The 288,358-nt window shown below is 38.0% G+C and overlaps 6 protein-coding genes and 1 long non-coding RNA gene across 9 annotated transcripts; 2 read left to right on the forward strand and 5 right to left on the reverse strand.

The window, feature by feature from the left end:
* Positions 1–55,121: 55,121 nt before the first annotated feature.
* On the forward strand, positions 55,122–67,293 carry brd7 (bromodomain containing 7). The gene is made up of 17 exons (XM_084404144.1): positions 55,122–55,328; positions 56,139–56,332; positions 56,420–56,543; positions 56,659–56,716; positions 57,458–57,602; positions 59,169–59,279; positions 59,543–59,727; positions 61,198–61,309; positions 61,428–61,503; positions 61,582–61,689; positions 64,308–64,449; positions 64,686–64,797; positions 64,970–65,026; positions 66,097–66,193; positions 66,494–66,637; positions 66,855–66,998; positions 67,149–67,293. Exons 1-17 carry the CDS (start codon positions 55,280–55,282, stop codon positions 67,184–67,186), a joined length of 1,896 nt encoding a protein of 631 aa, XP_084260270.1. The 5' UTR covers positions 55,122–55,279; the 3' UTR covers positions 67,187–67,293.
* A 1,863-nt stretch (positions 67,294–69,156) lies between these two features.
* On the reverse strand, positions 69,157–126,557 carry adcy7 (adenylate cyclase 7). 2 transcript variants are annotated; one of them, XM_084403991.1, is made up of 26 exons: positions 126,359–126,557; positions 96,630–97,141; positions 93,512–93,718; positions 93,176–93,340; positions 92,898–93,047; positions 89,157–89,314; positions 88,007–88,118; positions 86,569–86,696; positions 86,269–86,427; positions 86,012–86,144; positions 85,720–85,908; positions 83,932–83,972; positions 82,675–82,755; positions 82,486–82,555; positions 81,487–81,584; positions 81,262–81,346; positions 80,760–80,897; positions 80,448–80,525; positions 79,976–80,148; positions 79,543–79,645; positions 79,145–79,303; positions 77,480–77,626; positions 76,884–76,988; positions 71,898–72,012; positions 70,634–70,758; positions 69,157–70,483 (listed from the first exon to the last, which is right to left on the reverse strand). In XM_084403991.1, the coding sequence occupies exons 2-26, from the start codon at positions 96,792–96,794 to the stop codon at positions 70,337–70,339; spliced, it is 3,231 nt and encodes a 1,076-aa protein (XP_084260117.1). In that variant the 5' UTR covers positions 96,795–97,141; positions 126,359–126,557; the 3' UTR covers positions 69,157–70,336. The 2 variants fall into 2 exon arrangements, with proteins under 2 accessions (XP_084260117.1, XP_084260116.1); XM_084403990.1 differs by having other exon boundaries at positions 79,543–79,648.
* Positions 126,558–126,827: 270 nt separating this feature from the next.
* On the reverse strand, positions 126,828–158,841 carry tent4b (terminal nucleotidyltransferase 4B). Of its 2 annotated transcripts, none has more exons than XM_084404143.1 (12): positions 158,029–158,841; positions 142,233–142,356; positions 136,299–136,345; positions 135,583–135,703; positions 135,379–135,486; positions 134,043–134,171; positions 132,613–132,826; positions 132,331–132,457; positions 131,606–131,715; positions 131,330–131,463; positions 131,067–131,210; positions 126,828–130,485 (listed from the first exon to the last, which is right to left on the reverse strand). In XM_084404143.1, exons 1-12 carry the CDS (start codon positions 158,535–158,537, stop codon positions 130,357–130,359), a joined length of 1,896 nt encoding a protein of 631 aa, XP_084260269.1. In that variant the 5' UTR covers positions 158,538–158,841; the 3' UTR covers positions 126,828–130,356. The 2 variants fall into 2 exon arrangements, with proteins under 2 accessions (XP_084260269.1, XP_084260268.1); XM_084404142.1 differs by having other exon boundaries at positions 131,330–131,526.
* Positions 158,842–159,142: 301 nt separating this feature from the next.
* heatr3 (HEAT repeat containing 3) lies at positions 159,143–201,737 on the reverse strand. Its single transcript, XM_084404141.1, has 17 exons — positions 201,615–201,737; positions 200,485–200,531; positions 181,084–181,381; positions 180,552–180,724; positions 178,228–178,315; positions 177,645–177,748; positions 176,759–176,868; positions 176,331–176,471; positions 171,535–171,845; positions 170,564–170,654; positions 170,231–170,385; positions 169,065–169,147; positions 168,843–168,979; positions 163,447–163,535; positions 163,199–163,342; positions 160,455–160,631; positions 159,143–160,041 (listed from the first exon to the last, which is right to left on the reverse strand). Exons 3-17 carry the CDS (start codon positions 181,213–181,215, stop codon positions 159,928–159,930), a joined length of 2,049 nt encoding a protein of 682 aa, XP_084260267.1. The 5' UTR covers positions 181,216–181,381; positions 200,485–200,531; positions 201,615–201,737; the 3' UTR covers positions 159,143–159,927.
* A 44,692-nt stretch (positions 201,738–246,429) lies between these two features.
* Positions 246,430–253,452, reverse strand: LOC311287363. The gene is made up of 3 exons (XR_014626729.1): positions 253,304–253,452; positions 251,937–252,122; positions 246,430–248,291 (listed from the first exon to the last, which is right to left on the reverse strand). It is a non-coding gene; the product is annotated as an uncharacterized lncRNA (long non-coding RNA).
* Positions 253,453–274,622: 21,170 nt separating this feature from the next.
* cebpa (CCAAT enhancer binding protein alpha) lies at positions 274,623–276,868 on the reverse strand. The gene has a single exon (XM_084404146.1). It carries the CDS (start codon positions 276,625–276,627, stop codon positions 275,761–275,763), a length of 867 nt encoding a protein of 288 aa, XP_084260272.1. The 5' UTR covers positions 276,628–276,868; the 3' UTR covers positions 274,623–275,760.
* Positions 276,869–277,843: 975 nt separating this feature from the next.
* cebpg (CCAAT enhancer binding protein gamma) lies at positions 277,844–285,642 on the forward strand. Its single transcript, XM_084404147.1, has 3 exons — positions 277,844–278,516; positions 279,529–279,768; positions 283,611–285,642. Exons 2-3 carry the CDS (start codon positions 279,652–279,654, stop codon positions 283,986–283,988), a joined length of 495 nt encoding a protein of 164 aa, XP_084260273.1. The 5' UTR covers positions 277,844–278,516; positions 279,529–279,651; the 3' UTR covers positions 283,989–285,642.
* Positions 285,643–288,358: the final 2,716 nt, after the last annotated feature.

Consider the following 288,358-nt stretch of genomic DNA (forward strand, 5'->3'; position numbering starts at 1 on the left):
AAAAAAAAAAAAAAAAAAATCTGGAATGCTTGGGATGAATTCATGAAATGTAAAATAATGAACAAGTCTGTCCTTCTCGGTTTCACATGTAAAAGAGGAGGGGGTGAGGTCTGAGCTCTCCAGACGTGGTCGTGATGCTAACCAGCCCCGATCTACCATAAAGAGAGACTGAGTGTGTGTGTGTGTGTGTGTGTCAGGGCCTTCTCTGAAGGTTTTCTTCTCATGTCTCAGCTGCGTGGAGGAGAACATCTGGAGAACGTATGGGCCTGTTCTATTAGGCCTGATTTTCCCCCTTTACGTCCACTCTTTTTCTCTTTCCCATGATCACTCCACTTCAATCTTTCTCATACTGCAATCCTTCTCATACTGCTAGATGTTTTTCACCATCTTTTTTTATCTAATCTAATTTAAAAATACACAAGCACACACACACACATATATTCTAAGAAATGAAAAATGGCATCAAAGCCATTTAATTTTGTACTCTGCAATGAGTCAGGTTAGATAAATATTGAATTTGAGATGAAAACGATGCTAGATGACGTATCTGTACAATGGCATGCACTGTATAAAGGTCCTAGATCACATAATTTCCACAACTATCAACTTTTTTTGAAAGTGTTATGGATACTGAATGTTTTTTTTTCTTTTTTTCAGAAAGATGTTTCATCAGTTGAAAAATCAATATCTTGATAAACAACAGTACAATCCACCGAACGCACTTTATCCCTCATAGCCAAGTTTTCATTCCTGTCAAACATTAAATATGGCGCTACCCTGACTAAGGTCTGTGACAGACTTTTATATGATGATTTAAAATGTACCCGGAACATGGTCCTGGAACCTCATTTCAAACCAATTAGGTTTAGATTGGGATCGTCTTGGAGCTTAGAACATTTTTATCAACATTTTATCATCTGTTTTTAAAGGTGAAGTTAGTAATTCCTGTGTTATTAGGATCACTAAAAAAAAAATTATACACATCATCTATGACGTAACATTAATGAAAACTTGCAGGACTTGCATGCAGGATCAAAATAAAATGTGCTAAAAATAAAAAGTAATCAGTCAACAAAGAGATTTATTCCATGTATAGGCTACATCAATCTATACAGGCCTAAATTATTCAGCAATAGCGGTTATGATTAAGCCAAATTATGTGCTTCATGGTACTAAAAAAAAATTAAATAAAAAAGATAAAAATAAAAGAATCACAAAACAAAATTAAATACTTTTGTGTATGCCAAATAAACAGAAATTACAGTTATTTAAACTCCATCTCAGCCAGCCGGTTGCCTTTTTGGTCTTTCACTGAAACAGTATATAATATGAACTAATAAAAACAGTAATGACTGGCTCTGCAGTCGAAGTTGACCTTTCCAGTGTTTATAACAATCCATCAAGTTATCCGCAATGTCTTGTGTTCTCTCTTTTCAAAGGCTCCTGAACTTTGATCCTTCCCCATTAACTCTGCCATAATCCCAGATGAATATTCTAATATACCGATATGAGTTCAAACCCTCTCACTTTATGTTAAATCAGAGGAATGCTTTTCAAAACATCACTCCCTGCCAAACTGAAAATGGAAGCCAGTCAGCCATGAAAAATAAAGAATGCAGGAAAGTGAGCGAGAATGTGACCAAGAGATGCAGAATGGAAGAAAAACACAAGAAGAATTATGAAGATGGTCTTTTTTTTTTTGTCCTTTTTCTTTTTTTTACACTCAGAATTCCAAGGATCCTGCGAGTTTGATCATTACACTACTGGGAAAGAACTTACTGGCAACTAATGTAATTTATTGTATAGTTTTTACATTCTATGTCTCTTTGTCACTTTTTCTTATGTTTATTAATTTAGCAGATGCTTTTATCCAAAGAGACTTACAAATGAACAAACAGTGCAATCAATTTATCATACGACACAACAATATATGCTGCACTGAAGTTTCAAGTGTAAGTTAGAGTAGCTAGAGCAGAAGTGAAATTAAGAAATGCAAAAACGTCTTGAAAAAACGGTTTGAAAGAATGTTTGCTCTTATGCTCACCAATGCAGCATTTATTAGAACAGAAATACAATAAAATCGGTGATGTTGTGAAATATTATTACAATTTTAAATTACTGTTTTATATTTTAATATATTTTAAAGCTTAACTATTCCTGTGATTTCCTTCAGAAATAATTTAATATGATGATTTGCTGCTCAAGAAACATTTCGTTATCAATGTCAGTCGTGCTAGCATCAATGTGTAAGGTCCTTGCTTTCTCTTCCCTGATCGCACGTAGAGAAATATTATTAAAGTGGAAAGACCCCTTGCCGCCCACTCACACTCAATGGATCAAAAATATGATGTCTTGTCTCTGCCTCGAAAAAATTAGGTATTCGCTAAGAGGACCGGACTTTTTTTTTTTAAGTTGTGGCGCTCTTTTATTGAATATGTTGATAAGTCTGTTTAAATAATGCCACTACTATGGACACTTTATTAATTTATTATTATTTATTATTATTATATATATTTTCTTTTATTGTATATTTTTTTATTATTATTATTTTTTATTTTTTTTATGTATGTATGTATTTGGTTGGAGGTTAATGTTTGTTAGCATGTTTGTATGTATACTCGGTTCTTACAATTCCATTTTGATTTAATGTACAGTATGGACGCTATTCTAAGGGGTGGGGGACTGTGAATGTGATTTATATAGTTAAAAACAATAAAAACAAACTTTGAATGAAAAACAGTCATGCTGCTTAATATTTTTTTGGAAACCATGATACATTTGATTTCTGGATTCTTTGATGAATAAAAAAGTTCAAAAGAACAGCATTTATTTTAAATATAGAAATGATAAATGTCTTAAATGTCACTTTTGATCAGTTTAGTGCATCCCTGCGGAATATCACTCTCTCTCCTCTCTCCACCTATATCCGGTGTGTGGTGAGCGCACTGGCGCCGTTGTACTGTGGCTGCCGTCGCATCATCCAAGTGGATGCTGCACACTGGTGGTGGTTGAGGAGAGATCCCCTGACATGATTGTAAAGCGCTTTGGGTGTACCGTAGTACATATGAAAGCGCTATATAAATGCCCGATTCTATTCTAATAAATAATAATAATAATAATTCGTTACATTTATATAGCGCTTTTTCTGAGACCTCAAAGCGCTTTACATAGATGGGGGAATCTCCTCAACCACCACCAATGTACAGCATCCACTTGGATGATGCGACGGCAGCCATATTGCGCCAGAACGCCCACCACACACCAGCTTACTGGTGGAGAGGAGACAGTGATAAAGCCAATCAGTATATATGGGGATGATTAGGAGGCCATGATGGACAGAGGCCAAGGGGCAAATTTGGCCAGGATGCCGGGGTTACACCCCTACTCTTTTTCGAAGGACATCCTGGGATTTTTAATGACCACAGAGAGTCAGGACCATAAACATAATTTGAGGTATTTAAAATGGTAGTGTAGATACCAAACATGAATCTTGTCATAATTCTCAGTATTTGGCCACTCTGGTACATTTTAAAATATAATTTCAATAGCGCAATCCGTTCAGTATAAAAGGCTCATACTGCAATATGCAATGCCCACTCTACATACTAATTCTCACTCCACACCAAGCAATGCTCTGTTCTGCAAAGTGTGTTCAGTCTGTTTCCCGGGTTCTCCCAGTTCTCTGGCTGCTGTTGCTGCCCCACAGCAGGTTTATTTAGTGGAGGTCTTTCTAGCAGGTTTAATAACCCTCTGAAGCCCTTTCCCAACCGTGAGTGTTCTGAGGATTTTTCACTGGATGTGTGTGTGTGTGTGTAATTGAGAGCAGACGCTGAGGGGCCTGTGGCCTCTGCGTGTTTCCACAGTGATGTCAGCTCTGGCGGTCTGTGGGCGATGGGGAAATGTGCGGCAGAGCGGAATGTCTGGGAGGACGCACTCTCTCTTTCTGTATTGTTTCCTATATCTGCTATTGTCTCAGTCGAACCCATGCAACAAGTTCATCTCTGACACATTCTCTTGTTTTATCGCTACCTTACTTTTAAAAAAAAAGAGAGAAAGAAAAAGAAGAGTAGACTATTACACAACAATTGACAGTTGTTTGGAAAGAGCATCTTGTCAAATTAAGGGCAATTATGTCTGACTGCTGAGGCTGTAAATCTGCTCCTGTTAGGATATTTGTGTTCCACATACTTCACTGTAATATGAGATATTATTCCACCATGCACAAGTGGGATTAGTGAAGAAAATTAATACATACAGCCAAGCTTTTGGTATTCCCTTAATGTGACAAACCCCCTCAACTAAGCAGAGCGGAGACCTTAAGGGGAACCAATAAACACTGCCTTAATTACTCTCTCTCTCTTGTTTCCACTCTGTGATTTTTACATTTAAATATCTCATTAGGCTCTCTGTAGACTGCAGAGCTCAAACTGTAACAGGGATTTAAACACACACAACATACAGATGAACACATGCATCCAGACATGCACACGCTCCCAGCGTGCAGCACATATCATCTTCTGTTTCTGCCCTGACCCATTTCAGCATGCTTTGGATCATTTGCATGTGAGGATGCAGGAGATGAATGCCAAAATCAACATCAGTTATAGCTGTCATCATCTAGCAGCCAAAACAGCTGCGGCTTTGAACGGCACTGCAGAGGCTTCAAACACGGGTCCCTTTAAAGCACAGCTCTATACAGACTAAAGGCCAGGCTGTTTATAGACCACACATATCCTTTCTACCACAAACATAACCAGTATGATGACCTCTGCGGAAGATTACATGAACTAATACATGGTTATTAAAATGTGGAGTGACACTTTGTTAGTGATAAAAAAAAACAAAAAAACAATGGTGTTTGTCTATTTGCGTATATACATGAAAGACTGATCTCACTTTTTAAAAATGAGGTGTAGATAAAGGTTTGTTTTGAACAAAAAACGTTCTTGATTTAGTAAGATCTAATCTCTTATCTGTCTGAATTTACACAACCATTGTGTGTAAGAGAAGACAGATTTTTGTATTAGTCTGTCTGGAAACTGAAAGTTGTGGTATCCATCCAGATGATGTTTGACTAATCACAGATCAAGTTTCCCAGGTTAGTGGCATCGATCCTTTGAAAAATACTCTTTTTGTTTGATAGGAAATAAACTGCTATATATCCACGAGCATCACTATATAAGCAGCTGGGTTTTTAGTTATGAAGTGGCCTGTACTTATTTTGTACAGTACTGAAAACAACTACGGGCAACTTCACAGTATCTAGACATTTTCCCCTATTTTTCAGCATGCTTTCTGTAAAATCATTCACAAAGACTGCCACAGCATTATTCAAATACATGTTGTTGTTTTTTCTTCTCAATGGCCTAATATTGTGTTATCTCAGATATACAGTGAGGAAAATAAGTATTTGAACACCCTGCTATTTTGCAAGTTCTCCCACTTGGAAATCATGGAGGGGTCTGAAATTGTCATCGTAGGTGCATGTCCACTGTGAGAGACATAATCTAAAAAAAATAATCCAGAAATCACAATATATGATTTTTTAACTATTTATTTGTATGATACAGCTGCAAATAAGTATTTGAACACCTGTCTATCAGCTAGAATTCTGACCCTCAAAGACCTGTTAGTCTGCCTTTAAAATGTCCTCCTCCACTCCATTTATTATCCTAAATTAGATGCACCTGTTGGAGGTCGTTAGCTGCATAAAGACACCTGTCCACCCCATACAATCAGTAAGAATCCAACTACTAACATGGCCAAGACCAAAGAGCTGTCCAAAGACACTAGAGACAAAATTGTACACCTCCACAAGGCTGGAAAGGGCTACGGGGAAATTGCCAAGCAGCTTGGTGAAAAAAGGTCCACTGTTGGAGCAATCATTAGAAAATGGAAGAAGCTAAACATGACTGTCAATCTCCCTCGGACTGGGGCTCCATGCAAGATCTCACCTCGTGGGGTCTCAATGATCCTAAGAAAGGTGAGAAATCAGCCCAGAACTACACGGGAGGAGCTGGTCAATGACCTGAAAAGAGCTGGGACCACCGTTTCCAAGGTTACTGTTGGTAATACACTAAGACGTCATGGTTTGAAATCATGCATGGCACGGAAGGTTCCCCTGCTTAAACCAGCACATGTCAAGGCCCGTCTTAAGTTTGCCAGTGACCATTTGGATGATCCAGAGGAGTCATGGGAGAAAGTCATGTGGTCAGATGAGACCAAAATAGAACTTTTTGGTCATAATTCCACTAAACGTGTTTGGAGGAAGAAGAATGATGAGTACCATCCCAAGAACACCATCCCTACTGTGAAGCATGGGGGTGGTAGCATCATGCTTTGGGGGTGTTTTTCTGCACATGGGACAGGGCGACTGCACTGTATTAAGGAGAGGATGACCGGGGCCATGTATTGCGAGATTTTGGGGAACAACCTCCTTCCCTCAGTTAGAGCATTGAAGATGGGTCGAGGCTGGGTCTTCCAGCATGACAATGACCCGAAGCACACAGCCAGGATAACCAAGGAGTGGCTCTGTAAGAAGCATATCAAGGTTCTGGCGTGGCCTAGCCAGTCTCCAGACCTAAACCCAATAGAGAATCTTTGGAGGGAGCTCAAACTCCGTGTTTCTCAGCGACAGCCCAGAAACCTGACTGATCTAGAGAAGATCTGTGTGGAGGAGTGGGCCAAAATCCCTCCTGCAGTGTGTGCAAACCTGGTGAAAAACTACAGGAAACATTTGACCTCTGTAATTGCAAACAAAGGCTACTGTACCAAATATTAACATTGATTTTCTCAGGTGTTCAAATACTTATTTGCAGCTGTATCATACAAATAAATAGTTAAAAAATCATACATTGTGATTTCTGGATTTTTTTTTTTAGATTATGTCTCTCACAGTGGACATGCACCTACGATGACAATTTCAGACCCCTCCATGATTTCTAAGTGGGAGAACTTGCAAAATAGCAGGGTGTTCAAATACTTATTTTCCTCACTGTATCCAGAAAGAAACCTCACCAGCAAAACAAAACGAAGTGTGATTGATCGCTTTACATGTCAATCAGTCCTTGCACAGAATAAGCTGCTAGACTTTTTGTTTGCTTGTTTAAAGTCAAAGTTCCTGCTACGTGAGACTAGACAAAACTCCAGTGTCTCCCTATACATACCAAGAAATCAGCAACTATTGGTGCTTTTTCATTAGTAATCTTTCTTCTGAACCACTACCACTACAAAAAAAACACCAACCTGATCTCACAGAAAATGTAACTATGTTACGAGGTGGTGATTTCATATCAATTTATACAATGTGAATCATACAAAAACTCACAATTATTAGGAAAAAAGTAAGCATGAAGGTCCACCCCTAAACGTAAGCAGATCGTACGAAAACGTACAAATGAGATCATACAAATTGCCAAAATGTGAAATAGTTATGAATTTCCAAGAGATCAGCTCCCATGTCAACTCTGTGTCTGACAACAGCACGGTCACATGTCAACTAGATTGTAGCCTATATGAAAGAATGTACTGTAAGTCCAATCGCATTTCTTTGCTATTATAGCTATACGAAAGAAGTCTGAGATTAAACACAGAAGATTACAGTAAGGAGTATATTGCGGAAATAGTACCATGAGTGGTGTATTATATTCCACAAGAAGCAACAGATTAACCACGAAAGAAGGTATTTTATAGCACATCAAAACGCTAAAATAAGAAACAGCATGTTATGAAGCAGGAAGTGGCATTGCAGGGAGAGAAGAGCAGGTTTCTCATCTAAATGGCCTCCTTCAGCACAGCTCTTTACTTAAAAGGACGGGTAATTTAAAACATTAGAATGAGAATTAGAACAGGATGAGAGGAGAAAAGGCAAAACCCAAAGGCTAAATGTTCAATTGAGCCCACAGAGGAGGGAGGGAGAGGGACAAGATTTCCAATCCTCTTTGATGTGAATTCTTTAACTGAGGTCTGCTCAGCGACCGCTAGACAGCAGCTTAGAATTGCCTTCTTTAGAGTCGCTCTGCTCTGGATGGTCAATGTAATTTTGAGCCACTTGGCCTGCTTTGATCCTCCATGCCTCCATCACAGATCCTAAGAATCTAAGAAGAATCTAAGGTCTGACTGATTTCATCAATACCGACTGAAGCGCGGAGCTAGAAATCAGAGAGCGTGCTCATCTGCAATGAGCTGCCATGCCAGCTGACAGCCAGCACTGTTGAAAGCACTTCCTTATGCTGACAGTCAGTCGCGGTGACTAGCTGCTAATAGGTTGAACATTTCATTCTCTCCTCTGTGCTCTCTGTTTTCTCTACTTTGGCACTTTTGAGGTTCTTTTCACATCGCTGAGGTGCAGTAAACGCAAGTAAATAATGACAAGTGCTTACACAACAACAGCTAAGCGAAAAAAGTGGAACATGCTCAGTTGATAAGATTATTTATAAGGCAATTACTTGGTTGGCAGCTTTCTGGAAACCCAGTTTTTAAACATATCAAAAACCCATTGTTCTTGTCGGAATTATTTATTTGCGAAGCGCATATCGGTTTTCAAACTACAGACTAAAGTGTATATTCCTGTGTTTAAGCTCAAATGCATCACTTTTATTCCTTCCTATTTTGGTCCACAGAAGACCAGACAGGTTTTTCTCCAAGTTGTGGGAAGTAAATTGCGACCTCCACTCTGAATCAGTCCTGGAGATTACAGAAATAGTTTGTGTTCAATTCAAGTTGAGCTCACTCAATACTCAATAGCAAATGCTACTGGTGCATTAATCAAAAGTGTCAGAATTTGTTTTATTATTTTTTTTACAACATTTTGTCAAAATATGTTTGTTTTTTGTGCAAATTAATGCAATTCTTTTGAACTTTCTATTTATTAAAGAATCTTGGAAATGATGCATGGCCGTTACTGCAAATATACCAGGCAACACAACTGTTTTCAGCATTAATAATAAGAAATGTTTCTTGTGCAGCATATCAGCATATTAGACTGATTTCTGAAGGATCATGTGATACTGAAGACATGAGTAATGATGCTGAAAATACAGCTTTGCCATCACAGGAATTGTAAAAATATATTACAATAGAAAACATTTTAAATTGCAATACAATTTTACTGTAATTTTGATCAAATAAATGGCAAAACAAAAGAGACATTTACAAATGTGTTAAGGACACAAAACTTTTGAACGGTACTGGACATCCAGCATCTAAAATCCTAAAATAATCCTAAAAACGAGAACAACAACTTTACAGCTCAAATAGAGCTCAAATGTTTCTGCAGAATAATCAATGTATGTGCTTTCATAAAATGATAACTAAAGTTTTCTGCCCTTATCTGGGCAAGCATACTAATGACACTTAAGCAGTTGTGGGCAGGATTTACTCGGGTTGAGTGTTCTTGGGAGTGGTCCCGTGGTTCCCACAGTTTTCTGTACTACAGAGAGAGAAAGAAAGAAATGGAGAGCAAATGAGACAGGGAGAGACAGGAATGTTCCCAGTCTCCCATGCAGAGAATGGGGCAAAGAGAAAAGAAACGCATTAAACTACCACACAAACATGCAAGAAATCTGAAAAGAATTTGCGTGCCTCCTCTGGGTGGCATTTGCACATTACTGGCTAATGAAACTCTGCCGTGTGCAGCTTGGTGCTTTGGAGTGCAGCCCTAATGCTAATTAATTGATTCCTAACAAAACTGCATGGCAATTACAACATTTCTACAGAGCCGAGCTCCAGTGCGCCGGCATGTTCAACATTTATAGCATAACCTTCATTTGAAGAGAAAGAAGAATTTGAGATGTCTCAAAACAGCTTCTGCTCATTAGAAGGAAATCTGTTGAGTCGTCATTAAGGGATTTCTTCCCACCTTTTCCCTCTTTCCCGTTCACCAGAACGGCAACGGAAACAGCAGAAAAAGAGCGCTTTATTTCCCTGAAGTAGCCTGTAAGTGGAAAGCTCCAAAGACATTTGTTTTAAGTTGTAAATGGTCAAGCATTCAATATTATTCTTTATTTTATATGAAAAGGATGAAACTTTAAAGGCTGTTTTTATGCTAATGCAAAGCTTAATTGGCATTAGCAAAATTGCTGTGGCATGCTGAGGGGCTGTGAGATTAGCTAGAGAGAAAGAGCGAGATAAAACCTTCAAAAGGCCTATTTCAGAGGAATTATGGGTTTCCTTTGAACATCTTCCAAGATTTAAATACATTAAAAGCCTGTTGGCATACATGTAAATTAAGCAGTACCAAAGCGTTCCAAAGAATTCATGCCGAATAATACCAAGGGTGGGAGGACAAATAAGAAAGGGCCCGATCACAGGGGAAGTGCAGCCAGCGATCCCTCCATTGCCTGGAATCCCTCTCAGCTCATTCATTCTTCCTCCCGTTGTCCATCGCTCTTTCTCTCTCCTTGTCTGTCCGCAGGCCAAGTGGCTTAAGAGATGAAAAGGCAGCAGAGTGGTGAGCGATCCCAGAGAGGCAGATACATCTGAGCCCACAGCTCAATGACAGAGTATCACAAACACACACACACACACACACACACACACACACACACAATCAGACACAAGAACCCATTTAACACCACTCAGTCAAGAGCAGTCACAGCAAGCATTGCAGAACATGCACACAGGAGTTACCTGATCTGAATCTGACCAATGAACACAGCTCTAGTGGATGTAAGGCATATGCATGTGAGTATCGCTGTCCCCTAGATCTATGTACCAAAGCCTTACCAAATGTAAAGCTTATTTTTACACACACACGCACACGAATCATCTGTTCCACTCTCCCATTGACTCTCCCACTGCCAATACAAGATCTCGACCAAACATTTATACATCTTTTGAAGGAAATAAACAATGTGACTTTGCATAAGGTTGTCGACACAATGCTACGATGAATGCACACTGTAATCAATGCTAAAGGCTTTAAAGGTATAGTTCACCCAAAAATTCTAATTAGCCCATGATTTACTCACCCTCAAGTCATCCTAGGTGTATATGACATTCTTCTTTCAGATGAATACAATCGGAGTTATATAAAAAAAAATGTCCTGGCTCTTCCAAGCTTTATAATGGCAGTGAATGGCCGTTTCTGTTTTGAAGTCCATAAAAGTGCATCTATTCATTATAAAAGTGCTCCACACGGCTCCGGGGGGTTAATAAAGGCCTTCTGAAGCGAAGCGATCAGTTTGTGTAAGAAAAATATTCATATTTAACATGTTACAAAGTAAAATTCTAGCCTCTAGCCAAACGGCCATACGCAGTCTTACTTATGCTTAAAGCGCCAAAGAAAACAGGAAGAGTTTTATCAATAGTACATTGCTATCATACACAGATGCTACCATCTTCTTAGCCTTTAACTATTAAGCATTATTAAAGCATTTCACTGCAACCTTTGCATCATGTTGCACAGGATGTTAAAAAGTTAAGAGTTTTAGACCTCTCTAATCACACAGAAAGAGAAACACACACAGAGGCATTGTGCTTTATAGACGGATCATTTTGACACCATATACAAAACAAAGACACAGAATCTTTAACAGCCTGAAATACTTCAGATGTGAGTAATGACATCCTTAGCCTGTGACCTCTATCAGAGGCCTGAAAGGAATAGCACGCATTTTAAGCTCCTGTGTTAGCAGTTACCTCACCATAGCACTTCAATGCTAATTTCATCAGGACAACAACAAACAGATACCTACATAAGAGGAAGAAAGAAAACATTATTTTGCTGAAAGTTAACAGCTGTCCAAACATACAACACTATCAAAAACACCCTCCCTCATTCTCACTGATATACAAATACAGGCTACTGATGATATTTAAGTTTTGGAGTTTTGTAAATGTGTGTTCTTATACGAGGTTCTACGAGCGACTGAGTCAGAGACCTTCATTTCCAGACTTGCTGGAATCAGACGAGCAGTGACTGAAAAGGCTCGGACACCTCAAACAGGCCATAGCGGTTGATATAAAGTTAAGAAGATTTAGATCAAAAGGTTTGCGAGGAAAAAAATTAAAGGGCAACTCAAATGAAAAATACTGCCTTCGCAGTTTTTAAGCTGCGTGAGTTTCTAGACTGATGTAAGACTCATAGCCTCTGAGAGATGAAAGAGCAGATTGTCCGGTAGCGAGCGCCGCATTACATCCTGCTCTGTCTGACCGTGCAGCCGGCTGAGAGAAAGCCTGGCAGAGTTTGTTCATAGATGTGCTGTGAGAGTGGCCCATTACAACGGTCAGAGTGGGGGGATTTGTATAATGTTAATTATTTTGGCTTATGATGAGTTCACTGTGTGCACTGAAGCCTTGTTGTTTGACTGGTGTCAATGGGAGGACAAAGAGGACTGTGAATCTGCTTTCTTTTAAAAACTTAATGAAAAAGCATTCAATTAACTTTTTCTCTTCTTTGTTCAGGACACCCCTTTTCACATATATTTATTCCCCCTTCAAAGTACCCTTTAAAAACAGCTGGAGTGCTTTAAGATGTTCTCAAGCACCCGGTGAGTATGAGACAGCTAATTGGTCAGCTCTTGCTGATCTTTTATCACCAACAGAACAAGCATCAAACAAAATCAAATCAAATAAGAGAAAAACAAACATCAAGCAGCAAGCTGAAATCAGGGGGTATGTAGAAAGGAAAGCAGCAGCACAGGGACTCAGCCGGTGCTTGCAGGTGGCTAATGGCTAAAGCAGTCTGGACTCTGGAGTCATATTGATACCGTTTACAGGCCCAGCTGTGCAAATGACAGCTAAGTTAATTAGCCCATGCCGAGCTTTTACGCTAAGCCAAAACATTTAGCACAGTAAGGTGAATATTTCATATTGATTTGGATGGATTTGCTAAGATTGTATTTGGTTCGTATCAAATTCCAGTTTGTCAAATATCACATTTGAAGAATGTCAAATTAAATAGCTAATGAAATTATGTTAAGGAAATTTATAGAAACGAGAAGTGAAATTATTTAAGTATCATGTTAAGTTTAAACGCTTGGTTCAGCCAAAAAAAACCATCATTTACTCACCCTCATGTCCTTCCAAACCCATAAGACTACATGGCTAATCTTCAAAACACAAATTAAGATATTTTTTATGAAATCCATGTAACTTTGACGATTCAAAAAGTTCATAAAAACATTGTAAACGTAATGTATATGAATTGTGTGGTCATTCTGAAGAGACATGAGCACTTTATATGATGAACAGATTTATTTTAGGTAATTATTCACATAAAAACAAATAAAAGCAGACACATACATCAAATATGGTAAAAATGCTTGATGCATGAGAAACAGCAATGTTTGTTCTCGAGCATCAAACAGCTTCGATATGTGTCTATTAATGTTCATAAGCCTAAAATAACAAGTTCATCATATAAAGTGATATTGTCTCTTCAGATGACCATCCGACCTAAATCCGATAGTTTCTAAATCCTTAAGGGCCAGTTGTTCAAAAAGTTTAATCTGGATCAGAATGATCTGGATTTGGAAATCCCATGTTTTGCTATCCAGGATCAGGTAATCCATCTTACTTTTGTGCCGGTTTTTCAAAGCAAAATTGGATTGGATCACCCTGATCTGGATGTAAACTTTTTCTGATGACCAAATCTGGATTACTGGTGCTCTACGGAACCCCCAAAGGGACATGGTCATGTAAAAAAATATGAGATAGGGAAAAAATATATATTTTCAATGCTTTTGCGTTCTCTCAGAAAAGTTGTATATAGCGTTCACCAAAAAAACTTTGTGTTCGCTTGCAAAGATCTTTTGACTGGTTCATCTTTTATGATTGTGCCAATGTAGTTTAGAAACAGTGATAAAACACTTTGAATTAAATATAATATTTTTGTTTGATTTTTACAGCTGTTTGGGGATTATTTAATGGCGCCAAAATCTCTTTTTTACTTTACAGTAGGCTACCGAAAGGCTTAATATGTATCCTAATGTCTACTTATAATGTATTACTTTAACAGTTAAGCTAATCAAAAGCAAAATAGAAATATGAGTGTGTGTGTGTGTGTGTGTGTGTGTGTATATTACATGATACAAATGTTGTATTTTTGACCAATTTTAAAGTTTTACTACATTTTCTTCCTGGAATCCACCTTGAAATCCTACGTTGGGATCAGGATAATCCTGTTTTTTTTTTAATCAAAGTTATCAAAATCCTACTGACAAGTTTTGAACAACACAAACAGAAGGTTTGATCCAGATTAAAACTAGGATTGGATTCCGTGATCTAATCTGATTTCAGATTCCTTCTTTCCCTTTTGAACAACCCATTTTCAAGATTTGATCCAATCCGATAACCAAAATCTGATCAGCTTACCTTTGAACAACTGGCCCTAAATGATTTAAGTTTAGCAATGGCGCTAAGCTGGAAAACGCCACCAGTGACCACAGAATTTATTTGGCAAATTTAAAAAGTTTAATCAAATATGACATCAATCTTAATTTTATATCTTTTAGTAATTATAATATATTTATAAACTAAATTCTTAGAGAAGAGTTTAACAATAGTTTATTCTCGCTAAGAGCAGATTTATTTATGTAAACTGCAGAATAAATACCTCCAATAATTAATGAACGATTCAGTAATATAAAAAGGAAAATAATTAAAACACGGCGATAATAACAATAATTTATCACAATTCAAATAGCTTGGCTTTACAGGATTTAGAAAAAAAGTAACAAACAAATCACCCAAAAATCATGTTTAATTGCCAAAGTCAAGGACAACACTATCCACTTCAGGATTTTCTGAAGAGAGATCCAATCAGATTAGTCTACGGGCCTAGTCCCTCACATTACTAATCATAATACTTTAGTAGTTCACTCACTCTTTAATTTTTAATTTTCTTTTTACTTCTAATGTTTTTTTTGTTTTTTTTTTAGTGTTATAGACAGTATATTTCTAATGAAACTTAAAATGAAAACATATCTATTGGTGTTATCTCTTATATATCCCCATAATATCTCTTATTTGAAATTTATTTTAGCATTTTATGGTGAATAATTATTTTAATAAATCCAAGGAACAGCAAACATACAGTGCCCTCCACTAATATTTGCACCCTTGGTAAATATGAGCAAATGCGGCTGTGAAAATAAATCTGCATTGTTTATCCTTTTTATCTTTCATTCAAATAATTCACAAAATTCTAACCTTTCATTGAAGTAAAATAATTGAAAGTGCGGAGAAACTCACATTATGAAATAAATGTTTTCCATTCACATGGATCTGCGAAAACAACTAAAAACGGTGTTAGTGAAAAAAAAACATTGCAACGTGATCTCTACCACACGTACATTATGTTTTATACACACAGAAACGTATAATACTGACGTATTTAAAGCACAAAAATCTAAATTTTTTACGTATTGACAGCACAAAAATGTAAATTATTTACCGTGAGACACAAAAGGCGTTTTCTCCTATAGAACCATAATACACCAAAACACCCAAATATTATTTGTACATTGGAATATTCTTGATCACTCTAGCGTCACTTCACAGCATCATCAGCTGCTCAGAAGATCTGCCCTTGTTGAAGTTTGGTTATCTAAGAAATTCATAAATAATAATAAAGCAAGATGCCCTGTTGAAATATGTGAGATGTATGGTTTATTTAAACTGCAAAGGAAAAGCAAAAAAATTGTGACAGATGTAAAGGAGGAGGAGAATTTACACGTGCGTCAGGTTTCTCGACTTCCACATAGGATACACCTGCGCATCCTCACTCATAGCTCCTCTGGAAGCTTCCTCACTCCTCGCTCCTCGATTCCTCACGGTGCAATTAGAGAACTGAGATGTCCTTCAACATGGCTAACTTTGATCAGTTTCAGGGTCACAGGCTGGAGGAGGGAGAAGCGAGGAAATGAGGAAGCATCAAATTGATTATTGAGACGCACTCCCTGTGTTTCCTGAGTTCATTGTTCGGTGTCATCAATGTTTAATGGTTGTAATATCTGTTTCCCTGAGTTTTCCCTCGGATTAAAGACTGTATCGTATTCTCCTGCGTCGTGCGCTCGGTGCACACAGCCACCTGTGACAACAATATATAATATAATATTTTATGTTTAGTTTGTACTATTGTTCAAGAATCAGGTCTCTCTCGCTCTGTCTTGGAGTTCACAAACTAGGAGAAGCACTCTTTTTCTTTCAAATCTCTCCTTCCCTACAGTTGTATTTTGTCCTGCTGTAAAGCTGCTAAAAACAGTTATGAATAATCCAGTGTCATTACAGAGCACTTTTACTACAGCTTCCCAGCCTCTGTTACACGGCTCTGGTAAAGGGCTTTAATCCGTCTGCCATGGTAGAGCAGTCTACGGAACAGGTGCACCGCTGGACACACAAACTCCTCCTCACACACACATACAGCTCTAAACACTAGGCCTATATCTGTATGCACTTTAGAGAGGACAAAAGGGACAGAGTGAGACACGAGTGGCCATTGAATTTTGTGTTGCGTCAACATGAGATGACATTTACAGTGTCTTCCAAAAGTCTTCCTCTCTCTCTCTTTCTTGAATTCTCTCTTTCAAGCTCTCTGTATTTCTCCCTCTCCTGCAACATGCCTACAGGGTTTTGAGGACAATGGCGCTCTTCTACTTCAAGTAGCTTCAAAGGCTTAGCTACAGCAAGCAGGCGTCTGTGACTTCCTCTGAAGTGCCTCGCTATAATATATCATATCTAGATGTCCCCAGAGTGCCGGCCAGGCCTGCAGTCTGGAACAGAACCAGAACCCACAGGGGTCTCTGCAATTCCTCATAAAGCACTTTATAATCATTCTGATGCCATCATTACGGTGACCCAGTAGTGCACAACACAACGAAATTTAAAAAGCAAACATAAGTTCTAGGGCTGCACAATATATCGAACCTTTTTTTTTTTTTTTTTCATGTCCCAAAGCTTGTGGTAGGTTCCTAGTGACCAGACTGACTTATTACAGGTGAAATTGTGCCAATACCATCCTGTAATTCTGCAATTCACCGAATGCTTTTTATTTTTATTTATCAAATTATATTATAATAAATTATATGCAGGGTTTGAAATTCACACCCAAATGCGGGTAACGCTGTCAAATCACTAGCCAATTTGGTGTATTACTATGTTTACTCACTTTGCTGGGAAAGTTTGTGCAAGCCAAATCTGCGCAGATTTAGCGCAAATACTCAACTCGTGAGTCATCGTGATTATTAAATACAGCGTATTGCGCAGAATATGCGCATTTCTGACTTACATACACGTCACTAAGCAACAAATAACGGCGCGCTTGTTCACTTGCATTGAAGCAATAGCGTAGATTAAAAAGCATTTGGTTCACAGCAAAGACATTGTTATTTTCCAACATCCTACATGTTCTTTGTACTGTATTGATCTGTCCAACTAAAACACATTTTTGATAAAAAAAAGATGAGAATGAATGAGAATGGGAGGAGATTGCTGGATGACAGGATTTAGTTTGAATAAGAAATGAATGTAAAATGAATCCGAATTGTAAATAAATAAATAAAATAATAATAATAATAATAGTAATAATAATAAGAGTTATTATTATTATAATTATATATATATATATATATATATTTGGCTAGTAGAAGTTCTGAATGGCCTAACTTAAAAATGTAGAAGCCAAATTGGCCGGTGGGTGAAAAAGTTCATTTCAAACCCTGATTATACGTTTTTACCACTTGGTGGAATTCGTTCCCTTTAGGGATCATGCACTGTGGTAGCGCGTCAAAGCATTCTCGAGTATAAATATGCAGCTATAATTCATGTAGGTGATTTTGAAGTAATATTTTGTTGATATACAATGGTTACATACTGTTAAAACCATAGACATATGGTTTTTATCCAGGCTCACCCGTTTACTTGCATTTGTTTATAGTGCAGTCTTGCCCTCAGCAATATGGTGGACGCGCTGACGTATCGCAGCAACGTTCCAAAGTGGCCAATAGGGCGTCTACGTATTTATTATGTCTATGGTTAAAGGTTGTATCAGCGATTTCAGGCCCAAACATAAATTATCACATTCATCTAATCTTTCCTAATGATCCGCTAGCTGCCCGCCCCATAAGCATGCCGTCAAAAAAACGCGTCTCTGTAGGCAGCCTAGGCTCTGAGATCTGCACACAAAAACAGTTGGTTTCACCACCACTCAAAACCAAAACAAATAGTGTTCCAACCAATCACCGACGGGTGGGTGTTGTGAGGTTTTGCGCTCGTGCACGGCTGCACGCAAAACACTCACAACACCCACCCCTGTCGGTGATTAGCATGAGCTAACGGATCGTTAGGAAAGATTAGATGAATGTGATCATTTATGTTTGGGCCTGAAATCGCTGATACAACCTTTAAGACTACCGACTCTATAGAACAGTGGCATGAAAAACCGCACTCCGAGATCCCTCTAGTGGACGGGAGCATTTCTGTTGTGTTTGCGGCTTTATTTTGTTGTGTTGTACATTTTCCGTTGTGGCTCATTTCCACTGTGTTGTGGTTTAATTTTGTTGTGTTGTGAACTTATGTTTGCTTTTTAAATTTCGTTGTGTTGTGCACTACTGGGCCACCGTTGAGGCGACGTGAGGTATGAGTGCCGAAAGAGAAAATCAAAATGATGAATTCAGAAATGGCGTCTTTGTCAAGTTAGTGAAGACTTTTAAGATGTGACTTTAGAGAGTTTGTGGCTACACAACAATGACACAGGGAATACCAGATGAAAGAATTAGAGATGTAAATAACTCTTCTGTCAGAAAAAGAGAGATACTGTGACACAGAAAGAAAGTGTGTGTGTGTGCGCGCGTGTGTGTGTGTGTGTGTGTGTGGAGACTGGAGAGACTGAACGAGAGCTATAGAAACTGAAAAAATGTAAATGAGACATATCAGCAGGCCTAGGCTATGTAATCTGTGTGCACTGAACTCTGTAAAAAGATTATTTGCCTGTCTTTCACAAAGTTCTCCACCTCTTTCATATTAGTTATTAACTATTGTATCTTTGTTTCATCCCAGAATGGAAAGCAATGCATAAGGATGTAGTGTAACGACGAATTAGTGCATTCCTGGAACTGGGCGTTGTTACACTACATCATTATGCATCGCTTTCTGCCAGGACTTTTACGTGCTTTTCCCAAATCACGGAAGTGACCTCGATGTCCGGGTTAGCAGTAGCATTAGCCATCAGGCAAGTGTTATTTAAATAAACTCCTGATGTTTACAAAATTTCCAATGCCTCGTTTTATGAGTACAGAACCTATTTGTACTACTGTATAAGTTTGGTACCATTCCGGGCATTATTAGTGGGGTAATTTACAAGATACATCATAGGATCCATTAGCGCCTGCACTAAGCCATCCGGCTGATTTCTCTAAATAAGCTCTAACTTTAATAATGTTCGACCAAGGGAAAAAAGGCTTCTGGGGGGGTGTTTGGCTCGAGGTCATGGTGCAAAGGACCCTAGGTTGATTTCATGGTGCCTTCACGTGCTATGGTAATTATGGTAAATACCAAAAGCCGACATGGAAAATGCACATGAACACCCCCTCATGTGGTATTTTCAACTGGGCAACTCGTAGAATATTTTTGATGCACGAGATGCCGAGATGAGATAACCTTTGACCTTTTCAAAATGGCGGAGAGCAACGCAAGAGTCGTGAATACTGTTAGCGGATAGTTTTTGTAGCCTATACAATGTTGTGTCATTAACGATTGTAATATAATGCGTAACACTCAATTTTCAACTTCGCCGCAATTTCCTTGGTTCATATTTAATCATTTTATGTCATGTTTTATTTATTTTTTAATTATTAATTATGTTTTAATCATCAGAAAGCACCACACTTACGTTTTTTTTTTTTTTTTTTGTAAAGATAAAAAAGATACTCTACTGACACAGACCTTGCGGGTACTACATTACGACAACAAAAAAGCACTTGAACACAACACACTGGTAAATACCAGTTCACAAGTGGAAAATATCATCTTTTCCATAGCACGTGAAGGCAGCATTACTCCGAACCATCCCTTTAATTTAAACATTAATTAAAACATGGTGGCTGGTGGTGAGTACTAGCCTATATTTTATATGAAATTGGTACATAATGTAACCATAACCAACACCATTGTTCTCTATAACCCTGTACTGTACATTACATTTAAATAGTCATCTCGGTTATACGGAAAATGGTTCTTAATCAGGGATCATCATTGTTCTAGAAAGTGCTAGCTTTTAAAGGGATAGTTCACCCAAAAATGAAAATTCTGTCATCATTTACTCACCCTCAAGTTGTTCCAAACCTGTATGAGTTTCTTTGTTCTGCTGAACACAAAGGAAGATATTTGGAAGAACGTTTGTAATCAACAGATCTCGGTCCCCATTGACTTCCATAGTAGGAAAAAAATATACTATGGTAGTCAATGGGGACCGAGATCTATTTGGTTACAAACATTCTTCCAAATATCTTCCTTTGTGTTCAGCAGAACAAAGAAACTCATACAGGTTTGGAACAACTTGAGGGTGAGTAAACAATGATAGAATTTTCATTTTTGGATGAACTATCCCTTTAAGCTAGCAAGCTAGCTTTGAAAGCATGAGATCCCACCCTCCCTTCAGAGCATCCCCAAAGCCACGCCTCCTCCAAAACACATGAGCATCATAGACTGATGGATGAACACACGTTAGCTGTGTCCCAATGTGAAGGCTGCCGATTGCGTCACAGCGGCGCGACGAAGGACGTCCCAATTCAAAGGCTGCATCCTTGGAAGGTTGTATTCGAAGGACGGTTGCGTCATTGCGCCGCGACAAAGGCTACCCTGATTCAAAAGCGACGCCAAATGCGCCCTTCGTTTCCCCGTGAAAGGAAGGATACATAAATGGACACTTAGCGGCCTATCCTACCCTATTCTACCCCATAAGTCATTGCGCGCCGTTGACGACAGCATTTATTTATTTATTTTTAAAGGCGGCCGAGACTAGAGATCGGTGGTGGACAGCAAATTCACATTTAAATGTAAGTATTATGTTTTCATTTACTCAAATAGCTAGCGAAACCAGAGTTAAAGTTTCTTATAAACTTCATCTTAACTCCTTCGTCACCATTGCGTGGCTTCATTTGTCAGGTAGTTTTAGGCAAAACTTGTGGTAATAACGTTATTAGTTTAAAGACCTATTTGTAATATTTGCACTAGTCTATCTCACTTGTGTATTATAAGAAATATCACTCACCCTATAAAGCCTAAAACAATAAGAAAAGCAGTAGATAAGGCAATGGGGTTTCACTTTTATGTGTTTTTGTAGTGCTGTCATGAAAGCTATGTGTTTTTAACCAAATTTGAGTATACAGAAATATTAAGTATATTTTGCATGTCTTGATGTGTCATATTTTGCAGTGTTAACAATGCACTTAAGATTGCACCCCTGTGTTAAGTACCCTTTTCTGCTTCTTTAGAACAATTCAGGAAAAAATGGGTCTGGGAAACGCAACTCCCATACAGGCACAAAATAATATATATATAAGAAAATTAATACACACATCTTTGCTGAAATGTATTGTGCTGTTGTTGTTAACAAGCCATGGTTAATTTGCTCTGCCTTAGGATTGCACGTGTCCTGGGACAGGAGAGGGTGTGAGTGGGAAACCCACTGCTGAAACTTGGCCCTGGTTTGTCCTCATGGATGAGGTGTTGGGACAGAGGCATTGCACCACCCCCCGTCCTCACTGCCTCAATCCCTGAGGACAGACCAGGGCCGAGTTCAGCAGTGTGTGACCAAGAAGAGGAGGAGCCAGGCCAGGGGCAGCACCAGCATCAGCACCACGAAGAAGACAAGACAGAGAGGACGAGTTTTTGGACTTGATTAGAGAAGACACAGGAGAGGATGGACAGGCTGTTTTCTCTTCTTGAAAGAATGATTGAGAAATATACATATATATATATATTTATTTATTTATTTATTTATTTATTCTTGTTGAACTTTTTTTCACTTATATTTTTTAAAAGGAAAAAAAAATCTGTACATTTATTTATTTTTATGCAACTTTAAATGTGTAAATAAAAGAGAATTCATTGCTCTGGACATTGTTTAATTTTGTCATAATTTCTACATGTAACAAATTCTTCTATTTTCCACACTCTTAACCCGAATTAGTTGACTTTACTCGAGAATCGCGAGGAAACCCGTTGCCTTATACCACTTTAGTTTTTACACAAGCAGAAACTAAACATGTCGAGTTGTATTAACATGGAAACCTAACCTTTTACACAAGCTGAAACTAAACATGTTGAGTTGTATTAACATATAACCCTAACCTTTTACACAAGCTGAAACTAAACATGTTATGTTGTATTTACACTGTTTAGGATAATAGGTTTACTATTGGGTACTCAGCACCATTGTTAAGATTCATATTCAGTTCTGTTGGATTTCCTGCTGTAAAATCACAGGAAAAGTCAAGTGCTGCTGACTTTAGTGACTTATAATCCCTATTGATAACAGCATCAATAGGCAGTTATAGTTAATTGATCATTTTACTCTTAGCTTTTTGCTATAACTATTGTGCCTGTTAAACTCACAGTTAAAGCAACCTGAGAAAATATAATGTTTAAATATCAAAGGCAAGAGCCCAACTAAAGCCAACACCTTTCACCATCATGGTGACCATAGGCGTCGATTTCGGGGGGGACGGGGGGGACGCGTACCCCCCAGATTTCGTCATGAGTCATTTTGTACCCACCACTTTTAACTTCCGTCCATATTAATTTGACTTTTGGTTCGATTTTTTTGACCGTTTTCAGTGGTTGTGAGGAGCAATATGAGAGAGAAATTTGGTAATCATTGTCTGACCCAACAAAAAAACATAATAATATTCATTTTTATTTTATTTTCCGTGTTCGCATTTATGAGGGAAAAAACAACGTGTCAGTTCTCGGTTACGGACGTGAGCGCTCTGAAAGCGCCACTAAAAGACTGCTTTAAAACTTTCACAGAGACCTCAAACAGAACAGCTGCCTTTCTTTAAATTGAATTTCGTTTTGTATTAATTATATCTTAATTTGAATCAATGTTTCATGAACCAATTGCCTATAAAAAGTAAATATAGCAGAATCATACGTGACGCATTGCTGCCACATAGCCTACATATTATTTTTTCACCTCAATTATGTCTAATAACGAGATCTTATGTCGTTTTAAAATAACGATGCATTTTAATTGTTTATTAATGAACTAGTCTTTTCTAAATCAGTGTAGGCTGCCTGCATACATATCTCCACATCTCCGCTGTAATGTAGCCTAGATGCGCCTTTCATACGGACAGGATTACATAATCAGATGGTAGCTACCGTATTTGCTTTCGATTGGATTTTTTTTCGTTGGTGGACATTTTTTTTAGTAACTTTATAGTTATATTTCTCATGTCTGTGAGGCTTGTCTATACACTGTTTGTCAGTTCATTTTTGAGGCGCGCTCCAATTCACAGAGATAATGAAAGCGCGCCCTGTTCGTGTTTTTTTATTTTACAAAGGCACACCGTTTTCTTGTTGTTGTGAGTTTACACAAATAAAAGTAGTTGCGACTGATGTATTATTATATTCTGTATGACCAGAAATGGAGTATTTTAAGTTGTTTCCACTGTTGATAGGAAAATGCGAGTGATGGCACCGGCGCCTCCATCCATGTCATAGTGCGCGCTCCATACTCCGCACAAACACTCGGATACGCGCTTCATAATAGCAAACATTTATCTAGGTTAACGTTAGAGCCAGCGGCCATGCCAGACGGATAATCCTCTTCATGTTTAACTAATCAAATTCTGTTGCATTTTATTGCGCCAGTTTGAAAAGGGCGGCTGAAACACTTAGCCTATACAGATAAACGCCCAACGCTGGTGTTTTTCTTTAAACAAATTCGTTTAGGCTTTAAAATAAATATTGTTTATGGGCTAATTAATGCCACAATAATTTATTTATTTGTTTTGTTTTGCATTGAATACCATTGAATATTTTCATTGAATGCATTGAATATTTGCTATGCACCGCTATGCCATCCTCCCATAGAAAGACACGTTAAGAGCCACCTATTTTCCTTATAATAAAGGGTTTCTATGAAAGGAAAACGCTTAATGTATAATTAAATGCATTGCGTTCATATTCTTTATCACTGAAGCTTTTTCTTTATTATAAGGGTGTATTAGGCTTTTCCATTAAAAAGGGACTGTTTATAAGGTGACAATCCGTTATACATCTTGAAGATTTTTGTATTGTATTGTATCTTCTGTTATAAACACGAAGATTGACATTTCGTTAATTAAACAAAATAAAAACACAAGGTGTAAAAAATAAACAACTTAGGCTATGTTCTGTTAGATGTGTTTTGACCACTTTTTGTTTAATTATATCTCTAGTTAATGAAGATATAGCCTATTAACAATCATTCATAATCATTACTTTTACGAAGTGGACGAGCGGAGCGGAATATTCAGAAATACGCTCTCCACTCAGGAGCAAACCCGAACCTCACTGTCTGCTGAACTTGCGCAGAAACATCACAATATAACCAGCTTTTTTAAATGGTTTTTAAAACTAAACACTATTTTAGCACAAATGATGAGCTTATTGGCGATTTTTTTTATAATTATTGACAAAATTAGAATATAGTAAAAGTTTTTTTTTTTTTTTTTTTACTTTTGAGTGGGCCTGTTGAAAAGTGGGGCCGTGCCTGAGCTACAGGACATCGTCTTCCAAAACATAACCTGCGCGAAAGAGAGAAAAAAAATGAATGCGTCATTGTACCCAGCACTTCTGAAAATGCACTTCCGAATGCGTCTCTGTCCCCAGCACATCTCAAACCAAACTGACGCCCATGATGGTGACTACAAATGAAACAATAAATAATCAACATCTAAACCTCTGTTGATTCTCAACAAGATCTTTTGTAGACGTCTGACAGAAATAAAGTCAGTCTGTTTAGTAATAAGTTAATTAGCTGGTAATGTTCGACTCTTCGGTTCAAACTTTAAATGGCGCACTCTGCGCACTGTCACCTGTTTAAATAGGCCACGCCCCTCCCTTACAGAAGCTTAACATAGCGAGTTATCTCAGCTTAACATGATTAGTGCAATGAATCTTTCAGCTAAATAGTGCACACAACTAATGTTGTTTAGTAATGATAGCAGGTTTTTACTAAACATAAAAGAATAAGTAATGATTACTCGTAAGTTTAATTAGAAACAAAATCTGGGTTTACAGTGCATGAATTCTGCAGGAAAAAAAACCTTGTCAGGGTTATGATGTTTTGCATTTATATTACTGCATATGTTGCATTTTACTTCTGAATATTTCCAAGGTTGATACATTTAAACTATATACTTTTGTGTAGTTTAATGTAAAACAATGCATCATATTGTAAAATAAAAAATTTGTAGTGTTGCTGTTGCTGTCCTGTGTGGGAAAATTACTTCGAGTATTAACGAAGTATGTAGGCTAGTTCCTTACATACCACCACTGGTTATTTTGAAAATTAAAGTAACAAAATGTAGGCCTATTGTCACAATACAAATTGTTGCTAACTACAGCTCCGTCCCATTTCAAAGGGCGCATCTGAAGCGCTCGGACCGGTCTAGCCTACGGAGGATTGTTCTTGTCGCCTAGCAACAGTGACTGACAGCTGCCGATGACGAGTGGGAGTAACATTCACACTGGACTTTTTATATTCAACTGGGTTTTATATTCAAATAGGGTTGAAAACCTGTGTAAATATATTTACCATGGTCCATTTATGTGCATAATAAAAACAATTACACTAGCCTACAAAATCGCATCAAGGTAAGATATAAATTAACATTTGAATCTTCGGCTAAGCCGAAAGTACATGACCTGTCCTGAAACATCCTTAATACCATGTCCTCCAGTAAAATATAAAACATAAAAATGACAATAGCCAATTCTGGCTCCATAGCTGTTTACTCAATTATATCAAATGAATTATCAGGATGGCAGTTCCGTTCTCGCACCGTTCGGGAACACCTGCTGCGCAATTAGGAATCCTACGGAGGCTACATGGTGCGTCCTTCGGAGGACGCATAGGCTGCATCATTTTAAGTCCGGCGGCCTTCGAAGGATGCAGCCTTCACATTAGGACACAACTACAGCCAGAGTCTGCAAAGCGTCACGAGAGACGCCATTAAATGATCTGTCTCAAAGCACATACTATTACAATAATAAGGAACGTAAACAACTTACAGAGCTTTTTCTTGTACCAACTGACTGCTGCAGTTTCATTTTGGTGTTGATAGTGTTGACATAGAAACGCATAAATCCAACTCTGAGGACGTCAACAGCTCCGAGAAGAACGTCACAGGTTGACTTCTTGTAATTACGGTTACGACATGGTGTGAACGCAGCATAAGCCCGTTGTTTTGGTTCAGGAGAAACTATAAAATGCTGCTGCAGTTTGTTTGTGGTGCTCGATGACTGTCTACAACTCTGCATATTCTTACGGAACGCGCTGATGACGTCTGTTGTCTGCGCGAGCAGGGTGCGCGGCGGAGGTATGGAAAAACATATGTTGACAGACAGGTAGGACATTGTCTCATTGTGTTTGGACCATTGCTTCGAATATTGTCTGGCGGTTCACATTAAGGTTCCAAAACTAAAATATCTTGATGATTAAAGATAAAAGGTTAAATTGTCGCAGGGACAAAACAAATTTTGTTTAAGAAATACAGTTCCATGACCAAAGAGAAATAGGCTATTGATGGTTGGTACATTTTCTCAGTTGACCCACCATGGCAGGTGTGGCAAGTTCACTTTAGAGCCTGGCTCCATACGTAAGAAATAATATATCAAATTTATTAACATTTATATCATTTTTGCATTGTGTGGAATGTGCATCCGCAATCAGATAGCAATCTCATCGATCAGGATGCATGAAATGACTAAGTTTAGCCTTCAGTGGTTTTGAAAGCTTTGAAATCAGGACACAAACAAACAGAAGATGTGAGCCTAAGACAGAGCAGGAAGCAGAGCTCATTCTCTCTTCTACCCTTCTGTATATGTATACCACGTTCTTTTCCTTCCTTCATCTTTTTCTTTCTCTGTCTAGTGCTTCCGTCTTTAAACATTGCTCATTTGAAAGGGAGATTCATCAAAGATGGAATTTCAGTCCAATTTGTCTTCAAAAGAAGGTAAAGTCTCTCATTATGTGGGCTGTTCCCCTTCTTTCCCATTAGAAGGGCTGAGAGAAAGAGAGAGAGAGAGACAGACAGACAGAGAGAGACGTGTTAGTCATGGCCACTTATCTAGCAACCTTATGAGCGCAGGATTAAAAGATGAAAGAAGAGAGAAGGGTTAGTGTTATAGAGAATGTAAGCTGTTCTTGAGCCCTACAGACTCAGCCTTTAACTCTTTCACAACATATCCAAACCTCTCACTGTCCTGACCAGTGGCACCAAAAAGAAGAATTAGTGAAAGTGTTGACTGGATTCTTCCCAGTGATGATTTAGCGGGTCTGCACTGATACTCTGCTTTTAACACACATAAGCAGCACATGGACAGTTGACAGAAAATTGAAAGGTTGACACGTCCTGTGGTGTGACACGCAATACTTCATTGAACTTTTTTTTTTTTTAAATATAGAATTATTCACAGCACAGAACTATTTATTATAGTACAGAACTAGCGAAGGCACAAAAGTGTTCAAAAGTGGTTTTAAAATCTTTACGTAAATGGTAACCAGTCACAACACCTAACACTTTCCATTATATATTCAACATCAACTTCACAAAAAGGTCATTGACATGTTACAAAAAGTATTTGGAGACTTAAGCTACACATACATTTATGAATATCTTTACATTATATAACAAAATATCAAACAAAGTGTCATTTATTTTAAATATGTACAACATACCTTTCAAGTAAACCTTTTAGTAAGTTCATGTTAGGTTTCAAAACTGAGACAAAAAATATTTTAAAATGATTTGGTTGTATGTTCATGGTTAATATGACAACTATTCCCGTGATTGCTCTGAACTTAAGGGGAACTGACTTTATTATAGACTAAAAATCACCTTAGATCACCTTAAATCACCACAAGTAATAAAAAAATAAAAAATACATTTCATGTAGGCTATTTTAAGGGACTTACATATCCAAAAGTGTCCAAATACTATATGTGCCGTCTGCTCATATTTAGGGTTTCCATTTCTAGAGTTGTTCTCAGTTAGAGTTTAATGGTTTGGTATGGAAAATTTGCCTTTGATGACTTCCACAAGTTACAACTTAGCCTAATTTTGATGTAAATGGACACTAAGTTACAACTTGCACACTACAGAATATTGTGTTGCACCATTAAATTTAGCTGAAGCGATAAACTAAATATTTACGGAAGCCTCTGATCAGGAGTAACAGTTGAAATAAACTGTATCAATAAGCTCTTGTTTTACCCAACAGACCTTAATTCTTTAGACATATGATAATGCTGACATTTACACTCATCTTACTCTCTTACATTTTAAGAGAGAGAACATTGTGGGAAAAGATTACTTTGTTAGCGGCTCTTTAACACAAACACGTCCAACAGTGCACTGCTGTGTGCATCGCTCAGTGTTGTGCAATTTTTGTATCAGTAGTTGTCACACGTTTGGCTGCGTGAGGCACGTCGAAGCAGACTCAGATGACAGGATGAAGTGACAACAGGAATTTAATATAAACAGAAACATAATATATAAACAGAGACGGTGACTAACAAGTGACCGTGACAGTACTCCCCCCTCCCGATAGGCGCGTCGGCCATTGTGGCCTTTCCACCCAATCCCGGTTCGGCCACTCTGGCCGGGGACTCAGGGACAGACTCAGGCTCGGGGACCGGCACTGATTTGGGGACAGGTTCAGGCTCGGGAACAGGAATAGTTCTTGGTGTAGGAACGGGTTTAGGAGAATGGACAGTCCTTGGGACAGGAACAGGTCTGGGGACAGGAATAGGTCTAGAAGTGGTGAAAACCCTCTTGGTTGAGGGTTCAGGCTTTGTGGCGGTGGTCATCTTGGCTGAGGGCTCAGGCGGCAGCCATCTTGGCTGAGGGCTCAGGTGATGAAGTGGCGGCCATCTTGGCTGAGGGCTCAGGCGGCGGCCATCTTGGCTGAGGGCTCAGGCGATGAAGCGGCGGCTATCTTGGCTGAGGGCTCAGGCGATGAAGCGGCGGCTATCTTGGCTGAGGGCTCAGGCGATGAAGCGGCGGCCATCTTGGCTGAGGGCTCAGGCGGTGAAGCGGCGGCTATCTTGGCTGAGGGCTCAGGCGGTGAAGCGGCGGCTATCTTGGCTGAGGGCTGAGGCGATGAGGCGGCGGCCATCTTGGCTGAGGGCTCAGGCGGTGAAGCGGCGGCTATCTTGGCTGAGGGCTCAGGCGATGAGGCGGCGGCCATCTTGGCTGAGGGCTCAGGCGGTGAAGCGGCGGCTATCTTGGCTGAGGGCTCAGGCGATGAGGCGGCGGCCATCTTGGAACGAGACTCTGGCGTGGCAGCGGACAACTCGACTGAGGGCTCACGGGTTGTAGCTGATGATAAAGATCGGGCTGGTCAAGGATGATGAGAAGATCAGGCTGGACATCACGATCTGCAGGCGGGGTTAGTGATGAGGAGGGCAGATGATGGTGGTTGAGCGGCGATGTCATCATCATCAATAGCACGTGGTCCAGATATTGGGCAAATATTGGGCCTGGGATTGCTGCTGCTGGAGCTTGCTGGTACAGATACGAGTCCAATTTTCTAGGAATTTAATATAAACAGAAACGTACCAAAACTACAACTCAGTGTTGACGAGAACCGACCATGAACAGAGAACAATGAGGAACTACACAGATGAAATAGAAAGACAAGGTGACAACAGCTGACCATGGTGAGTGATGATGATCGCTGGCAAGTGCGGGTAATGGTGGAATGGGTGCAGGTGTGAGCCGGAGAGGATGATGGGACATGTAGTGAAGACGGTGACTAATAGGTGACCGTGACAGTAGTCCTATTTATTTATTGATCCTTATTAATTTCGTTTTTAAATCCAGTTTCTGAATGTTATTTACATAAAAACACTTGTGTTATGAGTACCCTTACGAACAAGAGTTTATTCAAGTGTAGCCTATTTTAGTATAGGTTAGCCTAGCCTACTTCTTTTAAACTAAAAATAAGAAAGTATACTTTGTCTACTTCTTTTTTTTTTCTTTTTTTTTTTGATCGAGATATTTAAAAAGTATAATTAAGTATTCTACACTGTAAAAAATAAAAGGTGCCCGGAGGAACCTTTTGGGGTTCTTCACTTTGCCACACCTGCGGACCCATCTGTAGATCCTCTAGGCACCGTGTGTACATATATTCGTGCAATGCAGGACTGCATAAACACGATAGAGCAGCAAAGAAACATGGATGAATGAGAAAAATAGAGCATCTAAAGTGAATGTAAACAGTTGGGTGAAATTATCATTATATTAGTGACATTAGCCTCATATAGGCCTGTCGTTAATGTTAATTAAACAACAAAGGAAAAAGAAAATCATTCAGTTGTTCTTGACTGAATATCTTTCATAGCTTTATTAAGAATCTGTTTATGTAATTCATGCAGCGCAGTTCATACTTTATATTGTGTTAAGGGAGGCCCATTGTCTTTGACTTTGAAAACCCTTGGTGTAGCCTAATTATGCAAAGACACAATTTGATTACACATTGAAGGAGAGAGAAGCACTGAGACCAGAGTGATCTGTGAGGTGTGGAGTCATTATAGTAATGTGCTTTATGTACATTTTAGCTATAGAAATGATCAGAGGACAAAGAGTAAAGACAGATAACAGGAGGAAACAGAAAAACCCCACAAAAAACAACAGAATAAGAAAACAAGAATAGCAATGCGAGGAAGGAATGTGCTTGTTATTATTATTATTTTTTACAATAAATAAATAAATAACTTTAAAGGTCCAGCTGACCTTAGCAGCAGAAGGATTATATTTCGTGACAAGGTCAGCTGGAGAAGGATTACTTTACCGCTCTGTGTTCTTGAATGTGGCGTGGGGGCATGTTTGAGCGGGAGGCATTCTCTAAACAATGCTGAAGCTTTTGAAGTGCTTCATCTTTTCATCTGTTTCTCAGCAGCCTATTTAAGCTCTGAAAAGTGAGAATGAGGGGGAAAGAGAAAGAGAGGCTGTGTGGAGTAGATGAACTATGGTCAAATAACCTGTCAATTATGTTTAGAAACAGTCATCATAAACTATTCACGTTCATAAAGATACATTTATTTGGCTTGCTGTCCATGTTGGCTGGCTTGAGCACAAGACTCACCTATGTGTCTAAATTTTATATATAATTAGATAAATCTGCTGCATCTGAAATTACGAACTCTCTGAGAAGGTACTACGTTTTGAATAATAACTTACTTTGCGACTGTTAATACTCTATATAGTGTGCATGAGAGTATGAATGAAATCAGCCATGTTGCCACTGTCATGCACTCTTAAGAAAAAAAAATTCTAAACAGTACCAAATTAGGGTTCTTCGGCTCGTAACAATAGCAGAACCCTTTTTATAAGGTTCCTTAAAGAACCATGCTTTGAAAGTGCTATAGGACCTTAATGGTGTTATAAATAACCTTTTCAATTATATTCATTTTCATTAATATTAGTATATTAGTATCTTCATATTATTAATATTACTATTATTTTTATATAAATTATTTATTAATATTGTTTTTTTAGCCCTCTATCTGCCTGGTCTTATATCTTGTTGTCTCTATTTGGGTTTTACTTAAAAAAAAAAAAAAAAAAAGCATGTTGTGTCAACTAGGCACTTTTATTTTTTATTGACATGGCAGATTGTAGCAAAAATGACACTGCTCTAACAACAGAGGATAGATGAATACATTAATAAATAACAATTGACATTGAACACGATATGTGACCCTGGATCACAAAACCAGTCATAAGTCGCACGGGTATATTTGTGGCAATAGCCAACAATACATTGTATGGGTCAAAATGATAATTTTGTCTTTTATGCCAAAAATCATTAGGATATTAAGGGAAGATCCATGAAGATATTTTGTAAATTTCCTACCGTAAATATATAAAACATTTATTTTTCAATCGCGACATAAATGGACAACTTTAAAGGCGATTTTCTCAATGTTTCGATGGTTTTGCACCCTCAGATTCCAGATTTTCAATAGTTGTATCTCCGCCAAATATTGTCCTATCCTAACAAACCATGCATCAATGGAAAGCTTATTTATTCAGCTTTCGGATGATGTATACATCTCAATGTCAAAAATTTGACCCGTGTGACTGGTTTTGTGGTCCAGGGTCACATATAGATGTAATGAAGACCAAGTTCTAGTGAAATATCTTCACAATCGTCTATGATGTCTTTACGTCCTTCATTATATGTGTATTCTGAGTGGCAGTTTCTCTCTGCAGATGATGAGGTTATGGTACAACACACATTGTGTCTCTTCCATTTGATTATGTAAAAACAATTATGTTCATGAAGGCCAAAATTAGCAAAAATGGACAGTATGAGCCTTTTACCACGTTAAAAGTGATATAAAGTCATGGAATAGCTTTAATGTTTTTTAGTGACTGAGTATTTTTAGGCATAAAGTAAAAATAAAAATAAAAATAAAACAATATGGATCGTAAATTCCATATCTCTGTTACTTACTTTGTGGAGGAGAGAAGATGAGTATCCTTAACTGAACAGAGCTGCTAAGACTTAAATGTTCTGTTAAAGTAAAAAGAGAAAAATACATGATTGTTAGGAAATTATTGTTACAATTTTTATAATTTATAGACATTTTAAGAAAGAAATCATTTACCTGTTGAGAGTATGTTGACAGTCTGTGTAATAACTGTAGTTAGCTGAGCTCCAAGAAATAAAGAACCCTAAACTCTAACACAAAGAACCATTTCAGCGTATAAAGGGTTCTTCAGGATGATACGGTACTAAATGTAACTGTTTTACTATGTGTAAAGAACCATCTTTTTTTAGAGTGTGTTGTGACCTACATCATCAGTTACGTCCCTTCCCCTCCATTCACAACCCCTCTTGCAGAGCCTCATGGGATAGCAAAGTGTCCATCAGATGCACAGAAGTTATCCGGGTACTTTTCACCTTCTGTTTTATTAATACTAAAAATTATTACATACTATTTGTCTGTTGTATGTTCTCATGAAGCAATTATAACCAAAGTTTATTTTCATTCACATTTAAGTTTTGTTACTTTTTTATCGTTTAAGTCAGGTGTGAGCTGTAGCTGTCCAGAAAATTTCATGTGAAAGGCTATTTCATTCTGTGAGTCGATTAACAAGAAGATTTTTGGAGTGGTCCTCACTGACTGTTAATATGTTTACCTGTCCAAGACCATATAGCAATACTTCCTATACTCTTAAAAATAATGGTTCTTTATCGATAGTTCCATTAAGAACCTTTAAAATTCACAGAACCTTTTTACATTGCACCAAGGTTCTTTGGATTATTAAAATGTTCTTCACACTAAGAAAAAACTGTACTTTGCAGAACTGATCACTGAAAGGATCTCTGGAGAACGTGAAATGGTTTTTCTATGGCGACGCTGAGAAAACCCATTTATTTTTAAGTATGTACTTCCATCACTTTGCTTGTGACATCTGCTCAAGGCTTAGTAATGGTGAGATCAGGTGAGGTATGCAACTACACTAAACGATAAGAATAAAATAAACACTCACCAAGGACTTAATAAACATTAAGAATATACACAGACAACTCTTTAATATGATGATCATAGCACATTGATGATCAATGTGCAGAGTTTTACTGCCACCGATGCATGAGTGACATCCTCTGTAACACCTTCGTCTGTCTCTCGCATGTTCCATCTTCATCATCTCAATATCATTATACTTGCTTCACTTTCTTTCCATGAAGAGATACCTCTCCCCTGGCTCAGCTGGGGTCCTGTGGGGTTGTGAGGAGATTAAAACAAACAGGGTTTAATCAGCGGGTCCTGCCGCAGCACAGGAGCAGTAGACAGAAGGAGCCCTCTCCAGGAGAGCAGCCTGCAATCAAAGACTGCTGCACCCCTCTTCCAGATCCCTATCACAACAACACAAGCAGCAGAAACAATTATTTATTCCTTTTGATGTGGGGTTTTGAAGTTATCCCTCCATCCTTTTTCAGCACCCCCCATCAAACCTCTCACTCGCTCGCTCTTTCTCAATTTCTCTCATCTTCCCCTCCCTTTCCCTCTGTCTGTGTGTGTGTGTTTTTTTTTAAACTAAGGAAACAGGGTCATGCTAGCTTATTTTGAAGAGGGGATTTGTGTTTGAGTGAGCCGAAATCGAGGCGTTGTCCCGCCCTGTTGGATCTGTTAGGAAAGATAGACTCTCCTATTCATTCAGCACCAATTAGAGAGAACATGCCTCACTATCAGCTCCTCTGTGCAGTGATCCCTTGCACCGTGTAGTGTGCAGCATGTCGGATCGGTTTCCTCAAAGAAAGTGGAAAGAAAACCTCTGGAAGTGTATGGCTTTGAAATACGACTGTTTAGACAAAGAATAAATGGTTTAGTAGAACCAGACTCATTAATTCTCTACAGAATTCACTTCTATGGAATATTCAGCCACTAGCTCCAGTAGATCGATTCAGTTGCCTGTAACGTTGGGTCTATTGGCCTTGACTGCAACCTTTTGATAAAGGAATGTTCCAGGTAAAATTTAAGTTATTGGCAGAATTTGTAGTCCCTCAGAAAAAAATGGCCCCTAATGGAAGTAAATGGGGCCTATGCTAAAATACAAAGACTAATAAACTTAAATGTTATGCCTGTTAACATGAGATTAGTAAAACAGATTCACTCACTGACCTTCTCTGTGTGAAGTTATATCTAATCTCTCAACTTCACTGCCATGAGGACAGCTTGTCTTCTTCCAATTATCTCTAAAATGCCTGATGATGAAAACAGCTCTAAACAAAAGCCGCCTGCTACGTCTTTACTCGAATCCAGGCGTATTATTATCTGCTAATGTATGTCACCCACAGATACTGTGATAAGTAGAAAGTGCTAACAAAAATATGACCTTCATATTTTGACCTTTAAACAAAGACACTGTGACCATTGTAGGTTTAGTACATTAATCTAACCATGATTTTTGCTTTTCAAAATAAAATGTGGTAAAATACATTCATTATGCCACCAATATTGCCGTTGGGTTTAACTATGGATCCTGTTCACGGAACATGCAGTAAACTATAGCAGGTTAATGGGACTATATTAGAGAGAGAGCGAGAGAGGATGAGAGAGAGAGAGAGATTGATTGATTGATTGATTGATTGATTGATTGATTGATTGATAATAGTTATTATTACTTTCAGCCAGGTTTATTAGCATGCATTGTTTTCAGATGCTGGATGCATTACAGGTTCAGTGTGTTCTGCTGTCTCTGGCCATATTATTTACCTGTTGACACGTGACAACATTTTTAAGCTAGAACAACTGGGAAATGGGGAGAGTGAAAGAAAGTAAAAGATTCTGTCACAATTTTTTAAAGTCGGCATGAAACGAAAGTATAATTTTCTTGCCTATTGTGATGTATATCTGAAGAAATCAGCAGCTCAAACTAGAAAATCAAATGTAGGGAGGGAGGAATTGATTTTGTCTATCGGGAATTGATTGGATCGTTGTTTGCTATTGCTGTGATCTCAGTCTGTGAACACATAAATAAATAAAAAATATATGATGTGCACGGATAAATCATGTGTAATAAATACTGTAATATGAATTCATGGTGATTTAAGATGATGTGATAAAAAAAATCGAACAAAAATCAAATAAATGAAAGAGTCTGGTTTTTATATTTCAACACATGAGTGCGTGGCCTTGTCTCTCACAGGAAGGTGGAGTAATGCTGAAGTACTCAACGAAACAGTCCATTTGCTGAACTTATCACTTCTTAAATCAAGTCTAAATCTGCACTGACAATAAAAGCAGTGAAATATTTCATAGCAACAAAAAATAGCCTTTCGAGCTCCTTTTACAACTCTCAGCACAAAACATCTGCTGAAGCCATCAAAGCTCTCAGCCCTTCTCCAACAAAAGGCTCAAAGGCAAATCCCTTGAGACAGATGACATTAATCATGTTTTAATCGCTTTTTGTTGGGCTTTGATAATTTCGAGTCATTTAATTAGTCTTGACGCAATTCTATATTAACACTCGTGCCCAGCAGACTCGCCGTCTAGTGAATATAACTTGTTCTGGTAAACATAAGGCAGAACGTGATCTTGGCTCATTCATGGACAAAAAAGTGATTATCTTTCACTAGGGGTCTGCTTCACAAATTTACCCTTTATTTAACAAACCGACTTAACAGAATAAACTAACGGCAACATATACCCTGTTTAACCGGTAACTGAATATGTCTTAGTGTACCCTTGATCGCTTGTGTCCAACAGTAGCTCTTCATAGTGCCATAAAACACATTAAAAGATCTGTTTCGCATCAAGCCTTCCATTCTCTACTTTTGGCAAGTCACTGAGCAGGGAACACATTTGATCATGCAGTATAATAGGGTTACGTAGCAGAAACTGATCTTTTGGCAGTAGCTTTTGTAGGTTTAACCACTACCCACGTCTGTAAGTCTGAAATAAATCATACAATATGAGCCTATCCATCATGAAATTATATTTCAGCTGGCACCCGTGTTAACCGCACTCCACAGGCAGCGATCCATTCCAAAATAAGTAAACTTGTTGGCACTGGAGTGAGATGGTCCTTAAAATACAGCCTAACCCTATGTTTCTGTGAGTCGTGTGATGTGCTGGACGCAGCAATGACATCTCACAGGAAACACACAGACTGCAGCTAACTGTTTCAACTCAAGGCTGTAGAAAATATTGCAGAGAAATATTTGACTCACTATGCTAAAACTCCTGCTTGCCTTGATTTTAGAAAGTTTTTAGTCACTTTTTAATTGTAAGCATCATGGGGAATACAGGTTTATGTAAGACTGTTCTTTCTGACTAATATAGGCTTTAAATTATGATGGATTAATGCAATTATCTCACACGCATGATAATGTCCCTCTGTTCCTGAGTCTGTTTTGATTCCTGAAGCCATGGAGTCAAACTCCACAGACACAGAGAGAGAGAGAAACCACAGCAACCGTTTTTCAATAAATAAATAATTGCAAAGCTCTTGTGCAAGTGAATTCAAAAGCTACTGTGCTTAATAAAATATTAATTGCCTCGCTCAAATTGTCTTAATATAATGACAAACATTTTAAACGATTAAATCACTTTGTTTAATTAGCAGATGTGAGTTTTGGTTAATTGTTTACTTAACTCAAAATCAAATTTAGCGGCAACATGCGGTAAAATATTTCATCTGTTGTGTGTTTTTTATACAGCCTATTTTCTTTTTAATAGCAAACATCGGAGAGACGTGAAGGCCGCAAAGCATTAAACATGAAACCTTTGTGTAAAGTTTCTGCAATTTCAATACAGCCTTGAAGGACAACACAGAGCTTGTAAAGCATTTAATTTCTGTTTTATAAGCAGCTTTATTGTGCCTCTTAGCCTCCCTGCTTCAAATCGCTCTTTAATTAAACTCCAGCTAATTACACAACTCTGGAATGGCTGTTTCTGCTCCCCAGGAATGAGGGGAGTTCCAAGAGCGGCTGTTTATAACTGAACGTCAGCTGACACCCAGAGATTCACTGCTTTCTCTGCATTACAGCCAATGACTGGCTAGTGGCCAGTAAAACACAGATTTAGATCAACAGGAGTCGAGTGAATTCACCCGACTGTAATTATGTTAGATGAATTTGCTAGGGAGTCGAATACACAGTGTAATTAACATAAACGCACACACATAGTCTGCAAACTAGAGGGCTTGAAAACTTTTGGACACCTTCAACTTTGATTCATATTTAAAACTGAGGTAAAGTCAGATGAGGTTAAAGGCTGTCTCACAGTTTCAAGATTCAGTTTAAGACTACTATACAGAGGATCAGCACAAGAAACAGTACCATCAAATAGCGAGGAGAAAGAAAGAAAGAAAGAAAGAAAGAAAGAAAGAAAGAAAGAAAGAAAGAAAGAAAGAAAGAAAGAAAGAAAGAAAGAAAGAAAGAAAGAAAGAAAGAAAGAAAGAAAGAAAGAAAGAAATAAATACTGGAATGTTGTTTATTATCACAGAAAATGATTCTGCCTCACAAAATAAAATGATTCTGCCTCACAAAGGAAAATGTGCACAGTATTACACAATTGAAGTCTGGGATGAATATACAGCACAACATATATATGTTATATATGACTTGCACTGACATATTAAAATATGTCACTGCCATTGTTTTGTCTCAAGATGCACACCAGTAAATGGCACACCAGTTTCTTATATTTGTATTGTGGTTTTATTGTTGTTAGTTTTCTATGATTTTTTATTTTTATTAATACTGTAAAGCACATTGGACAATGTAAATTGTATTAAATTGCCATTGCCATTGCCATAATGATCAGTTTGTTCTAAGGCACATTACATATATAAAAAGCTACTTAAATGTCCTAATTGAAAGAAGGCCTATAATCCTGGCTTAATCAATGCCCTGTCTATGAAACCAGGCCAATAAATATCATTATTATTTAAATAAATATTTTAAAATATATATATTTTTATAAGATTTAACAAAAATACAAATAAATAAAATAAAACAGTGCATTTGCTCAATAGGCTACATAGACTATAAAGTTTTTCATTTGATTATTATGTCAAAAGAAAGTACCGGTAATTATTTTCAGTGGTAGCCTAATCCAGAGCATGCCAGAAACACTGTCAATACAGTTTACATTTTATTTTAATTTTAATTTATTCTACTCTTAGTTTAAATACAAATTCCATATCCAAGTTCAAATATGACTGCTGTCATAAATTAAAGCATGATGGATGAGAGCTTGTATGTTGTTCGATACTCTCTACAGCAACATGTCATTGTGGTCTACTGGTTTGTCTCTTCAATATTGTAGTCTTGGTCATAGGGGAAATCTGTGCTGAAGAGTCTGAAAAGTCTTTTTGCTGTATTTGATGTAGTCCTCTCGTGCAATGTCAACAAGAAGAAATGTTCAGTTTAGTGATACCTACATTTTTTATTTTGATATGCAGCAACAATTTTAGAGCTTCTCCAGGCATCTTGTGTGGTGTTCACTTATTTAAAGAAGTAGGACTACATGTTCCCTTTTAAGATAGCAATACTAAAAATCCCAAACCATGAAAGCAGAAGAAGTGAAGGTGTTTGACAGGCTGCTGTGGGTCCATTCATCTGTCAGATGCTCAGGGGAAATCAACCCCCCTGTATGCTTCCTGTAGAACGTGGTCCACATGCCGTTAACAAGTCCCCTGACTCCAGTTGACAGACAGCCAGAAGGAAAGGTTTAGTAAAGTCAGACAACTCTATGCTCTACTGAGTATTGCTCACTAATGCTCTATCTGAAGTTATCAGAGAAAATGGATGTCATTAAATGTGATGAATGATGAACCACAAAGTGGGGTTTAATCTTATATTTAAATTTAAGATCAAATGTCTTGATAAACTTCAAATTGCATATAAATGGATAAATAGAACATGAGCAGCATAATCTTAGGGCTAATTCACACTGAGCCGACAAATGCTGACCAACACTGACGATCACCAGAGATGTCACTTCTCAGACATCCCATGACCGGACAAATGCAGATCGAACATGAAAACAAGTGCTGACCAATGGCAACAGACGCTGACAGGGGTGAAACACTGATCCCATGAACAAAACCTGACGTGTTTGTTGCCGTCGGTCGCTGTCTGTCAGTGCAATGTGAATTAGTGGTGCAGTGAGAACCATTCTCAAAACCAATTTAGACACACACACGTCATGTCATTTCGCCTTCGTCACTTGGCGGCGGTTGGCTGCATGGATGAGAAAGTAATGACCAGAGTCTTCTGTCTCGTACTCTATGGCATGAAGCAGGCTAGCTCCTGACAGAGCAGTCCATGTCGTGATATTATCCAACCAGCATATTCTTGGTCTTCCATGACTTCTAAAACCTTCCACTAACCCTGTCATCATGATGCTGCATTCAATGGTGTCGCCTAGTATTCTCATTACATGACCAAAATAGCGTAACTTGGTCATGTCACACACACAAAAATCGATTTTATAGTACAAATGAATATATATATTTATAATATATATAATAAATAACTTTTAATTTAGCATGGATACATTAAATTGATCAAAAGTTTTCAATATTGATAATAAGAAATGTTTCTATTTTTCATTCGCACATTAGAATGATTTCTGAAGGATCAAGTGACACTGAATACTGCCATAATGACTGCTGAAAATGTTGCCATCATAGGAATAAATGACATATATATAATATATTACAAAATATATTAACATAGAAAATTTTAGAGCTTTGTAATAATATAAAATTACTGTTTCACTGAATTGTTTTAATCAAATTAAAGAGGACCTATTGTGCCCTTTTACAAATTCTTGATTTTGTTTTTGGGGTCTACTATAATAGGTTTTCATGCTTGAATGTTCAAAAACACATTATTTTTCATATTTTACATTATTGCAGCACCTCTCTTCCCAGTCTGTCAGTAACACTCTTTTTAGTTCCAGTCTCTATGATGCCCCTCCTTCTGAAAAAAGCAATGTGCTCTGATTGGTTGGCTGGACCAGTGTGTTGTGATTTGTCATTTGTCAAGCATTTTGCAGAAAAGTCGGCCCTTACCAGACTCCTCCTCCCCCCATTATAGTTATAAAAAGCCATTATAGTTCCTTTTTTTTATGTCAAATTAAAATAAATGCAACTTTGATGACCATAAGACACTTCTTGCAAAATAATAATAATAATAATAATAATTTAACTGTAGTCTAAGCTAAACTACTTATAATGAATTTTAGCCCAAACTTAAATCATTATTTCTGTATAAAAACGTTATGATGCAGATTTTATTCACAAATGTGCGTACACATCTTTAGCAAATGAGACCCATGTCAGCTCTGAATTGCCACCTTCACGTCCGTTTAAGAATTAAACATCGTCTTTCACCATACACATATGCACACACAAATGAAATTCTGGATACTCAGTTTATCTGCTTGTGAATTCTTGAAGAAACATCCTATAAGACGTGAAATAATGATAGAAAAGCACAACCCCACTGATTTTCCATTTTCTCTCTGTTTTTATCAGAACAGCCAGTGCTTGCTGTGTGAATGATCCCTTTATCTCAGTTTCATTAGTGTGTATGTGTGCCTGCGCTGCTCTTGGCGGGGACAGAGCGTCGGTTAGACAGTCACTTCCTGGTGTCTGTGATGTTCAGGCAGATTACAGAGATGCTTTGAAGCTTTGGCTCCTCATGTCTCTGGTGACAGAACGAACAGACCCCTGCCTTCTGCTGCCGTACACAGAACCGAGCGGCACACTGACGAAAGGCCCCACGCTGAACCTAAGCCTCTCATCTGCTTTATACGTTTCCTTTCCTTTCGTCCTGTGAACAATAAAGCCACACCTATTCAATCTCAATCCAGGGGCTTTAGAGTGAAGGAAATAACATGCATAATGTGGGATGTCCGACAGAGCTAAAGAGGAAATAATGGCTGGTCAGTAATCTACCTTAACTGCAGCCATCCAGACTTTGGTGTAGACATTTATCAGAATCTTCCACCTTGTTGCATGGTGTAGGGCTCACCAAGAAACTTAAAAGAAAGACACAATGACTCAATAGGCCGACTCAGACCTGGACAATAAGATGATATTTGATAATCACGTATTTGATCATCTGCCTCCTAGGAATTAAAGCAGAGCTTTGAGCTTTGAGCTATAAGAGCAGTAAAATGTCAGTCTGAAAGGTGACGATAACAGCTGAGGGACAAACAGATCTGTCCCCAATAGTAAAAATTCACGAATCAAGCCGTGTCTTATTTCAAACAAAGGAATTTACTCCACACTGGGGTAACCAGCTATCTGTTTTTGTTGAATATATAAAATGTATCAGAAATCATGTTCAATTTTCTTTTGAAGTGTCATTATTGTAAAATACTAAAGGGTTCCCACTCTTTTTCAGTGATAATTTTCCAGGACATTTTCAATTTCAGTAAAGCGGAAATAAAAGACAAGGTTCAAGTAATATATTCCTCTAGCCATAAGTCTTTAACATTCAAACAGTTTATGGCCATGACTCTGCCAAGAAAGGAGCACTGCCGAGACCACATACTACCCAAAGGAGGCTAATATGTGAAGAGTACGTCCTATGGACTCACCTAATGGGAGTACTACATAGGGAAGACCCTGTGGTGGGCTCCACCTGATAAGGGAGAGACTACCAGCCACAGCGACTGCCGACAAAAAATAACAATACAAACGCAAATGAGGCAAAAAAAAAAAAATCATTTTAGGTTTAGAAACATTTTGAGTCCTCCCTCCCTTGCCTCACAGTGCTTTGGTCACTGCCTGCTTTCCAATGTTGCCAAGCCTGCAGTTTTGCCGTGGGTTGTTTTTCAAGTCCGTGGGTTGAAGCGACAATGATAACATGATATTTACCCCCCGGAATGTGATTTTTACCTGGGGAAATCCACCAAAAATACTTGGATCCCCCCCCCCAAAACGTGACTGGGGTAGTTCTGAGTAGCAATTGGGAGGGTTTTATTGTGAAAACCTGGCAACCCTTACCTCACCTGCACACACAAGTTCGGATCTCTCTGTAGGGCCTGTAAGACCAAGGAGAGATCCCAAGAGCTGATGAGGTGTGGTCTTGTGGGATTTAACCTCTGTGCACCTCTCAGGAACCTATTATTAGGTCTGCTTTTCCAGAGACCTGCCACCCACAGTGTGGTGGTTTACTGCTATTGCAGCCATGTACACCTTAAAGGTGGTAGCGGACAAGTGCTTCTCTAGGCTTTCTTGGAGGAAGGAAAGCACTGACCCAACGGCACATCTCCATGGGTCTTCACCTCGGGAAGAACGCCATGTAACGAAAAGGCACCACTTCAAGGCTTATAGCCATGTAGAGGGGGCTCTTGTCTGAGTTATTGTGTCTAGCCCTCTGAATTCCTCCTTGTCCTATCCAAGGAACAGGGCCCGGTTGCATGTAAGCCCTTAAGTTAAGAAAACCCTTAGTTACAAGGTTCAGGGTATTCTTAGTAGCCTGGCTCCACCCTCCTACGTTCTTCCGCTCAATTTTCATTTTCCTTCAGTACGTCGTCTGGGTTTGCAGTATATTCGCGTTTTTTCTCCAGCCAATCTTTACCTGTCCAATCAGCGAACAGAAGGAGTGACTGAGAATGATACCCTAAATTGTAATAATTAAGTTAAATAATAAAGACACTAGCAACCTTCTGCCCTAATTCTGAGGGGGCATCTTACCACAGGGGTCTCAAATTAACTCTTCAATATTTTAACTCTACAAATCGAAATGTTCTACAGTGTCCACAAATCCCCTATTATCAAACAGACATACCAACTTAATTCACAGATCATTATCATTCAATCTAATAAAAAAAAAGCTTCATAATGAAAAAAAATCAACCTATAAACTATTTAGATGGAATAAATCTCACAATTATTCATGTTCAGATTAAAAGTCACGATTAATAACAGCATAATTCAATAAATGACAAGAGATTAAATGACATGGACATGGACAAGACATAATGTAAGGGTGAGGCATCTAAATCTGTTTTACATAAAAAAAATGATTTTGTTGCATATTTTGTAACCTTTGAGGACATTTGTCTAAACTGAGAGACTTGCATGTTGAAGGGAATCAGGTGATATGCAACTTTTCCCTTTCAGGGTTCTGATTATTTAAGTTAAAAGAGATTTCAAACAGAATGACAGCGAGTGGTCTTTATAGTAAGTGCTGCTGGGGTCACAGCTTGCCTTTTCTTCTAATCTGTCTTTTTCTGCTTTTTCCATTCTCTTTCTTACTCTGTCCGTCTCTCCCGCACGCCCTCTACCTCTTTGCCTTTTTTTCTTCCTCTCCTGCCCTCCTCTTGACGATAAACACAGCGAGTCACAGTCTGAAGCACACCAGAGCGTTGTGTGTGTTAAAAACGTTTCCCAATGGCAGCATCACAGTTTGTGTGAACTTTTCAAACGTCTCTGAATCTGGTGGAAGACCATCATGGCGCTCCTTGGCTTTGAACGGTTATTCTCCTGTGAATTCTCCTCTCCAAAGGGCCTCTGTCTTCAGAGGCTCACAGAGAAGAAAGGCCTCGAGCGACAGCTATCAGTACCCCCCACCCTCCTTTTCTTCATCATACACACACACACACACACACACACACACACACACACACACACACACACACACACACACACACACACACACACACACACACACACACACACACACACACACACACACACACACACACACACACACACACACACACACACACACACACACACACACACACGGTGTGCCTCCCCCACAGTGTCTCTCATCAGAACAGGCTGTTAAAAAGCCCACTACTTTAATTATAAAAGGACCTTTAAAAACAGAATAATACATTAAAGAAGCTTAAACATCAGATATAGCCTGCTACAAAAACAATAAGTAAGCTAAATAAAATATTCATTAGAGTAATTGGATCAGAGAACAGCAGCATCATGTGAGAGAGTTACTGGAAATGGATGTTGCTGACGATGACAGTGTATCAGATCCATGTGGCAAGGCAAACGTTTTTTTTTTTTTTTTTTGCGTTTGAAAGTCTAGAAGTCTATTTGATTTCAGCTTTCATCCTCCATTTCTCCTTCATGTCTTGACTGCTGAAGCCTGTTTACCTCTCATGGAGGAAAAACTTCACCAGAATTTTAGAGGACATGGGATGATGCTTCTAGTTACAGGCATTTATGGTCTGTAAAGATCCAAATTGTAAATTTGAGATTGAAGAATAAAGCTTTCAGACATTGATCACTGCCTTTCTTTGTGGATAGTTTTTCTAGAATAATAAAACTCCAAAAGAGATAAAGTAAATAATTTTAAATAAAATTTAAAAGAAATTACTAACTCATTTTTATCCGACATCTTTAAGGGATAGTTCTGTCATTATTTACTCACCTTCATTTTGTATGAAATTTTCATTTTTCTGTGGAATGATATTTTAAAGAATGTTGTTAACCAAAGTCACTATTGACTTGCATGGACCGAAAAGAGAGAAAGAGAGATAGAGAGAGATTTCTCTCAATATATTTTGTGTTTGTGTTATGTATATATATATATATACAGTACCAGTCAAAAGTTTGGAAACACTACTATTTTTAATGCTTTTGCAAGAAGTCTCTTATGCTCATCAAGCCTGCAGTAAAAAAAAAAAAAAAAAAAAAAAAAAAAAAAACAGTAATATTATGAAATATTATTACAATTTAAAATAATGGTTCTCTTTTTTAATATACTTTAAAATGTAATTTATTTTTGTGATGCAAAGCTGAATTTTCATCAGCAAGTACTCCAGTCTTTTGTGTCTTCCATTCTAATATGATAATTTGATACTCAGTTATTATCAATGATGGAAACAGTTGTGCTGTTTAATATATTTTTTTGGAATACTTTTTTCAGGATTCATTGATGAGTAAAACGTTAACAGCATTGATTCATAAAAACAGCATTTATTCAAAATAAAAACATTTCTAACAATATAAATCGTTACCATCACCTTTTTATCAATTTAACGCATTCTTGTTGAATTAAAGTACTAATTTCTTAAAAAAAAAATAGTTATTGTTCCCAAACTTTTGAACGGTAGTGTATATTGTTACAAAAGATTTCTATTCTAAATAAATACAGTTCTTTTTAACTTTTTATTCATCAAATAATCCTGAAAAAAGTATCTCAGGTTATAAAAAAATAGCAATGAAATATAAATCGGCATATTAGAATGATTTCTGAAGGATCATAAGACACCAAAGACTGGAGTACTTGCTGATGAAAATTCAGCTTTGCATCACAAAATAAATTACATTTTAAAGTATATTAAAAAAGAGAACCATTATTTTAAATTGTAATAATATTTCATAATATTACTGTTTTTTTTTTTTTTTTTTTTTTTTTTTTTACTGCAGGCTTGATGAGCATAAGAGACTTCTTTCAAAAGCATTAAAAATAGTAGTGTTTCCAAACTTTTGACTGGTACTGTATATATATATAGGCCTATATATATATATATATATATAATATTTATTATGCAGATTGTACAGGTCTACATTAAAATTCCTTATAATTTTCACACTTGGATGCTGAATTATGGATATAGCATCAAGAGTCATATACAGTATTTTATTGCTGCAATGTCCAACTGTCCTTCACATTGATGAAAACGAGTCTTTGAACCCATTGGCGCTCTGGTTTGGTTCACTGTGTGCTGGCCAGATAAAAAGATAATCATTTCCTTTGAGGAGGGCAGGGGATGAGACCAAATATTTCAATCGAACCCAGGCTGCAGCAAGAGGATGCAGTTACCCACCATTGGAATGGGACTGTCACATAGTGTTTATGATTGTATGTTCCTATGTGGATGTCTCGATCTCTTTGTCATGGCCGAATTAGGTGAAATCTGACACGAGTTTGCAAGAAACTTAGAGAGATAGTTCACCAAAAAATAAAAATTCAGTCATCATTTACTCACACTGTAAAAAAATTCTAACCTCTCCAAGTCAAAATTTTCTAGTGACTGGTCACATCTAAATTTTTTAATTGGCCCAAGTGCAATTCTTGTTGCAATAGTCTGTTAACATTGGCTCAATGAGAAATAATACGTCAGACTAATTTAAAAATGTAGATGTGACCAGTCACTAGAAAATTTTGAGTTGGGGATGTTTTTTTTTTTTTTACAGTGCAGGCTCATGTTGTTTCAAATCTGTATGACTTTCTTTCTTCCTTGAAAACGTGAAGTTTATGAAGGTGAATGTGAGCTGAGGCTGTCTAACTCCAAAAATATAAAAAAAGCACCATAAAAGTGGTCCATATGACTTGCTATATTTAATCTCTTCTGAAGTCAAATGATAGTTTCGTGTGAAAAACAGACTGATGTTTAAGTCATTATTCACTGACACTTTTCATGGTATCCTCCACTAGTTCTCAAATAAATTACTGTAGATCCACAGAATTAAACATGGGATCAGTGGTTCTCAACCTTTTTGATTTCAAGGGCCCCCATTGTCCATGACATTCAAAAGTTGTTAGTGATTTATTCTAAGAATTAAGGATTTTTAAAATCACAATTTACAAAAAAAAAGTTTGTAAGACTTTGCCAAAACTAGAAAATGCATACAAAATGCCCATGAAGTTATAAGATGTTATTTATTTACTTTTCCAGTTGTAGATATCAGACTTTTAAAATTAGGCTATATATATTTATCAAGACCTTGGGAACATTGGTTCTTAAAAAAAAAAAAAGATAATACAATTGTTTAGGGGTCATTGAAATTTGTCTTATTTTAAATTATTTTAAATCATCTTGAGATGATTTCACCTTGGAAGTTTGCTGAGGCCCTTAGTGGGTCCTGGTTAAGAGCCACACTGCATTAGATGCATTGCATTAGGTTTGATGCCGATGACAACCAATGGCATTTGCCATTAAATGCCATCAGTGCACCATTTTTGTAGTCCATACAACTTCTGTAGTCCATTTTATAATTATAATTATGGTGGAGGGGAAGTTCAGTCAATAGTCATTTAAATTTCAGTCTGATCCACATACAAATCTATTGTATGCTTCTGAAGACTATAGTGCACAAGTCCTGAAAAAGCTTCCCTATAGCTCCAAATATACAATATATATATATATATATATATATATATATATATATATACACAGTAGGCCTACACACACATATATTATGTAAACACAAACTTTTATTTTGGATGCGATTAATAGTTTCCCAGCACTAATAGAATTAGCCGTTCACAGTTTGCTATGGGGGAATACAATACCGGAAGCCTGCATAGCACTGATCAGTGTTATTTTAGTGGCTCTGAGATACTACTATAGTCTTTATTACATTTTATCTTGATTGATAACACACTATAACGGATTTAGTTGGCCCAATTTCCCAAATCATTAATTCAGTTCTAGAAACAAAGACATGTTTCTCAAAAGGTTTAACACATTTCACCTGTTTTCACACACGTTCCAATTTTCTCAGTGTTTTCTGCAAAACTCTACACAAAAATGTCCTAATTTAGCACAGGTAATCATGCTCTCATTCAGAAAACACAAACACTTAATGTGATTTTAACGATCTAAGCGCATGGTCTAAAGCGCACGGGCCAAGTTCACTTAGGGCGTGTCCGAATCCACTTTTGCTATAGTTTAACGACGGTAAAAATGATCTAAAAGGGTTTTCCCTATACTCTTAAAGAGTAATGGGTGTGTTTTGGGATTTACGTGCGTTAAATCAATCGGAGTCTCATCTCCCATTCCCTTTAAATGCCAGTTGCGCTCGCGCCATGCCAGATTCGCTATTTACATGATGGAATTTGATAGAGGAAAGACGAAGCCGTCTCCAGAGCGCAAAGGAACTGCTCGTGCGCGAGGTAAAAGTGCGCAAGCAGACCATCTACGAGACATGCCGGATTCCACCATATCTTTATGTACACAATAATAATCTTTTACATTTTAATCCTTTTATTTTAAATATTTGGCATGTTTGTGTGCTGCTGTGTGTCCAATAAGCAGAGTGTACGCGCGTTGTGGACCCGCCTATAGGCGCACATTACTAACGCGCTCATTAAATGGGTCATTCTACAGAAACGTCCACTTTTGGTATGGCAAGATGTCTTAAAATTGATTTCTTTTTCTAACATTTAAACTTACACCACATTATTAGATTACCCTTTGACTTTATGAATATGCATAAATGACAGCTTAGTGATTTTTTTTATATTTTTTGTGCATTTATTTAAAGGCAGCATGTAGCCTACCATGTTTTTGTCACTGGTGTTACCTTACTTCTTTGGCAATATTAAAGGTTTTTATGAAATATTATTTCTAATTTTTTTTTCAGCACATGTTGACAGAGTTACCGAAAAATAATAATAATGCAACAAATAAGGAGATTATGTTTTATTTATTTTAATCAGGTTTGTTAAAAGTAATCAAGTAGCCTAATGATGCAATCCTTTAAATCTTAACTTTTGAGTGTAGCAGAATTAAATGGATGTAACATTACTATGTCACATGTGACATTGTATTTAATGTGACAGAAAAAAAAAGACAGTAACACCAGTGACACAATGAATCACCAATGGTCATTATTCTTTGACTATAATTAAGTAGGCTAGATGAGACTAAATTGTTACATTTGGCATATAATCTAAATTAATAGCTTTGAATAAAGTTTATCTATAAATGGGAGTCACTGGTGTTACTGGTGTTACCCATAAGAAAGGTGACACCGGTGACAGTAACACCAGTGACAATTTTCATGATAAATTCATTTTACAAAATGGCTGCTGCAAGGTAACAAACCACATGTTGTCAATCATGGCATACAAACTAAATTAAGTAGTTTAATCCATTTGTATTCTAGTTTTTTTTTTTACAATTACCTAACAGTAAAGTAGGTCATACCAGTGAGTTCAACTAAAAGCTTCATATGAAATCATGAGATAAATGAGGAGATTTCTGATAACTGAAAAGAGATAGTGGATCTACCATGGGCTTTTCTTCATAGATATTCAGGAAATTGGAAGAAGGAAGTCAAGTGATGTCATCAGTGTGATTTTCATTTCAAAATAAGAGATTTTTGTTTAACGGTAACACCAGTGACACAACTCCTTGGGACCATTACTTTCATTATAAATTTTATAATATTTATTCTGCATTTTTTTATATCATTTACATAATATATTTGATAGTTATATATACATTATTGTATTTTAAATGATGTAAAAATCTGTTATTGACCTCAAAATAAAGCATTTTCCCTCTGTACATGACTGTGGGGATGAGTACTTCTGTGGTGCTTTGGAATTCTATATAATTAATAAAAATCAAATATTGCCACATTGATAGCAGTAATTGTTCAAATAACATATTGTTTTATTTTAAAATGTGTTTTTTAAGTGTAATATTTCTGTTAATATTCTGTTAATATAATAGTTAATCCTAGTGGTAGGAGACAAAGAGAAAGAGGAAAAGGAGAGGTAAAGAAAAATGAAGGAGACAGGGTAAAAAGACATTTGTTCCGGGTGAAATACAAAGCACTACAGTTGACGATGTTCTTATGCATGGAATGACCATGAGGGAAGTTGATCTACACAGGGTCATCTATAAGGTTTTTACTTACACAAACATGATAATAGTAGGCTACACAGTAGAAGTACTTTAGATGAGAGAACTTTCACTATTACAGTTAATACTGTAGCACATGCTGTACATCCTCAAACTCATAATTGTCAAACTGACCAAGTACTTCTTACATTTCGGATTTTTGCAGAACTGAGAGACAACTGCTAGGGGAGGGAGAGAAATGATTTTGTCAGAAGACTAAGAAACTGCTCTTGTATGCCAAATGTCATTAGTACTGTAATGCAATTTTTTTTTTTTTTTTACTGAACTGTAATTGACAAGTACTGTATTGTATTGCATACCAAGTTCATATTCAATTATCTTTCTAGTGCTTTTCATCTACGGTAAGATCTCTTTATAGTAATGTAATGCAAATGAACTTTTCTTAAAGCTTATTGTTAAACTTTACTCTCTTGCATCCCTCCATTTATGTTGTCTGTAATAGACATTAAGCTGTAAAATGATTCGTGATTGCTAAAAGGAGGTTTTTGTAACAGCGTTATGAATTGATCTCACTAGTGTTCTCTAGTAGGCAATGGAGTAGTCTGTGTATTTGTTGAGTTTTGTGTGCCAAAGTTTGATTTTGACAAAAGAGAATATGTTTTTGACTAAAATATTTGAATTTGACGTGGAAGTTTGAGGTTTGTTCAAGGTAGTTTTGAGATTGTGTTTATAGTTGTGAGAAATGGTATATTGTTTCATGAATTGGGGTTTAGCAATTGAGATGGGTTTTTTTTTGCATTTTTGTTTGCATTTTTAATTTTAGTTAAAGTGTATTTGAATTTTTATTAGTGTTTTAAATGTCTATATAATTTTAGTTCAGTTCATGTTTATTTAACAAAAAGGTTTTTTTTTTTTTTTTTTTTTTTTTAAGTTAGGCTAACTATAATAACCCTGGCTGGCACTGAGCTTTTAGCGGAAATAGGCAGATAGCCACTCCATGACAATTCGTTATCACTGTATTAACATTCGACACTATGATGGCCTGATGTAAGGGAGGAAAGCTAATTTTGTTCATAGCTTGGGTAAGGAATGTAGTGTTGCTATAATGAATCACTTTGAGTGTTTAATCCACTATCATTTGATTGGGAACGAGTTTAAGATAGCTTCTTCTGCTGGAGCAGAAGTCCCATGTTTGGGAGCCAAGGTAAACTAAAACTTTGCAGAGCTCTAAGATTTCATGTCAGCAGAGACAGATAATGCACCTCGTGTGCACCTGATGAAGGAGTCTGTCTCTATGCAGGCTTACGAGTACCAGACACAGACAGTTACCGTCCTAAGCAGAACCAGGACCCTATAGCTTTAACCTGCCATGCTAAAACAAATCGCTATAAATCTAAAGCTAAGCTAAGCTGAGCAGACCCACAGTCACCTCAGGCTGGACTTCAAGACTTCAAAGAACACCTGGCCAAGAAACCTAGAAATCCATCTGAGGCAAATCCAGATTTTATTTTGTTCACTCATGGAACATGTCCAACATACAAAATTAGGGCTAGTGTCATTCCAAATCACAGAAACGCTATCAGCCGTGTTTACATACATATGTGGAAAATAGAAAGCAAATGCCACACATAGCCTAAAGATACATTCAAGCAAGTCAAATTAGTCACAGCACCAGATCTTAAGAAACCACCTGAGTAAAGTGCAAATGGGTTTCACAGTTTAGGGAGTTTTGAGAGATTGCATATATTCTGGTGCGTCAGTGTAACTGATACATAATTGTGGCATCCTTTTGAGTCCCTTTAATGCTCAAAGTTAAGGGAAAAACAAGTCCAGCCCTGTGTTAGATATTAACGGTAAAATGAATCACCAGAACAAATGTGATGATTGTCCCCAAGGGTTTGTGGCTGCTTTGATGAAAAATAAATCCAAGACACTGTTTTCAAAAGACACTGAAAGTCATTGACTTGGAGAAAATGAAACTGACCCACCTCACTGTGCTCTTGTGCTTTTGGATCCATCTCTTAAGGTTTTAAAGTTTGGATGTTATAGTCATCAAATTCCATTAGTTTTCCATAAATATAGCATAATAGAGCAGCATACCTTGGCTCCATGTTCCTATACTGCACATTTTTAAAACCTGGAATATGATTCAAACCATATAATTTGATAAAAAACTTTTTTTTTTTATTATAATTAATATACATATATACCGTATATACACTCACCTAAAGGATTATTAGGAACACCTGTTCAATTTCTCATTAATGCAATTATCTAATCAACCAATCACATGGCAGTTGCTTCAGTGCATTTAGGGGTGTGGTCCTGGTCAAGACAATCTCCTGAACTCCAAACTGAATGTCAGAATGGGAAAGAAAGGTGATTTAAGCAATTTTGAGCGTGGCATGGTTGTTGGTGCCAGACGGGCCGGTCTGAGTATTTCACAATCTGCTCAGTTACTGGGATTTTCACGCACAACCATTTCTAGGGTTTACAAAGAATGGTGTGAAAAGGGAAAAACATCCAGTATGCGGCAGTCCTGTGGGCGAAAATGCCTTGTTGATGCTAGAGGTCAGAGGAGAATGGGCCGACTGATTCAAGCTGATAGAAGAGCAACTTTGACTGAAATAACCACTCGTTACAACCGAGGTATGCAGCAAAGCATTTGTGAAGCCACAACACGCACAACCTTGAGGCGGATGGGCTACAACAGCAGAAGACACCGGGTACCACTCATCTCCACTACAAATAGGAAAAAGAGGCTACAATTTGCACGAGCTCACCAAAATTGGACAGTTGAAGACTGGAAAAATGCTGCCTGGTCTGATGAGTCTCGATTTCTGTTGAGACATTCAGATGGTAGAGTCAGAATTTGGCGTAAACAGAATGAGAACATGGATCCATCATGCCTTGTTACCACTGTGCAGGCTGGTGGTGGTGGTGTAATGGTGTGGGGGATGTTTTCTTGGCACACTTTAGGCCCCTTAAGTGCCAATTGGGCATCGTTTAAATGCCACGGCCTACCTGAGCATTGTTTCTGACCATGTCCATCCCTTTATGACCACCATGTACCCATCCTCTGATGGCTACTTCCAGCAGGATAATGCACCATGTCACAAAGCTTGAATCATTTCAAATTGGTTTCTTGAACATGACAATGAGTTCACTGTATTAAAATGGCCCCCACAGTCACCAGATCTCAACCCAATAGAGCATCTTTGGGATGTGGTGGAACGGGAGCTTCGTGCCCTGGATGTGCATCCCACAAATCTCCATCAACTGCAAGATGCTATCCTATCAATATGGGCCAACATTTCTAAAGAATGCTTTCAGTACCTTGTTGAATCAATGCCACGTAGAATTAAGGCAGTTCTGAAGGCGAAAGGGGGTCAAACACAGTATTAGTATGGCGTTCCTAATAATCCTTTAGGTGAGTGTATAGTTTTAATTTTAATTTAGATTTTCTTTCTAAATATTTCTGTTTATTTTTAATTCAGTTTTTGTACTTTAACATTTTAGTACTTTTAGTACATTTTAGGCCTAGTACTTTAACGTATTTCAGTTAGTTGCCAAGGCAGCTTTTCTAAAAAAATTAAGTTTAAGTTTTTCATCCAATATTTATATTTTATTCCGGCTTTATTTCAATTAGCAATTTTTTTTATTATTTTTTTTATTTACAGTAATAGTTTTAGTTTACAATAACAACACTGGTTGGAGAGAGTGATAATGTCTTCACACACATATTTAACAGCTTTGGTACTACACAAAGTTACACAATGTACAATTTATAGGATGAGCAAAGGGAACATCAATGCCATGATTTTTAAAATAAGATTTATTACAATGACGGGATTCATTTCTAATGGTGATAGCTGTAATATTACTAATAATTACTCAAGGGATTCAAAGCAAACCAGAGCCATGTGTGAAATGGCATTACAAAAGTAGCCATGTGATGGAGAAGAAGATTAAGTCCAACATGTCTATTCAAACAGGGATAGCTTCCCTCAGATTTAAGGCCTGTTGCAAATAGATACAGCATAGCTTATATAGCCATTAAATCAGTGCGCGCGTGTGTGTGGCTTTATATGAGAGATAAGAGCAACGGCTACAGTATGAGACGGGCTGAGATGAGTTAAATCACATCACAGACTGCCTGGAGAAAAGCCTAGGGAGTTCCAGTGTAATGGCAGCTTTTGGAAAGCCTAAGCCATACCAGAGAAGGACAGATTGAGGGTCATGGGTCATTCCATATACATAAAATGCTAATTTAAATGAAGTTAGAGCTTAAATATTTCAGCTAAATGTGAAAAGAAATGACTTCATTAAGTAAACAAACAACAAAACAAAAAAGCATTTTTTTTTTTTTTTTTTTAAATCATATGACTTTATTGTAATCCCGAAGTTCTGGATGTGTTTGTTTCTAAACTTATTTTAAACTTCAACACCACATAGCCTACTGGCTTTGGAAATGGAAACTATGAACTATGAAACATGAGCTCAAACAAATATGTTCTATGACAACAACACTATGAAGTAATTATTATTATTATTTTTTTCTCTCTTTCGATGTCAAACACAACATTAATAGCTCTTACCTGTTAGGGGTTTGCATTGGGGACGCTGTTGTTTTGAATGTTCAACAATGGTGCCTCTTAGCGGTAACGTTAGGCCAACTTATTTGTATTCAGTTGCATTTTTACCTCGAGCTGATTTTTTTTCTCGTGGTTTTCTAAAATGTTTTTTTTTTTTATGTGAACCTATTTCCCTCTGTTATTTTATTTGTAACTACTTGTGTGTGGAGCTGCACTCAGTTTGGTCAAATTAGGACGTAAACAAGATTTCGTGGCGTTAAGTGTAGGTTACACCCCCGAACACTAGACGCCGCTGTTTGAATCCTGTAGCTCCGTGAGAGGCGCTCTGAAGTCTTTACCGAGTAACGTTAACGACACAAAACAAAGAGCAGACTGGTCAAGCACCGACCTGACTGAACCACCGGCTTTACTTTAAATAATGGGCAAAAAGCATAAGAAACACAAATCAGAGAAGCACACACACGACGGTAGGTCACTCACGATTCATTAAGCAGGCTGGATAATATTTTTTTCTTCTGTTGGCTGAAAGCCTGTTTTAAGTAACATTATAAACTAACAGCGGGCACTATGAAGCGGCACTCAGACTCTTGATTCTGTCAGTGGATGAGTAACGTTAGCATGCTGATATCTGATGTCCACAACGAATATAGAGTAATGTGTGTTTTCTCAGTAGCTTAATCCAAAGGCTACCGAGCTGATTGTTTGGTTGTTTTGCTCCGGAATACTAGCAACTGTTGCTCAACATCAGATTAACCAAGGCAGTATCAGAATAACAATTATTTAGGTTATTATTTATAAATGTATTAAAGCCAATTCCTCCTAGAACCAGATGAAAGTGCATTGGGCTTCAGAAATTTAAATTTTGTATGTAACTTAGGTTTAAAAGAGATTTTTCACACAAAAAAATATATATTATTTTGTGTCGTTGTTATCACTAATAAATAGCTGCCTCTTTTGAGAAGAATTATATTTCTCATAGACATAGTTTGGTATATGAGAAGTATAATTCTTCTCAAAAGTCACAGCACTTGCATGTTGTTGTCCTATTGTTATTTTAATTGCTTCTATTGCTCTCCTCATTCGTAAGTCACTTTGGATATAAGCGTCTGCTAATTGATTAAATGTAAAAGAGGCAGCTATTTATTAGTGATAACAATGACACTAAATAATATGTTAAGGTTTTCTGTGTTAATTAGGTTAGGTTATTAGTATAGCACCTAAAGAGAGACATTGGATAAATCAGTTGTTCAAAGTCGTTTGTGTTTCTGGCATTGAAGAGTTCACCGAGCGTCCTCTGAAGCTGGTGTTAAAAGTGGCTGGGAATGAAGTCACCACAGGCAGCCCTAGCCTTGAGAGTGTTTATGATGACCAGGTAGATTACGACAAACACAACAAGAAAAAGAAGAAGAAAAAGAAGGACGAGAAGGACAGAGCCAGTCCTCCAGTGTCGCCGGCTGACAAAAAGAAAAAGGTGAGATATGAAAACTGTTTTTGGCTTGTGATTTTCTTGTGTTGTTTACCTGCTTACTACGTCCTAAGCAATGAATGTGTCTCATAGATGACCAAAAAGAGGAAGGTCCCAGACTCTGTGGATCCAGACTGGGATGAACAGAGCAGAACTCCTGCTCGCTCCGATGTTTCCCAGGACAAGCCCCTCACCCTCTCACTTGCCAGAATGGAAGGTAAAGCAGTGCACCCTCTCAGGGTTTAGGATTCATCTAGTTTTTATGCTATTGTTTTGAAGGATTGTGTGCTTGTGCTGATTATCTGTTGATTATGGATTTTGTAATTCCTCAGAAAAAGAGCAGACGCCTCTACAGGAGGCCCTGAGTCAGCTCATCCGACAACTCCAGAGGTAGGACTAAACATGGCTAACTTGAGGACAAGTTGTGGATTCATATATAACTAATGCACAGTACTGTTGAAAGATTTGGGGGTCGTGTTTTTAAAATGCTCACCAAGGCTGCATTAATTTTATCAAAAAGTGCAGTAAAGACAGAAATATTGTGAAATAATATTACAAATGAAAATGACTCTTTTTTTTTTTTTTTTTTAAATACTTCTTCCTGTGATGGCAAAGCTGAATTTTCAGCATCATTACTCCAGTCTTCAGTGTCACATGATCCTTCAGAAATCCTTCTAATATTCAAATTTGCTGCTCAAAAAACATTAATTATTATTATCAATGTTCAAAACTCTTCTGCTTTTTTTGTGTGTGGAATCCGTGATACATTTTGTTAGGATTCTTTGATGAATTGAAAGTTCAAAACAACAGTATTTATTTGATATGGAAGTCTTTTATAACATACATTTCTTTACTGTCACTTTTGATTAGTTTAATATGTTCTTGCTGAATAAATGTATTAATTTCTTTAAAAGAAAAACTTAAAACTTACCAACTGTAGTGTATAACTTAATATATAACTAAAGTGCTGATCTTAAAAAAAAACTTACACAAATGACCTGATTCTGCATCAGTCTTCTCAGTCTGAGTATCCTATTAGATCTGTGTTTTGGGTCTTATTTTCCTGTTGTGTATGGTCAAAATCCTGTCTGTAATTACTGAATGACAGCTGAACGCTGCTATTTACTGCAGGAAGGACCCTAGTGCATTCTTCTCATTCCCTGTGACGGACCTGATCGCCCCAGGATACTCTCTCATTATAAAGAGACCCATGGACTTCAGCACTATGAAGGAGAAAGTGAAGAGGGAACAATACCAGTCACTTGAGGAGCTCAAGGTAATGTGATCATCACAGCCATTACTAGGACACAGACTGGCACTAAAGCCCAATTTATATTTCTGCGTCGAACTCACGCCGTAGCTACGTCGTAGCTTGTGTGTAGCACACGTAGCCTATGGCGTACCCTGACGTGCACCTCTCCAAAAATGTAACAACGCGTCAATTCTACGTGGACCGCAAGTGCTGTGATTGGTCTGCTAGAACCCCTCCCTCGGGTTTCACATGCTCCCTCTGCATGTGTAATTGCAGGTCAACGCGGACAACGGTGCAGAAGTATAAATGAAAACCGACAAGTAGCCTACAACGTAGAGTGTACGGCGTAGGTCCGACGCAGAAGTATAAATCAGCCTTTAGGTGCAGTAAGTAATTTCGGAGAAAAGCTGTTGAAAATGTAATCAACACCCAAACAAACAAATTGGTGAATAATTGCTAGATGTCTGTTCTGAGTCCTGAAAGTCCTGAAAAAACAAAACATGTGTTTACATAAGCCGCTTTTCCACCATCGGTCCGAACAGTTCTTAGAATGGTTCCAGTTGTGTTTCCACTTCTCGGCCCGGAATTCTCAGCGCGAATGGCTACCCGCGCCGAACCGTGCAGCTTGAATCCGTGAAATGACGTCGCCACTCAGGATTGGTCACTTGTCTGTTGCCTGGCTACCAGTTTCTCTGTAGCTGGTTAAGCCTGCTATTTGATCGAAGTAAACAAAGCAATAATAAAATTAAAAGCAATAGCTGACCATTCTCCATTACGCGGCCGCTATTTACATCTGATATCATCAGTAAACCATCGTGTTACCAAGGCAACGACTGACGCATTTGTATTACATTCCAAAGAGCGGCCGCTATCAGCCCCACAGTGGAAAATGAAACCATAACCGTACCAGCTGTCCTGGAGCGGCACGGCATGGAACAGTTACGCATTGCGAACCGTTCTGCCTGACGGTAGAAAAGCGGCTATAGTCCTGGCTGTGTGAATAGGAGAAAAACAGAGTGGATCAGACCGATCAACTGAGCAGCAAAGCACTTTAGTAGCCATGGTGGGGGAGGAGAGAAAGTGAGCAAGTGGGACATTTGTAGAAAGAAAGATAGCTGAGATATTACCAAAAAGGAAAAGGTCAGAGAAATATACTTGGAAAATGAAGGGTTACGATCAGGAAAGAGCTCAGACCCGTGTTAATATTGGATAAGCTTTCTAAATGTTAGAGAGCAGGAAGGCCTCAGATAGATGCTGAAGTTGCTTTGTTTCTGCTGAGTAACATTAGTTTTGCCATGTTTCACAGAACCAAGATATGCTGCTGTTGTTGTTGAATCACAGCTGATTCATCCATACTCTCGCAAACTGTTGGTGTTGCATAGCATGGCGGAGCAATGAAAGGAGGGGTGTGTGTTCATTTGGGTTGATTTCAAATATGCGCCTTTAAGTAGTCATATGTGAATTATTATTCCAGCTGCCTTTATTTGACAAGTGACAAGCAATGATCTACACAGTCATATATTGAATATTGATAATGATCATTTAGACGTGGACAGTTGATGAGGTGTTGCTGTGCTGTTCTCCCCACAGCTGGATTTCAGAGTGATGTGTGAGAACGCTATGATCTACAACAAACCAGAGACGATTTACTACAAGGCAGCGAAGAAACTCCTTCACTCTGGCATGAAGATCCTGAGCACAGTGAGTAGAAGAAAAACTGGAAAATTGTATTGGAACTTGTATTAGTTACATTTTAGAGGTATAGTTGTTGAAACTAAATTGAGCCATTTTCACAATTTTCTGTTAAAAATCAGTTTTCACACCAGAGGGCGCTGATGTGCCATGCACAATATGATCCCATTATTAGTGTTGTTGTAGTAGAATGGTGTTCAGTTATACCCATTCAAATCTATGAAACTGGAAAAGTTGAACATGGAAAATTTTTTCACTTTTTGTGCATTTAGGAGAGACTGGACAGTTTAAAGCAGAGCATAGAGTTCATGGCCGGCCTGCAGACGTCCAGCAGTCGTTCAGCAGAGGATGGAGACGAGGATGGTGGGACGTCTGACCCTGCCAAAGAGAACTCGTCGGTCATGGACACAAGTGACAACTCACAATCACCCCGTGTAGGCAATAAAGATACTCCAAGGTATAAATCACATATTTCAGGTTTTTTTTTTTTTTTTTACTACTTCTCTATTACTAGTTTGTCTAGATTAAAGGCCGGTTCACACCAAGAACGAAAACTTAAACTATATTAGCTTCTGCACCAGTTGTAATTGCACACTGCAGTTATGTTAAAGTCAATGGATTTTAATTGCCTGTAAAAAAACAAACAAAAAAACAACTGTTGTTCCTCTGTATTGTAATAGTTGTTGTGGTGTGAACTCCATTATACTCTTATTAGTATTACAGTTTTTTTAAACTTTATGGGTTTAATTATTGTTCATAATGTGAATAGGCCTTAATCTTCCGGTCATCAAAGGTCAGTTGAGAGTTGGGCGAAACTTCCTTTCAGTTAGTCTGATACTGATGTTGCTTTGAAAGTCTGTTTCCTCTCTTCTTTTTTTTTAATTCTTAAAATAATGGTTCATATTAATCACAGGCAGGATATGAAACACTGCCAAATGTGAGTGAAAATGCTTGCACTTTTCTCGCCAGTTGGCAGGTTACTTCGACATAACGCATGGTTTAAAACCGAATGTCTGACCGCCGCTGCTGATCTAAGTGACGTGAGCAAATCAAAGACGCACACAACGTGTAAAAAAATCTGTCTCAACTTGTGCATCTTACGACAGCCTTTACCTCAGTGGAAATAGGCGTTCTAGATAAACCTCTTAAGGGTACATTTTCTTCTTCTCCACATTGAGATGCACATCTAAAATATAAACATTTTAGAAAGTTATGCAAAATACACCTTTATCCATAAAATATTTACGGCTGGAAATAGTTTTCAATTCAGAAAGTTAATACCAGATCTTACTCATGGTGATGACTTGGCTGCCATTAAACTAAAATAAGATGTATTGTCTGCCTGGGAAAAAAAAGAGCGTGACTTTACTTAAATGGGTGATGTGGTCAGTAAAAAAGCTTCTTTTCTCCAGTTTTCCTAACTGTGCAGCTATTCACATTGGCTTTGTAGCTGGATTCAAGGCTTCTGATGCTGTACTGAAGCCAGTGAGACATTCCAAGGTGTTGCCGGGGTGTTCACTGTCTTTCTCTATTTACTCTCTCTTTTTGTTGCTTGCCTACGTAAATCGGCTTGGCTGCTGCAGTGGGCCGGAGTCTTGGAATGCTTAAACATGTTGTGACTTGTAGGCCATCTGTAGCCAACGAGATACACACAGACACACACTTTGTATCTTTTCAGGGAGGATGAATCCTCTTCCTGCACACTACTCCGCAGGGTCCGGTAGAGGCTTGAGAACAGGCCCACAAAGACCACACACTGATCTCTTACGACATTATTCATAATTTATCCAATCACTGCTCTGACATCTGAGTTCATTAGGAGTTTCAGGAATGATATGCCTCAAATGTGGGGATTTATTTACTCTAAAGCGGGAGTATTACTGATAACACAAATACATTCAGAATTGCATCAATGTTTGTGTAACAGGGACAGTAAGGATGACGCTCAGAAGAGCCAAGCGGAGAAAGACCTGGAGGAGATCAAGAAGATCGTTGAGGAGTCTGGAGGGAAACTCTCAAACAGACGTCTGCAGTGTGAGGTAGGAGTACAACACCAGAGAACATGAACCATGTGTTATTGTACAGCATTCACATGTGAGATCATTCACTGAGCATGTCAGATAACAGTTGATGAACGGTCGCTTTTCTTACGAGCAGTTGGAGATTGAGAGAAGGACGTCTGATGGCTCAACCACTCTGGGAATCCTGAACCCCGCTGACCTGAGCGCTGGAGGTTTGTGATTGAGTGTTAAAGAAAACAAGCAAATGTTAGACGTGTGTACAAAACGTGCATCTTATGCTTCCATGCCAGATCCAGGATACTGCCCAGTCAAATTGGGAATGATGGGAGGTAGATTGCAGTCTGGAATAAACACCCTTCAGGGTTTCAAAGAGGACAAGAGAAACATGATCACTCCAGGTATTATACATTCACTCTTCACTCTGTCACTAACTTGATTCTCACTTTGTATCAGTCTCAACCGCTCCGTTAAAGGCAGCGTTTTTTTTCTAAAAAACTTTTTCCCAAATTTGTTTAAACTGTCTTTATATACCAATACATCATTAAAATGTAAGTACTCTGAAAAAGAGAGTATAAAAATCGAGTGTCTGTAGTCCTCTCAGGGCTGCAATAAACACAGCTACTTATTCCATTCACTCCCACCCCTTCCTTTGGGCTCCTTCCAAAGCCACGCCCCCAAAACACATGAACGCGCGATGCCGACCGCTCAGCTGCCAGCTGGAGGACGCGTTTACCAGCGCCGAGCGGAGAGGAGCGCAGTGCATAGTGACATCATGTCAGAATCACATGTAATAAAATACCTAACTTTATCATTACGAATATAAACAACTAACATGGCTGTTAGTACTCACTATCAAGCTAGCATATCAATACTGGTTAAGTTTAAAATATATTGAGTTTGATTCGGTAACGAGCTAGTAAAATAAGGCAAAGCTAAAAACAGGTTGCATTGATACACGTTTTTCCCATTACCATCAGTTACACTGTGATGAAGGTGAATTTCGTGTAAGATTCATAACATATACGGTGTTTTGCATGTAAGAGATTCCACGATGAAAGCACTGTTGGCCGATATTGACTCTCGTCTGACTTCTTGCTTTATCCAAAGACTTTTTGGTCATAGCCTTTTCGAATACTGTCTTCCTTTTTTGGCCTTGTTTGCCTTCGCTGACTGTATATGCAGGTACTGGGAATTTTGACTGCTCTTTCTCTGCCATAATTGTGATTCTTCATAGCTTACGTGCCTCTTCCTCTCCTCGAGTCAAACGGGTGCGCGCATGTGGGCAGCTCCTGTAGCAGCGGGGGTGGTAGCCATGGTAGCGAGGGAGAGTGACAGTCGCCCCGCCAATCATTTCATAAGTAGCTGTGTTTATTGCAGCCCTGAGAGGACTACAGACACTCAATTTTTATACTCTCTTTTTCAGAGTACTTACATTTTAATTATGTATTGGTATATAAAGACTGTTTAAACAAATTTTGGAAAAAGTTTTTTTTAGAAAAAACCTGCCTACCCTGCCTTTAAAACCAGTACTACTCTTATTCGTTTTCCTGGAAAAATTACTTGATGAATAAAATGTCTCAATTAGTAATGGGCTTCAGTCTGTGGCCTAACCTTCAGTCATGCGGAGAAGATCATGGGAAGGGTGTTATAATCTCTGTTTGAATACCTAGTGTTCAACTGCCAGAGGAATGTAATATTATGTGCCAGAAAAATCTAATTGTTCCTGCTGTCAATTAGAAGAAAATCAGTGGGCTGTAGTTTCTACTCATCTGGGTTTTTTTATTTATCTGTCAGTTATCTGTGGTGCTTGCTATATAAAGTTTTGCTATTGTTCATATTTTAATCCCTAAATTAAAAAATTTAGGACTTCTTGTCCCACACTGTGACATGAATGATACCGCAAATTGTGAGGGTGAGGGACAGAAAAATGTCATAGCCTTCCATTTTAAGAAGCCAGGGATTTGGTAAGCAGCCACACAGCACTGCTCTGTTAACCACTCGCAGCATCCTAGTGAGGGTTTTCATGGGCATTTCTCACTTGGGGACATGGGAAGAGGTAAAACGCTATAGTTGTTTGATAAAAATTTGAAGGTTTAGAGCAGGGGTGGGGAACGTTGGTCCTGGAGGGCCACTCTCCTGCAGAGTTTAGTTCCAACCCTAATCAAACACACCTGAACAAGCTAATCAATGTCTTCAGGATCACTAAGGCTACAATCAGGTGAGTTTTTTTCAGGGTTGGAGCTAAACTCTGCAGGACAATGGCCCTCCTGGACCAACGTTCCCCACCCCTGGTTTAGAGTGAAGTAAAAAATTTGTACCATGTAGTTTCAAACTGACTGTTTTGGAGTGAGCAGCGCATTAGGTTTAGACCGTCTTTTATAAATCTCTCATCGTCTTCTATAGATTTTGGCCGGGGCACACTTTGGGGCCTCGAGGTGACCTAAAATTATTGTAAAAAAATCAAGATGTTTATTGTTTTATTTCACCCCCCTCAACAACTGTTTCATTTAAGGAACCAGGCTTTTCACAGTCTTGGAAAACCTTGATATATGTTGTAGCCTAATTTTAAAAGACCTGGACATTTCTAGACCAGGAAAATTCATGTAAATTAAGAAAATCTTAAAACAACATGACCACTTTTTTTCCTGTAAATGCACTTCTTCTTTTTTTTATTTTTTTATTTTTTATGCTAAAATAGATTCCATATCCAGTAACATTCAGCTACTAAAACTTCTGATATTTTAATTGTACTTTTTTTTGTTACTTTTAATTTACAGAAATTTAGAGTACCAATAGATTAAAATAAGTTTAGGAAACCAATTCAGGAGAAGGGGGAACTTACGGTTAAGACCCACAGTTTTAGACTGTGTTCTGTCCTTCCTCTCAGCCTAACTGCTGGCTTTGGCAGTTACTTATTGAAACATTGTAAAAAATATACCTGCTATAATTGGAATCAGTCTATGTTTCATAAATTATGCGTAAAAGTCCCCACATGCCTCTCTCTCTTTTTTTGCAGTTACCTATATGAATTACCTATATGGCCCATTCAGCTCATATGCTCCTACATATGACTCCAGTTTTGCCAATATCAGCAAAGAGGACTCCGATCTTATTTACTCCTTCTATGGAGAGGACAACAGTCAGCCAGAATCTGAAAGGTGTGTGTGTGTGTGTGTGCATGCTTGGAATCAGCCATATAAAGAAATATATCCATGAATTTAGATGACTAAGAAGCAGCCACCTACTCTTTAAAACTGTGTTTTGAACCTACATGCAGTTGTGGTGTTATGTGAAGCTGCTCTTCTGCAGGACAAAAGGCCTGATTCACACCCTTCCACCACTCCCCTTCCATTCCACAATTATAATTTGGATGTGTGTGTGTGTGTATGTGTAGCGTTGCAGATTTCCTTGCTAAATCCGAGGAGCACATGAGCAGGTTAGCAGATAATATCTTGGATGCTTTGACCAGTGGGGAGCACTCGAAACAACTGAAAGAGACAGCAGCTGTAAGAAATCTCATTACTGCAAGTCTTTGGTCAAAATTGACCAGCACATTTAATCCATAATATATGTATACTGTGGTATATCCATTTTAATTCTTTTCAGTGGGGCAGCTTACTTAAATCTGCTCTTGATCATCAATTCTGGTTTTGATAGGATGATTTTTGTTTTCCTCAGGATAATCTGCCCATGGAAGAGCCTGCAGAGAAAGCAGACACAACAGATGATGCTGAGGTAAAGCTCTCTCATATCCTCAGAATGAGATTAAAATGTCTACAAGTGCATACTAGAGTACAGCTCACTTGAGTTGAAGTGAAAACACAAACGTGGTATTCAAAGGCAGCGTCAGGACGGCAGACTCTGTGCTCTGCAGCAGCTGTGTCAACAACACCAGCCAACTTTCACACACTAATGGAAAGAATATTTGCCCAGACACACACCAACACACTCTTCCCCCTGTCATTTTTTGACTTCCTCCTTCACTCACACTGATGTATGTGTGTGAGGGTGCTGTGGACATAGAAGGAAAGGTAAGCATGGGTCGTCTATGAACATACTGCAGCATTAATCTGTGTGTGACTGCGGTCCAGCTAGCATACCTTAGCAGGGTGGTGCTACTGTTCAACACTGTTTTTAGCAGTCTAAATATCACGTTATAGCTAGTGGATAATTCATAGTTTTATCCCAAGAAGACCCAACAAGCTTTTTATCTAGTGATTCCCAACACTGGGATATCTAGGCTGGTTCCATGGGGTACATGGAAGGAACTTGATTGTGCTTTGTAAATGATACAAAACAGAAATGAACAGCCAAATAATATGGCTGTCGGTACATTCAAATAACAAACTGTATATAATGCTATAATTCGTTTTTTTTTTTATTGTTTCCACAACAATATTATGCAGCACAACCATTTTAATAAGAAATGTTTTTGAATTATTTATGAAGGATTGTGTGATTTCTGGAGTAATGATGCTGAAAAATTCAGGAATAAATTACATTGTAAAGTATATTAAAAATAGTGTAGTTTTATTTAATATATATATATATTTTTTTTATTCTTAATCAAATAAATGCAGCCTTGCTGTGTATAAGAGACTTCTTTCAAAAACATTTGAAAAAATCATAAAGACCCCAAACTTTTGAGTGGTAGTGAATACACACAGGCACGCATAGTCCAATAAAAAAAAAGTGACATGATTTGACTTGAGATGCTTGCACTTTTCTCTTAATTTTGAGCCCATTTCTGGCCTGGTGTCAGTCCATGCCCCCCTCTTCACGTCTTTTCGCGCATGTCTCTGTAGATTGTTGCGTCAGATCCCAGCAGTGGTGATGGTGTGATGGCCCTCAGTTCTCTGGGTTTGAATCCTGACCTGCTTCCTGAGAGCTTCAACACAGAAGGTGAGAATGTCCTGTTTCTGAAAGTGTAGTTTGAAATATGGATATATCCTGTTTAGTCATTTTTAGATGTGATCAGACCCTATGAAAATCCAGGCCCCATGTTTTTCCAGTTTATTAATGAACCGTTTTCTTCTCTTGAGATGCATCTTTCATGTCTATTATGCTTGATGAACCGATTATGATCTTCCTCCCTCAGCAGTGGAATGTAACGCAGCGCATCAGTAACACGCGTGAGCTCATTTCCCATCTATTTAACAGCAAAAGGATTTATCTCAGTAAAAAATTCTCTTCCTCCCTTAGAAGCAGAGCATTTCCAACAGAAGCTGGATGAGACGACGGTGTTGCTGAGGGAGCTGCAGAAGGTTCAGAAAGAGAGACTGAGTGCCAAACAGCCGCCAAACATCATCTGCCTACTGGTTCCTACTGCTAAAGAGCTGCAGCTTGGTACGCACACACACAATATTTGACCTATGATGACCGCTTCACTGCTCTCACTTCAGATAATACTAGACAAACACTAACATTTTTCCTGTCTCATGTGTTTTTAGTTTTTCCTTACTCAAGGAGTTTTAGTGAGCCAGTGTTGTTGCACATTAACAGACCTGTGGGTTTCAGCAGCAGCAGTTTTGATAACTTCTAACCCCCACCGTTATTATTGCAGCGGAGAAAGTTACGGGTAACCTGGCCCATTTGACCAGTCAGGTGACCCCTGGTGACGTGTGCAGTGTTTATGGTATCAGAAAGGCCATGGGTGTCTCGCTACCCAACGATAACGCACAGGATACGTTCACACACCTGACCACAGGTAATGTAAACGCTCTGCACAAACAAGAAATATCCAGCAAGACTTTGTCTCTTTACGCACTTTGTTTGTGAAATGACTCTTGTTTGCTTTATCTACTCAAAAACTGACATTAACAGGAAATTGCGGGTAAATGTGTTTTCTGTGTTTCAGTGGGAGATATAATTGAACCCATGGAGGGAGTGTGTTGAGATCCTCCATCACTGTAGTCTATCAGTCTGTTTATTCCAGATCATCCCGCAATGGTGCTGTTTCTGATTTACTTTTGTTTCATTAAATAAACATCCTTTTTTAAGCATTTTGTGTATTTCCATTCTTAAGTTGCAAAAATTGAACATTAGCAAGTGACTTAAAATAAATTTGTCTGAAGTTTAAAATCATTGGTTACCCGTAAGCCAATCACATAACGTTTGGTTATGGCGTGTGTTATGCGCCGGCTCAGCCACATCTGACTTCCACTGTAAACACATGTATGATGCGAAAACAAAACCATCGAGCGAAATACCGGAGTGAACATGGCTGTGAACGACTTTTGCAGATTATGTGAAGTAAAACTACGCATCCACGGTACAATCAGCGTCTACGTCACGGCTCTCAGCCCGCCCTCTGTTCGTTGATTGGCCGGCTGTTTTGAGGCCGGAGGAAAACTGGGAGATAGGGCGCTATCTCAGACTGAGTACAGAAGTGAACTGAAATTGAGCGGAAGTCTGACGTAGTCAGGCTAGGATAGTTCACCTAAAAATGAAAATTCTGTAATTTACTAATTTACAAAAGAAGGTATTATGACCCCATTGACTTCCATCAACTGTTTGGTTACCCATAATACCTTCTTTTGTGTTCAACAGAAGAAAGAAACTCCATACAGGTTTGGACCGACATGACGTAAATGACAGAATTTTCATTTTTAGGTGAACTATCCCTTTAACGATGATCAATATGGTAAACGGAAGCTCAAATGTGCTTGCCTGATACGAGAACAACCCTCAAGAAAACACATTTGAGTTTCCGTTTACTACATTTGATGTGTTCTGTGTATGTGCGTTGATCATTGTTAATACTTGAATAAAAAGCTAAATTATTCAATCTATTCATAATATAAAGCGATAATGTCTCTTCAAAAGACTTTAATTAAATTATGTTTTATTAACAAAGTTCGGGAGGAGCACATTCAGATAATTAAACCTAATTAAACACATGTGGAGCACATTCAGATAATCAAACCTAATTAGACACGAGTGGAGCACACTCTGTTAATCAACGAGTTAAGAGGTGTATATATACAGCAGACTTGCCTCCATTCGTTGACGGTTTAACAGCATCCCTCCACCACCCATTCTCCTCACTTCTAGTCCTAAATACTCTTACAACAACCGGGGCAGTACTCTGCGTTCGGGCAAAAATTCCGAGCTCGGAGCCCTCCCCCCGGACAGCACGCCAAATACGCATAACCTTTACTCCTGTTTGTAACCTTTAATTGATGTAAGTGTGAACTCGTGAAACTGCGATTCATATGGATGATGTCTGTATTTATTTATTTTTTTTATGCGTGAAAGTTCTGGTTGTGTGGACTTGAAACTATTAAAATATAAGTCTTGTGTGTTTGGAACAACATGAGTAAATGATGACGATGTTTTGAAGGTTTGAAAATTCTAGCTATAACCTGAGAGTGGTTCATAGCGGCAGTTGTGCTCTCTGCTAGATCACAAATCCTATCATGCTATGGGAGAATTAAGAGTAATCCTTAAAGGAAATGAGACCAAGACCTATGAATGTTATTACTTGTGTTGCCACTGATGCTTTGATTTGAAGCCAAAATAAAGTTTTTTTTTTTTTTTTTTTTTTACAAAGAATCATGAGTAATTCTAATCAGCCTTTATATTTGACAATGACAAACATTTGCAAATGAACATTTTAAAATAAAAGCAATATTCTGTCTGAGTTCATCCATTGGGAAATAATGTTGGTTCATGTTTCTTAATGCTCTCTTGAGATTTGCTACTGTGGTAAGGCAACACATCATGTATCTGTTATAAATGAATCTGCTATTAGAAATATGCAGTCTCACTCTGCAGAATGGAGCCCCATGTCCTGTGTGACCTATGACCTGTGGGTACAGGAGATTTCTCTCAACAATTTGGCAAAATGCTACACAGGAAGCATATTAAGTGTAAAATGATTTATTCTCACAAACACTGGTACAGAAAGGCAGCACATAATCTCAAACCATGTAGATTCAGTCCCACTAACTCAATGAGTGCTGAAAACCCAGAGAGGCGCATAGGAATTGCAATCTAAATTGAATGTTTATGCTTATGGCTTCATTAGACATAAATACTTCCCACTTTCACTAAGCATTCTCATGGAACAGAAACCGAGACCATTTGAGCAAATCAATTTACTGCGATGTGAGCTAAGATGCACGAGTACATCCATTCGTGAATATACAACTTCAGATGAGAAGCCACAGCTTATTTGATCAAGATCTGAGAAAGACGATGGGAAATCGATGAAAGTACATTTTCACTGTAAGATCTTTAATTTTCATTCATTTACATTTATTCCCCTGGTATATGTAAACATTCTTTAATAGTTGAATCTCTAGGATATTATGAAGCTAAGGAAGGCCCATCTCCAAAATCCACAATCTCAACTCAAAGGCAACAACAAATCAACACTGAATGTCAAAATTTGGCATTCAAAACACTTGGCAGTTTTTTTTTTTTTTTTTTAGAAAACACAAAAAAAGCATCCACAGTATGTAGATTCAAGCAAGAATACCACTATTTTGTTGGTCCAAAAGTTGACAGAAAAGTTGCTCATAAAGGACACATTATTTCAAATGACTGAAGAAATTCTAGATATTTTCACATCTGTTTATCTGTGATAATGAGTTTGTGTGGGTCAGGTGTTCCCTCTGCCGACAAGCTCAGTCATCCTAAATCAGTCTAAATCCAACAGGATCAAGGCCACTATGACAGCAGGACCCAGAAAGTCTGAGAGCAATACTGAGAACTAATATTTCCTTCAGCGAACTCAGTTCCCCACTGTCTGTGGTCTGTGTCCCATAAGAGGATCGCACAGTTCAGCTTGTGTTAGTGCGAGATCTGTTTATGTATAAGTCGCTGCATATCTGAGAGTTTCAGGTCTCCAAATGCTGCCAAAACAAACTCTTAACATTTCAAATTCAGAAAAAATGTGGAGTTCTTTAGACATGCTCTAAAGAAACAAATCCAGTAGCAATAAAACATTCTTGAAAAAAAACAGAGAGATCACATATAGGTCCAGAGTCTGTGTGTGTGCGTGTGTATGTGCGTGTGTGTGTGTGTGTGTCGCTGTCAGTCTCAGCTCAGACCGATGCCCTGCTGTTTGCTGGAATCTGTGCACACAAAGAAGGTTTTGAGCTCTCCTTTGCCCTTCACATTGATCAGGCCACGACACTCACATAAGTAGCCCAGCTTCTGCAGGACATCTGACGTCTCCTCTGTCACCTGCAACACAAACAGATGTCATAGAAAAACTGAAATCTTCATTTCAGCAAATCACTAAGCTATTTTGAAAATCTAGACATGAGAAGAGAATTATCATCATAGCGGATCTAGAGACGTACTGAAGTACTGTAAGAGTAATTCAGTTCCTACCTGTATTTTTCCCAGCTCTCCAGTGCTTTCCATCCGACTGGCCACATTCACAGTGTTTCCCCAGATATCATACTGTGGTTTCCTGGCTCCAATCACCCCAGCAATCACTGGGCCGTGGTTTATACCTGCACAAACGCACGCAGATCAATGAAAAAAAAACTCTCGAAACATGACATCTGCATTTGAATTCATGCTAAACCAGCAGTCATGTACTGTCACTGTACTAATGGTGCATGATTTTGGGGTTTGGGGGGAATCTAAATGTGATTTAAAATGCGATAAAAAAAAAAAAAAGGTTTGCTGTGCTTGGTTACAAAATGTGTCCAGAGTTTGAGAGTATACAATACGATTATAAAATAATAATAATTATTATTATTATTAATTTGATCACAATTATTACTAAATAAAAATATCAAGTATTATTGTAACATTTCACTGTAAAATAAAATAGTTTAAGAAAAATATGATATAAGCTGTGCAATAATAATTAGTACAACTGTTAAATTACAATAATATTTCTTCATTTCAAAGATGTGAACATGGTTAGCACGTTGCGTTCACAATTGCTTGTTATAAGTGACCCAAACACATGAACACGTAGCAATGAGCTCGTGTGGAGCAGCATTTACTGTGATCCAAGCCACTCTGAGATGCTGAAAACACTGGATAATGGATAACACACCGTCACGCTTCACTCTAAAACACGCAGCGCATCTATTTATTTAATTAAATCATAGCATTTGTGTAGCCCTGGACTGTCGTTGCTTAGTGACAGCAAAACTGTATTTGAAGCTCAATATAATTTGACTGAGTGCAGAGTACTTGATTGCATAAAAACAGATCCAGCAATACAGTGAGTTTCATCCTAAAGTGACAGCTGGAATGTTGTTTTCCTTTTTATAATAAAGTCTTTTAGAAGGGATTTGTGTCTGTTGTTATAGTTTGATCAAACCTCAGCCACAGATGGGTGATATGTTCTCGGACTCTTAAATGGAGCGTTTATGAAGCATTTCATGCCAGTTCCCTGAGCGCATCTGTTATCCCTGAGCTGCTGAAGATGCCTGAGTTCTCTCTTATGAGCTGCCTTTGTTTTTCAATGAGATTTTCAGCTACATCCTGTATATATTGGTTTCATTTTTAACCCTTAATTCAAAAGTCAGAGTTGTAAAGGCTAAAATGAAATACCTGGAGATAAAGTGTCCTCCAAGCAATAACTGAGTAATTAACAGTGATGTAGAATTGAGGGTTTTGTAGTCAGACTTACCAACGCGAAGCCTGAATGTGTTGAAGGAGTGTCTGTTGATGCCGTCCAGCTTGCCGATCAGAGCGATTGCGAACTCCACCATGTTTCCTATCTGTGCATTCTGCCTCTCACGGTCCTGAGAGCACACACAACAGAGCTCAGAGATACATAAATGATGTAAGCTTGAAGGACACTTTTATAAATGCAGGGTGAGCAGGGGTCGGAGAATAAAATGACTTGCATAGCCGAAAGCAACTTCTTTTATTTGGTTTAAAAATGTGCAGCCTCCAATTTTTATCACCTTATTCATCAAGTGCACCTCAGTCACAAATGCTGGAGGGTCTTGAAAAGACTCTTTTCATTTTCCATAACAATATAGTCAAGGTGAATTGAAATCTTAAAGCACATATGTATTATTAAAATTCATAAATACTTTCAGCATGTTAACTTTTCAATGATGTTCACTTCACATGCAAATCTCGCGGGAGATCAGAAGAAGAAGAACTGCTGAACAGCGTTCAAGTGCACGAAAAGTGGTTGGTGCCCTGCCTTTATAAAGCGGTACTGAACGCCAATTCCACTGAATCTTTCTTCTTCAGAACCAGACCGTTGACTTCGCACGGTCTGAACAAACCCGACATGTAAGTTCCTCGCCGTAAAAAAGCTGTGCCAGTGGACGGCATCGCTGCTATTGTGAACGCACCACTACGCTGCCATGTTCCAGCGAGAAGATGCAAGAAGCTGGTCCAGATAAGTAGAAAGAAGCAACCAGGAAGCACACATCCAAGTGGCACTCAAAAAAGAAAGAAAACAAAAGAGAATAAATCCAATACAGAAAGTTTGCCAAAGCTTTAAAAAAAAAAAAAAAATCGCTGAAAAATCCTAATGAAACATCGGATGAGGTGGAAGACCCAGCCCGCATCATCAGCTAGGGTTGGGAATCGAATTCCAATTCTGGAGTCAGATACTTAAGGTCAGGTATCGGATGCTTGTTGCAAAATGTACATTTCTATTCCACTAATCAATTCCTGTGTGCACATTTTATTGTGATTTTAAATTATTTAAGCACAAGAAGATGCACTCGCCTCTCATATAGTCAAGTCACCTTCATTTATATAGCGCTTTTAACAATATAGATTGTTTCAAAGCAGCTTTACAGTGATAATAGGAAATTAAAGTAACAGAGATTGTTTTGGCTTTACAGCAGCTCTAGAATAAAGTTAATGTCCAGCTAAAGTCAGTTTTGATTGATTCACTTCCGTTGCTAAGATCACCAGTTATTAACTTTGGGGCCGCTAACACAACACCGTTCTAACAGAAAACGCTCAACTCAACAGTGCCTGGTGGCTCGAGAACGCAAACCCTGAAATAGATTCCAAGGCGCAAACCTCAAAAACGCAAACCCGAGAAAACGCGTGCACATGCGCATCACGTGTTTAGTCTATAGGTATGCGTGTTTGAACCTATATGTGCGCAGATGTGTAGTCCTTCTTAACAAATTTACCTCAACAAATTACTTGTCTGGCCTTTTGACAACATAGTGCGCAATTATGAATTCAATTGAGTTCTCTTTCGCATCTTTTTGCTCTTGAACGGACAAATACACACACAATGATGTCCAAATATCCTAGGAAACTCACTGATCTTGAATAAATAACTTTAATAATCTTTATTTTAGTTATAAAAAGAGCTGTGTTATTTTACATTTGATTATATTTGATTTCTTGGTTCAGTTGTATTCATTTTGGTGCTATTGCTAATTTTTTTATTTGTTCTTATTTTATTACTGAGCATTTAATTTGTCTTTAATAATGTTTAAAATAAATATTAGTAATTCTAGTTGTTTTTACTGCAGTATTTCTGTTAAAACCAAATAGGCAAAAGTTCCTCATGTAAGTGTTCTTTAGCCTGCTGATTTATGTTCATGGTATTCAGCTGTAACAAAAGGTTTTGCAAAAGTATATATATCCGTCTTTCCTTATTGGATTCTCCATATAAGGAATTGCTCAAATTCAAACAATACCCAACCCTAACGGCAGTGGTGATTATAAGGTGTGTATGCAACGTGTAACGTGTCTGCTTCTTTTGTAAGCTCTTTGAAAGGGGAAGCATATTTTCATTGGTATTTCACTCAACGCTGTATTATGCATGCCAGACAAGTAATTGTGTATGCCGGCACAGTTTTCACAGAGATAATAATGTTATCACTTTCAAAACTCGTTTTCAAAAACGTGCACTTTGACACCTACTTCAAAGTTCGCGTTCTCAGGCCACCAAAACGCCGTTGTCATGTAAATGAACAGCTAGAACACATTAAAAGTTTTCTGTAAGCGGCACCTAAGTTAAATGAATCAATTAAAAACTTACTTAAGGTGGACTGATTTTCTTCTAGAGCTGCTGTAAAGCCAAAACAATCTTTATTGCATTCATTTCCTATTATCACTGTAAAGCTGCTTTGAAACAATCTGTATTGTAAAAAGCGCTATATAAATGGTGACTTGACTTGACAAAATCAAGACCTCAGATAAATTCAAGAAGGTTTACTTATAACTGAAATGAGCAATAGCCAAATTGTAAAAAAAAAAAAAAAAAATTGTCTGCTGTTATGCAAAGAAAAATAAATCCAGTTTTTAAATCTCACTTAATTCTCTTCAATATTAATGTTGTGCAATTCCAGGTAAAATGCAATGTTGGGGCTTAGGGGCCTCAGAACCTCTATCTTAAGTCATGCAGCGGCGTAGACTTATGATGCCATAACAAAACCATCCATTTTGTGTTAAATTGTGGTAGATGTTTCTATCAAGCTTTTGAAATTCACTGTTTTTCCTCCTGAATGAAATTTTGAGATTTAAATATGCTGCAAACGACTTGTTGCTATGAACCAGTCATAACAGCAACCCTGATGTTGCATGTTTATTAATATAGAAATACAACTAATTGAACCTTTTATTATTAATAATGAACCGTAATAATCCTAGCCTGACAAGCCAGAATCACATCAAGATGTTGGGTCTGGGAACACAGCATTGGCAGGGCTCAATAAACGGTTGTCTTTCAAATTCCCTCTGCACGCAATAGAGACAGAGCGCAACGCGTCATAATCTGAAGACCACGCCCACCGGGGGGGGAAAACAATCCAACCGTCTCCATTGACTTTGCATTGCGAGAGGCTGCCTTCTTGTCATTTCTTGTTTCTAACAAAAGACAGAAAAATGCCTAAAAGCTGCTGTGTGACAAGGTGTACAGCAAACAAGCTAAGAAACCCAGAAATAAGTTTTCATAAGCTGTCGACTCCAAAAAACGAGCGTTTGAGGACATAAAAGTGGATACAGGCTGGAATGAATGGGTAAATTGTGGGATCCTGACACTCAGTATGCACTAAAATACACTACGTGTGCAGTAAGTTAAACATTTGGTCACTGGTGAGTCAAATATCCAAATGTCAGTTTTATATATTATATTTCTGTAAGATAAACTATCCTGTGTTGCCAATTACGGTCTCCTCCAGCGGGCGTACGTTAGTTCTCAGAGTAATGAGACACGTGACTCTCTGTCTCAACTGCCTGTATCCACTTTTATGTCCTAAACACTCGTTTTTTGGGGTCGAGAGCTAATAAAAACTTATTTCTGGGTTTTTTAGCTTGTTTGCTGTACACCTTGTCACACAGCAGCTTTTAGGCATTTTTCTGTCTTTTGTTAGAAGCAAGAAATGACAAGGAGGCAGCCTCTCGCAATGCAAAGTCAATGGAGACGGTTGGATTGTTTCCCCCCCCGGTGTGGGCGTGGCCTAAATGCGCTCTGTCTCTATAGGATAGCGCTACAACCAACCAAAACGTTTTCCCACCAGTGGAGCTAGTTGATAGATTAAACTTTTGCCGTATCCGGTCGGCAAAACTTCGAACATATCTTCCTTTTTTAAGAATGACTTCAGTGCCGTTCTTTGTTCTTTTCTCAAAAAAAAGCTTAACTCCAAGTCTTCCAGAGTCGCGGCCAAAGCTGATTCGAAAGACCCATCTTCTTTGTTTTCAAGTAGCAGGGAATTCACGCGGAACCGTCGCAACTCTGTCGTCATCATGTTAAGCCCGCCCACCGACTCTATACACGATATGATTGGCCTGACTAGAGTTTGTTTTTTCCAGCTCGCAAGCCAACGGAGAGTTGCTTGACGACACTGGCTGCAAATTACATTTGCTGCTGCTAGGGTGCGTCTAGATTTCTAGGCTTTAATAATCCACCAATTAACTGTAAGTTAAGAATTAGTTTAACACCCTGTTTACATTCCAAACAAGAGGCGTGTAAAACACTAATTTCAAGTCGCAATATCACAAAAGTAGAGACAGATCTTTTATTCCATATTGTGATTACACACTACCCTTGCAACTAAAATTTCACATTTGGGTGAAACGGATTATCGGAAAGAAAAAATGCAGGACGGGGACTTGTTGCTATCCATTAGTTGTTGAGTACAGACTAAATGAAGTAGGGTTGGGGGCTTGAGCTAAGCTTCGGGATCGAGCCCCCTTTATGGACAGACTTCAAATTACATTTAATGTGTGGGTTAATCAGAGTTATCTAAATTGAATTCACAATGTTTTGCAAATCATTTTCATAAAATGTATTTTTTAGTAATCCTAAAGCAAAGCCTCAGGATATGCCAATGCCACCATTACTGATTGGTGCATAGTGACATGTGGCACATTTAAAATGCCTGCATTCCATTTAGAGGCAAATATGTAAGATAATAGCTACTAAAACATCAAAAGTATGACAGCAAAAGCTGATAAATTAACATAAAACAAACTGGTAACAGTGGGCTACAATTAGTATGAGCATCCATCTCTCTCTCTTTTCTTATTAATTAAAAATACAAGATACATGAGAGGTAAAGGCAGTTGAGAATTTAACACACTGACATTTATTAATTTTATGAATGCATTTGTGAGAGTCATGGTTTAAATTTGCCTTGACTACATTTTTCTAGATTACTTAACGTCGTGCAGTAAGTACCTGACTGCTCTGCTCTGGAGGTCCACTCAGTCCTGCAGCAGCCATGTACGTGCTGCCGATGGTTTTAATCTTCTCCACACCACTGAACTTGGGCTTCGACAGCAACTGCAGGTAAGGAGAAGAGGGAAGGGCAGAGTGGATGTCAATGTTTCCGAGCAGTAGAAATTCATGCCAAGATGTTATCTTATGATAAATGGCAGAGAGAGAGAGAGAGAGAGAAAGAGAGGATAATAAGAACTGAAAGAAGCGGGACAGCAGCCATACCGCGCTGAAACTAAACACTAGTAATAAGTGAAGTAAGCCAAGCATGGACCTGTATTTAGATCCTAAACATGAAGTCAGTCAAGCCAGGGCTTTGTTTGCAGCTCACAGAAATAAGCAGCTGAACAGATATGAGTGTACAACAATGGCTGCCTCATTTCATCAAATCAAACTCAAATGATAGCTTGGGTGACGCCCTTAGAAGCTCTTCAGATGTTGTCAGAGAAACACTATTCATATACAATGATTCATTGTATCCATTCAGGGAATGATAAGAGAAGAAAAGCAGGACCATCGCATATGCTGCGAGACATGAGACGTGACATCACTCTGACCTCGTCAAAGTCGGCGATGATCTCATTGAGGAGCCTCAAACACTCCAGTCCTTCTTTATTGATGTCACACTCAGTGTAGAACTCTTTGAAGTCCGGCACCGAGGCAAACATCACACATACGCAGTCATATGACTTATAGTACAGGTCCTGGAGAAGAGGATCGGAAAGACACAAGCAGCAAGAGTTCAATGATTCAGTGTAATCATTATTCACATGGCACAACAGAAACAACAACAACACATTTTATGAAAGGATATTCACAGACTCACAGAGGGCATGAGGTACGACTGGTACAACACATGACGTGAGCGTTTTGAGTAACATGAAGAAAATGTCCACCAAATAAACTCAGGGGATAAATAAAATCAAGGGAGGAACAAGACTAAATGTATTGAGACATTTGATGAATTGTTTCACAAATGAAAAATCTTCATATTAAAAAGTAAGAAACCCAAAAAAGTTATACATAAGAAAGTTATATATATATATACTTTTAAATTAATGTTTATTTAGCACGGACACATGGTCAAAGGTGACAGTAAAGACTCTTCACTGTTACAAAAAAAATTCTATTTCAAATAAATGCTGTTCTTTTAGAATTGTATCATGGTTTTGTATCACAACTTTTTTCAACATTGATACTGACAAGAAATTTTTCTAGAGCAGCAAATCAGCATATTAGAATGATTTCTGAAGGATCATGTGACACTGAAGACTGGCGTAATGATGCTGAAAATTCAGCTTTGCCATCACAGGAATAAATTACTTTTTCAAAATATGTTAAAATAGAAAACAGTTATTTTAATGTGCAATAATATAGCAATATAACTGGTTTACCATATTTCAAATAAATTCAGCCTTGGTGAGCAGTAGAGACTTTTTTTTTTTTTACATTAAAAAATCTTACTGACCTGCAGCTTGGACAAGCAGGGACAAATTTAAACAGTGAAAATACGAAAAATGAACCAATCATTGCAGTACTAGATAATTGTAAATTTATACTAACATTTCTTGAAAGAATGCAGATCAGGGAGGAATAAAAAAATATAAATATCTGTAAATATTTCAGGCATTTTTTCCAACCTAAAATTTTGAATCTTTCTTAAATATGAAAAGGTAAATTATGGACTGTGGTAGAAAATGGTAGAGAGGTTACCATAAAATACAGTGTAGGGTGACCTAGTATTCTTTGTATAGTCTACATTGTAATCCTACAGTAAAGATATTGGGGAACGGTATGGTGGGGTATTTTATGATATGATCTTGTGTGGTAAATGGCAGTGTTTCCCAACCTTTTTAATCTTATGTACTGCCACAGTCCAATCTGTACAAATGGCTCTTACAAATGTTAATTTTACACACATTATTTTGTTTTCTTTCCTTAAAAAGATCTGCAAAACCATAACATTATTCATAAATAGTTATTTTAATGTATCGACATCCATTTTTTGTTGTTGTATTTAAATATTCAACGAAGCAAAATCGAAATCTTTCCAAGTGCCCTCTGGAACCGGCTCAGGTACCCCTGGTTGGGAATCACTGTTATATGTCTGGTCTTGTATGGGAGACAGAAGCAGATGATATACAGGTTCACCCCACTCACTCGAAGCCGGTTCCTACCTTGTATTTCCGGTTTAGTAAAGAGATAGTGGACAGCAGCCCCACCTCATTCTTTTTGTTCTCGCCCACGAAGAGAGCGGCCACGTGCGCAGGGAGAACATTTTCCAAAAGGAGACGGTTCAGGTTTTCGCACAGCTCGACTTCTTCCTTATCGGCCAGGTTCTTGTTATTCAACAGGAAGTCTTGACGACAACAGTACTCATTCTGAAGGGAAGAGAGAGGATGGGAGCAAGGGTGGGTGTGACTTTCTCTGCTCTGTATTACTGTGTGTGTGGTGGGTGGGTGTGTGTGTGTGTGTGTGTGTGTGTGTGTGTGTGTGTGTGTGTGTGTGTGTGTGTGTGTGTGTGTGTGTGTGTGTGTGTGTGTGTGTGTGTGTGTGTGTGTGTGTGTGTGTGTGTGTGTGTGTGTGTGTGTGTGTGTGTGTGTGTGTGTGTGGTGTGTACCTGGCGGGATATGAGCAGCATGGTAAAGAGGAAGAGTGTGATGTAGATGCAGCTCATGAGTTGTGGGCACGTCATAGTTACTACTTTGCACGGCATCGGATCACTACTACAACAGACAAAAAATAGACATGATTTTAACAGAGATGCACAAATATTAAAATTCTATACTATTTTGTCCAAACAAATGCAAATTAAAACACAAAAAATCTATTGTTTTAAATGTCCAGTATGAAACAAGTGGATATTTATTTTGAGATTTGCTAATGATAACAAGCAACAGTACTCAAATATTAATAGAATAACTAAGTTGACAGCAACGCTAATCTAAATGTAAAAACAGGGGTAATATAAGCATATACAATTAATATAAATTTATGAAAATTATATGAAAATCAACTGAGTACAAATGTAAGACGTATTTGTGAGAGTGTACCTGTTGTTGTAGAGCAGGATGCTGTACTTGCAGAAGAGATCCGCCTGGGAGTAGAAGATGATGACGTAGGACATAGTTGAGACGATGAAGAGGAAGGCCACCTTCAGCTCCAAACTCACCCTCAAAAACACGCCACAGGCGATCAACGCCAATATACAATTATATACTGAGTACTGGAAAGACAAACCATACAGAAACAAAAATAAATCATTTTTCTATTGTTTCTTTGGCAACAAGACAGCAGTTATAATACTCTCATAATCTAACATCAGGGCTATGACACGTACTCATTTATAAAGATGATAAATGAGTAAATTATATCATGTAATAAATAATAATGTAAATAATTTTTTGGGGTTATGATGTGGGTTTGGGTTAGTTTGTTGTATTTATAATTAGCTGTATACAAAAATAACAGAAGTTTAGGCCATGTCTCCATTTAGATATTAAAATAAACGTGCTTGATACTCACAGGCAAATACGGAAGGTCCTCTTTGTCAGATTCAGTAATGTAGCTGTTATTTTGTCGCTCACTCTGTTTTTCAAAATACTGTGGAGTGAAAGACATTTTGATGGGGTAAAATGTTAACAGATGGAACTCTTTTTGTATTGCTTCAGTGAACACACTTATCAACAATATTGTCTGAGGACCTGAGCATAAAAAAAGAATAATGTCTGTTGTGTGTTTTTTAGTGTGTTACACAGCATGAGACACTTAACTAAATAATGTGTGTGTGTGTGTGTGTGTGACCTTTATTGCAGTGACAGAAAGGCTGAGCATTACCAATTTGAAAATGGCGATGATGACTATGACTGCGGTGGCCACAGTTGCCAATGGGAGGCGCAGAAAAGGTCTCTTAACCACTGCTTCTGAAAGAGCCGAGAGCCACGTGCATGACTTCAACTTCTCTGGAAATGTCCTCTGAGCAAGAAAAAGAAGGGAAAAACAGCTGTTCAGAGAGAAAGAAAGCTGGATTTGACCTGAGCAAAAGCTCAAGGTTACTGAAGCCAGAGTGTGATGGAAAAAGCAACAGTGTATTTGAATGGGGCAGAGAGGACACTGGGAGTATTTCAGTTTGCAACATTGTAGCAACTGTTTTTAGATATTTTACACAAGTCAGTGCCAACAATGGACACAGCATATGACATTCTCCACATTACAGCATTGTACACAGCAAGGGAGGCACTGCATGCTCCAGCATCTACAAACCCATAAAAATACCCCAGAAACCATCAGGCCAACTGAATGTGTGTGCTGAGGCAAACGAAGGCATTGGTGGTCTAACCTGTATATGACCCGCAAAACAGATGCACAGAATCAAAAGCAGAAAACACCCCAATACCGCAAACATCAGCCCCAGCTTTTTACGCCTAACAGAGAGAGAGAGACAAAGAAAGATAGTTATATCTACTCTCAGGGCAAATGATTGTAGCACATGAAGACACACGTTCAGCACCAAAGTGTTAAATTGAGTCTGCATATGGGGTTCGCTTGTGTTCATGCCACTTACTCTTTGGTAACAAACATCTGGATGATGAAGATGCAGATAAAGATGAAGGTGGCACAACCAATGTAATATTTAAAGCTTGGCATCTCTATAGTCCTGTACTGAGAGAACCACATACACGCAATTTAACATTAGTTTATTTAATTTCTTCTTTTTTTTTTACATGTAGACAACAGTGGCGTAGCGCAAAAATTAGAAAATAAGTATTTCACGAGTTCACATGTTAATGAAATCTGATGTAATATTAAAATGCGTATTTGGCTTGCTGTCCGGGGGGAGGGCTCCGAGCCCTAGAGTACTCCCCCCTATAAATGTATAGATCATAGGTATCTATGAGCAGACCCAGCCGAATGTGAGGTGATGGGGTGGTGGCGGGATGCTGAGAAATTAGTCATGAGACAGGAGGTAAGGGAAGGCTTTATTTATACTGGCTATTTCTTGTGCTGATTGGATGATTACCTGAACATGCTCCTCCCGAACTTTGTTACATAAAACTTCATTTCATTTTAAACAAGTTGTTTTTGAAATGAGGAGTAAGCTAATCTAACTAATCTTATATTTTCCTCGCTCGTCGGTATGGGGAGATGCGCCATAAAACCATTGCAGGGAAATTGAATTGTCGCTAATAGCCTATTAATTTAAAGTAATAATAATAATAATAATAATTTATTAGGCCTACATTAATTGGAAATGTCAAATCCACTTGATAAGGCCGATAGCTGATGCTGATCATCTACTGACGATAGACGATCATCGTCTATCCGCGCATCAGCACATTGCGTCTATCAGCTGATCATCGTCTATCGGCACAACCTGGCACAGGGGTTTTCGCGGGCCCCCCCCGCAAAGCATGCCCTGCGTGCCCATCCGCTACGCCACTGGACAACACATGGTGTATGAAACAAGAAAAATCCCCCAGTCTAAATAAATACATAAATAAATAACTGTTTGTCTGTCTAACACATACATCCCAGAAGTTACAGCCCACAGGAAAATACTAACCTGCTTTTCAAGGTCTCGTTTAGTAAACCATAGCGTTAGGCCAGAGATCTCTTCAGACTTCACCCACTGCCTGCACACACACAAAATATTTCTTCACTCGTTTTCATACGCACTAAATGTGCAACTTTAACCAAACTGGACTTAATTCCATTCAAAATTACTTAATGTGCTTGTTTATGTAAGACTAACTTGCTGGAGCTCAGATCATTGATGGTGGTGGTCATCTTGTCGTGAAGCTCTTCATCAAACTTAGTCTTCTGTGATTTATTCCTACAAGGACAGTAGACACAGATCACAGAGACAAAACCTCACTTTGACCCATGAAGTAACATACACACAATGTCAAAATGTGCATGGGCACTGTGGGATAGAAAAGATGTTTATAGCTGTTGTCATGCTGTTATTGAGTTATATTTGACTGCAGCCAGTACAAGGGAAGCTTGGGTGAATATGTGTGAAGTTCATAGTTCTAAATGACTTGACTAGTTTTGTAGTTAATACTTTGTTTAGTTCAGGCCAGGGATCTAAATAGATAATAAGAGAGAGTTGTAATGTAGAATTGAGTGTGTGTGTACCCGGTATTCCCTACAATATGGGGACCAAATGCCACCACAACGATATTAATACCAGTACATTTTGACAGTATGGGGACTTTTTTTGTCCCCATGAGGAAAAGAGCTTATAAAAGTGTTATGAAAATGTAATATTGCAGAAAGTTTTCTGTGATGGGTATGTTTAGGGATAGGTTTAGTAGGTTAGTGTAGGTGGATAAAATATACAGTTTATACAGTATAAAAATCATAACATCTATGGGAAGTCCCAATAAAACATGGAAACCAGTGTGTGTGAGTGTGTGTGTGTGTGTGTGTGTGTGTGTGTGTGTGTTTATGTGTGAGGGCCGTGGCAGACAGAATGCCTTGTGTTAGTTTAAACCCTGACAGAGAGCCCCCTTGCAATGTGCCTCAGCACGGCTCAGAAAGGAAAATGCTGTTTCCTTTCTCTCTCTTTGCAAGCAGAAGCGCACGCTTGTCTAAACCAAAAGTGCACTGTAGGCTGGAAACACACCACTGAGGGAGTGCAGCTATGGTCATGCTAACCATATGACCAGTTGACAGCGGCTCACTGAGCATTTGCATTGTTAGTGTTAAAACTACGGGCCCCATAGAGCTGGCTGAGCCAGTATGGCTCCACTCACTTATATGTGCACAAGGGAGGGGCAGGTAAAGAGAAGGGCTCCTCAAGAGACTCATCAAAGCTGTCAGAGAGCAACAGTGAGAAAGACAACTTCAACATCGCTGCTTCAGTCAGCAAGACAAAACCAGACTCAAGACATACTAAAGTGGACATTTATAAAAAGCTTTTGAATGGCCCTTAGGTCATAGACCTTGTTTTTTCCAACTGAGATACACACAAGACAGACCAATATATGACACAAACAACACTCACCTCTCTGTAATTTTGGTCGTTACTGATCTAAGAGGGATGTCCTAAAGAGAGAGACAAACGTGAACATCTGCTTTGCACCTCTCTGTGTGTAAATAATGTAGGAATTGACCTCACGACACCGATTACTTAACCATGGCCACTGCTTTTGAAGGATTAAAGCATGTTTTGAAGCACTTGATTCAAGGATTAATTGCAAAGTTTAACCATCATAGAGTGAAATTTTTATCATTTGCACGTTTTTTGTCTTACCAGTTTACACATTCAAGCGATTTTAAACCATTCCAGCACAAAAAGAGACAAAAGAGAGCCGCACACACACAGAGAGGTGCGTTTCGGATAGCTTCCGAACAACAAATTGATTCCTATTTTGCGTCTCCTTGCGCTTGAACGGATGCATACACACAAAATTATGTCAAAATGCCTGTCTTGGCTAGTATTCACGTAAACACAGTCAGATTCGGCACAGTTTTAAGTGAACATAAACAGTTGAGAAAGAAATTGGACGTGTATCATTATATTGGATCCGTGCAATCGGTTAGGCTATAAATACCTTGGCTTTAAACAATACTAAAGGCCTTAAACAACGATTAATCTATATTTAATAGATTAAATCAGTGAACACTATGCAGTGTACTTACTTTATTTGTAACTTTGTTATATAGTATTAATCTATGCTTGTAATTAGTGTATTTGTTCTTGTTTTTTTATACTGATAACTAAGTTTTTGCTGATCCAAAAATGTATCCGATCCGTGAACCAAAAACCATAACATGATCCGAACTGTGAGTTTTGTGATCTGTTGCGCCACAAATAAGTACACTTTCTCTGTCTGTTAAACAAAATAAAGATGCAATTATGTTAATTATGTACCTGATGATTCTGGAATAAATTACTAATTACTATACAGTTTATAACCGTGAAAAAAACAAAAAACTAAACTAAACAGAAAACAAGTTTTTGTATCAGGTTATGTTGCACTAAATATAATAGTACAAGATAAGAAAATGACAACGGGAAATCTATCCACGTGTCAAAAAGTAAGACAGTTGATGTCATAAATATTGACATTAACGCACAAGAGTAGTGTGATGCTTTCTGCAGATGCAAACAGGGGTATGGTTTTTTTTGTTTTGTTTTTTGCAGTTGGATGATCATTTAAAATAGGTAAGTTTAGGTCTTCATGCAATCTACAGCAGAATCTGATACAACACGTATTTTTCAAAATGACTGCCTTGTATTGAGAATGGAATGAACAATTCCACTAGCCTCTGTGGATGCCTAGTTTTTAAATCACATGTACAATAACGACACAATAATGCTGGGAATTTGCCAAAAAGAGTTTGTATGTCACAGAAAGTCTAGTAATACCGCATCTACAACAGACACGAACAGCGCGGTGCGACGCGACAAAAGAACCCATTATAATCAGTGATGTTGTCTACACTGGATGCGGCGTGGCACGACATGACAATTCCCAAACAGTAAACCGATGCCTCGTTCTATTTATGACGTACTCCAAGCACTCGTGATACTTCTCATAGGAAGGACAAATGGATTTGCTTTGTCACGTCCAGTATTGACAGCTTCTAGCTGTTGCAGTGTGATGCGACTCCTCAACTGTCGCGTCCGGTGTAGACACGGTGTAAGTTTAATGGTTAAACTGGCGGATACCAACAAGGCTTATCAGCGCAGCGATTTGTTTGGTATTTAGGCTGTCAGTCATTTATCTGTTGTGAGGTCAATTCTCATGTTTGAGTGATCTATTCCTTTAACGTCTGTATCTCTGACCTTGCAGCGACCCTTTCCATTGACCATAGCATCTGTGCAGAATTCCTCTCGGCTCTGCAAATGGGCAAACGGTTTGACGGCCCCCCATGACTCCAGGAAGCGTGTCATACGCACAGATGCTCTCATCTTCAAACCGTCACTCACACGAGGCTTAGTGACACTGGGGGCCATCAGTGATGGATCTTTTGACTAAACACACAAACATAAACAACACACCAACATATTCAGATTCATATACAGTGACACATATATGGCAGACATACACTTCTAACGTTTGAGTTAAAGTCTCTACCCGAGGGTCTATGACCAAATAGGTTTTGATGTTGAGCTCTTTAAGGTAGGGGTCTCTCAGGTGACCATTCCCATCCTCCACCTCATACGCTTTGTTCAAGTGCTTCAGAGTCGCCTCTGTGATGTGAACTCGTCTGATGGAGAAAAAATAAGTAGCATCTTATGAAGAAGGCCTGCGGTATGACATTATGATACAGACAGTATTCTGTGTGCAACTTTCATCAATTATCATTTGATAAGTGATTTTATTGTTCATACCCTGGTAATCCACCTGACTCCATATGATTTGCTAAGGTGACATCATGTGACCACACATCAAACTGCCACTTCCGTAAGCCAATCACACCACAGAGGACGTTTCCAGAGTGCACACCTACTCGCATGTTTATATCCACACCTGTTGCCTCACGCACCTGCCTGCAAGTGATGATTCGAAAAATAAACAGCCATCTGCCAAATTTCTTGGCCAGTGCTAGAAAGAAACACTATAAGGAGAAATGCTGTGCTAATGATGACGTGAATGTATATTTTACGTGTTGTATAAACATATAGACTTACTTGATGGCTTCGCACATGTCCAGGCCCATTTTAACACAGTTTTTGGCATGATTTGGCAGGGAAACGGGGAGGCCAGACACACAGTAATAACAGTCACCAAGAATTTTTATTCGCATGCACTCATTCTCCTAAAGGGGAAAAAACACAAGCACACTCAAGGACAACTAATGTACAGTTCAGAGCACAAGTATCTAATTTACCAATTGATCAGATTGAATTGTATTAAATTAAATTAAATTAAATTATATTATGTTATATACAGTATATATTAAGTTATACACAGCACCATTCTAAAATTTGAGGTCAGTTAATTTTTTTTAAAGAAATTAATACTTTTATTAGTTGAGAATAGTTTAAGATTAGGTTTAGGGGTAGATTCAGGACTAGTACCAAGTTATTACCCAGTTTTTGTAATTACTACAATAGGTATATGTACATGCGAAACAGGACTGTAAAATAAAGTGCTACCTTTTTATTTAGGAAGGATGCATTAAGTTGATCAAAAGTGACCGTAAAGATATTTATAATGTTACAAAGGATTTCTATAAAAAAATAATGCTGTTCTTTTGTACTTAAAGGTGCATTGTGTTATATTTAGGAGGATCTGTTGACAGAAATGCCATATCATATACATAACTATGTTTTCAGTAGTGTATAAAGACCTTACATAATGAACCATTATGTTTTTATTACCATGAGCCATTTCTATCAACATACACCGCGGGTCCCCTTACATTGAAATGCGCCGACATGTTTCTACAGTAGCCCTAAACGGACAAACACGTTTCGTTACTATGTTGTTCTTCGTGCAAAGAAGCTAGCTAAAGTGAGCGAATAAAACACTGACGCAATGATGAACAAGTAACAATAATATTCGCAATAACATATCGTTTTACTGAATAATCAAGTAAACGTAATTTCTTATTTTATCTTTGTAAAGAAACCTCATTGCTTAACTGGCTACTCTCTGCTGTCTTAGACGACGATATATTTTCCTGTCGGCCACCATAACTTCTGTTGGTTGCAATTCGCAACCTCACCACTAGATGCCGCTAAAAATTACACAGTGCACCTTTAAAGAATACTGAAAAAAATTTACCACAGTTTTTCCAAAAATATTAAGCAGCACAACTGTTTTCAACATTGATTATAATAAAATTAAAATTAAAATCCACACCAAATCATCATATTAGAATAAATTCTAAAGGATCATGTTCATGATCATGAGACTGGAGTAATGATGCTGAAAATTCAGCTTTGCCATCACAGGAATAAATTATATTTTAATTAAAATATATTCAAATATAAAACACATATTTTAAAACAAATAATATTTCACAGTATTACAGTTGTACTGTATTTTGATCAAATAAATGCAGCATTGGTGAGCATAAGAGCATAATCATATTATATTATGCACATATTTAATCATACTTACTTTTGCAATCTGGTCAAATTTCCCAAAAAGTTCATTCAGCATGATCACAAGCTCCTTAGGAGAACAGTCACTGGCCAGACGTGTGAAACCCACAATGTCAGCATATAGGATGCTAACAGAAAACAAGGGGAAGACAAAAAGAGACAATCTTATTGTCACCATTATATTCAGTTTAACTTAAGTTTAATTTTCATGGACTCTTATTATGTTTCTCTGTTGCTGTCTGCCTTTATTTCTGTTTACATGTCATTCCACAGTTGTCATGGTTATTCTTTATGTTCCTAATTAGAGCACACCTGATTGTATTTCAGTTCGTCACCTTGTGTATTTAAGTTCTTCTGTTTGTGCTTGCACGCTGTGTCGCATCTATGTGTAATATCTGAGTTAATGTGGTTTTAATTAAAAAACGCTTCTATTTGAAACTGCTTCATCGTTGTGTTTTAGTATTTAATTTTGGAAATGAAGCAAAGGGAGAAACAAATGTGCTTGCTAGTTTGAAGAGAAGACATTTAGAAGTTGATACGACTTGTGCCGAGTCCTTTTTAATGAAGAGAAAAGCAGCAGCTCAGTGTCAGCTGTCTGAACGCCCTGGAAAGAATAAAAACCTCATAAACACGGCTCATGGAAATGAACCTTTAAGACCCAGCTGTTCTCAATGCTGACTACAAGACCAAACACACACACACACACACACACACACACACAATCCATGTCATCACACTCCTAATGAACAAGTTCAAAAAGAGAGCGGATCCCATAAATCTCGGCAGGTGAACAGCTCTCTATTGTTTGCTCACACACACAGGTGAGTCAATCTGTGTTTTATCTGAGCAGCTGTAAGCCGTCCGTCTATCTAAATATAAACGGCTGCCTGAGAACCAAGCATTGTGAGCTTGGACAAAAACATATTAATAGATGCACCCCACCCCCTGTCCACTCTTGGGGTTGATGGGAAATAAAACTAATTAAATGAGTGGCCTCATGATGAGCACTCTGAGAGTTAGGTCTAACAGACTCACCATTCATTCACTATCAGGACTTGATTAATGAGGAATTGCAAAATTAGAGAATGGAAAACAGAACAACACACAAATGCCTCTTGTATGAATTGTAAGACAGCATTGATGAGTAAAAGCATATGATGTGTTACCTGACATTCTCATGTCTCTTCACGTAGAGACTGTGGAAGTTGTTGTCCCGGACCATACGCTGCTGTTCCTCTTTATCTTTACACTTGCAGCGCTCCATTATGGCCAACTTCATCTTCATGGAGATGTACACAGGAAGGACTGACTGTAAAAGGTTTTCCTACAGCACAAACACACACATTTAAAGATAACACTCGTAATATATCATACATTGAGTTTACTGTTAAAGTCTGTTTAATTTCTATTTTTAATCTCAAGTGTCCTAATCTTTTTCAGTTGTTTGACTGTAACAGATTAAGGGCCCTATCTTGCACACAGCGCAATTGACTTTGTACACCGACGCATGTATCATTCCTATTTTGCACCCAACGCACAGCGGACTTTTCCCTCGACAGAAGTAAATTAGGGAATGAACTTGCGCTCCCGGGGGCGGCTCAGTGAAAAGAGTGTTTCGGCGCAAACGTTCCCTGGTGCTATTTTGCAGTTTCAGAAAACAATTCCGCCACTGACCAGGAAAAACCTAGTCTAAAGTCAGTGGCGCTTTATTCAGATGCTATTTTAAGGGCGCATGCTTGGCCATAATGTGTGCACAACGCGCATACACTTTGCTTCTCTCATCTACACAGAGATGCAGCAGTTCACATTTTTGCAAACCATACATAATTACAAGGAAAAATATTACCACACAGGGAAATCATTGTAGTGTCCATGAAGATGTGAAAAAATAGGCATAAATCTAGCTTACACATTTACCAAAATTATTAAAAGCCTGTTTAACCGAAGCTAATTTGGGTGGGTTTCTCTCATCCCCATACAATGTCACTTCTCTGTCTTTTACACGCTGACGAGAACGTCGGTCTCCTCGGCTGTGAACCGCTCCTGGCGTGCGCCTGGCAAATCCGACGTTATAATAGCAATCCGCCATGGAACAAGCGCGCCTGCTCTTAAAGGGAATGTGAGATGACGCTTTGATTGGTTTATTTCACATTACGCCCAAACCACTCCTATGAGTAATGTAGCTACTTCTGACCAACCCATTTTAGTTTTGTGTCGGGCGCCAGAGTCATTTATCCCGCCGGTATAATAGCAACAACGCCCAAGACCCGCCCACAAAGTTACTTGCGTTTCGCGTTTGATACTTGCGTTTCAGATCGTTAAAATAGGGCCCGAAGTATCACCAGGCTGAGATCTGGACTATGGGAAGGTAATGGGAAACTGTATCATTCAGAAGAAGAAAGCATTGTCTTCACTGTGTATTGTAAGGTCACTATAACCCCGTGTTCTATGTTGTCTTTAGGGTTTACCATTAGGACATTGTTTCTGAGCTTTACTATAATGTCCATGTACTGTCAGGGAGGTTAACAGCCTGCCATTAAACTCTACCCTGCTTTTCAGTGTTCTCTTTATGTGATGTCACTTCCTCAACAACAGTCATAACAAACTGAGAAACAACAATTCCTTTTATTGTAAAAGGACACAAGAAGTTTAATTAAGAACAGGATAAACTTATTCCAGGATAAACTTATACCTCCTTGATTAAATTTGTAATGTGCAAAATATAACCTTCAGTTGTCAAATTTGAAGATGAATGAAGTATTAAAGGGTTAGTTCACACAAAAATGAAAATACTGTCATCACTTACTCACCCTCATGTTGTTCCAAACTTGAAAGACTTTCGTTCATCTTGAGAACACAAATGAAGATAGTTTTGATCAAATCTGAGAGATTTCTGTCCCTCCATAGACAGCTATGCAACTGACACTTTGACAATTCAAAAAGTTCATAAAGATCGATATTAATTGAGCGGTTTAGTCCTAATTTTCTGAAGAGACTTGATCGCTTTATATGATGAACAGATTTAATTTAGGCTTTTATTTACATACAAACATTCATAAGCAAACTTAAACAGAAGCTCAACCGAACCTGCTAGACGCACAAAAACACACATTATTGGATCTTGTGGAACAAATCTTAGGGATTTTAAACGACATGAGGGTGAGTAAATGATGACAGTATTTTCATTTTTGGGTGAACTAACCTTTTTGTTTAAAATCATTAAAAAGTTTTTCAAGAGAAAATTCCCAAAGTTAATATTCAAAGTTTAAAAATAAATGAATAATAAAGTGGAGGTTATTTAAGCCTTATGTAGACTGAATACCTGTGCAGAATGAAGAGAAATTCAAAATTTGAAGGATCTCAGTTCAAACACTTGGGCAGTTTGAAGAGAGATTGGTAGATTGAAAGCTGTGGTTGCTATAGTGTTGCTAAGCAGTGGCCAAGGTGTTTTAAGTGGTTGCTAGGACCGAAGATGGGTGTTTGCTACGGTGTTCTGTCAGCTAAGGCCAAACTGCCAGTCCAATCTACTACAAAATATATGATAACTCATGTCAGAACAGACTGAAGGACTGTGCTAAATTAGATGGACTTAAAGGGACAGTTCACCGAAAAATGAAAATTATGTCATTAATTACTCACCCTCATGTCGCTCATCTACGGAACACAAATGATCTTTTTGATTAAATCTGATAGATTTCTGTCCCTCCATTGACAGCTACACGACTGCCACTTTGACGCTTCAAAATGTAAAACTAATCCATATTAATTGAGCGGTATAGTCCAAATTTTCAGAAGAGACAATCTTTTTTATGATGAACAGATTGGATTTAGGCCTTTATTCACATATAAACATTCATCAGTGAGTGAACATAAACAGAAGCTCTACCGAACCTGCTAGACGCACGAGAACAGACCTCATTTGTTTTACGGAAGCTCAAAAGTGCTGTGTAACACACGAGAATGAACCTCATTGATTCTCACACGTCAAGCGAACATGCTTGAGCTTCTGTTTACCACAACTGATGTGTGAAGTGATGAATGTTCATATGTGAATAAAATCCTAAATTAAATTTGTGTTTATATATATATATATATATATATATATATATACATCATATAGAGCGAATGAGTCTCTTCAGAAAATTTGGACTAAACCGCTCGATTCATATGGATTACTTTTACGATTTCTTTATGTACTATTTGAAGGGTCAAAGTGGTAGTTGTGTAGCTGTCAATGGAGGGACAGAAAGCTCTCAGATTTAATAAAAAATATCTTCATTTGTGTTCTGAAGATGAACGAAGGTCTTTCGGGGTTGGAACGACATGAGGGTGAGTAAATAATGACAGAATTTTCCTTTTTGGGTGAACGAACATTCATACAGTGTGTGTGACGTAAGCATAGTTTGTACATATTTGCATGTGCAGCTAGACTTTTCTAACCACAAATACTTTGTATGCTCAACTCACACAAGCGCCTTGATTTTTTTTTTGGCACTTGGTCCACAGGCTAGCAACACTGGCTGGGCCGTTGTTTCACAGATAAACAGCTGAGATGGAACAACAAACAAACAACTACTGGACAAGGCAGTAACAACAGACACCCATGTTGATGAGCGTTTGGCTGAGGGGGTTAATAAGAGATATCAGCAACTCTATTTTAAAGAAGTATAAATATTGTTTTATCGCTCATAACTTCAGGAGAAAAATTGCGCTAACACTGGGCAAAGATGAAACTTTCTCGCAAGCATATGTTGACCGCCTGTAAATTGAGGCATAAATTGTATTAAGATATCATGGGCGATGTTTATTTGAACATGTATATTTACATACAACATAATGTGTATTTGTTTCTTCTATGTGTTTGCTCTGGCTGTGTCTGTGATGTTGAAGTAAAGTTATATGAGCACCTGCTGTCTCTTCTCAATCTCCAGTTTCATGCGAATGCCGAGGCAGCGAAGAGTGTCCTGAAATGTCTGCCTGAGAGCTCTCTCCATCAGAACCTTATGAAAAGCCCCAACCATACTTCCACAAATAAACATCACAGAATTTGACAGCAACTAGAGAGAGAGAGAGAGAGAGAGAGAGAGGGGGCTGACTTTGTGATGTAACATCCTTTTCAGCTTCTTTACATACAGATTTGCTGAAAGTTTCCTTTCAACCAATGCTAATGTGGATTTCCTTTTACCTGATTGATGATGAGTTGTTTGGGGTGGGAACTGAACACTGTGAGGTGCACCGAAAGAACAATGATGTGAGACAGAGAGGAGATGATACTCAGGGTTACAGCATAGCTCATCTGAAATGGCAGCATGGTGTAGACTGTAATGATGATGAAGAGGAAGAAGGGCACCTGGAGAGAACAAGATGAATAGTGCAACATCAACATTTATTTAAGACTGAATAGTATTAAATTACCTATTTATATGATTTAATACATGATAGTGAACACATAAGAAAGTTCTTGCTGTGAAAAGTACTCTTGTCATGTGAAGTCTCTGTAAAATATTAAAAAGTGTGTTACCTGGTCCCATGGTTGTATTTCCCTTTCCTTTTCTGTGCTGAAAATAAAGGCGAAGCCCATTGTGAGTTGTGTGGCCCACACGGCGAGACCAAGCAAAGTTCTCCATCTTTGAGAGAGGGTGTCTGTACACACTAATATAAACACAGCCAGGAACAAACACAATGCTCCTCCCACAACTCCCACAAATACACCATGGTCCTGTGCATTCTGAAACACATAGACATATGGAGAGAGCAAGGTGTTAAGGGCAAACACGCATTCATATCACATAAGACAGCTCATTCAAAGGGTTAGGAAAAAGCAGTGTGTTTGTGGGAGTGGGTGTATGAGCTGCAGTGCATAAGCTTCCAAAGAAATAAATAAATCTGTTCAAAAGAAATTGTTAATGCTCTCTCTAGAAAAAAAGAAAAAAAACCTTTGTGAATGTGTGTGTGTGTGTGAATGCAGTTTTTCTTAGAAACATTAGTTTTGCACATTACACTATTGCTTCTCACTCTATTCGTTCGTTCTTATCCCCGAAAGGCAGAAAAACACAAACATAAATACACAGGAGCCAAAATTCCTTAAAAAGCTCCAGAGATCACTTAGCCTAAATCCACCTGTCACAGAGCTAACACCAGTTTAAGACCAGACACCATCTGAGTGAGCAATAACAGCTGCAACACAATAATGACGATAAAAGTAAATTCCAGTCCTCAAATTTGATGTTTGCATATTCCAGACAGGCTGTGCATTTGTGGTGGGGATACTTTAGTTACTCTTTCGGCAGATTACATGATTACGTCAGTAGATCAAGTAGTGACTGTCTTAATCATTTGAATCCTGCAATCAACCAATTCATTCAAACACATTGATTCATTCAGGAATGAAACAAGTGACTTATGACTGAGGTATTTAATCATTCACTTAGCAAATTCATTCTAAAACACTTAGGCCCTGTTTACACAAGTGTGTTTTCGTTTTAAAATGCATAAATATTGCTACGGTTGCCTGAGACAGTTTTCAACACTGATAATAAGAAATGTTTTGTTTTTTAGCACAAAATCAGCATATTAGAATGATTTCTGAAGGATCGTGTCACACTGCAGAAATGACACTGGAGTGTAACTGACAACAGTAAAAAAATTTTACTAAAGTTTTTTGATTAAAACTTTTGATTAAATAAATGCAGTCTTTGTGAGAATTTTTTTAAACTCTTATAAACTCCAAACAGTAGTATAATCAATAAACACAGATTACATATAGAGTTGGATTATTAAAATGATTAAATGACACTATCAGACTATAAGTCTCTACCTGTGTGGGCAAATCACAGCGCTAGGTCGACCCAGCCACTTACCCGCCCACCAATATACACACTCACTGCAGTGAGTCCTCCACTCATGTTCACCCATTTAATTCAACCACTGAACTACCACTGAGATACTTAACTTTCAAACAGAGCAGAAATACATACCTCAGTCCACAAGCATTCAGAAACTTACACACCCACACATACTGCCATCATCCTATGGGCTTTGTGAAGGTTTAAATAAATAGTAAAACAAAATACACACACATGCCCACACACAGAGAGCAACCCTGGTTGTAATTCTGTTCCTCCCACGGCCGGTTGGTGAAGAGAGAGGAGGTTACAGAAGTTCGCACAGATGGTACAGTGCTTATCTGCTAAAGAGATGAACAACAGCAGTGCAAAAGGAGCGTTCACGGCCCCACTTCACATCCAGCTGACTCCAGAGAAAGTATATGTGATAATGTGCCAAAGGAACCAGAGAAAGAGAGACTATCATACAATGTGCTACATATTCCCCAAATAAAAGCAATTCTAAAGGACTTGGCATAAACTGGCAATTATTACAATTAAAACACTCAATTTCCTGTCACGGATAATGCCAGTTCACATCTGCACTGTGATAATCAGGCCTCAAATTACGCAACTACTGAGAATCCGCACCTCAGTCGCCGCAGGATTATGTAAGCGAGGCTGCTTCAATCATCAGATACCATCTGAACAACAAGGACAAACCTGTTCCAGAAAGAAGAGCAATGTATGTTGAATACTGACTTGTGTTGTGTTTTTCCTCATTTTAAGCGAGTGGGCATTTTAGAGAAGGGTTTGAGGGCTACCATCCTGCAGAGTTTAGCTCCAACCCTAATCAAACACGCCTGATCCAGCTAATCAAGGTGTTCATGGTATAACAAGGTAAGTGTGTTGGAGCAGGGTTGGAACTTAAGTCTGCAGGAAGATAGCCCTCCAGGAGCAGGGTTGGCTACCCCTACTTAAGAGCGTGGAAGCATGTATACCAGGGCTAGGCAAGTTCGGTCCTAGAGAGCCACTGTCCTGCAGAGTTTAGCTCTAACCCTATTCAATATCAAACACACCTGAACAAGGATCACTAAGGCCTTGTCCACACTTATACGTTTTCGTTTGAAAACACATTTATTTTTTTGCGTCCACACTGAGATTGCGTTTTTATTAATGAAAACGAAGCTTTTTGAAAACGCTCTCCAAAGTGGATAAATTAGTGTGGACTGTCAAAACGGAGGTATTTAAAAACAATGACGCAAGTTTAGTCACGGTATTGTGCCTGTTATGTGCTACTCACTTTCACACTGTTGCTAAAATGTTACTTTGCACACTCTTCATATCACAGCTCAGCAAAGATGACAGAAAATTTACTCACATTTGCTGTCCTGCTGCAATACATGAGAGAAGTTGCGTTTTAGACCAAACACACGGTGACTGATTGCGACCTGGACGCATCAGTGAATGGTGAGATATTTCGCTAAATAAAATTATCCTGTCAGAAGAATTGTGCGATAACTTTATTATTTATTTTTCCGTCTGTATCATCGCAGTGAGTTTTTGTGAGGTTTTACGCATGCGCAGTAAGGTGAATTTAGCGTTTTCAGGTGTTTCACACTGGGAGAGTGTTAAACGAAAACGCCGTTTTCAGATGTATCCGGATTAATGTAGACGTAGCCTAAAGGCTATAGGCAGGTGAGGTTTTTTTCAGGGTTGGAGTCAAACTCAGCAGGACAATGGCTCTCTAGGAACAAACTTGCCTACCCCTGGTGTATACTGTATGAGTGCATTTGCATGAATGTGGCATCTCACCAGTTTCAGGCTGAAGAAGAGCACTAGAAGTGTGACACAAGTGAGCATGCTCAGTCCCAGCAACAGAACGAATGGCTGGTATTGGCTAATGCCAGAAAATTTCCTGTACAGTGCTTCCTGTTTCAACTTCTGCTCATTCAGCAAGTACTTCCCTTTTGCTGGCATACTGACCAACGGCAGTGCAGAGGCTGAATATTACTGGCCTATCAGAGCAGAGCGATGAGATGCCACAGAAATACACCTCCTCCCATCCAGCAGAGTGCGGCTATGCTGAAATTCCCATAGAAACCACGTGAGAGTGTGTGGGAGGTCATTCCAGTGCAGAACACTTCAGCTCTACCCTCCACAGCACCATTCTGTGCATGTCCTTTATGATCCTTCTTTTTGTACTTTTCCCGTCACTCTGGTGCCTCTTGGTCCTGTTGGAGAGGGCTTCAGGGTACCACTGTACGTGTAAGTTTGATGAAAGGCGATGCAATGCAATTACGGATTCTTCCAGAGTCCAAAAATTCCTGTGACACACAGAAAATAGAGAGAGTCATTTGTTAGATATACTACAATGATTACACTAATATGACACCTTTCTGACTACCTGTAACTTGAAAGCAAAGAAACCTTGAAATTAAGGAGCTTTTCATTTGGAAACTAACTTGGGTTTGTTTCAAAATCATGCATCAAGTTTAGAGAGCACACTTTCAGGTCAAACCCTTTGATCTCAGTAAACGCTGCTCTGTTCAGTCATTCCCACACTGGCGGCTCTCTGTGCCTGTGAAAAGGCTTTTGGGTAGAGTTCAACATTTGTGTGGATTCAGTTCTCTCTTCATTATTGAGCCTAATGCAGATGGCTGCTGTCCACGGCATCCTCGTCCAAACCTCAGCTACACTTAGACTGAGACGAGACGAGCCGAGCTTTACAAAGAAAAACACTGGACACATATTATGTGTACTCTGTCCTCAGTGCAGGCAGTTGTTTTATGCTTTTAAATGGTACACTATTTTATGCTGACAATAAAAATATATATATCTTAACATAAAAATAGACACTTCATTTTTCTGAAAGCGGAAAGCAACAAGATGCCGTCAGCACAGCACAGCAATTAGGTAAAATACATACTATGCATACACTACATTTGTTTTAAAGTAATTTATACTTTTATTTAGCAAGTGTGAATTAAATTAATAAAAAGTGACAGTAAAGAAATGTGTAATGTTACAAAAGATTTCCATTTCAAAAAATTGCAATTTTTTTGTTAACTTTCTATTAATAAAAGAATCCTAACAAAAAATCATTCCAGTTTCCATAAAAATATAGCAACTGTTTTCAACAAAAAATAAGAAGTAATAATAAATGTTTCTTGAGCAGCATGATTTCTGAAGGATCATGTGACACTGAAGACTGGAGTAATGATGCGGATATTCAGCTTTCATCACAGGAATACATTACATTTTAAAATATATATAAATATAAAACAGTTATTTTAAATTGTATTTATATTTCACAATTGTTACGATATTATGTGACACCAAGCTGTGCGACTTTGGTGTTTCTAGTTTCTTTTGTATTGTTTCTGCTGCTGTCTGTTTTTTTTTACTTTCGCTCTCGCAGGCGATGTGCTGATCGGTCGCCTGATTGGCTGTCAATCATCTGAGATTAGGGTTCTGGCGTGCTGACGTCTGCAAGTCAGATCCAGTCATATGGTTACCGGAAACCCGGGAACTATAAAAGGAGTCATGAACGCACTAGACGGCGGCGGCCTTTTTGTTTTGTGAACTTGACTTTGTGTGCTTAGTATATTTTCTTCTGTTAAGCTTGATTTTGGTTTTTGCTTGTTTTCAATTTTTGAATTTATCAAGCTCTGTTAATGTGTTTAAAGTTGGTCATGTGAGATCTCGTTGTGTTGTCGTCCTATTCTTTTTATCTAAATGTTTGAGAGCGGTAACGCTGTGTTTTGGGAATGATAAAGGAAAAGGGACAGGTAAGAGATGTCACGTGACGTACATCGCACTTAGGTTTATTTTCTGTTTAGATACACTAGGTTAAGAGGGCAAGTGCCATTCGTTGTATTTTTGTTTGGTAGTTAGAGTAGGGAAGTATACGACGTCTCGGACGTCGAAGACCTTTCCTTTCTACATTTTTCTTTCGCGTTAGTTAGGTTAGTTTAAAACGGCGTAGAAAGATTATTTTGTTTTATTCTTTTCTTTGAGTTGGCACTGTCCAGTTATTCCCTTTTCCCCTTCCAGGTCTGGGATAATATAATTTACTGGTTTGTTTGTTTGATTTGTTTGACATAATGTTCCCCTTCTACCCTCCTAGACTTTTAAAACCATGAAGGGTCGTAACAACAATATTACAGTTTATACTGCAATTATTATCAAATAAGCCTTGGTGAGCATAAGAGACTATAGTGAAAAATAGATACACTAGTTGACCTCCTTTATCTACTGTTTGGTTGTTGGACATATAGTTGATCAGTTTATCTTCGTCATCATCATAACCCATCCCTGATCTGAATGTGCCGGAAAACAATCTGCATCACTACATCCTCATTCAGGTGGAGGAAAGAAGAGCAGAAGAGTCTCTGTAAATAAGCTGCATCCAAAGGTCATGATTTCTCATTGCAGGTTATTATTGTTTGAGGAGGGCAACCAAACGGTCATGGAAGCGTAAGCAACAGCTTCACATCTGAATGCACACACACACACACACACACCATGAAACACACTAAGCCATCAAGAGTGTTTCAAATGATGCTAAACCCGGCTGTGCTGACGTATTGCTGACAACATTGATCACTGATAATAGCGCTGAAAAATAAATAAATTCTCATTTCCTGTAAATTCATTGGATTACCAAAGAAGTATTAGAAATATCCTCTTAACACTATTAAAAAAGCAGAAAGTCAAAGGACAGAAGCACAGAAAACAGCAGAGAGAGAGAGAGAGAGAGAGAGAAAGAGAGAGAGAGAGAGCTGGGATGCTCCACGATTATCTCTTTGTTGAGGGTCATTAAAGACCTGAATGACAGTACCGTGTCAGTCTCTCACTCTCCCAGACAAATGCACCCAAGCCAACAAGCGGCCTTTATATTCCCAAACTAAAGTTACCATGGCAAAGGAACAATCCAACTGGGCAAAAACCGAAAGAAAGACAGAGAGAGGGTGGGAGAGACAGGAGGAATGAGAGTGAATAGTCTCTCCATGCGGAAACAGGGAGGGTCAAATCCTCCTGGCTGCTGCTGTAGATCCTGCAGAGCACAGCGAAGCCGAAGAGTGGTGAAGATCTGAACCTACACAATGATCTGACCCTTAACATGATGACGCAAGCACAGCACAGGGTTCTTACAGATACTGTCTAATTAATTCCAGGACTTTCAAGTACTTTTCAAGCACTACTTGTTTGGTTTTCAAGGACTACAATCAGAGATCACACTTATCAAACAATATCTTTATCTTACAAATAATACAAAAAAGGGTAAATAGATAAATAAGAGTATGCTAATGAAACACAATGGTACAAAAAAGTGCAGCACATGCAAAGTATGCAATGACTGTGGGAATATTAACAAAGCCTTGAACTTTCATTGCATAGAAGAGCAAATAGAAATTGGGCATAAACTCCTTGTATGATTCTTATTAAAATATTAAATAACAGAAGAAAACAAATGATTTCATTTGTAAACATGTAAAGCATTTCATTGTAAATAATTACAAAGTAATTACATTGCAATCTAATCTAACTGCAATCCAATCGGAATAGTTTGTTGTTGTTGTTTTACTCAAATTACAGATATAAGGTATACAAAATACAACAACTTGTGAACATTCATTAAAAAACGCTGATTCATTCTGGAACAAAGCAAAGTTGTAAAAACAGTAAATTATTTGAACACCTTATAAGGCGCAACCGACAAGCAAAGCGGCCCCTGGTTAAAGCTGAATCTGACGCTTGACTTCATAGAGATCAACCCATTGTCCAGCGCTAAATCACCTTAACCATTGAAAGGATACTATGACAGAGATATTTCCTCATTCAAACACCCCTTATGAATTTATGATTGACCTGAAGAATGAAAGCTGTATTATATACTTGGAAATATATGAGCAATATCACGCGCATAGCCATGTAAATGGCTCTATAGCTATATTGATTGTGTTTTATCGAAAAAATGAAACACTAATTTCATATTGTCTTTCAATAATTCAAGCACTTTTCAAGGGTTTTCCAAATTCAAGTACTTCATAGATTACGCACTTCGTATGAACCCTGACAGCACTATAATCAGCCCGTCTCCTCGGGGTCGGGGGTCAAACTTTATGTAGCTACATATTATGAACAGCACAGCAGTCTGCAGCACAGATCAGTGACACAGTAAGATTTCACGACTCATGCGTCTACTTATTCCGTAAAAGTGACTTCCGTTGGCGCAGCTCTGCAGCGACACGGGCTCGTGCTACGACTGTTTGTTTTGTTTGTTTGTTTGTTTAAGCGCCTTTTAAATGATTGTTTAGTATTTTAGAGGCCGGATTGTAAAGTTAACACATTTAATGCGACGCAAGGTGTTCTGCGATTAACACGAATGTTTGTGGACTTAAACAATGGCCGCGTATCTGTTCCTTCTATTCTTGGCTCTGATCATCGGGGAAATGTTCATTCCTTGCTTTGCATTGGATTTAAGACTACAACGGGACCAAACTCAAAGACTGGTATATTCCAGGAGTGCATTGCTGTCTCTAAAAAAACATCATCATTACGCAGCGATGGATTACCTTCCATCGGCTATACGTGCGACACATGCTGGGACCCGGTTGCGGCGCAAGCGAGGAAAACGGGGAGGCGTTCGGGAGCGTCTCCGCCGGCGAACCAATAAACCACCGCTGCCTTCAGTGATCATGAGCAACGTGAGGTCGCTGGCGCCTAAGATGGATGAACTCCGTGCCATCACAAAGACCTGCTTTGAATATCGTGAGTCTAATCTTATGGTGTTTACGGAAAGCTGGCTTCACGGGGGAATTCCAGATTCACTTCTTGAACTTGATGGATATACGCTGGTGCGTGCAGATCGCTGCATTGAGTCCGGAAAAAAGAAAGGAGGAGGAGTTTGTATGTACATATGTGACAGATGGTGTAAACAACACACAGTAAGATCCAAGATGTGCACCCCTGATATCGAATTGCTTTGTTTGTCACTTAGACCACATTATTTGCCAAGAGAATTCGGCTGTGTCATCATATGTGCAGTGTATATTCCGCCAAAGGGCAATGCAGGTAAAGCTGCCGCATGCATCGCTGAGTGTGCACATGAGCAGCTTCAGCGCTCACCTGGAGCCCCAATTTTCTTTTTGGGTGATTTTAATAATTGTAAAGTAGAATCTGTGTTAGCGGGTTTTGAACAATTTGTGCGCTGTGACACCAGGAAAACGAAAATCTTGGATAAATGTTATGGTAATGTTAAAAATGCATATATAGCGAAGTCAAAGCCCCCTTTGTGTAATTCGGATCATAATGTTGTACATTTGATTCCTTCTTATAGGTCAGTTTTTAAGTCACAAAAACCAGAGTACAAAACCGTTAATATATGGACAGAGGATTCCATGGAAACACTTAAGGGTTGTTTTTTGTGCACAGATTGGTCCATATTTTATCAATTAGAGCTCGATGAGGCCACCGACACAATGACTGAATATATTAATTTCTGTGTTGGTAATGTAGTAGAAAAAAAGGATGTAGTTGTTTATCCTAACAATAAGCCCTACATTACAAAGGACATTAAAGAGTGCATTAATAAAAAAAAGCTGGCATTTAGGAACAGGGATAAGTTAGGACTATTAGTGGCACAGAAAGAATTAAAATATCAGTTGAAAAAAGCAAAGGAACAGCACAGGCAAGCTATGGAATATAGTTTTTATACTTCTAACACAAAAAAACTCTGGGAAACAATGAAATTAGTAACTAATATGAATCCTGCTAAGAAAAATACTATAACATTAGATACTTTACAGAGAGCAAATGAACTAAACGATTTTTATTTGAGATTTGAGGTACAAAACGAGTTAGACGAGGATCATAGCATATTGCAATCAGTGTTTGATAATAAAGAGACCCCTGGGGTAGAAGTAGACCCACGTGAGGTGCAGCACCTTTTTAAGCGCTTGCACACTAACAAGGCTACTGGGCCAGATGGTTTAACAGCCTTTTTGTTGAAAAACTGTGCTGAGGAGCTTGCAATAGCATGGTGTCCCTTATTTCAGCGATCTCTGGATACCCATACTGTACCAGCATTGTGGAAAAAGTCTTATATAATACCAATTCCAAAAAAACCTGGTGCTAGAACAAATAATGATCTTCGCCCTGTCGCTTTAACTTCAAATGTCATGAAGTGTTTTGAAAAAATCGTAACTGCATTGCTGGAAAAAGAAGTAAAGTCACAATTGGATACCTGCCAGTTTGCCTATAAACAGAATAGAAGTACTGAGGATGCTGTTCTTAGCATTGTTCATCTTGTGTCTAAGCATCTTGAGGATACTAAAGCCTATGCTCGTATTTTATTCGTTGATTTTAGCTCAGCATTTAATACTGTGCAGATACATCTGCTTTTGGAGAAGCTGTGCGGCATGGGTGTCAGTGCTTTTTTAATTAAATGGTTTTACTCTTTTTTAAGTAATAGAACTCAGCAGGTCAGAGTCAATGAAATATTTTCTGAAGTGAGATACAGTAATACTGGAGTGCCTCAAGGTTGTGTGTCATCACCTGTGCTTTTTGCTTTGTATACAAATGATTGCAGGAGCAAACATAAGAATAATAGTATTATAAAATATGCTGATGATACTGTTATTCTGAGTCTTTTACACAAGGATATGGACCTATCATCTTACCATAGTGAAATAGATCAATTCACTCAGTGGTGTGACAAGAACTGTCTTGTGTTAAATGTACAAAAAACACAAGAAATGGTCCTTGACCCAAGAAATGTATCTGAAGATAAGTGTGTGATTATTAAAGACACAGTGATACATCAAGTTAAATCTTATAGATACCTGGGGTTTTATATGGACAATGTTCTTTGTTGGAAGACACACATTGACAGTCTGTGTACACGACTACAACAGAGGCTGTACTTTTTAAGAAGATTAAGACTGTATGGGGTGGGCAGTGACATTCTACTTGTTTTTTATCGAGCCACACTTGAAAGTCTTATTCGTTATGGAATTATAGTCTGGTTCGGAAATTTGTCTGTTCAATTGAAAAGCAAATTGATCCATATTCACAAAACAGCCATGAAAGTCATAGGATTAAAACAATATGAACCCATACAGACTCTATACGAAGAGGCAATGATGAGGAAAGCAACGAGTATTAGTACTGACTCTGAACATCCTCTTTTTAGTGAATACCAGCCGCTGCCATCGGGAAAGAGACTGAGAATGCCAATATGTAGGAATAATAGACTGAAGTTTTCATTTGTTCCTGCCTCAGTAAAACTGCTGAATATGACCCGGAGCAATGCACCTTTACACATTAGCAGTAGCAACTAAATGTGTTAAGTATTTTATTTATTTTGTATTTTATTTATTTTTTATACATTGGTGTACTGTGTATACAGTGTTGTGTATTGTGTTGTGTGTTGTATTGTAGCACCTTGCCCAGGACAAATTTCCCCTTGGGGACAAATAAAGTTTATCCTTATCCTTATCCTTATCCTTATCCTTATCCTTATGCATGCTACTCATCACTATTAACAATACAGGAATTAATTTCATCAAGGAAGCAATTACGTTCACCTCACCTAAACATGATTGGTTGATATACTTTTTTTTTTTTGCATGTCCATTATGTCATTCATAGATTACACGTGGGAAAAATATTTACAAACTCTTATATTGTTAATAGACAGATGCATATTGCATTATTAGAGAACACTGAGATTTCAATCACTTCTCATACTATCCAATCAAATATCATTGCAATGCTGAATTCTCTCACCCGTCATCATTTCCTCACTCCCATGTCTTTCCAAACCTGTATGACAAAACATATTTTGAATATTGTTCACAGATACTGTTTAGCAGGTGGACTGGAGATCGTGACACTCTCACACTCATCTTTCATTTGCGCTTCTGTGGAAAAACATGTGATGGAGCAAAGAGAAGACGGGCAGGGGGAAGTATGTGAGTCCAAATCTGAGCAATCTAAATGTGAATTTTCAAGAGCTCCATGTGAGAGATTGTGTTGTCCATGGTCAAACTTAGGACAGTGGCCTTCCAACAAATAAAAGCCCTGTTCTCTGCCTTAATCCAGCAAAACCAGTTAGAAAATGTACTATTTACACTCGTCATCCTCTATTTTTCATTTCCTTTTTTGTTGTCCATTCCATCACCCACAGTAGGGCTGCACCATCCACTGATTTTTTTTTTTTTATAATGCTGAAATTATGATAATATGCTAATTATAAGGGTTACAGTGACTGTGATATGATTTTAATGCATTCATCTGTAATGTTTATGGAAATGCAAAGAGCAAACGCTAGGCCCATGATTATCTTCTGGTAGCTGCGTGCACCAATGACATCACCTGCATAGGATGAACAAAGCAAACAAGATGAGGTCCCTGTTAAGATTTCCATTTGATTTCCATTAATTCTGGAAATACTTTTCTGTCACTTAGTGTGTTCACACAAACAAAGATCTGCTGCAAGGAGACGGCATTTCTGACGCCAGCACCAAACTGTAACGGGCAACGTATAGCTCCTGTGACGAGAAAAAACAGGTACGATTCAGCATTCTGACCTTTTTAGGGTCGTGTTGTGTTCATAATTCAAGCGGACCGAGACCCATCTTTTCAGCAGTCTTGGTCTGCTTGCTTGGTGCACACCAGGGTTCAGATGGCAGCATTCACACTTAAAATGAACCGCACTAACAAAGTAATCGCACCAGAGTTTGTTTTAATTGAACCAGACCTGCCAAGTGTGAACACACCCTTAGTAAAAGATATGCTGTTCACTTTGAATACTTTTTTCTTTACCTAGAAAGAGCAGAAGACATGCATATTGGATGTGCCATTTTTTATGGCTTGAAATTCACTTGAAAATAACTGAAATTTAAATAATACATAAATCTTAGGTTTATCACATTACATATTGTCATTATTATAGTAATTATTATTTAAAATAAATGTTTTCTATTCTAAAACAAATTCTGTTTTCCATTTCTATTTCAAATGTAATTTATTGCTGTGCTGCCAAAGATAAATTTTGCATATACATGTAAGTATATAAACAGAAGTGTAAGCATTGAGCACTGAGTAGATCACTGCCTACACACAGCACAAAACCATCTGAACAGGCTAGTTTTGTTGTGAGGAATCATACACTGTGGCTATTGCAATAGACTAATTAAATGTTTACTGCATATTATTTACACTTCATGGATTATTATCTGCTTCTTCACACATCATGACTGATTTAGCAGCAAGGTACCTCCATAATGATTTCATCTGTTTACCTTTGCAATCTGTCATATATTACCATAGCTGTGCAACTATTGACTTTTATCTTTTACTACCTGCTTAAGTAATTATTTAATCAATTTTGTAAGTACATATCCGTCAAGAACAACAATATAAATGTAGGTCAGACCATGAGTTCATCACACTGGCAAACGAGTGACTAAAATTGAGGGCAAAAATGTATGTAATAATAACAAAAAAGGGGGCTTTTTACATTTTTTTATATTGTTGTCTGAGGTCCACTTATGACGTCCGCTTGGTTTTTACATTCAAAAACATCGAAATGAATAAGTAATAGGCTATTTTCTACCCTTGTTTTGAGTCTAGCTCCTGAAACGCTCGGTTTTTCTGTGCCGCATTGAAGACTTGGAAGGAAACACTCACTGCTATGATTGGATAACAGTTTTGCATATTATTATAATGAGTTTCATTTAATGCACGAATCGGTGGGCGGGGCTAAACAGGCAGTGTTGAAGTAGGCGTTGATCTTCTTCTGCTGAGGCGTTGTTTGATACCCTTTGAGGTCATGGTCGACCACAGGCTATTCTTATTGTATGATGACCTCTTATATGTCAAAAGCTCAAGGAAAATTTGATTTCTCAGTTCATCACCCCTTTAATAATAATGAGTGTTGTATTGAGAAAAGCAAGTCCACTTAAACAATTGTGTCTTTGTGCCACAGGTACTACTCGCCCTCAAAGTGAATATATCCCCACATATGAAGCATATTGAATTAGCACTGATGAGGAAGACTTAGATGACATTGGGTTGGGGGGTGATTTGATTAGTCAGATGCTATCCGAGACTGGTTTGGCTAATCACGGCTGCTGTTTGTAGTGTACACAGGAAGTGGAGACAGTCAAAGGCACATCCTCAACTTGGGCACTGTAAATGAATTCTGTCTCACGTTGTTGTTGAAATTCTTCTCTCGGTTCTTCTCTCATTAACAGTATGACAATCCAGTGTTCTGCTAATTAAAGTCAGTAGTTCTGCTACTGTCATTCATAGATTACTCAACTGCTCAAAGTTCTGCTACTGATACATGTCTTCAGTATATTGAGACATGATACATGCTCTAAAAGAGCTTCAACTAACACACAAGCATGTAGTTTAAAGCTGCTTGCCTTCCTATCAGATGTGTGTGGTTTTATGCATTTGAGACCTGTTTTCCTTATCACATGGCTTACATCACAGGGTTATATCCTTATATGTAAATGTTAGAAATTCACGCATTTCCATTTTGCATAAAGGCTTGTCTTGCCAACAAGCGAATGTCCATTAAATACTAATAATAAATTATTTGCCTTAAATTAGAAAAGTATCTAAAAATACTGAGGTATGATTTTAGCTCAGTATCACCCAGGACAACTACAATGTCATCTTGGGGACAATATGGTCAATAGAGCAGAAACTACATTAAATAACATCTATCCGACATCAGTCTTAACTCGTGTTCCTGACTCTTTAGTGAAAGGTCAACAAATCTTTTGTGCACCTGACAGTAAATACACATGCATAATAAAAGTTCATTTTCAGTTGTACTAAAGCAATAATTTGACTCATTAAAAATCTCATGTAAACACTTTGGTCTGACTGAAACCGTAAATCTTATGCTCGGATACTGTGCAATAATACAAAAGCATCAAACAGAAGAGATTTTGAGACTTTTAGAGATTTGTTTATCCACCTTATTTTCAACCTAAGAGCAGACACAGCCATTTTAGCTACTTTAGCTGTGCAAAGACAGTCCGTTATGCTGCCTGATATCACAGACTGCTTATCATATAATTTTAATTCAATCATTAACACATTGGTCTGTAACACAAATAGTTTTAACGTTTACAGCACTTTGTTATTCTTAGTTACTTGCCTATAGTGGCCATTGAATCAGAAGTTTCGCACAGTCACAGAAAATAGCTTACTTCCACGTTGCTAAATAAGGTGGATACTGCGACTTGCAAAACTACAAGCAAACTCCTTCCTGATCTGCAATTAAAGTGAACGTCTGGTGTGGGTTATTTAACTGGACTGCAGGGTCAGCTAGTTAATAAATCTAAGGATTCACACTCTTTTTCCACCCTGCACTGTGAATGTTTACACGGTGTGTTCAATAAAAACATGAAAATGTATCATTGTTTATGTGCTATTTGTTTCAACAGACTGTGTCTATAATACAATGTCACAAATGCCAAGCAATATTCAGCTTATGACACTCAGAACTTACATAAATGCACTGGCCTGACAAAACTGACTGAAATCTGTGGAACGTGTTCTGGAAAGTAACAATATACTGCAGGTCCCTTTATTACTGTTTACATAATAACAAAGTGCGTCACACGAACCACACGAGAGGCAGTAGGGTCTACATCATTTTATGGTGACTTTACAGAATGTACTGTATACTAATTTTTATCAAGAGATCAACTCTGCCTCAACTCTCTTTGTGTTCGCTCTCTCTCTCTCTCTGGACTCACAGATGAGGTATGGTAAATGGCTCCCTGCAGAGTGAAATTGTCTTTTTGAAGAAAAGATATTCCATCATCACTCTCATAAAGAGACATCACTGTTATCTTTCGGAAACAGACAATAGCAACCCTGCCGTGAGACGACAAGGTCAAGCTACAAAGGAATCCTGGTAGTGTTGCTGTGGGTGGAAACGTAGTGTGTGTGAGTGTGAGTTTTTATAATGACCACACCTTTGCTTTCACCTACAGCAGTGGTTCCCAAACTGGGGTACGTAAGGTGACATAAGGGGGTACACAAACAAAATGCAGTGCCACCCCACCTTAAAATAACATTAAAATCGAGCATGTACGTCTGACTGCATCCACAAGCAGCGTGCATGATAGGTTGCGTACAGACTATGCTGCCTTAGCAAATATCGCTATGTTACTGCACACACTTTGTTCTAATTCATTAATAATAAACAGTCCAAATTAATAAACAGCTTGAATATTCAATCTCTACATGGGTGGGAATTAAATGCCCCTTTCCGCTGATTGGTCAACCAAACATAAAATTGTGGCAGCATCAGTTGATCCTCAGTTCCGCGCAACAAAATAATAGTCATCCACTGCTAGAGTTGCACGGATTATTAAACAATTTATTGCAACTACATTTAATCTCTTTCTCATCAAAAAACCAGGCTAACTAATGGCTTGACACAAACGGTACCGGGGCAGAGCAGACAGGGCTTTCTTCTGTGTATACATAGGTTCACCAATGCGCTGTGATATATTACTTTATCTTATTAATATTAATTTACTTCACATCTTTACACACAACTACCCCTAGCCTACATATTTGGAACACTGCCTGTTTTATTTAACTGACCAACAATTAAAATCTGTGTGGAAAAGCTGTGCGATGTACTACGAATATTAACCATGATTTACTACAAATAAAACTAAAAAACATGGTTAATATAGTTAAACCATGGTAAGCACAAATTATTTTGCAACACTAACTATAGTTTAACCATGGTATCTGTAGTAAAACTGGTTAATTTTCGTAAGTGCAGGACAGTGCAGAAAAAATGGATTTAGGCTACATTGATGTGAAGTGCAGACTAGTATTGATTAAAGTTGATAAGGTTGACCAATCAGCGGAACGGATCGTTTAATTCCACCCATGTGGAGATTGAATATTCAAGCTGTTTATCTATTTTGGTTTTATTGTGTTTCCAATTGGTGAATTAGAACAAAGTAAATAAAAATAAGAAAAAATCCACATGAGTTTTTATGTTCATGAGAAGGGTCGAATATGATAAATGAGCGGTTTCTTCGTTTTTACGTTTTGAAGACAAAAACGAGAAAAAAAGTTATCCAAAGGTACAAGGACCTTTTAAACACGTTAGGCTATTGCCTGTATTGTTTGCTCAAAATACTGAAAAAAAAACGAAACGAATCGTGATTTTTTGGGGGGGCTTCAAAATCTCAGGCGTGATTCACTCCCATTATAAAGCTTGGAAGTGGCAGGATATATTTTTTTTTAATAACTTACATTTTGTTTGGCTGAAAGAAGAAAGTCATATACAGCTAGAATGGCTTGAGGGTGAGTAAATTGTGGGTGAACTAACCCTTTAAGAGCTGAACAGATGCAATATACTGTTACACACGCATTTTCTTTCTCAACTGTTTATGTTCACTTAAGAAAAAACTGACAGTTTAGGAAGATATTTTTAAATAATTTTGTGTATATATATGTCCATTCAGGTGCAAGATGACAAGAAAGAGAACTCAATTCATTATTCGCGCACTATGTGGGCTTGTTTACACCTGGTCACTTCATGCGTTTTCTCTGATCGGATAGCTATCCGATCGTGAAAAGACCAGGGCCCGTATTCATAAAAAATCTAAGAATCCTCTCAGAAAACTCTTAATTTAGCTTAAAAACTTTTATGTAGGAGTCTTAGCTTAAGAGCGATTCGGGACCGATCTGAGAGCAACTCTGAGCAAGGAAAAGACAAAAACTTTTATCTTAGTGAGGAGGCGGGGTTGACCCCGTTGCTATGTATGACACAATCTTTTGACGACTGTGATTGGTTGGTTGTCCAAGAAGGAAAAAAAAAAAGAAGTGATTTTAAGTATAGGGTCTATTCTAAGCCTTCACTTTGAACTTACATGCGTAATTTTTCCTATTTGATCGTTCTCTCACACACACACACACACACACACACATTATATATGTGTATATAAATCCTTTTTTTATTTACCATGCTGTTAATTTCCTATAAGGTATTTGATTGCTTATAATGATAAAAATTGTTCCACTCTTTCCAGTTACACTGATTGCTGGCATGTCTATTTAAGCGGTGGTTTGAATGTTGGTTTTAATGTATCAAACATGGAATTTTCCCAGTGGCCAAATATCGTAATGTAGTGATTACTTTCATTTCTGGCGCTATGGCATTTCTGCGCTGTGTTGGAGATATTAGCGTGTCTCTAAAAAGATCAGTCACAAACATGATCCCGACCCTGCACGATCTAATCTATAGTGTCTTATTAACTCACTGTTATCCATTGTCTGCAACACATTTCTTCTCCTTCTTCGTCTTTCTGCCATTTTCTCCTCTGCTAAAGAAACTCTTAAGCCTCTTAAAAGTCCTCGTCCGTGCTCCTAACAATTTTGACCTTAAGACCTCTTTTAAGGGTTAAGATGCTTTCTGAATTACTTTTTTCTTTACTAGGACTTTTTCTTTAATTTTAAGAGTAAACGCCCACATTTCTAAGAATTTTCTTAGAATTTTGTCACTAGGAGCTACTCTTTGCATTAAGATTCTTTATGAATACGGGCCCAGGTGTAAATGCCCTACGAAACGCATTCGAGACGTATTTAATTCCGGATCGCTCAAACCACATCAGGACGTGGCCTGGGCCGCATTCCAGACGAAACTAGAGAAGTCTAAATGCATCTGGTTGTTGAAACCGCATATGTACATTTTACTCCTCCCAAAATGTTAGAAAATAAACGTGTGAGATCGTGTTATAGGCCATATGACATATTATAGCCAGATATTACGGTGCTACCGCAGCACGCATCACTGCAGATTAATCTGTGCATCTCTTCAGCAAGCCAACTCGCAAACTGCAGCAAATAAAACGCTCAAAAAACAATCACCTTCATTAAAAGTAGTGAGACTAAATGGTCTTACGAGTGCTGATGCTGCTCTCTCTCCTATTGCGGTCTTTGATCTTGAAATTACCTGATGATAAATAAAATGCAGCTCATATCTGTTGATTTCACTGACGTGAACTCCGTTAAATTTGCATATAGCATGGGAACTTAAGATCGGATTTATATCCCCATTTATGTGGGCAAGTGTAAATGAGAGGCGGCTCTCCCAAACAGCACGCAGGTGCCAAAATAGTGTGCTTGCACTTGATTGGAATACATCCCAACCCTACATTCAATGCATAATTTTTTAAAGCTCCCATAAAGTCCCATAAATAGAAGCTGTCTTAGTGAATAGAAAAGCAAATTAGCCTCAGCTTGCTATTAGACTTGAATTTGTACCTGTAGCTGTGGATCAGTCTACAAAACAGACCTAGGTTCAATGAAACTATTATATTCAATGACTACGCCTGATGTCAAAGAAAGATAAGACTGTATTTCCTGGGAGCACACAAGGATGAGTGAAATGTTTGATGTTGCAGTAGGTGGCAAAATAGTCGATTTCAGCATATTGCCTTATCAGGATGGAGTGTTATAACTCTCACATTAAGTGTCGCCAATCTTTTCACGGCATCACATTTCATCCCACGAGTTAAATTAGTTTAGCAATACAGACACACTAGAGCAGCCATAAATGCTATAAACATATGATACTAACTGAACATGAATGGGAAACGTTTAAAATGACTTCATGTAGCTTCACATCAAGCAAATTTGTTTATTCTGTCTCTCAGTAGCATACATTGACAGCTACTGTATAAACACATAAATCACAAATATTTGTTACATTTTTGATATATATATATTGGTAAATATTGGATATTTTATTGTAGTCTATTTCTACATTTAGATTACCACAGCATTCATCTAATGCTCACTTAAATTTAATCTTTACAAAGACTAATCATTTAACAACACTGTATTACTTGGCATACCTCAAAATTAATATAACCTTTTCTATTTATTTATTTATTTTACAATTACCAAAAATACAAGTTTCATAGTTGGAAATTGTACATGTATCCAAAACCGCCTCTCAAGTCATATTTACGAGTGATGCACAACACACGTATCTATGCGAAACATGGTGGAAACACTGATCTATAATATTGATAATATCATATATCTATAATCTATACATAAAAATCAGTGAGAAAAAAACAAGTCTGTAGCTACTGGTGTTAATCACTCAACTTTCACGGTTTGTTTTACATTTAGTTGTGTGATACCATTTACTGTATAAGTTGTAGACATAAATACTTTTTTTCATTTTTAATTCAGCTGTAGTTATCTGGGTTTATTGTTCAGATTCAGAATATAATTATTTTGTTTTGTTTAGACTACCTCCATGACATGTTGTGTTTCCGACTTGAATGCATGATGACAGACTGCTGAAAGGATCTGCACACCCAACCAGGTCAGACTAGTGAATTACAAATAAACATTCACTCACTCTCTGCAGAATATCATTAGCTGGGGCGATGTGATGTTTAGTTCAGGTAAATGTTGCACAGGAGGGCATTATTATCCTCCATCTGAGGTTAGAGTCAGTGCACCCAACCATTCCACACCTCCAATATCTGATTACTGCGCATGTAATTACATGTGATGTAACTACCGGCGATCTGGTCTTTCTCTTTCATTAGGAGCCGCCATCAGGACTAAATGGCTGACTCATCTCACTGTCTGTCTTTCTACATGTTGATTCTCATTTCTGCTTCCTAAATATCCTCAGACAGATTCTCAAGGTCTGAGCCTAATGGTTTTCTATGTTCGATTAACAGGGCTCCTAATACTATAGGGACGAGCAAAAGGAATTTTTTTTTTTTTTCAAAAATAGACTACTCTGTGGGTTGCCTGAATACTTGTCAACTAATATAATTTAGCTGGTTTAAGATACATGGTAACACTTTATTTTAAGGTGACATAGTTACTCATAACCTCATGTACTTACTATAGTAATGACAGTAAATTATGCATAGTTACAAGTAACTAACCCAAACCTAGCCCTAACTGTAACCCAACTATCGTAAGTACATGTAGTTAATTGATATTACTTTGTACTTATTTGAGTAAGTACAACTACGTCACCTAAAAATGTATCATCAATGTTGAAAACTGTTGTCATGCTCAATATTTTTTTTTTCAGGATTCTTTAATGAATAGAATAGCATTTATTTTCAAATGTAAAATTTGATGTATCCTTGCTGAATAAAAGTATACATTTCTTTTAAAAAAACAAAACCAAAAACATACTGATCCCAACCGGTACTCTAAGGAAAAATGTATAAACATCACTAATCAAATAGTTGGCTAGTAGTTTTCCATCTAGACATATCCATACTGTCTGTTTGGTAGGGAAAAAAAACCGACAGGATATTCTGTTTCAGCATGAACTCAGTGCTGTTCAGAATAAAGCTCATTCTCTGTCTCACTACATGCATCATTCGTTTTCATTCTCTCCTTTTTCTCTTTCACGACAATGAAAGCCGTTGTATCAGAAACTGGTGCCCCGGTGTTTTATTACACTGTTTCAACTAAACGTGTGTGTGTGTGTTTTTTCAGGTGTGTGCATCTGTGCGGAGTTATGCAGGAACATTTACGCAGAGTGTGTATGTCTGTGTAGCTCCCTGCACAATATTGTGATTCACTCCCCTTTTCCATGGTGGAAGGACACTAAAACACACACAAAAATCAGATTGTAACCAGGAATATGCTGCTCAACAATTCATCTAAACACGTCACACACAGACATTCTGTCTGTGAACAAGTAGTTCACAAACATTCACAAACATACTGTATCAGCTCAGCCTTTAGGTAAGAAATCTGTGACTGTTATGAATGTATGACTGAGAGGGAAGTTGAAAGGTTGATTATTAGCTAAGTGAAAATAGCTATCTTGTACATTAATCACCCCCCCCCCCCCCCTCCCCCTTAACACCCTTTTTCTGGTCACTCTCTCTCATTCCCACACACATACATGACCTCTACCAGTAAGATCTCAAATTAAAATGTCAATTAAAACGTCAATTCCATTAAGAGCAACGGGTCTTTAATGACAGCTGCTGTAAAACCACTGAGAAACGTCACCATGACAAAATCTCCAAACACACGTTATGAAAAACTAGACCATACTCTTTTCCAAAGAAAACACACTTCAACATTTGAAGTTACACACCTGCACGTTTAGTCATAATGATGATGACATGAAAGATGTTGCATAAAGAGAGAGCTGATTTTGAGCTGATAAAGGCAGTCAGAGTGAGTGGGCAGTAGATTAATGAGTCAAAGAAACACACAGCACACACAAAAGCAGAAGACAGAATCCACCATTTTCTGAGCAGAGAAACTCTCATCAAAGACAACCTTAGATGTCTACTCAATCTAACCACACACCAACCCATTTCCTTAGCAACTGTGACTCATTTCCCTAACTACAGGTCTGAAGGCAGTGCAGTATAGGCAGCAGAGCAGTGAGGTACGTCGCTTCAAACAACAATTAACCTTTTCTGAGAGATTTCAATGAAGAAGGACTGTCGTTTTCTCGAGCTCCGCAATTCACTTGTCACAGAACAAAGACAAGTGTGTCTCAGACATGTCATGTGACATCAGACCTGAACACCTGGACTCTTGCAGAGCACAAACACTGGCCTTCAGGTGCTTTCAAACCTACATAGGCTCCCCCACCATTCAAGGAGCGTAATTCTTCGTTTCTGTTCTCCATCTATACTTGATGTCTCCAGTCGCTTATATCGGTGGAAATCCATCAACAGAGTAAACGCACCAAATTTAAAAAAAGGTGATTTAAAGGGATAGTTCACCCAAAATGTCAATAATGTCATCATTTTTTATTTTTTTTTCTGTGGAACACAAGAGAAGAAATTCTAAATATGTTTCAACCGTTTTTGTCCATATTATGGAAGTCAGTGGGGTCCAAACCTAAGTGAGTAAATGATGACATAATTTTCATTTTGGGTGAACTATCCCTTTAACAAAGACAGGATAAGTTTAGCCCCAAAAAAGGATGATTTAAAGGGATAATTCACCCAACAACAGACATTAGTCAGGGCAGACACCATATTGAATTTTATGCAGATGAAAACAAGTCTCTGAGGAATAGACAATAGTCTTTACTATATGAAGGTATAAATGAACTGATCACAACATTTTCAACACGAACAACTGTCAAAACAGCTTTATTGAATTTTATTTCTTTTTTTTATGGCATTTTGTCATCTGAACAACTGAAATGCTATGAAACTACAGAACGATCTATTGAACAAACTGTACTTCTACCCCTCTCAGCCTCGATTTCATACCTGTCAAACATTAAATATGGCGCTATACCCTGACTAAGGACTATTGTTATCATTTACTCACTCTCATGTCGTTCACAAATGTATATGTTTTTCTTTCTTCTGCAGAGCGCAAGAGATGTTTGAAGACCGATTCAACCGTTTTTTCCATACAATGGGCGTGCAAAACAGTGAATAAAAGATGGCAGATTTTTCCTTTTTAGAGTTTCCTTTAACAAAAAGAAAGGAAAAATATGCATTGTGGACAACAGGTTTAGTTTGTCTCTTCATGACACACCATTTAGGAAAGAGAATCCCATCTCAAAACCCATTCACAAACACTGTTACAAATACACCCAAATCTGGCATGCTCAATCCCATATATACATAATAACAAATGCAAAATATCGCAAGAACATGCAATAATCGGTGTTTAATAAGGGATTAAGATGAACGGAATCCATACAAAAAAACACTGCGGCGACACACACTATACAATGCTTCACATTAGCACCTGAAATACCTTTCAACGGCAAATGATCTTCAGAAAGAGCTTCAAGTGTCACATCTTTTAGGACAAAGACACAAGAGTGTCAAAAGGGTCAAGAGCGGGAGAACTTCCACACAGTCCACACTGCGCAGGGATAATGTCCACACCTCTGCATCTCAGGATGAGAGCGCGTGTGAAGGAGAGACGGTGGAAAAAACGAGAAGACAAGGCTAGACAAAACATTACATCAGTGCTACGAGCAATCACACACTGCGAAAGAATGTTCAGAATGCATGTGACACACGGATGCCGCACCTCCGCTTTATATTATACTCATAATATTTTTGCTGTTATCAACTACTGTTTGCTTAAATGCAAGCTTTTGTGCCTGTTGGAGAAAAGGTTTTTTGAGGGGTTGAGGGAGGGGATAGGCAGAGGATATATGGAACAATTAATCAGACTGGTGCGGTCCAGCAGATGAGGGTAAAGAGGGAGGGAGGAAAAACAAAATGAGAGAATAAGAAAGGGATTACAGGAAAGACACCATAACAAAGACAACAGATATGTTTTTTTTTTATCAGCTCAAGTGTGCTTTATATGAGAGGATCAGACGTGGCAAATTAAATAACCTCTTCATCGCTCACATGCCAAAGAAGATCTGCCATGACCTTGAGTAATCTCAAAACCTGATGAACTCTTTGAAGTATTCGGCTTCATATTAAAGTTTCTTACGCCATAGACCTTTTACGCAAGTAACCCGTTACGGAGAATTTCAGGCATCTAAAATAGTCAAGTCAAGTCATCTTCATTTATATAGCGCTTTTAACAATGTAGCTTGTTCCAAAGCGGCTTTACAGAGATACAAGGATAGTTTAAAGTAACAGAGATTGTTTTGGCTTTATAGCAGTTCTTGAATAAAGTTATTTTCCAGCTAAAGTTAATTTGATTGATTCACTTCCGTCGCAACTTTAAACGCGAAACCTGTGAGAACGCTGATGACGTGCACATGCGTATTACGAGTTCAGTCTATTGGTATGCGCGTTTGAATCCGAATATACGGTATGTGCGCAGGTTTGTAATTCCCTACAAACCAAGCCTTAAAAAACGACTTGTCTGGCCTTAACATTTTTGATAAAAAATTGTATCACTTCGAGGTAGATACGCGAACCGAATTTTCCCGACAACGCTTTATCTGTAGAGTGGCAAAGGGATCCTCCATAAGGAGAAACTAGGTGGAAACTAGTTGGCACTTTAGCAGCTATGACATCGGGTCCAGGTGCAAATAAAACTGCAGCAGCATGTGGTCATCACATCAGAGAAAATATGGTAGAATCCTTGAGAAGGTTTACCAAAACATGGATTCCACAATAACACTTCAATGTTTTGCTAAATCTAGTGCAGCATACTAGTTTGTAGTACAGCTGAACAAATGGGCGATCAGTACATGATCTAACCCTTGGTGCTGAACTCCTATCCAATATTACTGAAATACAGTTCTCTTTCTTTGTCAGACATTACTGAAGAAGGATATCGCAAAAGAGGCACAGAAGACTTCAAAGCAACACACACATACACACACACACACACACACACACACACACACACACACACACATTCTTGTACATCTATCTTTATGAGGACATTCATTGACACAATGCAATCTCTAGCCGCTTACCCTAACCTTACCCATCACAACTAAGTGCCTAACCCGAACCCTTACCCTAAACCTACCCTTAACCTAGGCTATTTATAACCTTATCCCTAAAACCAAGTCTTGACCCTCAAACAGGCCTTTAAAGGGGTTTCAGAAAGTGAGGACCGGCCAAAATGTCCTCACTTTACTCACTTTGTCCTCACTCCAATGGTCTAAAACTCAAACTGGTCCTCACAAAGATAGTTGTACAGTACAAGTACACACACACACACAAACACGTGTGCTTGCTTCACTAAATTAGTGAGGACATTAAATAGACTTCCACTGATTTTATATCAGGTTAATATTTTCTATGGCCTCAACCCAACCCCTACCCCTCAACCTAGTTTTGTGCAAAACACTAGATTAAAAAAAAGAAGAAAAAAAAGGTCAATTTATAAGCCTTTTAAACTCGTGATGACCAGTACAATGTCCTCACTAGTCAGTTGTCATAATATTTCACTATATAAGTGAGAACATTTGTCCTTCACAAGTATAGCCAAGCCTGTAGTGTATACACACACACACACCCTATTAATCACTTGATGACACTGAAGTGTTTAGAATTTGACTCCAGCTTAGCTGACCACCTTTTTAAGAGATGGCTGCAAACTCTACAACTCCTCCACACAGCTTGAACACAGAAGTGTGAGATCTTGTTTTAACACAGAGCTGTTAAGCAACTCAAATAGACAAAATCTAAAATAGATCAAACAGCACATGCTTCACTGCCCACAAAGCCAGGAGTGCAGCAGACTGCACTGAGGGGAAGCAGTTTTGACCTTCCGAGTGACAGTCAGTAACCTTTTGTGGTAGCTGTGATCACACTACATGGACTGTTTGCTTAACATTTAATACAACAGATGTCTGTGATGCTGTCACTGTACTACAATCGCCCTCTCTCACTCTCTCTAAAGAGTGTTTGTTTGTCATATGTGTGGTATGGTCATATTTCTGCAGATGAACCCTGTCTGTCAAGACCACAGCACTCAAAAATGAAACACAATTACAATCAACCATACCATATTAAATATCCCACTAATGCCTTTAAAGAGCAGCGTGGCACCACTTCGTCTGTTATTGGTTTGGTGATTACATTACTGGACAGATTGATTTTGTGTAATTGCCTATAAAAACATCAATGAGATGAAGGGATTCAGTGGTCATCAATCCTTAAAGGTAGGGTAGGCAATTAAAAACAAAAAACTTTTTGTTATACTGGTTGAAACTCTCTTCACATCCTGATAACAATCTATAATAGAAGTGGTCTGATCTTCTGTGGAAGTCTCAGGTCTCAAGTCACCAAAAAATGTTCGTCCAATGATGTCCTACCTCCTCGTCAACTTATGTATTTCCACGTCTCCGCACACCCAGTTCGCACAGATATGTCACGTCATCAGCTTGGACTAGGATTTATGTGTTTCTATATCAACACAATCAACACCGAAATGAATGTGCAGCAGTCAGGTGGTACAAGTAAGAGCTCTGTAAGTTGTTTACGTTCATTATTACTGTAATGCTATGTGCTTTGAGACATGAGGTTATTTAACATCATCTCTTTTCTTGTGACACTTTGCAGACTCTGCTCTGGCTGTGTACGTTCATGTGTTTTGGAGGAGGCGTAGCTTTGGAGATGATCTGAAGGGAGGGTGGGTTCTCATGCTTTCAAAGCTAGCTCGCTATTGCTAGCTTCTCCAAAATTACCTACCCTAGTACCTTTGTACAGGTACAGGGGGCATACTACAGAAATACAGAGGCAAATCATAAGTTGATTTAGGATTCTTATCTTATCTTATAAAATCTCATCTTATCTGTAGTTAGGAAATCTTAAACCCCTCCATCGAGTTCGGTAATCAACTCTCAGGTCTGTTACCAAGCAACCAACGACACGCAAACAGCTGCTGTGAAGTGAAATGGAAAAACTGGAGAATGGAGAAACAAAATAAGTGGTGCTTTTCCTAATCTTTTTATTTCATAGGAGTCTGTAATTATTTGTCAGAGTTTTGTCGTCAAAGTGCAGCACATCATTTGGGTGTTCACAAAGTCTTTCCATCATCAAACATCGCTGTTCTTGATCTTGTATCATTAAGGCGAGACACGGCAGGCAAAAACATATATTTTTAATGCAGTGGTCAGTTTTGAGATTTTGGGCTAGTTTACTCCTTTAATATGTGTTCTTTCAAGCTGCTATAAAGAAAACGCTGAAAATATACATTACAATGTTTATTTTATTACATTTTGTTTACTTGCGGCAGTAAGTTTCTCCCGAATTTACCAAGAAGTTAGCATTCCAACAAGACATGCCGAGTTACGTCTGTTTACTGAAGTCTGTCATGACCGGTCTCATTGTAAAGCTCTGAGTCTCCTGCACAATGCTATGTAACCCAAATTTTCTTTCTGTCAGTAACCAATCGTGAATGTCCAAAGGGGGATTTAAAGCTAACGACGAAATCTCATTTAGAGCTATTTAAATCTTTAACTGCCGTTTTCTCAAAATGACTTTTTTGTCATTCTCCAGTACAAACATCTCAGCCTATGGAGCACCTGTGTACACCAAACTTTCCAGTCATACACTTAGCAGTATTCTGAAGATATTTTCAGAGGGATTTGTTAATAAATCATTCCTGGCCTGATTTATGTGCCATTTTAATAAAAAATAAATGGTGAAAATCGATTTTTTAAGGATATGGACAGTATATTTTAATGAAAGCATATATCCTGAAATCCCTCAGAATTTTTTTTTCATCTTGTGTGTAAACAAAATGAAAAAAGAATTTTGCACCTGGCTTTATCATATGTTCAGATCTATCTACCGAAAATATATGCAAAATCGTGCATATTTAATGAGATAATGCCTAATTTGCATAATTAAACATACACATTTCTAAACCTTGTAATACATTTTTTTTATATACTTGTGTAAGTAATCAACTGAGGAAGTTTCATGGTGATATCTATTATTTAAATATTTTACCACACCAGTGGGGTTGTCCTAAAGTTAAGAGAGTTTTTAGGATTTTTTTCTTAGGGTTCTTAGGGTGCTTCTGTAATACCCTTTTCCTATCCATAGTTAAGATAAGATTATTCACTTAAGAAATGTCATTTTGTAATAGCTTTTGTCCTAAATGAGGTCCTAACTGAAATTGCCATGGTTACCAAACAGATAAGATAAAGTTTCTAAAGTTAGGATCTTTCTGTAATGCGCCCCCCAGAGCAGAGCATCTTCATAGTAGAGGTCGATCTGTCCAGCACTAAACGTCACAGAACACGTCATGAAAGGAAAACTGTGAAATGCCCTTGTTATGACAGTGGAACTTTAAGTAAAAAATTAAATAGTTTGTTCATTTTCAATTGAGATAAAGTAAAAAAAAAAAACTTTTTAGCACTAAAGCAACTTCAAAATTTCCATACAACTGTGTGTAAGTGTAAGACAAAAAACAAAAGTAAGCTCAGGAAGTCACTCCCTGAAAGTGCACCAAATTCCATTCAGTGGAAAAGACATCGCCTGTGTGGATATTAGGATGGTACACTCCAGAAAATCTCCACAGGAGGAAGGGAGTGTGCAACTAATGGGACGGAGTGGGAAAAACTCAGGGAATATCAGAGAAGAACATCCTATACACACACAGTTGAATGTTTAACCTCTCTAGCCTCTACCCTATAGATCTCCAGCATTAGCGAGAGAGAAGGGTGGAGAACAAGTCAAGGGTCAGAGAGGGTCCATGTGCTTCTCAAATTAAGCATAAGTGATCTAGCAGTTCTCCATTGTCTTATGGAGCGATTGTGCGTAAAGTAGGAGAGAAGAAAATATTGGCTGTCACAATAATAGCAACATTGATTATGTTATTATTACTAAAATTACACAGACACACATACAGTATGCATACACAGATCCATACATGTTCAGTACAACTGACTTTTTGCACAATCGGATTTACATTTAGCCTCTGTGGCCAATGCAAATTCCAAAATGTAATATTGAGTCTATTATTGAGATTTTCATAATATAATAATAATATTTAATAATATTAAAACGGTCAGAGTTGTAGATAAAAGAGGCAAACTACAAAAATGATCTTGACAGGACAAATAAAGTTATATTTGATAAACATTCAATAATCATTGAAATTGAATGGCAACCTTCTCAGGAATCAACAAGCAGAGCATTAGCTTTGAAATATATTTTAAGACACTGTAAAGTCCAATATGGAAATGCACAGTAATGCTTGCACATCCGCTTTTTCTCATGCGTGTAGGCCTACACATTACCAGTAGTCTGACCACAATGCTTTAGCACATTTGGTGTGAGGTTATAATTAACCTTATGTCTGTAAGTAAGGCTGTCTTGTCACTTGCTTTCAGGCTCGATCAGGCTCTCAGTGGACTCAGTCAACTCTCTGTTCAACAGATGCCCAACACAAACTCGTACAGAAAACACAACAATGCACTTTCACCTTCAGTTTGGCAGTTGTATTAATCCACTTGTATTTTGTATGTGCTACATAGTACACACAGCACCCCACAGCACCCCATATTGACAGAAAAACACAGAATTGTTGACATTTTTGCACATTTATTAAAAAAGAAAAACTGCAATATCACATGGTCCTAAGTATTCAGACCCTTTGCTCAGTATTTAGTAGAAGCACCCTTTTGATCTAATACAGCCATGAGTCTTTTTGGGAAAGATGCAACAAGTTTTTCACACCTGGATTTGGGTATCCTCTGCCATTCTTCCTTGCAGATCCTCTCCAGTTCTGTCAGGTTGGATGGTAAACGTTGGTGGACAGCCATTTTCAGGTCTCTCCAGAGATGCTCAATTGGGTTTAAGTCAGGGCTCTGGCTGGGCCATTCAAGAACAGTCACAGAGTTGTTGTGAAGCCACTCCTTCGTTATTTTAGCTGTGTGCTTAGGGTCATTGTCTTGTTGGAAGGTGAACCTTCGGCCCAGTCTGAGGTCCAGAGCACTCTGGAGAAGGTTTTCGTCCAGGATATCCCTGTACTTGGCCGCATTCATCTTTCCCTCGATTGCAACCAGTCGTCCTGTCCCTGCAGCTGAAAAACACCCCCACAGCATGATGCTGCCACCACCATGCTTCACTGTTGAGACTGTATTGGACAGGTGATGAGCAGTGCCTGGTTTTCTCCACACATACCGCTTAGAATTAAGGCCAAAAAGTTCTATCTTGGTCTCATCAGACCAGAGAATCTTATTTATCACCATCTTGGAGTCCTTCAGGTGTGCTTCCATGTGTCTTGCACTGAGGAGAGGCTTCCGTCGGGCCACTCTGCCATAAAGCCCCGACTGGTGGATGGCTGCAGTGATGGTTGACTTACTACAACTTTCTCCCATCTCCCGACTGCATCTCTGGAGCTCAGCCACAGTGATCTTTGGGTTCTTCTTTTCCTCTCTCACCAAGGCTCTTCTCCCCCGATAGCTCAGTTTGGCCGGACGGCCAGCTCTAGGAAGGGTTCTGGTCATCCCAAACGTCTTCCATTTAAGGATTTTGGAGGCCACTGTGCTCTTAGGAACCTTAAGTGCAGCAGAAATTTTTTTGTAACCTTGGCCAGATCTGTGCCTTGCCACAATTCTGTCTCTGAGCTCTTCAGGCAGTTCCTTTGACCTCATGATTCTCATTTGCTCTGACATGCACTGTGAGCTGTAAGGTCTTATATAGACAGGTGTGTGGCTTTCCTAATCAAGTCCAATCAGTATAATCAAACACAGCTGGACTCAAATGAAGGTGTAGAACCATCTCAAGGATGATCAGAAGAAATGGACAGCACCTGAGTTAAATATATGAGTGTCACAGCAAAGGGTCTGAATACTTAGGACCATGTGATATTTCAGTTTTTCTTTTTTAATAAATGTGCAAAAATGTCAACAATTCTGTGTTTTTCTGTCAAATATGGGGTGCTGTGTGTACAATAATGAGGAACAAAAATGAACTTAAATGATTTTAGCAAATGGCTGCAATATAACAAAGAGTGAAAAATTAAGGGGGTCTGAATACTTTCCGTACCCACTGTATATGCATAATATAATATGTTTAAGGCTCACAACAGGGACATTTCTCAACAAGAAAGCAAGACTAGACTAGCTTGACTAGCTTGGAAACGTGTCCTGCATCAGGCATCTCATGTCATACTGAAACCCATACATCTCACTCTCATTGATTTTTTTTTGATTGTTCCCTCTCAGCATGAAAGCACAATCCAGTATGCCATCAAGTAAGAATGAATGTCCCATTAGCCCATATCGGGTGACATTAAGTGGCTAATTTATTACTTCCTTGCATATTATATGAGTCGGCTGTCAATAAGTCTAAAACTCCATTCAGTGAACATTTAGAAGTGGTGACACAACATTACATAATATGTATTACATAATAATAACAATTGTAAGATTTACTATTTGAGTTAGGGTTAGGTTTTAAAATGTACTTTTACTCAAATTTACCAAAAACAAACAAAAACATTTAAAGATTTTTTTTTTTTTTATACCGGGAAAAGGTTAACAACTTAAAAGTTATGTTCCAGTAGCTGACTGTTAATAACACCAAAAAGCAAATATTTTAATTCAGGAAACTTCAGATTCACTTCCTGTCTCCTAAATTCTTTCATCACCCATTAACTTTTCTGAGTTGGAAGAGTTTATCTGTACAGTGCTGAATGCGGCTGTCGTGCCAGATTCTGTACCACAATGACTCTGCTGTGGTAAGATGGGTGATCCATCATACATCAGTCATCATTATTTTTGACATTTCATCATAAATACTCAAAATGTTTAGTTTTCTGAACAAATCAAGCAGTGATTGATTTAATGCCAATGTTATTTAGTCTCTACTTGCAATTAGACAGCTAAAGAGCAGCTCTGACATGGCAGAAACCCTTTTTAACAATAGCAATTGCACCAATGACAAATTAGAAAATGCACATATTTGCATACAATTATACTTTGATATTTCAAAACCATTCATTTCTATCAAACACTTACAGCAGTTTACAGAAGATTAGAGTGGACACTTCCTCTGTGAGGTTTCATCTTCGGTCATGGCTTTTTTAAGGGTTTCCACCCTTTATGACCCGTGATTTTCCATTACTTTTCCAGTCGTGCATGATTACTAGATGTGTTTTTTTTTTTAACATTAAGATTGCTGGAGAGGATATTCCATATATATAATATAGAAACTTTGATTTCCAAGTCTAAGTGCAAAGCAATTTATATTCAAAACAGAAATGCCTATCATTTTTCCAGGACTAGAGAATTCAACTTTTAAAAATCCAGTGAATCGAATTTAATCAATCGCCTTTTGTTTTATCACTGTCTTTCTCCTCTGTTCACTTTCAGATGGTAAGCCCAGTGGCTTTGTTTGCTCAGAGTACACTGCATACGATAAGCCTCCACTGCACTTAGATTCATGCACACTAACATATTCATTTCCTGTACAGAGACCATTTGTGTCAAGAAGCAAACAAGTTACTTCCACTATCTAGCAGACATTGCCTGAGGATTGCAGCTTCAGCTGTGTTGACTGTATTTGAAATTTACTTTTATGAGGAACAGCATATTATCTGTATTCAGAAAGATTTGGGACATCAACACTAGTCCCAACAGACACTCAGTAACAAGTCCCCCTGTTTCACGGGACAAGAAGATGTGTTTGCGCTCTACACTGATACTTCAAACAAATGAGACCAAGACATTAGTACCAACTATTTCAGGGCATTTTAACTCTTTCTGTAAGGCTGGACAACATTCCTTCCACGTGTATCAATAATACGGGAATAATATAGATTTTCAGTCAGGAATGTTTACGCTTTCTCTCCGAGCCGAACTGACGATGCCCCGCAGACACGAAACGAGACCTGTGATGGTGATCTCAGGCAGAAGAAGCACTCGTGTAACCGAAAACGTAAACGAACCACCTAATATTAGCCTACATTTTAAAACGAAAAAAAAAAAAAAAACGAAAAAAAAACAAAGAACATCTTTGTTCGCTTATTTCCCTTCGGGAGTCCATGGGTAACTGTACTCTACAGGTATCTAATTCGCTAAAGCGAGAAACTTCACTCACCTGGCCGCTACTGTCGAGTGCTAAACTCAGTTTTTCTGTTGCCGAATCCCACAGCTATTAGATAAATTCGATTTTGTCCTCGGTTCCGTGTTTGACAGTGTAAAATCTTGTCTGTCTCTCTCGCAGATGCTCGAGCTCCAGAGGCTCGATCACAAACTGTGCACGCGCTACCGAAACTACCTCGTATCATGTCTGCTTTGCGCGCGCCTCCCCGCGTGCAGCAAAAACACGACTGTTCCTGCCGTGTTTTAACTGTGTGAGACTTTGTAATTGCATGCTGAAACAAACTTAACCAACAAAAAACAAAGAGAAGAAAGTGTTTATCTTCTGCACATGTCCACATGGTGTCCAGTCCAGTTTGTATGTTTAATGAATGTAACCATGTTTTCACACTGTCTTCTTGTGTGTGAATTTTTGTTGTTGCGTTGGATTGTAAATTGTAATCCACATAAAACACAGCTAACACTGATGATTTTAAAGTGCATTTTTATTGTAGAATACAGAACTTCCTTTTGATTGAGTTCAAAATGGAGCTTTATTGCCTTTTCGTTCTCACAAAAATATACAAAACATATTTGTCTTAACAGTAGTTATAAGAGCTAATAATATGACTGACAGCTTCCAAACAATGACTCAAAACAATTTCATTTCAAAATAAAGAGCAATCATGGAATATATATATATAAAAATAATAAAAATAACTGTTTATGCATATTCAATATTCGTTCCTTTTTGGGATTACCAGTTTTTAACATTGATGTGACTATTGAGAAGTCAACAGAAACAATGCAAAAGCTGCAGTTCTGTGCTTTGTACATATTAGTGAACCAGCTGGAATAGCCTACACTTCACAGAGAGGCACTACAAGTAGGAAATATACCAAAAAGTATAATTAAACAGTATCTCTGCCTTTTTTTTTTTTTCTTTTTTTTTTGGTGACTGCTTTTGGGAAGTGATATGACTGCTCAAGCAGCAACAATTGTTCCCAAAACACTGCCGTATTACATATATATATATATATATATATATATATCTCACAGATCACACAAATGACAAATGGCATGTCATGGTATTTGGCATGTCAGACAATTAAGATGAGGATGAAGTAAGTGTCCGAGTCTGTCTAGGGCAAAGCTTCCCACCTGGACAAATGATGTAGCTCAATTCTTCTGCAATGGGTGATGAGTCTCCAACAATAATAATAATTAAAAAAAACACACTTAAGAGTTGGGATTTTAACTATTTTAAGATTATCAATGCTTTCAGTGTCACGTTAAACCTGGTGCACTTCAAAAAATTTCACACCAGATGTTCTGTAGTACATAAAATGGAGCTGCTTGAGCTCAACCTGATGATACACTTTTAAAAAGAATTCCTCTGAAAGCAAGATAAAAGTATTTTCTAATGGAAAAAGAGTTTGTACGTCCAGTAAATGTGCTAGCAGCAAATTTTAAATCTCCTCAACCAATACAGAACCAAGCAAAAATCTGTGAATATATATAGATCAAAGCATACCTGACCGCACATAATGTCAGGTTTGCATTTTGTCAAGTTATGTTTTGCTGCTTCCAGTGACTATAGAACAATATACATTTGATGGCATTTGGCTAATCAGCCTATACCAAGCCATAGAACAATATAAAAAAATTCCAAACAACAATTGATACACTTAACATTAGGACAGTAACACAATTTACTGCAACTTTAAAACAAAATAAGTGTTCAGCAGAAATAGTAAATGTACCACTTTTTATGTTTGATAGTTGTGCTGTAATTTTTTTTATTGCATGGATGTTCATGGATACATGTGTAGTAAACCTGTCTCTGGAGCACTGGCTGTGGCACTAATGATCCTCTAATTGCTGTCTCTGCATCTCTCACTCTACAGTGGCATCCATCTGGTATTAAGACATAGGCCTACTACTGGCTTTGATACTCCATAATAGCATCACATACACTCAATACAGTATTGCCTGATCAAAAGCCATCATCTCTTTAACTTACACCAGAGATCTGTGAGTATTTCAAAACTATTAGGAAAATCGTTTAAAAAAAAAAAAATTTATCAAGTTACAGGGGAATTACAGTGTATGAAATAACCTTAGGTTACACCACCACCTACTGTTTATCTGAAGAACTGCAATAATATTAATTTTGAGAGAACAGGCATTCTTACACAGTACATCAAGGTAGTGGAATGGCGAAAAAAATAAAATAACAAAAATAAAAATAAAAATCACATAAATTATTTTACCTTATCTCCATTTAAGTAGACCAGCCACAAATAAAAATGTTTAAACCACCTTTTCTATATACCTCTGTTAAAATGTACTTTCAGAAATATACTTGGTCACTCAATTGTTATCGGAAAATGGGTACTTGACAAAAAAAATATATAGCACACTACATTACAAGCAACAATCATGTTTTGCCACTCAGCCCTAAGACAGAACACAAAACATATCTGGCCACTATGGTCAGCATATAGAAATCTGCTGTCATTGATAAAAATAAATACATTAACAAATTCAACTTATATTGTGATGGGCAGAGAATTCAGAGAAGCAGATTGAAAACCACAGCTGTAGTGTTCGTCAAATTTCCAGATCATTGCACACTTCTCCTCTAGCAGACAGACAGCAAGGATCTTGTTAGTGCAATCTCTCTCTCTCAAACACACAAACTGTCTCTCTCTCTCAAACACACAAACTGTCTCTCTCTCTCAAACACACAAACTGTCTCTCTCTCTCAAACACACAAACTGTCTCTCTCTCTCTCTCTCTCAAACACACAAACTGTCTCTCTCTCTCAAACACACAAACTGTCTCTCTCTCTCTCTCTCAAACACACAAACTCTCTCTCTCAAACACACAAACTGTCTCTCTCTCTCTCAAACACACAAACTGTCTCTCTCAAACACACAAACTCTCTCTCTCTCAAACACACAAACTGTCTCTCTCTCGCTCTCAAACACACAATCTCTCTCTGTCTCTCTCAAACACACAAACTGTCTCTCTCTCAAACACACAAACTGTCTCTCTCTCAAACACACAAACTGTCTCTCTCAAACACACAAACTGTCTCTCTCTCTCTCTCACACACACACACACACACACACACACACACAAACTCTCTCTCACTCGCTCTCTCATTTCCAGATGTAGTCAAATGTTAACTCTCTACCTCTCTTACTTGCCAAACAACAACAACAACAACATTCCACAAACAATACAACAGCAGAAGAGGCTGATGATAGGGGTTGGCAATTGAACCCAAACCCATACATAGCTGTGAGGAGCTGTTTTTCTATTAATGTGTGTACATCTATAGCATGGCAAAAATTGAACAGTACTATAAAAGTATTATGAAACCATTTTCGTGTTTGATAATATTTTTGGGGTATTTTTCCTTTTTTTCCTTTTTTGTATCGTTTTCGGTTTTCTTGTACAAATATTTGTATAATCTGTGTACATGACAAAAAAAGAACCACTCTTCAAAAAAGAACATGCATAATTTCTCTTGTACTAATTACATATTCATGTTTTTTTTTAGACATTTAAAAATCTTTGCACTTTCAATATAACATTTTTATGTAATTTGAGTCTTTTTTTTCCTTTTTTTTTTTTAAATTTCAGTTTTCCTCAGTGAGGCAAAAGTCCAGGGCTTCAGGTATTGCTCAAGTTGAATTCTCTCTCTCCTACATTCTCTGGTCCTCCACGTCTCCAGTAGAGCAGTGCAGCTCCCCTATGGGCAGTGAGCAGAAGCTGTGCAGAAGCCAGTGGAGTTCAGGCCTAAACTCTCCCACATGATTTCAGTCCCATGGCATATGCCCCACTTGACTTATTCTTTTTTTTGTGTGTTTTGTTCTTTTCCTTTTCCAGCTACAAAGTCACACGCATCCCTTGAACAGTGGGACAGGAGAGAAAAATGATACCACCAGCACCCTTCAGTGGTCAGAGAAATTAAGAGCAGGTGTGAGTCTGCAGTAACAGCTCCCCCTATCTACACAGGTCCCCATCACGCTGAGGTTTCCTCTTCTTTATGAGGAGTTTTTGAGACTTGTTTTGCTGCATCTTGTTGGGGTTGCTGTGTGACCCTTGAGCACTTTTGTTAGCAAGCTGTCGACTCTGAATAAAACAGGAAAAAAACATGACATTATGACATTCATTTTAAAGTAATTAAACAGTAATTTACGGATTTAATATCAGTTAATGCATTAGGTATCATTAAACAAAAGTGAAAATTCGTAAGCATTTATTAATCTAGACTAGTTTATTTATTGTTAATTTTCTGTCAAGGTTTGTTCATAATATATTAGTTAATTTACATATTCATAGCATACAATGGCAAGTTTATTAGACAGCTGGATTATTAGGAAACAAGCTAAAACAGGGAGAAGGATAAGAAGGAGGAGGAGGAGAAGGAGAAGGAGGAGGAGAAGGAGAAGGAGAAGGAGAAGGAGGAGGAGGAGGAGGAGGAGAAGGAGAAGGAGAAGGAGGAGGAGAAGGAGAAGGAGAAGGAGAAGGAGGAGGAGGAGGAGAAGGAGGAGGAGGAGGAGGAGGAGGAGAAGGAGGAGGAGGAGGAGGAGGAGGAGAAGAAGGTGAAAAAGAAGAAGAGGAATAATAATAATAATAATAATAATAATACTAATGTGAAAAAGAAGGTCTCAATTATAGGAAGCCTATAGTCACTTCTAACAGGTTCTTACCTTATTTCCCTTATTAGTGGGGGTGGCCATTGTTGCTGAATGATTTTGAGATCTGTGATTGGACAGATTCCTTTCTGTATTCTCACTGTAAGAGCCTCGCCCACCCAAAGCTTTCGCTGTCTTATAGGGTGTTCCATCAGAATCCTGCAGAAAGCCAGTAAAAAAAACAAAAAACAAAACATGTTTTTCTTTGGATTTCACCAATACAGACAAAGTAAAATCATTTATTTGTTTGTTTTATGCCAAAAGTATGAAGTACTTACCGCATCACTTGAGCTAGAGGCCGTTAAAGATGGCGATGACGATGATGATGGTGATGAAGGAGAAGAGGGAGAAGGAGAGGAGGAGTTGGATGACACTTTGCTCCGGGGGACAGGAGGAAGCCCAACACCATCCTCTGAAAGGTTATTATTACACTCATCAAGTTCCTCAGGCTTAACTAGCAGTGTGACATCATTTGCTATAGAGAAACAAAAAATGTATATTCAGCTTTCTAGAGTGAGAGATGGATCAAAATAAGCTCAGAAATAATGTCTTACCATTACAGTTGAGGACCGGCTCTTTGTTGCTCTTCTGACCCCACTGCGCACTGATCCAGTCACGGTACTCTGCTACTTCCTGTGTGACACGGATTATTCTACCTAGAATACTGTGGGGAAAAGATAAAACCAATCAAGAATCAGATCCTGATATTAGCACAGAATTTGTTTTTCCACCTGATTTTACAATATTGTCTGTCAGTTTGCAGTTGTTTTTTTACTGTCTTTTTCTCCACATATTGTATGGCATGAGCTGACCTATGCTCAGAAATGTATTAGAAGCATCAAGCTTTTTGCAGGAATCATTTGGTGTCATTCATCATACGTACAAAAATTCTGCGTATAAACGTTTTCACTCACAAAATAAAATAAAAATAATAAAAAAAAAGTGCACAAATATGCGTATATACATGTTGCCAACGAGAGATCTGAAAAAATTAATGTGCTTATTGTAGTTAACTAGGTAAAAATCTTCAGTGTATAAATACAAATATTCCTTGCAATTAATAGTGACTGAGACCCATTATCTATGATAAGGTGTGCATATTCCCCAATCAAGAGAGCTTGAATACAGTGGTCCTAGTGTCTATACTACATATTACATCATGGCTCAAAGTGTCTCTATCAAATTCACAACTTGATACCAAATATATTTGATATATTTTCCAGCCCTAACAGCTGAAAAAATGAAACGCACACATCTCTTACAGTTCTCTTTGTCTCACCTCTCTGACTTGTTGTTGGGGTAGTACTTGGCAATTGGGGATACAGCGTGACTTAAGACAACATAAGCGTAATCAAAAGCCTCTTTCACCTGCATCGCCCCATATGAACTTCGTCCGACATCATTTCCTGTGGCACACAAACACACAGAAACAAATTAGAACAATTAGAACATCTTCCAAACAATCTATGATGCTATTTTCATATCAGTTGAACGGTTTAAAATGCTAAGCAGTTGACTGTTTAAATCTTATCAGTGTGTGCATAAGGGCTTGTATGTGTACCTGGCTGCAATGGATCTTCAATGTAAAGCATAGAGGGTCTGTACCCATCTAGCATGCCTTTCTGCACTTCATCTTTGGCCACGTATGAGCCACCGTCTTTGATCCTGATCCCCGTCTTCAGGTAGTTAAAATTCCGTCCGTACAGCTCAAAAAACTCAATCAGCAGCACACCCAGGTTTGCATTTGAACTACACACGTCCTCTCTATAGTGCAGCTGGGAAATAAAACAGTAATTAGAATTGTGATGAAATTGCTATTTTAGCAAAAAGCCTATAAACAATTTCCATTAATCGGGTGATTTTCACTTCAAAGGTAAATCTGCAGAGGCATATTTACCTCTGATAACCAAAGCAAGCTTTAGCAAGCTGATATTCACAAAGAGAAGCATTACATCATTTTCCACTGTTGAGATATGCATTAAGTTGTATTCTAATGTACACTGCTGTTCAAAAGTTTGGGTCAATAAGATTTAAGTGTCTTATGCTCATCAAGGAATAAGTATCAAAAACACAGTTAAAACAGTAATAATGTGAGATATTATTAAAGTTTAAAATAACCATTTTCTATTTTCAAGGTTTTTCCTGCGTTTAAAATATTTTAGCCGCCAAAATGAATCTTTGTCCCACCAAAGGTTTATTTGGTTTATTTAATGTGATGATACCCGCTGCTAGCCGGCTGCTTTAAAACACTCCTGTGAGTGTTTGTGTAAGCGCTCTGTGAAGAGCGTCAAAGCTTTCTATTTACAAGGTGTTTTCCAGCGTTGAGCAATGTAGCCAATCACAGACATATCTGTTGAGCACGTGAACGCAATGGCCAATCAGATGTGTTTAAGTTAGTCAGAATCCCTCAACACCACTCAAAAAGGCTGAGTTTTTGTTCAGCGAGAGTTCTGCATGCTGATGAATCCTTTCATTATAACCGACAAAGTGTAAACAAGATGTAAATAAAATATTCATTGCACAGCGTAGACAGTTTAATTGATAATATCAGCAAAAGATCTTTGCTTGCTTTCTGTATATATATTTTTCATGCTGCCAACTACGCAATGCAAAGGGTCTGGATTAACGATATTTAAATGCACAACTGAATCCGACTGACCGTGATAACCATAGCAATGGACAGAACAAAATGCGATACTGTATGTCAAATGATTTGTATAAATGCAAAATAATAAACCTGACACTTTTTCTATGTAATGTGTTACTTTGCCATTCATTTTATTACTAACTTTTCAAATCAGCAGATTTTTAAATCTAAGCACTGTTTTATGACCCGTCCTGAAAGTGATTATTTTTTATTTAATGAATAAATAGGTTTTAAGTTAATATTTCAAACTGTTTCTTTGCATTTATTTTGGCTTTATTGTCAGTACTTATTCATTTAAATACACACTCTCAATAGTACCCTAAAATAAGTATGTAGAATGTTACCTGTAAGAAGCTGACAGCCATGAGGAACAGACTGTATGATCCGATTCCTCCTGTGAAAACCTCATTCAGCTCTCTTTGCAGTAAAAACTGCTTCAAAACCAGCACCAGGTACGGTAACACAGGATATTGCTGAAACACACACACACACACACAAGTCAGAACATGATTGGGAGAGCCAATAGAGTGGTGCAGGTATGACATCACTTTGTAGGACCGGTCCCATTGTCCCAAAGTCAATGAGTTTTTTGAATGGGGTTTTGGTTAAATGGCTGAAATCAGGTCTGCGGTGAACAAGCTCAAGACACTTTCACGTTTTATTCTACCACATGAAATACATCAATATTACCACACACACACACACACACACAAGGGGTGGAACGGTACATATATTCGTATTGAATCGAAACGGTACGGGCGTCACAGTTCGGTGCATAAATTTACACGGAGAATACAAGGTATAAAAATAAATAAAACTCGCGTGCAAATTAATTAATGTAATGCGGAACTACTGTTAGATACGCAGGTTCTTTAGGGACACCTAATCTGTAGCCCCACCTTAGCTCTGAAGCAGGCTGCGATGTAAAGATTGCAATGCTGGAATACGTTGTGTGTGTCTGTGTCTGTGTCTGTGTCTGTGTCTGTGTCTGTGTCTGTGTCTGTGTCTGTGTCTGTGTCTGTGTCTGTGTCTGTGTCTGTGTCTGTGTCTGTGTCTGTGTCTGTGTCTGTGTCTGTGTCTGTGTGTGGGGCGCGGGCGCGATCGAACAGGGGAAACATAAAAACATACTCTGTCATTTTGTTTATACAGGACATCATTCAAACTGCAAAGTGTTTAAGTTACTGTTAATTAAAATTAAGGAAAACAAATATATTAATCTGAAATGTAGCAAATTAATTTTCAATTCATTCAGGTACAATTACCAAACATATCTCAAGGTCTTTTTGTCTTTTTATTAATTTAATTAATAAACTAATTATATGAAACTATTGTCAGTGAACTACAAATAAACTGGTTCTATGCCTTTACTTTATTAACAAAACTTATTTAAAAAAATACGAAGCTTTAGTAATTTATTTTCCTTTGGTGGTACAGCCTGAGACATGCACAAGCCTTCTGCATTTTTGTTTTGCTTTTCCCTCCATTGTACCGAACCGTGATGTCTGAACCGAGGTATGTATATTTTTATATATATATATATATATATATATATATATATATATATATATATATATATATATATATATATATATATATATATATATATATATATATATATATATATATATATATATATATATATATATACACACACATATATACATATACATTCACACTCACCTGTTTGAAGTCCTTAATGAGGTTTGCAGCTTTTACACCACTCTGTACATTAAAGCTGATGTCCACTTTTACCTCTGTGTGTGCATCTGTCAGTTTAATGATGGGGACCTACAGACACACAGAGCATTAAAAGACAAGCAGGGATGTCTGACAGATGCCAAAAAACACTCAACACACATGTATGACACACGGCAGTGCTCGTACCGTTGCTTTATCCAAGACTTTGACAGAGTTTTCATCTGCCACTTGTCTCTTGCGTAGCGCCTCTTCCAGAGTCCAAAGAGGTAAAGTCTCCCAGTGACCAAAAACCACCAAGTCTATATCACTGATATAAAGAGAGAGGATACAGAGGAGAGAAAGTTTTTTAAAAAAGCAAACAGAAATCATTCTCCTCTTAAGAAATAAATAATGAATTGATGAAATGAATAATAAAAAAAATAATCTGTGTATTGATGTTTTGGGAAAAGTTTGATGGCTTTTAATAAATAAATAAAAATGATCTAAGTGCTCCTAAGTATGTTTAGAATTTACTGACGTCACATAACTGAGTGCTAAACTCAACTGCTTCAGCAACTAGAACACGTGTGTGTTGGCACAGACAGATTTATTCCACTAAGCCACAGTTCAGTAATCCAGGTGTTGTATAAATGCAGTACTGGTGTGTGACATGAGATTGACTCTCACAAAAAATGCAGAGCTAAAATTACAAATCTTAATCCCTCCATGCAAACACAAAAAGTTCAAATACACATACATCTCTACACGTCATAATACTTGTATAATACACAATTACAAAAATTCTTAAACTTTAGTTTAATTCAAACCACAAAACAGTTGTATGTACAAGACCATGCAAGATACCATAAGAATATTGTGCTCAGTGAAAAAATGTAGCAAGAGAAAAAAAATCATAACATTACCTTGTAGGTAAATACAAGCCTGTGCTGAAGCTGCCAAACACTTCAACCTGCAATCAGAAAATAGGAAAAGAGGTTCAACTCAGTCTTCCCCTACAAGAACCCAACAAACATCCTGTGTTCATATTTAAAACTGATAAAAAAAAATGTTTTAAAATCTAAACATGCAAATCAGAGTTTCTGTCTGAGTGCACAAATGTAATTATTTGCAAAATACACACAAGGACTGAAACGGGTGAGAAAGATGTGAACTCAGATGCATGAATATATGTTGACAGTTACATGCTATGCAAGCCTATGGTACAATGTACTCAACACCTTAAAAGGTGCAGTATGTAATATTGACAGCTAGCGGTTGAAATGGGTACTGCAGTCCAAATTCAAAATATTGGAGAGTTGTTTCCCCCACCCCCTCATCCTCATCCTCGATGCTCACGCGGGTTGCCAGATTGAGGACACAACAGGGACGAGCGCAATTGACAATGGAAGGCAAAAAGCCTTACACTAAGTTGAAGAGTTGATTTATCTGCGTTTTAATATGCCTCTGGTCATAGAGCTTTTTAGATTGATGCAGAGGCTTTTTAGGTCGGGTAGAATCTGCGATCACTGACCCAGTTTGTTCGCTGGCTTCCATGGCTGCAATATGCTGTGTTTTCCACCAACTGGCCACCTGGGGTATCGAAATGCTATTAGGTAAATAGGCAGTGGGTGGGATCACACAGACCAAAACAAAAACAGAGATTCCGACACAGAATGCACATTTCAAAGTGGAATAACTTGCTGTAGAACTGTATTTTGGCATGTTTCCTAAATATCAGGAAACATATGGTATTTAGTTCAGTCAATTTTTTTTTTTTACAGCACATTTGAGCTAAGCATAAATAATTAACCCTAAAAAAGGCAAGTGTGGAAAATGATCATCAAAAAAATAATTTCATGTCACGTTTTATATCATCTGGACTTAAGTAAAACATATCCAAAATAATTTTTTGAAATATTTTATGTAGTTTGGATTTTATGAGTTGTATCTCCAAGGATATGTTGCCCTATTAGGGTATAAAAAAGGCCAAAGTCATCAATTCTCCTATGATTTATTTTATTTTAAAAAAAGAAAACAAAATATTATATACACTGCCCAGAGGCCAGAAGGACGAGTTTTCTACTGGACCCCCCACCAGCCACAACCCACCCCTCACCCCGGAATGCGCAATAATACCGTGACAGGTACAGGGGGCCCAGTTTACCTTCAGACACAATTTATTGTCAATACTGTGGATAATCCTTTTTTTATACCCTAATCTGGCAACATATCTCAGGGGACACTTTTCAAAATGCAGTAAATAACAGCATGAGCAACATAACTTAATTTTCTTTAAAAGTAAATTTAAAGAAAAAAAGTTCTTAAAGTCCCCCTGTGGTGAAAATCAAGTTTATAAATGTTGTTATAAATATTAGTAAATATATGTAAATATTAGGGATGTCAATTTTCACAAATTCCCATGATTGATCGTCGTTTCAATTAACGATCAATTAATCGATTAATCGTTAGCCTTAATACTGCAATTTGCGTCCACTGCAGTGGCAAATAGCCAACAGCATGACAGGGTCTGCAAATGCAGCTCAGAACGCTATGTTCCTCACCAAATTAATGAGGTGGGTTTTTAATATAAATAAAGGGCTAGTAGGATTGTAAAATGTTTCGACGTGATTGATAATTTAATTAAATGACTTCTTTAGTAATCAAATATAACGACTAATACAACGTGTCAATAACGCCACAGCGGCTGTCTACCAGTGCCCTGCTCAAGTCTGAGTTCGAACTGTTCCCAAATCAGCTGAACTGTCTGGGGATGGAGTCTCCATTTCCCGGGATGTGGCCGAAATCATGAGAGCTCGTCGGCTGCACGATTCAGCTCTCCTGGAATGTAAATGGCTCTAAGCGACCTCAGATGCTTCTGACTCCATAAGAGATGGCGGGCGAGTTGCGACATACGGCAGGAGCGCAGACCACCTTGTCGGTTGATGTATGCTACTGTCACCATGCTGTCTGAACGGACTAGTACGTGTTGGTCCTTGACCAACGTTCGAAAACGGTGCAGAGCCAAACGTACTGCCAGCAACTCGAGGCAATTGACATGCCAAAGGCGCTGGGGTCCTGTCCAGGAGAGGCATCTGTTGAGACAACAACATGCCTGGACACCCGTTCTAAGGGCAGTCTGGCCTTGGTACTTGGAGCGTGCCCTGTTGCTATGCCCATCTCGGGACTCGATCGCGAAGCCAGTGCTGAAGTGGTCTCATACGAAGCAGTCCGAGCGGCGTGGCTGCCACTGCGGATGCCATGTGCCCCAGGAGCCTCTGAAATAACTTCAGTGGAACTGCACTCTTGTCCTCGAATTGACAATTCAGCAGTGACTGCGCGCACTCACTCGTAAGCTGCGCATACATGGCGACCGAGTCGATTTCCATACCGAGAAAAGAGATCCTCTGCACGGGGGAGAGTTTGCTCTTTTCCCAGTTGACCCGAAGGCCCAGACGGGCGAGTCCAAAAACTGAACCAGCGGGGTCATGTGAACCACAGACGTACCCACGATGGGGCAGCAAGGCGGAATGACTGGCCCAGACATGGGAGGCGGAGTGTGAGGGGCCTTCCTGCGGCTACCTCCACCGGGGGAACCCCAGTGTACCCATTGGCCGCCGCCCCGTCGAGGGTAGAGGAGGCGGAAGAGGTCACTGAACGATCACGGGAAGTCAAAGGAGACTTCCAGGACCTCATGACCTCTTCATGCACCTCCGGGAAGAAAGGTATTGGGGGTAGGTGCTGACCGGTGTCAGAACTCACCGTCCCCAAAAACCAATCGTCCAGCCTTGAGTGCTCGGGACAGGGTGGAGGGTTCCACTCTAGCCCGATGCTCGTAGCTGCCCGGGATAGCATGGCAGTCAACTCTGGATCAGACTCAGGCAATGCTGGCACATCCGAAGGAGGCAGCACAGCCTTTATCTCCAGAAGACTCTAGCCCACCTTGTGATACGGTGATAGACAGTGTCGTCTTCTGGATCGCCGAATGAAACGCGAGGCCCACCCGAAGACTGGCCCGCGACATCATCCGGCAACCTCACGGGTTGCAATGTGCAAGAGGGGGGTGTGGTCTGAGGAGATCTAGACAAAACTTGTCTACCGCACCCAGAAATACACAGGCGAGTCATCTTTAAAAAGATGTGCAGCTCTTTTAGAGAGGAGAGAAAAAGCTCAACAGTGCGTTGAAGCGCCCAGGGAGAAACACACACACTGTTGGCAGATCAACAGCAGGTAATGTGATCTCGCTGGAATATGCCGTAACACCAACAGCACTGAAGAGTCGCTCGTCTCGTAGTAGTAGAACTCAGAAAGGCTTGCAGAGGAGTGAAGAATGCTCTTGGCTCTGAAGCAAAAACATAATGCAAGATTGCCACGCAGCTCCTTTTATACCCACGCGGTGGAGCGGAGTTGCGCTATGCAAATTCTGCAGACCCATGGCATTGTTTTGCCATTGGCTCATTTTCTAGAACTCGAAGGTGATAGGCTTCTAAGCGAAACCTCCCGTTTCGTCATTCACTGACGTAACTCGTAGTGACTGACTGAAAGGGAACTGCAGTGAACCAAAGACAGTCTCAAAAACGCGGTTTGAAATCGCTGGTGTTTCTGACGTCACAAACTACCTGTGAGTGGAGGCGGGGCAAATTTGCATATTCATAGAACCATCTATACTAAATGAGGCAAGGGTTTAGAGTTACATTCAAGCTATTTTAAGGCATGAAGAATTTTTTTCAAAGAAAAAAAAAACTTTTAAATATGTTGTGCACGTTGCCTGTTTAAGGGTTAAGGACAAGAATGCAACAACCTGTGTTTCATACACAGAGGGACTTAATGACATGCATGTGGTTCAGAAATAGCAGGTTAAGCCTCTCCTTGCACAGTTAAATACACAATCTTCTTACACAGACTTTTCACATCCTTTAGGTAATATTGAGAGGGTGATTGAGAATAATTGATATTTAGTACTAACCATTAGTAGCTGTTAGCCTGTGCACTTATCAGCTCACAGGAGAAATTCACTTTTTATAAGATAGAATGTCTGACAATATGCATTCCCAAATTACACAAGCAACCAGACACTGGCACTGAGGAAAAGATGCTAATTCTGTTTCCTTAATCTGTGCATGAAGACAAACACCACACTGTGAGATCCAATATAAGCATGCCCCTGAAGAAATCAGTCATACTTTGATAAAATGCATGTCATAGCTACAAGTGCTTTGGTTACTTTTCTACCAATTTGCCCTCATATGGCTAAAAACATGCGATCTTATGTTATTACACAGAGTATGTTGCCATGAAACATTGCCCTGCACTCTAAGCTAAATATATAAAAACAGTTACAACCAGAAATAAAACTAGGCTTTTTTCAAAACACAAAAGGTCAAATCAGACCGTTGAAAAGCTATGGATTATTTTTGAGCAAGCAAAAGACTTCTTCATATAGATACGTTCATTTTTCAGTCCATTATCCATGCATTTTAAAAATACATTTTAGCAAAAGAGGGTCCTTGCCACTTCTGGAATGTGCTAAAGGGTCACTGTTGGCCCTTTAAATGCCCCCACTGGCCACTATTTATAATCATAGTTATTTAGCATACCATAGGCTACCTCTATTCTGAAAAAAACATACCTCTATTCTATTCTATAACATACCTGTACATACTGTCCATTGTCTATTTATATTGTGTTATTCACTTATTTCATTTTTATTATCCGTCTTATTACTGTCATTCTGTCTGTGCACTGGAAGCTTCTGTCACCAAGACAAATTCCTTGTATGTGTAAACATACTTGGCAATAAAGCTCTTACTGATTCTGAGTCTGTTGATTTAGCTGTGCTATCCTTTTAGCGGATTCTGTACAGTTTAAATTTCCATGTCATGTGTCTTTTCTTTACATTCAACACCCATTAGGCATATTTCTTTCACTGCTAGAAAACATTAAGAAGCTGTCTTTAAAACTCCAGAAGATGATTGATGAAAAAAGATGATTAAGCCTTGCCTGCCTTGCCTTGCAATTTAATTACAAAGTAAATGTAACTGTAATAATTTACAGGTATTGAGAAAAAATGTGTAATTAAATTAGTTACTTATGAAAAGGTTAAAGTTTACACCTGAATATTTTCTGTAAAAAGCTAGAATATGTTGAACATTAATTTGAATATTTAATTTGAGGTTTTGATTTGCACAATGCCTCTTGCCATTTAAAATGATGCTATTCTGATGCCTTTGATTGGTTCTCATTTTAATTTGAAGCGCATCACGTCTGCCAATTACATCAATCCACATTGCCGCTGAAAGCTTTAGGCTACAACCTGTCTGAGAGTTGCCACCATGGTGAATGATAAACATGCATTTCAGTGTTGGAAATTAGAAAAAAAAAATTAAATAGGTTAACTTGTAATCTGTAACCCATGACATTTCCAAAGTAACCTTCCCAACACTGAGCACCAACAAATTCAATATGGCTGGACTAAACAATGCAAACTGTAAAAAAATTATATAAAGCAAAATCACTGTTAAATGGTGACCTGAGAAGATTATTTCTTATATTTCTGATGGGTTCCAGTCACAACTTAGAAATGGAGTCCCCCAGGGCTTTATATTTAGACCTCTGCATGTCCATGACACCGGTGTAATGGTGAACTATCCCAAGAATAAACCCACACATGGTGTTTGATATTTAAACGGTCAACTGGAAACTTGAAAGTAGGCAAGTGTTTATATTTATGTTCGTATTAATGCATTCATGGCAGATACCATATTGATTGTGCCTAGTTGTCCAAATATCTAGAATACGAATTGCATAAACCTCAAGAAAACAATCAGTTTAACTAAAAGGTGTGTGTGAGTAACACAAACCTCGGCATTTGGCCACAAGTCCTTGATGACCCTCTGGATCCTGGCCACCACCTCCAGCCTCATGTGCTCCTCCTCTGGACGAGGAGAAATGTAATCATAAAAGTCCTTTATCTCTTCATGCAGCCTGGAGAGAAAGAAAAATAAAGTATTACATAATCTAGTTCCTCAAAGAGTGATTGCATTATTAGCAATAAAGTCATTTAATGTGTAACACAAATACTATATTAAAATGATTTAGCAGCACAGTACCAGGCGATGATAAATGATAAACTTGGTGTTTAATAATAAACCTGGTTTCTGATGACCTGAGCTGTTGTGAGTGTCATACAATAACAATAAAGAAAGAATAAGACATTACATAACCAATAGTATGCATACAAAGGTTTTTTGTTTCACTAGGTTAAATACACCTAAACTACTTAGGTGCCTATGCTCATTGTGAAATAAATGTACAATTTTAAATATAAGTTTTCTATTTTAATATATTTTAAAATGTAATTTATTAATGACATAACTCAGGGTGACAGAAGAACAAAGAAACAAATTCACACCCTAGCTACAGGTAAGTAAATATTCAAAGACAGGTTATAACAGCAGGGAGAGCTAGTGAGGCTTCTGAGTCAGGAAGAGGGAGAGTGCAGCTACTATCTAGGTGACGCCTCTTTATTACACATCTCTAATAATCTGAAACAAGTTCATTTCAACCTGAATGCTTAAATGTAGTATTCTGACACTGAAACTGCCCTGGAACGTTACCAAGATGGCAGAGTGAATTGACTTGCAGTAAGTGACTTGCTCTACGTGTGGCTTAAGAACTGAAGTCTTTCCTCCTGAGGTTGAACATAGAATCTGTGTGGACACTGCAATTACACCTACACTAAATGAACGTTCTGCATTGGTTATTTCTGTATTTGCTAACTGCTAGAGTGGCCTAACATTAAATATACTGTTCTTTCACAATCCAGTAGGGCTGGGCGATATGGCAAAAATCTCGATATTTTTCAGAACGATTGACCGATTCACAATTTTTTTTATTTATGTTTAACTAGTCAACTTAAAAACGTAACTACTATCTTAAAGTAACATTCTCTTTATTAACTGGTTAAAAAAAAAAAGTTATATTCCAAGCCCACAACACCTGAAGTGATCAAAATGGTGTAAATGTAAAACATATGACTTGTTTGTTAAATATGTTCGCAGAAAATATGAATGAAATATGGAGGCAAATATTGTACAAACTTATCTTAAACATAATATATACTCAGAAATAATATAAAATAAGAAAAGTTTTGCATTTTAGAGGTCAGCCCAAAAAGTCAAGGCAAATCAAATTCAAAATGACAAAGTATAACACCAGTAATAGGCTATTATTACAACAAATGTAAAAAAAATATATATAAAAAAGTCACGTCTAATAACTGCTTTTTTTCCCCCATTACACTGCCAGCATCTCATTATTTTCAATTCAATTCAATTCACATTTATTTGTATAGCGCTTTTCACAATACACATCATTTCAAAGCAGGAGCAGTAGCAGAAGTAGCAGAAGCAGCAGTGCCGCGATCGTTTCGGCGCCAAGTCTATTTTTGCTGCGCCGCTCACACTGAATTAAAGTGACATGGCATTGATCATGGCCAAATACACCGCAGTTTTACCCAAAAAGTGCATTGATGATATCTATTGTGTTTTAAACAGTCAATCAAATGACCTTCAGCAATTTAAAAAGAAAACAAATGTCCAAAAACAAACTTTTTGCCCGAACTACAAAAACAAGTTTAAACAATTTACACTGCCAGTTTAGCTTAAGTTACAGATTAATTTAATTATGTATGTGTAGCGTGAGTGGGTCCCACCCCCTGGAAAAATGAGGAACGAGTGTTTGTAGTCTCAACCCCTCTACAAAGATATGGGACTTCCTGCTTAGAATGACGCAAAATTACGATTTTTACATCATTATAAGCAGGAACTGAAACACTGAAATCCATATTTCTCCCGTCTCAGGGGAAAATGCACAACCATTCAAAAATATGACTGGGTTTCTAACGATACAAAGCTTAATGCAAATGGGTGAAGTGTCCCTTTAAGAACTTTGCTGTTTGTTATTACAGACATTTATTAATTATCTTTAATATGTTTATGATGGTTAATGTTTGTAAATTAGATGTGTATCAGATATTTCAACAATCTAAATTATTTCGTAAGGTTTTTCTCTTTTGCAGATTGCTTTTCATGGAGATGAGTGCTAAATAATATGTAATAAATATGTAATAATTACCTATCAATATTTATTTATTCAAAAAAATATACAAACTCTCCGTTCAGCTCCGCGCGACAAACGCTGACCGTGTGAAAGCAAAAACGGGCGTGTGCTGCTCCCACTCACCATACGCACTGCTTCTGCGCTGCTAACGCGTGCAGTGTGAAACCGGCGTAACGGTCTAAGTTATGTATTTCAGAAATGTGCATATACAAAAATCACAGTTAGCGATTATTTTAAACAACGTATTAATTGTTTTCAACTAGGGCTGGGCGATATGGCCAAAAAAAAATAAATCACGATAATTTTTTTTATATCAGTCGATATCGATAATTATCACGATAAAAGTCAAATCTTTATTTCTTTCAAGTTTAAAGGCAGATTTTTGCTCCTAAGTGAAAGTTGTAGAAACCAGAGCGTTAATTGTGGTTTTAAACTACTCTTTATTGTCAGAACATATCAGGACAAACACTTGCCAAACTGGTGAACATTTCACAAATCTGAGGTAGAACATTCAAACATTTGTCATTTTTCCTTAACAAAATAAATATCTTTATTGGACAATTAATTTCTTAGTTTCTGCATGTGCTAATTTTTATTTGGTAAAATGTAATATTCTGACTGTTTGAGTTTTATTAAACTTAACCATTGGTCATCCAGTATCATGCATTTAGATCATGATAACCTCACTATCATGGCAAAATGTAACTTTATGGTTTCTATGGTATTTGTATGAAAAACAGTAGCCTAAATACATTATTAAATACTGTAATTACATTCCATCAGTCCTTTAATACATTGTCTACATTAATAATATAATACAATTCAATATGTATATCCCACATTTCATGGTGCAGTTAATATAGGCTAACGTTACAGTAAATCCATGGTAAATGATGGGAATTTGTAGACGGAAAAGCCTTCTGCGCACAGTGTTTCTCCTGTTTGTCAGCGCTGTTTCATCTTGCCTTTAAACTGGTTTAAATCACTGAGACATTGTGTTCTACGTTCATAGAGCACATCACACGAAAGCAGTTAATCAAGTTAATCATCATGTGGTTGGATTATTTTCTTCTCTTATCTGTTATCAGTGCAGTACCGTCAACATTGACTAATTGTAACATTTGCTAACATTTCTATTCAAAACCGTAATTTCTCAATTTAAAAATAATTAATAAGAAAAAACGACCAGCCCTACAATCCAGTCTCTCTTCCACATTTGACACCAAGGGAATGTTAGTGGGCCACATTTAATTTGTTACATCTTTAGTGCAGAACAAGGTGTTCAGTTAACCTTTTAATCCCAGCATCCCTTACGTTCAACTAGAGCTGCCAAACTAGCAATTTGCACTCTGGGAATCCTAGGCATCTTATTACTTAAGAATGAGACTCACTCATCAAAAATGCTGGGAATTGTTCAAAAACTATGCACTGATTTCCATTTCAAATGAAAGAATCGGTTACATTTCTTGGTACCACCAGTCACCCAAGTTGCACAAACAAACAAGTCATGCAAAGCTTTGAGCATAAACACCAACAGAGACACACACAAGTCTCTCGGGGGTCCGATCGGTGTCTAAACGCATTTGTCTGATCGTGATGGTGAAACAAAACTGCATGAGAAAGTTCTGCCCTTGGCATGACGCTCTGCAGAGGCAGTCTGACAGCATTCATCAGATCTGGCCACCACTGCAACACGAACACACCCACTGCAGACGCACGCTGATGACTCCACAGACACAGCCGCCTCTCATATAGTGCGTAAAAACTGAATAGAGCTCTCTTTTGCGTCTTCTTGCACTTGAACGGACAAATGCACACAAAATTGTCAAAATATCCTTGTAAACGGAGTCGGGTTTGTCTCGAGTAAAGATCGACCGATAGACGGTTTTACCATCATTTTCCCCAATAGTTAAGATCAGCAAAAAAATTGGGTGGGTTGGGGTTGTTAATGTAACTTTGGGTTTTTTTTTTTTTGCTAGAAATCTTGCAATAAAAGTTCATTTTCAGGGCTCCAGACAACGACCGAAATTGTCGACATATGCAACAATTTTTTGAGAATGTGCGAGGTCAAATTGGACGTGGTCGCATTTGTGCGAGTGCATGGTCACGCACTCAATCGGTGTCTGCCTACTTGCACTTGCATTAAAGATTTATCTAATCTGTCACGTATTATTATCAACTAGGCCAAATCGGCTATTCTCCCGTAGTATTCGGTTACAGTAGAACGTCAAGAAGTAGCTAGCAGTTAAACGGCCGTTTCACACCGCAAGCGTGAGCAGCGCATGTTTTTTCGATTGCATTCACACCGGGAGCAGGAGTCTATTGTTGCTGCGCTGCTCACGCTCAACTAAAGTGAAAGCACACTTTTGATGGACAAAAATATGATTTCCCACAAAAAGTGCTCAAAATGCACAGAATAAGCATGTCTAGTGTGTTTTAACAAGAATTGGAGTATGTCAGAAAATAAAATTAAAATAGAAAATAATTAAAAATATTTAAAGAAGATTTTCCCATATAAACTTGTTTTTAATTATTCAGTTTGGGTGAATGTATGGTGTATTATAAAAAACTAAAGTAAACCAGCCAGAAAATATGATATATAAACTTTCTTTTAGTTATTATGTAATACACAGACAGGTAGCCTATCTTGCTGCTGCTGTGAAACTGTACAAAACACTTCAAGCGTGAATAATTTTGCACGTCTGCAGCTTCAGTGATGATGTAGTGGTGAAAAGACAAAGTCAGACAATATTGCAAAATGATCCCAAAATACATAGGCCTAATCATTAAACAAGAACACACATTTCCATTTATAACAAATTAGTAGTAGATGTAGAATACAAGTTTGTGTGTTTACCTATATGCATTTCAGGCTTATTCAAAGTTCATCTGAGTATATATTTGCTTATGGGTGTGTGCTTGCAAAGCGTGTTTTGTTTCATCATGGCTAGATAGAAGTGTGAGTTTCACTTCTGTGAAAAAAAAACACACAAGTACAGTCTAACAACAGAACTGAGAGCAAGAATGGAAACACAGGGCCTGAATGAGCTGTTGATCTCACCATATCAGCTTTAAAAACAGTGACAAAACACAAATGGACAAGAGTTAGCAGAAGCTGACAAACCAAGACTGATCAAATCTAAAACAAATGAAGAGTTGAACATTTTTAAAGCACCCAATCCAACTGCAGTAAAATAATTCTCAGCAGGCTGTTTCACAGTTCGAAAAGCACATTTGACCACAGAGTCGTCCACCCTGGTTGTGGGAAGCAGATTACACAGAGTCTGAGTTTCGTTTCACAGAATAAGCTGTTCAGATCAGTTTCAATTCTCCACTGCAGCCTGTTGTGTCCTCCAATAGAGCACAAGCAGCGCGTAGTTTACTCTTGGTACTGTCAGCCAATCAGAGAGCAGACTCTGTCACTATAGGAAACCCTTCATGCAACACAAAACAGAATTTTCACTGCTGACTCACACGACACACATACTGAGATCACACAATCATCCTCATTTACTTTTAAGAGGAAATATATTTTTAAAAGTCCTAATAAAATCTCTTTGCTAACAGCAAAAACCTTAAACAGGTTAATTTAAAAATGACCTGATCCAAATGTTTGCAAAGTTGGCATGACATCATTTTCTAAATGCATGTTTACGACCTAAATGTGAACAATTCTGTCCAGAGGTTTCATTTCTTTAAAAAAAAAAAATAATAATTGTGTGTACCCCATAACTGGACCTTCCAATGAAAACGACAGACTTCTGTCCACTAACGTATGCCGGAATTCAATTATTTAGTCTGCTTTAACTCCGCCCCTTTAAGCTCACATTCATCTCCTTTAACTTTGAGTCCAAAGCCCACATCTCAACATTCAATCAACAACCTGTGCAAAGAACCAAATGCACCTACATTGTTTTCCATTAGTCCATTACACTCTGATGTAGATTGCAATATGGAACAAAAGATCCGTCTCTACTTCTGTTTTATTGCGACTTCAACAAACAATGAACAGTGTTAATTTATACATATTTCATCAGGAAAGGAAGTTGTACCCATATGTTTTTGGAGTGACTCTCTGTGGTAAAATAAGACTTGTCAGTGTCATGTTGGTGATGATTGAAATCACTTTTTTGGTAATCTGTGGGCTTAGATCAAGACTGCTGTTATTAGTCTTTCCATTCTGGATGTCACTACCAGAAGTTCTCAGGGCCTGAAATTCATGTCTAAAAATGGGGGAATTCCCCGGTTAGCACACGTGGCACAAACGCATGACACAATCAGATGCAATACTATTGGCAAATTATTTATTACAAAACTGACCTTTGACAATTACTTAAACAGGTAGTTAAGAGCACAGCTAATCAGTTACAAATACCGTTCAAAAGTTTGTGGAAAGCAATTAGGCTCACCTCTTTTATTCAGCAAAAGACAACTACAGCCTTGGTGGGACAACTTTTGAACAATACTGTATAAAATGAGTAGCTTAAAATTGGAAGAAAAAAGCATTGTGAGGTATAATGAGGGTAGATTATAATCCATGTAATGAATATACTCATGGACATGTAACCAAACTAGAGATCGACAATGTTAATTATATTTAAATGCAGAAATAAATAAGCAAAATATTTTTCCCCCTTTTTAACACAAACTAAAAATTATTTATACAATAAAAAAAGGCCACATGCATTTTTGTAGCTGTAGTCTTATCAACACTGTACACTGCGAACAAGGCACATCCCATGTTTTGGACTGTAATGAAAGCATTTTGAAGCCCATTTGATTTAAACATGTTTTGAACCAGGGCCTAAAATTAACAAATGCGAGTAAAAATCGGCGTAGGAGAGTATATGAAATGGTGTCACCGACCAGCTGGCCGGTAACATTTTTATGAATTCTAACAATGTATGTGAACAACGGGACCGCGACCAACGCACGGGCCAGCACTTCATCTTCATGAAAGTTTAAGCCTTGACAAGAAGACTCATTTCGTTACTCGAAAGCCCAGTAGGCCGAGTCATAATACTAATACAGCGCGCGAATACTAAGCTGACCTCTCTTTCACGTCCTCTTACACTTGAACGGACAAATTTACACAAACTTGTGTCAAAAAAAATAGCGAGTATCCTAGTAAACAGTCACGTCTTAAGTGTACGTAAACAGTTGAGAAAGTAAATGGATGTGTATTAGTATATTAGATTTGTGCATTCACTCTTAAAGTGACAGCAGCCTAATAATCCTGCTGCTGTTTGTGTTTTTAATGTTAATCAATTAATGTTAAATGTTAATTTTGTAACTTTAATAAGGATTAATTAATAAGCATGTTTAATTCATACAGTGAAGAAGACTATGCAGTGTTATTTTACATTTGCTTGCTTTATTCAATTTCTGTACCTGAAAACTACTGTTAGACCTACCCTGAAAAGCACTGTTTATTCATTTGCATCTTTGTTCTATTGTATTTATTTGTGCTTTTGCTTGTAATTTGATTATTTTTTCTTATTTTAATACTGACTATTTACTTGTCTTTAATCATGTTTTAAATTTATATTAGGCTGGTAGTTTTAGCTGTGGTGTGGTATCAAAATTGGAATAGAGAATTGTTCATTTTCACTTTGGAAAAAGTTAGTTTTAGACCCTGTTTTGAACCCTTAATTGTTAAATACAGTGCTGTACATATGCTGTACAAACTAGACCAAAAGTCCAGCTCATTACTTTGAGCCAAGGGGATATTTTTAACCAACAAGTTTATTTTTAATTCAGCAGCCTATCTTTAACAGAAGTTCAACAAACGTGGAAGGAGAGCACACATCTTGCGACATACCTGACCCACTTTTAGAAATGACTAAATTCACCCACCCTTTACAAACCTTTGATGAGTTTTATTTTGCTGCTGCATTGCATTACGAAGGAAAACAATTTGCTTGGTCATGTAATAGCGAGCAGAATCCTCTGGCAAACAAACGTTAAAGCAGTAAGCGGTAATCCCAAGTACTAGTGCTCACTACACTCTAAAAACTCCTGGGTTATTTCTTCAACCCATTTTCTGGGTTATTTGTGTTGGGTTAAAATTATGGGTTATTTTTTCAGAGAGTAACCATTTTCTGGGTTATAGGGCTAATATTTTGACCCAATTCATGGGTTGTTTGGGTTTCTGAGTTATTTTTCAAAGAGTAACCCATGTTCTGGGTTATAGGGTTGGCTTTCTCTCTCTCTCTCTCGCCCGCAGTTGTTCTGGAATTTTCTCACAACAGTCGTTTGAAATAACCGTCGCTTTCGCGCTCGATCCGTCTTGGCCTGTGCTTCATCGGTGCAACTTCATCTATATTCAAGGTAAGAGAGTATTTTCAGTGTTGATGTAATGTAAACTTTTCTGTGTCCATGTCCCTGTTGCTAGTTTATCACCATTTGCTAAAAAAAATACGTAGAGACTAGCGTTAGCCGTGGTAATTCTGTGGTTGGCATGTAGCCGTGGCTATCACGACAACATCTAGGACAACTCGAGGTAATCACACACCGGACGCGATTTTGAACACGGTCCTGAACCGTTGCTGGGTGTCGCGCATAGATACACTATGTATATATCTATGGGTGTCGCGGACAGACGCCGGATGGCGCCGCCGGTGTGTGTACACTCATAGAGAATAATGTGTTCGAATTTTAAAGACGCGGCACTGCGCTTCGCGTCCGGTGTGTGAGCCCCTAGAGAGACTGCACGTCCGGTGAGCGATACCTCGAGTTGTCCTAGAGACGCGACGCGGCGCTTCTCGTCCGGTGTGCAAACGCCATAGCCGCGGCTACAGAGCGACGAGGCAACACAATAGTTGAGTTATGTTTTCCAGCTGCGCCGTGCTTATCATATTATACAGTGCTCTACTGGCTGAAGTAGTGAGAGTTAAAGAAGCGGGTCAAGTCTTCAAATTGTTGCTAACCTAACCTCTATATTGCTATGTTTTCTCCAGGTCATCTTGAATGGATAGTTTTGTCGCTGATAAGCTAACTGAGTGGCAGCTGTCTGAGCTGACAGAGAATTTTAGAGGTGAGCATTTTACTCTTATTGCCCTTATATCATCATCTCTCTATACCTACATTTTTTTAAATAAGACTTAAATGTGTCAGTGCAAGATTTTGTTGTGCCTTGTCTTTAAGCTGTTATGCATAAGAATGGGCAAGATATTCACCTTTGCATTAATGTCATTACACTTTTTAATGAAAGAAAAGATGTCATTCACACAAAATGGGTAACGTTAATGCTGCAAAAGAACCACATTAGTTAACTAGCAATTTGGGCCACGTAAAAAAAAAAAAAAAAAAAAAAAGCCACTGCATTCCCTTAAAAGTGATTATTTGTTAGCTTGATAATGAAAGAGTGTCTGGTGAGTGGTTCACAATTGTCTCAACTTATTAACAATACTCATGTTGTCTTGTTTTCTGTCTCTCAGATGAAGACATAGATGAGGAGGCATTTCTTCTCTTTGATGAGGACACTATCAAACATCTTGTCCCCAAAGTTGGCCCCAGGCTTAAATTCCTGAGGCTCTTCTGAGAATTGTTGTTTATTTTTCAATTTTTTATTTCTAATATTGTTATTACAGTGTGACCTAAAATAAATAGGAAAATAAACATGTCCAAGTGTGTGTTTTTTCATATAGATTTTAATTTAATGCAATAAAAATGTAAAAGTGCTTGAAGTGTGTAATATAATGTAAAACAAAGTTTTATTTTCTGATATAAGGCATACTGGGATAGTGAGGTTAAGTTAGGTTATTTTTGACCCAACTCCTGGGTTAAAAAAGGATCAACTAATTTTTGGGTTATTTCTACCCAGATGTTGGGTTTTTTAAACCCAACATTTGGGTCAGGTATTTAACCCAGAATTTGGGTCAAAAAGCATAACCCAATTTTCTGAGTTGAAATAACCCATAAATTAGTTGGTCCCTTTTTAACCCAGGAGTTGGGTCAAAAATAACCCATTATGGGTTATTTTTGACCCAGGAGTTTTTAGAGTGTAGGTGTGGGTGATAAACTGGTAGAAATTTGTCAACCGGTAGAGATTTTAGACTAATGTCTCTATCCCGGTTATGCTCACGTGACGTTGCTATGCTTCACGGTCACAAAAGCATATAGTTTGCAATGCATGCAGTTTAAAAACAAGTGATTTTAAACCATTCAAGCACAGTAAGCAGAGAAAGACAACTCACTTCACTATGGAGCTGGTAAGTCCCACCCCCTTCGCTAACCCCGCTGGACCTCTAGGTTGAAAAATCGTCAATGCAAGTGAATGGGAGAAAATAATTATTTTCTGGTCCCGTTTGAATTGTGCCATGAATGTGAACATATGTTGTCTGTGAATTTTTTATATAACCTTTCGTGTGAAGAATGCTACAATTTAGCGGGTAGAAGTTTGATACGGTTAGACTTTGTGTGAGAGCACTTTGTGGACTACAACTCTTCGCTGCTTTCGACGCGTTTGAAACGTCACCACCACTAGCACACGGCTCTAGCTCACGGATCCCGCTAAACATGACTGTGTCTTTGGTGCACTTCACCGCCTTCTTTCAGGGAGAGGACAAAATCATTGAGGTTGGCGAAAACCACGGGTAAGTCAACTTTATGGGGTGACGTCACATAGGCGACATGTAGTCTTTCTCGTTATGTCTTTTCCACAACTGCTAGCCGAAGAATCATACCATATACTCCTGTCAAACTCGTAACATGAAAGATTATATAAAAAATGTTCACATTCATGGCAAAATTCAAACGGTCCAGAAAATAAATATTTTCTCCCATTCACTTGCATTGACGATTTTTCAACTTTGAGGTCCAGTGGGGTTTTACGGAAGGGGCGGGACTTACCAGCTCTATATGTGCACACTGTCGGAGAGACAGTTTCTCTGAAGAAAAACACACATTGGATCCGTGAAGTCGGTCTTAAAGTAGGGATGCACGATATATCGGCCACCATATCCGTATCGGCCGATATATGTTCATTTTTTATTTATTGTTATTAAAACCCCAGATTGTTTGTATGGCCCTGCAATAACTCTACAAGTTATACTGGATAAGTACCTCACCAAAATGTGTTACCTCTCACATTTCTATTTTGAGGCCAATTTGAGACTGAGAACCAAACAAACAGCGCTTCCTCCTGTGTGAAACGTACAGAAGGTCAAAGGGTTCTTTGAGGGTGCAGATGCCAAACATTGCCTTATTTTGACTGAAGCTCCATGCTGAACTCTCATCTAGATGTGTATTTGACACTGTTCTGTGATGAATCAGTTACATTCAAGCAATTACATAAGTTCAAAGTGTACCCACCCAACTCTGACTCAAGTCTGACCAAAACCTCCCTGGTACATTCAATGGGGCAAAGCATAAACAAGTGTCCATTTCATGTTGCTAGGCAGAGCATGGCCTGCTGTCAGTTGAGCAAGTAAAGTCAGTCTGTTGCTTTGCAGCCTCAATGCTCAGCAGACCGTGACAAACCACATTCAAACTAAACCTGATCACATGTTAAACGCAATCAGTCATTCGATATGTGCTAACAGCTCAGTTCCTCGCCCACTGCAGCAGGTGAGCATTTGATCTGGCATGATTAAAATGAATAAAAGTTTACCAACAGCCAAGCTTTTAAGTTTCAAATGTCAATGCAGATTCCAAACATTCTGCCACTGGTCTAAAAACAAGAGCAACACATTCTGACATCATCCCGTTCATTTCGACCACCCTGGGAAAGTGCCCTGGTGACGAGGGTGAATTCTTGCTGAGTGGTCTAATCGTGTGTGAGGGTGTCTGGGACAGTCATTCCTCTAGCACGTGACACTATAGATATAAAAAGATGGTGCATTCCTATTACTTTATGAATCTGCAACGTGCAAAATGGCAGAATACGTCCCACCTTCTAAATAAATGAGCCAATCGCTGATTGGTAAAGTCATTGCGTCAATGTAGTTGCTGTTAAAAGCTCCGGTTCCCATAGTAACCAGAGACTCCTGCTTAGGACTGCAGTCACTGCACATGTGCATTGGTTGGTCTGGCCTGAAAAGTAAGCTTTGTAAAGCTATTTGCGCATCAGAAACATGAATGGGCCAGTTCATGTCAGATTTTGTTGCTGATTTAAAATGTTATTTAATCGTGATTTCGGCAAGCAGTTTTTGAGATCTCGACCCGTTCAAAAAGATAATACTGGATGCACGAAACAGATAGATGCCAGGAGGCGTTGCAAATAAGGCCGCAGAGTGAACAGACTTTCCTTGAAAGGGACTTTGATGACACTCTCACAACTCCAAATCCTGCTACTAGTGACAGAATCAGTAAAAGACTGAAAGCCTCTCAGGGAAACCCCATGTGTTGGCACTAAAGGATGGTTTTCGATTACATTTAGTCCCCTTTAACCAACTTGCAATGCCTCCCTCATGCCCCATGGTAACGGGTTAAACTAATGACAGAGATAGATGAATATGTCTGAACTCAACTGCACATAACAGAGCTAAAAATAGGAAAAGTATCAGCCAGAAGGAACCTTGCTTAAGGTTTAATGAATAAAACAACAAGCTACTATATTACAAAAACCTGCATGCATTGATAAACCTCTGAGAATCCTTATGAGAAAATGATATAATTCCCAATTCTTTAAAGGTCTGACAAGATCAACAACTAGGCTATTCAAAGACATGAAGTCCACCATCTGTTTAGCAACACCTACTGAATACAAATCAGCGTCTTTGTAAAAAAAAAAAAAAAAAAACATAGGCTATTATTTGCATTGATTCTGTGCTCTTCAAGAAGAGACCAGTGCACTGAATTCATCCTTCACTTATATATATAAAAAAAAAAAAAAAAAAACACCTTCAGAAGACCCAACATAAGTTCAGCAGCACAAATGAGTGTGGAGAGAGGATTTCCCCTCTCCTCTCACTGCAGCATAGCTGTCAGGCAGATGAAGGGATCGCAGCTCACTCCGATTGGCCAGAAGCACTGTGACATCACAGAGACGGGATCGTGTGTCAGCTGGGAGGGGGAGCATTTGTTTTGGGTAGAGCAGGGAAGGAACTTACTCAACACACAGTGAATATAAACACAGAAAAATATCTCCACACACACAGATTCAGACACCCATAAACCATCTGTCTCTCTTCTCAACAGAACAGCGAATAGGATTAGGCTATAGTGGGAAATTAGCCTCCAAAATATTTCTGTGATGTAGATTAGAAATATTCTGTGCTGTAGGAAGGAAGCACATTTCACATCCTGGTTTTCTAAAAAGCTCAACAAATGATCCCTCTACATAACAAGATTAAAATCTTTAAGGCATCTCAGACATGCTCTCCAAATACAAAACTGTAGTGTGAGCCGATCTGCGTGTAAATCTGTACATATAGACACACGTCTATAAGACGGAGCTGACAGGAGTTCATTTATCTGAGAAGGTCTATAAGGTGAACTCTAGAATATTAATCACAGAGGAATGCACTTATGCGAACACTATATAAATGTGGATAAGGCTTGTCAGCTGTACTTTGCTCTTGGCTCCACAAGCTGCTGCACATATCACAAAGCAGGGCCATCTGCATTTAAAAAAAACCTACCAAACCACCACACCTAATTCTAATACCAAACCACTACACAAGCCAGAACACACAATCCAGCACTACTCCCACTCCCACATGCTTCGTTCATACAGTTTGATAATTGACCTCTCTGGCATACTGGAAGATGTGCTTATGGACATTGAATGCCCTTAATAAAGGACTGCCATTAAAACCTAATTTAATGTTTTTTTGGTTCAGGGAAAATGTGGTTTGAGAGCATGATGCTGATTTTCCTTTAATCAGTCCATACAGGGATAGTTCACCAAAATAAGAGTTCCATCAACATTTACTTTCATTCATCTTCAGAACACAAATGAAGACATTTTAAATGTTCTCACATCATTATTGTCCATCCATTCAAAGTTCAACATTTTAAAAGTAAATCCATAGGCTATGTTAAGCAATCCAGTATGCTTGCCTGATACACGAGGACAACCTCATTAGTGCTCTATGTAGTGCGCTGATCAAGGTTTATATATGAATAAAGCCTAAATGAAATGTTCATCAAAGTGATCGTGTTGTGTTCAATTCATCTAGATTACTTTTATGATGTCTTTTCGCACTTTTTGAAGAGTGAAAAATGTGGTTACATGGATAATTGTGGATGGACAAAAACAATGAGAGAATTAATATGTTCATTCGTGTTCCAAAGATGGACAGAAGACTAACGGGTTTGAAACGACATGAGGGCGAGTGATGACAGAATTTTCATTTTTGGGTGAACTAGGCCTACACTTTTGAAGCCGTTTAATTCATATCAAAAACAGCTGCAGCAACCTTAACAATGACAGCTATAAAAACATGGAAAGAAGCCTGTCATCATGATGACTTATGATCGTTGAGTAACCAGAGTGTGAAGTGCAGGCAAGGTGTAGATTATTGACCGACTGAGTGACTGGGAGGAAGATAACAATTAATAGAGGCGGTACATACAGCAACTCTATGTAATTCATACAGTAATTCACAGTACAGTACTGGAGTTTTCCATTTGGGATTGGTCTCATTTAATAAAGTGGAAAAGATCCACCGATAACAGTCCATATGTAATTCTTCAACTTCTAGTTTAGACATTTTTGTTCTATTCTTCTATAATCACATTAGGCTAAATGATCATTTATTCACACAAACATTTACCATGGCAACAACTGTTTCCAAAACACCAAATGTTACAACTGAAAAACATATCTAATCATGGGATCTCCTTCAAACTGTGTACGATGTAAAACTGACACAAAGTAACCAGAGTTTTATTTTAGCAACAACTGTAGTAACGATGGAATTATGACAGAAACCATGCATTTATGTAGGCTTGTGACAAACCGTCAAGCAGCATATAAGGGGATAGTTTATCCAAAAATGATAATTTAATCATCCTCATGTATGTCACTTTTCTGCGGAACATAAGAGAAGATATTTTGAGAACTGTCTCAGTGTTTGTTCCACAGAAGAAATAACCTACAGATGTTTAAAAGACCAAAAAAAGTGTGATTAAATAATGACATAAGTTTCGTTTTTGGGTTAACTCTCTCTTTAAGACTAAGTTGACTTTGAGAGAGTTTGTGCTACTCGTAATCTTACATGTATTCGGGCACAAGAGTAGAGGACCGTCAAGGGAGCAGCTGACAAGCCAGCGCAGGTCATTTAAATGGAAGGGTTGCAAGGATACTCTAGACATGCCAAATATGGAGAAGAAACGGCTCGGATGTCAAACCACTGGTAAACCTGCGAGAACCTGATAGTTATTTTTGTAAATGAACGGTCACAGGCCCAACATCGAGCTGCTATAGCCTTCTAAATCAGGTCATGACATGTTTAAGGTGTACTGAACACCCCTCCGTTTAGTGTCAAACGTGTAGGCCAGCTCCTGAATCCGAGCAAACAAACGGGCCCTGCACCGAGGAGGATATCCTACTACACCCACACATATAAAGTTCATGTCTGCACTCACCCCACGATGCCGTCCGAGTAGTTTCTGCTCTTCCACGGTGTGCCCGTGTAGATGTCCTGCGCCCCATCCGTCAGCAGCAGACTCTTGTTAAAGCCAAACGTGCTCGCCTTGTTGTCTCTCTTCCTTTTGCTTGGCAACTCCGTTCCCACTCCTGCGACCCCACTGCCACCCACTTGCCCCCCTCCGCCGACACCCCTGCCCGCCCTACTGATGCTGTTATTATTGTTATTGGTTTCCAGCGGGATAAAGTCTCGTTGTTGGGACACCTCACTGTCGGGTTTGGATCCAGACATCCCCTGATGATCCTTGGTCTTTCCGCTGCTGTCCACCGCGTTGCTCGACGCCCCGTCCCCGCCGCCGCTGCTGCTCGTCAGTTTGGCGCTGGCTGTGTTGCAGTTGTTGTTAAAGTAAAGGTTTCCCAGCGTCTGTGTCGTTTCCCAGATGTGCATCCACAGGTTGTTGGCGGGTCCGCGCTGTTCTGGCTGAAACCAGGCGATTCTAGGATCCATCAAACGCTGAGCTGCTGCAAGCACACTTGCCCCCAGAGCAGAGCCAGGCTCGGTTCGCTTCACCCACTAACGGGAACACACTCGCCCAGGACAGCAACTAAAATATCATGTACGGGTCCATCGACGTCTCTCGGGAAAGGAAAACACCAGTGTAAACGAACTGTAAAATACGTTCTGCTTAAAAAAAGGCAACCGTCAAACTTCAGAACACGAGGAATGGAAAAACGTGAGTGTCGTCTGTGTCACTGCCTCTGACCCGTTTCTATCTAAGATCGTGTCTCTCAATGGCGGACAGACCAAGTCGCGACTGCGCATGCTCAACCAGGCGTGAGCGAGCGCGCAGCGGGGACGCGCTGACTCCCCTGTGTTACGCAAGAGCGCACGTTAGTTTTTCTTACGTAACAGCAGTAGGTTTGATACATTGTAGTAACACGAACCTCTCACTTGTCATGTTTCAAACGTACCTCGTAAAGGGTGGCGCTAATCCAATGAGCCATATGTCTAGTGCATGGGGTCTCACTGATATCTTATAATTGGATTATTTTGTAATGCATTAACAGAAATTAGATTACTAGGAACAGAGTCCGCAAATAGAATATAAACAGTATTATTGCTGTGGAACAGGTCCGACCAGTGTTTATTTTTTACCACAAAAAAATACAATTGTCATAATTTCTGTCCCAATTCTTGAGAAGATATTTAACTTATACGCTGTTTTTTACATCCACCTGAACTGCTACATTTTAAATGTATGCAAAACGAATTAACTAAGCATAACCAAACATCTAAGACGATATTTATTTTCATGTAGACAGGTTTATGAGGGATCTAATACAACTCATAAACATCTGATAATCTACTGTTGCTGTGGGCCATAAAACAATACATACAAGGGTTTTGTTGTTCTCACATGATGACAGACTGGGTGAGAGGGGAAACTGAACAACATAGCAGTGTTTATAAAGTAACCCCAGGGCACTGATCCATTATCATTTACAGATGTTCTCGCTGTGGACAGGTCTTACCAGAAGCCAGAGAATAAACAAGGGGTTAAAGGGGCATCTGATTTAAGACAGGATGACATTGCTTCACGCAGTTTAGTATGAATACTGAGATTTGATGGTCAAGGGAGTGTACAGAAGTCAAAACCCCCCAGACATCACTGATTCATAATTATTCTTCTTAATTGTCAACACAACAAGAGACCATTATGATATGTGATTCTTTAATTAAAGCACTTATATGTTTGGTTTTACAAACATAATTTTGTATCTTAATTTCCTCACATAAACACTCTCACATAAAAAGAAAACCAGAGTACAGATAGAAAATGCTAAATAAAATTAGACGAGCCGTTCACAGAGAATTTGTACTCCTGATCTCTGAAACCTCATTTTCTCTGCATGTTCTCCAAGTAGCCGATGAATCTCTTAAGGTTGATCCTTATGTTGTCCAGAACACAAAGCTGATCAGGGCTGTATTTTCCTCTGCCTTCTTTTCGCAGCTGTGAGGGAACAAAAGGCCAAACTTTGAAAAGCCTGCCATCTAAAGGCCTAAGAACATACTAGAATACAGAGATCCAGCAATGGCTATGTTGCGAATGGTCAGACTGTGAATTGATAAAAGCAGCTGAAAAAAAGTACTTTACAGTTTTAAAGTGGAACTTTTAAGATCAGCCAACCAAGACAGAAAGGAGCACTGAAATTCAGCTGAAAGGATCTGTGGACAGTCTTATGACAGTGCTTATGCAACAGATCTCAATCTCAGAGAACAGACAAAAATGTTGCTCTTGAACCTTAAGCTCAAACCTGTATTTAGAGGTGTGAGATTTGTCTGAATTAATATCCCAGCTCAAGTGTGCGAACATGAATGCATTTGTATCTTTGTGATAATATTTCTTGTTGGCTTCAAACAAACCTTGGCCTTAAACCCTGGCTGAAGAGATTTGAGCGATGAAAGCAGGTTAATATTTTTTCCAGCAGTCTCTGCTTCATCGCCATCAGCAAACACATCGAAGAGGGCATCCAGCGCTTCCCCGCATACCACCAGGTTTGCGTCCTTAGTTGCAACATTCAGTAATGCATTTCCAATCAGCTAAAAAAAAAAAAAAAAAAAAAAGAGATAAGGTTAGCTGTATAACTGACCAAAGCTAATGCAGAATAAACTGCAAAAACTTAGCTCAGTGATTAAAGGTATAGTGGAGGATTTTCCCGAATTTTAGAAAAGAACCGCCCTCTCCACTTTTTGAAAAAATGCACATGCGCAACACTCTACCTGCTCCCGAGAGGGAACGCCTATTAAACATGTGCACGAGAGAGCATGCACGAGCCTAGTGCGTGACTTGTGCCAGGGCTAGCATCGCTAATCATCAGTGTTGTAATGTAACGGAGTACAAATACTTCGTTACTGTACTTAAGTAGAAATTTCACGTATCTGTACTTTACTTCGTTATTTAAATTTATGTCAACTTTCACTTTTACTCCACTACATTTCCTAGATAAAATGTATACTTTTACTCCGCTATATTTCCACTAAGCATCTTCGTTACTCGTTACTACAAAATAAAATCGGAAGAAATGTGTGCAACTACAATAAGGGAGGTTTGGCGAATCACTGCTCCTAGATTGCAGTACGCACGCTCCGCACGGCGCGCGCTCTATTTCAGCGTAATGCTTGTTTGTTGCCATGCCAAAGGAGGAGGAAGCACAACTGAAACCGCCATGGAAGCACGAGCACCTGGAGCACGTTTAACCAGAGCTGCCAACTCTCACGCATTCTCCGTGAGACACACGCAATTGACATTTTTCACACGCTCTCATGCCACACATGCATTTTCTCACGCACAGAAAAATCGCGAAGCAAAGAGGACACGGAGACCGACAGACTAGACAAAGCAAGTTACTTTATGACAACTTACCGAAATGTATATTCCTCATACATAATATCGATCAATAAGTGTTTTTCATCAGCGTGAAGAGGTCAATAACATAGCTGAAGGACAATTATGTCACATTTACCTCAGGAAAGCCATTTAATAAACATAGGCTAGCCTATAGCACAGTTGGCAAGAGAAAAAAAATAGCTATAGAGAGTATTTTGCTAAATATGTGTTCTATATTATATATTTATTATATTTTTACTTATATCATTAAAGGTTTTATTATAATAATAAAAAACGCATTATATTTAATTATTTTTAACCTTAAATAATATGTTGTTTACAGCATTAGGTGAGTTGTTTTTATTGTTTGTTTTTTTTTGAGAAAAATTAATGCCTATCTTGTGTAGCCTACCTAATATTTATACAAATGAGTCAATATTAAATCAAATCACAATTGAATTGAAATAATAAAAAAGCGTAGCTTACCAGAAATTGTACCATCTAAACATTGTAACATGTCACTAAACCTAATAAAATTCAGTTTAATTACATAAATGTTAGTGACAATCACAATACACTTATTGTGATGCAATTTTTTTTTTACAGCTAAAGGTACATGCAGTGGGAAATAAACGATAAAACAAATGTCCTACAGTACAGGTTACACAGTCCCTCCAGTTTTTCGCTTTTCCGTGATCGCTGAATTCAACGCATAACCAAAAAAAAAAAAAAAAAAAAATTTACTTTTACTTCAATTACTTAAGTACATTAAATATCAGAAAATTACTTTTGATACTTAAGTACAGTATATATCAGATACTTTAAGACTTTTACTTAAGTAATATTCTAAAAGGTAACTTTCACTTCTACCAAAGTCTTTTTCTAGTACGATACTTGTACTTTTACTCAAGTATTGCTTTCTAGTACTTTATACAACACTGCTAATCATAGCTTACATTAACTTTTACTAGCAGTGATTTTAAATGGATTTCTCCAAATAGCATGCCAAACTTTACCTGTCGAGTAGAAACTTCGCGACTGAGGCATCAGTGGGAAGCCCAACCTGTGCTTTTAGCGCACGCCAGTGTGTGAAATATTCTCCCAAAAACACTCTGGTCTTGTATCTTTCTTCAGAGGCTTTTCTCTTCTTGTCATACAATTCGTAGACACTTTTTCTCTTGTCCCCTCAGACATTTTGAAAAAAACCCGGTGAGAACGGCGAGCTTCAATGAATGGCTGAAACCGTAGCTCACCACACATATATACCTGAAAGTGCGCATGCGCAGAAAGCGAAAACTACCTAGGGACGAGCACGTACGACGGCCTTACGTAAACATATCACCAGAATGATTGACAACTAGGAGGACCAATAGTCTTGATGATCCACCCGAAAAAAGAAAATCCTCCACTATACCTTTAACTTACTAAAAGGCAGGCATACAGGCATATTTTATCATACAATTCATTTGTTAAATCAAAATATATTTATGTCCTAAGATACTGTAGAATGTGGTAAATGTAGCCATCTGTAATTTAGTCAAATGAGACTGCATTCCATGTTATTTACTCTATGATTAACTTATTTCTAATAATAAATAAAAACAGAATTAAACAAAACAAAATATATTTCAATTAAAATATAAAAAAATGAACATTTGATCATTATTTCTAACCTAAAATAAGGTAATAATTTCTGAATGTTATATTTATTGTGGGCATAATAAAGGCAATATAAACAAGACTAATGTTATTCTAATAATTCTACCACAATCAGTATTACCTGTAGAGTGTCTTCTGTGTTTTTCTCTTTGGCAAGAGAACTTCCTGTGATTCCGAGAATGGCCAGAGCGTTAACTCTCACACTGACCAGCTCACAGCTGGTGGCAGCCTCACAAAAACTCATTAGCTGGTGTGGAGTCATACACTGCAGGATACAGCACATAAAACACACAGAGTTACACACAAATACAGGGTAAAGCTTGAAATGATGTTTCACAAAAGCATAAAAATGATGAATGTGGTTTTGACCTGAGGGATGTTTTTGGTAGCCATGATCTGTAGAAGAGAGCGAAGAGCACTGGTCACAGCCTCCAGGAACTCCTCATCCTTTAACACCTCTAGAAATGAATAACAGAATTGAAGAAATCATGATTCAACAATCACAATAATTTTGGTCAACACTGAATTCACAATTATTTAATACCATTACTTAAAGGGGACATATCATGAAAATCTGACTAAGTTTAAGTGCTATAATCGGGTCCCCGGTGCATCTACCGGTGCACAGAAAATGTTAAAAGTGACAAACCAGTAACTTTGTTTTGGTAATGGAAAAATACGGCGATCAGATTTTGCTATAATATTGCCGCCCCTTAATCTGCATGTTTCCACCCACATCGCCGCCATTTGGTTTTCACAAGCGACAACAGTTCTAACGCAATGGCAAAGGTTTGAGCAAAGCATGCAAATCAATGTAACTCCACAACAACAACTACATAAATGTATCCACTAACCATTCAGAAACGTCCAGGTGCATCTAAAAGTTGCAACCTCTTCCTAAGTCTCTATATACGACTGCACTCCGCTACAGGTTATTTTCTGTCTGCCCTTTTCTGAACGGAGGCGGGAGCAGCAGCTCATTTGCATTTAAAGGGACACACACAAAAAGGCACTTTTTTTTTTTCTCACACACAAAAAAGGCCAAATTTGACAAGCTATAATAAATGATCTGGGGGTATTTTGAGCTGAAATTGACACATTCTGGGGACACCATTAGATTTATACTACATCTTGTGAAAAGGAGCATAATATGTCACCTTTAATGACTTTGATATCATGTATTTATTGAACTTTTTTTTTTTTAATTTGTATTTTTAATAGTGGATTTCCTTGAACTTTAAATTTGACTGAACTTAAATACAAAAACAGATGAAAAATAAAACAAAGAACAATATTAATATTAGTGCTGTCAAATTGATTAATCGCATCATATATGCATAATATAATGTGTATATACAGTGTCTCACAAAAGTGAGTACACCCCTCACATTTTAGTATATATTCTCAAGGGACAATACTATAGAAATGAAACTTGGAAATATTTTATTGTAGTCAATGTGCTGCTTTGTATAGCAGTATATATTTACTGTCCTCTGAAAATAACTCAACATACAGCCATTATTGTCAAAATAGCTGGCAACAAAAGTGAGTACACCCTAAGTGATAATAGCTGTACGTCATTTAACCATGCAAAGCCACATGTCCTATTCATCATGTTCATGTTTTTGTCTGCTTGACAGGACCATACAAATTGTTGTATCTTGTATTAGAGCAGTTAAAATTTGTGCTTTGAGTACAGTTCTCTCATACTGACCACTGGATGTTCAACATGGAACCTCATGGCAAATAATTCTAAGGATTTGAGAATTAGAATTGTTTCTCTCCACAAAAATGACCCTGAAGCTGAGTTACAGTACAGGCCAGGGTCATACAGAGGTTTTCCAAGACGGGTTCCACTTGGAACAGGCCTCGCAAGGGTCAATCAAAGAAGTTGAGTCCTCATGCTGTGCGTCAGGTGCAGAAGCTGGCTTCAAAAAACAGATGCATCAGTGCTGCCAGCATTGCTTTAGAGGTTGCAGAAGCGGAAGGTCAGCTTGTCAATGCTCAGACCATACACCACACACTGCAACAAGTCGGTTTACATGGCCGTCGTCCCAGAAGGAAGCCTCTTCTGAAGCTCACAAGAAAGCCCGCAAACAGTTTGCTGAAAGCAACCTGTCCAAGAGCATGAATTACTGGAACCATGTCCTGTGGTCTGATGAGACTAAGATAAACTGTTTGGCTCAGACGGTGTCCAGCATGTGTGTGCCTGGTGAGGAGTACCAAGAAAATTGTGTCTTGCCTACAGTCGAGCATGGTGGTGGTAGCATCATGGTCTGGGGCTGCATGAGTGCTGCTGGTACTGGGGAGCTGAGCGTAAACATGGATTCCAACATGTACTGTGACATTCTGAAGCAGAACATGATGCCCTCCCTTCAGAAACTGGGCCGAACGGCATGATAACGACCCCAAACACACCGCCAAGATGACAACTGCCTTGCTGAGGAAGCTGAAGGAGTGGCCAAGTATGTCTCCAGACATACATAGGTGCAGAAGCATTATATATATTATATAACCTGCGTGCGGTCCATATAAACTGCGAATGCTCTGCATAGCCAAGCCATTCATGGACTCGCTGATTAGTATTAACAATATAAATTACTATAAATTCCCTTGTTTGAGGTGTTGCATGATATAAAGCTTGACGGTAAAGCTTAAATGACATAAAGCTTACATGATATAATGTTAGTAATAATACGTATGTAATTCTCAGTAATTTATTTCCCAAACGACGTTAATTTTCTTTAAAGGGGTCATAGACTGAGAATTCAAATGTTCCTTGATTCTTTGACAGTTAAGAGTTTGTTATACTATAAAAATATCCTGTAACTTTCAAAACTCAAAACTTCCTTGTTATTCCAAAAACTGCTTTTATTGAAACCAAGGCCAGCAAACAACAGGATCTAAAAAGTGGAGACTTATGACGTCACAGGGCAGCTTTGGCCCCGCCCACTGAAGCGTTAGTGAATAGTGACATGAGAACGAGAAAAGATCGATACCATTATCTTCCAAACCATCCTAATGCTAGGATAGTGGGGGGGTTTTCCCAACAATGTGAATGTCTCAGCAGTGCATTATTTGTTATTCTAATGCCTGATCTGTGATCAGTGATTTCTGATGTAATTATTCAAGTTCAGACAGATTATCTCTCAAAATATCGAGATATCAGTACTGTTTATGCATCAGTAAATCAAGCCAGTGACTAAACAATCAACTTGACGTCGTTTCTCTTAGTAGGATGAAAATACTCTTATTTAAACTGTGATTAAATTATATAAAGAAAGTGATCAAAGGAGCTCCCTTTCCAATTGCCCAAGCTGTCAAACAGCGCAAGTTTATCTGGACACTTGCCAAACCTCGTTGAAATCAATCATCACAAAATCATGACGCTGTTACATCGTGTTAGCATTGTTATTTGGTGAAAGCCAGAGATGTAAAGTCCAGGTTCAGAAAGTAAAAGTCCTCCTCAGTAGCTATTGTTCCAATCACCTGGATTTGCTAATTAGCACCGTTTTTCAGCCAGGAGATAGAACTAATTAGTGAAATCAGCTGATTGAGTTCATGGGTGGAATAAATATATGGCAGGACTTTTACTTTCTGACCCCTGGACTTTACACCTCTGGTGAAAGCATTCGTGAGAGTGCCGAAATTGTGTTGCAATAAGATATTTTCATACGCGATCAACAGACTGTCTGTCATCTGCTCAATTCTCATCACTGCAACCTTTCATGTGATGGGAATAGATCATTATGATCAGTACTTGTCATGATTCCTTAATCTCGATAGCTTTAATAGTAAAAGTTTTAGAGAGAGTTCCACATGTAATACTAGCTATTTCATATGCAAACATGTCAGCCAATCACAGCAGTGGGCGTTTACACTGAAGTCTCACAGCAGACACGCCCCTTCAAACAGAGCGTTCAAATCAGAGGCTAAAATCAGGCTTGAAAAAAATGCCTTTTATTTATAAATTATAAAAAAAAATGTGATGTTAAAAATCATACTAACATTAAAGGGGCATCCCAGGACACATTATACAATTATAAAATAATCCAGTCTATGACCCCTTTAAAATCTGCCACTAAAGCCCCTTTGGCTTTCACACAGTGCGTTGATCCTGGGAAATTGCCGTAAAATTGCTTGAGTGCCTTCTGTGTGAACGCAAACACGTCCCGGGATTGATGCCGGGATGGGGACCTAGTTACATTGCCGGGATCAGTCCCGGAACGCGCCCTGTGTGAACAAAAACCAGGACCAATGCCGTAACACACACACACAGTGCAGGCCGGTATACCAGTTCATACCGAATACCGGTGTTTATTTTTGTCATGATATGAATTTTTTATATACCGCAATACCGGTGTATGCCGCTTAAACAACACTCGGAATGCGGCGCGACACTGTTTGAGAGGGTCCCTTTTCACTGTTGCACTGTGGTGATGCACAGCTGTGTGTGTTACTAAGCGTGACGGTGAAGACGGATAGGTTAAACTATAACAAACTGATAGCTGTCAAATTATATTACAGTTTCCCAGACATTGGTTCACAATATCAATACTGCCCGCCACAAATAGTTTTTCCATAAGGCTTTGACATTGTTGAATAAACATGAGCACTGCACGTTTCAGTCAAAACGCGGCGCGGGTGTTTTTATATTAAAGTATCTTTGTAGGGAACTGACTGTCTTTAAAAGAGTTTCGATGTTATGTTTTATTTTATCTTTCCTGATAAAGCAGCGTTTATGAGCGCTGTGCTGCTTTGCGTACAGCCGTTACTGGGGAAACCGCTATTTCTGTCGATCCTAAAGCGCCTCCTGCTGACACCTCTTTGTAAACAGCATCATTTTGTGGGGCCTTGCAAACCTGTATTAATACTAGTGTGGAATGTTTCTACAATATTCACGCATGACAGCAAAATAGGGCATTCTAAGTAAATCTAAAGCAGTATTTCCTCTCTTAATCAGTAGAAAATGTGGTTAACACCCAGTCATGCTTGAAAAATAAATAAAAAAATACCGTCATATACCGTGAATTTACCTCAATTATACCTCAATTTAGAAAAATACCGTGATATACATTTTTGGTCATACCGTAAAGCACTATATATATATATACACACACACACATATATATTATGTAAACAAAAACTTATGTTAGATTTTTGACAGTACTAATTAATATATATATATATATATATATATATATATATATATATATATATATATATATATATATATATATATATATATATACACATAAAGGGATAGTTCACCCAAAAAACCCTCATAATTTACTCACTCTCAAGTTGTTCCAAACCTGTATGAATTTCTTTCTTCTTCTAAACACAAAAGTAGATATTTTGAAGAATATGTGTAACCAAACAGTTGATGGACCCCATTAACTTCCAAAGTATGGAAAAAATAAACAACTGTTTGGTTACTGACATTCTTGGGTAAACAAACCCTTTATATAAATATAAAAATAAAAATGGTAATAAATAAGATCAATTATGTTGCTCTTTCACAGTGCACTACAAAATATTTATTGTAACTTATTTTTACTTATTAATTTAATATATTGATGTGACATGTGACAAAAGTTACAGTTCCGCTGTAAAGGAAAAAAGTGTGCTGGATTTATAATAAGACAAATTGGAAGAATCACTGCAAAAAGGAATGTGGCACAAGTAAGCATTATAACTTATTTTAGATTATCCAAAATTGCAATTGAAAATAAAATTTGATTTATCTCCCAGCAAATAATCACCTGCTGAGCTGAAGACCAATGTGGAGAGGTGCAGAGCCACTGCCTGTAGCCCTGAAGCACCACCAAGAGACTCTGTATCCATAGAGGAAAGGATATTATGGAGACACGTCAGTGCACGACACTGCACCCGGTGCATCCTAGAAGAAACAAAGCTCGAGAGAATAAGATTAGGGTTCTCATAGCTTTGCATGATACTAAAACCATCAAGCATTTGTTTTTTACTTTTTCAAGAGGCATTTCCAGGAAGGATGTTTGCTACAAAGCTCAAGGACCGCAGCACTGGGGAACTCTGCCTTCTTTAAGACCTGAAAACAATCAGACAGTGAAGTGAATACAGTACACACAGCTATGACACAGGAACAGTATGTTATACAATTAATACCCGAGTAAGTATTTAGTATATTATACAAATAGTATACAAATACAAACATTGCCTTTGACTGTTCTTTGAGTATTTCTTAAATGTTTTACGAATTTCCCCCAAAGTCCAATTTTAACATTAAGTAACGTGAACACCAAGTATGGTGAGAATTGCTACAGTCACTGTAAGTTCTTGAACAAGAACATCAAAACATGCAAACTCAGAACGAGGGTTAAAACTTTTATTTTGAAATATCAATGACTATTTCGCATTTAGAAACATACTGATGTATTCTCCTGTGTTGGGGACTTGGCGTAAATTTATAAATGATTTACGTTACAAATCTGATGAAATGGCGCACATCGAGTTCCCAGATGAATGTTATAAGCAACCCAAACTCACAGCATATGCAGAGATGGATTTTGAGACACGCTCCACGCAGGTAAATGTTAACAGTTCATGTGGAGCAGCATTTACTGTAAATGGAGCCACTCTCAGACGCACGTAACCTACATGCATGTAAATAAAGCGCATATATATTAAACCTGCAGGGCATATACTGTATTAACTTAATTTAATCGCTGCCTTTGAGAATTAACAATAGCACAATGCTATAGTATTGTTTTTAAATGGTTTTAATACATTGTGCAGCCTTAGAAAATAGTCTAATAACGTGTTTCACGGATTCTTGTCTGTGGACAGCTCTAATTATAAATGTCTTTCCTGTCAATTTTGATACATTTAATCTGTCCTTGCTCATTAAAAGTGAGGTTTTCTTTAAAAAAAAAAATAATAATCTCATGAAAATCTTTCATAAGGACTAAACGATATCCTCATTTCACTATTAAGCCAAAATATGCCCATTGTGCTCCCAATTTAGCTTGTTTTACAAATATCCCAAAGCAGCCTGGAGTACAGCATGTGAGGTTTGTTTTCCCTACTGGTCCAGAAGAGTCTGTAACACCAGAGTTACACAAAAAGATCATGTCATTGTATGTTTTGCAGACTATGTAATAATATGTGTTACCTGTTGAGGTATGCTGTGGTTGAGCAGGATTGTGTGAAGTTCAGCAGACAGACAGAGAGGAGAGAACATACTGGAATTTGTGTCTGGCATCCCATCAGCACACACCTCACTCTCATCACTGCTGGACATCTCCTCCCACTCATCATCTGAGGGCTCTACAAACACACACACACACACACACACACACACACACACACACAGAGAGAGTCAATATCCCATCACATTATCCTCTGCCTCGTCTTCTATGATACAAACACAGAAATCGTTCCTCTAATCCAGAATATTCATGTCTTCCCCCAAGCACCTGCTCGCCTACAAACAACACAAACTCACCATCGGAGCAGCACATGTTGACGATGATTTCCAGGGACGTCTGCTGTGCTGACATCAGTGCTTTGGCCTCTCGCAACTCCAGTCTGTCTCTCTTAAAACCACAACATACACACACAACAAAACCACAAAAGTAATTATTGGGGTCGTCTGTACACATATAATGATGGTTAAACTGATTACTAATAATTGACTTGATGAAGCTGAAATAGAAAATGAAAGAATTAAGGCCATTCATGGCAACATGGAAAGGACAGATACAGTAAACATGCTTTGGTTCCAGATGAAAACTAGGCCACAAATGAGGATCCGGATCAAATCTCACCATGAACATTCAGAGGACAATGCCAAAAGGAGTTCAGAGAGGTTACTGTAGCCCTGCACACTCATATGTAAATGAGGACAGTCACTCTGTGTTTAGAGAGAGCGAGAACCATCTTGCTCTGAGGGACAGATATGCCATCACTTGCGTTGACATGGCTTGAAGGGGAAAGAGAGAGTGCAGAAGGTATTCCTGCCCTCACAATGGCCTTATTTGAGTCATGTGACACATTCAGCCAGTCAATAAGACATAGTCCTCATGTTGAGGAATATAGTGAAGATAGAATAGAATAGAATAGAATAAGACATTTATATAGCGCTTTCATATGTACTACTGTACACCCAAAGCGCTTTACAATCATATCAGGGGATCTTTCCTCAACCACCACCAGTGTGTAGCATCCACTTGGATGATGCGACGGCAGCCACAGTACAACGGCGCCAGTGCGCTCACCACACACCAGCTATAGGTGGAGAGAGGAGAGAGAGTGATAGAGCCAATTCAATGGAAGGGGATTATTAGGAGGCCTTAAAGATGTTCTTTAAGAGTGTGCCTGTGACCTCCATATGCACTCTAACCTATCACAATAAAAGGCTCATTTTTGTAGTAATTTTTTTTTTTAAACAACAAGACAGAGCAGCTTCAAACTTACAGGCAACAGATCTGAAATGTCACTTTTTGTTTTTGACATTTGTCCCTTGGGCTTTCTTCCATTCATCTTCTCATCTCTCACATCCTCCTCCATCTCTTCGGCTTTGTGCCCTGCAGGCCGTTCGTCTGTATGATCTGACTCTGTGGCAGATGTTGTCTCTTTAGACAGACGGGCATATTCAGCATGCCACAGCTCTGGGATGAGCACTCCAGCGTCCAAAATGAGACAGTGTGAGAGAGTGGTGGCCAGCGCTGTCAGGGTCTGAGACTGCTGAGCAGAAGACAGACTGCTTTTTAGATTCCATAAAGAGCCTGAAGAACAGATGAAAGACAAACAACTATTAACCATTTAAAACTAGCTTTATAAAAATTAGCTTTATTTCAACTATACATTAAGTCTCCACAACCCATTCAGAAAGCAGTATTTCAGTCTTAAATTTCCTCACCAATTATTAGCACTATCAACTCTTTGGAAGACAAGGATCAATTAGTTAACATTAGTTAATGCATTAGGTATAATGAACTAATAATGAATGTGATTCTTTACAGCACTTATTAATCTAGATAAGGGGTGTAACAATATATCGTGTCACAATATATCGTAATACAAAAATGCAACACAATGTATCGTGGATAGTGACAATATGTATTGTGTATATTTCACCAAAAATAAAAATGACTTGAAATGTGTCAGTACTACATTAAACTACTATATATAACTTTGAATATAATGTATAATAATGCAATGGGGGAATATTTGCGGGTCCTGATAATGACAAATGTCTTGTGTTACCAGTAAAAAGTGGCCTACATTATTTTAAATATGTCTAGTCAGTGACAGAGAGCAAGCATTATTCGTCTAAAATAATTCTGTATTTTCTGCTTCAGAATCATCAATATTTTTTTTTCTGGTGTTACCTTTGTCCTATTGCATTTGGTTAGCAGCACCAAGTACAAGACTATTCATTTACACCCCCAATGTAATAACAAATTTTGCATTTTAATCAACAGTACATTTTTTGGTAACCTTTTACCATGTCTTGGAGTAGGCTATTGCAATAATAAAATATGATGCTGTTTGTATTTAAATAGGCACATTTTTAAGAGTCTATGATTGAATCATTATTGCAGTGATTAGGTTTCTAGCATGTTATATGTTTGGCAACAGTTGTTCTAACCCTAACTGATCTGATTTCATTTCATTTCTTAAACAAGCATGTAGGAAGGGTTAGACATCATGGCTATCCATCATGGGAATGCACATCATGGCCATATTCCAGGATGACAAAGCCAAGATTCATTAGACTCAAATTGTGAAAGAATGGTTGAGAGGGAGCTTGAAGAATCATTTTCACACATGAATTGGCACCAAGGTCCAGACCTTGAATTCATTGAAAGTCTGACTCTTGCATTGTCAATACAAGATCTTGACCAAAAATTCACCCACATCATTGCTCAGTAAGGCAGTAATTGTGACATTTTTACTTGTAAATTAAGATAAAACTATTTTAATAAATCACTGGTAATAATAATAACAATAATATGGTATTATAACATTTATTCTTGGCTAATTATTCATCATACAAGTTCTTAATGTTCCAGCTATTTGACTTCTGTTACAGTGAAATATTACATTGACGGCACTGCATGAAGTGTGCTTATATTTTACTAACCAGTATTTTAGATTAGACTGAGGTGTGCATTATACCATAAAATAAATAAAATGACAGAAAAGGTGGATTTTTAGGTGGATCTGAATGGGAACAGTGAGTTTCTATCAAACAGATTTACTTACTTTGTCTATATTGTGACCAAATTAGTTTGACCAAATTATTTAAAAATAAAACGTTTGAAACTACATTTAATAAATCACTGATGTATTTCAACAGATGGCGTATGCAAATGTCTCGATGCGTCCAAATGTATCTTATTAAGCTATGAATATTGTGACGTATTCAAGGTTGTATATCATTTTCAATCCAAGTGTTGCAATTGGTTTTGTAGGGTTTAGAATGTTTGAGCAGTGTGTTAGGATTGTCAACAATCTGGCATTATCTAAACATGAACTGTTGGAACTGTTGAGCAACGTGTCCCTGCCAACTCTATAGAAACTAATGTGAGTGGAGCAGGGGATACACAGCCTCGTTTTTATTGTAAGGTGAACTCAAGGCATTCGGTTCCTTTAAAGGAACAAAGTATAAATAATTTGTTACAGATGGTTTTTGCAATTGGTTTGGATAACACGCTGTGGCACATGCAGTATTATTATATAGCCTACAATATAATATGAAGTGTTTCTTCCCTTAAAGTTTAATTTCACTACCTAAACGAGAGAGATCAGGCATGCGTCAGCAAGGAAGATAAAAAAAACTTGCTGAAAGAGATCCAGTGCGTCCACAAGAGAAAGCAAAGAAAAACTTCTGTTCTTAATATGTTGTTGCATTGTACTCTCTCTTTTCATTTCGCACTGTTTTAATTGTACACAGCAATATTGCAATTTCTTTGGCAATTCAAATCTAAACCGTCTCAAGAATAAGAATAAGATTCTGTATTCCTCATTTTAAATAAAATAGCACAGGCAACAAACACTAAACTCCATGCAAACCTGTAATAGATAAATACTGTCCCAAAATGTATGTAAACCTTGAAATGTGCAATATGATTTTTTTAATTACTGAATTTAAAGGGTTAGTTCACCCAAAAATGAAAATTTTGTCAGTAATTACTCACCCTCATGTTGTTCCAACCCTGTAAGACCTTCGTTCATCTTCGAAACACAAATTAAGATATTTTTGATTAAATCTGAGCGCTGTCTCACTCCTCCATAGGCTTCTAAGGGAATGAAACTTGCTGGCCCAGAAAAGTTATTAAAGAGATCGTTAATATAGTCCAAGTGACTACAGTGGCTCAATCTTAAGTTTATCAAGTGACGAGAATACTTTTTGTGCGCAAAAAAAAACACTTTATTCCACTATTCATTTCCTTCTCTCTGGGCCTCGAGTGAGTTCACGTAGTAAAACAGCGCAGCACTTCTGTTGTACGTCACACGTAGGCTCACTATTGGCCGACGCTGGTCATGTGTGTGATGCATGTGACGTACAACACAGAAGTGCTGCGCTGTTTTACTACGTGAACTCACTCGAGGCCCAGAGAGAAGGAAATGAATAGTGGAATAAAGTCGTTTTTTTTGCGCACAAAAAGTATTCTCGTCGCTTGATAAACTTAAGATTGAGCCACTGGGGTCACTTGGACTATATTAACGATGTCTTTAATCATTTTTCTGGGCCAGCAAGTTTCAATCCCTTAGAAGCCTATGGAGGAGTGATCCAGCTCTCAGATTTAATCAAAAATATCTTAATTTGTGTTCCGAAGATGAACGAAGGTCTTACGGGGTTGGAACAACATGAGGGTGAGTAATTACTGACAGAATTTTCATTTTTGGGTGAACTATCCCTTTAAGTATCTGTTTTTATTTTTTATTAGTTTTTATGTTTAAAGCATTTACATTTGTTCATTTCGCACATGCTTTTATCCAAAGCGGCTTACAAATGAGTAATACAGCAAGCGATTCATCGTGAAGAGGCAAATATACAAAGGAAGTGCTCAAAATACGTTTCAGACATTGCTCAGCGTAGCATAAGCTAGAATAAGAAGGGACTAAAGGAAAGCAAAAGCATAGAATTTAGCAAGGTTAAGTGCTAAAAACTAACTAAAAAGCAATACCTATTTAGTTCGTTTATTTTTATTTTTTTTATTAGCTATAATAAACATTCAGCCAAACACTGGTTTGTTTAATGTACGGATCTGTTTTGAAATGTGTTGTTCTTCTACAGTTGCTTTGGTTATCACTGTCAGTCATCTCAATTTCATGAGTGATTCACGAAAACAAATGCTGGACCATAATAATCTGCTGTTTCTTATTTCTAAGCCTCACTAAGAACGGTAAAACATACGCTGTCCGCCAACATAGGTTAAGAGCAAATATTTACAATGTTATCATAAGTACCAATTAAAAATAAACATAGCCTAATACCATAGTATTTTGTTATAATAAAAATCTAATCAAATGTACATTTCAAATGTTTTTATTTGTGACAAATATTAAACTAGAGGCTAAAGCCTGTGAACAAGCCATGTTAAACCTTGAGCTCGAATAGCCTGAAGCGCAGTTGCAGCATGTGTTGTAGCCCTGCTCACAAGGCTATTGTCTTATCACTCTTAATACTCCCTTGCAAAGCCTACTAATTCATAAAGCCTATTAGAAAACTACGCTATCACTCTCAATACTCCCATGTAAATGTGTAGCCTAATAGCTCACATTTCTATAGTTTTTTTTATATCATTAGAAGGAGATTAGAACATAATACTTAGGCTTAAGATTTTTTACATTTTTTTTATGGAATGCGGGTGTTGGTAGTGCATTACAAAGTGCACTCCATGAAAAAGTAAACAATTTTGTCATGTCCTGCTCTGTCTGAATTCATAAACAGCAAATGCTTACATTGGCTTTGGATTACTACATTTGGTTATGTAATTGTGATTTTTTTTAAATCTTATTGATAGTATTTTTTGTAATCTCCACATGGCGCGAAAACGAGCTGTGATAAATCCACTCCATAATAACGGACATAATCTAACATTTATAACATCTATGGTTATTGCGCCACTTAGTGGTCAATTCCTGCCACAAAAAAAGGATTCTTATTGAGTACCATCTGTATGCTGTAAAAAAGGTTGGATGTGGTAAATGTATTTAGTAAAAATATTTATTACACGTCCAGTGTCGTGTTGTTTTACCTGCAGCCAGTGTGCGCAGGAGAGTGTATTCCATACTGGTGTGTGTGGTGGACAGAATGTTGTCCAAGATGCCAAATACCCCTGCATTCACACTGCGCACCAGCTCTGAGTTCTCTTCTGTTACTGTGTGCAAGCAGTGAGCTACACAGGGGGAAAAAAACACATACACAAACAACCTCTAAATAGTCCCAAATAAAGGAGTGTGAGAATGAAATGTAACATTCTGAGGGGGAGTAAAAACAGTACTATTTTGAATTATTGAATTTAACTTGAAATAACTTGTCTTCATGATCCTTCAGAAATACTCAAGAATCTTTTATAATTATTATTATTATCAATGTTAAAATCAGCTGTGCTGCTTAATATTTTTGTGTAAACCATGATACAAATCTTTCAGTCAGGATGTATGTATGTGCGCGTGTGTGTACCTGCTGATATTGCCAGCTCCATATTCTGAGGGTGCCTCTGTAGACAGTGTAGAAGAATATCTAGAAGTCCAGACTTGTTGAACACTGACACTGCTTTGCTACTGCTCTCACTACACAGCCACAAAGAAAACAGACAGAGGCACACAGATCATACAAGACTGCAACCCTGTCAACTTTTTGAATGTATTTTGAACGGTTACAGCACAACTCTTCATGCTTTGTTTTAATTTAAGTACATGCTAAGTAATACTCTAAATGCCATCACTTAATGTTTTGCTAAATTACTTTTCTTTAAATATGATAACTGATCAATCTAGGCCCTGTTTAGACCTGGTATTAGGATGTGTTTTGGTCAATCGGATCACAAGTGGACGACGGTAAATAATACAGATGTAAACAGGGTCTAAATTTTGAGCTTGTCCATTTTCAACCACTTCCAGAGGTAGTCAAAAACGAATACATTCGAACAGCCACAAAAGAGCGCCTATTCTTCGTCTACTGACCTAATGCGTAAACATTATGTGAAGAGTGCTAGCTGCTACTCTCCGTACGTTTTTCCGGCGTCTCCGGTCGCGTTCATGTGTAAATTGTGCAAGCAAAATGACTTTGTCTATTAAATCGAAAAATCTGAACAAGCACATACATTTAACCGCACAAAGAAATCAAGACAGAAGTGGTTGAAAGTGGACAAAAAACACTAGGAGTAACCGGGAATGTCTCTCTCTTGCCCTAGGGACACTATAAAGCATGATGATGCACTGTCAAGTGGTCACAAGAAACACTCAAGGGCATTTCTAAGACATTTGTTAATACTCTTGTTAGGTATAAACGTCAATCTGTCATGACCACAAAAAAGACTTTGGAGTTAGTTTGAGCTCAGTCTTACCAGAGGTTCCAAAGTAAATTTACTGCCTCATTGGCAACGTCTTCAACCGTGTGTTTCTGTCCTTTCATAGCAGGAGAGGTCGTCACGTCAAAGCCAGCACAGCACTGTTCTCCACAAACACACACAACAGAGTCTCATGAATAAAAAAAAAAAATTATCCTCCTCTCTAGGGGTGGCCGGTGTTAATATCACAATTTTTCAGGCAGGATAATGATCTTATCAATTCTTTTTTATGTTGGTTTAAGACTATTTTGGAAGTTACTGGCCAGTACAGTACACCTAACTCATTTCCCATTTAAAGGTACACTATGTAACTTTTTTTGTTCAATATTAACAAAAAATTTATTTAAAGTCAATACATCATCAATCCTTCTTCCAAAATGTGTTTTGTCTTACCCTCATTTACGATGGTAAGCCTATTATAAGCGTTTATATTTTAGCTATAAAATAGCGTTTATATTTTATATTAATAGTTTACACATTTAGATGGTTTTCGTATACATGCGTTACTAGCCTGTGCGTGTTTCATCATTATATACGTAAATAGAGAGAAGTTTAAAGTGAATTGATCCTTGATTCATACCTCCCTCAGGACAGCAGACAGAGATGTCAGCACATCCTGTCTCACCATGTCCTCACATACTTCAGGGCCTCCACAGGCACTAAGATTCCTGTAAAACAGAGGGTCATTTTTACAGAATAAACCCCAAAGCAGAGGAGTCTTGTATCAAAGAGCTGTGTAAAAGTGATAGCAAGCATATCATTCACTAAGATGTTCATTAGAAAAACTATTCCAGAGAGAAATAATGACATACATATTTACCACTTTTCTTTTCTACACAATAAATGCTGAAGCAGTCTTTTTAGACTTCTTCACGCAGTCTGTGTGACAGTTTCTATAGGGCTTTTCACACTACGCTTGACCTCAGGTTATTGCTATTCTAAAAACCCTTTTAACCCTGGGTAGAAGAACAATTCACATTTGTAATTTAAAAGCAGGGTTTGCTTCGCTTTTTATAGCAACGCTTTTACGGATTTAACCCTACATTGCAGTGGTAAATTTGTACAGTGTGAATGGATGCAGTACAGCCAGATGCTTAGCAAAAGACAGCAAATTGATTGCCTCTTATTCATGTGTTTTGGGAAACACAGTTTGTCGTATAAACAGTAGTTTCAGAGTTTGACAATTTGAGTGAAGATGCGTCTTGCATATCTTGCAAGATGCATATCTTATAGTCCATTCAGGAAAAAGTAGAGTCAGCAATATAATATGAGGATGCACACAGCTAGACCCTTTATGTACAGGTCACATGCAAATCTATGTTAGTCCAATCAGTGACACTGACACCGCAATCAGGTGTGGACTGGCCATCTAGCAGACCGGGCACTTCCCTGGTGGGCCGACGTGCTTTTTGGGGGCGATAGATCTCTTTTTTTTTTTTTTGTCTTAACAGCCCATAAAACTCATGCATTCGTTTTGTCTTGTTTAATTGGCGTCGCTGGGTTTGTGCCGGTGTAATGCATTGGTCAAAAAAAGTCATAGTTCGTTTTTTTTTTCTGACAGACCGGCCATGATCAGCAGCCCATTGGTTATTTTCTTGATTGACACTGGGCTGACCCAATCACATCTTTAAACACCTCCCCCTTTGGGCTCTGAGCGAGCGTGCAGTGTCAGTGTGTATCTGTCAAAATAGTCCGATTTTGAATAGAGAGATGGAGAAGAAACGCAAGGAATGTGCAGAGAAATAGTGTGAAAAATAGAAACAGGCCCTTCAAGCAGACACTGTAAAATGTGTCAAAATATATGTTTTCTGCAGCAGCAGGGCCTTCATCAGCTCCAGTGTCTGATGATGATAGTGAGGAGGATGAGGAGAGAGATGAGTGAGTGTAGAGCCTGCGGTAAGCAGAACTACTTTCAAACACATTAGGCTATGTCATGAATGTAGGAACCCATTGCCCAGTTACGCATTATTTCCACATCTGCATAGTTGATGATTACCACAATCTTACTAGAAATTTAATGAGACGCGTTTGTAAACCATGTTTTTCGCCAAAATAAAAGCTGTATGCAGTTTCCGTCAAAATAAAAGATCATGTGCTTATCTCTTTCAAGTATAGAAATTAGTACAAAACTAATTATGAAAGTTTCCTTTATTTTTCAGTGCATTTGTTTTACAATATATGGCTATTACTGTTATGGGATTAATATTTTAACTATTATTATGTAGTAGTCTAATGTAGACAGACACTGTAACTAAAAGAGGTTTGAATGCCCCCAAACCCCCCTAGAAGGTCCGAGGTCCACCCACCACAGTTTTACCCAAAATCCTGTGAGAAACACTGGTATTGCTATGCCAATGCAGCTTATAGCTTGTTTTAGGATTCATCACTTTGGAGTATAGTTCAATTGTATTAATAAATGACAATTTTGTACTGTTAACTCTCACTTGTTCCTACTCACTCATTACATGGCATTAGTAGTTTTAAGGAATAGGAGTTAGTATACATATTCATATGGTGTTTATGATCATATGTAGTGGGCCAGTCTGGGCCAAAATGCCAGGGCTGATTTTTTTTGTCCCAGTCCAGCCCTGACCGCATTTATGCAAATAAGAACACTAACCTGGGTTTCAGGAAAGTACAGTATGAAACGCCCACTTATGAAAACCCAGGATTAATTGTTCACCTCAGTAAATTATAAGCACTGTGAAATGTGAAGCAAGATAACCCAGGATTCCATTTAACCAGGGTTTAGAAAGAAACATAATATTTTACGTGTAAAAAGCCCACACTGTACGCTTGTGAAAATATGTAGTTCAGCTCCATGGTGGTTGAATAGTGCTCAGGTATAGAATGTCAGTCTCACCTGAGCGATAGACTTAAGATTGTGTGTATGTGTGTGTGTACCTGAGAGCTCCAGCAGCAGTCTCTCTGACCACCAGGCTGCGATCCAGCAGTAAAGGTCCAATTTTCCTGACTGCATCTCTCTGGAGGAATCCTGGGATCGCCTGACTCTGCTGTACAACACGAGAGATACTGGCACAGGCGTACTCCCGCACATCTGCTGATGGACTCTGTAACTGTACATACATACATACATACAGACAGACAGACAGAGAGAGAGAGAGAGGGTTACAAACAGAGATATATTTGAACCCACCTATGTAAGTTAAGAAAGACTGGCTGGTTCAGAGTTGAAGAGCTGAATTTCACTTGCTTGACAGCTGCATCAGTCAGTTCAGCCGTAAAGAAGGTTTGCTGACTCGCTTTATCTATTCAGTGTCAACATCCCATTAGAGAAAGAGCTGACATAGTCATTACACACTCCATATTAACCTAATACACTAATACTGTTTTTATCTCAGTGTTTTGGGGTATTCGGATTCCTAGACATAATTTACTGCAACTCTGTAGAGTTGTCACAATACTGGAAGCTTACTTTATCGAGTAGCTCCGCTGCCGGAGAGTCTTCATCTTCTGATTCTTCAACAGCCTGTTTAACAGGAGTCGCTGCAAGACCATCAGGAGAAAACGGTGGTCGTTTGAATTTGGTGTTCTTGGTCTTCCCCATGTTTTTAATGTGTTTGGAATACACTTGAAGTGTAAAATCAACTCCAAACTGTTTTAAAACTCGGGCAATCTCACAACACGAGCGACCATGTGGACATTAGCAGCTGCCGTAAAGCGCAGGAGATAGTCGTAAAGTAAAGTGTCGTCGAAAAGACTGGCGCGCCACCCTGTGGGTCAAAAACACACTGCAGTTAAAAGCGAGTCTGACTGAAAGAAGTCTTATTACTCTGCTAGCGAGATATTGGATGTCAAATGGTCAGCATCCAGTCATCTGTTTTCTCTATCTGAAGTTCCACCACAGAATAATACATAAATCAAAAAAACCAAGCGCATTTGATCTTTTTACAGATAGGCTAAACTCCTCCAGGAGAGCCCATGTCTAATCTTTAACAGTTAGTGAATATTCCCATATGGTGTTTGAGATCTGTCTGTACTGTAGCCTACCTCTGCATCCTCTCTCAGGAACCTGGGAATCTGAGGGGGGGGGGGGGGGGGGGGGGGGGGGGGGTAATCTATTTTGCTATCATTCACTCTCATTTACTGCCTAAACAGGATCTAAAATAATATTATTTTTTTACGATTGGAATAGGCCTATGTATGTTTATTTCATTTTATTTGTGCTTGTTAAAGAATGAAAATGTACACTAGGCCAATATCATTTTAAAGTGTGTTTTAAGGCTCGGCACGATCTCTTATGCTCACCAAGGCAGAATTTATTTAAATGCATTTAAAAATACAGTATATAATATTATTACAATGACTGTTTCCTATTTTAATATGTTCTAAAATGTAATTTAATCTTGTGATGGCAAAGTTGAATCAGCGGTCTTCAGTGTCACATGATCATTCAGAAATCATCAATATGCTGATTTGCTGCTCAAGAAACATTTCTTATTATTATGTTGAAAAAACTGTGCTGCTGAATATTTTTGTGGAAACTGTAATACAGTTTTTGCAGGATTCTTGAATAGAAAGTTGAAAATGTGCATTTTTGTTGAATACATTTATACCAAAATGATGATACCAAACATTTGAACAATAGTGTGTAAAAAAAAAAGCAATCAAGAATCAGTAATTTAGCTTGGATAAAGAAAATAGTAATTCCATCTACCACATAGCCTACATAAATGTATGTAAATTTAACATTTAATTCCACTTTCTTTCTTTCTTTCTTTCTTAAATAGAGTAGCACAGGTTTGACCTCTCCTAACCCTGTGCAGTGTCAAATGAGAGCTAGAGACCCTGGGTCTTCCTTTCCAAATCCCCTGCAAGTCAGCACGTGGCAAACCTCCCCAACAACTGTCCTGAGAGGACCCATAATTCATCCCAAAATCAGCATGTTTCAAAATCACATACAGTAGATCAGAGAGGATTTCAACATTATGGGCCTGAAACACTTTATGAAAAAAAGCACATCTCAACGTCAACGCACACACATTTCTCCCTCTCTCTGTCCGTAATATATTGAATAAACTGAAAAATGTGTGTAAAGGTTGATTCCTGATCCAGCAGGTTTCCTCTAGCACAGCGTCAGCTGTCCTTGTATCATTTCACTGATAACGGCTCCCAATGATAACGACTGAGGAACTCATGAACTCATTTTTTTTAATCGTTCATACACATCCTGCTTTAATATGTTCTAAAATCAAGAAAGTCAAAGTTTTTGCACACATAAAAGCACCATCAATCATCTTACACACAACTTGACCTTCACAAATCCCCTCAAAGAACACGAGGGTGAACACAAACTCCATCTCACCACTAGATGGAAGTATTGTTCTATGTTACTACGCCGCAACGTCCCAAATCTCTCCACAGCAATTTCACACTTTTTCAGATCATGTTTGTGCGAAAAAACAGTGCAGCATGATGACGAAATACATCTGTTTGGTGAAATATCCATCAGCGCCTGGGCCAGAGGAAAGCTGAACCGCACTGAGAGGCTGTCGGATGGGCATTTGTAAGGTGAATGATCTACGAGCTTTTCTTTTGAGTAAAGCAAATAGGCCAAACTTTCCTCCAGCAAGCACGCTCAGTTACATGGTTTACCATTGTTCACTCAGCTTTAAAACATTAGCCATTTCGACATGAAGTAAAACTCACTCTTCAGTGTAGATTTACATGTTGCAGAATGTTCTAAGACTTATCAAATCTCTTGTAATTTCAGAATACCAGAAGACATTATAACATATTGCAGAGGTTTGTTTGTTGCGTGTTAGATGATATCTACAAGTCCCCACCATGTGAGTAACCCAAGCACAAGACAGCAGAAGATTATTTCTGCTTTTTCTAACGGATGTTCAGAATCCCACAGAGCAAAATTAAGAGAGGAATCCTGCAACAAAAAAAACAAAACGATAAAAACTCTTGACTTCATGTGATTTCTTGTCTACTAGCTCTGGTCCAGGAGTCCATTTCAACTGGTTTCAGACTTCTAAATGTCGTTACATTAAAAAAAAATCAAACCAAAAAGAAAAAGAAAAAATAATTTTATTTTAATCCAATTATTATTATTTATTCATGTTTTATCGAAATATTCATTTATCCTCAATGTTTCTGTTCTGAGGTTTGGGGCAAGAGAGAAGTCGCTGTGATTTTTTTTTTATAGAGGACACGGCTGCGCGTTTGTACCTCATGACAAGCTCATCAGCTTTCTGCCTTAAGAGACAGTGACCTCTGGACTAGCCATCTTCACCCACACAAGCACTATAACAGAGTCAGAAACACAGAATCGGCCCCATGTTGCCTTAAAATGCTACAATAGAGCATTTCCATCCAAGAGAGAGAATGAGAGAGGCAGAAGGAAGGCTGGTGTTATGTAAAATGGGGAAAGACGGCTCTTTAGGTCAAAATAAATGGGTGACGTTTGTCGCTGATGTCAGAAAAACCACATAATGAAATTTAATTACAGTATATAGACATAATCTGCCCCCTGCAGCCCTCCTCCGCTGGGTGACACTGAGGAACAACATGCAGGAACACTAACCATTTTCTTTTTACAGACAAACTTATTTACTAAATGCATAAAAGAGAATCAGTATATTTATTTTCCATGGAATAAAGAGGAGAAAAAAGAGGCCATGAGAGCAGATGAGGTATAATTGTTATGATTTTTCGTGTGATCTTTATCCATCAGCTGTTGCCCTGAAGGCTTCAATCTGACCTCTTATGCAAAGCAACAAAACTCACACAATCCAGCTGCAGAAACAATGAGAGAAGAATAACTTCAGTACAGATCTTGACGTAGTGAGTGGTTCCAAATACTTTTCTTCACCTCTCTTCGCTCTGAATTGGGACCCCAGTGTAGGAGGGAACTGTGATGTCATGCTAAATATGTGGATCACTCATGCAAGAACAACCTGATCAGACAGGTTTAACTCTTGGCTTACGGTAAATGACTGCATTGATTCATATGACTGGCTTTCCAGTGAAAAAAAAATGTAGTTCCTTCAATTGTTAGGCATTTTGCCACATAGAAAACTCTTCTCAGTTATTCACATAAATTAAGTGCATGGGGGTAAATGCATTATTATACAACTAGATTCCAGCCATTAGCAAAACATCTACCGCTGTCTGGCTTATAGATGCCAGTAGAAAGGATCCCAAAAAGGATTTCAAAATGTCACTTTTATTAGTACAAACTTTGGTGATTCCACAACACTTACATTTTTTAAAGTAGTACCTTGTAGCACCATGTAAGTACCATAATATATCAAAATACCATTACTGTTGTAACAACAAAGAACAGTTTTGTTCAGGATGGCGTTGTCTCCTTGTCTAATAGTGAACATTTCCCATTTAGTGCATGATTGAGGGGATTTCTGACTCTGGCCACACGATAGCAACACCTATAACCAGATTAGCATTAGCTGCGTTTTTCATGGAAAACATTTAAAGTCCTAAATGTGCCAAAAGTGTTGGCATTAGCACTGAGGTCAAGGCCTATACGTTAAAGGCAGCTGCATGTGAAGTCATTTTATAAGTTGAGAGCATGATATTGTGTGGTATTATGTTTCACAGTGAATTTGAGTGTAGTATGTCTTAGCGTTTTGAACTCTGTAAAAAATAAATAAATAAATTGACCTACTCTGAAGTCATTTAGTTGGTGAATAAACAATTATTAATGACATAAACGTATTCAAGAGCATGCAATGCAGTGTGTGTCTGTTTAAAACAGAGAAAAGGAAGTTTGGTGGCTGTAGTAATTTTATGTTTGTATGCGTCACTGAAAAGCTTGAGAAAGTCATTGAATCAAGTGAACACGGAACTCCATTCCTGGTTTGCTAATCCTGACGTCTCTTATGAGTCCAGTTTACACATGTTAGCCAGTTAAAACTAGTTCAACTGATTTTATGCACCCATATTTTTTCTTTATACCTGAACATCCAAAACTTTGAACAGAAAGTTCTGAACATCTTCACTACTGTGCCCGCACTATAGCAAATTCAAAGCACAACTCATTAGTATTCATAGATATTCAAACATACATATACATATTTTCTAATAATATTGGATACTCGTTTTTGCATGTTTGGATATTACTGGATAGCTGGAATATACAATATGGACTAAAATGGGCACTAACATTAGTTTATAAGGTTTTAGTTTAGTTTTTATAGTGCATCTAAAATTATATATACTGTATATTCTCAGTCGCTTTGGCTAAGTTCTTGAATGAGATTTTTTTTTTTTTCTCATAACAATAAGTTCAGATCTTTGAACAATTAGTTTCTTGCTCACACATTTTAATTTCTTTCAGACTGATCTCATGAAATGGCGTATGTATGACACGCCAATTCGTATTTCCATTTTTGGCGTGCTATCAACACGCATAATCGCTTTTCAGCGTGTTTATCAACGCCGTTGACTTAACGTTACATTACTCTCTATATAAATATATATGACTTACCCCAACCCCGTCCCTAAACCTACCCGTCACTGGGGTTAATACCATTTATGAGTCTTCCCCTACCATCCTAGTAAAAAAATATCACTCCCCAGATGTAGATTTACATTTTGCTTCGTTTCGCTCGGACATTTAACGGCGTAGACATACACGCGGAATCACTCGGACATTTAACGGCGTAGACATACACGCGGAAGATGACGGCGTGGACATACACGCGGATAGCTCAAAATGCGTATAGATAACACGCCACTTGACTTGAAAGTGGCGTGTATGTTTACGCAAAGTCATGATGTCATGTTGCTTCTTTTTACATTTAAGCAAAGTGTATGCATGCAACTATTGTCTACAATTTGCACAACAACTAAATGCACATGGCGTGAAATAGTCATACTCTTCGCAACTTGTAAAACATATTCAACGTGTGCGCCATCACATGCAAAATGATCCATTTAATTGTATAAATCTGTCAGACACATGTATACATAAATAGCTATGACATGGAATGTCATACAAATGTGCCTCTTTTTTGTGTACAGTGGCTATTGACTTTCCCCCGTAAACTTTTACTGTTGAAATCTGAAAAAAGCATCCAAATATTTTGACCAGTAGGGCTCACATGATGATAGAAACCTTTTTTAATTTGGTGGGATTTACGAACACAACAACTAGGTTTTGAAGCATGAATTAAATGTTTTGGGTGAGTTACTACATTTTACAGACATACAATAGAGTTGTAATGTCCCATAAAACAGTTGACAATTCCCCTTAGTTTAAAGCAGGGTTCCTCAAACTCGGTCCTGGAGGGCCACTGTCCTGCACAGTTTAGCTCCAACCCTGATCAAACACACCTAGCTGTGAGTTTCTAGTGATCCTGAAGACATTGATTAGCTTGCTCAGGTGTGTTTGATCAGTGTTGGAGCTAAACTCTGCAGGACTGCGAGTTTGAGGAACCCTGGTTTAAAGAATAAGACTTTCTAAAAATGAGCCAAAGAGAAAACTGTATATATTTTAAGCCCCTAACCCCACCTCTAAACATTTGTCATAGATAGATAGATAGATAGATAGATAGATGGATCTTTTGTTAATGTCATTGAATATATTGGATGATGACAGACACATGATGAAGTAATGTTGGCTTTATACTAATTTTGTATATGATCTGTCAGTGGAATAATCACCAGGAAGTGCTAATCCATCTGAACACGCTCTTAATTGGTACAATTAACTGTTAAGGGCAGTCACATAACAATATCGTCACCTTCCTAAAATAACTGCCTAAGTAATTTTTTGACAAAAATGATTTTTTTGCATAAGTCATCTCCTCGTGATGCGGGCCACCTCTGGTAAAATCGCCCACATCCTCAGTTGAACAGATCATGCATTTCTACCCCTGTAGTATAATGGCCTATGTCAAGAGTGTGACTTAGGCTGTTTTATTTTGCCTAACGTTAAGTCAAAAGACAATGAGACTTAGGCAATCTTACAAGCTTTTCAAGATGGCAGTTGCATCAAGAAGAACGAAAGTCTACTCGGCCTCTGAAGTCAGGTTCCGTTTTTTGTTTTCTGAGAAACCTGAAAAAATGACATCGGCAATTATTTTAGGAAGGTGACGATATGCATTACAGTAATGCATAAAATATAAATGGAAAGGGGTATTATATGTAAATTATATGTAAATTTTATGTTATATGTTATACATATGTTATATGTAAATACCACATGATAAACCTGTTGAACCTACACCTGAGAATGACAGCATATTTAATGCATTGTGTTCACTCAGCACATGATTATCCATGCTGTTCAAGCTTGATCCCTGATCACTTCACAGAAATCAGCATTAGACTTTAAACACGCAAAATTTCTTCAGACACTGCATCGGTCATGATGTGACATCACGCTATGCTGTATCTTTTTTAAAACATGAATTCAAAATATAACAAATAATTAATTAGTAAAATTGTACAATATATTCCACTTTAATGCAACGCTACAAACCTGCAGCTTTAACGTTTTAATTCAGCTGAGAGCTCATGCCGGGACGTATCGGTCTTCTATTGGTCACATTTCTTCAAGTAATATAAATTTACAACACAAGAATTCGCAGAACTGGAACTTTGGAACGGAGCGAAATGGAAAACTTCTTCGTATTCTGTTTCCAGTCTTTGGTATTCGTATGAGTATGAATGGAAGTCAAAGGATCGAAAGTGTAGTGTAGAAAAGTGACCACCCCTTTATATCAGAATATGTTTTTGTATTCACTGCTAATACTTCTCCCCAATGATGGTCATAAATATGGTGGATGAGCGGAAAAGTCCAAATGTACCGCATTTCAGACAAACACCACAATGTAGCGAATATTCATGCCCGGTAAATCAATGCACTGTGCCTTTGACGCCACATGCAAGATACTATATTTGCACACAAGTTCATGAAATAACGCTGTTTTGGTCTCTGTACTCTTTAGGGCTACATTAATGTAACTACTACTCAAATCTTGTCACACCCAGTTAAGAAATTCTTGTACGGTGTGCCATGTAAAGGTATCGACTGTAGTACCAGTACCAGCTTCAGTTACTGGGATGATACTTTAATAGATATGAAGGGGTCAGTGATAAGGGACAGAGCCATGTCTGTATCTAAATGAATAAAGAAAACTGTGCATAGAGAGCATAAGTCGAAACTAATTGGGTCAAAGGCTGAAATATGATGGATGAATTCCACCAGGGCAAAAAGCGTGGCGGATATTTAACTCCCAGAAGATGGATCTCTGACAATGTGAAGGGGTATAAATTATGTATCAGAGTGTGCGTCAATGCCACAGCAAAAGACTATGTTAGACCTTGCAACCCAGAGACCTCCTGATCTCTTCCCGGGTGCCCAGTGAGTGGGGGGTTAAGAGAGGGTGGGGTGTTAGCCTCACAAGTGTAATCATTGGCTGAAGTGGCTGCAGTCAGCTGGCCTATCGTGTGAGCTCTCTGTGCGGTTTTCCAGTGTATGGCTAGGAGGGCGTGGGCTTGACATTCTCTGGCAGAAGCTCAGCTGGACTTTAAACACTCAGAGTTGGTGCTCAAAGCTTCTTTAGAAATGAGCCCAGCATTGTATCTGTTTGTCCTCATAATGTAAATTTTAGGTGGGCACACTATAACCTACAGTTTTTACCTTTAGACACTAATGGTCGGATTTACTAAACGGCAAATTAGCGTGAGAGCGTAATCCCAAAAAATCCCAATCCAAATTAAATAATGGTGCAAATACCGGTAAATTGACTAGTGCATCACCTTGCATGATTCATTTAAATACTCTCCTCCCATAAGTTTTGCGTCTGAAAGGGAAACTCCTTCAAATGCATATGCAATCAGCCGCAAAAATAACTGTCCACGCCTTTTCAGCGCAAATTTTTCACTGCGTGTCTTTAGTAAATCTTGATAATAGTTTTTTAATGCCAATAGAGGGTTTGTGCTGGCCCTAATTCTACCTGTTCTGACCCTTAAATTTGTAACATAATGAATTTACAGTGATTCAGTGATGTCAATAGGATATATTTTGATTAGAATAAAATCAATTAATTTAAATGTTTCCACATGAAGCACATTTTTCCTCAATTGTGCCTCCACAAAACAGTAATTTGGAACAAATGTATCTGAGCTGTTATCGGAGCCAGATCTGATCTGAAAAAAAGCTCTCTCTGACCTCATCTAGTTTTTTACAGCTTAAGAGATTCAAAGCATCATTCTGTAAATATTATCACTTATAAAAGTCTGCATATATACGCATTAGGGTCTCAATGATTTTTATTAGGATTCCTGATTCCTCAATGGTTCATTCTCAACAACTAAATCATGCAGTAATTCAGAGGGAGACATTTTTACAGGGCCCTTTGTTTTCTGAAAGCTAGTTTGGGTTGTTAGAGGAATATTCCAAATGCTGCTTTCCAAAATCACTCTGCAGATGACACTGATTTATTTCCTCCTACTGCAGCGAAGAAACACATGACTTCACTGACCTCTGCTGAATTAAGGCAAAAATCTAAAGGGCAAGATCAGGTGACTGACATTAGAGCTCTTTTAACATTTAATGGAAAATTCACAATGTTATTGAACATATTTGTCAAAAATTCTTATTTTGAAGAATGAACTAAACAATTGTTATGATTCGTTTTTAATGTATTGCATACAGATTTTTTCCATTTGTCTTTTTGTTCTTTAAAATTTGTATGTTGGGAATTCATCGCAATAATTATTAATATTCTCTGGATTGATCCTTCAATTAACTTCAAAGGATTAACATGAGCAAACAAAGCCAGATGACCCGTGCTGGCCCTGACGGCTATTTTGGATATGTGGTGAGGAGATAAACCAGCACGATGATCAGAGAATGTTGAAGTATTTTCCTCTAAAAAAAAATGTATTTCCTAATAAATAAATAATAACTTAACACTGAACAGATACAACACATTATCAGTCTTTTTTTAACAACTTCACAGAGCTGACCATCAAATATACTCAAAGAAATCATATAGAACAGGACTTCCTGTAGATCAGTAAAGATCCTGTCCAGAATGTACTTACTATTAATGAATGAGTGCATTTATATATAAAGAGCTTGAGTGTATGGCATGTTTGCTGAATCAGCTCTGTGTGTTAATGTCCTCTGCCAAAAGTAGAGCCTGGTTCTCACATGCTCTGGTTCATAAGGCCATTCCGCACATCCCACAATGAGCTCGCTATTGTAGGAGGATCCCATCATAAGTTCCTAATGGATCTTATCTCTTCTCCGATGTGGGACGGGAAAGGGGGTTAGGGATATGGAATCCTCCCTTCATTGCTGTCATAGTAACAGATATTACAGCTGCTTGTTGTGGTTATTTGAGGAATGGGATACAGTGGATGTGGGATGAATGAATAAACTCTACATTTACACCTGATACAAAGTCATTGTCGCGATCACCTGTCACCTCAGAACTTCATTTCCCACAATCCTTCCTGGCTCCCACCTGCACACGCTCCACCATCACCTGCACCTGCAATCAATCACCCTCATCAGCTCCACACCTTAAAAGCCAGCACAACACTCTTCATGGATGTCTGGTCATGTTTTGAGTGAATACTCTTACTTGCCTTTCAAGGACTTGTATGTTTATCTCCAGCTATGTCCCTGTGCTTATCCACTCCAGTGTCTCCGTTCGTCTTCCTGTGTTCAAGTAAGGATTACCAGTCAACTTACCTCTGTCACCACTAGGTCTGTGCTTCACCGGTCCTCCATCTGCACATCCACGAGCTCCACTGCAAGCTCCAATTCAGTAATATTATCTCAATGAACTGCCATATTTCTGCATTACTTAACTGTTTGTCTTCTGTCGTAATAAACTCTCTCCATATTTTTCCTATAAATTTTTCTTGAATCTACTACTCCGTAACTGAAGACCCTAAACAGACAGCAACATGAGCATTCTCCTCACCCATATTGATTTTGCTGATCTGCTTCTCTCCCATCTCAAAATGGCTTCCCAGAGTCCATTCCTGAGTGTAAAATTCCTGAGTCTGTTCCAGTGAGGGAAATTCCAGAGAGATGCAATAGCCATAATGGCTCTAGCATTTATGTGTGTCTGGGACACACACAGGTCGGCTCCAGACCCTGAGTCAGCTCCAGTGTTGGCTCCAGCACATGAGCCTGCTCAAGCCCCAGAGCTCAGCCAAGTGCCTATTCAAGCCCCAGAGTCATAAGCCCCAGAGTCATAGGCCCCATCCACACACCAGCGTTTTAGCTGTGAATTAGAATTGATCTCCGTCCACATTAAAACGACTGAAAACGTGGATCACGTGACCATTCACCAACACTGGGCATGCGCGTGCTGGTGTAAACCTAGAGACTTTCAAACATCAAAATGTAATTTATTAATATGTATTTGTGTCAAAATGACATATAAACATCTTTTCCTATTCTATTTTGCCTGGAAACACTTCCAACACGCTTGCGTGTGGCATGAAAAATAGGCGTCGGTTCTATTTCTAGCATGCACGCGTTTTCAACGCCTGAGACGCGCCAGTTTCTTACTGTAAGAAACTGTTCCGGCGGGTGGAGTTTACTGGTACTGAATATTACCTGTGTATACTCCATGGCTGATGACACCCAATCATAGAGCCGAGCGTGAGCCTCTGCGTCATCGTTTCTAAATTCCTCTGTTTTGACCCGTCTTCACTAAAACGCCCTCCGGAGATTCAAAACGCAAAACGGGGTCGGCAGCGTTTCTAAACTTCTCCGTTTTAGGTCTTCGTTTTTGCCGTTTTAGTCTGGATGGGAGGTGCAAACATAGCAAAAGGTCTCTGTTTCCAAACGAAAACGCAGTAGTGTGGATGGGGCCATAGCCTGGTGTTAATCAAAATTCAATGCTAGCAGCATCTAATAGCTATGTTTATATCCAAGTTGTTTTGTTTTTTGGTGTATAATTAAAGTTTAAAAAAAAAATTAATTGGTTATTGTTTCTCCTGTGCCGTGCTTTAAAAAAAAAAAAAATTGTATATGTTTTTTTTATATATATATTACAGCAACTCGTAACAAGACTGAACCCAGAAAGTTTTATTACACCGAATAGGGACTTACCTGCTATCTAGTTGCTCTGTCTACTAGAGCAAGAAGATCTAAACCTCGAGGACCACACAAGGAAACGTTTAGACCTGCCTTACCAACTTCCCCGACTACTTGCCGGGTTTTTTTTTTTGTTTGTTTGTTTGTTTTTTTTCTCTCCAAGGCACGCAGCATGGATGATCCTCAAGGGAATTTCACCACTTTTGTGTAGTGGGTGCTGGTGATCACTCTGCTGATGAAGATGTCACCAGCCCTACTCTGGACCCAGAGCCCAGCCAGCCGCCTCCCGCTCCCTGCACAGAGCCTATATGCCAAAGCCCACCTCAGACACGGAGCCCGACTCTGCCGTGATGTCAGCAACAGAAAGAATGACTTAGCCCAGCATCGCCCCGGAACCAAAGCCCAAGCCCGACGAGAGGTCTGACAAGGTGCACGAGTCAGCAATATCATCTGTGCCAGTGAGTGTCCTCATGGAGTTCGAGGGAATGGAATGAAGTCCCGCCCACACTCCCGTCACTGAGGGTGAGCTGCAGCTGGTCTCTGCTCACTGTTTTGAGTCCATCCCTGCTGGTTCTGCCCAGCTCCAAGTCTCCTGTGTCTCCAAAGATCCAGCCCAGCCTCTCTACCACCTCCTCTGCCTATAACACATCTGCTGTTTCCTTCTGTCCCTCGTCTCCTCTGTTGCTTCGTGGATCTGCCTTGGGTATTCTGGTCTCCAACTCCACCTTGGCAAGAGGATCCCCAGGCTCTGCCTCCAGCCGCCAAGCCCATCACTCCACCTCGGCTCATCGATCAGTTGGCTCCACCGGGCTTCCTTGTCCCTCCGGCTTCACCTTGATTAGACATCACTCTACCTGTGCCACGGACTTCTGGGCTTTCAGCTGTGCTTTCTCCCTCCACCCCTTTGGCTCCTCCTTGGTCCTCGGTCTCCATCTCCATTTGTCGTCCACCGGCCAAGTTGCCACCATGTCTCCTCCCTCCTTCGAATATGCCAGGGGCATTTGTCCTGGCTGTACTCTGGGTTCCCACCTGGATCCTCCTGCTCTCTTCTCCTCCCTGGCTCTTCCCACCGCCATCGCTGCCCTGGTTTCTCACGCCATCATCTCCTCTTGTTTTCTGCCTTTCATCAGCCCCTTGTTCTCCTCCAAAGCCTCCACCCTTCCTCCTCAGTTGTACTCATTTTGGGAGGGGGTGCTATTATAACGATCTTGTGCTTTAGTTTTGTTTTCCTTCTGTTCCCTTTGCTGCTTTTGTTTGTTAGTTTGTTTCTATGGTTACTGATTGGATTGTGTTCTCCTGTTGTTCTTTTAGTTACCTTGTTATCACTGTGTATATAAGCCCTTAGTTTCCTCTGATCATTGTTCAGTCTCATTTATGTTGGAATGTGGTTTTGTTCCTGTATTTTCCAAGTAACAACTTTATTGAATTTCCTTTGCCATGCGATTTGCCATGCAGCCACTAGCAACTCAGAACAATGTGTAGGTTTTTACGTGTATTTTGGACAATTTATTTGCATCTTCTGTAGCGCATTATACAAAATTCACACAAAATATATATAAAGATATTCTTTGCACATTTAAATACTAAAACGCATGAACTGTTTCAATCAACATGTACCAGCTGTAACAATAAGGATTTGTTTTCTCTCTAGGAGAAATGAAAGACATTCAAGCAGTTAAAAAAGGCTAGTTATAAGTACAAGTAAGCTAACCTTTGCACAGCATTCTTAATGTTTCTCATGTCACCTTTCACCCTGATGAGCAGCTGCCCCATGTGCGCCAGACAGAATCAGCAGAAATGCCACACTGAGACTGAAGGAGTGATTATATGGAGCTGTTCTCTGAAGGTTTATATAACTGTGACTGTAATAAGATCAGCACCAAATGGTACACATAACGCTGTGATGATGCAGGAGCACATGCTCCGTAAGAGGATCTACTTCCTGTAATGACAAATAAATGCATGCACACAATGTCCAGCAGTGTGTGTGGAATAAGTCTTTTGTTACGTGTGTGTGTGTCTCTGCAAGAACGGAGTAGTCACCCCTACAAACAACTCCTCCACCCCCGAATCATGAGACTAGCCATGCTGTCTGTCTCTTTTTCTCCTGTCTTTCTCTGACTGAAAGAGGAAGTGCAGACCACTTCCCAGTGTAGCAGGCAGTGTTGTGCTGATTCACGAGTCCACTGAACAACCAAAAAAACTTTCCATCCCCAGACTCTGATGGCATATCCAAAATAAAAAATTAGAAATCATTTATTACAAATCACTACTGTTACCATACATTTTAATGTAGGACAGTGGTTCTTAAAATTTTTGGGGCCAGAAGCCCCTATCCATTTTCCAGTTCCCTTACCGCTCCCATCAAATAAAATAAAAGATAATTGTCTTCCCTGATTAATAATAATGATTGGATTTGACTGGACAGTATCAGTATCATTCGTTTCCCAGGAAGCCACAAAAAAAGGTCATGTGAAATATATAAGTAATAATATATATGTAAGTTATATATATATACTAGTGTAATGGATTATCATAAAAAAAGAAAAGAAAAGAAAGAATATAGGATGGGGACCTGGTTTTATTTGGCCGTTGAGATTCGGGTGAACGTGAGCTTGCAGGGGAGGAGTTTAGGCAGACTAAATGATTGGAGAAATCCTGCATATTTCACCAGAAACGTTTGTTATTTTCACTGGAAGATCCAGTTATGACATTTTGATTAAAAATGTACTAATTTAAAATAAGATCTATAACATGCATTTACAAAATATATAACGTGAATTTTCATTTCATGCTGACTTTAAGTAAAGAGTCATTGTTGGGAAGTCATTTGTTTTACTGATCATCCTGACCAGCAGCATTGGCTCAACAAATGGTTTGAATTTGGGGGTGGGACGATCAGTTAGACAAAGAGAATCTTCTGGAAACTTATTTGAAAACGATTGGTGATGCTAATAACTATGTTTTACACAGTGTTGTATTTATACATCTAAAACAAATTATTTTATTACTTTTCATCAACGGCAGGAAAGAGCTAAAGACAATATTTACAACTTTGCAAACCCAGTGTGAAATCTTATAGTGTAACCCATCATGACTAGCCTTTGGTTTTCAACCTCTGATAAGAAGTTTAAAGGATGGCCGTGTGTGTTTTTTTATTTTATTAATTTTTTTATTCCCACGAGTTTAAAAGCTGATAGCACCATTTCACCAACTTGGCCCTGATGGAGTCCAGAGTTTTACTTCTCTTCATTGCTGCTAAGAGACTGACATGAAATACAGTAAAATTCCCAAAGCGTTCACAACCTGAAGCATGTATGTGTCCAGAGCTGTTGCTGCAACTCTTTGACACAAATTACAGCTACCCAAATATTTTAAAGGTTTAGCTTTGAAATGTATATGAAGTTTGAAGGCTGTCACTAAACCACTACTGTTCATTTAATGTCAAACATGTTTTCCTACTGCTACATGTTGTAGTTAATAAACCATCACATCACAGATCTGTGGTTTGGTTTGTAATATTCTCTTGGTTTACATGATGTGCATAACAAAAATACTTCGGTTCAACCATAATTATCCAATTGAGTCTGTTTGAAAACAAATAACTCCAGAGCATGCCTCAGTGCTCAAATCAAAATGTTTAATATCTTCTGGAGTGACATGATTAATAAAAACAGAGCATACTGTATGTTCCACCACACTTATAAAGAAACCAGAAGCACATTGATGTTAGACACCAATACTCCTATTATGCTGTCAAGATATAAAGATGAATGGTAGTTAATGGGTGATGCTTTGCTATATTAATTAAAAGCTTGGTCTGAGCACTCAAACTGAGGTATCAAAGTTTATGCACCATTCACACGAAAGCAAACCCTGCTTACAGAACTTGTGGCGTCACTACAGGCATCTTCTTTCTTTCTTTACTTTCTTTATCTTATACCATCTTCATGTTGTCTTGAAGATGCTTCTGTTTTTATGGACAGGCCTCACAGTCAACTGAACAAAACACAGGCACATAACATGCATTCCAATTAAAAGTAATTATTGGTAGCTGATTTTAATACAACTGTTATATTATATAATATAAATGTTCCTTTATGTTTAACTGCATTTTAGAGTTTTCCTTAGATGTATCATACTGTACATTAATTTGGCCTCACGTTAAACTATAATTCACTCTCTGATTCAGTTAAACTATTAATGATAAATGGAAATGTAATATATGTTAGTGATTGTCTTGGTTAACTGCCAATCCTAAGCAATAATGCATTGCAACATTCAGCCCAGGAACATATACAACTGTCTTGGGTTTTGAAACATTGGCATGTTGTCACTGAGTCTGTGTAAGGTGATTTTGAAAGCTTTTCAGTGTAGAAACTGTCACTCAATTATCAATACTTAGGCAACTTATAATTTACAGGAATCATAAACAGACAGGAATATTAGACTACTCCTGGCTCTTGTTTTTCTAAAATATTCCTTTGAAACACCTGAATTTTGTCTTCCATGTTGCAATTGTTCAACAAAAATATTTCAAACAAAGTCTCTGCTAATACCAGCACTCTAAAAATCCTAAACAAATGGGAAATTGTGATGCATTAGACAGTCTGGTAAACTAGGGCTTGTTACGTCACTGTGTTATAGTGCACTGAGATGCCCTTCAAATCTTCATCAAAGTATCACCAAGTCCATAAGACTCTTAGAATCTGTGCGTACCTACTGTACAACCCCTACTTTGTGCCATGTGCAAGCTCAAGAATGCCTGGCACTGGATCGGGTCAGCACATACTGTAAGCGGGCCGAGGCGCAGTCGAAGAAAGAACTTTGCCCTTCCCCTCCCCTTCTCGTCAACAGATGGAAAAATCCAGTCCAATCCAAATCCGATTGTTTGCAGTGATCAAAAGCCGCTGTCATGGAATAAAGTTCACAAGCTTTCCTTGAGGACAAATGACATGAGAAAGAGAGAATGTGTTCTGACAGGCTGATACAATGGCAAACTTGGCAGCAAGAGGTTGCCATTAATTTTATAGTAGTCATATATCAACTAAAAGTGTGTGTGCGTGTATGTGTGTGTGTGTATAGTAATGCAGACGTGATTAAGGCAGATTGTTAACATGCCTTTGCCTCACTTGAATTAACTCTTCAATTCAAAGCAAGTGAATTACATATAATGAGCACTAAGAAAGACATTAAACCAGCGTATCTAGAGGAAACGCTTCGGCTTTGAATTTTACGTTATTAGAAAGCAGTGGCATCTGTACAGACAAGCTCTTGATTATAGAGGAGTGCATCAGAAATGCTGACACACAAAAACACAGACACACACTGGATACCTTGCAGTGCAGATCCCAGAGGGGTCAATAAACATGTCCACATGCCTTAAAGTTATTGTTCACCTAAAATGAACATTCTGTCATCATTGTTCCAAACCGGTATAGGCCTATGACTTTTTTTCTTCTGTGGAACACAAAAGAAGATATTTTAACATTGTACATTTATATAGATTAATACACTAGTACATTACAAGTAAATATATATAAATATTTTAGCGTTCCTCTCTACCTTATCTAATAGTAATTCTAAATATCTCTCTTTTTGTATTTATGTTTTCGTCGAAGATGAAGTCCAGAACCATAAGGGAGGAGTTCTATATCTTAACCATCAACATTCATCAGAGAAAGATAAGATGTACAAGTTAGAAAACAGAAGGATGGGGATTAGGTTTGTTCCAGGGACGAGGCCAGAAATGTTCAAGTGGGTGGGCCTTCATAAAACAGGATGGGCGGATAAGTATGAAAACTGCACACCAAATTACCAATAAAAAAATAACGCAGCTTCAAAGTAGCCGACTGCGTGGTCAGAGCACTGGTTTTGGGAAATCCCTCTGCATCTTCAGCAGGTTTCTCAGGGTCATGAGCGTTTCCCCCCTCAACCTGTAGCTACGCTTCACCTGAGCGGGGCAGCGAAGATCAAATCAGCCTTCACCTACAGAAGGATTCCAACTGCGATCTCTCTTTAACCAAAACCACCTTGAGCTAGTCTTTGCTACAGCTGCTATCACCCTAATAGCCTTCTTCAGTCATTTAGGTTCCAGCCCAAGCTTCAGTAAGAACTAGCGCACAGATGTAGCTGGGAAGCTGCGGCAGCCAACTTCGATAGGAAACAAGGCTGCATTCCATCATTTAATAGAAGCCTCGTCAATCAGATATTGATAGCCTTCTTCAACTCATAAGAGATGGCTAGCCTGTCCTCCCAGAGCAGTCAGCTCAACCAAGTTGGGTTTTGTGCTCCTGGACAGAAGAACCATGTCTGGTTGAAGTGTAGTCACCACCACCTCTTCTGGGAAGACAAGCTTCTTTTTAAGGTCAACTTGAATCATGCAACATAAAAAACACATGTCAAGTCAAGTCACCCTCATTTATATAGCGCTTTTAACAATATAGATTGTTTCAAAGCAGCTTTACAGTGATAATAGGAAATTAAAGTAACAGAGATTGTTTTGGCTTTACAGCAGCTCTAGAATAAAGTTATTGTCCAGCTAAACTTAGTTTTGATTGATTCACTTCCGTTGCTAAGATCATTAGTTATTAACGTATGGGCCGCTAACACAACACCGTTCTAACAGAAAACACTCAACACGCTCCGGCCCGCTCATTCCCACAAAACAGTGCCTGGTGGCTCGAAAGCACAAACCCTGAAATAGATTCCAATGCGCAAACCTCAAAAACGCAAACCCGCGAAAGCGCAGACGGCGTGCACATGCGCATCACGTGTTTAGTCTATAGGTATGCGCGTTGGAACCTATATGTGCGCAGGTGTGTAGTCCTTCTTTACAAATGTCCACTTATTTCAACTTGCCATGACTTATTGATCATATAATTTTTTTAAAATTGCATGAAAAACACAATAAAATGGCTCTTCCTTTTTCTGTCAAGTATGTATAAACAGTATAGGCTTTATGAATTAATGTTTAGAATTTTTTAACTATAAACATTGAGAAAATATTTGTACTTACCTTTACATGTCCTCCTGCAATATTAGTCTGAGACGACAGAACTTCTGGTTAAAAACAGAGTTATAGGAATTGCCTGGATTCATATAGCCTTGGTTTCTTGCAGTAGTACAATTGGGATATCCAATTTAGGCTTTTTTATCAACTGATTGATTTTTGCGTCGCCATTTTCAAATTCAATCCCACAAAAGTGCGAATCACTATTACAACTTTTACAACCTTGCATCATAAAGATAAGATTGTGGAGGGAACTAACAGAAACTGACGAATCACAGTTAGTTTTATTTTGACAAGCGAATATATACATGCACCTATAGGGAGAGGGAGAACGGAAATCGCCTGCAATTGACCATGGAAACTTGCATTTAATCACTGTTTAAGCTAAATAAATAAAGTTATAGTGTGATAAGACGTTTATTACAGTTATTTTTGTTTTTTAAATTATTTCATACATCTATTTGGAAAATAGCCAACTTTTGATGGGGTAGGCCCAGTGATTATTAGGAAGAGTTACAGTTATTTTGTAGACCAAGCAACAGCTGAGCTTCTTCACATTGCTGTTGATGACAGCCTCATGATCATGACACATTCTGTCCTGATGACATCAGCAGGTCACCCCCTCCACAATAATACTGTTTATTTACTGAAGCTCAGTGTCTGATGTTATTACTGCGGGGCCATCATATCAGTTATGAGCTTTTCCCATGCTGTTCTTAATTTTAATGCTTCAAGAATTCCAAAACAAATAAAACACTTACCTGAAGCCCTACGGCTGGATGCTGGTGGTAGGACTGCAAGAGAAAAACTGTGGGAGAAGGAGGGAAATATTGATTAGTTTGATATGATAATTCAGGGTGTTCTTCTCAACTTTGCACACTTATTTTTCCCAGGTTGATTTTTATTATTTTATTTTAAAAAAAAAGAGAGAAAGTTTGTTTTAAATACAGATTTTTTATTTTTTATTTTTCAGAACTATGATTATCTAAAAGTTAGAACACAATGCATTCTGCAATTGGTGGTGTGGTGAAAATGACAAACATTCAACAGTGGTGGATGTACGTTAGCCTGACTACGTCAGACTTCGTACTTCCGCTCAATTTCAGTTCGCTTCTGTACTCAGTCTGAGATAGCGACCGTTTTCCCCGTTTTCCTCCGGCCTCAAAACAGCCGGGCCAATCAACGAACAGAGGGCGGGCTGAGAGCCGTAACGTAGACGCTGATTGTACCGTGGATGCGTAGATTTACTTCACATAATCTGCAAAAGTCGTTCACAGCCATGTTCACTCCGGTATTTCGCTCGATGGTTTTGTTTTCGCATCATACATGTGTTTACAGTGGAAGTCAGATGTGGCTGAGCATGCGCATAACACACGCCATAACCAAACGTTATGTGATTGGCTTACGGGTAACCAATGATTTTAAACTTCAGACAAGCGCCCCCCCCCCCCGCGAGAAAGAAAACATTTTTCAATTACGCCCTTCCAGACTATGTCTACGAAGCGAAGTAGAAGAGTTTGGTATTACCAGGCTAGATGTACGTATGCACTGTTGGACATTGTTAGTGGAGGAATTGAACTAGTGAGAGTGTGAAAAGTGATACTTTCTAAAAGTCCAAAGGGCCAAAAGTGCTTGTTTCTGTATATTTGAAAAGTCAATGAAATCATACAATTATTCCAGCTGTCAATCATTATGAATCTGCATATTTACTGACATCTCTATTCCTGGCCAACACTGTAAAGAAGACGGGGTGTGATGACCACATGAGTATCTGTGTCAGAGGATATTTTGGGATCAGATGACTTCATATCACACGTATGGTGTTTGGTCATACCCACACGCCATGAAGCCTGAGTGTGTTTGTTTTCATTGTGACACAGCATGTTCTCACTTGGGTATCAGGGGACTCTAGACTGGAAGCTCCTGTACTCCATAACACGACTGCACTCGATGAGCCGTGACTGGACTGGAAATGGTCTTCGTGAGATGTAGGGAGGGTTGTTCTTCAGCCCTTTGGTTTTCAGTCTGCAGATGAAACAGTGGTGTGTAAGTGTTCTGGTGTTCTGAAATGAGGAAGCATAGTCCTCTCTCTGTTTCTTTTTTAGTCATGTGTAAATTCATGTTAACACAGTTTCTATCTTCTTACCATATCAATTAGAATAGTTTTGTCTATAATATCATATATTAAGACATGTTTTTTGTATATTTTATTTTATTTTTATTTTAGTTGGTGAGCTTTAACTCTGTAATTCATTTCCACAGCATCATCACTGACAGGGTAATCAGCCAATCAAAGTGCTCAAAGTTCAGTTTTTCCTTATATTTTCTCTAAACTTCACGAGCTCAAAAATATATATTTTTTAAATGCAGCTCTTTTTAAAGGGTTAAAAATGTCCCCACAAAGATGGCAATATTTGAAATCCATGTCCTATTGGGGGACTTTTTCTTTCTTTTTTTATTTTTTTCCATAAGGAAAACAGCTTATAAATCATTCAGAATGAGTTTTTATTTTTTTTATGTAAAAATACAGAAAGTTTTTGTGATGGGTATATGGGCAGGGTAGGGCACATAGACTATACAGTTTTTACAGTATAAAAGATACAGTAAAAAAATAATTGTTAAATGTCTATGGAATGTCCCCATAAAACATGAAAACCCAAAATATGTGTGTGTGTGTGTGTGTGTGTAGGATAACAGGGTCAGGAAAAAAACGAATCTAGGACAAATGAACAATTAATCATTCCCTGCAAATCTACAAACACTCACAGCGTTCAGCAGAAAATACACAAACATTGCCCAACACCTAAAGCCTATATCATACTCACACTAGGCATCAAAACGTACAGACAGGCATGTCTCAAACACAAAGAAGAACACACTGCTTTCTCTCATACACCCCCACACACTGTTCAGATTATGAGGCAATATGTTTATAAAATTACAAAACTGTCACTCTATAATGCACTATTACAGTTTTTCTCAATTGTTTACACACAAATACTGGTACTTGAGACACAATGACCACAACATGTAACTCATTCACCAACCCCCTGAACCAATTCTGCTAAACTACAAGCACAATTCCTGCTTTACACTCAAATTGCAGATCTAAAACACACCTTTTCAAAACACTACACACAATTCTCTGCTTTTGGCACAATTTTCATGCAAAAAATCTCTTGTTTTCACAAGGAACACACTGCCATTCAAATATGCACACTGACTCATCACATGGGCAAACACCCGTCACACAGTTTTACAATTAGCAATCAGAGCTTTAGCATAAAAGGGCAACAGGTGAGCTCTTCAATGGAGCAATGGATGCCAACATTGGATTTTTTTTTTTTTTACTGTAACTGTATACAGTAAATTATTCTGTTGTATTGTATGTAGACCACTGTATGTACAACTTTGTGTTGGTTGGGATGTACACTGTGTACAATGTTTTTGTGGGAAAAATTACAGTTTTTCTCGATTGTTTACACACATTTTCTGAAAGCATGCCTCATATTCTCAGAACTCTACACACAAATCAAAAAACACACACACAATGGGCAAAACCCCTCAATTCTCCTGCAAAATTAAACTTTACATTCAAAACAATGTTATTTCTTCTCAAAATGGTATTTTGTTTTCAAATGACACACACAAACCATCATATGAATAGACATTTATAAGAACCAGTTGAACACTGATGTGCTCAATGTAAAACACTATGATGAATGGAAAACACTTCTTCTCCATTCATCATAATGACTTAGGCCTTTTTTTGTTCAGTGTTCCACTTACTACAGACAGTACATACATAAGTGTGTTGTAAAATATTTGAGAATATTGTTTTTATACTCAGAACACACAAATACACGGTAACAAATATATTTAATTTTTCCCACAAAAACATTGTACACAGTGTACAATGCCAACCAACACAAAGTTGTACATACAGTGGTCTACATACAAAACAACAGAAGAATTGACTGTATACAGTTACAGTAAAAAAAAAAAAAAAAATCCAATGTTGGCATCCATTGCTCCATTGAAGCGCTCACCTGTGTGTTCCTTGTGAAACCAAGAGATTTTCTGCATGAAAATTGTGCCAAAAGCAGAGAATTGTGTGTAGTGTTTTGAAAAAGGTGTGTTTTAGATCTGCAATTTGAGTGTAAAGCAGGAATTGTGCTTACAGTTTAGCAGAATTGGTTCAGGGGGTTGGTGAATGAGTTACATGTTGTGGTCATTGTGTCTAAAGTACCAGTATTTGTGTGTAAACAATTTAGAAAAACTGTAAATATATTTGTTACCGTGTATTTGTGTGTTCTGAGTATAAAAATAAAAAAACAAATAAAAAATAAAATTCTCAAATATTTTACAACACACTTATGTATGTACTGTCTGTAGTAAGTGTAACACTGAACAAAAAAAGGCCTAAGTCATTATGATGAATGGAGAAGAAGTGTTTTCCATTCATCATAGTGTTTTACACTGAGCTCATCAGTGTTCAACTGGTTCTTATAAATGTCTATTCATATGATGGTTTGTGTGTGTCATTTGAAAACAAAATACCATTTTGAGAAGAAATAACATTGTTTTGAATGTAAAGTTTAATTTTGCAGGAGAATTGAGGGGTTTTGCCAATTGTGTGTGTGTTTTTTGATTTGTGTGTAGAGTTCTGAGAATATGAGGCATGCTTTCAGAAAATGTGTGTAAACAATCGAGAAAACCTGTAACATTAGAACAAAAAATTATGATGTCATTGATGTCAGAACAAAGTAACTATTATAAAACTTTAATGTGCCCCTGTTATGCTTTTTCAGATATTACCTTTCATGCTGTGTGTAATAGCTGTTTGTGAATGTAAAAGGTCTGCAAAGTTTTAAAGATCAAAGCGCATGACAAATAAATGATTTAATTCATTCATTCATTATTCAATAAAGTTATTGTCTCCAAAAAGAAAGAACCAATTCTGAACTGCCCAAAATAGTCATCAGTAATTCCAGCCTTACTTCCATAACATTCATATGTAACAATTTGACACATTTGCATTATGCCAGCTGGGTCTTCATTGGCTGCCCGCGAACAACATCCCGCCCTCAAACACTGTAGCTGGACCAACTTGCTCCTCTGAATCACAATCTGTAAGTATATTGTGTATAAGCACTTATTCAACATTCGCACAGATGCAGGTACAAAGGAATTATTGTAGGCCTATCAGTTTAATTTGCACATTGGGACTCTGTATCTTCTACCAGAGGGAAGCAGTTCATATACTGTGGATAAAAGAATTGAGTTTGAGCACCTAAATTATTCTGCATGTCTGTACCTGATTGAGAATGCATTTCTCATATAAATCTCGAAGATTAAGATGTTCTTCATGCCCAACAATTGTTTATTCTGTCAGTACCAGGTGCACCAGTTCAGATTTAAGCTGTACAGTTAGGTTACCATACCGTAATACCATGACTAACAATACTTTCATTGTAAGCTTGGCATTGATAAAGGTCACATGTGACCGAAACGTTTGCCCTTTCTTCACTAAAGCATTGATTTTATCTCGTCTTTGGCGGAGTGTGCAGACTCTCTTGAAGTTTTTGTCTACGCACCTCAAACGGACTAATTAAGGCGCAGTGAGTTCCTAGCTATTTTAACAATACTTTCTAAAAACAGCTTTGTAAAACAACAGCATAATCTTCTTGTTAACCCCATAAAGACGTAATCTGTGTAAGAAGTACAATCCCATTACCATAACATTGATATTGACGCCATTGTTACTGTCTTTCCAGTGTGTACAATCGCCGAGCTTTAGGAAGCCTCCGGAGCTGAAATTCAGTTATGGTAATGGGGCGTTTAGTTTCCGACAAGCTCTGTAAGCAGTCGACCAATCACAACAGATTGGGCCATCTGACCAATCAGAGCTGAGTAGCTCTCGGAAAGGCGGGTCTTAGAGAGACTGAATCGTCGGACGAGTCGTTTTCAGACTCTTTGAGAAACTAGGTGATTTTATTAATTAATACTTAATTGATTATTTAATTTTCCTCAAATTAGAGTAAACATTGCCTACATTGGGCACTGTGTTAAAATGATAGCAGGCCAATGTAACACAAAGACCAACAGACCATCTCAGGATGAGATATCACTTTGTTAATAATAAAAAAAGATTAAAGATAAATAACAATGATCAGAACGGAAGCATTTCTGCAAAACAGGAAATTATTTCTTACTCCTTTTAGAGAAAGTATAACAGTGACAAATACAAATTTTCAAAACTTTCAATTCTCACTACAAAGAATGTTTAAAAAGTCAGATAATATACATAATATATCTAAACATACAGAAATGAATACATCTATTCAGCAAGGACACATCAAATTGACCAAAAGTGCCACTAAAGACATTTCCAATGACACGAAATAAATGCACTTATTTCGAACCTTATGTTCATCAAAGAATACTGAAAAAAGCATCACGGTTTACACAAAAATATTAAGAAGAAGAAGTATTTTTTGAGCACCAAATCAGCATTTTAGAATGATTTCTGCAGGATCATGTGACACTGAAGACTGGAGTAATGATGCTGAAAATTCAGTGTTGCTGCTATCACAGGATTAAATTTAATCTTAAAATATAGCAAAACAGAAAACAGTTATTTAAAATTTTAATAATATTTCATAATAATATTACTGTTTTAACTGTGTTTTTGGTCAAAGTAATTCAGCCTTGGTAAGCAGAAGATACTTTTTTTCAAAAACATTAAAAATATCTTACCAACCATAAACATTTGTATATGAAATTGTATAAGACAAAGAAACAAATAATAATACATTTTATAAAATCAGTTTATAATGAGGAATCAAATTTCCTGGTTTTTAAAATTGACATGCTGAGAACTTTTTAAAAAAGAAAAAAGATTGAAACTGAGCTGTAAAACCTGCTCATTTAGTGCTCTTTCTGTTCTAAGATGATAACTGGATTAAACATGCAATATGATGAGGTCATGTGACAAATGTTATGACGTCAAAATCATTACTGTAATTGTTTGCTAATGTTATCACTGAATCCTGGGAGGAAGACAATGTGGTATTACCCTTGTCCAGTTTGATAAAATGTGTTAAATAAATAAAGAATCTTTAAAACACTCCAGCGCTACTTGCAAACTTCACTACTTCTCTAAGAACATTTGCTTGAATCATACTGTTCTGCACCATGACATATATTGTATTGTTAAAGTTCTCCTTTTGAGAGACCATCATAAAATGAAATTAGGACACAGGTCTGATTTATGGTCAGAAATATATAAATCTTTAAACTCAGTTTGGCAATTCTGTGACTAGAAACCATGAGGGATTCACAGGTGCCAAACCCCCTGTTTCTCAATAAAACAAAAATTGAAATTGTGTTGCAAGTACAGTTTCATGAAATGAAACTCTTTGTTTCAGTGCAAATAATAACAGTTTAGCCTATTCAAATAAACATATTGGAACACCGGATGAAAACTGAATCCCCCAAGTCAAATGTGCTAACTTTGTGCCTTACGAATCATTTGGATGATTAAATTACGTTGTCGTTCCAAAAACATTATTCATGTAGCAATACACTGAACCTGCAGCCATAGTGTTGAATGCTGAATGCCAATTCACAGGTGCTGCTATTGGCAAACTGTTTGTGACAGAAGAAAATAAAAGTGCATAAAGAGTTACTGCAGAATCTACTGTTGCAATAAAAATCGCAAGCACAGATAATCAATTCTGATTGAAATCCCTCCATGATAGCATACATACTGAAGATTGTGAAATTGCACTGAAAACTTCCATTCCATTTCAAGCTCTGCATTAATTCTGCATTAACTGTTTACAGTTTTTTCCAACTGCTTACACACGTTTTCAAAACTAAACTCTACACCAAACTGCACACACTAAATGCAAAATGCCTCACATCTCCTTCAAAATGTAACACTGCATTCAAAATGCCATAAACACATCAAATGGCAAACACTTCTTCATAATAGTACATTTTTGGATATACCATGTAAACACTGTTGTTCTAAATCTAAAGCTCTTTGGTCTTTCATAGGCTTATATCTACATTTCAATACAATGTTCTACAGTGAAAGTAATCTGATGTAACAAGTACACTGTAAACACCAATGCAATGTAGAAACAGAAAATATTTATTAGGCCTAACATTATTGTTGTTTACAGTAGCATACAACAAAACCATAAACATATGTACTGTAAACCAAAAGTATATTCTTTAGAATACAGTAAAGAACACATTTGTTTGTGTGTGTGTGTGTGTGTGGGCTCCCGGGGGGTCCCAGGAATCCATTGTTCAAAACAGATCATCTGACCTTTGACCTATTTAGGCCTATACTACAGTAAAGCAGTGATTGGTTAGTGATCAGTTACAGTTTTTTTCCAACTGCTTACACACAAAATCTTTTCATGTCACACGATTTTTGAAACCTCTCACTCAAAGTGCAAAACTACATACCAAATCTCCAAAACCATAAGCTATTTCTCAGCCTTTGACTCAGTTTTCAATTGCATTAAACACTTTTTTTCAAAACACTACACACAATTCTCTACCTAAAACACAAAAATCTAACAGGAAGTGACTTGCTTTCCTTTTCCAAACACAACCAATCAAAATGCCACACTTATTCACCAGGTCACACACACACTCCTCATATGTGCAAACACGAATTGCTTAACTGATCACTAACCAATCAAGCAAGCAAGCAAGTCAGTTTAATAGAGTAATTTGTATAACAAGTGAGAAAACATTGTTAAAGGACTAGATTGATGTCTACCTTTGTGACAATGATAATGTCTGAGGATGCCGTATCCGCCTTGCTAATTCAAAAAGTTTATAGACTGTACCTTTTTACCTCCTAATTATGATGAATTAATTTGTATTGCTTTCAAGGAGACAATAGGACAGGAAAAGAAAAATGAATGAGGTTTATTGTTGACTCTCTCAAGGCTCAAAACTCAACATTAAGAGACCGTGTTGAAAGAAAACTCCCTTTGGCTAACATACTCCTCCACTTCCCCACTTCCGCTTCTCTCTATGTACATATTTTTCACTCTGTTTCTATCTTTTTCCTCCCTCTTTTTCTTTACCTCTCTCTGCCCCCATGCACCCCACTTATAGTTTGAGTTATGTGTTTTGGACAGAATTATTATCTGAGCTCCAGAATGCAGAAAAGCAACAAATCACTCAGGGACTATTCTGTTCCCCCTGCATCTCTGGGGAATGTGCTGGTAGCAATCAAATTAGTGCAATCCATTAAGAGATTTCACAGCTGTCAATGATGTATAGTGCAAAAAGTTCATTCTTTTCTCTCTGGACTCTTTCAGAAGAGTTATTGAGTGAGTTCAGTGTTATATTGGACTCAATGTGTTTGTGTGTGTGCGTGTGTGTGTGTGTGTGTGTGTGTGTGTGTCAGAGTGTGTTAGAGTGTATATATTTAGCTGTCTTTGGAGACGGTGTATCTTTATTTAGGGCTTACAAACCAAATATGTCAAATGTCCACACCACGTAGAATACTGTATACTAAATACTAACAGGCTAGTGTCATCAAAACTGAGGTGCGCATTTGGACGAAGTACATAAGCTACAGTATGGCTGGAACAAGAAGGTAGATGGAATGATAAAAGCCATGGGTTTACTATCATAGGGGGCTAAAAGGCAGCTCCCCGGGAGGAAGTTGAGGTTTACAATTACATTTTTCCCCTAAGCTCCACTATTTTAATTTTTTTCCTTAGCCATTTTTTTTTTTTTACAATTGTTTATCATACTCTTTCTTACCCTTAGAATTAAACAGGATGCTTTTGGCTTCTGTACTTTAAAGACTCGCACACACAAGTTACAATTATTTGCTAATAATTGCTTATAGTCTAAAAAGTCACTGCCACATGTGCTACTAAATACTGGCCTCTAGAAAATCTTCCTCATCCAGCGAAGAGCCGTTTCAGTTTCAAATAAGCTCTGTTAATCTTTTAGCCATCATCCACTGACATGAATAAATAAATAAATAAACTACTTTGAATCATTTCATGTGAAAAGCAGTAAATTAATTAGTTTAAAATGTATGCATCTAAATGTACTCTAATAGTGGGTAGAAAAAAGATACACTTAATACAAAGATGTCTTTGATTCATATGTGATAAAGTGTTTGATTAATACAGTGTTTGTGTGGTGGGAGGAGTGTCTGTCTGCATGCATGGGTGCATTTTAACTTCGACCTGTTAGACTGGTAAAGAATGGAAAGAGCATGAATTGATGTAGAAGGTTGTCAGATATTTGGGTGTTCTGTTTTCATGTCATCACTTCGGAGGGAGAAAAACAGTAAGGAGAATAACGGCTCCTATTTCATCATTCTGAATTCAAAAAAAAAAAAAAAAATGTTTCTCTGTTACTCTGCTCTGACTTGTTTCTCCTGTTACATCACTAGCCTCTCTAGTACAATCCATCCATGCGCTACGGTTTAGTGTTCCACTGAACCCTTTCTACTCACAGTTGATAAACACTTCCCAGACAAGACCACACACTCATCCACACCAGTTTACATCACTGATCACTGAACTTAATCCATCATCTGACTGTGCAGTTCTAAAAAAAAAAATCGGTTTACTCAGCAAATTCCATAAATCCCTTAAAATTAGGGGGAAAAAAACTCAACAGTATTTTCATATAAAGGTAAAAAAAAAAGTTTTGTAGCTTGTGCAACATCATCCATTAAGTTCTTCAAGGAACATTTGTCTTGGAATCACCAGCTGTAGCCCTTTTTTACCACCAGAATAAACAGAGGAAAGTTTTTTTTTTGTTTTTTTTTTTTAACACTAAAACGCATAAAGAAGAGAAATGGTTACAGTTGAAAGCTGTTTTGCTAGGCTGGAAATGACTGTTCATAGACCAAAACCACCAAAATAAGTATGCATAGACAAAATCTATGTTCACACCACACGTATACACAAAAGGTTTACAGTGTACAGTATAAATTATTACAAATTCAAATTACTATTTTCTAATATTTTTAATATGTTTTGAAATGCAAATTATTCCTGTGATGGCAAAGCTGAATTACTCCAGTCTTCAGTGTCAATATTCTGATTTGCTGCTCAAGAAACATGTCTTATTATTATCAGTGCTAAATATTTTTTTTGGAATCTATGATAAAAAAAAAAAAAAAAAAAAAAAATCCAGAAGTTTAAAAGAACTATTAAAATAAAGAAGCATTTATATTTGAAATATACATCTTTTGTAACATAATTACAATTATTTACAATTAACAATTTAATGCATCCTTGCTAAATAAATGTATTATTTTCTTTCATAAACATCTTTAACCCTTTCATGCATGAATTATGACAACCTCAGTCAGGTTTTTTTTTTTTCCTATGTGCTTTTATTGCTCTTAAGGCATGCAAAACAAGATTTGATTTATTTATTTATTTTACACATTTTTCAAAGAGATCTTCAGATGTCCATCTAACAAGTAAAGTAATTAATTACAAGTAATGTGCATTGCGAAATCAGATTACTTTTTGATGTTACAAGTAAAGAAACGCATTACAATAATGTGCATTACGAAATCAGATTACTTTTTGATGTTACGAGTAAAGAAACGCATTACAATAATATGCATTACGAAATCAGATTACTTTTTGATGTTACGAGTAAAGAAACGCATTACAATAATGTGCATTACGAAATCAGATTACTTTTTGATGTTACGAGTAAAGTAATGCATTACAAGTCACATACATTATGTAATCACATAACTTTTTTTGATGTCAGTGAAAATCACATTCTAATAATACAAATACATTTATTTACAGTCAAAAAAAGTCACTGCAGATTAAGTATTTTCAAAAACAATATTCACAGTATAAGTATGAATTGTAGCTGAAATATAGCCATTGATGCATGAGGTCCACTATAGTGGACAGATGATTAATCAGATTTTTCTCCCAATCTAAAATCAAAACTTGGAAAATGTAACTGTGATAGGACTCATTAGATATTGCTTGATGCTGCAATATTTTTTTTACCAACAAGAGTCTATAGGATAGAAGGAATGGGTGGATATTCTGGAGCAACTTGGCATTTCTGACTGACCATTGTCCATCTTGGTTTGGATGGGGAAAAAATCGAAACACAACGGCTTGCCACTTGGTTGCAATGTATAGGATGATGCACCAGGGTCCACTGAAGAGGTTGATGTGCAACTATGTCATCAAAACCGTGCAAATTCAAGAAAATGCTTTTTTAATAGCTGTCCACTGTGACCACTATGCATGAAAGGGTTAAAAAGTATGTAAATATTACACAGTGAAAAGATATAATTTTGAAGTGTCATGCTTATCCGTCCAATATTTCAATATTTGTAATCAACTTCTGCCAAAGCATACAGTGACTAACAGTTCTGTGCTGCAACCGAATGATAAAGAAATCTAGTCCTAAATTCTGAGCATGTCTCCACAGGGGGAAACAGAATAAAACCTGGAAAAGGTTGTTGGCTCAGCTGGCTATTCTACACGTAAATTAGACATTTAACTGATAGAATTTAGTGTGTGTGTAAAATTAAAGATACATCTGAAAGATTTGTGCTGACAGGTACAGAGAGAGGAGTGATAGATGAAATATTAGTGTTGGCAGGTTAGAGCATGGGTGCTGTGTACTGAACATCTCTCTTTCTATCTTTCTTTCTAAGAAAATAACAATGCATAGCTTTCACTCTTGCAGACAAGTTCAATAATTCAGCTTCAAATCTCGACAACCCTATATCTAAATAAATACATTAAGTTTATAAAGCAATACCATATTTACCATATTTTTACAGTGTAAACAGATTTGTGCAATAACCTGTTTAGAACTTTTAGATTAACTAAATATGAGCCATATTTAAACTAGTCCTGAGCAATTCAAATCAGTTTTACTCATTTTTATTCTTATTTTCATAGCACTTTTCGATTCATGTTGTTTCAAGGCATGCAGCTTTACAAGAACAGAGCTTTACAACCCTCCTGTTTTCTTTCATGTGACAGTAGAAGGAAAAGTCCTTAAGATGTTTAAGTAGATGAGGAAGAACCTTGAGAGGAACTGAGACTGCTGGAAAAGACCACCTAAACTGACACATATTTACAAGCATACACACAAATGTTCATTTTGAACAGATGTGATCCAGCCATATACAGTGGGTACGGAAAGTATTCAGACCCCCTTACATTTTTCACTCTTTGTTATATTGCAGCCATTTGCTAAAATCATTTAAGTTCTTTTTTTTCCTCATTATTGTACACACAGCACCCCATATTGACAGAAAAACACAGAATTGTTGACATTTTTGCACATTTATTAAAAAAGAAAAACTGCAATATCACATGGTCCTAAGTATTCAGACCCTTTGCTCAGTATTAGAAGCACCCTTTTGATCTAATACAGCCATGAGTCTTTTTGGGAAAAATGCAACAAGTTTTTCACACCTGGATTTGGGTATCCTCTGCCATTCCTCCTTGCAGATCCTCTCCAGTTCTGTCAGGTTGGATGGTAAACGTTGGTGGACAGCCATTTTCAGGTCTCTCCAGAGATGCTCAATTGGGTTTAAGTCAGGGCTCTGGCTGGGCCATTCAAGAACAGTCACGGAGTTGTTGTGAAGCCACTCCTTCGTTATTTTAGCTGTGTGCTTAGGGTCATTGTCTTGTTGGAAGGTGAACCTTCGGCCCAGTCTGAGGTTTTCGTCCAGGATATCCCTGTACTTGGCCGCATTCATATTTCCCTCGATTGCAACCAGTCGTCCTGTCCCTGCAGCTGAAAAACACCCCCACAGCATGATGCTGCCACCACCATGCTTCACTGTTGAGACTGTATTGGACAGGTGATGAGCAGTGCCTGGTTTTCTCCACACATACCGCTTAGAATTAAGGCCAAAAAGTTCTATCTTGGTCTCATCAGACCAGAAAATCTTATTTATCACCATCTTGGAGTCCTTCAGGTGTGCTTCCATGTGTCTTGCACTGAGGAGAGGCTTCCGTCGGGCCACTCTGCCATAAAGCCCCGACTGGTGGATGGCTGCAGTGATGGTTGACTTACTACAACTTTCTCCCATCTCCCGTCTGCATCTCTGGAGCTCAGCCACAGTGATCTTTGGGTTCTTCTTTACCTCTCTCACCAAGGCTCTTCTCCCCCGATAGCTCAGTTTGGCCGGACGGCCAGCTCTAGGAAGGGTTCTGGTTGTCCCAAACGTCTTCCATTTAAGGATTATGGAGGCCACTGTGCTCTTAGGAACTTTAAGTGCAGCAGAAATTTTTTTGTAACCTTGGCCAGATCTGTGCCTTGCCACAATTCTGTCTCTGAGCTCTTCAGGCAGTTCTTTTGACCTCATGATTCTCATTTGCTCTGACATGCACTGTGAGCTGTAAGGTCTTATATAGACAGGTGTGTGGCTTTCCTAATCAAGTCCAATCAGTATAATCAAACACAGCTGGACTCAAATGAAGGTGTAGAACCATCTCAAGGATGATCAGAAGAAATGGACAGCACCTGAGTTAAATATATGAGTGTCACAGCAAAGGGTCTGAATACTTAGGACCATGTGATATTTCAGTTTTTCTTTTTTAATAAATGTGCAAAAATGTCAACAATTCTGTGTTTTTCTGTCAATATGGGGTGCTGTGTGTACAATAATGAGGAAAAAAAAAGAACTTAAATGATTTTAGCAAATGGCTGCAATATAACAAAGAGTGAAAAATGTAAGGGGGTCTGAATACTCTCCGTACCCACTGTAGTCTTAAAATATTAGCCAATTTGTTGTTCAATTAAATGACTGAATAGAAAAAATAGAAATCTTTTTGCATATTTTTCTGCTAAAACTCTTTCCTGAGGCCCTTGATCTCAGCTTTATTCTCAGCTTCAAAATATATGTTCACACAACACATATACATTAAAAGTTTACAGTATTATTACAAATTCAAATGACTATTTTCTAGTATTTTTAATATGTTTTGAAATGCAAATTATTCCTGTGATGGCAAAGCTGAATTACTCCAGTCTTCGGTGTCAATATGCTGATTTGCTGCTCAAGAAACATTTCTTGTTATTATCAGTTCTCAATGTTTTTGTGGAATCCATGCTAAACATTTTTTACCAGGATTCTTTCTGTTGTTAGGTTTTGTAACATAATAAATGTATTTTGAACAATTTAATGCATCCTTGCTAAATATAGGTATTACTTTCTTTCATAAAAATCATTAAGCAGTAGGCTATGTGAATATACTTTTTTTTTACACAGTGAAAAGAAGACAGATAAAACAAATATCATTTTGAAGTGTCATGCTTATTCGTCCAATATTTGTAATCAACTTCTGCCAAAGCATACAATGACTAAAATCAAACAGTTCTGTGCTGCAACCGAATGATAAAGAAATCTAGTCCTAAATCCTGAGCATGTCTAAAAATAAATACTTTCCAAGAGAGCAGCGTTTATGTCATACCTATACAAACACCAAACAGCATTGAAAAGTAAAAAGAGTAGAAAAGAGCACCCAGATTTCCACACGTTGGACCTTTTGCTCCCCCTAAAGCACAATACTGGCACACCTCAATGGCTCTTTACATTTGTGCTTTTAACGTCTACAATGTTAAAGAGATTGATGTGAAAGTGAAATAACAATGACATTGGATGAATTCACAGTAGTAAGCAGCACACAGTGCAACAAGGTGGCCATTCTTACATCTGTGATCCTTTTCAAATAACATACGAGGAATAAACTCATCAGTCTACAGCAGACGATTCAAACGTCTTATTTTTTTAAATGCATGTGCAATGACCAATTCTCAGACCACACAGTCAATCAAAAAACAAGCTCTTGATCAATAGCAAGCCGCTAGTATCACTTCAATCCAGAATAGAGACAGACAGAGAGAGATAGCGAGTGTGTGTGCGCGTGCGTGCGTGTGTGTGTGTGTGTGTAGAGAGAGAAAGATGACTGTGAATGCAGATATGGGCTTCAACAAACAGGACGCAGTGACACTAGGTGCAAAGGTAGAGCTGAGTAAGATAAGACATGCTCTTAACATGCAGATGAGATACTATTTGGCAGACAGAGGGCATTTTGATAAGCCGAGAGCACACACACACTTTGATAAGTCGGGTCATACACATAAAGACCCATATTGATTGGTAAGGTCAGACACACATACACAGACAGCCTTCAATAATTAACATCCCTGATAGGTGAGGTTGGCTTGTGAACTATTTAACTTATACTGAAATAATAGCATCACTACACACAGGTGACTCATTTAATTATTGAGCTTTGACTACATAAGAACTACATATTTTCAATGTTAGAAAGTTAAGTAGAAACTCATCAAAAATGATCCAACAAAGACTGATAAAAATGATTCTGTGGTGAAGTAAATACTACAGAAACAATTTACGTAATTTCTACACGAATTAAAAAAACAAAGTAAATTATATATTAGTACTCAATTCAAATTTGTAGAAATTAAAGTGTAAATATCAACGTTATAAAATTAAGTAAAACTACTCAACTTTTCTGATACCGGTGTTCCCATCATGCACTGTGGCTTGAAAATTTGATAAGGTTGATTTTGTTTTACGTTTTCCAGCTTTACTTACACTGTTTTATCATTGCTTTTCTAGTAACTTGCCATTTTGTGACATTTGGAGTTTATTTTCTACTCAAAATGCCACATTCATGCTCAAAATCCATCCATCGAATGCTACCATCATTGAGTATTCAGGTCTCTGTGTTCAGGTGCCGCAATATACTTATTGTGTAAATATGGTGTCTATACAATATTTATTGTATTATTTACTTAGATGTTTCTAAGTAAAGCATACACTTTAAAAGCATGGCTTAATTCAGTGTTATATTTGAGTAAAAAGCATTTGCAAAGGAAGCTTCAAGTAAGTAGACATTACTCAACAACCTTTTACTCTAAGTTAAACTGACTTATTTTCTTTGTTAATTTTACTTAACTCAGTTAAGTAGATTTTACTTAATTCCATATGTGAGATTTACTTTACAAATCAGCGTGCAAAAACTTTTTCTTTTTTTTTCAGTGCAAAACAAACAAACAAACAGCATAGCATGGTTCAAAAGACGTGATATTGCAACTGCAGAAATTCCAAGTAGCATGAAAAATAATTCAGGCATTTTCATTAAAGAGAAGATAACATACACTTAAATAGTATTTCACATTCCAGATTATACAAATCAGAGACAAACTGACATGATTCTCACTAATGTGAGTTAATTGATGTGCCCAAGAAGTAAATTAGAGGCACATTTCATGCCAGAATATCTTTTTACATTTTATGAGAGTGAATGTCAAGCCAGAGGACTGCAGCCTGCGGCAATGACGAGTTTAATCTATCAGATCTCTGAGGGAAGAAGCTCTCACACAAACATGACCAAGCATGAGGTAGCAGAACACTCCCAAACCTAAAGCACACCAATACAATATGTGAACAGTCCCACCCAACAGAATAACAAATTATGGGTCAACAACAAATAATAAACAAATAATTGAACAACTTATGTTACATTTCAGTGCAAAACACTGACAGTTTGTCTGCAGATGTGCATGTTAAAAAGTTTGCAGATTGCAATGTGAAGAATTCAATTGATTATAACAAGAACTGTCTTGTGTTCAGTGTTTAATGTTTCATGGCAAGCTGTCAGTTGCCAAATAATAGAAGATATTTGCTCTGGCAATTCAAGCCATCTTTTTCCTAACTTGTCATACAAAATAATGCTAACATCTTTTCTAAACAAAAATTATAAACATGTCTCTCTTTCCCCTTTTCTTTGTCTACTCACACTCGCACTCCCCACCCATCCCACCCTACTTTAGTTCTCTCTCTAATCTGTCCTGTCATATCCGTCATCTTTTAAGATCACCATAAGACGTGTGGGCTCATTTGTGCTATTCAGAGTTTGACCTTTGCTCCACACTGGTGGACTGACCTCTACAAAAATGTCAAGACACATATTTTCCTTTTTTTTCCTTTTAGTCAACAGGGTGAGTCAGTTTGGTAAATCATTAGTGAACACAAAGCCATAATTCAACTAACCTGAACATTGAGCTGTTCAATTTCTTTTATGAAAAAGAGCTTCAAAGGTGTTCATTGCCTGAGCAATTTAATACGGTGTTACTGTCAATTCTGTTCTGTTCTTTCACCAGTCTTACAGTAGGAACTGCTGGAAAGACAAAAACTCTCTGAGAGAGTGGCTAAGCACTAGGTTAGGTCTCAAATGGGCCTGCTGTTATAGTGACATAATATGAACCTCACCCTATACTGTATAAACAGACAGCAATCATCAAAGAAAAAAAATAATACTTACATAATTATACACATTTTCTAAATTAAGCTAAGCATAAAATCATAATTGAGCTGGGTGTGAGTCACCATTGAGCCTCAACTTCTCAGTGTTTAAAAGTAATTTAGTTTTTTATATTTGTTTGTATTTTGTATTATTTACCTATATTCATTTAGGTTCCTCCAGTCTTTTAAATCGTTAAAATCACTGATGTAATGAGCAGAAATTATTTATTGCTAATGTTAATATTTACTGAGGCTAGTACATTATTTATACAGTTAAATTAACTCAAAGCATTAATCAAGATGCTCAACATCTGCTCTTATGGTAAAATGAAACTGTGAAAATGATATCATTGGGTTGCTGTAAACAATTGTGTTTAAATTATTTTGGAGCAAATGTATCAGTAAATATTGCTTAAACATAAAAATGCTGAACCATACATTGGAATAAACTACACAAATATTTTTAAATAGCAAATAGCAAATAGCAAACACAAACACAAACTCACGCACACACACACACACACACACACACACACACACACACACACACACACACACACACACACACACACACACACACACACACACACACACACACACACACACACACACACACAGACACCAACACAAGTTAATAATTGTTATGGAATTTTCCAAATCTTAAAGTGAGCTCTACCCACATTCTCTCTCTCTCTCTCTCTCTCTCTCTCTCTCTCTCTCTCTCTCTCTCTCTCACACACACACACACACACACACACAGGCCTGGCTATCTAAATAAGCACATATCTCTGACTTTTATTAAAAATCACAGACTTGTATAAAGCTAATTATTATTATCCAATTATAATTAATCCTACAATTTCCTGATTCAGCAGGTTTCACTATATATAGTGAGGACATTTTTGAATAGTGGGGACATTTTGGACCTCACAAATATATAAAATCTACACACACACACACACACACACACACACACACACACACACACACACACACACACACACACACACACACACACACACACACACACACACACACACACACACACACACACACACACACACACACACACACACACACACACACACACACACACACACACACACACACACACACACACACACACACACACCTCCTGCCCTGCACTGCACTACTCACCCAGTCCAAAGTTCATATTGAAGAGGGCTGTAAAGATGGAGCATTTTCCCTGATATTTACACAAGTAGCCTCTGAAGGTGAAAAGTCGCCAATATAGATGGATGAGGCTCAAAAGTATATATCCAGATCTGTCTTCACAGTTTCATGTTTAATTCATGATTATGCATCTGTCTGTTCTTCCTCAGGTGGTGTAGTTTATGTGTTGCAATGTTGTGTATGAATACAGTGAAGTGTTGCTGCTTGTGAGACAGAAGAAAATCTTAAAGACAGAGAGAGTCCATATGCAGAGTGCATATCCAACATAACTGTTCAGGTCACTAACCTTCCGCTCAAGCCTTTACAAAAAACACATGCACACATACATAATGTAACCACAATTATACTGTGTTATTTATAAAGCATTTTTTCTGGGTCGTAGTACATGTACCATGTTCCCCTTTTAACCGCATGTAGGAGGCTAAATAAAACCATTTTGGACGAATTTTCTGTCTAACATGTTCAAAGTATACAAAATACTGACGTTCACTGTTTTTTTTTAATTAGTTATTTGCTGATTATATAATATGTCTGTTATTTGTTATCTGTTTCTGTTTATGAAGTTTTCTTTGTGCATTTATCTTACTTTGGTCATATTTTATAGCCTGGGAAAACCCAGACGAACTTCCGGCAAATTTAGATTTGCTCTGCAAGTCAAGAGCCCATTCAAGCCCGTTTCCAATCTTTCCAAATCTTGGCACCAATCACAAATGTTGAGGCGGGCTTTACACGATGACGATCGCTCTGATTGGTTTTAGGTCTATCCAATTGCGCCTAGAGGCATTTGAGCGACGTCCGTTGGTGACGCCCCTTTGGAAATGGGATGTGAATGAAGCTTCCCCAGACCCACTCTCAGTTACGACTGAGAAGGGTCTGGTGTAAACCAGGCTACATATTTTAGGTTAGGGTCCAATTCTCACTATACTGACTATTAACTACAGTACGACTTTTGCCCTTAATAAACTCCTAATTACTAAAAATGAAAAAGTGCTCATTCCCTTCCTTTCCTAACCATTTTAAGTGGGTAAAACTTTATTTAGCTCTTAAACAGGCCCTGGGTTTTTCCATGTTTAAATTACTAGGTTAATCATTTGTTCATAAATCATTTCTATTTTCCTATTTCTGAACATTTGCATAACTAGGAACTTGAGAATAAATAAATAATATTAAAAATACATAAAATAAAGGAGGCAGTGCTGACAGGGGTAGCTGAAGCCTTATTCACGTATGGCTCAAAAAAGCAGCTTTTGAATTCTTCCACTCATTTATTTATTAACTCTTCCATTCCATTATTCAAAGCTATAATATGTATATTCATACTGCTGCATTTCCATTTGAATCCATCAGTCCCATTACGCTATTTTAATTCCGAAATAGAATATAATGAAATTAAATTGTTTATAGGCTATTAGGTACTAGACTAGTCCAGTTCTTTCTTTTCTTTTTCTTTAATAGAAACTATTTTCTTGTAAACTGTGGATTCATAATTCCTGAATTTTTCTACAGAGAACATCACCCACCAAATCTTCCAATGGATCTTAAAAGGTTTTTTGAAACAAACACTTTTAAAAACAGCAGTTCTTGGCAGATGCTGTAAAAAATGCATTCAAGCTTGCCCAGAACTGGGTTTGAATACATGTCTTAGACTCACCTAAAAGTTAGAATTGTGAAACCGTTTCAGACATTTAACTTCACTGAGATTCTAGAGATTCAGTTCAGTTGACTCCTCAGGCTACTGTAACACTAACAGAAAACAAAAGTAATATCATAAACACAGGCAATGTTTCAGTTTCTACACAACTTTGCTTACGAAATACTGAAAGAAAGTTTTGACAAGACTTTCATCATCACTAAGAATACCAAATAATCAGTACAATCGCCTAGGAGTCCAGTGAGAGGTTTATGCAGACCTGGATTCAACATTTGCAAGACATTTTAGAGACATGCTCATGGACGCAAACATGGATCCACACAAACATAAACTCCCACAGGGAGAGAAGCCTCCAGATTTCAGGATTGGCAATATTTTTTGTGCAAACCTATAAGGTACATGTCAGCCAAGAAGTTTGAGTTTTAAAGTCGGAGGCAGATCTCTCTTGAGGATGCAAAAAGCAGCTCCTCTATGTTGGGGTTCATATGCATAATTCTAGAATAATATTTGTAAACCGAATGAGATTAAACATCTATATCCAAGCTTTTTACTACAAAGGGACAAAAATGTATTTTTTGTCCCAAAAGTGGCCCATGACATTAATGAACTTTTTTGAGGGCCATGGGCCGAAGGTAAATGTTGCATTGTATCCAGCTATATCATAACAAGATTTATATAAAAAAAGAAGAAATCAAATTCAATTCATTTCATTATGAGAAGAAAACTATACATATAACTATAAAACAAATGTGTGAATAAGATGAAATGCTAAGACCATTTTGTGAACTAAACTAAAAATGATTCTAAATGATTATTTATAAAAGTTTTACGAGAACCACGACCTGCTGTTTTACTTTTCACTGCACATTGCACACCGCTTTTATTTCAGCTTTACTCTGTTCAACTGATTTTCACTTAATCAATGACAAACTCCACCATTAAACCAGAACATGAGAAAGTCAAAAGATTTTCTAACAACCTTTCCCTTTCCTAAATTTGCTGAGCTAAATGTAAGCTAAAATCTTATATTTGCGTGCACACAGAAAGAAAAACATCTGCACACATACACACACTGTCAGAAAAAAACAGAAGTTGGTCACGGTGTTGCTGAGGCATTAGGACCACGTGATATATGTTGATGGATGGAGAGATTGGAAATTAGGAGAGAAGGACAGGCGTTCTCTCTCTTGTCCTTAAATTAAACCCAACAGGAAGACTGAAAAGAGGCCTGCAGCAGCCGTCAGCCCTTTTCGCTTCCCTTTTCTGCCTGATGGGAGAGGCAGTGTGGGGCTTTGCACTGCAGGCGCGGCCTCAAATCTGCTCTGACTCATCACAGATGGACAACTGACCAATGTGGATAATAGAAGTGTTCCTCTATTATAAATGTTCCAATGTTTCACTTGCATTAGCATGTATCTGGAGACAGATGTAAATTAGATATATGAAGTCACATCTACATTTATGCATTTGGCTTTTTTCACTTTTTTTTTTTTTTTTTTGTGATTAACAGTACATTCAAGCAATATATTTTATTAATACATACATTTACTGTTGATTAATTCAGTGAAATCGGTCTGTATCAATGTATAGGTCTGGGACACTTTGACGGGCCTCTTGAACTGGCTATTGACAGACAGACAGACAGACAGACATACACACACTCTATCTCACACACACACATTTACTGTGCAGTTATGTTTACCAAGACTAAATAATATTTAATTATCATAGACTGTGTAACAAAATAACCATTTTGAAGCATCAGTACAAACTTCCAATATTTTGGGAATTATAATAAATGCCAGTGTGCATGTGGTAATGTTCCTGAAGTGCAGTTATGAGATTGCATACACTATCATTAATGCTCATCAGCCTAAACTGGCTCTCAGAGGGATCCTTCCTCATTTCAGTTAAAGTTTTACAGATTTCGAAAGACATCAGTGAAATCCTGTTTTCTCCAGAACAAATGGTACAAGCAGGTCTCCATTCAATGATGTCAGAACCGTGTGTGTGTGATTGATAAAACATCTCAGAAACGTGCTGTCCTTCCCCTCTGCAAATGGACAGTATAGAAAGTACATGATATGGGGGAGAAAGAGGAAACTTACCAAGAAGGGAAGAGAGGGGTGAGACTGCCGGGAAGCTGAGTGTTTTGTGCGCGCGTGTGTGTGTGTGTGTGTGTGTGTTGGGATGACAGGGTGACAGAGACCACAGACCCCCAGCGGTAGATGGCATCTAGTCTGGTTACCTCAACAGATATACAAAACACACATACCGCTGACTTCCTTTAAGAGTTGGTGAAGAGCTTTGCCCTGTACTCACTATATGCCAGATAGCGTAGCACACACTCATATACAGTGTTTCTCATGTGCAAGCGTGCACACATACCTGCAACAGAGGCACAACAGTATTACAGCGATTGAATCACAGGGCTACTCGGATGTCAGTGATGCACATGTGATTTCTGAGGAAGACCCCGGAGTCATACCGTTCTTCTCATTTGAAATGCTTTTGCTTTGTTTAGCAAGATCATACATACATACATATCTGACATATATGTGATAATTTAACACATCTGCAAACTCTTCAGGAAATTACAGAAACATTTTGTCCGTTAATAGGGAACTTCCCGCAGCTTTCACCAGGGCTGATGAGAAAGACGTGTAAAAAAGCCACCTTCACCCACACCCAGTGGTACACAAGGTCATAGTGTACCATTTGACCACTTCTCATCCATTTACTGAAAAACCGTAATTACTCCAATTGCGCAATCTCCTCAAACCAACCACAATGCCGGACCCTATAAGTGTAATTTGTATTCTAGCAATGTAACAGATCCATCACTCTATTGTGACATCACTTGTGAGTTCTTTATTTTATGCTACTTTCATGAGAAAGCACTCAGCAGGACATGACGCAATGTGCACATTCACCATATGAATATCCTGACCTGAGCAATATGTCCATTCATACTGTGACATGTAATGAAAAGAGCAAATTACACAATGTACACAACATGTAATGTCCCCAATCAAGTCTACATTATGTGCGCAACATGTCGTGTTTCTCAATGTCCTGCAGTATATATGCAGCTCATCACTCGCAGGAATCGATATTACTGGAAAGCATATGTAGCAAGCACATCTTGTCTTGCATTTCAAGGTTTCATTAGATTACCAAAATTGAGAGGATGTTTTTGACCTCTACAGTGCACATATTAACAAACACAGACTCACAGAGCCAAACGCTGGTGTTGAAATAGCTAGATATATAATGCAAAACTGACTTTCAGGTTCACATATTCATATTGATTGAGAAGAAGGTAAACAGGTATAGATGGTAAAGGTGAAGTACAAGAATTCCTAAATTCCTTTTGAAACACTTAATTTATTATACAGTATAATAGAAATTACAAAGAAACAGAATAAAATGACATTCACTTATGTTAAAAAAGTTTGGGGTCAGTAATTTTTAAAAAGAAATTAATACTTATTTTCAGCAAGAATGCATTTAAATTGATCAAAAGTGACAGTAAAGACATTTACAATAAATTTGACAATTTTTTTTAAATAATGCCTTTTTTAAATTTATATCTATTTTCGAAGAATCCTAAAAAAATAATAATGTGAAATAAAAAAAATATATATAAAAAAAATCAACATTAATAAGTAATGTTTCTTGAGCAGCAAATCAGCATATTAGAATGATTTGTTAAGGATCATGTGACACTGAAGACTGGAGTAATGATGAAAATTCAGCTTTTCCATTACAGGAATAAATGGCATTTGAAAATATATTAAAATAGAAAACAGTTATTTTTGATCAAAAAATGCACCTTTGTGCGCATAAGAGACTTATTTTAAAAACATAAAAAAATCGTACCAATCCCAAACGTTTGAATGGTATAGTGTGAATAGAATGTTTTTACAAGAGAAACAATGTACGTATGAATAACTTAGAGACTTACAAATATTCACAAATCTTTGTTGGTCATATCATATTGAATTCATGGAATTAATAGGTTTGTTTTATTGTATTATTCAAGAAGATTAATCAAACAAGTTCAATGCCATCATATTCTTTTTGCACGTTTACTGTATTTGATATTTCATTCTGTTCTGTGTGAATCCTGGTGAATACGTGAATCCCGTATTCAGTTTGTTTCAAACCATTACATCACTTAAGCCTAAACTTTAAAAGGTTTAAGTGACTGATAATTATGTTACAGTTTAATTTTGAATTCATTTTTATTTTGTATGCCATTGGGACATTATTAAAAAATAAGGTCCAACACAATAAAATGATCAGTCTTCAGAAGCTAGCTCTGTAATGTAATTCTTTATATTCAGATAATGTGAGTGAGTTAAGCAGCCATTTATAAACCTCCGTACAGGATTAGATGAAAATACAATTCAATTAAATGTTTTACAGTTCCATTTATAATAACCTTCGAGAGCTTAAAGTTTTCCTTGAGAGTAAAGTCAGTTCCGGAGAAGAAGCACAAAGAGTATGTTTTTTTCAATTGGGCCTTCTCAATTGAGGATTTCATTTCATCTGTACCATCCATAACTGCACGATAAGATCTGACTCATTCGCTGAGCAACATTTTTATTTGGATAATCCAACAACAGCAACTAAAATGGTTCTAACCAAAACTCAGCTCCTCCTAAGCCAATCAGATAACAGAGCCAAATCCAACCCTACTCAGCTATTAAAATAAACCTTTCCAGGAACAAAGCCATAAGATGTTTATGAGGTTGTTACTCAAAACATAATTTGTTATTTGACAATAAATCAGTTTTTTGACAAGAATAAAGATGTTAGCATCAAGTTGTAAAGGAGCAAATACTTGATTGTATAGGACATTAAAGACATACTGCCACATTGTTTTCACAGACTGAGATGTAGAGTAAGGAAAAGAAACAAAGAGAGTTCAGAACAGCTGTATCAAGTCTCTTTTCAGCAGATATTTCACACTGGATCTGCAGATAAACAAGAAAACAAATTCAAACCCATCTCTTTCTTTGTCTTCAGCTCTCTCCCTCAAAGCCTGAGGTAACATCCGTCTCATTGTCTCTATATTTCTCACGCACACAGACATAAGCAAATGAAAACATCACTTTATCATGAGACTATGTAAACTTAATTTGGAAAACACCATCACTCTCACTTGTGCTAAAGAAGAAATACTTCCTCTGCCCCCTCTTTGCTCGTTCAAACATGAATGTTTTTAACGTCTTCAGAAAATACTGGCCACTGAAAGCAAGCAAACACAGAATGAATGCAGCCAGCTGCATATCAACCAATCATTTTGGGGTAAACTTCTGTATACATTTATGTGTGTTATTTACGGGCAACCAAACTGCAAGAATGATGTTTTTCAAACAGGTTTCCCAAATACTCCCTTTTTTTCTGCCATTGGTCAAACAAACAGATTCACATCATTGGTTGAATCAATGTTCAATGTCAGATTCACTGACATACTATGTGTATTCACACATATACTCAACCATGCTGCACAAGTCACTGTATTTCATTAAAGTGAACCTGTAAATAACTAATAATAAATAAATAACCAGTTATCACTTTCTTACTTCATTAGCTTGACACATAGCACCTCTCGAGAACAGATTCTTAGGCAATCACTTTGTCGTGTTTGTTAATAGGTTGATGATATGATAATAGGCTAAAAACAAGGTAGTGAGCCCTGGCTTGAGAGAGAGCATATTTACAAGATATATCCCTAAACTGAATCTAAGTAACAGCCTAAGTGGTACATTTAAAAATTAGACATTATCTCTCTATCAATGTAATTCAGTGCTTTGAAAGGGGACCTGCCAGGTCACCGGAGTGTGTTTGTGCGATTTGCGGATCTCAGCAGTGTGTTGTGGCAATGATCTAACTTCTATCACGATTAGTCACACATAGCAAAAGTTAGGCTTCCTTGAAATTCACTGAAGATATGGCATTTTGCTGACTTAAACACACCCATGATCAAACATACGCATACTTTGTCGGTTGGTCAGATCATGCAGAGAGTGTTTGCACTGAGAAAAACCTTTCTCTTTAGAAATTAACAAAGAGCAGCATACCCATCTCACTCAGGTAAATATGACCTGACCCTTACCCAGCCTCTGCTCAAAGAGAAACAATGAGTGTCATAGCATGGACTATACGTGTCAGGGGAGTCAGTAAATGAAATAAGTATCTACGTGCATCATGACTGGTTGCTTTGCTCAGTGAAAATCTACAAAGGCCTATAGTACACAGCCATTTAGCAATGGGTGTAATATATTTTTTTATTATTATAATTAGTTTAGAATATAATTGAGGATGTAAGAATCAGTGTCAACCACTGCTATTTGTGTAAACTAACACATCTCATGAAAGCCTGTTTCTGCCTCAGTGCAAAAGATAAAAAGGTGAATAGTGATATAAAGTATAAAATAAGTGTGGCAAGCAGGGCGGGGAAAAAAAGCCGTGGAAAGTCAGTGGAGTGATAATGAGCGTCACCTGAACGCCACATCGGTCTCAAATCTCACGGAGGAGCTCCGGAAGGATAAAAGGAGGAGTGATGACAGTGCAAGACGAGAGATCTGGATTTTATGTTGTTTTTTATGTACTTCTTTCCTGAACTTTAAATATTGTTACATTGGTGTCAAAACCCGGGAAAAAGGAGGCGGCTACCAGCGAACGATCAACGTAAATTCTAATCCAAAAATAAACAAACAACAAAACCAAAGTAAAGCGACATCCTCTCACGAACGACTGTTGCATAAATTAAAACAAAATAACACCATAAAATCCAGGCTCTCGGCCCCGCCCTGCTTGCCACAATCAGAAATAAATAGATCAGAGTCTCACCTCCAATTACCTTTAAAAGCCAGTTGCGCTCGTGTCATGGTGGATTCGCTATTTACATGGCAGAATTTGCAAGCGGAAAAACTGAACGCTTCTCTAGCGAGGAAACGGATCTGCTCGTGCACGAGGTTAAAGTGCGCGAGCAGACCATCAAAGTGCACGCACGTTGTGGACCCGCCTACAGGCGCACATTACTAACGCGCTCTTTAAATAACAATTGACTTTAGACCAGGCTTCAGTTGGTCAATGGCGCAGTCTATTTCAGTTGCCTCAAAATAGCAATGCGCCTGCATACACCTCGTTTCCAGACCAGAACGCCCATGGGCGCACAAATGGGCGCAAATGCATTTGCTATTTACACAACGTGGCACAGGAAAATGATAACTGCGTCGGGCTGAAACTAGCAAAAACAACTTGGTCGCACCTGGCACTGCATTGCTCCGAGTGTATGATAGGACCCAAAGTCACAGTTACAAGAAACAAGATCTAAATATGACAAATGTCACAATGTGAGTAATAAAGAATATTGAGTGATATTTAAATTGTGAAATCTAAAGTAGCAATTGGGAGACAAAGTCATAAACAGGAGATGCAAGAAGATGCAATAATGATAAAAAAATATGCAAATTAAAATCTTACATTGTTTGTTATTATTCAGAGACAAAAACAGGCATCCAAAAAACAAATAGAGCTAAACACATATAAAACTAAATAATAAATGACCGGAAACTATGTGGACGCACACGTCCAAACATGTTGAAGCAGTAGTGACATCCACTCCGGATGGGGGAAAAGGCTGAGAAGAAACACATGCATTTCACACTCATGTAAATCTGAGTCAGAAATGAACTGAAATTGTTTGTACCAGAAGCAAAATAATGTTTCTGTGCAGAGTATTTGTGTTCTGTGTTTGTGCTTGCACAGTGTGTTTATTGGTCTCAGGCCACTTGTAAGATGCACAGTGACTGGAAACAGCTGTCATTGAGAACATCATGTGTCCACAGACCTATTCAAAGGAACAACGATGAACCAGTAATAAAGCAAAAATCTCACCATTAACTTTGTGAGAGCTTTAAAAGATAAAGTTGGTGTGTGAGATCACGACATATTACACACATTCACTGATTTCATCAGGTGAGAAGGTTCGTTAAGCAAATAAGTCAATAAGCAAAAGTTTTACAATACATGTATATTTTATGTATATTTATCTTGTATTTACCATTATTATGTTTCACTCAAACTATAAAATGTTGTGCATTTATTAAGTTCAAATGTGTTTGTACCACTGTAAGTGTGTGTGTGTGCGTGTATGTGTGTGTGTACGTGCATGTTTGTACCTGCGGTGATAGTGTGCATGATTGTGTGTGCGGGTTATGTAAGACTGTACTCTGAGGAAGTTGCTGGTTAAGAAGATGTGGGGCAGAAAGAGGAAGTGCTGTGTGTTTATCAGTCTCCACACTTCCTGTGGCCGAGGGGGCAGGGCCTGGCCCCGGGGCTGTGGTTACCGAGCACCTATCTCTCTCAGCAACAGTGTGACTGAGTGACCAAGCGTCTGTTACCAAGCGCCGCAGTCTTATCAGACTCCAAATCTCACACAGCAGAGGTTAAATAACAGGAGCATAAGAGCGGAAATACACACACCTGGCTTCGCTTTCATAGACACACATACATCCCCCATTATTCTCTCGATGACAGACACACGGTGAGATGGGCGCACACATTCAAAGATCTGTTTCTTCCTTGTCCTTGACGGCATCATACTCAGAGCTTTAGCGCCAGTTTCTCATCAACACTGCTTACAGTCACATAAATGTTTTATAATAAACTATAAACAACATGGTCATATTGAGGAATATATCATGGAGGAAACTAAACTTGAAAGCATACACACTCAAAAATAAATATTTAGGCCTAAATTTAAGATTTATGCATTTGAATTGCATATAAAGTTCCCATGCATTCGGATTGCGGTTTTAACATAAACAAACTAATACATAAAGTGCATATTTGTCAATCATAGCCTACATAATAAAACAGTTAAGAAATCAGTGAGATTTCAGCCTATAAAAAAAAAAAAAAAAAAATCATAGCATAGCATAGTTTTTTATTAACTAATTGCTTCTATTTGAATTTATTTAAATAATAATTTTTTTAAAATGCATTTATTAAAATTGCTGGGAATCAACAAACATCTGATATAAAAAAAAAAGTATAAACATAGTTCAAATATGGCTAGTTGCGAAACAATGTCTCTCAATATTTAGTTAGTTATCATATATCATATATCATATATAATATCAATATCTATTATATTGAAACAAATGTATGACTGAAAAATATGCATCGCGTTAAGTTTTTAATTGGTTTTAAAACTGTGCAATGCAAATAAGATGGAAATTTTAGATTAAATTCAAATACATAAATACCTAAAAATTGTTTAAGTGCAAATAATAAATCAATAAAGATGAGGAAACCAGTTATTGTCAGTGTTGGTATGACCGTTAGTAGTTAGGAAAGCAGTTTGTGCCCATGTTGCAGCATCTTCCGTTGGGACAGGGAAGAGAGACAGACCAAAGAGATATCTCCTCCCAAACAAAATGGTCTGTCTTTATTATATATTTATAAAACACTTTCAGAATGATGTATTGAAGTATTTGGAATTCTTTCAGAAAAATGTGCAAAAACTGTAACTTTAGGGGAACAACAGCTTATCACTGGGGCAGTAACCTTAAAGGGACAACTTTGTCTACCCCTAAAAGGTGCATATTATTAGTATAGTAATCTACGCTTACAGTAGTATTATGATTAGTGATTTAGTGGTACACTGCAAAAAATGCTGTTCTTACTTAGTATTTTTGTCTTGTTTCCAGTCCAAATATTTAAAAATTCTTAAATCAAGATGCATTTAGAATAGAATAGAATAGAATAGAATGAGGCATTTATATAGCGCTTTCATATGTACTACTGTACACCCAAAGCGCTTTACAATCATATCAGGGGTCTCTCCTCAACCACCACCAGTGTGCAGCATCCACTTGGATGATGCGACGGCAGCCACAGAACAACGGCGCCAGTGCGCTCACCACACACCAGCTATAGGTGGAGAGAGGAGAGAGAGTGATAGAGCCAATTCAATGTAAGGGGATTATTAGGAGGCCATGATTGGTAAGGGCCAATGTGTGGAATGTGGCCAGGACACCGGGGTTACACCCCTACTCTTTTACGAGAAATGCCATGGGATTTTTAATGACCACAGAGAGTCAGGACCTCGGTTTTACGTCTCATCCGAAGGACATTTACTAGATGAGTAAAATGACATAAGATATTATGTCCTGTTTTCAAGCAGAATTAAATTATTTTTCTTACCCCATTGGCAGATACTTTTGCTTGTTTTAAGCAAAAACTCACTTAATTTTTATTTATTTCCCCAAAAAACACTTAATATATTATGTCATTAAGAATTTTTTGATATTTGGACTGGAAACAAGGCAAAAATACTAAGTAAGAAAAGCATTTTTCACAGTGTAGATAAGCTACAAAATTGCACTGCCCCAGTGATAAGCTGTTGTGTAAAATGTTTTGCACATTTTTTCTGAATAAAGTGTGGACGTGTTCAAGGTTTTTTGATCTCATCTAAAAAACGTTTCTGATTAGTCTTTAAATGTATCATGACTACTAAAGAAAAACTGATAAATCATCCAAAGATACAAAACATCCCTATGGCCATGTTTACACCTGGTATTAAGATGTGTTTTGGTCAATCAGATCACAAGTGGACAACGCTAAATACAGGTGTCAACAGGGTCTAACATTTTGAGCTTGTACTTCCAGAGGTCGCATTCGACCGGACTGCTTTTGTAGTGTAGACACTTATGTGGTCGAATGCATTCGAACAGCCATTGAAGACCGCCTACTCTCCACCGGGACATTCCTGATTTCACTGACCGCGTTCGGTGTGGTCTTGCGGCTATCAGAGCATAAATGAAAGCTGCTGCTCTCTGTATGTTTTTCAGTCATCTCCGGGCTCATTCATATGTTGCATATTTTACATTCATATTGCATGAGTTTATTCCGTCCATTAGATCGAAAGATCTGAAAAAGCCTGAACATTTACCTGCCCATAGACCCTTCCCTAAGAGACAGCAGGACAGAAGTGGTTGAAAGTGGACCAGGCCCATCACCAAGTGGGGGGTATTGGGGGGCAGTTGGTGTTAATATAGAACGTGGTCTAATTCAGTGATCAAAAAAATATGGGATGTTACTGTTTTGGTGAAAGTCTGTTTCTCAGATCATAAAAATGTGTGCCCTTATTGAAAACAACATGTTCCCCCCCACCCCATTTCATCCCACCCCATCCCATTCTATATGTTCTGGTGATGGCCCTCGAGTGGACAAAAGAGACGGATTAAAACAACAGGTGTAAACATGAATCTCCATCGTCTACTTGTGATCCGATTGACCAAAACACATCTTAATACCAGGCCTAAACAGGGCTTATATAGTTAAAAAGAGTACATCCAGAATCACATGACACTAGATTAATTTACAGATTAACACAACACAGGCAACAGAATGAGACTAACAAATTAATTGGCATAACTTCTACTCTGTCAATATAGTGCTATGAGCTCATGACTACTAAGTCAAGCATGACTATTCATCCTTTAAGCAAGAATGATCCATGTTTTATTACTGCAACCCAGTTTAATAACCAACGATAACCAATAAAACAAAACACTGTAAGATATGCTATCCACCTTTTTTTTTTTACGCGGAAGTAAGCTGTTTTATGTGAATGTGCGAGACTTAACGAGAAGACTAACAAAGTGCTGTAAACTGTAAAACTGTTTGCGGTACAAACTAGTGTGTTTACAATTATGACAATACACTAAAATAATAGGGTAAGAAATAGTTTGCAATATCAAGCAGCATAACAAGCTGTTTTGTAAAGAAATAACTGGAAGCGAATGACACAGGAAGCCAGACACATACCATTTACAAATAACCGTCCCCACTCTTACGTGACAAATAAGGTGGAAAATAAATACATTTTACAGTGTTTATTTACATTAATGCATAATTTTGTCTGGTTCCCCCAATACTTTGTCTACTCATTCTGAACAAGAGAGGAAGCTTTGTAACATTTAAACATTATAGTGTCACTTAAACTACTGTGTGCAAAGAGGCATCGACTAAAGGGTTTATAGTCTTCTTGAAAGACTGATAAATAGAGAAAAAAGAGAGACTGGGGTGATTTCTGGTAAGCAAGTGCGACCAGACAAACAGTCGGCATGCAGATAATGAGAGGTCTAAAGAGCAAAGCGCATCTCTGAAGTATGTTAAACATCTCTGTAAGAATAATACTCAGGGCCGGTACTCTGCACTTTTCTACAGCTCAAAAGGACCCTCTTTCTATGTAGATTTTCATTTTGCCTAGTCCGTATATTGATGGACGCGTCTTGATCACAAGAAACACTTGTGAATGCTGCCTGAAATTATACAGCAGACTCCCATCCAGAACAGTCAGTGCATGGTTAAATCCCTTTGAGTCACTTCCAACACACCTACACCTTCAGACGGAAAGCTCTAAAGATCTTCCATATCTCCTAGTTTATGCATGACTCAATGTTTACAACAGGCTTTGACAACCGATGACTTAAAAAGACCACTTATCCAATGCTTTTGCAAACACTAGGCAGGATCAAATCTAAACCGAACCTTAAGAGGTGTGGAATATTTTTGAGATTGGCTGTCATGAATAAAGCAGTCATCAAAGCTCTCAGACATTAATCCATTTATGTCAGGCAATAAATAAAAATGACAATGTAAATGGATTTCCATGACAATGTTCAACCAGGTTTAAATACCAATTAATATAACACCATATCAAGTGACGGAAACACCCAAACTCCAGTGGCTGAAAGCTACATCACAGTATTATAATCTCTAGCTGCCACATATAATAGATATCTGCAGGTGAAGTACGCAAATGTTGTTCTGTTTAGATTCTTTCTGTAGTCTAGACACCTAATCCAGTCCGACCTGTCTCTCTGTTCGCAGTGGGAAGACAGAAAACTGAAGATCAGGGAGTGTTCATTTTGGCATGTTGCTTTGTTGTGTTCCTGTCACACTGGCTATGATAAAGTAGCGCGCTTTTTCTCTCGCACATTCTGTTTCACTAAGAGTGGAGAAGCCGTGTTGACACTTGTCTGATACTAACCAATGGTTTGACAGGAATGCATGCATTTAGAGAGAGATAGGGATAAACACAGCAAAATGTGTGTGTGCGTGTGTTTGCCATCTTGTGTTGAAAACTTTACAGGTAATTAAGGGTACCTGTGATGAATTAGGGCCAGACCCTGATGGCATCATTTAGCGGTGCTTTGAAAGCTCCGCTCTTTGGTACACTAAAATTACAAATACCACACATGCACACAGAAAAGGTCATTTTACTATGATCTCTGTGCATTGCAGTGGTGACATTTCTTGACACTCAGCGATCCATCTTCATTAAAACACCATTACGTCCAGGTTGAGTTGAGATTAAGACATTTATGTTTAATTACAAAGCCACTATCCAGGTAAATACAGACACTTATTGACTAAAACCTGGTTGCACAGATGATTGCAGCTCAAAGACAGAAAGAACAAAAGGACTAAATATACAAGCAACTAATGAACAAACTAAATTGAATGAACACTGAATACTAAAAGAACACGGGTGACAACCAAACATCACCCAAAAACTGATTATACCAATTAAAAAAGTGCAGTCCCTAGTTCAGTGGTTCATAACTAGGGGGCCTCAGAAAAACATCCAAGAAGGCCACAAGATTTAAATGTTTTAAGACAAAACAAGTATTAAAATAAGATAAAACAGTTAAAAATCAAGATATTACTTAGCCTATGTATTTATTTATTTATTGTTTGTTTTTTTTGTCTTTGAAAAGACAGTGTTCCCACAATCTTGGAAAGCCTAGATATATTAGGTGGTTTTAATTTTAAAAGTGTGATTTCTAGACCTGGAAAAATCATGTAAATTAATACAATTTTAAAACGCCGTAGGCATTTTTTAATGAATATACATTTTTCTAGTTATGCCAAGCAACAAAATATTTTATTAGGTACAAACTGTGAGTAAAACATATTTTGTATGTCCTTATCCTGGATCCTTATCACAAAACAACTGTTTTGTTTGAAAAGAGTGGGAAATATCTTCTTTTTTGTTTTACTGAAGAAATAAAGTCATACAGTTTTGGAATGATTGATAGGGAGCAAATGATGACAGAATTTACATTTTGGGGGTGAACTGTCCATTTAAGGTTTGCCAGGTAGGTACAGAGGGCTTTATTCATGAAACAAAATGTAGAACAAATTTCTGTCTGTGTAAATGACTCATAAATTCAATCTTAAGTAAGCTGTCATGTTTCATGAATAATGAATAATGCCCAGACACCGTTTCCTGGAGCACAGGAAAGGCCCTACATAAATATTAAACGTATTATTATGACACAGTAGGAGGAGTAAACGTCACAGCTTTGGGTCAGATAGATGCACTTGGGGTTTCCACCCATTTTCACCCCCATTGTGAGTGATAATACCCATGCCAAGAAGGTAAATTCGGACAGTTATTCAGCATAGCTAATCTCCTAATCTGTGTCTGATGGCGGGTGGTTCTTTAATGGTCGGCACACCTCTGAAAGAATGACTTGTTTGCCACTCTGTGGTTTTGAAGAACATATTTCATTACACAGGCTCAACCGCCAACAATGGAGTGCTATTATACAGATTTACAGAATACAGGTAACAGTATGTGTGTGCATGTTTGTGTGTACGCGTAGGTTGGCAGCCAGGCCGTATCCTCAAACCGCTAACACTCAAAGTACCATCACAGCTGCAGGTTAATGCAATAACAACAAACACTCCACCCTCAGAACCACCACAGTCACACAACCTCTTTCTCTTCCAGATAACACAACACAAGCGACAGCTCTGAGAGCTTATGTCAGACTCTTGAGAACCAGTTTCTGTGTTCTCCATGTGCAGCATAACAATAATCATTGACATAAGAACAACAGAATATAGTGTGCAGCAAAAGTGAGTTTGCGTGCCTTAACACAGAATGATCTACCGCATCAAAGTCCAAACCTCAGAACAGTAAGTACTTCAGAAACTGACGACCTGAGAGCACATGCAGGGGCATATAGATGAATCTCAGATAGATCGTGTGGAACAGGTCCATGAAGAGCTATTATCCTCACAATTATAACTAAAAGTTTTCGTAATTTAAGGGGTTTGTTGCAGCTTGGCCTTGGCCTTGACCAGATTCTGGAACAGCATTTTTAAAAGGAGGCAGGGACTTGCAGATATTGGCTTAAACATATTTCATATTTTTCTATCATATTTCTGTAACAAAACTACCAGTGTTTTTCCATAAATCTAATCAGGTGTAAAAACACATCTCTCTTTCTCTCTCTCCACGCAGCTATCAAGTTACTACATAAAATGTTGTGTATTTTCTGCACTGCAGCCCATGAGGTCTGGAGGGTTTGGAACATGGACTCGATTCATATTACATTCATCTAACTCATTGTTATTGGAGTGAGGGAGAGAGAGGGAGGGGGCCATATTATGCATATACCATATTTTGTATGTAAATTTATCAGATTTTTATTCTATTCTATTTTACCTTTTATTTTCCAATCCCTTTCCATATTTTCCATTCAAAATTAACAAAAGTAAAGATTAAAAATAATTAAATTTAAATTTAAAAAGCAGTCACAGAGAGAAAAAAAAATCAATGAACAGTTAAATAAAAAGTACACATTGAAAATGATTAAAATTGACATAAAAAATTTAATTGAAAAAGAAAACAGCTGATGTTGACTCAGAGAGAGAGAAAGAGAGGAGGGTGGGGATATGTGTCTATAATATCTCTTGTTAAGGACAATAATAGCATTACACACCTCAAACATACCTGACATTGTTCCTGACACAGGGGACAAAGGATCTTTATATGTCTTGTAATTAGAAGTCTCTCTCTTTTTAAGAAATGCATTACGTGGCCAATTTGGCTCTGTAAATCACATAAAAGAATTCAAAACACACACACACATTCTTATTCCATATAGGAGAGTGCAACACTCAAGAAACCAATGCATGTGCGTGTTCAAAGATAAAGTTGTTTGAAGGCATACAGCACATATCTATGGTTTCGCCACACCTGGTTCATGTGTGTGTGTACGTCTGCTGTCTGTGCACATATGTGCTCTTTAACTACACAGAGCTCTCAGCAGGACTCAGGCGGCTGCAGGTGTCAAAGAGAGTTTTCTCAAGTACTGGTGTCTATCACAGCGGAGTGACAGCATGCAGAAGCTCACTCACACACTGATGAGGAGATAAACTCACAATGACGAGTACAACAGCCACAAACTCCAGATAAGAAGGCGGTGGAGTCATGCTTCACTGTATGTTTAATGGTTACAGTTATGAACTTGTACCTTTGTAGAGATATACAATGGTTATCTCAGTTCTAAGATAGCCCTTCAGCAGAAATACAGATGTCAAAAGGATGTAACTAAAAGTCATGACCCCTAACCGTGGTTGACTCGTCACCAGACTGGTGGACACAGACGTGTAGGAGGCAGCAGTAACAAGCCAAATCATCACCATCTGGTGATATGTCAACCTCTCCCAGAAAGTATATAGTAATGGCCGTGTTAAAGAGATAAAGATTTTCTCATCATGTTGTTTCATATCTGCAAGAACACAAGAGATGATATTGTGAAGAACTGTTTTTGTCCATATAATGAAAGTCAACATTGGACCTCAGTGACTTTTCAATGTATGGACATTTAAAAAAAAAAAAAAAGTATTGATTTTTGTGCTTCAGTGCTCCATGTTCTTGATGCACCTACGCGATCCACAGTCACATTGCCTCTGGACACTCAAAATATTATTTTGCCAGTTGTATGTGCTTCTATTCAGTATTCACCATGAAGTCAAAACGGACAATTCTTATTTTTTAATGGGACATTGCAGTATTTATTATAAATGATTTATCTTGTGCACATAAATACATATTTTTTTAATTTAAGAAGCTGTTTCACTCGGATATACATCAAATAGGGAAGAAAAGACTAATCACAACGTCTGTTTAACGCCGACGTTAAAGCTAATTCTCAATAAATGTGCTATTGTTTCATAAAGTTCGATTTCAGAAGAAAATCAAAAAGTGAACAGCTGTTGTTGTATTTTTCAGCCTAATTGGTGATGTTTGTTTGTTTGTCTCAGTTAGCTGTTACAATTTAATCCACTGAACCACAAATTGCTGTAAGCAATGTTAGCTGTTTTGCTAACTTCCCCCAGACTTAGCCACTGATTTAGACCGCCTCCTCCCTCCAAAACCCCGCTCTTAAAGACATGTCAACAAACACAGAGAAAACGACTGACAGACCGACAGCACATCAAAGACCTCCATAGTGGCTATTGTGTTCTGCTACATTTTTTGATGTTTACAAGAGTCTAGGGCTGTCACAGACTCAGGATACAAATGTCAGCGATACTGTCTCTGTCAGATATTAGAGGTTAATATTTTCCAAAAAATTCTTTGTCACATCCTTAGTTTATACCTATACTATGTTAAAATATTTTGTCAGGAAACCTAAAAATGTCAACATCTGATTTTATTCTAAGTCAAAGTAAAAAAATACAGTTTAAAAGGGTCATTCAGTAGTTCTTTTTCTCTTTCATCTATCAGTGATTTCATTGTTTCAATGTAAATTTTACTGATACTAGTGAGTTTTAGAAAATGGTCTACACAATAAAGCCTTACCTGTCCAACAAAAAAAGAATCAACAAAATCATTGCATCTTTCCTCCTTGTTTATCGTCTTTGTCTGTTTTTCTGTCTTCTGGCTTCAGATCTTTTCTGCTTCTTCAGCCATACAGCCATATACAGGTACTGATTCTCCGGCTGTCTCTGCTGGTAAAGCATTATAACAACTATCTTCCATTGTCTAATTTTTGCTCTTCACATCGCCAAACTACACTACGCTACTAATGTATATACAGAGACGGCTGCCAATGAATGTAAGTCATTTCAGCATGACGAAATACATTGAGAGGGATGACACATACCAGACATTATTACAATGCATTAAACCCATGCATTAGGTTATACCAACAAATGTACATTTTAAGGGTCAGATTAGGTAGAAATATCTCCTTAAGTGAACTTCTATGGGACACAATAATAGCAAGCATTATATCAGTATACCCATGTTCATTTAAAATCCACAGCTTAAAGCTGTGTATCCACATAAACTTTCCTATGTGCCTGTCTAAATCGAACTACTTACGCTCTTGACAGATAACCAAATTGGAAAAGTGTTATATGACAAGAAAGTGTTTTTTGGCAGGCACTGAGTGACCCGACAGAAGGGATAGAATGGAGAGGAGAGGAGGCAGAGAAATCGCATACTTGCAGGAAAGAGGAAGAGCAAAAAAGGAGGGATCAAATTCAGTCGTGGGAAAGCCCATTTCAAAAGCTCAACACTAACTGCTCAAACACAAAAAGTGAAAGTCTGTTTCAGTTTCTCTAACGGTTCAAGCCTAAATATTTCTGGACACAGATTCAATTTCTAGAGGTTTTAATGTCTCAGAGCACCCTATTTACAAGAGGGAGCAAACAGAGAGAGGAGAAGAGCAGCATCACGGCATCTCCTGCTGAAAGAGACTAGTGTGAGAGAAGCTAGAGTTTCTTTTCTTTGGACGTTTAATGCACACCTCGCATCCAAACTGCACTCTCTCCCTCCCTTCTCTTTTTTTAGCTCTTATCTGCAGTAATTGCTCTCATAGGTGAGTGGACACAAGGTCCAGTGTTTAGCTGCGCTAGTGTGTGTGTGTGTGTGTGTGATGTTTTGGGATGGGGAGGACAGAGGTGGGAGCAGACGGGTTCTTGTGCAGCTCTGGATCATGTGCATGTGCGTGTGCGTATGTGGGGGAGCAGCGTTATGGGATTTGGTTGACTCTGGCCGATTACGGTTGCTTTGTTTTGGCTGAATAGCAGCATTTTTGGAGGTTAACATGTGATTCCCCACGATAGTAGCTTTACTAGATGCCAACTATAGAGGTTCCATCAGCCATTATAGAAATATATAAAAAACAAACTACTCTGGAATTAAAGGTTAACAGCATCCACCACACTCACACATACACACACACACACACACACACACACACACACAATCCCTCGGGTGTAGTAAATGGACTAAAAACAGACTGAATGATGACAGAACTGTATTCCACAAACTGTATTCGCCTGATAGCACTTGTCAGATTCATATATTTACTTACTATGACACACACCTACACACACATGCATGCTCATTGTGTTACTGCTTTACATCCAATATTTCCTGGAGGCTGGAAGACAAATGTTCTAAATGGAAGAGTAATATGAAGGTCTTGTGGAGTATTAATACAGCAGTCATTCATCATGCAGGCGACCTGGTCCAGTCTTGGCTCAACAGGCCCTCACTAACTCATGCTGTTAACAACAGGCCTCAAGAGCTCAGTTCACTTAAACAATACACAGACACACACACACACACACACAGTATATATATACACTGTAGAATGGTAGAATTTGAATTGTTTTTGAGAATTTTAGGCCTCAAAATAAGTAGCAGTTGGGTAAACAAGTAAACACGGTAAAACCACACCAGCACATTCAGACAAAGGTCAACTACATAATGAATGTACATTTTAACTGAGATACTGAACCCTGGTCGCAGGTCTAAATCAGCTCTTTTTTCCTTCATTTTAAATGTCAGGTTAGGGGAAAATTGTCACATTCAATTTAAATGTTAAATAATAAGTTAATTTATTAATATTATACAATATTTGTTTGCCAAAACAGTGATTTGATATTTTGATGTATGTCACCTTTACCGTTCAAAAGTCAGTAAAGAGAGTAAAGATGGTAAAAGACAGTAAGAGTTTGTTTTAGTTTTTTTGACAAAAATGAATACATCAAGGAAAATGCATTAAATGTATAAAAAGTGACAGTAAAGACATTTATAATGTTACAAAAGATTTCTGTTTCAAATAAATGCAGTTATTTTGAACTTTTTATTCATCAAAGAATCCAGAAATAAAATGTATCATGGTTTCCACAAAAATATCAAGCAGCATGACTGTTTTCAACATTGATAAATGCTTCTTGAGCACCAGGATCATGTGACACTGAAGACTGGAGTATATACAATATCTTTTAAAAATGAAACAGTTATTTTAAGTTGCCTTGGTGAGCATAAGAGACTTTTTCAAAAACATTCAATAATCTTACCGACTCAAAACTTTTGTTAGTGTATATTTGCTGTTTTATGAATTGCTTCACAGTTTACATTATATTGAAAAGCCTATAACGGACAAGTTCCATTATGACAAAATACCTCATGTAATGTGACAACATGCCCCACTACTAATTTCCTTAAAAACCCATTCCATTTAACATAGGAATGCTGCTGGTCTTTGCTCAGTTGCCTGTAAATGAACCGTACTAATGTATGCTAAGATTTTGCATTAATTAGTGTAACTTAACGTTGGAGATCACTGTTCAAAATAACCTACAAATTGTCCAGATTCCACAAGTGCCATGTTTTGGTGGTAGGGTGCCATGGAGAGAGGACTGAACGTCATACACTATCACAGTGTGTGTGTGTGTGTGTGTGTGTGTAGGCAGGAATGTGAGGGATTTGAGGGGGTGGAGTGTTTTAAGAGGTTTTAGGGGAGTGGCATGAGACCCACACACCCTGAGATGAGCCAACCATCAGGGTTAGCTGAGGAGAACCAACCGACTCTATCAATCACACAAATGCTCAAATACTCACACGGACATGAACACACTACAATCACAGTAAGGGAGAAAATACACATGGAAAAGAGAGATGATGAGAGAGAACGAGTATCAATAAGATGTTCTTTAGCATGTGTTTGTGTTTGCTGTGTGTTTGTGGTATTATGGTATTGACAATGAGAGATGGGGGATTATGGGAGTTTTCCTTTCTCAACTATCATAAATCAAGGAGAATAAGACATGGCACCACACTGCCAACCAAAGCCCTAAACCGTAATCTCACACATGCACGCACATAAACACACACACACCACAGGGAGAAAGAGTGCTAACTGATGGAGCGATCAGTCTCAGTATTGCTCTCTCTGACACATGAACATTCAAACAGCCACAAACACTCCCACTCGTATCCTATTTTTCCCGAAATACACAAACATCCAAGACGTGATCTCACAGCGGTAACAGACCAGCTTCAAAAGGTCTGAGCCTATTGTCTTCATAATCCTCTAAATCTGCCGTGCAGCAGCCAGTCAGACCTGATCTTGGTGTCGGGACTGATTGCAGTTTCAGACATTAACTGGAAACTCCATATGAATCAGCAAATTACATGACAATATTACATCAATAAGCAGTCATATACACAGCAAGCACTGATTGGACAGAGAGCCAGTCGGGCAGCTCTCGTGTGTTGACGTGGATTCCGGTTTGTGTGACGGTGACGACGGCAATAGTTTCTGGGAATTTGGGGTGTGCAGAGAAGAAATTACCTGTAAATGTATCGTTCAGAACCTATTGAAACAAAAAAAAAGGGCAATTTTTACTATACTTTTGTTATATACTATACAATACCTTAAAAGCTTCGAAAATAGCAAATATTCTTTGTATATATCTTTTAAATTCATTCATTACAACTTTTATGTAAAATTAAGACAAAAAAAAGCTAAAAGAAAGAGATTGATCTCACTGGTCAAAAACTCATTAACAGTAATCAGAATGCAAGCATGCTTGAGGATCAAGTCAGAGACAGAAGCAGAAGTATATCGATTTCAAAAAAAAATTAACAGAGACAATAAAAAAAATCGATTATTTTTAAAGCCATTATTCATGCTTTTCCAAATAAGTTATTTAGCTTCAGGCACATCCCTACAGGAAATTGTTTCTCTGTGCATGAGTGTGTGTGCGCTCACCACTGAGAATTCATCGCATGTCATGTTACTTGTATGACAGACTGGCTCTGAGCCTAGATTGCCCTTTTGAAGAATTATGATCTGTTGCCTGTCTTTTATTTCCATTAACCACCCCTCAAAACCCACGACTGTTTCTTTCTCTTTCTGTCTCTCTTTGTTTCTGTTCTGGTTTCCGCTCTGGTCTCAGCTGGTTGGTAGTGATAGCATCTCCAAGGCTCTGGACTTCCTCCTCTAAAGCCAATGCACTCAGAGAGTCTCTGTCTGGACGGTTGGTGGCTGGTGACCAGAGCCTCATCTCAGCACTCCAGATATGCATTGATGAAGAAGGGAAAGTGGATTGGGGGAATGGTCTTATAATATAAAAGAATTCAATGTGTTTTTGACTAAATGTAATGGTTAGTATGAGAAATGTGTTCGAGTTCATGGGTAAATGTGTCAAGGGATATGCCACAAGGTCAGCAGCCTCAGACATTTCCCCTCTCCTCCACTTTAATCTCTCTGTCATTCTGTCAGTCTCTTTGTCCATTAGTTTCAGTCTGAGGTCTGTTGGCTTTTACAGAAGCAAGACTGTATTCTGGCTTCAGTGGTAAGTCAGATTCTGATTCAACAAGTTTCGGTTTGATGAGTGAAGATGAAGATGAGTTCAGTTTCCTCTGTGGAGTAAAATAAAGCAGCCTGATCTCATTGTTAATACGTAGGTATAAATGCGTAATATTTTCAGGTGCAAAACGTAAATCTTTGTACGTTTGGATAGATGCTGAAACGTACAATATTATTACGTATTTACAGCTAAAGAAACGCAAAATATTTTCAAATCTTTCAAAGATAATTGTATAACTGCCCTTTTACCACTTTTATAGATAAATTCTATAGATTCCTTACCTCTACCCCAAACCCATTGTAAAGATGTGGATTACAGCTCACACATTTTTATTTATTACTTTTGTGAATTTATGACGTGTTTTTGTGTGTGCGTAATTTATGGTTCTCAGTCACAGCATATGACTATACTGAGAAAACGCAAACAAAATAAATATTGCATGATAAACGAGACTTAAATGATTGAAGAAATGCTATTCATTTTAAGGGTTTAAAGTGTAGTCTAGTCTTTCAAAACGAGTCTGCAGCAGAAGTCACAGAACAGAGCAAATTTTATGATGATTTCATATAAAGTAGACGAGTAAACCGCACTTAATAAATGCGACTGAAAACATAATGTGATATTAATAATTTAATATGACAATTGAATACAATTGAAATATTTTAAACATTTTAAAATCTTATAATAAATACGCAACCATTGGTAAAAATAGGAATCATATCAGAATTTTGAGTGAGTGTGTGTGTGTGTGTGTGTGTGTGTCTTGTTCTACTGGCATGCAGCAGAATTCCTCAGCATGCTTTCCTGGCTGGCTGGGTGGACATTGACCACGGCTGCTAAGGATAAACTCCCACTCGACAGCAGAAGGACAAACACATTCTATTTTTCTTGGTTAGATTTAAACACTGTGTATAATGCTTCTTGTGTTAATGATTGAAAACATGAGCTCTCTTGGTCCACTCTGAGGTTGACCAGTACTGAAAAGTAAACACAGAAATTCACACTTCCGGGCATGTACTCATATTGTCATTCACACATGCAGAGTCCAACAATATAAGCAGGAGGACTTTCTTAATACGATAAAGCAGGAAAAAACAACATTATGTGTCTACACACACACACACACACACACACACACACACACACACACACACACACACACACACACACACACACACACACACACACACACACACACACACACACACACACACACACACACACACACACACACACACACACAAACACACTTTGTTCCTGAGATACAAGACATGCATTATGATGTTATAATGGCAATGTTATAATGGCAAAGATAGAGTATAGAGTTATTCTGAAAACTAAACAGGCTCCATGTGAAATCACAGGTTTGGAGTGGTATGTCATCACACTGAAAAATTGACTGACTCACTAGAGAGTCTCATATTCTGGTCTTTTATTTTGCTGTGTTCACTTCGGCTCCACTGAGGGCCTCGCCTGGCTCACGTCTCTAACCTGAGCTGTGCGAAAGTCTACTCGGAGCATAATCGATGTGTGAACAGAGTACTAAGCCTCAGCCAGCGTTGATCAAACAACTTGGCCGTGGAGGAATTGTCCTCACAAACAAAGGTTTTAAAGTCTGTTTTGATATTTGCAGCTTGGGACTTAATGTTTGGACTTTGGACCGCGTTGTTCCAAGCCACTTTTTTGGGCTGCGTCAATTGTTATATAAACTAAGTTTGAAGTACACAGAAATGAGCAGTCTGTTCTTGGACTGAATGGCGTCTTTATGCACTTATGTAATGACTGGACAGCTTGAACAGCACAGACTAAGGAAAAAAAGAATGGGTTGTGGTGGAAGTTGGGTCACAGGCTGACACCAGTTCAGCTAAGGATGACCTTGTGCGCAGGTGAGGTCTATATGGCTCTGAAGGCACACACTACCTTATCTGTGAACTTTGCACAGCACAGTGGAAGGAGTTTATGGAAAAGAGAAGGAACAGAAAAAAATAGACAATGAATGAGAAAATGAATGAGTGTATGCATGAGAGAGAAAGAAAGAGGAAAGTGAAAGAATAACAATTGCATGTAAAAGTATTGTCTGCACTAAGGGTGATCTTCAAAGGGGAAGCCAATGGTTTGGGTGGTTATATGAACTTATGTTGAGTTTGTTCATCATTAGTGATGTTTGCTCTGAAGGCGGTCCAGTAATGGGTATTAAAAGGTTGTTTGAAACATCCTGGAGCAGAAGGAAAGTGTCTATATGCTGGGTTGAACTCACACAATGGACACAGTGACTGAGGCTCACATTCACCCAAACACCTTCGTGAAAACATGCCACCACATCCTAGAGACAGAAGACACGTAAACACTGAACATGGCCTAAGCTGCTAGCACTGGGTTTGTCACCTTGGAGAAAATATCTTTGTAATTCTTTTAAGTAAAAATATTAAGACCAAATAAAAAAATAAAAACAGCTAGAAAATCAAATAATGTGGATCCACCAAAAGAAATTAATATATGATAAAAGACTGAGCAAAATACAAAATGGGAAATGGTCACAATGCTTGCGTGATTGACTATGATTAGTGAGGTCGTCTAGTTTAATATATATATATTTTTAAAGATTTTATATTTTAGCAATGGTGCTGTAATCAGAGTTTTGAATGCATTCCCTTTAGCACCTCAGTTACACTACCATTCTACCAAGTATGGGGTCTGTATGATCTTTTTTATATATATATATATATATATATATATATATATACATATATATATATATATATATATATATATATATATATATTATTTAGTAAGGAAACATTGAATTGTCAATATTGGCAGTAAAAACATTTATAATGTTATAAAATATTTATATTTCAAATAAATGCTGTTCTAGAACTTTGTTTTCATCAAAGAATCCTGAAGCAAAATGTATCAGTTTCCACAAAAACATTAAGCAGCACAACTGTTTTCATTATTGATAATAATAAGAAAAGTTTCTTGAGCAGCAAATCAGTATTAGAATGATTTCTAAAGGATCATGTGAGTAATGCGTTCAAGTCATGTAGTAATTACCACAATTCCGTGATTTCAAATTGTAAAAAGCGTTCACGTCCTCGTAGAGGTCGTAATTACAGCATGTAAGATAGGAATTGTCTGAGAGCTCCTACTTTGTACCATGTGACCACTGTACCACCTGACTACTGCAGATTAATTTAGCTGTTGATAGTGGTTCCATAGAAACGCAGAATTCCCAGTCAGGACGTGCTCCGAATAGAATGTCACGTGTTGTCATCTTGAATGCAGCATAATGGCTGCTGAAAATACATCTTTGACATCACAGCAATAAATTACATTTTAAAATGTAAAAAATATTTAAATTTAATTAGGATCAATTTTGATCAAATAAATGTAGCCCTGCTGACATTGAAACATAAAAAAGATATCGCCCCGACCCCTACATTCTGAACGGTGCAGGAGATCATTTTGGCCATTGAATTACTGTTTTAGCACTGTGCACGTCAAGTTAAAAACATGTTTTAAAAACGCATCCCAAGACCTCATGCATTCTGGTCCATTATGTTAGATGTTTCTTATATAAATGGCCCCCAGAGAAACGCATCTGATGGGTGTGAAGACAACCTGAAACAGCTTAATTACACAGGGATTTTGGTCTGATTAGGTAACTAGTCGATTTCAATGTTTTTTTTGCACATCCCTAAAAAGATATCACAACAATACCGGATTTCTTTTGAAGGTGTCTGTGTGTGTGGTCATCTTTGACTAATGATCTGTTAGTCACACACTCACAGACGCACTTCCTGAGATATTTGAAAATGTATCATGTAAAAGTGTGTAAGATATAACATTGAGATCTGTGAAGATTTTCTAGTAGATGTATCTCAGAAGAAGTGTCTCTAAAGTCTGGGTTTAGAATGAGCACTACACTCTTAAAAATAAAGGTTCCAAAAGGGGGGTTCACAGCAATGGCAGAAGGAGAACCACATTGGGTTCCCCAACGATCCCAGAGAAAAGTTCTAAGAATAGCCTCTTTTTCTTAGTGTGAAGAACATTTTAATATTTAAAAAAATAAAATAAAAATTCACTATAAAATAACTTTTGTGCAATGGAAAGGTTCCATGGATGTTAAAGGTTCTTAATGGAAGCATAAATGCCAATAAAGCACCTTTATTGTTAAAGCTGTATGGCAATTGTTATGATAATATACAGTGATTTTACTACCTGCCTTTTAAATGCTGCACAGAGTCAGCCTAAATGCATTTACATGGGAATCAGAACTGCAGAAAACAACTTATCATGCATTTTGCATTTGTTGAATGCTGAACTTACTAGAATCGTGTAATCACTTCCCTCTCGCTTATGTCATGATATAATGATTAAAATGTTAAAACTCCAGAGCTATAACCATCCTTCGTTTTCTGTAAATGACAAATCCTGAAAAATGGACAGATAATATTTCAGCAATGAAAATGATAAATAAAGAAAGCAGTATTTAAGAGGAGACTACATTTCCCAAAATAACATCACTGTCTCTCCATCAACGATAATAGGGGCTACTATTTGTGGGCGGGACCCTGTCTCATGCTCAGCAGGGGGCATCCGGGATTTGCGGTACACCACTAAGTAGAAGTTGTCAAATCAAATGATCACACTTTTAGCTATCATCTATTTAGCTGAGTTTCTATACTGTAGTTCTCTATCTTAGTGACAGCTGCTTGGCTACTATATAGACGTGCCCTTTAGTGGCCCTCTTGAAAAACAAGATCTCTGACGGCATAATAAGATCCTTCCTTGCCATGTTGCTTGTAAATACAGTCTGCCTCTCAACGGAGTGTCCCAGACAGCGGAAAATAGGAGATCTGAAACAGGAACAGAGTTACACAAGATACACGCACACATCCATCTTGTAGCTCAAATAAAAAGATCCCAATTACCAGACACACTTTGAAGAGCACAGGCTATTCAGCAGAAAAACAAATAAGACATACAGAATCATGGCAGTCATTTATGCAGTATGCCTTCATGCTCAGCCAATCTTGCGTTTGCAGAGCATATTAAAGGTTGTATCAGTGATTTCAGGCCCCCCAAAAAATGATCACATTGATCTAATCTTTCCTAACGATCCGCTAGCTGCCCGCCCCATAAGCATGGCGTCAAAAAACAGCGTCTCTGTAGGCAGCCTAGGCTCTGAGATCTGCACACAAAAACAATTGGTTTCACCAACCACTCAAAACCAAAACAAATAGTGTTCCAACCAATCACCGACAGGGGAAGGGTGTTGTGAGGTTTTGAGACAGCTTCTTCTTCAGCTCCGACTTCGCGTGCAGCCGTGCACGAGCACAAAACCTCACAACACCCTCCCCCTGTCTGTGATTGGTCTAGGCCTAGGCTGCCTACAGAGACGCGTTTTTTTGACGCCATGCTTATGGGGCGGGCAGCAAGCGGATCGTTAGGAAAGATTAGATGAATGTGATCTTTTTTTGGGGGGGCCTGAAATCACTGATACAACCTTTAATTCAGTAATTCAGTTCAATTTTAACAGGCTACAGCATTTGCTGTGCGTCATGCTGAACTCAATAGAATATTCAATATAAATGCAATAAAATATTTATAATATAAGCTTTATGAAGCTAAATAAAATAATGTTAATATAATGTTAACAGTGGAATAATGCTAACTATTAACCACATTTTTGGCAAAATTATGTGAGACTTACAATACCTTTCAAAAGTTTGGGGTCAGTAAGATTTTTTTTTTTCTTTGAAAGAAATTAACACTTTTATTCAGCACTGATGCATTCGATTGCATTAACAGTGACAATAAGGACATTATAACTTTACAAAACATTACTATTTCAAATAAATGCTGTTCTTTATATTAATTAGACAATCCTGAAAACACAACAGTTGTCAACATGTATAGTAATAAGTAATGTTTCTTGAGCAGCAAATCAGCATATTAGAATGATTTCTGAAGGACCATGTGGCACTGAAGACTGGAGTAATGATGCTGAAATAGTTTTTCCATCACAGGAATGAATTATATTTTAAAATATATTAAAACAGAAAACAGTTACTGTTTTTATTTATTTATAAAAATAAATAATGTGCAGCCTTGGTGAGAAAAAGTGACTTCTGTCAAAAACATTTGTAAAAAATCTTACTGACCCCAAACTACAAAACAGTAGTTTTAGCAGTTCAGCTACAGAACACTTTTCAGGTAAATGAATTACTATTAATAGTTAAATGTGGTTTCCCTCATTTGAATTAGATTTCACAATGATCAAATTTGTAATAATTCTCTATGGTCACCACCTGATGACCATTTTATAATTTGCAGTGATTATTAAAATCTTGATCACTTGATTTTCTGTACGAAGCCACACTTCAGTTACGCAGTAAAAAATATAGGAGAATATTTCTGAAAAGAAAATGTACACCTGCTATTGTGCTTAGGATGAATATGCTGGAATTATAACAATGCTTGATCAAACATGCCATATAGCTCAATACATTTGGGGGGAGGGGGCAGGAGTGAGCTCTTTTCTTTAATTAAAACTGAGATGTGTCTATAAAAACTGTGCCTGTCTGTGGCATCAACAGTGTCATATATACCAGGCTTTCGGCCACAGATGCCTGAAGCAGTAAACAAATGAAGACATTCTTTAGCTTTTGCTCTGAAATGACACACAATGATACAACAACAAAAAACTGCAAATTGAATGGCCTGAGTATCCTGCATCCAGAGGATGACCCCACATTCCCAACATCACAGACCTCCACCGTCTCTCACAGAAGTGAGATCCTAAATCATAAACCTGTGGGCGTTATCAAATGAGATCATCTCTCATATCTGCTGGTCTGTGGAGAGCAACAATAAATCATCCGTAACAGAAAAGCTCAGTACTGAGGCAAAAACATCTTTTATATACAGATCTGTGAGAACAAATGTGTGCACACACGCACATCACAAACACAGGTGTGCTTTAACACGTGCCTGCTTTCAGACCCGTAATTACACAAACTATATGTTAGCATGCCTGTGCTCTCCATATCGCCTTCTCATCTCTCTCCACCTTTTCTTACTACACAAATATAAATCAATAAATATATGGCAGTTGTTTTAAGTTCTTGAACCCTTTGGCTTTGGTCAGAAAGCATGTGTTTCTTTGTTTCTTTATTTATTAAAGTTCTCAAAAGATTTGGCTCAACAATTCTAATTAGCAACAATTACAGTGATATAATCCAAATTTTTTCCCAAACGTTTGCTAGCAATTTCCTTTCTCTCCAAAACAGGGCCTCTCGTATATCGGATATGCAAAGGTCTTGTATTACAGACACTCTTGATTAAAGGTTATAGGGTTACAGAGATGCAGAATGGGGCGCTATGACACAAAGCGTGCTAGTGATGTCAACTCTGGTTCAACCTGAGTGTCCCATCATCCTCCGGGATGCTTTTTGGCAGGAAGTTGTACACGCGCAAGCAGTGTAAGTTCAAGCAGAGTTTATATGAGAGAATAAAACTCCCAGCATGCACGTCTCACATCCCACCTTTCTCTACACGCTGGCGAACGTCATTCACAAATACACAGGGAAACGTCATTTTATATGAGTTATCAGAGGCTAAATCACTGGCAATAACACAATAATAGCATCTAATATGTATTAAAACTCTACAATCTAATCCTAGCAATGAACAAACCGCATGAACACACACACACACACACACACACACACACACACACACACACACACACACACACACACACACACACACACACACACACACACACACACACACACACACACACACACACACACACACACACACACACACACACACACACTTCATCCAGGCCACAGTGATCCTGTCCTTATGTGCACCACAAGACTGTTACAGACTCCCGCAACACAGAATTTCATGCATTAATCTTTTCTCTGAGGTGTGAGTGTCAGTTTTGTGTGTGTCAGATCTGAAAAGGCCAGGCGTACTAAGCATGCTAAGAAAACACCAAGAAAGTGGTCACAGTCAAGAACTATATTTCAATATTTCAAAGTCCAAGTTGTTAGTCAGCAGTGCAAAGAGCAGTGAACTGGTTTTAACCAGGGTTTAACTCTGAAATTATAATTTTGTGAAATGTATTTTTTACGTATTATGTGAAATATGACAGAATATTGAATGAGGAAAAAAAAATAGAGGGTGGGCTTGACTCAAGTCATCAGAGAAAGAATGCCATTTCAAATTTTGAGTAGAGAATTTGAAATGTTCTGGTCATTTCAATTTCTGTTGCCCAAAACAATAATTTGTTATTGTTGGATGTTAACTTTGCAATTTTTGCTGTCTAAATAATCAAATTAAAATTTAGATTATTCAAATCTAAATAATACAAGGTTAAATGTTTAAAATGTTGTGGTAGATGCCTTTGGTAGAAATAAAGCCCCACTATTAAGTTATGTTGTCATATATTTTTCTAAAACAATAGCAATGAAATTTAAGTTGTTTACCTAAGGTATGTAGGGTCGTGGGGATTCTGGAGCCTATCAGTGTCTTGGCCAAAGGCAGGGAAACACTGGATGGATGGCCGGTCCATTGGAGCAACCGGAGGAAACCCACTGCAACATGGGGAGAATATGCAAAGTTCACACAGAAAAGCCTCCTGGCTCAGTTGAAACTCAAACCTGGGAACTTTCCTTAAAAAATAAACAGAGTCTGATAAATACTTAATGAAGTAAACAGTAAGTATTTCTGCCTGGCGGTCTCCCCTTTATCTTTACTCTTATCACATCAGGCACAAGAATGAAGAAACACTTTACTGTTGCATTTACTTATAATCCTATAGTGATTAGTAACTTCTTAATGACTTTTAGCAATTATTTAGTGAACATCTTAACACAACTTGAAATTTTGCCAGATAAGGTATCAACTAACTTAAGATCCTGATGCTGGCTTTTTCTCCTCTGTTCTATAGACAAGCTGTATAGCCAAAACTCGCATGGCAATTGAGAGCTTTACAACACAACACCGCTCTGTTCAATTCCACATGCGTGGTATAATTATTCGATTGAGAGGTTTTAACGAAGAGCGAGTTAAATCACTAGCACGAAGAGGCTCCGTCTTGTCGGGAGGTCACTGGGTTTTTTAACGTGGCAGGCTTGGCATAAATGGCCATCAATACAGGCACCAGGTCTATTCAACAGGATCTATCTTTAGCTTTACCACACGTCTAATTGGACAGAATAATATCTAAATGGCACCAAAGTGACCGCTGATTGGTCAGTGCTGGTTGTGGAGGCAGTGAGCACTGTAAATAGGGCTGAATAGAGAGGAAGGGAGGGAAAATGGGAGATTGTGTTAGTCAGACCGGCACCAGAGGGCCACAGAGAATGAGCACAGACACACAATGTTTATACTGTAAATTACACATGGGCAAAAGAGAGAGAGAGCGAGAGTGAGAAAGAAAGCGGGAGAGAGAGTGTTGCGGATGCTCTCAGGGGAAAGTGGTCCCCCGTGCTGTGTTATTATTTAGCCATTGCGGTTTTTCTTCCTGCTGAATGTTTCTCTTCTAGCGGTCCATAAAATCACAGAACCCCAAAAGCTCTTCTTTGTGTCTACGGGGGTGATTATATTCATAAACCTTAAAACCAAAAAACCCCAAACTCTTTTCACTCTCTCTCTCTGATGCCTTTTCCAGTTATAGCACGTCTCTCTAACACCGTTACTGCCTATAGTCCTTCATCACTAACATTGAGTCAACATCGTCAAAAGCATCATCATGTACGCGCACAAGCGAAAATCTGATTCTCAGAGAACACACCAGGCCTGTAACTTTGTGAAAATACACACACATACATCATTATACAAACTGACAGACCTTGACACGGTAGTCACATCCAAGCAAAATACTAATTTCCAGAAGAACTCGAAGTTTCTTTGAGAAATGAAACAATAATTAGGGTATGCAGATCTGCACTATATATAAGCCCGAGTCCTGTAATATCTGCAGCTAAATCCAGTGCTATAGAGTCTTTCAACAAGCAAAAGTAAAAGACAAAGAAAGAGCGAGCTAAAGAGAGAAAGAGAACAGTGTTGTAACTGAGGCAGTTTGTGGACTGATGATGACAGGTTGTGGCTTAAGCATTACAGGAATTCATGTTTTTTGTCTCTGGGACAGTAGGTTGTCTGAATGTGTGTATATGTATGCATGGTCATGCCCAAACACGCATACATGTATTTGTTTGCATGCATGTATCTGTGTGACACTAAATAACAGGCTGAGGACTGTTACCACACTGCCAGACAGTCCTCCTTTAAACAGTGATATAATCCGTTGAACGGAGGCTGCATCAACATCTACCAAAGGAGACAATGTAAGACTATAAGGAAGTGGCAAAAAAAAAGACAATTGTATGCATTTAATGAAGGGGTTCTCAACTCTGGCCCTTTGATTAGGGTTGGAGCAAAACTCTGCTGGAAAGTGGACCTTAGGGCCAGAGTTGAGAACCCCAGGTTTAATGTTTTATCACGTAAGCAAAATTTGAGGACTAAAACTAAATTTAGTATAAAATAAGTTAAAGGACTACACTTATGCAAATGAACAGAACAGAAAATGGATCATAATTTAAAATATCAATTTCATTATTGTAATATAACATTTATTGTACTGTCCTTTATTATTTTTTAAAGGTGATATATGAAATACAGTTCATAAAGGAATGTTTTTTTTGTGTGCAAAAAGTCATTTGCCAAACTTGTGTGCGTGTGCGTGTGCGTGTGCGTGTGCGTGTGTAATGCGAGAAACCCCTGATGTAGAATGACAAATCATATTATCAGATCAGATACTTCAATGAAACAACATATAAAATATGTTTCATTGCCATTCTTAGAAAAAGTTTCCTTTGTAGTATGGCTGAAGAATATGGTGACAAAAATGCAAGTGGGGGAAAAAAATCATTCACATTTACCTTATTTATTTGCTTAACATGATGGGACCTAAAAATAGAAATCAGGTTCTAAAAGTAAATGAAGAGGGCCAATAAAAATGCAGTAGAAGTATAACTGCAGGACTATCAGTAGATCAAAACCAGCTCAGGATTGAGTAACACGTCACTGACACAGCAGCACTGGCAGCTCATGACTTACAGGAATGTTGAGACCGAGAAACATTTTGTACACTGACTCCATTACGTCTTTATGACATCATTTCCTCCCGCCCCCTCTTTTGGCAATGAGAGAGTGTGTGAGCTGCTTAAGAGGGGTGTGGTGCAGGATGAAAGGAGTACAGGTATACTGGACACATGCTCTTGACTCTGTAGTTCTCATCCTCAACAGAACAAATGATGAAGACACATCTCAGTGATTTGCAAACTACGTATGAATGCAAGAGCAGTGGAAAGAGAAAAATGAATCCAGTCCATTTCAAATGTCTTAAAGGGGTGATGATGAACTGAGAAATCAAATTTTCCTTGAGCTTTTGACATAGAATGAATAGAATGAATGAGGCATTTATATAGCGCTTTCATATGTACTGCTGTACACCCAAAGCGCTTTACAATCATATCAGGGGATCTCTCCTCAACCACCACCAGTGTGTAGCATCCACTTGGATGATGCGACGGCAGCCACAGTACAACGGCGCCAGTGCGCTCACCACACACCAGCTATAGGTGGAGAGGAGAGAGTGATAGAGCCAATTCAATGTAAAGGGATTATTAGGAGGCCATGATTGGTAAGGGCCAATGGGTGGAATATAAGAGGTCATCATACAATAAGAATATCCTGTAAGTATTGACACCAGGCACAGCGAACAAACGTTTTTCAAAGTGGGCGACTATGACGTCAAAGGGTATCAAACACCGCCTCCACAGAAGAAGATCAGCGCCTAATTCAACACTGTCTGTTAGCCCCGCCCACCGATTCGCGCATTACATGAAACTCATTATAATATGTAAAACTGTTATCCAATCATAGCAGTGAGTGTTTACTTCCAAGTCTTCAATGGGGCACGCCCATAAAAACCGAGCTTTCAGGAGCTAGGCTCAAAACCAGGGTAGAAAATAGCCTATTACTTATTCATTTATGTTTTTGAATGTAAAAACCAAGCGAACGTCATAAGTTGACCTCAGACAACAATATAAAAACAATTAAAAAGCCAGTTCATGACCCCTTTAATCCCATTATGCTCTGCCACAATGCACTTGACTTCTTTCTACTATGTTTATCCCATAAAAAAGTCAAAGATAAAACAAAATCAATACTGGTGTAAATACAAATGATTTACCCTTTATTTTATGGATATGACAGTTAAAACTTATATGCCTGGTTTCACAGACAAGGCTTAAGATAGTACCAGACTAAAATGCATGTTTGAGCTGTTTTAACTGAAAGCAACTTGCACTGATATATTTTCAAATATGTCACTGCCAATGTTTTGTCTCAAGATGCACACCAGTAATGTTTTTTTTTTTTTTCTAAGGCATGTTTATTACAGCTACTTAAATGTCCTAATTTAACAAAGGTCTACTCCTGGCTTAATCTAAGCCCTGTCTCTGAAACAGGTCTGAAACACTGCCTCTATAACATAAAGCTAATATACATGAAAATTCATGAATGACCAGCAAGAGATTGTGTAGAGACATGTATCTTTATGAGTATGAGACATTGCCAAAATTAAATTTGTGGCAATTTATCAACACTCAAAGATATAATCTCACTCTCCAGAGTTCTGTGGTTATATGGAAAAATAATCATGTTCTGCACTGAAACTTCCCCAGCTGGATCTTTGTGTTAATGACAAAAATCTGTTCACAATACAATAAGTCTCATAATATAAACTAGCTCTAAGCTCTTTTGAGAGAACCTGTCAACTAGAAATCTCTATCTATCTGTCCATCTGTCTAGCTAGCTATCCACTTATCTGTCTGTCTGTCTATCCCGTCTGTTTGTCTATCTATCCATCTATCATATGTCTGTCTGTCTAGCTATCCTTATCAATCAGTCTGTCTAGCTATCCATATGCCTGTCTTTCTGTCTGTCTGTCTATAGCTATCCGTTTGTCTGTCTGTCTGGCTATCCACCTGTCTGTCCATCTGTCTGTTTTTTTTGTCTGTCTGTCTGCCTGTCTATCAATCGTATGTCTGTCTGTCTAGCTATCCTTATCAATCCCTCTGTCTGCCTAGCTATTCATATGCCTCTCTGTCTGTCTGTCTGTCTATCTATATCTATCTATCCTTATCAATCTGTCTGTCTGTCTAGCTATTTGTATGCCTGTCTTTCTGTCTGTCTGTCTCTCTAGGGGCTTATCTACAGTACTTGATAAATGATATGTCATAGATGTGAATGCATGCATGAACATGTAAACACACACAGTGTGCACTAAAACAAACAACATTAATATCTGAGCTTTAAGGGCACGTCTAAAAAATTGTATATACAAATGTATTAGTTCATAAAGCACACTAATGGCTGAGACTGGATGTATGTGCATGTGTATGTGTGCACTAAATCTGGGGAGAACCAGGCCTAGGACAGATATCCGCAGCAGTGTACTGAAGCACAGTGACTGATTCGGCTCTCAACATCTGGCAGCTATCAAAGCTACAGGACCAAGTGTGTGTGTGTGTGTGTGTGTGTGGGTGTGTGTGTGTGTGTGTGTGTGTGTGTGTGTGTGTGTGTGTGTGTGTGTGTGTGTGTGTGTGTGTGTGTGTGCGTGTGTATGCGTGTGTGTGATCAGCAGTGTGTTGTGGAGGCGTTTGAGGGTCTGCAGAGAGCACTGTGAACTCCAAGTGTGTGAGTTTACTGGCATTTGGATATGGCTGATAGCATCTCACTAAGATAACTACAGCAAAACACAGCCCAACACTAATGTTCATTAATGAAAGTGTGTGTGTGATCCAAAGAGCTCCGTGCATGATTGTGAGTGTGTGTACTTGTGTACGTGTGATTAATCAAAGACTATATGTTCCAAAGAGTGCTTTCCTTACATCAGATTGTGACTAAATGGTTCAATCAACAAAACTATTACCACTAAGGCTGTTTGAGGTGAGAGACACAAACACAACGAATACAGATTAACGCAACAGGGTGTGTGTTGGTGGGTTTTTATGCATCTCAATAGTCATGCTAAGCTCATGTTTGTGTGCATCCTAAAGTGTGATATCCAGCCAGAATGAGTCGACACTGGAGGTTAAGGTGTGTCCTCCTCTTTCTCTATCCTCATCCCACCACACATACAAACACACACACACACACACATGCACACACACTCATATACTCACTAACTGCCTCCATACCTGAAACCAGTGAATACCAGCACACTGAAAGGAGCGTTTACCCCTTCAGAACTGTTAAACTCAACCGTACCTGAAATATATGTGTGTTTGCTGGAGAGGGTGGACAACCGGTCCAAAGGCACATTTAGTACTCTTCTAAAACATCTATACTACCTCTTTCACACTCCAACAGTCAGCATGACCTGGCATTTAAGTGTTTTAAGATAAAATTGGGCCAAGGTGGATTTTACTGCATACTCTGACTCTTAACTGGGTATTAAGACTTAGCTGGGAATTAAATCTCTGACAGGATTTAGTCTAGAATCAGTTCCTTAACTCCCATTAGGTGAGAAATTATGTAATGTCTTGATAAATATTCAGAAATAAGTTGAGCGGACAGCTGGGTGGCTCAAGATCCTCTGAATCACTAACTATTGCACACAAAAGCCAAACCAATATTACCACAACTTGTCCATAAGATTGACTTGTCTATCATTACCACACTTGTAATAAGATGTACAAAAACCCAAATATGAAGAGTCACAGTACTTTTACATCTCTATTTAAAAATGTACATTAGCAGACAAGTTTATCCAAAGCAACTTACAAAACAGGAACAAAAGCAATTTGTCAGCGAGCCAACAATATCCGTAATGAACAATGCCATGTTTATTTGACAACTAGATTAGAAAGCAAGCTAAAGAAGAGGAGAAATGCAGAAAAGAAATAGAAGGATTTTTTCAGTACAGAAGAGAAAAACGTTGAAACACGGTCAAACACAGAGGGTCAAGAGCACAAGGGAGTCACAGGGAAGGTCTTGGCGGTACAGATCAAGTGTCATTGATGCTGTAACTAAGTCTTAAAACACCAGAACCCCAGGGCAGAACAGGTATCAAGCAAACATGGTGTCGAGAAAAAAAAGAGAAAGGATAAAGGTTTTAACTAACTAAACATAACTCTCAAACAAGAGAGCTACAGTGAGATCAAGCTGTTGGTAAGGGGTGATGTTTAAGAAGTGCAAATAATTGCTTGATGATCCAAACAAGTCATATGATCCATACACCTCTTCCTGTCATCTCCCTTTGTTTGGAGATGCTAGTCACCCATAGAGTTTAAAGCCTAAAGCCCAGTTTTATAGGCTAAACATAGCAACAACATTAATTCAGGAGAGTGTGTGCGTGTGTGTGTGTGTGTGTGTGTGTGTGTATGTATATATATATATATATCAATCATATGTCTATATGTATCAAGGAATTTCTAGAGCGAGTGGATGATGAAGCAGACACACACACAGATATTTACTACACAAACAGATATTACGTTTTTTTTTTTTATATCATAAAACATGGCAAGTTAGATATATCAAGACTGAGACAAAAAACAAAACAAAATAGATAATCAGAGTGAGATAAAGAGAGCTTACAAGAATATTATGAGGTCTCAAGACAGTCCTAAGTTTCAATGTTAACACTTTTTTAATCACTGTGTTGGCTTGACAAAGATTATTTTGAAAGTTTAATTTTACACAGCTCTGATTTTTGAAAGAATTCTCTTATCCACACCAAGGCTGCATTTATTTGATCACAAATAAAAACAGAACGATTGTAAAATATTATTACAATTTAAAAAAGACGTTTTCTACTTTCTTATATTTTAAAATGTAATTTATTCCTGTGATGGCAAAGCTGAATTTTCAGCATCGTTACTCCTTTAGAAATCCTTTTAATATGCTGATTTGGTGCTCAAGAAGCATTATCAAAGTTGTGCTGCTTAATATTTTTGTGAAAACTGTAATACAAATGTTTCTCTGTATTTTTTGATGAATAGAACTTCAAAAGAACCGGAATTTATTTGATTTTTTTTTTTTTTTTTTTAATGACCAGTCAATACTTGTGACCTTGATCAACACATTATGACCTTTCAACCCTACAACCCAGAGTTTGTCTCAGGCAAAGCCTGTGTGTGTTGATCGCATTTCCATGTCTGTGGTATGTCAGCACTGTTTTTTGGGGTTTTTTTGCTCTCTGGAATATTTATGCCCTTCAGAAGGGGACAAAGGGACAGAACCTAAAACAGCTGAACAGCCCGCCACAGGCACACACACATTACAAATAAAGAAAGACAACAAAAAAAAATGAACACAGGAAAATACACAAAGCAGCTAGACATTCTGTGGTCAGGCTGGAGTTATTTGTCTCTAGTCAGGCTTTGAAATATTTCATGTGTCATTTTATGAACAGTTCTTCAGAGATTAAGTAAACAGCGTGGACAGGGAATGTTGCTGTTTCTCTCTCTCCATTTCCTTTTGTTTGATTAGACAAACATAAAAACAGTGGGGTATGTAAACATGTGCTACACTCAACCAGAGGATGAGTTTACAAGACTCGAGAGGTGGGAAATGATGCTGATCAACTCTTTTCTGTAGGGATGAAGAGAGAGAGAGAGTGGGGGAGAGAACACACACATTGTCTCAGACATTGCTGTAAAGAAATGACACCTATAGATAGTCTGTATGGACTGTGGTGACCTGTGTGAAACCACTTTCTGAGTGAGATACATGAGGTTTCTCACACAGAACCTCTGCAGAACTTGTGTGAAAGCCCCTCTGAACCACATGTGAAACAATGAGACTGTTCCATCACCTCAAGATTGGACTTTTTGAAGAGACTGTAATCATTGACTATATAACTGTAATAGTACTCCAGGTTTTTTTCTACTGGAAACAGATTAAAAACACAACAATATCAGCTTGCAAATATCAGCTATGTGCACTTATACACTAAGGCATTATGTAATCATCCACGTAGTGTATGAATTTTATAAGGTTATTTTGTCATTCAACATCAGAGTCTGATGCCCCTCTCTCTCCTCTACGTAATTAAAGTTGAGACACACTACTCGCACTATTTATATTTAAAAACGTCATAGAAAGTTGGGACGTACCTTGACACTTGGTAAGGAGTGTTGAGTAGCAGTTTTCCATGAATAAGAATAGGACAGGATCTCTGTTCAATAAGTGACATGTTAACTCACCAAGTCCAACAATAACAAACATTGTTACTAGGGATGTGATTATTGATAAAATACAGATATTACAATTCAGTACTAATGAATTGTTCTTTTTGTAGGCTTTTTCCACATTTGCAAGCTGCTTTGGATAAAAGTGTCTGCTAAATGAATAAATGTAAATGCAGCATGTTGAGAGGACAGAGAATTGCAGAGCTGAATCCCCAAAGCAATAAAAGATTGATGAGGTCATTAGAAAGAGAGGGTGAGAGAAAGAGAAAAACCAAGTCATAATTCCATATATCCATCATATAAAATGGACATTCCCTAAAATAACATACCTAGCTCCACAGAGAGTTATTTTCAGTATGTCCTTGGTGGCTAACACCCTGGACAAGCCTAACTGAAAAAGACCACCATCAGAGCTCTGTTGCATTCTGTTTTCCCAAAACATTCCAAGCAATGAAAAAAAAAGAGAAGAGGAAAGAAAAGAATCATCAGAAGTACTGTGGTTTGTGTCAGCAAGGATGACCAGAACCTAAAACATCTTGTAAGAATAATAGTCGTAAACTAAAAAAAGGGAATGAAAAAGTGTTGGAATGGCTTTTGTTAGAACACTGTAAATTCCATACCCGGTTCTGAGCCACGGTGGTGAGATGCTATTCCCCTCTCTGTCGTCCTGGGGGTCTGACATGCACTTACACACACGAGAGACTGTAGGGAAAAGCAGAATCCAGATTGTACACGGCTATGTGGTTGTGGTCAGTACATGCTTGGACAGGATAATTCATAATTCCTTCACCTCTCTTTCTCCTTCTATCTTTATCTGTTTCTTGTTTTCACACACACACACTGGCACGCTCCAGAGTACATACACACACCAGCCTCAAACCAAAGGCAAACTGTGAAACACCAGCACCCGCAAAAACTTTCAGAGCAGGAAAAATCTGCATAACAGATTTCAACAGCTTTAATACTGAGTGTCTTTTTTAATTTCTCTCTTACACCTCCCCTCCCCCTCCCCCTCCCCATTTTATTCTCCCTTGCTCTTCCCTTTAGAGACACAGAGGGGGAAAAAATAGGGAAAAAAAGAGCTGAAACAATGGTGAAGTGGTCCAAAACCTCCCTGGCTTAAAACAATACCATCAATCAAAGTAAGCAGAGAGAACAAACACACAAATTTATTAAGAGGAGCTCTCATGCGCTTGAGCGCTTCAACTCCTTACGGTCAGACACACACACAGGAAGTACCTAATTACTTTATCTGCACATGCAGCAGGGAGAGAGACAGACACATGACTTCTCACAACAGAGGAGATTAACATGAAGAACTGTGTTCAGTGTTCACCCAAGGCTCTGTTGATATCAGATCTTAGCCCAGGGCTCATCTTCATCTCAGCTCAAGGCAATGAGTGTCTCCAGCCTAGAGAAGAGAGAGACTTCATGCATATATTAACCTAAATGGGCCTGCAGTGAGTTTAATCTAGTTTCAACTAAAACTAATAATATTAATATGATTATTTATTTATTTATTTCATTTTAATAAACAGATCTTTGGTCATTTAAGTTTAAAAAGTCAACTTTTGTACATTTTGTAAACATCTGTTCCAGTATGGTTTCCATAAAAACTGTAAACTGGACAGTGTCCCAACAAGGCAATAAACCAGTAAGAGAAATCCTCAGATCCTCAGATGTCTGTTATTGGCAGTTTACCATGGTGCATACTGATAAGAAGGACAATGCAAGGGCCAGAATCAACTTTAGTCAACAGTTCATCACCTTTATCATCAAGTAATCATCACGTTTGCCAGAGTCTACTTAAATAAACAAAAACTGGAGAGAAAGAGAGAGAATATATATACACAGTATATGTATGTATATGAATTATATTTAACTAAATAAAAATTAAATACAAAATTATGAATAATTAGATAAGAATAATCATGTGAACATTAAATTGTTTAAATATATTTATAGAAATATGAATTCTTTTTCTTTTTCAACAGCGACTTCAAAAAATGTGCCCACCCTGCAAGGTAAATGCTCTTCTACAAGATCACATACTAAAGGTATTCATCATACAGCCCACCTGGGTGGTTCTAGAAATTTGATTGTATCAAAATGCAGAAGTATTTCAACATCTGGTATGTTCCACTCACATACAGTCTTTTCAAAGCAAAACTGCTGAAGTGATTTATCTTGATGATCTTTTCTCATTATTCCCTTTATTTTTTATGCCAAACAACTGTTAGTGTGTGGGTGGGTGCTAGTGTGTATGTGTTTTCAATTAACAACAACAAAAAAATTACTCCTAAAATCAACGAACACAGTATCGCCACTGTGAAGACCCAGAGGTTTCGGAGGTGAATTGAAAACATCTATGGTTAAGTGTTATAAAGAGCCCACAACTTCAAACTCCAGATATCAGAGCAAGAGCATAAAATCCCTGACCGCCTTGTTCTGCCTTTCCTCATAAATGAGAGTGAACCATGTAAGAGTACTGGGATGCAGTCCTTAACAGCATTCAGCATTCCCCTGCTCAAATTGAGCATGGCTTCTCTCTCTCCCCGCTTCCCTCTATCCATGCTGAGTGAAGCATGAGCAGGCATCCCGCTGCCCCCCTGCTGTGTACAGAGCAGAGGGAACGGAGTACTCCAAACATCCACAACCCACGTGCTTCAGTTAGGATCCTGTTCAGATTATTAGTCCATAGTCCAAAACCCCTGAAATCCCAGAGGCTAAGTGCACAAAGCTACATGCAACCAGGGGCAGAATGTGGTCAGAAACGGGGCTGGCTAGGTTCGTTAAAAGCGATTATGTGTGAGGGGGCTCTGACACCTCTGTGTGCCTAAGAGGGGACCCTTTGGATGTATAGGATAGGAGGTGGGTTACGGTACAGTTTGATTTCTGAAAGTGAGGAGGCTTACCCACAGAGAAAGAAATGCTCTGTGCCTGCCAGGCACAAAAAAAGCTCAGGCTTAAAGAGCTACATGGCTTTGAAATATTCTCTTGAAATAAGTCTCAATCCTCACAAATGCGAAATCCGAGCTCTCGCGGCAAAACTTCTGGATCTGAAGGCAACAGTTGGAAACGGCTATGTTGGCGCCATATGTGAAACTGTGTGCAGTTCATGTCAAGATTGACAACTTATCTTTTAATGACAAGTTCTCAAGCTATCGTCCAAATTATCCTAAACTCACATCTTAGCTTGACTATTTACATAAACAGCCTCGATTGAGGTATGCTATACAAAAGGCCCGATCTGAAATACAAGTGATTCTCAGAAATCCCTATATGCAATAAAGGGTTCACTTTAAAGGGGGTTTCATGTCTGATCTGGTTGTATAAATCTACATTGAACTGATTTCTCAGGAAAGCATGATAATATGAAACTGTTCTCTGGAAAAGTGAGAGAAAAGACACTGGAAATTACCTAAAGTACTTTGTGTCCACTGATGGTCATAAACGTTATTATGAAAATAAAGAAAAGGTTGTGTGGTGGCAGTTGTCTGTGCCGTTGTTCATCCGGAGCACATGGCTGTCTTGTTTGTCCGACCATGTGTTTCGGCGTGTGGCATTTGTGTTCGTCTGCCATGTTCTTCGGCACGTGTGGTTCTATTGTGTTTGCCCGTCAGTTGTCGTCTGTTTTGATTCTACTTTGGATTCTACGTTTTTTCTGTTGTGCTTTTCTTTTGCTGTGTCTAGAGCTCCCGCTTGTTTTATCCAGTTAATTACTCTTTCCCGTCTCAACATTTTTCACGTGGCATAGTTAATAGTTTGGTTTTTTTTCGTTTATTTCTTTTCCGTTTTATTTCATTTTATCTCCCGTGGCTCGCCTTCAGAATCAGATCAGTTTTGTCTTGTCTTTTCCTTTTTTTTTTTCTCTGCAGTTTCCCCATCTCCCTGGCTGCTGGACTGTGCTTATCATCCTGCCATCTCCGGCTTCTCCGCTGCTATCTCCTTTCCCCTTCTTCCCGCCAGCCACCACTGCCCATTGCTTCCTTGGTCTCATTCACCATCAGCCTAACCTAAGCTGGTTGGGCGTTAAAGGGGTCATATAATGGTACATGCACTTTTACAAGTTGATTGTACTGAAATGTGTGTTGGCAGTGCCTGTACACAACCATCATGAAATGATAAAAAATCCATGCAGTGTTTTTTTATTTTTATCTTCTTATATGTTTCCCCCCGTCTCAAATCAAGCCGTTCGAATTTGTGACGTCACAAAATCGACGCCCCCCCACGATTGTTGATTGACAGCAGCGTTTCAACACAGACCCGCCCTCACTCGTGAGCGAGCTGTCAATCATAGTCCGCGCGGTCATTGATACGCTGCCTGAGCACTGTCTATGAGCAGAATGGCGTCTAAGCGAATGTGGTGTTCTGTTCTTGGGTGTAATAAGGAACACAGCATCATTTTGATGTTCCTAAATCCGAACCGCTGAAGACGCAGTGGCTGAGTTTGTTTTTCGAAGGGAATATTCCCCACGATCAACGTCAATGCTTTCATGTTTGTGCGAATCATTTCACACACCAGACTGCTTTACAAACGAGGGTCAGTAAAGCTGGTTTTGCTAAGAAGCTGCTCCTGAAAAAAGGATCGGTACCAACTATTCGTGTTCCTGCTGCACCTCCATAAGAAGAAGTGAGTGTAACGTTTTATTAACCTTTATATTAATCTTTGCAAATCGCTAGCACGCTTCACGATGAAAGTTTTACACTCAGGGTACATTACGGCATGTTTTCTATGTACGACGTTCTCAATATAATTCATAATCCCACGTTTATAATGAATAACGCGTTATGGTTATTGTGTTACAAACGGTGTATGCACAGAACAGAGGGGCGGGGTGAGCAAAGCTCATTATCATTTAAAGACACATGCACTTAAACAGCGTGCTGAAAACAGAGCTGTTTTTGACCAGGTAAAATGAGTGTTTTCTTACAATACTAATGAGAATTTTTAATTAAAGTATATTACAAACTTTTAATTTAGACCCTAAAGAATCATATTAGCTTATACAAAAATGGCATTATATGACCCCTTTAAGGCCCCGTATATACTTCAAGCGAAATCGAAGAACGAACTGATGTGACGCAATTTTGAACAAGTTTGAAACAGCTTGCCAAAGCAAACCTAGGAAAATTTTGCTACGGCTGTTAAACACCTTGTACTACCATTGGTCCGTGGTGATTACGTAATAGGTAGGTGTGCGGTGAGGCTCCGCCTTGAATTTATTTCTGGTTTATTTCTTCTGTTCAGACCGTAGGGTTTAGACGTTCGCGAGTGAAAGCATGAACACACTGGAGAGCCGCTTTATAGTAGAAAATTAAGTTGTACTTCTGATGAAACGAGACACTGTTCATGCAAGTTCATGCAAACATATCCACGTTGCTATGATCAGATGCTTTTTTTTAAATGCTTGCTGTTTTCTCAATTTTGTAGAGTGTTTATTTTGTTATTGAGAGAAAAGCGTGCAGCACATATTTACATATTCATCTAAACTTCGCTCTCAGCAGTGTGGGTGGCATCTGATGTTCGCTAACAGTATATCACTATCAATGCATTTCAAACTTCATTTTACTATCAGCAAAGAACGAAAAAGTACTTCGCCGTGAGTATATTGCGGCCCTTTACCGTTACATGGACTTTGTATGCTACCTGCGGCCATCACTGACTGTGGACCTTATCCAGTCTAGACCTTGCTTCTGTTTGTTACCCCTTGGACTCCTGTTTTCCCAATAAACTGTGTATTACCCAAATTGAATCCTCTTCTTTCCGAACCCTGAAAAATTCACACATACAGTGACTTGAATAGACGTCTTCTATGATTAGTGTTTTTAATTTCTCCCCCTGCTGTGACTTAAAAAAAAAGACTTTTTATGAAATTATGTTTATTTACAATTTTTATGATATAATACCATTTAAAAGTTATTATTATTTTATTCAGCAAGGATGCATTAAATTGATCACAGCTGATAGTGAAGACAGATTTCTATTTCAAATTAATGGTTTCTATTCATTTCCCAAAAAATATTAAGCATTACTATTAGCATTAATAATATGAAGAAATATTTCTTGAGCAGCAAATCAGCACATTAGAATGATTTCTGAAGGATCATGTGACACTGAAGACTGGAGTAATGATGCTGAAAATTCAGCTTTTCTATCACAGAAATACATTACATTTTAAAATATAAAAAATAGAAAACAGTTATTTTAAATTGCAAAAATATTTCACAATAAAGCCTTACAGCCTCCAAATTTGAGTACACTCATGAATGTATTCAAGGTTTCAGGAAAATATGTCACTACATTTCACTTGATGTCACATATGACATTTTTATTTTCATGAAGAAGAATTGTATTCTTCATTAAATTGAAACTTGAAAATGGTACAAAACCATATGAAACCAACATGTTTTAAACTAGAAGAAATATTTGAAAGATGTTCATTTTCTTTCCTTTTGAACAATCTTATACATCATTGACCTTAAAATATGTGAACACTGAAGGCAAATCACCCTTTCGAACCAAAATGGAAGAGAAAAAAATGAAGATAGCTGCCACTTTAAGCTAGTAAATCTCCGAAAGTCACATTAAGCTACTAAATCTCTTTTGCAAGTGAACTGAAGTCACTCTATTGACCTCATTCAGATGAAATTCTAATTTGTATCTGATTATAACGGGCTGCCCTGAGGGACAGCTCTGTTTTCAGTCCAAAACAGCAGAATCCACAATGACCGCAAAAATCTCATCAGATCATTTCACTCAGAAAAGACATGTGGAACTCCTCAGCCATCATCCTCAATCTTATAGACCCCCCAGGTACACTCACATAAAAAACACACAGATAACACATAGACAGAGAGCGGGTGAGAGAGAAAGAGTGGGGAATCCAAACCACATGTCAATTTAGTGCAACTGTGAAGGCTGTGAAAAGACCTATAATTCATGTACGAGTAACACTGTGGAACCACTCAAATACGCAAATCCTGGGAGGAACAATGATTCATATCATATGTCCGTCCAACACTTGACACACTTTGAGTTCAGTAATAATAAACTATCGTGAAAATCTCAAATTCTTCAGTCAGTCACACATATTGAAGGCAGGAGAACTGCATGGCAGCAATGACTCAATAAACTGTAACGGCATTTTGGCATCAGAAACGCCACTATAGATTAGAACTTTAGCTATCAGAAAAAGCAATCAGCCATTGGAAACTACCCTCATATCCAAACAAGTATGTGAATTCGGCAGTCTTTTATCTTTTGGCTCCTGCCAGCTAACCCACACATATTAAATGGTTTTCCTATAGTTCAAATAATTAACACTATTTGTGCGTTATTCATTTTTGTATGGTCTTTGAAACTCCCCAGACAAAACCTATACTGCAACTGAGATAATTACCACTCAAACCATGCACATGACTGTGTGAGAAAAAGAGACACATGTTGTGTTAACTTTTGTATGAATCAGATAAAATGTTTCAAAGTATTAGAAAAAAAAAAAAAAAACACTCACACACACACATACCAGCAGTACCACAAGAGCCCCAGCGCGTATCTTTCTATCGGGCTGCAGACCTGAACAACAGGGCAGGACATGAAAGCAGTTCCACACAGCCATGATACATGTCACAGCCAAGAGAATGCGTTTAAAAAGCCATCCACTGAAAACCACAAGAGATGCTATCATGCCTGCACACAGCACTTTACCGTGAAAGGAACAAAAAGTAGAGTTACAAAACAAAACAAAAATCACTCTGCATTATACTGTGGCATTCAGCACTATCAGGCATATGCATATCAACAATATGTAACTTTGAAATACACACTGAGATTAATGCGACCATATTTAATTCACTATTTTACACCAGTAGACTTATGTCTTGTCTAGACAGGATGCTGGTAAACTTAGATTTTATGCACTTGTATAAATATTCTGGCATATACTGATAAATTTAAGATTATGCCCAATAACAAACAAAAAAAATGCTGTTATTAAAATTCTATAAAAAAAAAAAGTGAATTTAAGCATTATAAAATTATAATCGAAAGCATGAAAGACAAATTCGATCTGCTAAAGATCGAATGCATTATAGTAAATCTGCTTTGAAGCAATCTGCTTTGTATTAGCACAATAAGTAAACTTGACTAAAGATTACATTTAACAGTGTTATTAAATTATGGGTGTTATTATTAATTCACTTTAAATAAGTGTTACATAATGGCCAAAGTAATCTAAATCAGAAGTTTGTATGAAGGTAGGTCATTTTAAGACCAAGTAAAAAACATTTAAGGGATAAATTGAAGGGAACACAATACGTCTGTATGTTCTCTAAATTTAAATGTCTAGGGAGAAACACAGTTATTTTATAGCAACACCTCAAAGTTCGAAAATACAACTTCCAACAGATATTCAATACTTTGTAAATCATTTTACAAAAAAGTAGCTTGAATACTGCTCCTGCTCCCAACCACTAAATAACTTGTACCTTCCGATCACACAGAACAAAAGTGATGTTCTTCCTCAGTATTTTTGTCTTTTTTCCAATGCAATTCTTAAATCAATATACATTTACTTGCAAACATTGCAAAATGACATAAAATATGAAGTATTGTTATCTGGGAAATTGGTCAAAAAGTGAGTTTATGATTAAAACAAGAACAAATATCTGCAATGGGCTAAGAACAATCAATTTAATTCAAAGGGAGGTTTTCATAACTCATTAACAGATTTCTTGTTTTAGGTATAAACTCACTTAATTTTGTCCAGTTTTCAAGACACATTTTTCATATGCATCTCAAGTAAATGTTTATTGATTTAAAGATGCTTAGATATTTGTTTTGCCAAACAGGACAAGCAATGCATGCAACATTTAATTCCATAACGTTATTCATTTAAGACTTTCTGCTTTGATTTAAGACCTTTTTAAGGCCTTAATTTGTGTAAGGGCAAATAAAGATATTTTAAGACCTTTTTAAAACCAGCAGAAAAAATATATATAAAATGACTATGCATGTACAATTACAAATCAGCTGAAATACCAATCAATAGTTGAGGTCAGCAAGGACGCATTAAATCAGTATATGTAAAAATCAGTACAAAAAACTTTTTTTTCTTTTTTTTTTCTTTTTTCATACAGAATCCTGCAAATCAAGGTTTCCACAAAATATTAAGTTGAAGCACAAATATTTTCAACATCATAATATTATTATTGCTGTTTGTTTTCACTGTATTTTTGATTCAGTAAATGCAGCCTTGTGCATAGACTTCTTTCTCAAAAGAAATCATACTAACTTTTGAATGGTAATGTGCATATTCAATACTGACTAATAAACTGCTGACAAAACTGTGCATTTTTAAAATACCTTACAAACATATTTAACATTTTATACAGTCTCTGCCACCAATCTAAAGTGCATTTGAAGTGCTTCAAAAGAAATGATTGGTGATATTTTGTTCTGCTCTTGATAATCACGTCACCAGTATTGGAGGCTTCAGAAGACAATCTAATCTGAACCCAGTTCAAAAGATCCCTCAATTTCAGCTGTTGTTGTGGAAAATTACACTGTTCTAACAAGTATGTATGCTTATGGGGTATGTGATGGTCTGACGCAGATGAGATGCTATATGAATGGAGAAGAGAGGGCAGAGGCTGGCAGAATATAATAAGCCAAACGCACAGGTGGAAAATAAACAGCCAATTTTCATTTTGTGAAATGAGAGAAAGTAAAAGAGAAACAGAGGGAGACAGAAGCAGTGAGACAGGCAAAGATAAGCAGGTACTGAGAGAGGCACAGAGAGTGAAGTGGTGTCTTGATTTAAATAATATGCTGCAGTCATGCACTGCAACTTAAAACGTATAACACCCTTCTGAAAAAAAGAATGTGTAACCATTAAAAACACAAATATTTACTCACTTGAAAAACAAGCGCACACAAATGCACTAAAATAGTTTATCATTGTCCTGGAATTAAGTAATGCCTGAAATAATGAATTAAATAAGCTGATAATCTAATATAAAGTAAAAAGTACTTTAATACATATAAATTCATTGCAAAAAAAAAAAAGAAAATTACACCAGGCAACACAATTTTCCTATTCCTCTTATCAAAGTTAAAAAAGGTTTTGTTCTGGCCAATTCATTGTTTTCTTTAAACCCAAACCATTATTAAGTTGATTCTTGGATTCATTCAAGAGCATTTATAGTACTTAAGGTTTTAGGCTGATGAAATGTAAAATATTATTCATAAAAACAAATCATCTAAAATAAACACTAAACTGAATTTGTTTTACACTTACTATTGTTTTGACAGCCATTTCTAATCATGTGACCTGCTAAACCATAAGCAAAAATGGATGTAATGATTGAGTAATGACTAGTAGGATAAAGATAATTATTCATAATGGAGATCTCATAGCTAGGGCCGGACCACAGTCCCACAAGGGCCCTGGCCATCTGCATGCCAAATTACAGAAATCTTTCCTTGTCCTCAAACTGCCAGTTTTATTTAGTTATGCACTGTATTGGAAGCCAAACGCTCAGTGTGACAAAGCTGTTCTACCCATTGGCTTAGAGCAGATCATTATACATGCACAACCCCAAAAGTGAAGCCCAGACCAGTTTCTATACCATGCAACAAAAATCAGTTGTTCAAAACATCACTTTTATTGTGCCATCCAATGTGTTGCATTGTGTGGTTAAGTTGGGACAGTGCTATTTTAGACATTGCATTTTAGACTGCTCATAATATAATATAATAATGAACTTGGCACCAAGGGGTCAGTTCACACTATATGCTTCCCATAGCAGTCTGAGAGATCACGTAAACACTGGCAGTGAGAGATTGATAGAGAGTGAGGTATGGATCAAAAATAAGAGTTGGTGGAGCTCCTGAACAGGGCAAGAAAACAAGCCAGGCGTAAATGAGACGTAAAGCAAAACAGCAAATGAGAGCTTGCTGAAAAATGTTACCCAATTAACTTAAGAATGCATCAATTCCTGTTTTTCTGCAATCAATCTTCATCTTGAATATTCTCGCAGCAAAGAGCTAAAGCATTTACTTACTTCACAGAGACCAAGACATAGAGCGGTGTGTGATTTTTCTGTGCGGTTTAACCTCTTCTTGGTTGTCTTGGCAATTGTCAAGTCCAGGTTCCAGCCTTCTAACGACCATCCCTAAGCAAACAAACAGTGATATACTTCCTTCTATTGCACTGGGCTCAGGTTTTTTTAGGGTATATTTATTATTGGGCCCAAAGAGAAATTTCTGGGCCTGTTGGCAGCTGGTGAAAGCACTGGACAGGGAGTTTTAAATCATATCGATACTGAAGGGATTTGTACTATACCAGACCCTCAAACTCAAATGTGAGTATACGCATATCTCACTTGAAGGAGAGAGTCAGGAGTGTGGAGAGACCGAGACAAGTTTCTGGCTTTTGAAGTTTCACTCAAAGGTCTGGTTAAACTTTTGTCAGACAACAAATAAGAAAGAGTGTATTATCAAATAACGTGGTTAAACACACTGACTTGCATGCACACTTACGCACACATATTCATTTGTATTGGATTTATCATATTGTTGGTTTTCACGTATTTCTTTAGCAAATGATAAGATACTGAATTTGTTTGGTGGAGAACTAAGCTTTTGGCAAATTAGCTCCTACTTCTTTTCACTTGGCTCTTCTAATTTACACTTGATATCATCTCAGACATTCTCAAGGTGTTTGACCAGAGTTAAAAACAACACACCCCAGCAAAGGAATTTGCAATAACGAAACAAAGCGAACATGAAACACAGCTGCACACAACTAGCCTACACATTAAGTTCACATCAAGTCCAGTTAGATTTGGCTTTTCTCAAACATGTCAAATGTTGGACAGAGAGAAGACAAAATGCAATCATTGGAGAATTCTCGCAGCTATAGAGGAAATAAGATGGCAAAGGAAGCATCCAGGTTTTAGCTTGATGCTTTAATGTATTCCATTCAGGGAGGAGAGAAGCCATCTACTCGCCCTATGAACATTTTTCCCACATGTTTCCTGACCAGAACTAGGTACTGTTGCACAATATGCGCAACAGCTTTTTTTATCCAGTAATGGGATTTCACAGATTAAATATACAATATATGGCTCTTGATATGACTGGTAAGAGAAAAAAATGTAAGCGCTCAGAAAACACTTATATTCAATGTAAAGGAGGTCCTGCTGCAATAGACTCTAAAGGCCTGTTCACACCGAGAAAGACAACTATTGGCATCTACAATTAAAGGATGATAATGTTCTATTTCTCATAAACAAACATTGCAGTTAAGTCATCGGCCAGTTTCAATGCTCAAGCTCTTTAAAATTGGGTTGATTCTGATTGGCTCTCAATATTTGTATAGTTCATCAGCTGGAAAAAAAATTCTGAAAGTGATTCCTACAATATTGAATCCTCTGTGTCGTTATCGTTATAGATATGGTATAGAGTAGACTACCCTATTTTCACAGAATTGGATTATTAAATCTTTATAGTTATCATTATTGTCATCGTCCTTTGTATTAATCAGCATTAAGGCAGGCTAATTTACAATTATTTAATTACAGAAAGTTACATTAGCAAAATGGCTGATTATCTTTTTTTTTAAACAAAAAATGATAAAAATCATAACTAAAAACAATAATGTAAAAATGTGCTTTTTATTCTTGAATAATTCATAATTCATAAATATTCTACAATTAACTTGTCGCTCAGACTCCATTATGGTGTATTTTGTCTGGTCGTGCTATTTTGCCATAAAGTTTGGAAAAGTCTTGGAAACATCAGCACATTACCAGACTTTCCCCATTTAAGTTCATTCAATTCTGAATTAATGTTATTAATCTAGAATAATGGAAGTGTATAGAAACTTCTCTCTGACTTATGATAGAAACAGAGCGAGCAGACAAAGCAGATCATTCACAGGTGAAGCTGAATGAGGAAAAAGAGCTGGCCACAGAACACAGCTGGCAGGCAAGTACAAGTGAGACTGAAAATGTTGGCTTAACAACTATGCTTGAACCTGGCTGAGACAGATTCTGTGTGTGCCATCATTCTATCTGCAACAGAGGTTTGGAAAGGGGCTTGATTTATTGATTCAATCATTCCACAGCTGATAATGTAAAAACATGTCAATTGACAACAATGGAGTGTAACACGTCTCCACAGGTCAGAGAGAGCCTGTCTCTCTTTCTCTATGAAAAGTATACTCAAGAGAAATAAAGACATCAGTAGCACTCTAGATTATCTAATTTAAGGATAATTTGATCAATTCAGAGCTGAGGGCTGAGGCATTAATCAATGAAAGTGGTACTCAAGTCGTTATCAGTGACCCTGATCTTTTACTGACAATGTGTTCAATTTGAACTCTATTAAAAGTGCGACAACTCACTGTAAATATTTAGCGCTGTGAATGACTGTTGAGTTAAAGTTAACAGTGAAGCTCAAAGACCCTGCATGAGCTGAAGGGATCCTTCTGGAAACGCCTTCTTGTATTCACGTAAAAGACAAATGATGTGGAAGCTATCATTTAAACTATAAACAAAGTTATTCTACAAGTATTATTCCGGTTAGTTCTGGTTTCCAGTTTTACTCACACGTGTTTCAAAAATATGTATGTGTGTGTTGGACTTAAACGACTTTCGAGCGCCACCTATCGGCGTCGAGCGAATTGTATGTGTCAACTAAACACTCTTGGGCTGATGCTGCACAGAGTAACAAAAGAAATCACTCAACAGTGAGGGAATTATACTAGACACGAGCGCGACAAACTAAGAAACGAAGTAAGGTGAATTACAAATATATACACATAGCTACATAGCTATAAACAAACACATATTAAGTTGCAAAACTGCTCAGAATGAGAAGGCAATGGATGAGACATATGTAAGACAATGTTTTAATTCATTTTAGCATATATATATATTTATATTTATATATAATGTTCATTTTAAAACTGAAACATATTAAACATTCGTATAACATTTGCAATATGCCGTTTGTAAAAAAAAAAAAAGAAGAAAAAAAGAAAAAGTGCTTCCTTTTCCTTGCTGTGTATTTCTGTCCAAGTTCAGTCAGAGATGACGATAAAGACAGCAAAACTCAAAAGGCACTGAACCCGGTCTCTGCTCGAGTGTTGATGTACAAAAAAAAAAGAAAGAAAAAGTTCACATGAAATGCACACACTTACAGAGCAAGACAGGACTTCACTGCAAAACCAGTGAGAAAGCACACGGTGAGCGTCCACCGGAATTATTCTCATGACAGCAACAGACATTGCATAGAGATATGCACCCTTTCACATTTTTTTATCAATCATATTGCATAAATACAAAGCGTTTACTCTAAAAGCGTATACTGACAGGCGTTTTACAAATCAGTACCCGAATCATGGAAAAAATGTTCACACTGCGCTTCAACAGGTCGCGTTTGGACGACATAGTGCATACAGTCTGCGTTATGAATGACAGATAGTCTACCACAGTAAAAACCTATGAGTTCCAGTCCTATGCTTTGGCATTTTGTCTATTGCCGTCCATGAAACAAACCCACCCCCTGCAAAAAAAAAAAAAAAAAAAAAAAAAAAAAAAAATTAAATCAACAATATCATACAGTGAATGTTGTGCAGCAGCAGGTGTGGTGGAAAAACAGCCTGCTATGGCAGGAACGTTTTTTGTCGCTTTAGGTTTGTATGTAACCCAAGGAGGCAAGGGGGGAGTAGGAAAGCTTGTAACTTAACATAAAAGGTACATTGACAGGGTGAAATCATGCCCATTAGCTGCACTGATATATTTCGCTTAGCTAACACATTCTAACGAGACTACACCTACAACAAGCTAGTCCAAATGTATGAAGAGATGAGCTTATCGTTTGTTTGTTTTTGTCTCTTTTTTGTACAAAAGGCACATGTAGGCTATACCGCAGCTGCCTGGCTCCTATAGAAACACTTTCAGAATGTGTCAGCGTTTATCCAGCAGACGTAAAAATCACGCAAAAGTTACTTCAAAAGTTCAGCCCGCTCCGTTAGGCGCAGTTACCCATGGCTTTGACAAACGAGCCGTCTGGGAGCTGCCTGAAGATGCCCCGTAACGTCTCCAGTTCTCGCGTGAGGTGTTCCACCCTCTTGCGCAGTCTTTCGTTATCCGTCGACAACTCGATCACTTTTTGTTGCGTCTCCACATTGCGCATTTTCGCCTTGTCCCGGCTCTTGCGCACGGCTACGTTGTTGCGCTCCCTCCTCATACGATACTCGACGCTGCTCTTGTCGATCTGTTTCTTGGATTTCCCTCGATCGCCCATCTTCATGGAGCCCCCCGGCAGGTGGCTGTGTTGGTGGTGCGGGCTGGGTACGGGCGTCGGGGGAGGTGTGGGATGGCCCGGCTGGAGGTGCATGGTGGTTTGCGCGCAGTGCGCGATCTGGTGCTGAAGGTAGGATAGATGCGGTGCGTGGTGCTGAGAGTGGTGGTATGTGGGTGGCATCGAGTGGCTGAGCTCATCTTCCTCCCGGGGCTCTTGTTTGATGGCCACGGGCCTCATTCGTGCATGGCTGTCGTAGATGGGTTCCAGTTTGGAGGAATCCATGTAGCTGTTCAGACAGCCATACATCTGCGGGGCCCCCGGTGTGCCATTGGCGCCGTGGGGGTACTCGTAGTCTCCGCTCGCCAGTTTGAGCTTTTCTTGCTTGGAGCTGTTGTGGAATAAATCAGCCAGGAACTCGTCGTTGAAGGCAGAGGGGTCAATGTAGGCGCTGATGTCGATGGAGTTCTCGTTCTCGCAGATCTCGCTCAGGTCTCCAGCGGTGTCTTTGTAGATATAAGGGTTTTGCTGACTCTGTACAAGGCTGGTCATCAGTGGCCGTGGGGCGACCTCGTAGAGGTTTGCTTGCTCCATGGGGTATCTAAAACCTGCCAGACATGGTGAAGAGCTCCGGGAATCCAGCTTGTTCGCAGTACCGGAGAAAGCCGTGCTGGCTCCAAGTTGTCGGGACAGGCGAGCGCGCAGCCTGTCGTGGCTGTGTACTTGGCCGTAAAGTGAATGCAAGCTTAAAGGCTGAAACGCCACTCAGGATCTCCTTTAATATGACACTTACACCATCAGCGTGTGAGCTTCACATCTGTCAAATACTTTCTCAGTCCACTTATATACGCTTTGGAGTTTGGAGGGCGGGCGTGCTCTGGGTCCTAATGCTTCACTGCGTGATCTCTGCACGAGAGCTCAACGCACGCACTGATATCGACCTGGTCCTTCAGAAATGTCATTATTATTGAATTATAGGTAAAATAATATGCGTTTCAGATAATTAATAATAATTCATCAAATTAAATATGCATCTTTATGTTTTTTTTTTTTTACATTGTAAATTTAAATTAATTTAGATTTTGATGCTCGATAGGTCTAGTATTGTAGCAGCCTTTTCAAAAAATGAAAAGAGAAAGAAAAAATGATAAAAGAGTAAACGAAAAAGAAAACATTGCGGTTGTCTTAAAACTCGCTTCTTGAAAAATATTAAACGCACCATGTAGGCCTATATGCCATATGAAATTGTTTTAATCAATTAAAAGTCAAATGAATCGCCTCCACATTAAATCTCACCAAAAAAAAAAAAAAAAAAACAGCCATCCCATTGAATAATTGATTTTATCTTTGTGTTTATTTGTTGTGTTTATTCTTATATTTTCCGCTGGCCGTATTGTGCTATCCATTATTTTCTTAGCACTTGGGAGAATCTTTTGGGAACAATAATAACTTCGTAGGCTATACTTTGCCAAAACTAACAGTGCAGCAGCACACGTCTCACCTACATGAGCGAGAGAAGCTGGAGAGCACACAGCAACTTGACAATTGCATGCGCTGAAAGTGAGCAGTCTGGGAGCTCCCTCTATTGTTACAGCGCGAGCCTGGCACATAATTAAAAGAATGAGACGAGAGGCCAGCAACAGATATGTTATAATTACGTTTTTCTGTTGATTTATTTTGGTCTGCTTTAATTTACCTTATGTCAGATTTAGAAATTACCATGCTGTATTGGAGCCATATAGCCTATCAGGTTATGTTACATGTCCTGCATTAAAAAAAAAAAAAAAAAAACTATGGGGGGGTTAAATTAAAGATGGAACTGAAATAGCCTATTTTGGAGGGCAAGATGATCTAGGGACATTTGTGGTAATGCGTCTCGCATCCAAACACAAGACTATTGCCTACATTACCATGACAATATTTTATCTGACTTGATATGTTTCATTTGTTGTTGGTGGAGTGTCAATCAGAATAAATTCCGGAAATCGAAAGTGCGAGAATTGACCAGACTACAGCCTAAGTCCAAGATAGGCTAACCACGCAAAATTATAAACTGGAGTAATACCAATAATAACTTTATTTAGCTTGGCTCTCGCTTCTATGAATCTTTACAAATACTTCCTTTTAATAATTCTAAATTTCACCAGCTTTATGAAACGAGAGCTATAGTCTACTGTTAACGTGTTTAGTATTCTTGACAGATCTAATGTTTTACCGCATGAAAACTCCCCAAACCGAGAAATGCAGCCTGATTGGTTTAGGGACATGTCATTCAAAGAGTATATTTCGTCGTCTCCCAACCCTCTGATTTGATTGGTTGCGAGAGCAGATTTCCCTACATGGTCACAAGATTTCGCAATACTCCCAAGCGCCGCTTTACCAAACAATAACACCTCAACCTGTGCTTATTTTTCCGTGAACAAAGAGGACATTATTCTTTATTAACTCGAGTGGGTGACTTGTAAGCCTGGAACGTTTTGAAGGTAAGTTTTTGCGGGGATATTGTAAGATAGAAATACAGACTGTCGAATGTATTTTTTTTTTGATCAATTAACCGATGGCTCGCTAACAGGATCCGTGCCGCTCACTCGATTGCAAAATAGCTTCAACTCCCGGATCTTGAGGCCAGCTAGAGCTTCATAACCGACGATTAAACATGATCGCGATCGACTGCGAATCGTTATTCTTCGTTCACGTAACTTTTTATGTAGAAAGCAGCCTGTATGAGCGCTCAGTTCATTGTTAGAGGCCTGACGTCATGGTTAGGAATGTGCCAACTATTAGCCAACCTGCTAACCTGTAGTTGATCCCACTGGCTACGGACGCACGTAGCCCTAAAGTGACATGTGTCAACATTGTGGGGTTCAACGCTATAGAATACAATACTGATTTACTGGATCTGCTGCCATTTTTTTATGTAAGTTAGGCTAAGTAACTGTTGAAAGCTAGTCAGCGGTATTCCCCTTCATTCCCACAGTTCCGTGTATGATGTAACCAGCCTGTCATGACTCAAAACAACATACAAAAACACTGTCTGGCTTTAAAATGTAAACTAATAAACTTAAATTTTCTTTACCGTATCGTCAATACTCTGATGTGTGTTTAAAATGTTAACTTTAGCTCGGCATAGTTCAGCATGACTACGGAGTTTCCCTTCTCCCGTGTAAAAAATGAGCGGGTGGGAGCGCGAGCGATGATGCAACCGCGGGCAACACTTGAGCTCGCGCTCATTTGAGAGAAAGAAAATTTGCCACATATGCACATTGACATGGCACGGTCGGATTACAACAACATAATGCTAACGGATAAGCACAAGCGGTTGACCCGACTTTCAGGTGTTGCAGCATTTTGCTGAAATAATGCGTTTTGCGTAAAGCATCTGTTCAGGTGGGAATTGTGTGCCAACAAAATATGTAAAAGTGTGATGGAGAATGATGCTGATGTGTGCAGAGTACCTTGTATAACTTCTTTCTCTCCGTTCTGTCTGGTTTTCAGGCACACGGCTGCATTTTGTGGCATCCAGCTTCACACAATACCAGCTAACACCAACTTCAGCTCTGCGAAGCCCGACAACTTAGGTCGGAGAGGCTGAGAGAAAGACAGTGGAAGTGGATCCAAATGAACAAGCAGTTGCAACAGAAGATATCCAGCACAGATCAGAACGGTGTCAGTGTTATACAGAATCAGCCTCATAATAGTGCATTTAACCCCGCAGGAGCTGCAGGACTACAGCAGGTACACACATCAACAAGCTGATCTATTCACCCATGCATTAATGAATATAAATGACTCTGCAAAACCAAGATCAAAGCATTGCATTGTGTCATTTTGCAGTGCTTAAACCATGGTATGATTTAGGGCTGCATGATATATAAAAAATTCGCAGATGTACATATCACGATATGCATATCACAAGGTCTCGTGATAACTGCATGATTTTTATACTCCAAAAGATTACAAAAAGTTTTAGGTCATCGCAGACAGCAAAGAGTAGACACATGACTGTTTCATATGTGTGACATGCTTAATGTTTAAATTAAATGCAATGAGCGAAGTACTCACGCGCACAGGAAGAGCCTCTCGGAAACCATGTGATCCCGAAATCAGTTCTCTTCTGTAGCTTACGTGGCCAAATACACAAATGATTATGTCAAATTGCCCATCTTGGTGAGTATTCATGTAAACTTGGTCAGTTATGTCTTAAGTGGACTAAATGGTTGAGAAAGAAAGTGCACGTGTAACAACATATTGGATCCGTGCAGCTCTTAAGGCCCCGATATACTCACGGCAAAGTTTTGTTTTTTCGTTCTTGGCTTAGGGGTAAAAAGAAGTTCGAATTAGGCTGCGTGACCTGCGATATACTGTTAGCGAACATCCAACAACCGCCCACACTGCTGAGAGTGACGGTAAGATGAATATGTAAATATGTGCTGCGTACTTTTCTCTCTCAATAACAAAATAAACACAAAACAAAAATGAGAAAACAGCAAGCATTTTTTAAAGAAAGCATAAGAAAAGCATCTGATCTAACTCAAAGCAACGTGGATATTTGCACAAGCTCTGCAATTCGGCACTCCAGGAAAATCATGTCACGTTTATTTATATAGCACTTAATACAATAGATTGCTTAAAAGCATGCAGCTTTACAGTAGGGCTGTAGTCAAGACCACCTTTGTCGAGTCCAAGACAAGTCCAAGACCACGACTAGTCGAGTCCAAGTCAAGACCGAGTCCAAAGAGGTTCGAGTCCGAGTCAAGACCGAGTCCAAAAAGGTTCGAGTCCGAGTCAAGACCGAGTCCAGGACAGGAAAAAAAAAAGTCTGCTAAAAAAATATAGGCTATAGCCTATAGAAATTAAATCACTATGTAATAATGAAATAATGAATAATTTTAATTTTATTTAAAATAATTGACAAATTCAAAAAAAAAAAAAAAAAAAAAAATTATATAGGCCTAAAGGAGCACACGCACACACATTCGTTTCGACTGTCTGATCAGCCTCACATTCTGTTCCTGTCAATCATACACGCGATGTCAACCAATTAAACTGCATGAGGGAAGGCCGAGCCAACTCACAGACACACACACACACACACACACACGAGATGCGGATAAACCGCGGATCGGGCGGATGACGTGACGAAAAATAATATTTTAATTAAATTCAGGCGGGTGGCGGCTGAAGCAATCAAATGAAAAAAGTTTGCCACTAAGCAAACCTGCAAGTTATGAGCTGGGTTATTTTTTTTCGATATTAGCTATATTTTAAACCAGCCAGTCATTGGAGCCTAACGTTACCACTCGTGGAATAGGCAAAGAAAGAAAGGTAAGAAAAAAAGTCGGAAACCTTTGCCCATAAATTAGATGTGCAAGGCAAGCAGGCTAGTTTTCGGGGTGTTATGGACAATCAAAAATGTGAATATTCACGTTGCACTAGCGGTGGACTTTCAGCGAGTTTATTTAAACATTTATTTTTTAAAGAGCCGTTTGTGAGTCATAAGAGCCGGCTCTTTTCAGTGAGCTGAGTGAAACGAGCCGGCTCACGAAAAAGACCCGAAATGCCCATAGTTATTAAGTGGCCAGTGTTTCACTTTCCCTCCAATAATATTTTGTTTTAATATCGCGGCGACGTGTGATTACTGGGAACATAATAAAGACTCCTGGACTCGGTCGAGACCAAAAGCCATATTTGGCAAGACCAGTGGCCGAGAACGAGACAAGTCCGAGTCCGAATACCAGCGAGTCCGAGACAAGTCCGAGACCATAGAAAAACGGTCTCGAGTCCGGACTCGAGTCCAAGACCGGACTCGAGTACTACAGCCCTACTTTACAGTATTAAACATGAAAAGCAGTTCATTTCATCTTCATTTTCTACTACAAAGCGACTCTCCACTGTGTTAGCGTTTTTACCCGCGAATGTCTGACCTCGACGGACTCAACAGAAGAAATAAACCAGAGAAGAGTTCTATGTGAAAGAAGGCGGACGGTCGCTGACCCTCAGCGCATACCTATTACGTAATCGCCATGGACCAATGGGAGTTTACCAGCCGGAGCAAACTTTTCCAGAAAGTTTGCTTTTGCATCAAGCAATGGCGCTTTTCCACTGCATGGTACGGTACGGCTCGGTTCGGTACGGCACGCTTTGGCGCTTTTCCACTGCATGGTATGGTACGGCTCGGTTCGGTACGGCTCACTTATGGCGCATTTCCACTGCATGGTACGGTACGGTACGACTCGCTTCGGCTCGCTTTAAATGGTACCACCTCTGTTGAGGTTCCAAGCGTACCGTACCGATACTAAAATGTGACGTGAAACACTGCAGATCACTGATTGGTCAGACAGAATCATCACTACCAGCGTCATTGTATTTACGACACTAAACCCGCTAGATTTAAATAGCCAGTAGACAAAACAAAGCCAACACTGTAGCGCCTGTTTTAAAAGTATTTGCTTAAAAAATAAAAAAAAGAAGAGTATAAACTTCAAAAAAAGAAATGGCTGAATCGTGGTCAGTGGACGAGGTGCAGACGTTCCTCTCTTTGGTTGCCGAGGAGTGGATGGGGAAACACGGAATGAAAAATTCGCATTTAATATGATGATGCCATGGCAGTAGAGACGGCAACTATTAACGATCAGTCCCACCCACTTTGAAGCGGTACAAACTGCAGTGGAAAAGCAAACAAGCTAAAGCGAGCCGAGCCGAGCCGTGCCGTACCGAGTCGAGTCGTACCACGCAGTGGAAAAGCGAAGCGAGCCGAACCGAACCGTTCTGCGCCGAGTCGAACCGAACCGAGCCGAACCGAGCCGTACCATGCAGTGGAAAAGCGCCACAAGTTTCAAACTCCTGAAATGAACACAAACGAACTTTGATTTGGCCTGATTTTGTTTGAAATGAAGTCATATCAGTTTGTTCTTCGATTTCGCTTGAAGTATATCAGGACCTTTAAAGGGACAGCAGCCTAATAAACCTGCTTCTGTCTGACAAGAGACAAAGAGAAAATCACTCACTGCCCTTGACTGAATAACTTCAGTAGCTTTAATAAGAATCAGTGTATATTTAATTCATACAGTGAAGACTAAGCAACGTTTTATTTTTATATTTGATTATTCAATTTCTGTTGTTAAACCTAATGTAGGCCTACCTGACACCCTAAACCCCCCTGGTTTACACTGACGTTAAAATGACACTCACTTTTTATGTAATTCTACAGTAAAACACTGCTGTTCACTTTGTAGGGATGCTTCCTTCTCACAAAAAGAATGTGAAACATGTATGTTGGTTATATAATTTCAGTTTTTAAATATTAACATATACATTTATTTTACACACTTAAAGCATTATCGTAACGCATATTGAATATTGCATTTAACAAGTTATTGTATATAGCATTTTTCTTCAATATCATGCATTCATAATATGTATTCATAAAGTGCATCCACCCATCCAGTTTCTTGTAGTCTTAAAGAAAATTGTTTATAGAAGACTTGGAATGTAAAAGTCAAAACCACAAATTAGCCATATACTGGATATGCTGTTGCTTATCATTACTATGTGTGACATTATTATAATTCTCACAGGTTCCTCAATTAGTTCCAGTGAGTCCCGGAGGTGGGGGTAAGGCTAAACCACCCAGCAAGATGAAAAAGAATAGTATGGATAAAGATAGCGACGAGTACCGCCAACGGAGAGAACGCAATAACCTGGCCGTAAAGAAGAGCCGCATGCGCAGCAAGCAGAAGGCGCAGGACACCCAACAGCGCGTCAATGAGCTGAAGGAGGAGAACGAGAGATTGGAGGCCAAAATCAAATTGCTTAGCAAAGAACTGAGTGTGCTCAAAGACCTGTTTCTAGAGCATGCTCACAATCTCGCAGACAACCCTGCTTCTGGTGGAGGCCCCGGAGACATCTGCAACAACAACAACAACAACAACAACAGCAGTAACGGCAGCCAGTGAGGGCCTGATGTTGGTTTGCAGTGTTCTATGCTGTGGGCTGTGTGGAGGCTCTCTAGGCAAATCATTTTACTTAATCGTATTATGCTTTCTTCCCCTCCTGGTCCTGGAATGTGTACTGTCCGCAGTGCTTAACTTGTTAACTTCTGTTTGTACACTCAAATTCAGTTTCTTTTTCACTCGTATTGTATCTCGTGCAGAATGTTATGACATCGTGCCCATAGCAACCGCAGAAAGTCCAACCCACGCTCTGATTTGATGTGCTGGAGATAACTTTGATAACATTCAATTGTAAAGCACCATGTTTCAATGACTTGAAACTTTGCAATATCTTAGAGGACTGTGAAAGCTTCTCGGTAGACAATTTTGAAATCCAGCCAAAGCCGGTCACAAATATTTGACTGTAAATAATAGTAAATGTGTTCAATCACTCCACTCTAATGTCTGACGATACGATTCAAAAACTGAGCTAATAGACAGTACCACAGTCTGTTAACATTATTCATTATGACTTGGAATTAGGGCTACCAAATTTTGTATCAAGTAAGGACGTCACCAAATGCAAGGAGTAGCTGTTTTGTACTCCTGCTTTTTTGCCTGTCAGCTTGGATTGATTCAAACTCTTTACTTGTTGACCATGTCTTATTATAGCAAATACACTGTTGTATCTATGGTAACAGACTGTAGACAGACAAAACATATTGCATCAGACTCCAGACAGTGTCCCCATTACCAGTAGTCCTTAAATCCCTACAGTTAAGCCTCCAATTCTGACAAGGGTGGAGAAGGAAAGATAGAGTAGAATATTAGCTCTAGCCTGTATGTTAGGATGTTGGTAGCTAAATTAACACAAACTTATTTCATAACAGCAACTTTTGTGTCTGTGTAAATACTGTTGATGATGCAGATAAGATAGGATTTAGAATGACTGGTGCTGAAAATTTCAAGTCATCAATCACCTGACGTGCCCCAAATTTATTTATATTGAAAAGTTACTTATCCGAAGAAGCTTTTTATCTGACTACATCAAATATTGGCTATTTTGTTTCCCTGACCAGTCTCAGAGAAATATGTTTGACTGTACATATGCAGGAGATGTTACTAAAAGTTAATCGAATAGCCGCGTGACCTTTGCCCTCATTGATTCTCATAGAGCTGTGTGTTCTTGGAGTCGCTGTAGATAGACTTTTGTACCTCAGGCTATATGTCATAGCCTCACCAGACAGCCTTTAAGATGTATATTCCCGTTTAAGAGAAGATTAAAAAGGGGAGGATAAGAAAAGACAAGGCAATCTCGTTAAGATGTCTGAAGCATCTTTAATTAATGTATATTTTCATTTTCTATACCTGAAGTTTTAAACATTTAAAAAAAGCATGAAAGGTTATGCATGATTAGAACCATTTAAACAACTAATTAAAAATGATGCTCTATAGAGTAATAGCGAATCGGCGACTGCATACTTTTGTATTGTTGTATCAGGTTGGGCTAAAATAAAGCTATTGTGTAAAACTTCTTAAAAAGGAGACTAAAGTCAATATTTCATGAATATTTGATTGGCATATTTTGCTTAAGTATGAGGGTTGCTGGGCAACTTGCTTTTTTACATAATGTATACTGGGTTTTTGTGCATTGTAAATTAAAATTGAATACAAAATACATTCCTTGTGTTTGTACTAACTGTGAGGAGGGGCAAAAAACGTAGACATTAATTTACCATGTCAGCAGAGGTGCCAGCAGTGCACAGTGTCCTGCTGCAGTCAATGGAACTGGACATAAATCGTGGTATGCTTTAACACCTCTCAACCTGAACTCAATTCAAACTTAAGAGCTACTGCTATTTGAGCAAAATACATTCCATCTGAGGTCCTTATCACAAAAACAAAAAAAACATTTTATAATCACAAAAAATCGCGGAATTGATGTTAGATTTACAACATATAATTGACGTTGTAAATGCCAGACTTAGTAGCAGTTACACAACTCCGGTTTCAACTAAAAATGTTTTGGACTTTCATTTACACGAAAATGCTGTTGCCAGACAACATTGGACCCCATTGACTTTCGATGTGCTGAGAAAAATAAAAACAAAAAAATTCAAAATTTCTCCTTTCCGTTCCACCGGAGGAAAACATTTTATACAGGTTTGGAATGACAAGAGGGTTTCATTAAGTAAATTATGAAAGAATTTTAATTTTTGAGTGAACTATCCCTTTATGTGCATTAGCAGCCTGTTTGAATGCAGGGGGAACCGAACCTCAGTCACTGCACAAAAAATTACTGACAAAGAGTGGAGGCAAATAAATTGAATAAGACTGAAGATTGATGTTCCGAATGACATAGAGAAGGTGAGTCATTCTGTACTGGGACTCTGGACTGTTATAGGTGTGTGCATGTGAGTGCATACCCTGTTCAGTGAGATAAGATGTATGATGTGTATTGGAACACAGGCACAGTGTCCCAATATAGAGGAAGGACGCAGAACACCAAGTCCTACATACAACTCGCGCCTTTGTTCTCCTTCCCCTTTTTTATTTTTCCTATAAACTTTTATTTTTCTCTCTCTAGTGTATATTTCTCTTCTGTCTACATGAGATGAACATAGTGATAGGAATTTTAGGCATTAAGTTATCTTTACAGCCCTGTAATTCCAGCGGAAGTACATATTTTCCATTGCACTGCATTTCTAGGCCTTAAAGCTCACCGTAAAGCCAACAGGTTACTCAATACAATAAAATGGCTTTCAAGATGCTGATGCATTTGGTGTCCCGGTTTAAGCGTACAAGGCCACAGACGCTATGTCACTCCAGCTGGCAAATGGCTAGAGACAAGAGATAGTAAAATGCTGATTCAAAAGTGTGGTAAATTTACATTGCTGAGGTTACTGTAATAATCTACAGCCCATTCGTTAGTTAATCTATAACCGACTGACATCAGCATCATCTGACAGCTATCAAGTTAAGTGAGTATATTGTTGGACTGATTCCAATTTGGATATGCTGATAAGTTTGAGAGTAAAGTAGACAAGCTCTCGGGGTTACTGAAACCTCAAGCTCCTCATGCTTGTGTCTACATTTTTGAACTCAAAATGTGCTCACACGTCACACCCTTATACATTTTAACATCTGCTTTTTTTAAACACCATTAGATAAATATAAAGTCTAATATTATACAGGGGGCGATAGACATGAATAAATGTGCCACATAAACTATAATTACAGCAATCATCTTTGGGCAGTTCACCTCACTACAAACAGAGAAGTTGTTAGTTTAACTACATCTCTCAGTAGCGTAACATTAGGCTACTATTTATTTTCCAGCACTTTGTCAACAAATAGCCTATGTCTGATCCCCGCCGTTTTTTGTCGGCCGTTTAGAATAGCAACAGCCGATTCGTAAAGGAATCGCCCTTTTGAGTCAGTTCTTTACACTTAAAGGATTAGTTCACTAGCCTGGAAATCCAGACCTAAATCTAAAAGATTAATGGTCTGGCGTCAACTAATGAAAATCGCCCAGCTCGAGGGGCGGCACCAAGCATGCATTTGAAAATCTCACTGCACGCAATTGGATAACACTATGACCAATCACAACAATAAACCCCATACACTTAGCTACCAGCGGAGCTAACTGGTGGATTAGACTCTTACCATATCCAGTCGGCAAAACAGCAAAAACGTCCTTCTTGCAAAGGAACGATTCGAGCGCCGTCTTCTGTTCCTGTTTTAGATAAAAAGCCAAGTCTAACTTGTTCATTGTAGCGTCCAAAGCCGTTTCAAACAACTGGTATTCATCCATAGCCATCTTGCAATGTTTAGTTTTTAGTTTAGAGCTTTATTTATCCATGTGGGGATGATAATGACTTCGACGTCACAGCGCTGTCATAATCTGTTTAGTTTGGCTCTGGCCCGCCTATATCAGATAACCCGATGTGATTGGTGCAGCTCAGATCGAGGGGCATATTTAATGAGCATCATTATTCGACACCAGAGTAACTCGCTGAGCAAATTCAACTTGTGCTCTCGCGAGAACTCTGGATTACCAGGGTATTAGTTCACCCCAAAATGAAAATTTCCTAATAATTTACTCACTCCAATGACATCCAAGATATCCATGTCTTTCTTTCCTCAGTGGGAGAGAAATTATGTTTTTTGAGGAAAACATTTCTGGATTTTTCTTCTAACAATGGACTTCATTGGTTACCATCGTTTTTAAGTCCAAAACAATGCAGTTTCAAAAGTCTTTGAAGTGTTTAAACGGGCTGTACGCGATCACAGCTGAAGAAGAGGTTGTTATCTAGCGAAACGATAGGTCATTAAAAAAAAAAAAAAACATTATAATTTATAGACTTTTTACCTTCAATAGTTCAGATTGAGCT

Source organism: Rutilus rutilus (assembly GCF_951802725.1).
Source record: "Rutilus rutilus genome assembly, chromosome: 3".
NCBI classification, from domain to species: Eukaryota; Metazoa; Chordata; class Actinopteri; order Cypriniformes; family Leuciscidae; genus Rutilus; species Rutilus rutilus.

Coding starts and splice junctions, on each gene's coding strand:
- cebpa (XM_084404146.1), bottom strand. CDS start 276,627: ATGGAGCAAGCAAACCTCTACGAGGTCGCCCCACGGCCACTGATGACC.
- adcy7 (XM_084403990.1), bottom strand. CDS start 96,794: ATGCCAGCAAAAGGGAAGTACTTGCTGAATGAGCAGAAGTTGAAACAG. Junction 86,697..88,006: donor AATTTGACCAGATTGCAAAA/GTAAGTATGATT, acceptor TTTCCCCTTTAG/GAGAATGAGTGCATGCGAAT. Junction 80,898..81,261: donor GTTTTGCGGGTCATATACAG/GTTAGACCACCA, acceptor TTTCTTGCTCAG/AGGACATTTCCAGAGAAGTT.
- brd7 (XM_084404144.1), top strand. CDS start 55,280: ATGGGCAAAAAGCATAAGAAACACAAATCAGAGAAGCACACACACGAC. Junction 64,798..64,969: donor AACTGAAAGAGACAGCAGCT/GTAAGAAATCTC, acceptor TGTTTTCCTCAG/GATAATCTGCCCATGGAAGA. Junction 66,194..66,493: donor TGAGAGCTTCAACACAGAAG/GTGAGAATGTCC, acceptor TTCCTCCCTTAG/AAGCAGAGCATTTCCAACAG.
- tent4b (XM_084404142.1), bottom strand. CDS start 158,537: ATGGATCCTAGAATCGCCTGGTTTCAGCCAGAACAGCGCGGACCCGCC. Junction 134,172..135,378: donor TCATTAAGGACTTCAAACAG/GTGAGTGTGAAT, acceptor TGTGTGTTTCAG/CAATATCCTGTGTTACCGTA. Junction 132,827..134,042: donor TGGCTGTCAGCTTCTTACAG/GTAACATTCTAC, acceptor TTTATTTCCCAG/CTGCACTATAGAGAGGACGT.
- cebpg (XM_084404147.1), top strand. CDS start 279,652: ATGAACAAGCAGTTGCAACAGAAGATATCCAGCACAGATCAGAACGGT. Junction 279,769..283,610: donor GAGCTGCAGGACTACAGCAG/GTACACACATCA, acceptor TAATTCTCACAG/GTTCCTCAATTAGTTCCAGT.
- heatr3 (XM_084404141.1), bottom strand. CDS start 181,215: ATGGGGAAGACCAAGAACACCAAATTCAAACGACCACCGTTTTCTCCT. Junction 163,536..168,842: donor ATTGGTCTTCAGCTCAGCAG/GTGATTATTTGC, acceptor ATTCATTTCTAG/AGGTGTTAAAGGATGAGGAG. Junction 160,042..160,454: donor AGCCAGGGTTTAAGGCCAAG/GTTTGTTTGAAG, acceptor GTTCCCTCACAG/CTGCGAAAAGAAGGCAGAGG.